The sequence below is a fragment of the Pleurodeles waltl genome, chromosome 1_1, assembly GCF_031143425.1.
Source record: "Pleurodeles waltl isolate 20211129_DDA chromosome 1_1, aPleWal1.hap1.20221129, whole genome shotgun sequence".
Lineage (NCBI taxonomy): Eukaryota > Metazoa > Chordata > Amphibia > Caudata > Salamandridae > Pleurodeles > Pleurodeles waltl.
Genome location: NC_090436.1, coordinates 670170684 through 670459041, shown reverse-complemented (window position 1 = coordinate 670459041; position 288358 = coordinate 670170684). Strand labels below are relative to the sequence as shown.

Here is a 288358-nt window from a genome sequence, read left to right as displayed (position 1 = left end):
CAGGGCTGACTGGGGCAGGGCCTGAGGTGCCTGGGGCGAAGGAGATGCCCATCCTTCTGGGTGAGCGGGCACGCGACACACGCTGAGGGGCTGCTGGGAGGGCGGTGCTGGTGTGGGAGTGGCGGCTGTACCTGTTGATGTGGTGGGCACTTAGGTGCCCGCCACTGCAAGGGAGCTCCCATCAGAGGAGTCGCTGTCACTGGTGTCTTCTCCTGTCCCCGCAGTGGAGCTCCCCTCGCCCTCCGTCCCACTGGTGGCTTCAGACTCCGTTGCTTCACCCTCCAGGGCCAAGGGCCAAGTGGGTTGCAGCTTCCTACTGCTCCGGTGCCAATGCTCCTCCGCCTGATGATGCTATTGCACACAAGAGCAGGGAGACCACAAAAAGGGGGGGAAGGACAGAAGAAAAACATGTTCAGTGCATGCAACACCACCACCGTTGGCGGACACAACACACAGGGAGCAGCCCTCTGCACTACGCCATGCACTAACAGTTCCTAGAAATTTCACCCGACCATGGGGTATGAGGCCTAAGCCCAATTGCTGCACACCTGGAAGTCACAGGAGCCTGACTAGGTATAGATGGCTCTTACCGCTAGTGGGGTTGGGGTGCCACATAGCCTGCCTCACAAGGGACCTTTCCTACCAAGTTCGCCCTGGCCTAGGGGAACCCACTGCCCACCTCCCCCACCCAGACACCTCGTTATGCGTGCCGAGTCACCCCCTTGTGGCTGCTGTTATGCCCTCAACCGCCCATCCCTAGCTGGGCCTCCGCCGTCTTCTTGCTCCAGCAGCACAGGTCCTCCCATCTTTTACGGCAGTGGGTGTTCCATCTGTGGTAGACCCCGAGGGTCCGACGTCCTTGGCGATGGCATGCCAAATACTCTTCTTCTGGTGGGCGCTGACCTAGAGGAATGGTACAGAGGGAAATTAAATTACTTACCCGTCCGGACCATCATAGTCATTGCCCACCAGTTTCCACCCATGCCCTGACGCACATACACTCCCCATCCGCACATGCAGGCCTCAGCCCCCCCCCCATGTATCTTCCATCCACACCACTCAAAGCAGGCATTGCCCATGCAGCTTGCTCAGAGTGTACTCACCTGTTTGTCTGGAGGACCATGCAGTTGCGTGTACTGAGGGAGGACCCCATCCACTAGTTTCTCCAACTCCTCCGAAGTGAAGGTAGGGGCCCTTTCCCCAGACACTGTAGCCATTATGGCTTCCAGATACAGGTCACAGCAGCACTTGCAGTGTAGGTCCTCTCTTGTTGAAGGTCAGGTATCAAGTGAGTGAACAGACAGAAAATGGCGGTCACGTCCACAGCGGTGCGTACCGTCACCGCCGGCGTACATCGTCATTGGCTCCTGGGACCCATAGGGCCCAATGTTAACCAATGTAGAATGAAGACAGAGGAATCCCAGGACAAGGGCAGAGGAACGCTACAATGATGCACAAGGGCAAACTAGGAGGATAATCGAACGCACCTTCGGTCTCCTGAAGGCCCGATTCCGGTGCCTCCATCTGACAGCTGGTTCCCTGTACTACTCACCGAAGAAGATTTGCCAGATAATCATGGCCTGCTGTATGCTGCACAACCTGGCTTTGGGACGCCAGGTGCCTTTTCTGCAGGAGGATGGGCCAGATGGTGGTCTTGTGGCAGCTGTGGAGCCTGTGGACATTGAAGAAGAGGAGGCAGAAGAAGAGGATATCGACAACCGAAACAACATCATCATGCAATACTTCCAGTAAGACACAGGTAAGAAGATGAAACTGCTTCCCACATGTCATACTACTGTTGGAGCTAGCATAAGTCTGTCATTTGCACTCAGTGTCTGGGCACTGACTTGTCACTTTGACTTTCCATTTCACATATCTGGCTCCCACTTTGTGCCCTCTGCTATGTTTACTCCTGGCCTACAGCTCTGTTACATTGGTATGTGAACAAGTAAATTGACATTGCTATATTCCATAGATATTGCAATAACACATTTGTGAAAGCACAGACTGACTCCAGATTGTTTTGTGATTGAGGTGTGTTTATTCCTGTGCAAATAAGTGGAAGGGGTTGTAAAATGGGCTGGGGTGATGGTGGAGGTATGCCCATGGCAGAGTCCAGTCTATTTGTTTCACAGGTGCATTGTCCAAAGGGGCATAGGAAGTGGAGCAATGGCAGTTTAAGGATGGACAGGGTGACATAGTGGGACAGAAGAGTGACATTCAGGTTCTTATTTCCTGGTGGGGGTCTTGGCAATGTTCTCTGTCTTGTTCCTGGATCTCAGGGACCGTTTGCTGGGTGGTTCTCCATCTGCAGGGGGTGGGGTGCTGGTGTCCTGTTGTTCCTGTGGCGGTGGCTCCTGTCCACTAGCACTGGCGGAGGTGGAGGGCTGTTCATCGTCCAGGCTAGTGTCAGGGGCCCATTGGTGTGCCACTGTGTCCCTCCTGGTGTTGAGAAGGTCTGCCAGCACCCCTGCAATGGTGACCAGGGTGGTGTTTATGGGCTTCAAGTCCTCCCTGATCCCCAGGTAGTGTTCCTCTTGCAGCCGCTGGGTCTCCTGAAACTTGGCCAGTACCGTGCCCATGGTCTCCTGGGAACGGTGGTATGCTCCCATGATGTTGGAGAGTGCCTCGTGGAGAGTGGGTTCCCTGGGCCTGTCCTCCCCCTGTCGCACAGCAGTCCTCCCAGCTTCCCTGTTATCCTGTGCCTCTGTCCCCTGAACCGTGTGCCCCCTGCCCCCAGGTCCCTGATCGTCCTGTGTTAGTGGGGTTGCCTGAGTTCCCTGTAGTGGTGGACACACTGCTGATTGACGTGTCCTGGGGACAGAGGGATGGGCCCGCTGGGTGGGTGCTGTGCTGGTGTTTCCTGAGGGGGGAGGCTCTGTGGTGGTTTGTGACTGTGTCTGTCAGGGGAACCAACTGTCCCGAGGTCCCTGATGGGCCGGCTGGTCAACTTGATCCAGGCATGCAGAGCTGCTGTCATCACTGTGGGTCTCTTCTGTGGGAGGACTGGATATGTCTGGCACCTACTGTCCGGTGACGTTGGGTAGGGGTCCTGTTGGGGTGTAAATGCATAGTTATTGTATGGTTGTGTGCCATCTTGTGCAATGGGTGAGTGACCCTCTGCTCCTGTGCTTGCATTATTGGCTTGGTCCTTGTGTGATTGGTGATTTTGGGGCATGAGTGAGTCTCTGTACTGAACATACTTTGGTGATGGGTGTCCATGCATTGGTGTTACATGCAGGGCTTGATTTTGGGATGTGTGGGTTGTGTTAGTGGGGTATCTGTGGGTTGTTGGGGTGATGGTGTGAGGGTAAGGGTGGGGATATGTGATGGCTTGCAGGTGGAGTGTGGAGAATAAAGTAGTAAAGATATGTCTTACCAGAGTCCAGTCCTCCTGCTACTCCTGCGAGGCCCTCAGGATGCATAATTGCCAGGATTTGCACCTCCCATGTTGTTAGTTGTGGGGGAGGAGGTGGAGGTCCACCGCCAGTCCTCTGTACAGCAATCTGGTGTCTGGATACCACGGAACGTACATTCCCCCGTAGGTCATTCCAGCTCTTCCTGATGTCATCCCTTGTTCTTGGATGCTGTCCCACTGCGTTGACCCTGTCCACAATTCTGCGCCATAGCTCCATCTACCGTGCAATGGATGCCTGCTGCACCTGTGATCGAATAGCTGTGGCTCTACCCGGACGATTCCCTCCACCAGGACCCTGAGCTCCTCCTCAGAGAATCTGGGGTGTCTTTGAGGTGCCATGATGTGGTGTGGGTGATGTGTGAAGTGGTGTCTGTTGTGATGTGTGAGGGGATGTGTTGGTGTGTGTTGTTTGAGATGTGTGGATGTTGTGTAAGTGATGGTGTTGTGTGTCTGTGGATGCTGGTGTTTTAGGTAGTCTCTCTCTCAGGCCTTTTTTCTAAAGTTTGGTAGTAAGGGTTTGTGGGTGATGTGGGTGTGTGCTTTATATTGGATTGGGTGTGTGGGAGTGTTGTGTGTATGTGTATCAGGTGTGTGTATTTGGAATTGTCCAATGTGATTGTGTTTTGTAAATGTGTGTGTATTTTGAGCGTGGCGATGTGTACCGCCAATGTAATACTGCGGTTGAAAGACCGCTGCGTTGTTTCGTGGGTTGTGATAGTGTGGGCGTATTCCTGTTGGCGTGACGGTGTCAGTTTGGTATCGCCAGTTTATCACTGACCTTTGGCGTGGCGGACTTGTGTGGGTGTCTTTATTGTGGTGGATTCCGAGCTGTGGGTCATAATACCTGTAGTGGAATTCCACGGCTGCAGCGGTATGTTGGCGGTCTTCTGCACAGCGGAAAGTGGGATTTACCGCCAGGGTTGTAATGAGGGCCTTAGTGTTTATTGGTATATGCACGTTAACTGACGGGCCTTCTACTGTGCCACAACCTCCGTTTCCCCACTTCATATAGAGGTAGTGCAACCATCAGCGTTCTGGCGAAACCTCAACTGCCTTTACAATTAGAAATCTATGACCGATAGCGTTGCTGCCTTAATGCTTTCTAGTCTATATTTATTCTACGTTGGACACCTATGCAAAGCCCTAGGCAAAAGAATGCATTTCCGTCTTTGACATCCGGACTTAGTAGTAAATCAAATATGCCAGTCATAGATAAACCAATTAACAATACAATTTACACAGAGAGCATATGCACTTTAGCACTGGTTAGCAGTGGTAAAGCGCCCAGAGTCCTTAAGCCAACAAAAACAGGTCAGAACAAATAGGAAGAAGGGGCAAAAAGATTGGGGATGACCCTGCAAAAAGGGCCAAATCCAACATTGCCCAAGGCATGCGTTAAAGTGACACTCCTGCATTGGCCTATGGGCCCCCCTGTGCTTTGCTATACTAGCGTCAACTTTGCTGGCGCTAGTGCAGCAAAGCATTTTGACTCTGTTGTAGTAACAACCGCCATGGTGCACTGTATTGTAAATACAGTGCAACTATGGTGTCATTAGGGGGGGCACACAAGAAAAGTGGTGCATCAGGACCAATGTGCCACTTTCCTGTAAATATGCTCCTTAGGGGGCAGGGTTAAAAATGATGGAAAAAATGGTGCAGTGAAATCTTGTAAATTTCACTGCGCCATTTTTTGGACCTCCCTGTTGGGGGAACACCTCCACTTGCATACATTAAGGGGGTGATTCTGACCCCGGCGGTACAAGACCTCCGGGTCAGGGTCGGCGGGAGCACCGCCGACAGGCCGGCGGTGCCCCGCAGGGCATTCTGACCGCGGCGGTTCAGCCGCGGCCAGAAAGGGTAAACCGGCGGTCTCCCGCCGGTTTACCGCTGCCCTTAGAATCCCCCATCTGCGCCGCCATGGGGGATTCTGACACCCCCTACCGCCATCCTGTTCCTGGCAGTTCGCCCGCCAGGAACAGGATGGCGGTAGGGGGTGCCGCGGGGCCCCTGGGGGCCCCTGCCGTGCCCATGCCAATGGCATGGGCACGGCAGGGGCCCCCGTAAGAGGGCCCCACAAAGTATTTCAGTGTCTGCCTAGCAGACACTGAAATACGCGACGGGTGCAATTGCACCCGTCGCACCTTCCCACTCCGCCGGCTCAATTCTGAGCCGGCATCCTAGTGGGAAGGTTGATTTGCCCTGGGCTGGCGGGTGGCCTTTTGGCGGCCGCCCGCCAGCCCAGGGCAAATGTCAGAATCACCGCAGCGGTCTTTCGACCGCGGTGCGGTGTTCTGACGGCGGTACCTTGGCGGAGAATTAGGGCCTATGTCTGTTCCAGGCATAATGTGGCTCAAGGGGTTACAAAGTCGCACAATGCATGTATTGTGCCAGTTTGTAAATATGGCGTAGGAGAATGGTCTAACACTGCCTTAGTGTAAAAAAACTACACTAGTGAGGCACAAGACTGCAGTAGAGGCTTGTAAATATGACCCAATAGTGTTTTTTCTACTGCATAATCTATTATGCATTGAAACTCTCTGACAGAGCGTCAATTTTAGCTCTGTCCTTTGTGTCACAAAAGTCATTAGACTGAGACAAGTTTTGTTTCATTAAAGCAGAGTAGAAACACTGACATAGAAAGATGCACTGACACTCATTTTAAATCTGCCATTTGCTTGTATTTTAAAGTTTGACATAGGTGGCTTTTTATTTAAATCTCATGCTAAAATGTTAAAGTTGATGTTAAAATGGAATTTAAACTCTAAACTAATACCCCATGTAGAAGTGGTACCAGATTGCTTGTGATTTATGAAAAATGAATGTCTTTGAAAATATGTGCAAGTGAGAGAAATGCAGTTTTCTGTTATTCCTAATGTAATGAAATAACAAAGCTTTTTCAAAGTATATGAAATGTTTTACTCATACTGATTAAATATTATTAATGATGAATATATAAGTTTGCAAATTATGTGTGCTTTACTAAAAGGTATTAAATCAAATGCATTTCATATTTATTTTGCGTTAGAATAACTGTTGCCTGCAGAGCTTACATTCTGCAGTCATGTAAAAGTGTTGAAATATTTTCTCAAAATCTGAAATCTTATTTCGTTCCCATGAGGCGCGAAGTCCATGTGCAAAAAGTCTATTAACCTTGGAAAGTCATACCCATTGTCCTTGACAACTTTGAGATGCAGGAACCTGGACTAACATGTATACAATTGTTTCAACCTGTTTGGAGCCACACGGAAAGGAGATTGTCCCATCACAGACTTTGATATTGTTGAATTTTTGCAAACCGGAGTCTACTGATATATTTTAATTGGTTGACACCTACTCAATGTAATATGAACTGACACCATTGACAAATTGGAATGCTTTTTGTGAATTAATATAGCAGTGGATTTTCAAACTTGGTTCAGTGCAGAGGCAGTCCTAGTCTTGTCTTGGTCAGAGACAGACACTTTACTAATGCTTTCAGATGCCTTGTTGACCAATTGCTTTGCTGATGAAAATTCCCTGAATGCTGTATCCACTGGAGAGGGATCTTCCTCCTGCCATTTGCCATTGCCCCTTGAAATGCTCTTTTAGGTTAGAAACTCCATTATACTGACAGTTATTCTCTTTTTATTTTTAGTTAGTGAGCTGTAGCTCGAGTTATTCTTTTCTAAATAAATTTTGTCCTTTTTGTATAGTTGACCTGTGCTCAGCTAAAGATTATTAACTATTCTGAATTAGAATTGACCAATGATTGTGCACTCTGAGAACCTTGTGATTTCCATGTCACACATATTTCTATTGATTTTCTGTATCATTCATCTTGAATGCTTAGTTTTATTCATGTTAATATGCCTGAATTTATTTCGGCGCCTTGGGCAATCCTTGGTAATTATGTATCTTTATTGTTTGGTCTTGTGCATTATCTACATAACTTTGAGCTTGTGTTTGTAATAAATATTTTAACTTTCTTCCTGATTGGCATTTTCCTTCCATGGCCACTTTTGTCATGGCGTCTAAACTATTGGGGTGGTGTTGACAAAATTGTTGATGGTTCACCACACATCTTTCTGGGTCCAAAGGTCCGTCAATCTCATTGTAGATGTGATTCCTGCAAAGGATGAAAAATGCATCCACAGATCTGTAAGATGTAAACTCTATCTATCTATCTATCCATCTATCTATCTATCTATCTATCTATCTATCTATCTATCTATCTATCTATCTATCTATCTAACATATACATATTTTTTAAGTTTGAAGGTCTAATTCAAGATTATTTCCAAAGGACTGCAAAGGTAACATGAGAAAATTACTTTTGCTCCTTCACAGGTTGCCTATAACAACAGATTTACACATTGAAACAGCTTCCCCCATAGTCACTGCTGGAAATGTTTCCTGTTCCCTGTTTTCCTGTTTCAGAACCTTATGTTGGATGTAGAACTCTTGCACTTTACCCTTGATAACCAGGAAGAATGTGCAGTGCTCCCTGTTTAAACATGATAAAAGTGGTACATCCTGATTGGCACATTTAATCTTACCTATACGTCCCTATGATATGGTACAAAGTGTACCCAGGGCCTGTAAGTTAAATGTCACCAGTCACCTGCAGCATCCATTGTAGTGTCTAATGACACAGAAAATCTGATCACAGGCCTATCATTGTAGCTTTGCAGTGCAGTTGAAAACTGCCAATTCAAACTGTAAAATCCTGTAGTCCTTTTGACCGGCCTAAGCTTCCTATCAAATACTAAGAGACCTCCCATTAGGTAAGCATTTGGTATTTAAAATGTGGGCATGTAAAAGTTTAATGTTCTACATATCCTTACAGTGAAAAAGCCTAAAATCTATTTTGACTGTGGTATACATGGCTGCTTCCACTGGATTACATTAATACAACTTTTAATGCAAATGTTCGTTTGGTAACAGCTAGTAAAATATTTGTAACAAACAAAAATCTATTTATCTCTAAAGTCAAATGTCATCTAACTAGGTATTTTAGAAAACAAATCCCTGCCTAAAGCCTCTACGGTAGGGATGGGTGAAAGCCTCCACTCCTCCGGTGGAGTTCACAGAGTTTGCCTTACTCTACATTCCTCTTGGAGCGCAGAGTTCTGGCAAAACTCCACCAAATGCCATGTGGCAGAGTTTTTCCTTGCATGTGGCTCACCAATGTTAAGTTGGTGAACAAGAATTTGCATTCTCTAGTGTGATATTTGAGTGCTGTAACACATCCTGATTATATTTTACAACGCTTGTGGTCACAGCAGGTTGGGACCTTTCGCATTGAGAAAGCTGCTGCTCGAGTAGAAGATATGCTCAAGTAGCAGGAAGAAGCAGTGCCCTCTGGCACACCACATAGTGCCACATAATGCCTCTGGCAAACCACATAGGTCCTGGCACCAAAAATAAGTGCAAGCAGGACGGCATGCCTACATTTTGCCCTCCCTAGTTTTTATGTAATGCTGTGGGATTCGGAGGAGTGAAACTCCACAAGTTCCACCCACCCTTACTTTCATTTTGTTCCCTAAGTATTCAAACTGTCACTTGGCGCTGGCTTCCCGGTTGTGACGTGTAAATTTGCTCCCAGGACAGAGACAAGGGGCTAGATGTAGGAAAATCCGATTTTGCGACTCTCAAATTGCGAGTCTGAGTGACTCGCAATTTGAGAGTCGCAAAATCGGATGCCGGATGGTGTCTCTGACACCATCTGCGAATCAGAAGGGGGTCACAAAGACCCACATCATTAATAAAATGCGACCCCCTTCCGATTTTCAGCACTCACAAGGATGGTGGCCTGCTGGAGACAACAGACCACCATGTCTGTGACTGCTTTTTAATAAAGCAGTTTTTTTTTTTTGTATTGCAGCCGGTTTTCCTTAAAGGAAAACGAGTTGCAATACACACAGAAAAATGAAACGTTTTTGTTTAATTTTTTCAGAGCAGGCACCCCTTCCTATTTGCGAGTCGCATTCCCATTTTGCGAGTCGGTAACCAGGTTACCGACTCACAAAATGGGAATGAGCATCGCGATGTGTGTTTTGCATGGCGCAAACAGCGAAATTCGCTAAACATTTGCTACATCTGGTCCAAAGATTCCTGGGTGTTGGCAGTTGTTGCCCTTCCCTTAATAGGATGGCCTGAAGGCTGCTTGAGGCTGTGCCCAAGCAATTTTTTAATTTCAAAGGTGGCCTACCCTGTCATGGGCAGATTTAGCTCACAACTGGGCTTGCCGGCAGGATGACATCAATCACTGTAGGGGGGCAAGAACTGACCCAGAACCTTTTCAGAGTGACCACATGCATGGGTTTGTCCTTTTCAATTGTCAAACCTCTAGATAGGCACAGAGAGCCCTTACCAGGAGATGAAAGGTTCTATTGTGTTGGTCTAAGGTTAAGAGGTGCACTGTGGGATAGGTATACTAGGACACCCAAGAAGTGCTTGCAAGAGAGGGTAGGGTCACACCTTTGAACCTTCACCCCATTGATTAGGGAGTGGCCAGGAATTGTCTCCACATTTGTGCCCATAGGTCGGCACTGGGCATAAATGTGGGATTCCCAGTACCCTACTGAAAACACTGCTGGACCTGAGGACAATTCAGAAGCAGAATGGCCTGCTGTCTGAAGAGCTGAGAAGACTACACCTAGATTCCTTGTACCCAGCATGCTACGAGTGACTCCAAGGGGCATAAGGCTGACCTCCTGATTGAGCTACAAGTAAACTACAAGCTTCAAAGGCCTTCTTCCTGCATTCACAGCTCACAAGTTTCACATAGACTTAACTTAGACCCTGCTGCTGGCCTCTGCTGTAGTGAATCTTTAAGGCAAGTGGTGTCCACAAGGTTCTGGATCCTTGGCTAATGCCAAATTGCACTCCTCCTGTCTAACCCTAAAACCTGAGAAACCTTTTACCAACTTTTACCTGGAAAACCATTGGGAGTTGTGGACCAACTAATTGACCCGACAAGGGTGCATCGTCGCTGGGCATAACTTTGCTGTAGCTCATGCTACATTCTTCTCTTGATGCTAGAATTCATCGACTTCGAGCCCTCTTCAGCCCTCACCTTTAGCCACGCCCCAGTGAGAAAATCCATGCTTTGGAATAGTTTCTAAGTTTGGCACAAAAAAGCTTTATCGGTTCTACCATTACCTAGGCTGGAGACCTATGGGGAGGAAAACATGAACTTATCCCCCTTGGGGCTTTACATGTCTAAACCAGCAGCTTCGCAGATGCTCCATCCTGATGCCAGAATCCCCTAATGTCAAGCCCCTTCTCTTGACTCCAGCCTACTGCCTGGTTCTGCTGAAGGCTTTCTACATTCATCAAGATTTTAAGTGTGAAAGTAACCATTTGACCAGGATAAGACCTAGTCATTGTATCAGAGCCACACTTCTTCATCACGGTCAACCTTAAAACTTACCATTGTACCGGTCTCCCACAACCAGAAGACCACAGTTGACATAACACTTTTTGCCACTATTTCTTTGTACTTTCAAATTAAAACATTTATAACTATGGTTTTAATGATTGGATGTTTGTGTTTTGTGCTATTTAATTTATTAAAATATTCTCTATTTGTCTAAATTAGTTTGGGATTTTTCTTGTGTTCTGGGTTGCCTTTATTACTATTTAAGTACCCCATAAATACTTTACACATTGCATCTAAATCTAAACCTGTCTACCTTGTGCCATAGCTACCCGAGGGTTGGGTTCAGATTTATTTAATGGCTTTTGTGGTTCTTCCTGACAAGTATTGTGATTTTTACTTGAGTCGGGTTCCCTCACCTCTCAACTAATAACCCAGTTTTTTACAGTCACTATATCTCTTCAAAGTAATTTTACATTGTTGCACCATTTTAACCCCTTGCATCCTGGTTTAATAGGTAATAAAAATTTACATAAAAAAGCAGCTCATCAGCATGTAATAGCAGCAAATGACAAACCCAGTAGAGCTCTGCTCTTAAAGGTCGGGAAATTGGATTTGCCAATTTTTGGAAATGACATGCAGGTGCATACTAGAAGGTGCATGACTAGGCATGGCCAACAATCTTGAAATGAGGTTTCTATTGAAGAAAACCTATTCCAGGATGGCCCACCATGCACTGTGACTCATATTTATGCATGCATTTTAAAGTGTGCAATCCATGCATCATGACTCAGAGGTGCGCATGCAGCATAACACATGTTGACATTGTTAATTTATCATGGCAGACACCTATGTGACAACAGTAAATTAAAATGCAAATAAAAGTGAAAATGTGAGCACAATTCATATAAATACCAGAATGCAGGGCCTTAAAAAAAAAAATATTAAGAAAACTAACAGATGGGAAGCCAGATGGGTAGCTGGCACATAAGTATCTGGGATTGAGAGACTGAAAACAGAGTGCAGGGATGGGGAAGAGGAAAAAGTAGAAGCGAGAGAAAGGAAACACATGCATTTCCATGGTCCTTAAACAAAGTAAAAAAGAGGTTCCTCAGAAAGACAACTGATCCACTCAAAACACTGCAGGCCGAAATGCTCCAGAGTGGGACCAATACAAAAATAAGTCATCAATTAAAGAGCAGAATACTGACATGAACAACCACCCCTTTCAATCATTACCAAGGGGTTGACACAAAGGCTACCCATAGTATATATTATGTTTTGTAAACAGTAGGTCTGCTACACACAGCCAAAGCTGTTTGTGGACTAGTACTAAAGTGACATCCAGGTGACCAAGATGTAATCATTTTCCATTTCATAAAAGCTAAATAGTACAACACATTGCTACTGTCCTTTCTATCAGAGTTCATGCTTCTTCATATTGTGCCCTGATATGTGTAATGTGTCGTCTAACGAAGTATGATAGGGTGTGATGTAAGAGTGCATTATATTCATGGTATGTGGTTTCTCAAGGAGGATTGTGGAGGTGTGATTTGCAGCGCAGAACTGAAGCAGAGGTGCATGATATCTGGTGTAGTGTGATATGTGGTAGTTGACGTTTTGTTTGAGTGTGTGAAGTGGTGGGGTTGGAAGCCTGGCTTTTGTGAGATGATGTTTTATTGTAGTAATGTTTTGTTAGATGGAGTCGGATGGAGTAGTGATGTTTGTTATGGATCAGTATTATGTGCTTCTTGCAAAGATCTATATGGAAGGGGGAATGGTATTGAACACTGGATGACATAACTCCCCCAGTACTCTCCAGTGAATTGCGGTAGATGTAAAAAACATAGGGACATATTTACAAGCCTCTTGCGCCCCTTAGCTATGTCATTCTGTAATTGTTTTATGCTACTGCGGTGATAAACAGGCCCTCACCCTGCGCCATATTTACAAAGTGGCACAATGCTACCATTGCACCACTTTGTAACACCTTGTGTTACATTATACGTGCGCCAGGGATGATGAATGAAACAGGGGCGTTCCCCCACAGGGAGGCCCAAAGACATGGCACAGTGAAATCTATGCCTGATCTGGCCATAATAGCGATGGCCGCCTACTAGGGGAGCTCTGCGCGCTGGCAGGTAAACAGAGATGGCAGCAAAGCCCAAGAAGCAGGGGGATGCACGGATTGTACTCCACAACATCCCCGATACCAGCAGTGCAGTCCCAGGTGCCTATCTGAGCCAGGAAGGATGGGAGACAGTGCTACCTGGCCTGAGCAGCTGCTGCACCTGGCCTGGGCCTGTGGAACTGCTGGCTCAATTTAGTGGCCGCCCAGCCAGCGCATTCAAGGATGCTGCTCTACCGCTGCAGTGGTGACCCACCAAGCCCTGGCCCACTGACAACGTGACCACAGCAGCATGAGGGGAGCAACCGAGGGGCACCCTGCCTCCCCCACAACCTTTCTTCACATCATGTCACCCTTTGATCACACAACATGGATCAAGGCACCGCATTGCGGACTGAGAGCAGCCATCTACAGCTCGCCACCTGGAATGGTGAGCAGTGAAAAGATGCCCTGGGGTCTATGCCCACGCTTGGGATCCCGTACCTACCAGGAGTGCTTCGTGACACCCTCTTTGTGAACTCCACCCAGCAACGACCTCCTGAGGGGACACAGGGACTCCTCTGCCATAGGAGAGCCACATCTTGAAGGATGTGCCCACCACCAGAGTTCATGCAGGCCCCCGGTGAGATGTAAGGGACTGGCCTGTGAGGGACCAATCTGGCGTGCCCCGGCTCTCCATGGTAAGATGACGGTCCCTGGGCCTGGGCCTTACTACAGACTTTGAATATGTCCTTTCCTGAAGCTGTCCCAGCAGAACTCTGAGGGCCCTTGGACTACTGCCCCGCCTCTCCCTTCTCTCAGCCCATGAAGACTATCCAGTATGCAGATGCACCACTGTGACACCTCCACCCTCACTGTGTACACGCTGTCTGAAAAGTATGCACAAAGCCCAACTGTCACTCCGCCCGGACATGGATTGGAGTCAAGCTGCAAAACAGCAGAGTCATAAGCACAGAGAAATGCTCGCTTTCTAGAAGTAGCATTTCTGTGATAGTGATAAAAAATCCACTTTCACCAGTAAGCAGCATTTCTCACCACCATTACAACCATACCAAACATGCTTATGCTACCCCTCATAAATCAGGCAATACCCTCTACACATAAGGCAGGGCATTTCCAATGCAATCCTATGAGAAGCAGCACTCACCGCAGTGAGAAACCAAATAATCTGTCTGTCACTATCAGGACAGGCTACGCTACCTGGCACATGTCCTGCCTTCTACACACATAGCACCCTGCCCATAGGGCTAGCCAGGGCCCACCTTAGGGATGACGTAAATGTAGTAAAAGGGGAGTTCTGGGCCTGGCAAGTAAATTTAGATGCCAGGTCCCTGTGGCAGAAAGCTACGCACCCAGGCCATGCGCTAGCAGGTCTGAGACAAGTTTGAAAGGCTACTTAAGTGGGTGGCGCAATCAGCAATGCAGGTCCACTAGTAGCATTTAATTTACAGGCTGTGGGTATAGAGATACCACTGTACAAGGGACTTACAGGTAAATTAAATATGCCAATTATGTATAAGCCAATCATACCAACTTTAGAAGGGAGAGCACCTGCACTTTAGCACTGATCAGCAGTGATAAAGTGCTCAGAGTCCTAGAGCCAACAAAGGAAGGTCAGAAAAAATATAAGGAAGGAGGAAAAAGTCAAGGGATGAACCGGCCAAAAGGGCCAGGTCCAACAGGAGAGATGTGTAAAGTGGTCACCAACATGTTCCAAGATCAGTCATTAGAGGAGGAACAACCAGTGCCAGCCCACAACATCACCTCTTCCCAACCATATCTCCTGTCCTTTCTCTACTCACATTACCCTTGCACCCCTTTACTAGCTGTATGAACCAATTACCTCCTTCTCTCAATACTTCACAACCCACTCCAAAGCCCTGCCTCCTTGTATGACAAGAAATGATTAGAAGATTAGGGGCCAGATGTATCATGAAGGCCTTTTGTGATTTGGAATTTGCGATCTTTAAGAAAAACGCTATTTCCAACTCGCAAAATGCCATGTATCACATTTGCGAATCGGTAATAGCGATTTCTTAAAAATCGCAAATGCTATTACCGAATCGCAAATTGCGTTACCGGCCCCAATCGCACCTATGGGCCTGTTGGCCCATATCTGCGAATTTTTTGCATTTCCAAAATTGCGATTTCTTAACTAGAAATTGCAATTTTAGAAATGCAAAACCCCAGGTTGCTGGGGGCCTCCGGTCCCCTCTGCTGCACCCCAAAATTATTTTTTTCACCATGTAAGGTGCGCACATGCCAAAAGGGCATGTGTGCTTTACATGTAAATTTTAAAAATGCATTTTAAATGCATTTTAAAAATTTGCACATGGTTACCACCAAGTTTAACATGGTGGTAAATAGCGATTCCTAAATGCCCAAATCGCATTTAGGAATTGCTTCATGCATGTGCTAAGGAATCGCAAATAAAGAATCCCTATTTGCTATTTCTTATTTAGAGATTCCTTAAAATTGCATTTAGAATGTCTTTCATACATTCTGAAATGGCTTTTTGCATTCGCAAACGGGCATTCGCACTGTTTGCGAATGCAAAAAACCTTGATACATCTGACCCTAGGGGTGTTGTGTGCTTGTGAGCAATTTATCAGTGATGCTATAGTCGTTCTTCGGGTTGATATAAGTTCAATGGTAAGAAAATGTCTCTTTTTGCATGATCACTCCCCATTGTTATGACTGATGCTACTGGTTGTTTCTTTCTATGCACTGGAACTCTACTAACCAGGCCCCAGTGTATGTGGTCTGAAACCTAAATCATGTTGAAAGTGGGTATATGCCTAATTGGCACATTTAGCATGGTACAAATTCTAACCAGGGCCTGTAAGTTAAGTGTCATCAGTAGACTGCAGCGCATATTGTGCCACAACTAAAGTAACAATGCAAAACATGACTGCAGCCCTGCCACTGGTAACTTGACTGTACAGGTTTAATCTTCAAATCTGACCTGCCAAAAGGGAGGGAGTTGTGCTCCTTTGATAGGATGGCCTTCTGGGCTCTGACCAAGAGCTACTTCTAAGAAATTATTAGAAGGTTAGATGTGTTGTGGCCGTGTAAGCAATTTATCATTGATGCTATAGTTGATCTTTGGGTTGAGATATGTTCTTTATGCCTCTTTTTGCATGATCAATACCCATTTTTATGACTGATGCTACTGGGTGTTTCTTTCAATGGCACTGTAACTCTACTAACCAGGCCCCAGTGCATGTGGTTGGTAACCTAAATCATGCTGAAAGTGGGTATATTCCTAATTGGCACATTTAGCATATCTATAGGTCCCTAGTGCATGGTATACATTCTAACCAGGGCCTGTAAATTAAATGCCATCAGTGGAATGCAGCACATATTTTGCCACCTCTAAAGTAACAATGCAACACATGACTGCAGCCCTGCCACTGGCAACTTGACTGTACAGGTTTTAGCTTCAATTTGACCTGTCAATTTTTTTATGAGCAGGCGGTGTTCCTTTCGACCACCTCCTGCTCTTAAAAAATATTATTTTTCATATTCTCTAAGGGCCATTAGCAAATTGGTTACCACTAATTTGAAATTGCTGATAAAATATTACTGTTTTGTGACCAAAATTGAGTCACAATTTAATAATACATACCATTCTAATTTGATATTTGGAAAGTACACTTTAAACACGCCCCTTCCAAATACTGAATTGTTATGCATTCTCAATCTCAAATAGCAATTTGGCAATACGCTACCAAATTGCAGTCTGAGATTAATACACACCGAAATGCCTTTTTGTGTTTGCAAATGGCTTGATTCTGCAAATCAGGCTGTATGTGAATGAAAATAGCTTAATAAATCTAGCCCATAGGCTTTTGTTTTGCACATTCTTTCAGGAATCATCCTTCAAAAGATTAGGAGCTCTAATTGCAGTTATATTTCTACAAGAATTACATTTGTGTACACTAATTTATGTTAAGCATGTTAGTAGGCATGTTAGAAAGGTTTTGACAGAGATGGTATAATACTAATGTGATGCTTATGTAATAGTAGGGTAACATGTTATGCTAAGAATCATTTAGAGCACAGACGTACTTTACAAATCAGACAAAATAGTTATCAAGGTAGAAACAAGTTTTGTAGTTCATGTTTGTTCTTGCATCCTTTATACAGGTTTTATTTGTATTTCAGTTCTTGGAAGTCTAGTATTTTCAACCACCTACAGAGAGTTGAAAATACAAAGGGGGTCACGCCAGGGCCAACGACCGCGGGAGCACCGCCAACAGGCTGGCGGTGCGCCCTTGGGCATTCTGACCGCGGCGGTACAGCCGCGGTCAGAAACGGAAAACCGGCAGTGTACTGCCGGTTTTCCGCTGCCCTGGGGAATCCTCCATGGCGGCGCAGCTTTCTGCGCCGCCATGGGGATTCCGACCCCCATACCGCCATCCTGTTCCTGGCGGTTTTGGCCGTATGGGGTGTCGTGGGGCCCCTGGGGGCCCCTGCAGTGCCCATGCCAATGACATGGGCACTGCAGGGGCCCCCGTAACAGGGCCCCTCAAAGATTTTCAGTGTCTGCCATGCAGACACTGAAAATCGCGACGGGTGCAACTGCACCCGTCGCACCCCTTCCACTCCGCCGGCTCCATTCGGAGCCGGCATCCTCATGGAAGGGTGTTTCCCGCTGGGCTGGCGGGCGGCCTTCTGGCGGTCGCCCGCCAGCCCAGCGGGAAACCCAGAATACCCGCTGCAGTCTATTGACCGCGCAGCGGTATTCTGGCGGGCCCAGCCAGGCCGGCGGCTACCGCCGCCGGCCGGGGTCAGAATGACCACCAAAGATTGTTATCAGGTACATCATATGTTAAAGTCAGAACAGTGACTTGGAATTCCAGCTGTGAAAATGCTAAACAAGTTAAATCTTCCTTTAGACATTAGAAAAATTACAGAACAGGTTGAACACAGTTCTGCAAGCATGCAGAGTGAAGGTATTGAGTGACTCTGTTTCTCTCTCTTGCCCCATTCACCTTTCCCTCTTTGTACTGCTGACCAGCACAGAATTCTATGCATGATTGTCAGTAGGTGAAGGAAAGACAGGAAATTAGCATCAGCCCTACTGGATCAGGATTGCCAGGTACTGTAAATGGTAGGCCTGCTTATTTATTAAAATTGGCTGTGAAAATTTGCAAGGCTAGTTGATCAGGGTTCTCAAGCATTGTGTATCTATCTGCTGTATCTCATCACACACGCACATATCAAATGTTGAAAAATAATCTATCCACTTAAGTTGAATGACCATGGAAAGAAAATTAAAGATTGGAAAATGGAGCAACCAAACACCCTTCATGATAAACCGCAAGCTTTGGGTACCTCACGAGTCAGTAAGTACCATTTAAATAAAATTAAAATGTAATAAAACTCTATGAGTTTCCTTCTTGAGTGGCTATCAAATCCACCCAATTCGAAACAAAAGAAAATGTTGATCAAATTGACCATTTCCATGTAGTTTATGCAGCCTGATTCTGATTTATGTAAAGACAATTTTCAGGATAACTACTGACTACGTAAATGAGATGTATTCAGATTCTTTTGGCCATGTCGTGAACAGCTGCACTGGTTCAGCGCAGAGGGAACACTGAAGTGTACACATTTATCGTGGAATGTTTTCGGAGTTATTGTATGTGCTGGTGACAGCTCATCTGGAAACTGCGACTGGTGTCTACGTTTCTCCATTATCAAGCTATGCTGTTTGTAGTTCATGCATTAATTTAGTTTAATTTCCGTTAAAAATATGCAATTTTGCAATTCCAAAACTTTAAATAATAATCGATCAGCTCTGCGCTCAGCCATGGCAGATGATCAGTGTATGGGCCCATGAATTAAAATGTATATGAACTTGATGTGTTGAAAATGTTTTCTTGGATCCGTTTCCCCAGAACCTACATTAGACGTATCTGTGCCAGAAGACCCTTACATACACACGCAAAGGTTCAGGAACATAGACACTGAGGTGGGGGCACAACGAGCAATTGTTGGCTTAAGCATGCATACATTGCGTGGCATGATTACAACTCTCCTTTATTCAGATGCGATTGAAAATGTGCATTTCCCTCCTGCCCTTCAGCAGGCAGAATAATAGTCAAATTAACCATCGAATATGTGTCACACGGTTGTGACTTAACAGGCATGGGACAGAACTGTAACAATAAATATAAGACTGGAAAAAAAACAATAAGAAAAAAGAAAACAACAATTCAAAGTTGATTACTAGTTCAGTGGACTGTGCCAAACCGCCGTCACAATACAAAGCTATCTGTCAAAACGCTATCCTGGCTGAAAAAGATAATATTCACTTGATAGACTTTTCTAATGATTAGATAAGAGGACGGCATTGGATTAACAAGAAATTGGACTGCTGCCAACTTCATTTGATTTTGCTGAGTTTCACTATGTTTGACTTTTAAGTGTAGCTAACTTTAAACAGTGAAATAAATTATTTCCTTTGCATATTTCATATTTACTGTTGTTTCCCAATATCTACTATAAATAATTTACACTGCAGGTAGCCACATTTCTAAGTTGATGAAGAAGCTAATACATTTCTGTGAGGGTTGTTCATGCACTCGCCAATCAGTATAACATATTAATTAATCTATTTCTTTTTACGTTTTATGAAACGCACACTAGTGAAAGGGCAGCAGAGCTCTGTATGACACCGAATAGGCAAGAGATGAGGAAAACATAAGACCAAGACATTTCAATAACCACATTTCTTTAAAAATGATCCCTTCCCTGCTTAATGATGCCAAGGAGCATAGGGCCAGATGTAGTAAAACAAGATTTTGCGAATCGGAAATTGCGAGGCGGTGCGACTCGCAATTTCCGACTTGCAAAATCGGATGCAGAAAGGTGTCTCAGACACCTTCTGCGAATCTCAATGGGGTCGCAAAGACCCACCTCATTAATATTAATGAGGTGGGTCGCATTTTGCGACCCTATTGAGATTCCCTGCACTCACGGGGATGGTGGCCTGCTGGAGACAGCAGACCTCCATGTCTGTGACTGTTTTTTAAATAAAGCAGTTTTTTTTTGTATTGGAGCCCTTTTTCCTTAAAGGAAAACGAGTTGCAATACAAAAAAATTACGAAACCATTTGGTTTAGTTTTTTCAGAGTAGGCAGTAGTCCATTGGACCACTGCCTGCTCTGAAAAAACATTAATGGCGACATTCACAAAGGGGAATTTGCGAATGGGTTACCACCAGTGTGTCACTGGTGGGAACTGCAAATTGCTTTGCGATCGCGTCCACGGTCACAAAGCAATTCTGCATTGCGGTGGGAGTCGCAAATAGGAAGGGAACACCCCTTCCTATTTGCGAGTCGCATTCCCATTTTGCGAGTTGGTGCTGACTCGCAAAATGGGAATGTGCATCGCGATGCACGTTTTGCATGGCGCAAACTGCGATTTTCACAGCTTGCACCATGCAAAACGCTTCCTACATCTGACCCACAGGGCCAGATGTAGGTAGGAAAAAATTTGCGAGTCGGAAATTGTGAGTCAATGCGAATCACAATTTCCGACTCGCAAAATGGGATCCAAGAAAAAAAAGCGACATCAAATTGCGACTCGCAAATGATGTCGCACCGCAGTTTGCGAGTTCGCTTTTAGCAAGGTCGCTTTTTGCGACCTCGCTAAAAGCGAACTCGCAAATTGCGAGTCGGGTGTCGCAATTTGCGACTGGCCCGCAAATTGCATGCAGGTGCAGCAAACAGTTGGAAAAACACTTCCTGGCTCTTGCTGATGACATCAGAACCAGGAAGTCATCAAATACACCTGGGAGGAGGGAGGACCACACCCTTTTCAAACTGCTGAGAAACTACCTGGAGGAACTGCTGCTACCATGGAAGACACAGGCAGTGCAGGAAGGAAAAGGAAACTAAAGTTCTCAGAAAAAGAACTTGAGGTGCTGACAGAAGAATGCTGCCAGCACCATGACCAGTTATTTGGCAAGGCAGCCGTGAGTGTCCCAGACACTGAGAAGAGGAGCATCTGGCTGCAAATCCAGGAGAGGATTAATGCCATTGGGGTGAGCCACAGAACCCTGGATGAGATAAAGAAAAGGTGGTACGACCTGCACTCCAGGACAAAGGAGAGGGTGGCAGAGCGCCTCAGGGAAATGAGGGGCACAGGAGGAGGCCCATCCCACCACCCACAGCCATGGAGGAATTGGTGGAGCAGACACTGGAGCCTGAGGCTGTGTCAGGAATGGGAGCATTGGACATGTCAGCGCAAGGGCCATCCAAAAGTGGGTACCATGAAATATTCATGTACACCTACAAATGCTATATACACACTCTCCTAGTACACAGCAGCAGGCACAACCAGACTAGCTCCATTCCAGACTAGCAACCACCAGATTGGTGCATTATGGGCAATGTAGTACATTAGTCAGCATATAGACAATTGTTTATTATGAGGCATTCAACAGATGTTAGAGACTGACAGTGTGTTCCCTATGTCCCACAGGTCTCCCACAAGACACCCCCACCAGCCACACCATCCAGGGTGAAGACAGCAGGCCACAGGCAGTGCAGGAGGCTGCAGCAGCCATTACAGGGCCCAGCACAACACCACCACAGTCCCCTCCAGAAGAAGTACAGGACATGGAGAAAGGAGACACAACATCTGGCCCCAGCAACACTGTGAGACATCCAGAGCCAGCAGCACAACCACGTCGCAGACGCAGAGTCCAAGTCCAGGCGGTGCCCCAGGAGGAGATAGGGGAGGCATCAATGTCTGCAGTTGTGGCATCCCTCCTTTCTGGTCAGCGCCTGCAAACAAGGCAATTACGGATTACATCAGGTGCAATGCAGAGACTGGAAAACAATATGACACATGGCCTGGCTGATGTGAACACACAGTTCACAAGACATTGGTGGTCATTACAACCCTGGCGGACGGTGTTCAAGCGGCGGTAAGACCGCCAACAGGCCCGCGGTAAAAAAATGGGAATTATGACCGTGGCGGAAACCGCCAACAAAGACAGCAACTTTAACACTCTGATCGCCACGGCGGTACGAACAAACAGCACGGCGGTCACCGCCAACAGACAGGCGGGAGACAAAGTACCGCCCACAGTATCACAACCTACCAATCCGCCACCTTTTCCGGGGCGGATTCACCATGGATAAAAACACGGCGGAAACAGCCATTTCAAAGGGGGCACCATGGAGCCGGAACTCCATATTCTTCCTGCGATAGTCTTCCTGCTCCTATATGACGATCATCAATGCCGGCGGCAAAGACAACGGTGAGTACTGCACCTACGACATAGGGGAGAGGGTGGCAAAAGACAGGGACACACACACGCAACACCCCCACCGCGACCCTCACCCACTACAACACACACACCAATTCATATCCAAACATTACAGTAACAACCCCCAACCCCCCCGGAAGAATGCAAAGACCAAAGGACATGAGTGGAACCATTGTAATATATCAAAATACAGTAACCAAATATCTACATATATATATACACATTCAACAAAATATACACCACGATTAGTAGTGCAGGTAATGCACAAGTTATAGTTCGTGGACCATTTGGCCCAAAATGCATGGGCGAGGCCCACAACAGATACCTGATCAAAACGGAGAGAACACTGCTGGGGCATCAGATAGAAATACAACAGGCACCTCAGGGGGAAGGGAAGGGGGGCACCTCAGCCGGATGAGTGCACCACGCCAGATCCATGAGGGGCCTCCATGCCCATTGATGTATCCTGGGGAGTGCAAAGCCACAGTCTCTCAAGTCTCTACAATGGGTGGTTTGCCCACTGTTCAATCCTGGGGAGTGCAAAGCCACAGTCTCTCAAGTCTCTACAGTGGGTGGGTTGCCCACTGTACCATCCTGGGGATTGCAAAGCCACAGTCTCTCAAGTCTCTACAGTGGGTGGTTTGCCCACTGTTCAATCCTGGGGAGTGCAAAGCCACAGCCTCTCAAGTCTCTACAGTGGGTGGTTTGCCCACTGTACCATCCTGGGGAGTGCAAAGTCTGGTTCTGGAGGGGGACTGGTGCCCAGAGTGCTTCATCCTGTGCAGGACAGACGGAGTGGGTGCATGTCTCTACTGGTTCCGGAGGGGGACTGGTGCCCAGAGTGCTTCATCCTGTGCATGACAGATGGAGTGGATGCATGTCTCCACTGGTTCTGGAGGGGGACTGGTGCCCAGAGTGCATCACTTACCCCGTGACGGTCCCAGTAGCATCACTGCCCCTGCCGCTCATGGGCTAGCGGTGCTTGAGTTGGCGGTGCATGTCCTGTTCAGCGGTGCTTGCCCAGTTCAGCGGTGCTTGCCATGGCGGTCTTTGCCCTGTTCAGCGGTACTTGAGTTTGCAGTTTCTGACCTGTTCAGCGGTGCTTGCCCTGTTCAGCGGTGCTTGCCATGGCGGTCTTTGCCCTGTTCAGGGGTGCTTGAGTGTGCAGTTTCTGACCTGTTCAGAGGTGCTTGCCCTGTTCAGCGGTGCTTGCCATGGTGGTCTTTGCCCTGTTCAGCGGTGCTTGCCATGGCGGTCCTTCATTGCCCAACTGGGCTGGGGCTGGCGGTCCTTCATTGGGCATCTGGGCTGTGGCTGCCGGGGCCCTCCTGGGCAGCTGGGCTGTGGCTGGCGGTGGCCTCCTGGCCAGTGACTATTGGGCTGCCCTCCTGGGCACTGACTCTGGCGGTGGCCTCCTGGCCACTGACGATGGGGCTGGCCTCTTGGGCAGTGACTCTGGCGGTGGCCTCCTGGCCAGTGACGATTGCGCTGCCCTCTTGGGAACTGACTCTGGCGGTGGCCTCCTGGCCACTGACAATGGGGCTGGCCTCCTGGGCAGTGACTCTGGCGGTGGCCTCCTGGCCACTGACGATTGCGCTGCCCTCCTGGGCACTGACTCTGGCGGTGGCCTCCTGGCCACTGACGATTGGGCTGCTCTCCTGGGCACTGACTGTGGCAGTGGCCTCCTGGCCACTGACGATTGGGTTGGCCTCCTGGGCACTGACTCTGGCGGTGGCCTCCTGGCCACTGACGATTGGGCTGGCGGTGGCCTCCTGGGCAGCTGGGATTATGGCGGTCTTCTCCGCCGTGCTGCTCCTCCCAGACTTTGGTGATTTCTTCTGCCCCTTCCCCACCTTGGGAGGAGTCACAGCTGAGTGGACACTCCCCCTGGGACCCTTGTGAGTGGCTTTGCTGGCTGGAGTCTTCCCCCTCTCCCGCTGGGCACTCTCCAACTTCTGGTGCTTCACAGGGGGGGGGCTGGCTGTGCTGTAGCTCTGTGTCACACTGGCTGCCCTGGTGCCTGGTGCACTCCACATACCTCTATTAACAGGCACCACAGGTTCCGGAGATTTTTTGGCTGAGGTGCTAGTACGGAACCCATGAATTGGAGGGGGGGGTGGGAAAGAGGTCAAGCTTGGTCAGGAACAGTTTCTTAGGAACACTGGGATGGGTAGCTGGAGGGGGTCTGGGAGTGGAGGAAGAGGAGGTGGTTGTATGAGGTGTAACTTTTGTGGCTTTGGGTGCAGGTGCATGCGCTGGAGGCTGTTGTGAGGTGGATGTATGTTGGGTGGGTGTGTGCCTGCGTTTGTGCACTTTGGGAGGGGGCGTCACAGACACACTGGGAGAGGACACAGGGGACGTGTAAATGGTAGTGGGGGTGGTGACTGCACGTGAGCGGGGTGTGGTGGTGGGTGTGCTGGTGCGGGACCTCCTGGCTGTAGAGGTAGTGCATGCAGGTGTGAGTGTAGACGAGACCGGGAGGGAGGAGGGAGACGAGGAGGAGGGGGACACAGTGGAGGCAATGGATGTTGGTGTGTCTGTATGTGTGTGATGCTTGCGTGAGTGCCTGTGGGATGTGTGGTGCTTATGTTTGCCTGAGCTTCCCTTGTGTGGTGAGGTGTGTGCATGCTGGTCTGATGGTGTGCTTGGGATAGGCTGGGATACAGGGGATTGGGTCTGGGTGGAGGAAGTTGGAGGGGGGGCTAGAGACAGGGACAATGGCTGCCATCAGTGCTGAAGCCAGAGTTTGCAGGGTTCAATGAAGGGCAGCCTGACCAGAATGAATGCCCTCCAGGAATGCATTTGTGTTTTGCAATTCCCTTTCTACACCCTGGATGGCATTCAAAATGGTGGACTGCCCAACAGTGAGGGACCTGAGGAGGTCAATGGCCTCCTCACTGAGGGCAGCAGAGGTGACAGGGGCAGGGGCTGAGGTGCCTGGGGCGAAGGGGATGCCCACCCTCCTGGGTGAGCGGGCACGGGCGAAGGCTGAGGAGCTGCTGGGAGGGCAGTGCTGGTAGGGGGGGTGGCGGCTGTACCTGTAGAAGTGGGGGGCACAGATTTTGCCACCACCACAAGGGAGCTCCCATCGGAGGACGAGTCCGTGTCGCTTGTAGCAGATCCTCTGACCGCCGTGAAGCTCCCCTCGCCCTCCGTCCCACTGGTGTATTCTGAGTCCGTGGTGTGGCCCTCCATGGCCATGTGGGATGCAGCTCCCTCGTGCTCCAGTGCCACTGTACCTTCGCCTGATGATGCTGATGCACACAAGAACAGGAGGACCACAAAAAGGGGGGGACGACAGAAGAAAGACAGGTTGAGTGCATGGCTTACCGCTACCGTTGGCGGACAATACAGACACAGCAGCCCCCTGCACTACGCCGCGCTGTTGTACTCTACAGATGCGGTTCCTGGGATATGGCCTACATGGCTATGGTCGACATCTGCACACATAGATGACACAGGGGCATGTATACCTGTACTTGGCACTCTACAGAGGTGGGGTGGAGTGCCACATGGCCGGCATTACGGAGGGGCCTAGCCTACGGAACTCGCCCTGGCCTAGGGGAACCCACAGCCCTCCTCCCCCACCCAGACACCTTCACTGCGTGCAAAGTCTGCTGAATGATGTTGTACTCACCCCCTTGTGTCTGCTGTGATGCCCTCAAGCGCCCATCCAACTCAGGGTAGGCCACCGCCAGGATCCTGAACATCAGGGGGGTCATGGTGCGACGGGCACCCCTCCCACGTTGGGAGGCCATCCCCAGCTGAGCCTCCGCCGTCTTCTTGCTCCAGCAGCGAATGTCCTCCAATCTTTTACGGCAGTGGGTGCTCCGTCCGTGGTGGACCCCCAGGGTCCGGACGTCCTTGGCGATGATACGCCAAATATTCTGCTTCTGGTGGCCGCTGACCTAAATGAAATGTACAGGGGAAGAAGAGAAGTCATTAGCAACTGCACCGTCGAAGTGAGTGGTCCACATCCCTACCCTTGCCATGTTGCGCATGCATTCACAGTCCTTCATGCACGCAGAACTGTGCCCCCTTCCTTCTTACAACCAGCCCTCTCCACTCAGGCATAACCCATACAACGTGCTCCCTGTGTACTTACCTGTTGGTCTGGAGGACCGTAGAGTAGCGTGTACTGGGGGAGGACCCCGTCCACGAGCTTCTACAACTCCTCTGCAGTGAAGGCAGGGGCCCTTTCCCCAGACGCATGAGCCATTGTCTTTTCCAGACCGAGGTCACAGCAGCACTTGCAGTGTAGGTCCTCTCCTGTCGAAGATCAGGTATCGAGTGATTGAACAGATAGAAAATGGTGGTCAGGTCTGCGGCGGTGACGTCCACGGCGGTGCGGAACACCACCACTGGCGCACTTGGACATTGGCTCCTGGGACCCATAGGGTCCAATGTTAACCAATGCAGCATTGCGCAGCGGTCTTCGACAGCCTACCGCAACGGTGTACAACGCCAGCGCAGTTACCTCACATCCCATTGTCCCACTTTACAGGTCAGGCAGCCGCCATTTCAGGGGCCCACATGGCTTCATTTGCAACTGCGTCACACATACCTAGGCCTAGACTCTACACACATACAGGCAACTTTTTGGATTATGATTCGTGTTCTGTGTAGAATGTGGGGACATACCTCTGAGTTGTTTGACTCTCTGGTCGCTGTTGTCCTTCCTAGGCACCGTCCGCTGGGACATGTGAGGAGATGGCGAAATCCTCCGGTGTACCGACCGCTGGTGGACCTGTTGACAATGGAGGAGCGACATTTAATCATCACCTACAGGTTTGACCGTGCCACAATCCAGGAAATGTGTGCCCATTTAGAGCCTGACTTGATGTCAGCAATTCGCCATCCCACAGGAATCCCCCCTCAAGTGCAGGTGCTATCAGTGCTCCATTTCCTAGCAAGTGGGTCATTTCAAACAACAGTGGCCATGGCATCAGGGATGTCCCAGCCTATGTTTTCCAACGTGTTGTCCAGAGTGTTGTCTGCCCTTCTGAAACACATGCGGAGCTACATCGTTTTCCCTCAGGTGGAGGATTTGCCTACAGTTAAAGGTGACTACTATGCCCTTGGACATATCCCCAACATCATAGGTGCCATTGATGGGACCCATGTAGCTCTGGTCCCCCCCCACAGGACTGAACAGGTGTACATGAGCCGGAAGAGTTATCATTCGATGAATGTACAGATGGTATGTTTGGCAGACCAGTACATCTCCCAGGTAAATGCTATGTTCCCAGGCTCAGTGCATGACGCCTACATCCTGCGGAATAGCAGCATCCCTTATGTGATGGGTCAACTCCAGAGGCGCCGGGTGTGGCTATTAGGGGACTCTGGTTACCCCAACCTGTCATGGCTACTGACCCCAGTGAGGAATCCCAGGACCAGGGCAGAGGAATGCTACGATGAGGCCCATGGGCGGACTAGGAGGGTGATCGAACGCACTTTTGGCCTCCTGAAGGCCAGGTTCAGGTGCCTCCATATGACAGGTGGTTCCCTACTCTACTCACCAAAGAAGGTGTGCCAGATCATCGTGGCCTGCTGTATGCTTCACAATTTCGATTTGCGATGAGGGGTGCCTTTTCTGCAGGAGGATGGTCCAGATGATGGTGTTGTGGCAGCTGTGGAGCCTGTGGACAGTGATGAGGAGGAAGCAGAGGAAGAAGACATTGACAACAGGGACTCAGTTATCCAGCAATATTTCCAGTGACACACAGGTGAGAATACATTCCTGCCTACTACAAGTACTTTCACACTTCTACCTCTATCCTGTCTGTCAATTTCAACCAGTATATGGTAACTGAGTTGTACATTTCCCTTACGGTTTCACAGGTGTGGTTTCCAACGTGTGACATCTGCTTAGATTCCTCATGGACTTGAGATGTGTGACATAGGTATGTTGACATTACATTTGAGAACGCATTTTGTCACTGTCATTGCTAATACATATTTTCAAAATCACAGACTGACTCCAGGTTGTTTTGTGCTTCAAGGGTGTTTATTGCAGCGCTAAATATTGGAGGGGGGTTGTAAAATGGTGAGGGGTGATGGTGGAGGAATGTCCATGGCAGAGTCCAGTCTATTAGTCTCACAGGTGCATTGCCCATATGGGCATAGGAAGTGGAGCTGGGGCAGTTCCAATATGGACAGGGTTACAAAGTGGGACAGTAGGATGACAATCAGGTTGGTCTTATTTCTTGGCGGGGGTCTTGGCATCATGCTCTGTCTTGTTCCTGGTTCTCAGGGACCGCTTGCGGGGTGGTTCTCCGTCTGCAGGGGGTGGGGTGCTGGTGTGGTGGTCCTGTGGCAGTGCCTCCTGTCCACAAGCGCCGGCGGAGGTGGTGGGCAGTTCATCGTCCAGCCTAGTGTCAGGGGCCCCTTGGAGTGCCACAGTGTCCCTCCTGGTGTTCAGTATCTCCTTCAGCACCCCTACAATGGTGCCCAGGTCGGTGCTGATGGTTCTGAGTTCCTCCCTGAAGCCCAAATACCGTTCCTCCTGCAGGCGCTGGCTCTCCTGAAACTTGGCCAGTGCCGCTGCCATTGTCTCCTGGGAATGGTGTAAGGCTCCCATGATGTTGGAGAAGGCCTCGTGGAGAGTGGGTTCCTAGGCCTGTCCGCCCCCTGTCGCACAGCAGCCCTCCCAGTTCCCCTATGTTCCTGGGCCTCCGTCCCCTGGACCGTGTGCCCACTGCCACTGCCCCCAGGTCCCTGTTGTTGTTGGGATGGTGGGTTATTCTGGGTTCCCTGTAGTGGTGGACACACAGCTGATTGGCGTGTCCTGGGGACGGAGGTATGGGCCCGCTGGGTGGGTGCAGTGCTGGTCTTACCAGAGGGTGGAAGGTCAGTGGTGTCAGGATACTTCAATTCGATTTCCTCAGAAGCAGAAGATAACTCCTCAGTCCCGACCCGAGCTACTCACAACGAATATTAATCCTTCGTGCTGAGTACCCCGGAAGGGGGAAAGGGGAATGGGATGGTAGAGAGACTGCCACAGAGATGATGAACGCCAGTACTCAGTCTGCCTCTTCACATCTAAGATTGGATACAGCACCTGCAAGAGTCACAGTCGCAATTACTAGGGACATACAACATCAGTTTTTCACTTTCTACTCTCAACACTTAATTCTCTTTAATTCTATTATTTCTTCACTCACCCTGAGTTCTCTGTAGCCTTGCTTCGCTCTATAAATGATAGCTCTTCTTTAAAAAAAAATGCTTATTACTGATTCTGGAAGAACTTCTCAACCTTTGTTAGAGATTGGTTTTATGTTGCTATATATATATATATATATATATATATATATATATATATATATATAGTTGGTGATAATGCGTTCTTCAAATCAGCTGATGTTATTTAATTTCTCCTGTCTTATTGTGACTTCTGTCAATACTTGTATTTGTAAATGCTTGTTTATTAAAGTTCGTTTCTCCTTTCTTACTTCGACATTTGTTGATAACTTGTATTTGTAAATGCTTGTTTATTACAGTTAGTTTCTCCTTCCTTACTTCGACATCTGTCGATAACTTGTAGTTGTAAATGCTTGTTTATTTAAGTTTGTTTCTCTTTTAAACTCTATTTTGGTTTATTACCATTGAATTTGTAAATGCTTATTTGTTAACAGTTCGTTTCTCCTTTAAACTTGGCCTTTGTTTATAACCTTGACATTTGTAGATACTTGCTCTTTTAAAGTTCGTTTTTTCTTTGACTTTAATATCTTAAACAAGAACCTTGTAAACATAAGGTTAATTCATACATTAACTCTGTAGCCTTGCCGACTTCCACGGGAACGGTCTACTATCAAACTCTTCAAATAAACTTTGACAATATTTATCCGTTTTCTGTAATATAATCTTCAAATGTAATTTTACCTCACAGGAGTTTCTATTCTGAAGCGCGCTCTCTCACCACACAGCTGATTCCTGTCAGACCTCAGTCGAAGTGCAAGGCTTCCAGCTGGAGAGCTCGTAACCTAGCAACCAACCGATTGCAAGACTAGAACTGTAACTAACCTTCAGGACTCACAGCGGCCATCTTGTATCTTCTCTTCTTGATTCTTCCTTTGAAATAAGCGCAAGATTACTCTGCAAACCTTCTTCCAGTTTGGGCTTTGCTGTCTCCACTGAGGATATCTCTTTGCTTTTCTCATGCACTTCTTTGATTTGACTTGGCAAGTTTGTGTGGTCATGACAAGTGGTGGGCTGTGCCTGTGTGAGGGGAACCGTCTGTCCCGAGGCCCACGATGGTCCGGGCTGGTCATCTAGATCCAGGTGGACAGAGCTGCTGTCATCACTGTTGGCCTCTTCTGTGGGTGGGGTGGAGATGTCTGGACCCTCTTGTCTGGTGACATTGGGTAGTGGTCCTGCAGGGGTGGAAAGGCATGATTATTGCATCTGTGTGTTTCATGGTGCGCAATGGGTGGGTGGCCGTGTACCCCAGTGCTGGCATTCCTGTGTGTGGGCTTGTGTGATGATGGTTGAGGGGGGTGTTATGGGTATGTGCAGTGGGCATGCTTTAGTGATGGGTATCCATGCTTTGGTTTTGCATGCAGGGCTTGGTGTTGGGATGTGTGGTTTGTGATATTGGTACATTTGTGAGGAGTTGGAGTGATAGGGGTGGGGGCGAGGGTGGGGGTCTGTGATAGCATGCAGATTGGGTGGGGAATATGATAATTAAGATTTGACTTACCAGAGTCCATGCCTCCACCTACTCCTGCGAGGCCCTCGGGATGCAGAATCGCCAAGACCTGCTCCTCCCATGTTAATAGTTGTGGGGGAGGAGGTGGGGGTCCGCCGCCAGTCCGCTGTACCGCGATGTTGTGTCTTGAGACCACGGAACGCACCTTCCACCGTAGGTCGTTCCACCTCTTCCTGATGTCGTCCCAATTTCTTGGGTGCTGTTCCACTGCGTTGACCCTGTCGACTATTCTTCGCCATACCACCATCTTCCTAGCTATGGAGGTGTGCTGTATATGTGAGCCAAATAGCTGTGGCTCAACCCGTACGATTTCCTCCACCATGACCCTGAGCTCCTCCTCAGAGAACCTGGGGTGTCTTTGCCGTGCCATGGGGTGGTGTAGGTGGGTGTGGTGTATGTGGTGATAAGTGTGGTGATATGTAGTGGTGTGTGGTGTCTTGTGCGTGGAAGTTGTGTGGGTGATGGTGTTTAGTGTCTGTGGCAGCTAGTTTGTGGATGGTGATGTCTCTCTCTGTGCTTTGTTCTCAATTGTGGTCGTAGGGGTTTGTGGGTGATGTGGGTGTGTGTTTTATCTAGTATTGAGTGTGTGGGTGTGGTGTGTGTGTATGTGTCTCAGGTGTGTGTCTTTCGAATTGTCCAATGTGGTGGTGTTTTGGAGATGTGTGTGCATTTTGAGCGCGGCAGTGTGTACCGCCAATGGAATACTGCGGTTGAAAGACCGCCACGTGGATTCGTGGGTCGTGATAGCATGGGCGTATTTCTGTTGGCGTAATGGTGGAGGTTTTGTTTTCGCCAGTTTATCACTGACCTTTGGTGTGGAGGACTTGTGTGGATGTCTGAATTTTGTTGGATTTCTGGATGTGGGTCATAATAGCTGTGGCGGATTTCTGCAGCCACGGCGGTGTGTTGGCGGTCTTCTCAACGGCGGTAAGCGGCTTTTACAGCTAATGTTGTAATGACCCCCTAAATGACAATGTCAGCGAACTTACACAGTCAATCCGCCAACTGGTGATGGAACTGGTGGCTGAGAGACATAGCGCAAGGCGCCGGGAGCGCCACCTAATTACCAGATTCGACCGCATGGCAGCGTCCATTGGCCGTCTTGCCATGAACACTTCAGGCCTGTCAAGATGGCCCGTGAGTCTGCAGGTGGAACTGGGCCACTTTGCAGGGAATGTGGCACGGGGACTGGGCCACACTAGCCACGCAGTGGACATGTTGGAGGCCAGGCTGGTGGCAAGGGGCACGGGTGAGACCCCTCAGGACAGTGCGGAGGGGTCCACTATCAGCAGTGTATCTGCCACAGACACACGTGTACTGAGGAGTGGGAGTGCACGCCAGGGTTCAGCTGACCCACCTGGGACAAGCCATGCTGGAGGAACCAGGAGGAGGATGTAGGCAAGAACACTGCAGGACTCATGAGGCACATGCAGTCAAGGTGTCCTCATTAGGGGTGGACATGTGCAGCCCCTTACGGACAGTCATGTTCTTTCGTCATTAGGTTCACTTATTAAAATGTTTTGTTTGTTCCAATACACAACTGGGCTCTTTGTGTGTGACATTAGTGAGTGTGGTGTCTGTTGCCACGTACCTTCCAAAGTATTGGGTTGCAATGTGGTCTCGTCTCTGTCTGCCTTGATTTGCAATGCTTCTATCTCCAGGCTGCCGATGTGGTAGCTCTTGCTCCTCATCCTCTGAATCTGGGTCTGCAGGGGTGAGATGTAGCCCACGTCTGGTGGCAATGTTGTGTAGGATTGCGCATGTGCCAACTACCTTGAATGCTGTTATTGGGGCATACTGGAGCGCACCTCCACTTCTGTGGAGGCATCGGAATCTTGCCTTTAACAGTCCAAAGGTCCTCTCTATTACATTTCTGGTCCGCCGATGTGCACTGTTATATCGCCTCTCATTCTCATTGCTAGGTGTTAGGTACGGGGTAAGTATCCATGGTCTTAGCGCATATGCACTGTCACCTGTTTGGCAAAAATAAACAATGTTAGCAGGGCATGGATGGTTTCTACAGTGACCTGTGTGTATGGCTTCAGGGTGTAGTCAGCAATACCTAATAGATAGCCGTCTTTAAACTCCCCACGTTCTAGGCGTTGGTGTATCCCATTGTGCCTGAAAATGTAAGAATCATGTGTACTCCCTGGAAATTTGGCTACAATGTCAGTGATGACATTATGGGTGTCACATACCACCTGGATGTTCAGTGAGTGGGTACATTTCCTATTGCGGAACAGATATTCCAGATTTGCAGGAGGGCAAATTTGTATATGTGTCCCGTCCACACACCTTATTACATGAGGGAACTTGGCAATTCTGTAGAAGTCCAACTTGGTGCTGTTAATTTCAGCCTCATTCCTGGGTAGCTATATGTATCTGGACATGTGTGTGAGTATGGCATCTAGGAAACATCTGAGGAACCGTGAGAGTACACTTTGGAATACCCCACCTGCCACAGCAATCACCCCCTGATAGCTACCCGAGGCCAAGAGGGTGCAGTGAGCATAGCACTTGCACATGTGTGGGGATGGCTCTGCCGCGCACAGTCTGGCGTTGAAGCTGCGGATTGAGTAAATCAATTAATTCTAATATTGCTGCACTGCTGAGTCTGTATTTGTCATAAATCTCCTCCTCAGTTTGTTGGAAAAGTGTCTGCCTGGTTCTGTATATCCTCTCTTGTTTCTGGCTCCTCCTCCTCCTCCTCTGCTGGGCGGCGTGTACTCTCCTCCTACTTGCTATCACATATATTTCAGCCATTTTGAGTAACCCAGATACCTTCTGGGTCTCCTTTTATACTTTGGTTCTGGTTACCACCTGCTCTGACTTAGTGGTAATTTAAGTGTGTGAAATTGGCTTTTTGTGACTAGTTGCAATTTGCGAGTGGCTTTTTCATATGGTTTGCGACTCGCAATTTGCGACTTCCTATTTGCGGGTTGGAAAATCAGGTCGCAAATTTTGCGAGTCGGTAATGGCTCGCATCGCAATTTGCACTTCAGAAATGGGATTTTTGCATCCCATTTCCCATTTTGCAGTGTCGCAAATTGCGATTCGGGCCATTTGCGACTCGCAAAATTTTGCTACATCTGGCCCATAATTACTAAAAGTTCATGCAACGCAGGTTAGCAAGCAATGTTGGTGGCCTGCATTATGTAAAAGGGAGAAAGCTAAAGAGCACCAGATTTACTAATATATTACCCTCTTCAGCTTTTTACCTGCACTGGTGCACTTGAGGCTGCTTAACGCCAACACAGACAGCCTTGTGTCATGCTGCAAGGGTGCCCGTGTCACAGGCAGGGTTGTTTTTGTGCAGGGAAAGAAACAATTTCCTCTTACTATGTGTGATACAGAATACATCCCACTTTGAAAGAAGGAGTAATGTGGTGAAACAAAAATATTTCTCCTGGTTATACCTCTCTGTAGTAGGTGCATCAACTTGGCCCAATCCCAGGTTTACTGCCTTTAGTAAATCAAGGATTGTGTGAAAATCCATGGGTCGAAGTTTGGGAATGCCAATGCTCCACCCATCGAACACCTACCACAATGACTCAAAGTAACTTAGCACAAGCCACTGAATTGTATTACATTTCTTTACAAAGTTAAGCAAGGCAGCACAAATAACCTCTTGTGTGGCTTTTCAAGTCCCATCTAGGGACTTGTATTGCCTTGCAATGGCTTGCATCATACAAGGACAGCACAAGTCCTTAATAAATTTGAGCCCTAGTTGATAAGGAGTTGAAATGTAATTGAAATTATTTCTCTTTATCTGAATGTCAATGTTAAACATTAACTGTGTCTGGTGTTAGGCATTTTTTTTATTTTTAATAAAAATATAATATCCAGAATATTCTTGCTTATAGGGCAGTTTGGTTAGTTCTTTTCTCCCACTGGTCTGATTGCATGTCATTCAAATTTTGCTTCCACACACCAGAGCCTTTACCATGGGTAGAAGGTCAGCCCACTAGAGCCTTTGATTACTTTCTCTCTGAGTGACAGCATTCTGTCAAACCACATCATCATCACTGTAGGTGTTAGAAATGTGGTCTTTGGTTGGCAGTCAGGTTACCCCCTGTCCAAGCAAGGACTCTCACTTTAGTCAGGGTAAAATAGAATCACCCTCAACTATCCCCCTGCTTATCCGCTTGGTAGCTTGGCATGAGCAGTAGTATTACCTTCAGAGTGCTAGGTGTAAAGTATTTGTACAGTCACACACAATAACTTAAGGAAACCACTACAAAATGACACAATACAAGTTTAGAAAAATAGAGAATATTTATCTAAACAAAACAAGACCAAAACAAAAAAAATCCACAAAGCACAAGTCAAGTTCTCAATTAAAAAGCAAAAAAGAGTCTTCATGTAGTTTTAAACACACACTAACACTGTTAGCATCAAAAATAACCCCGCACGTGCGTCAAAAATGCCTTGCGATGCGTCTATTTCACTCACTCACTCACGAGACCTTGCGTCATTTCTCCTTTTGTCAGGTCTGGGTGTGTTGTTTCTTCTCTCTGCAGGAGAGTGTGCGTCGATCCAGTCAGCACTCTCGGGTACAGGCAGGCCTGGCATTGTTTTTACACGCCCAGCGGTGTTTACGTCAGAAATCCAGCTGCACGATGATCCGAAAACCACGCAGCACGGGTTGCGATCTCCCAGCCTGGGTCAGCGATGCTGCGTGTCATTTCTCCTGCTCCATGCATCGATTCTTCAGTTGCATTTCCGGCGAGCATCGATTTTCAGCTGCGGAGCCGGCGGGGTGTCGTTTCTTCAGCCGCAGATCAGAGTTGCGTCGATCTTTTCCCCGCACGGCGAACTGTGCATGGATGTCTTCCTCTGAGGCTGCCAGCTTCTCCTTTCAGGGTCCCAGGAACTGGATGGACACCACAGGGCAGAGTAGGAGTCTCTCCAGAGACTCCAGGTGCTGGCAGAGAGAAGTCTTTGCTGTCCCTGAGACTTCAAACAAAAGGAGAGGCAAGCTCTAAATCAAGCCCTTGTAGATTGTCACAAAATGGAAGGCACACAAAGTCCAGTCTTTGCCCTCTTACTCTGGCAGAAGCAGCAACTGCAGGATTGCTCCACAAAGCACAGTCACAGACAGGGCAGCTCTTCTTCCTCAGCTCTTCAGGTCATTTCCAGGCAGAGGTTCCTCTTGGTTTCCAGAAGTGTTCTAAAGTCTGTGGTTTTGGGTGCCCTTCTTATACCCAATTTCTCCTTTGAAGTAGGCCTACTTCAAAGTAAAATCTCTTTTGAATGTGAAATCCTGCCTTGCCCAGGCGAGGCCCCAGACACTCACCAGGGGGTTGGAGACTGCATTGTGACTGCATTCAGGTGTGAGTGACCACTCCTCCCCTCCCTCCTAGCACAGATGGCTCATCAGGAAATGCAGACTACACCCCAGCTCCCTTTGTGTCACTGTCTAGCGTGAAGTGCAACCAGCCCAACTGTCAGACTGACCCAGACTGGGAATCCAGAAACAGGCAGAGTCACAGAAATGGTAGAAGCAAGAAAATGCTCACTTTCTAAAAGTGGCATTTTCAAACACACATTCTTAAAATCAACTTTACTAAAAGATGCATTTTCAAATTGTGAGCTCGGAGACCCCAAACTCCACATGTCCATCTGCTCCCAAAGGGAATCTACACTTTAATCAGATTTAAAGGTAGTCCCCATGTTATCCTATGAGAGGGACAGGCTTGCAACAGTGAAAAACGAATTTAGCATTATTTCACTGTCAGGACATATAAAACACATTACTATGGGGGTCATTACAACCCTGGCGGTCTTTGACCGCCAGGGCTGTTTTGACGGAAGCACCATCAACAGGCTGGCGGTGCTTCCTTGGGAATTACGACTGCGGCAGAAGCGCAGCGGACGCCCCGCCGGGACTGGCGGTTTCCCACCACTTTTGTCCCAGTGGTTTCCCGCCACTTTTGTCCCGGTGGTTTAACCCCTTCGCTGTCAGGCCTTTTCCCCCTCCTGTGCCGAGCCTTTTTTTGGCTATTTGGAGCAGTTCGCGCTTAGGCCCTCATAACTTTTTGTTCACATAAGCTACCCACGCCAAATTTGCGTCCTTTTTTTCCAACATCCTAGGGATTCTAGAGGTACCCAGACTTTGTGGGTTCCCCAGAAGGAGGCCAATAAATTAGCCAAAAAACAGTCAAAATTTCATTTTTTTAAAATAATTTGGAAAAATGGGCTGCAGAAGAAGGCTTGTGTTTTTTTCCCTGAAAAGGGCATCAACAAAGGGTTTGCGGTGATAAAATCACCAGCTTCCCAGCTTTCAGGAACAGGCAGACTTGAATCAGAAAACCCAATTTTTCAACCCAATTTTGGCATTTTACTGGGACATACCCCATTTTTACGATTTTTTGTGCTTTCAGCCTCCTTCCAGTCAGTGACAGAAATGGGCATGAAACCAATGCTGGATCCCATAAACCGCAACATTTCTGAAAAGTAGACAAAATTCTGAATTCAGCAAGGGGTAATTTGTGTAGATCCTACAAGGGTTTCCTACAGAAAATAACAACTGAAAAAGAAAAATATTGAAATTGAGGTGAAAAAAACATCAATTTTTCTCTAAGTTTTACTCTGTAACTTTTTCCTGCAATGTCAGATTTTCGAAAGCAATATACCATTACGTCTCCTGGACTCTTCTGGTTGCGGGGATATATAGGGCTTGTAGGTTCATCAAGAACTCTAGGTACCCAGAGCCAATAAATGACCTGCACCCTGCAGAGGGTTTTCATTCTATGCCGGGTATACAGCAATTCATTTGCTGAAATATAAAGAGTAAAAAATAGCTATCAAGAAAACCTTTGTATTTCCAAAATGGGCACAAGATAAGGTGTTGAGAAGCAGTGGTTATTTGCACATCTCTGAATTCCGGGGTGCCCATACTAGCATGTGAATTACAGGGCATTTCTCAAATAGACGTCTTTTTTACACACTGTCTTACATTTGGAAGGGAAAAATGTAGAGAAAGACAAGGGGCAATAACACTTGTTTTGCTATTCTATGTTCCCCCAAGTCTCCCGATAAAAATGATACCTCACTTGTGTTGGTAGGCCTAGCGCCCGCGACAGGAAACGCCCCAAAGCGCAACGTGGACACATCACAGAAAACAGACCTGTTTTTAGCAAAGTGCCTACCTGTAGATTTTCGCCTCTAGCTCAGCCGCCACCTAGGGAAACCTACCAAACCTGTGCATTTCTGAAAACTAGAGACCTAGGGGAATCCAAGATGGGGTGATTTGTGTGGCCCGGACCAGGTTCTGTTACCCAGAATCCTTTGCAAACCTCAAAATTTGGCTAAAAAAACACATGTTCCTCACATTTCTGTGGCAGAAAGTTCTGGAATCTGAGAGGAACCACAAATTTCCTTCCACCCAGCGTTCCCCCACGTCTCCCGATAAAAATGATACCTCACTTGTGTGGGTAGGCCTAGCGCCCGCGACAGGAAACGCCCCAAAGCGCAACGTGGACACATCACAGAAAACAGACCTGTTTTTAGCAAAGTGCCTACCTGTAGATTTTGGCCTCTAGCTCAGCCGCCACCTAGGGAAACCTACCAAACCTGTGCATTTCTGAAAACTAGAGACCTAGGGGAATCCAAGATGGGGTGATTTGTGTGGCTCGGACCAGGTTCTGTTACCCAGAATCCTTTGCAAACCTCAAAATTTGGCTAAAAAAACACATGTTCCTCACATTTCTGTGGCAGAAAGTTCTGGAATCTGAGAGGAGCCACAAATTTCCTTCCACCCAGCGTTCCCCCACATCTCCCGATAAAAATGATACCTCACTTGTGAGGGTAGGCCTAGCGCCCGCGACAGGAAACGCCCCAAAGCGCAACGTGGACACATCACAGAAAACAGACCTGTTTTTAGCAAAGTGCCTACCTGTAGATTTTGGCATCTAGCTCAGCCGCCACCTAGGGAAACCTACCAAACCTGTGCATTTCTGAAAACTAGAGACCTAGGGGAATCCAAGATGGGGTGATTTGTGTGGCTGGGACCAGGTTCTGTTACCCAGAATCCTTTGCAAACCTCAAAATTGGCTAAAAAAACACATGTTCCTCACATTTCTGTGGCAGAAAGTTCTGGAATCTGAGAGGAGCCACAAATTTCCTTCCACCCAGCGTTCCCCCATGTCTCCCGATAAAAATGATACCTCACTTGTGTGGGTAGGCCTAGCGCCCGCGACAGGAAACGCCCCAAAGCGCAACGTGGACACATCACAGAAAACAGACCTGTTTTTAGCAAAGTGCCTACCTGTAGATTTTGGCCTCTAGCTCAGCCGCCACCTAGGGAAACCTACCAAACCTGTGCATTTCTGAAAACTAGAGACCTAGGGGAATCCAAGATGGGGTGATTTGTGTGGCTCGGACCAGGTTCTGTTACCCAGAATCCTTTGCAAACCTCAAAATTTGGCTAAAAAAACACATGTTCCTCACATTTCTGTGGCAGAAAGTTCTGGAATCTGAGAGGAGCCACAAATTTCCTTCCACCCAGCGTTCCCCCACGTCTCCCGATAAAAATGATACCTCACTTGTGTGGGTAGGCCTAGCGCCCGCGACAGGAAACGCCCCAAAGAGCAACGTGGACACATCACAGAAAACAGACCTGTTTTTAGCAAAGTGCCTACCTGTAGCTTTTGGCCTCTAGCTCAGCCGCCACCTAGGGAAACCTACCAAACCTGTGCATTTCTGAAAACTAGAGACCTAGGGGAAACCAAGATGCGGTGATTTGTGTGGCTCGGACCAGGTTCTGTTACCCAGAATCCTTTGCAAACCTCAAAATTTGGCTAAAAAAACACATGTTCCTCACATTTCTGTGGCAGAAAGTTCTGGAATCTGAGAGGAGCCACAAATTTCCTTCCACCCAGCGTTCCCCCACGTCTCCCGATAAAAATGATACCTCACTTGTGTGGGTAGGCCTAGCGCCCGCGACAGGAAACGCCCCAAAGCGCAACGTGGACACATCACAGAAAACAGACCTGTTTTTAGCAAAGTGCCTACCTGTAGATTTTGGCCTCTAGCTCAGCCGCCACCTAGGGAAACCTACCAAACCTGTGCATTTCTGAAAACTAGAGACCTAGGGGAATCCAAGATGGGGTGATTTGTGTGGCTCGGACCAGGTTCTGTTACCCAGAATCCTTTGCAAACCTCAAAATTTGGCTAAAAAAACACATGTTCCTCACATTTCTGTGGCAGAAAGTTCTGGAATGTGAGAGGAGCCACAAATTTCCTTCCACCCAGCGTTCCCCCACGTCTCCCGATAAAAATGATACCTCACTTGTGTGGGTAGGCCTAGCGCCCGCGACAGGAAACGCCCCAAAGCGCAACGTGGACACATCACAGAAAACAGACCTGTTTTTAGCAAAGTGCCTACCTGTAGATTTTGGCCTCTAGCTCAGCCGCCACCTAGGGAAACCTACCAAACCTGTGCATTTCTGAAAACTAGAGACCTAGGGGAATCCAAGATGGGGTGATTTGTGTGGCTCGGACCAGGTTCTGTTACCCAGAATCCTTTGCAAACCTCAAAATTTGGCTAAAAAAACACATGTTCCTCACATTTCTGTGGCAGAAAGTTCTGGAATGTGAGAGGAGCCACAAATTTCCTTCCACCCAGCGTTCCCCCACGTCTCCCGATAAAAATGATACCTCACTTGTGTGGGTAGGCCTAGCGCCCGCGACAGGAAACGCCCCAAAGCGCAACGTGGACACATCACAGAAAACAGACCTGTTTTTAGCAAAGTGCCTACCTGTAGATTTTGGCCTCTAGCTCAGCCGCCACCTAGGGAAACCTACCAAACCTGTGCATTTCTGAAAACTAGAGACCTAGGGGAATCCAAGATGGGGTGATTTGTGTGGCTCGGACCAGGTTCTGTTACCCAGAATCCTTTGCAAACCTCAAATTTTGGCTAAAAAAACACATGTTCCTCACATTTCTGTGGCAGAAAGTTCTGGAATCTGAGAGGAGCCACAAATGTCCTTCCACCCAGCGTTCCCCCACGTCTCCCGATAAAAATGATACCTCACTTGTGTGGGTAGGCCTAGCGCCCGCGACAGGAAACGCCCCAAAGCGCAACGTGGACACATCACAGAAAACAGACCTGTTTTTAGCAAAGTGCCTACCTGTAGATTTTGGCCTCTAGCTCAGCCGCCACCTAGGGAAACCTACCAAACCTGTACATTTCTGAAAACTAGAGACCTAGGGGAATCCAAGGAGGGGTGACTGGCGGGGCTCGGATCAGGTTCTGTTACCCAGAATCCTTTGCAAAGCTCAAAAATTGGCTAAAAAAAACACATGTTCCTCACATTTCTGTGGCAGAAAGTTCTGGAATCTGGGAGGAGCCACAAATTTCCTTCCACCCACCGTTCCCCCACGTCTCCCGATAAAAATGATACCTCACTTGTGTGGGTAGGCCTAGCGCCCGAGACAGGAAACGCCCCAAAGCGCAATGTGGACACATCACAGAAAACAGACCTGTTTTTAGCAAAGTGCCTACCTGTAGATTTTGCCCTCTAGCTCAGCCGCCACCTAGGGAAACCTACCAAACCTGTGCATTTCTGAAAACTAGAGACCTAGGGGAATCCAAGATGCGGTGATTTGTGTGGCTCGGACCAGGTTCTGTTACCCAGAATCCTTTGCAAACCTCAAAATTTGGCTAAAAAAACACATGTTCCTCACATTTCTGTGGCAGAAAGTTCTGGAATCTGAGAGGAGCCACAAATTTCCTTCCACCCAGCGTTCCCCCACGTCTCCCGATAAAAATGATACCTCACTTGTGAGGGTAGGCCTAGCGCCCGAGACAGGAAACGCCCCAAAGCGCAACGTGGACACATCACAGAAAACAGACCTGTTTTCAGCAAAGTGCCTACCTGTAGATTTTGGCCTCTAGCTCAGCCGCCACCTAGGGAAACCTACCAAACCTGTGCATTTCTGAAAACTAGAGACCTAGGGGAATCCAAGATGGGGTGATTTGTGTGGCTGGGACCAGGTTCTGTTACCCAGAATCCTTTGCAAACCTCAAAATTGGCTAAAAAAACACATGTTCCTCATATTTCTGTGGCAGAAAGTTCTGGAATCTGAGAGGAGCCACAAATTTCCTTCCACCCAGCGTTCCCCCATGTCTCCCGATAAAAATGATACCTCACTTGTGTGGGTAGGCCTAGCGCCCGCGACAGGAAACGCCCCAAAGCGCAACGTGGACACATCACAGAAAACAGACCTGTTTTTAGCAAAGTGCCTACCTGTAGATTTTGGCCTCTAGCTCAGCCGCCACCTAGGGAAACCTACCAAACCTGTGCATTTCTGAAAACTAGAGACCTAGGGGAATCCAAGATGGGGTGATTTGTGTGGCTCGGATCAGGTTCTGTTACCCAGAATCCTTTGCAAACCTCAAAATTTGGCTAAAAAAACACATGTTCCTCACATTTCTGTGGCAGAAAGTTCTGGAATCTGAGAGGAGCCACAAATTTCCTTCCACCCAGCGTTCCCCCACGTCTCCCGATAAAAATGATACCTCACTTGTGTGGGTAGGCCTAGCGCCCGCGACAGGAAACGCCCCAAAGCGCAACGTGGACACATCACAGAAAACAGACCTGTTTTTAGCAAAGTGCCTACCTGTAGCTTTTGGCCTCTAGCTCAGCCGCCACCTAGGGAAACCTACCAAACCTGTGCATTTCTGAAAACTAGAGACCTAGGGGAAACCAAGATGGGGTGATTTGTGTGGCTCGGACCAGGTTCTGTTACCCAGAATCCTTTGCAAACATCAAAATTTGGCTAAAAAAACACATGTTCCTCACATTTCTGTGGCAGAAAGTTCTGGAATCTGAGAGGAGCCACAAATTTCCTTCCACCCAGCGTTCCCCCACGTCTCCCGATAAAAATGATACCTCACTTGTGTGGGTAGGCCTAGCGCCCGCGACAGGAAACGCCCCAAAGCGCAACGTGGACACATCACAGAAAACAGACCTGTTTTTAGCAAAGTGCCTACCTGTAGATTTTGGCCTCTAGCTCAGCCGCCACCTAGGGAAACCTACCAAACCTGTGCATTTCTGAAAACTAGAGACCTAGGGGAATCCAAGATGGGGTGATTTGTGTGGCTCGGACCAGGTTCTGTTACCCAGAATCCTTTGCAAACCTCAAAATTTGGCTAAAAAAACACATGTTCCTCACATTTCTGTGGCAGAAAGTTCTGGAATCTGAGAGGAGCCACAAATTTCCTTCCACCCAGCGTTCCCCCACGTCTCCCGATAAAAATGATACCTCACTTGTGTGGGTAGGCCTAGCGCCCGCGACAGGAAACGCCCCAAAGCGCAACGTGGACACATCACAGAAAACAGACCTGTTTTTAGCAAAGTGCCTACCTGTAGATTTTGGCCTCTAGCTCAGCCGCCACCTAGGGAAACCTACCAAACCTGTGCATTTCTGAAAACTAGAGACCTAGGGGAATCCAAGATGGGGTGATTTGTGTGGCTCGGACCAGGTTCTGTTACCCAGAATCCTTTGCAAACCTCAAATTTTGGCTAAAAAAACACATGTTCCTCACATTTCTGTGGCAGAAAGTTCTGGAATCTGAGAGGAGCCACAAATGTCCTTCCACCCAGCGTTCCCCCACGTCTCCCGATAAAAATGATACCTCACTTGTGTGGGTAGGCCTAGCGCCCGCGACAGGAAACGCCCCAAAGCGCAACGTGGACACATCACAGAAAACAGACCTGTTTTTAGCAAAGTGCCTACCTGTAGATTTTGGCCTCTAGCTCAGCCGCCACCTAGGGAAACCTACCAAACCTGTACATTTCTGAAAACTAGAGACCTAGGGGAATCCAAGGAGGGGTGACTGGCGGGGCTCGGATCAGGTTCTGTTACCCAGAATCCTTTGCAAAGCTCAAAAATTGGCTAAAAAAAACACATGTTCCTCACATTTCTGTGGCAGAAAGTTCTGGAATCTGGGAGGAGCCACAAATTTCCTTCCACCCACCGTTCCCCCATGTCTCCCGATAAAAATGATACCTCACTTGTGTGGGTAGGCCTAGCGCCCGCGACAGGAAACGCCCCAAAGCGCAATGTGGACACATCACAGAAAACAGACCTGTTTTTAGCAAAGTGCCTACCTGTAGATTTTGGCCTCTAGCTCAGCCGCCACCTAGGGAAACCTACCAAACCTGTACATTTCTGAAAACTAGAGACGTAGGGGAATCCAAGGAGGGGTGACTGGCGGGGCTCGGACCAGGTTCTGTTACCCAGAATCCTTTGCAAAGCTCAAAAATTGGCTAAAAAACACACATGTTCCTCACATTTCTGTGGCAGAAAGTTCTGGAATCTGGGAGGAGCCACAAATTTCCTTCCACCCAGCGTTCCCCCAAGTCTCCCGATAAAAATGATACCTCACTTGCGTGGGTAGGCCTAGCGCCCGCGTCAGGAAACGCCCCAAAGCGCAACGTGGACACCACCAAAATTTTGGAAGAAAACAGAGGTGTTTTTTGCGAAGTGACTACCTGTAGATTTTGGCCTCTAGCTCAGCCGGCACCTAGGGAAACCTACCAAACCTGTACATTTCTGAAAACTAGAGACCTAGGGGAATCCAAGGAGGGGTGGCTGGCGGGGCTCGGACCAGGTTCTGTTACCCAGAATCCTTTGCAAAGCTCAAAATTTGGCTAAAAAAACACATGTTCCTCACATTTCTGTGGCAGAAAGTTCTGGAATCTGAGAGGGGCCACAAATTTCCTTCCACCCAGCGTTCCCCCACGTCTCCCGATAAAAATGATACCTCACTTGTGTGGGTAGGCCTAGCGCCCGCGACAGGAAACGCCCCAAAGCGCAGCGTGGACACATCACATTTTTTCATTGAAAACAGTGCCTACCTGTAGTTTTTGGCCTGTAGCTCAGCCAGCACATAGGGAAACCTACCAAACCTGTGCATTTCTGAAAACTAGAGACCTAGGGGAATCCAAGATGGGGTGACTTGAGGGGCTCTGACCAGGTTCTGTTATGCAGAATCCTTTCCAAACCTCAAATTTTGGCTAAAAAAAACGCATTTTTCACACATTTCGGTGACAGAAAGTTCTGGAATCTGAGTGGAGCCACAAATTTCCTTCCACCCAGCGTTCCCCCAAGTCTCCCGATAAAAATTATACCTCACTTGTGTGGGTGGGCCAGGTGCCTCCAACATAATAAGGCCCAAAACTTGTAGAGATACAGGGGATAGTACTGCGAGTTTATAAGGACATATTCTTTTATACATCTTTAGACTGACTCTGCTTTGGGGACCCACATACGTGAGGTGTCATTTTATTTGGGAGACTGAGGGGAACACTGGGGAGTAGGAATTTTGTGCTGGAGTGGTGATCGTACGAAGAAAAGTCAGGAAAATATGCTTTTTTTAAGCACATTTTGAGGTTTACAGAGGAGTCTGGGTAAGAAAATGTTGGGGGATCCACGCAAGCCACTCCTCCCTGGACTCCTTGGGGTGTCTAGTTTTAAAAAATGTCTGGGTTTGGTAGGTTTCCCTAGATGAAGGCCGCACACAGGACCAAAAACATAGGTGCCCTCTCCCCCCCCAAACACAGGTAGTTTTGTAATATATCGTTTTGATGTGCCCACATACGTCCGTGATGTGCCAAACACTAAAATTTTGAAAAGAAACACACTTAGGTTATGTGAAAAAGACCCCTCACCCACCAACCAAGTTGGTGGCATGCTTCATCATCGGGGTCCCACCTGAGGCACCTAGCGTGTCATAGGTGTGCTGCGACGCCTGATTACAGCGGAGCAGGTTTGGTCATTTTTACCACACATACTGGTTGGATTTGGCACGAGGGTGAGTGATGGTTCAGTGGATCAAATTTTACTAACAAGAGCTTTCACAAAAATGAAAAGCACTGTTAGTAACTGAAAGGCAAAAAACTGAACCAATGACTCACAGCTCGTGAGCTGTAAAGCCGCGACAAGGCACCAACCGCTTTACAGTCCATTCACACAACTTTCATACATGACACACACAAGGCCATTCACACCGCCAGCCACGGGCCCAGCACATTACAACACTCACATCGACAGACAGCGCCACTCAAGGGCCCATCACTTACATACGCCCACATGCCTGATACAACAATCACACCAGCTGATGGGAGTGTGTGGACTGGTGTTTGGCTGGCAGTGTGTTGCAGTAGCCAACATCAAGTCAATATGTACAGTCTCAGCCAAGCCCCACTCCACACACAATGGCATCATATTATTATTTTTTTTTTAAACAGAGGAACCCCTAACTAAGTAGAAAGAATTACAAAACAACAAACACAAAAGCTCTAACTAAGAACATGACAGAAATGTTAGCCATGAAACTAAACACATGAAAATACAAAACAGACATGAGTTTACACTCATGGTTGTTCCCAGAAATTCTTCTGGGTGTGGTAATTCTTAAAACAAGCACCGACACACAGCCCAGGCTTTGAAGGACAATCTGGGCAGTACGTTCGAGACTCCCTCCGGATACCTCTTCGAAAACACACTCTACATTTCTTAGCTGGAAAGTCTTTTTTGGGTGTGGGAGGAATGTGCTCAGCAAAGTGGCGATCTTTCAATCTAGCCACATCCTCCACCACTGCTTCTCTAGGAACTCTGGCCTGTTCCACCACAATAAGGCTCTCTATCACTGACTCCTGAAATTTCACAAATGTCATCTTTGAGTCTGGAGACCTATCCCTAAACACAATAAAAGCATTGAAGGTTGCTAAGTGGAAGAGGTGAAGTGCTAACTTCTTATACCAAACATAAGACTTACGAATAGCAGTATAAGGTTCCAACCTCTGGTCAACTCTATCTACACCTCCCATGTGCTTATTATAATCTAAAATGCACACAGGTTTGCGCACTTCAGCAACCTGCCCCCAAACAGTCACAGGGGAAGTACTCTCATCATGGATGGTACTTAGCAGGTAGACATCCCTCTTGTCTGAAAATTTCAAAGCTAGCAGCTCCTCGTTCCGCAAGGCACAGCACTGTCCCCTCTCAAGTTTTTTACAGACAAGCTCCCTTGGATAGCCTTTCCGGTTAGAACGGATTGTGCCACAAGCAACTGTGTCCACTCTAAACAATTCCTTGAACAACTGCACACCAGTGTAGAAGTTATCTACATACAAATGGTGACCTTTGTTGAACAGTCGTCTACCAAGATCCCACACAATTTTCTCAGTAACTCCAAAAGTGGGAGGACAACCAGGGGGGTCAATATTGGAATCCCTACCAGTGTACACACGGAAACTATACACATATCCTGTCCTACTTTCAGACAGCATATACAATTTAATTCCATATCGTGCCCTTTTGCTAGGAATGTACTGCCTAAAAACCAAACGACCCTTGAAGAGGACCAAAGACTCGTCCACACTTATCTCTTTGCCTGGAACATAGACCTCCGAAAACCGATCTACAAAATGATCAAGGACAGGCCTAATCTTAAAAAGACGGTCAGAATCTGGGTGATCTCGTGGCAAGGCTAATGCATTGTCAACAAAATGCAGCATCCTAAGAAGAAGCAAATACCGATTACGACTCATGGTAGCTGGAAATATAGCTGTTGCCATCAAGGGACTAGTAGACCAATAAGAAGCCAGTGACGGCTTCCTTATCAACCCCATCAAAAAAGTCAAACCCAAAAACTTTTTTATCTCCTCCAAATTTGTGGGAATCCACTGGGCAGCTCTAAAGTGTGGCCTAAGTCTAGCAGCGTTGTCCCTCAAATGCTGCTCCGCATACAAATTAGTCTGCTCAACAATCTCTTCCAAAAACACATCATCCATGAATAACTCAAAGAAATTGATAGGCATAAAGTTCTCTGTATTGGCGTTACACCCCGGGAGACCAGTAAAGGCAGGCAACTCTGGCTGCTCCATGTTTGGGGCAACCCAGACATCAGGTCTTCTAACGGGAAACCTTTCAGCCCCAGGTTGCTGCACTATTGGCACATCAATGTCCTCCTCTAAAACAGAACCTTCATCTGCACTGAGTGTGGCTTCATCATCAGAAGATTCCCCTCCAACAGAAACATCACTGCCAGAATCTCTGACTTCCTCCTCTGCCTCAGATGCAGAGTCCGTCTCATAGTCATGATCAGACTGTGACTCAAAAAGCATACCAACCACCTGCTGAGCGGTCATCCTGCGGCTAGCCATGATCTCTCCTGCTAAAATTAACTGGACAAATTCACCACCAACAACCAGCACTGTGTAAGACAAGTAACAAAGTGTAGCTTTGTTAGTAAGAGTTACAAACTCAAAAACTATACCGCTCACTTGCCTGAAAAAGCTTGATTCACCAGCAACTACACAGCAATCACCAATGATATCCCACTAAAAAGAAAGAAAGAAAGGCAAATTAGAAATAAGACAAAACAAATATCATTGTGCACAAACCTAAGGACAATTTCACACACAATCCTGCATTTAGTACACCCCCTACAAACATGTCATTCATGCATGGCAACAATACTCCTTTGGAGTAAATTGTTTTTACTTACCTAAAACATGCAACTGTGCAAACTGCAGGTCAACCACCGCCAAAACCGCAAGGAGCCACAGCAAATAAAGCAAAAGCTTTGAACTAGAACAAAAAGGAGGAAAACATTTTTTATCACAAATGCAAAGACTTCTTCAGTTGACAAACACCCCACCATCAAACATTTTAGAAATTGGTGCCTAAGTGGATTCTGCCATAGGGGCAGATGGGCCTACTAAAAAAATAGGCCTGTCTGCCCCAAGGAAGCCAAAAAATACCTTTAGTACTGTGTCCCCATGGAGAGCGACCCTTGCCAAAGGGGACAGCCCTCAAACAAAAAAAAACAAAAAAAACACACACAACACTATCCCTGGTGCCTAAGTGGCTTCTGCCCCCTTGGGGGCAGGTGGGCCTAAGAAAATAGGCCCATCTGCCCCCAGGGGGTGTAGAAATGGCCAACAGGTCAATGCCCCCCTTGGGGGGGCGCCCCGTGACCAAGGGGACGCCGCCCCCACAAAAATAAACAAATAAAAAAAAATCCCTGGCGTTCTAGTGGTTTCTGCCCCCCTTGGGGGCAGATCAGCCTAAAAATAATAGTCTGATCTGTCTCCAAGGGGTGCAGAAATGGCCTGGGTACATGTGCCCCCAAAGTGGGGGGCGACCCTTGCCCAAGCCCCCCCCCCATCCACTAACACACACACACACACACACTATCCCTGGTGTCTACGTGGCTTCTGCCCCCCTTGGGGGCAGGTGGGTCTAGAAAAATAGGCCCATCTGCCCCCAGGGGGGGAAGAAATGGCCAACAGGTCAATGCCCCCCTTGGGAGGGCGCCCCGTGCCCAAGGGGACGCCCCCCCACAAAAATAAACACATAAAAAAAATCCCTGGCATTCTAGTGGTTTCTGCCCCCCTTGGGGGCAGATCAGCCTAAAAATAATAGGCTGATCTGTCTCCAAGGGGTGCAGAAATGGCCTGGGTACATGTGCCCCCAAAGTGGGGGGCGACCCTTGCCCAAGCCCCCCCCCATCCACTAACACACACACACACACACACACTATCCCTGGTGACTACGTGGCTTCTGCCCCCCTTGGGGGCAGGTGGGTCTAGAAAAATAAGCCCATCTGCCCCCAGGGGGGGCAGAAATGGCCAACAGGTCAATGCCCCCCTTGGGGGGGTGCCCCGTGCCCAAGGGGACGCCCCCCCACAAAAATAAACACATTAAAAAAAATCCCTGGCGTTCTAGTGGTTTCTGCCCCCCTTGGGGGCAGATCAGCCTAAAAATAATAGGCTGATCTGTCTCCAAGGGGTGCAGAAATGGCCTGGGTACATGTGCCCCCAAAGTTGGGGGCGACCCTTGCCCAAGCCCCCCCCCATCCACTAACACACACACACACACACTATCCCTGGTGTCTACGTGGCTTCTGCCCCCCTTGGGGGCAGGTGGGTCTAGAAAAATAGGCCCATCTGCCCCCAGGGGGGGCAGAAATGGCCAACAGGTCAATGTCCCCCTTGGGGGGGCGACCCGTGCCCAAGGGGACGCCCCCCCACAAAAATAAACACATAAAAAAACATCCCTGGCGTTCTAGTGGTTTCTGCCCCCCTTGGGGGCAGATCAGCCTAAAAATAATAGGCTGATCTGCCCTCAAGGGGGGCAGAAATGGCCCTAAAAGACATGCCCCCCAAAGGGGAGCGACCCTTGCCCAAGGGGGCGCCCCCCATCCACTACACACACAATCCCTGGTGCCTAAGTGGCTTCTGCCCCCCTTGGGGGCAGATATACCTAAAAAAAATAGGCCGATTTGCCCCCAAGGGGGGCAGAAAAGGCCAACAGTTCTCTGCCCCCTTGGGGGGGGCGCCCCTTGCCCAAGGGGGCACCCCCCCAACATAAATGCACAGAAAATATACATCCCTGGTGATCCAGTGGTTTCTGCCCCCCTTGGGGGCAGATCCGCCTAAAAAGTAGGCCAATCTGCCCCCAAGGGGGGCAGAAATGGCCGTAACTAATTGCCCCCACAAGGGGAGCGACCCTTGCCCAAGGGGCCGCTCCCCGCAAACAAGAAACAGTAAAGAACAACAAAAAAAAAAATCCCTGGTGTCTAGTGGGCATTCCTGCTGCCCGATCGCAATGCGATCGGGCAGCAGGAATGCTCAAAGAGACACCGGGGGAAAGGAAAAGCCTTTCCTTTCCCCCGGTGCCTCTTTAGCCCAAACCCCCCACCCACCGGGAAGAGGAACTCACCTCTTCTTCGTTCGCCGCACAGGAAGCAAATGGCTTCCTGTGCGGCGAAATCCCCATAATGAAGTCAGCGCGCGATCGCACGCTGACGTCATTATGGGAGGGTGGGGGGGTCGGGGGTGGAAGGGGAAGGGCTTCCCCTTCCATCCCTGACTTTGGGGGGGTGGGGGGAAGCACACAGAGGGAGCGAGAGCGCTCCCTCTGGGCTGTGTGCCGAGGACGTAGTGGTTACGTCCTTGGCACAGCAGCACTGTGCCACAGGACGTAACCACTACGTCTGCGGCACAGAAGGGGTTAAATCCCCCAGGGCAGCGCTGCCCAGGGGATTATGAGTCCCCCTCCCGCCAGCCTTTTCATGGCGGTTTAAATCTACAATGATGAGCGAGCATCCTTCCTTGAGGATGCTTATGCACACTTCAGAATTGTCTCTTTATTATTTCTGAAATCATGCTATATGCCTGTCTATGAAGTTGAGGGTGCATTAAGTGACTGAAGGGCACAAATCTCAACTGCTCACCATGCCAACCCAGTTTGAACCCAGCCATATGCAAATCAGTCCTGAGCCTGTGCCCCATGGGAACTGTTCAGCCTAAACTGCCAGGCCAGGTCCTCCTTAGATTGGAAACAAGCATCCTAGGACCAGCTTCGGGGTATCACGCCTCATCAGCCAGGCTAGCCTGAATCCAGGGGCACAGTGAGCATGGGACCCACATCTGGTCTTACGCTTCCCAATTAGGGTGACAAAAGCAAAAAGATTGGATGATGGATCGAATGCTAAACAATGCAAACAATCACACTGGTCATAGGTCTGGGTTTAATCCATTGTTTTTTGCTCACCACGCCATCCCAGTTTGGACCCAACCACATGCAAATGAGTCCTAACCCTGCTCCCATGGGAACAGTCCAGCCCAAACTGCCAGGCCAGGTCCTCCCTGGACCAGAAACAAGAATCCTATGAGTGATTTGGGGTGCCCCCTCATCATCCAGGCTAGCTTGAATCCAGTGGCACAGTGAGCAAGGCACTCACATCTGGGCAGACCCTTCCCACAGTGACAAAAGCAAAAAGAACATATGATGGACGGAAGCCTGAAATGCAAACATTCACCTCCAGTCACAGATCTGGGTTTAATCCATTGTTTTTTTTGCTCACAATGCCACCCCATTTTGGGCCCAGCTATATTCAGATCAGTCTTGACCCAGCTCACCACACTGAGCAGGCAAAATGAACCTTTTGCCAGGCCCAAACCATCCTTCTTAATAAGTATAAGTCTACTAACTGGCCCATAAAGCAGGGTGAGGTGTGTTTAAAAAATTGTATATGTACCTTTGAGTTGAATATGTCCTTGTAGTGTAAAAAATCCTAACTTTGTTTTTTTCACTATTGTGAAGCCAACTCCTCTCTTAGGATAACATTAGAGATTCCTTAATAATAAGCTGTAATTTCCAGTTGGGAGCTAGTAGCTATGTCATGCTTGATGTGTTTGGAATTGTGGTGAAAAGCTCTATTCTATTCTAATCACAATTAAAAAAAATGGCACTTTTAGAAAGTTGGCATTTTTCTGCCCTTAGCTTTTTTGTGCCTTTAACCTTCCTTGGGTTACATGACTGGGTGTAACTGGCAGATTTTGTGAATTCCTCCCAGAGAGTCACACAACAGTGGGATTAGGTGTGCCTGAATGGAACATCTGCTGGCAGGATGGATGGGCTGAGCTGAGCACAGCCCCATTTACAACTGACTAGACTGTGCTCTCCTTCACATAAAGGGAATAAAGATCCCACATTGTTACTGCAACCAGATTGGAGCCGGAGCAGGGTAGGCATGAAAATGCCATGCACTTCAAAGCTACTGTTCAGGAGCTTCTCCTGTTGTCTAGAAACAGTGCACCAGGATATAAAATTAGGTCCTCAGACACCAGCTCTTCAGTACACTTCTGGACCTGAGTATACTCTGCCAGGAAGAAGGACTGCTGTGCTGCTGAAAGGACTGCCACTCAGATGGATTGCTGATCTGCTGCTGCATTGGTGTGTTGCTGCCTTTCTGCCCTGCTGCCCTTTTCCCTGAGGAAGGGGAACTGGACCTGAAACTTCATCTTGAAAGCAAGGCAACCAGAGTGACTCCAAAGGCTAGTCAGCTGGACTCCTGATCTGAGTCCCAGGGACATAAAGAGCTCTTCAACATCCTGCACCAGCACTTGCACCCAGTTGCAAAGAGTTCCTGAGCCCCAAAGTAGTCCTGAACCCATTGTGTGGTGCAACTGAACTGAATTCAAGCTATCGGGCTCTTCCCGACCATGAATGGGCCTATTTGCAAAGAGAACTTGCTGCTCGCACTGCCATTCAACACAAAACTCTGTCAGCCCGACTCGCGCTCTAGAATCGACCGCTCGTAGGGATTGCCAACACGAAGGTCAAGTAACACTGCCCATGACACCAGTCATCTCTTTGCTCTTCAACTCAAGTCTCCCACAACTATCTCCCTGCTCTTCATGGCCCTCTTCAATGTGAACAGGACCCTTGGCAATGAAGGTAAACTTCAGCAGGCCTAATCTGGTGACTGTATCCGACCTGTGCTCTATCGCGGTCTGCCTAAAAGTGTGACTTTGACCCAATCCCAAGCGATCACATATCCCAAGTCAGAGCTTTGTGCATTTTGGCACTATTTTGACTAAATTCTTTAAAAATTAGTGAGATTTTTCTTTCTTTTTTTATCTTGTTTTATTTATTAACTTTTACTCTATTTTTCTAACTTGACGTGGGATCCTTTTTGTGTGCTGTTTTCACTCTGTACTGTTTGAAATGTTGTACAAATACTTTACATATTGCCTCTACGATAAGCCTGTCTGTCTTCAAAAATAGCTGAAACAAATTAGTTGCGCTTTTCCCAAATGTACTTGTGCAAAATATGTTCCTATTATGCACTGAAATGAGGGTAAGACATCTTTGTATTAATGGTAATGCAGCACTATTACCTTTCTGTAGTGTACTGACAGAGTGTAGTATTTTCTTATCAAGAGGAGTTCTCACTCCCATGGTCATCGAAGGCTGTCCACCTACTGCTTATGTCGTTGGTATCTTGCTATTTCTTGTTTATTGCAGACCAAATAGCATGCAGTATTTTTAGCAAAATAGGTATTACCGTCAGTATAATATAAATAAGGTCAAAAAACAACCTGTGGCTTAGATTCTTTATCAAAATGCAGATATTCCATCTTTCCTGCACTGAGCTATAGTGTGGAAAAAATCAAAGTACCTCTTTTCTGCAGATCACATTTTTCATGAAAAGACACCAGTTTAAACTGCAGTTGTAAATATGTTCCATGATGTTCTTACCAAAAAGCTTGATTTATCAGATACCCCCAATAGTATGCCTCATAGGAGCTTCAGCTGGTAAGCACTATCAATTAACAAGCATTGTGACATCATAGTGAGTATCTTGAGAAGAGATAAGAAGCAGTTTGCTCCTGATACCAGATAGTATCTGATAGTACTGCCTCAATCATAGCTAGGTCATAACCCTCTACCTTGATTTGTTAAGTGTTTGGGATTGCTGAGTGGAATGCCTTCTGATTTCTTTGTCTTGGTCTTCAGACCCACTTGCTGAGCATAGATTGTGAGGTAACAGGTTGTTTGCTGCATTTACTAGTGTATGTGAGAGAGCAACGCTAGGTCACCTGCATATTCAAGGTCTTTCAGTGTTGAGAATAAGGTCCAAGTGATGCCTTTGGCTTGATCTTCTGTTGTCTGTTGTACCCAGTTGATGCCTAGTTTAAAGAACAACAGTGACATAAGGCATCCCCCTCTTACACTAATATTGACTTTGTATCTATAATCATTATCTCACACCTTGCGTTGCAGGTAAAATGATCATAGAAGCTCTTGATGAGTAGGACTATCTGCTGTTGTATGTTATAGGTGCTCCGTGTATTTGCCAGAGGCTGCCATAGTGGATACTGTCAAAGGCTTTTTCAAAATCAATGAAGTTGATGTATAGTTGTCTCTGCCACTCCACACACTGCTCTATGATGTTGCATGCAGTAAGGATGTGATTAACACAATCTCTACAATTGTGAATCTTAACTTTTTATTTTCTTAACTGCTTGTCCACAGCATCAGGAATGTCCTGTATATTGATTTTCACCACGATTTTGCTCAGGATTGATAGAAGGCTAATTCCACACCAATTGTTACAGTTGATTAATGCTTTCTTCTTTGGAATCTTGATGATGATACCCTGGTTCCAGTTGCCTGGTACTGTTTTTCCCTCCTAAATTGATGTACACAGTGTTGGCGGAACTTTATTGTTCTTGAGAGATTGGGTGGCAGTGATGATTTCCATTTTTTGTGGTGGGTTGTGTTCATATCCAATACTGTCTCAGCTTCTTGGATGTCTGCTTTGCTTGTTGGTAGTGGTCTGCTCATGTATTCTTTGAAGTGCTCTGTGCAGTGTGCTTCCTGCTCTTTCACTTGTGCAAGTGATATGCCTTGCTAAAACCAAACATTCTCAACTGAACACAAATGATCATTGGACATCATTATGCTTATTATGCTTTAGTCTTTCAGTTCAGCCTTTTATTCTGTGTTTCATGTCAGCCTGTTATGATTGTAACCTAGGGCCATATGTACAAACACATTTTCCCATAGACACAGAATGGGTAAAAACCCTTTGGTACATCTAGCCCCTAATTCCTTGATTGTCTGGATTATTGTTTGATTTATTTTTGCTTCAAGGTTTGTAAATTTTGATATAATTATTATCTTGTAGATTAAAATTACTATTTGTGAAATCTGTTACCGTGCTTGTGAAGTCCCGTGATGAGGAAAAACTCTTCTTTCCATATGTACATTTTTTGGCTTACCTTGGGTTACTTTTTAATTTTCTGTTTTTCCCAAGTGAACCTTAATTCTTGATATAATTTTTGATATAGTATTAATATCTTGGTTCTTATGGATATTGAGCTGACCCTGTGTATTGCCATAATTTTCTTGGTCTTTGCCAAATCAAAGTGCTGTCATAATGTGAAAGTTGTATGTTCTAATTTTCGGAGGTTCTGGTTCAAAAGAGAGGTTATTCATAGGTTCCATACTTACCTTCAAATCAATCTTCCCAGCAGGTCATTTTTTTCTCTGGTAAACCTCCTAATATAATGATTTAAATGTTTCCTAACTCCCTTTTAGAGATCTCTGAAAATTAAGTAGGTTGAAATTTGACATCTAGTGCACTGTCTCTAATATTCTGAAAATAAAGATAAATGTGTGTTAAATGGTCAAATGTGAGTCTTGTTCATTTATGGGATTTAGGTGAACAAATACCTTTCAATATCAGTTGTGTTTTTTTTAATGAAAATGCAGTGGTGTCAATCATTTGTCAAGTGGCTTATTCATGTTACCAAACTTCTCCCATCTTAACAATGGAAGCAGTATTATTTTATATTATTTGCCCTACTGACATTTTTGGGAATGTGCACAATTTATTTACCAAATGTAATCTTTTACGAATAGACTTACAGTGTCAAAGCTGTGAGAAAGGAGATGATGACACACATTTCTATATGTATTTTATTTTTTTCAGAAGCAAGGTATGTGTGGCAAAACTACGTAAGGTGACCAATTCCTTTCTGAATACAAGCTGATCTCTGCTTGAGAAGTTTTGTAACCAGGAAGAATGCATTACATTCATGGCAATTTGTTAAACATATCAAATGAACTGCATTATGAAAAGATGTCAGAGGAAAGGAAAGGCAGAACTACTTAGAGAAAGCTGTTTGAGTTCTGGGTGTTTGGGCTTCTTAGCTGTTATCGGCAGAACAGAGACAGCTGGATAAGCTGTTGCAGAATAGTGTGATAGCTGAAGCTACAGAGCTGAAACTTGTGGGAACCGAGTTAGAGACAGAGCAAAGAATTACCTTCTGAAATTTGCATTAGCATTTTCTCAGACGTCTTCAGTCAGGCTATACTAACTCCTACAAACAGGTATTGTATTCTTTGTGAACATAGAGAACTCTTGCTGAATAGATTGAGATGAATAGAGTAGGGAAAGATTCAGGACACACTTTATGCAATGTTCTGTAATTTCATTGACTAGTAAAACTTATTACTAATTTTTGAATAAACATTTTTTAACTTGAAAGCTCATCATTGTCTCATATAATAAACTTGTGATTAAGACAGTTTATATTTCAGCTAAATTAAGCTAAAATTGCACCCCAAAGGTCCTTTACTTGAAGTGGGCTCATAAAAAGAAATATTTGCTAATGTTGTGCTGCCCCACAATAAACGTTTGCTTTAGTATGGTGGGACATTTTCACCATCTTTTAGCATGCCACAGTGCCCCAGGGTGATAGGCCTTTTAGTTTTATCCTCATTACTGTCATCTCTGTTGGGCTGGGGTATAAAGTGAACATGGTTGGTTATCCCTATGGCGTAGATTTACAAAGGACCACAAAATTAGACATATGCAGCCATTGTCCCAGACAGTGAGCTAAGAGTTAAACTGCAGACATTTTACAGTATAAGGGTTGTGAACGTGTAGACAAATTCAAAATTGTGATAATAAACACACCTGACTCATCATCATCATCACTTTACTTTATTTCGGTAAAAACGTACCATAAAAGTACAGTACAAAACAATCCAGAGGGAAGAATATAAAAAGAAAACCAGATAAAATTAGAAACAAACTCTAAGATCAGGAAAATTTAAAACAGAATAAAACAATGACTAGAATATTTAGCATAAATATAAAATTTAAAAAGGACATGCAACCTCAGCTGGATAATAAATACATTAAACTGATATCCATACACTTATATGTGGCAACTATACACTATAGTGCCTACTTCTAATATCTACCACTAAGTCTTATTCTTTAAAATCCCATGTCTAAAACGCCAAATAGATTCAACATTTTTTGCCGAAGGGCACACTATTTGTACGGATGAATCTGACTTGAGTACTCTCAAAGCAGGTAAGCAGTTCCTAAAACCCATTTGTTTGCATAGAGAGATAATCCAAAGAGCCCTCTGTTTGCAATATGCAGGACATTGAAAAAGAACATGGGAATCAGTCTCTTCATTCTCACAGCCCATCGGGCATGACTTAGACCTATTAGTTGAATTGGGCCATTTGTATGTTAAAGAACGCAGAGGAAGAGACCCTATTCTAAATCTAATGTAGAGGGCACGCGCGAATGGAGAGAGTGCTGCATCCATGAAGAGTTCAAGCTCATAGTGGCATTTAAATTGGAGAAAAGGGTCAGTCATAGAAGAGGGCACGACTCCGGTCAATTGCACAGTTTGGACATTGAGCCAAAATGCGTCCTTCAAGATCTGGACAGCATTTTTAGGGATAGAAGAGGGATCCTTCCAATAGGACCCCAAACCAAGATGAAATAAGGACCTTTCAACATAGGCGCACCACTTAATTCTGGTATTAAAATTGGTCAACCCGCGTCTAAATGGAATAAGAGCGTCTGATGACCACAAACGAATCCAAAACAACAGTGGGCTTAAGGTGGCAATCTGGTTGATTGGGAGGAGATTTAGGTCCATTCGGAAGGGCAAAGAAGGGGTACTTGAAGGGACTCTTAGCAGCATCTTTGGAAACAAGTTTTCCGCCCTTACCAAGTCCTCCAGATTGCAATGGCCCCAAAGCTCAGCACCATACAAAGCTCCCTCCCCACCCCCCCCTGAGATTTGTATATTTCAAGAGCAGGAGTCAAAGCAAATCTGGGACATCTGGTTGCGAATCTCACAATACCACCTGCCCTTTGTTTCAGACACGTTAATGATTTCTGGAGGTGGGCATACCAGTTGTGTGAATCTTCTAGTTCGACACCTAGATAATCAAAAGTGCCCACTCTTTCCAATATGGCGCCCTCTAAGTGAACAGGTCTTTTCATTTTATGCTTTTTGTCTCCAAACACAATGTATTTAGTTTTTAGTGAGTTAATTTCCAGGCCATGGTCTTTACAAAACTCCACAAACCTCGCAAGCAAACTTGAGAGGCACATGGCTGTTCGAGACAATAGCAAAGTATCATCATCTCACTCATTTTTGAATGAACAGACTATAGTTAATTCAGAGGGAAGTCAACAAAAACCAAGATGGGTGCCCAATATTCTGTCCATACATCATAATAAATATAAATATCTGATTATGTAAACATCATAACATTGAGCGTCACTTGTGCCCTCGTCCCATTTTTAAGCCCTTCCAGGTTCATTAATTATGGGAACTGAAGCAATGAAAGATTAAATAACTTGCCCAGGGCATACTGGCAAAGAAGGAATTAGTATACAGGTAGTATAGAGAGTCATAATCACCAATATATCAGTGTGTGTTCTACAAGTGGCTCATTGCTGCACTGAACCAAGCTCTTTGCACTCCTTGGCCTGTCCTAACCCCCCTCTCTTCAAAACCTGCCTGGACTCTTTCCCCCTTCTCTACCTTCATTCTCCCCTTCTCTGCGCTCTACACTGCACTAGTTTCCGAGGTCCATTTGGCACAGATCTCACTGAGCCACTTCTAGCATTACTAATCCGCTCTGTCAGATTCTGATCTTGTTAACATTAAATCTCCCTCTAGCACCATCCCTTCAATCTTTACCTAAGCTACTGGCTGTGCCTTAAACTTCTTCCCATCTCCAATCCATCTCTGACATCAGGTCTCATCTCAGGCCACCACCGTCACTCCTCAGAACTTACTCTAAGCTTTTACAACCCACAGCCTTTACTGCCTGCTCCACTCCATCGCTGACATCGGATCTCCCCCCCGGTCGACCACCACTAATTCATGGAATCCGCTCAACCCTTTCACAACCCACAGACTCCGCTACCAGGTCCACTCCATCTCGAACATCAGATCCTACCTCAATCCACCAATCCAAGGAACCTGCTCACAACCCATAGCCTCCACTGCCTGCTCTCACCTCGGACATCAGACCCCACCTTGGTCCACGAGCACCACTCCACGGAACCCGTTCTACCCTTTCAGAACCCACAGCCTCCACTACCTACTCCACTCCATCTCAGACATCCGATCTCACCTTGGGCCATCACTCAATGAAACCCTTTCACAACCCATAGCCTCCACTGTCTGCACCATTCCACCTCTGACATCAGACCCCACCTCAGTTCACCAGCACCACACCATGGAACCTGCTCTACCCTTTCACAGCCCACAGTCTCCACTGCCTGCTGCATGCCATATCAGACTTCGAATCCCATCTTGGTTCACAAGCACCAGCCTATGGAATCCATTCTACCCTTTTACAACACTCTGTCACCACTACCTAGTCCACTGGGCAGAAAACACTGAGAGACTACAGGTTTCCAAACATGAAACTCAGGCTCTACTTGAGGAAACTTTATGATACTTATTTCCTCTCCTAGAATTTTATTGAAATGGCACAGCCAAATCTACATCTCGTTCTGCCATTATGATTCCCCTTATCGAGAAATGAAATTTACAAGGCTATGTGCCAAATCTCTTGCCTATTCACACAATCCTCTAGCATTGATCTCTGTTGCTATCTATGCTGGTGATACCTAGGGACTAGGCCTTCTACATCTAGTTCACCTAAATTCATCCTGTCTCCCCATCTAATTATTCTATTTTTTTCCCATCCATTTTTTAACCAGAGGTTAATCACAGATTCACTAAACTTCAGTGCAGACATAAGTGTCAAGATCGGGTCATCTGTCCTCCTGTTTCTGGGTCATAAACTCACTTTTACACAGTAAGCCCTCGCACTTCTGATCTATCATTGCTTGGTGTTGTATCTCATCTTTTAAATTCTTCTTCAGCTCATCTCATCAGCCCATTTTATGATCCCTCAACACAGATACCTTTCGCATTAATGTGCAACCCTAGCACTGATGGTTCTCTCCATTTTTAGTTTTGAGTGCTTACTGTACAAATGAAAGTTACTTTAAAGCTTCCTACTTTTGGTCACAGAGTTTAATCTGAGTTTAGACTATGGACCTTATGTAGAAGTTAGGGGATAGAATACCCCACCAAAAACAAGGCAAACATGCAGTTCCCATGCTCTATTAAGAGTTGGAAGAAATGCCTTGTTTCCAATGACACAGTCTATAATGGGTCTGCCAACAGTAACCTTTGACCATCAGCCCGACTGACATTAGGCTGTCACTCAATGGATGGCAGGTTGCCTACCTTACTGATGAACGTTTAAATGCAATTTGTTCCTGATCTTAACTGACCAGGAAAACCTAGTGGCCCTGACCAGGCAATACACCCCATCAGTGTCAGGTGTTTTTGCTTTTCAAGCGGCCCGTAAGTGTAAGCGTTGTGATGGTGGCTCTGTTGAAGATACAGGGATGTCTGCCACCCCTCTTCATACCAATCCTTCAATACCAGCGTGCCTCAATGTGCCTTTTGAGGACCGCTCTGAGGCCACAAACCACCCTTGAGGCAATCTGCACCTAGTGAGGCCTAAAGCAGGAACATACTGGCGAGCCAAGCAGCACCAAGCCACTGAGGGAGGTTTATCATTCTCCTGAGGCACACAAGAAGCCAATAATGCCACAGTGAGGCTCACCTCACAAGCACTTCACCCATAAAGTGCAAGTAAGGCACCAGATCTGCAGGAGTCTGAAGGTAGGGGGTCCAGTATAACACTGCAGCTTATAGCTTTACTGCGACCCAGGCTGACTGCACTGCAGCTGCAGACCTTGGGCTCCTACCAAGTTCTGAACTGGAATGTACAGGTCTGTACCCCAGAACTACAGGAGCTGGACAGTGAAAAGATTCATTAGAAAGCACTACAGGCTGTACCTTCGCTGTTGGGCAGACAGAGGTCACTGAAGCTGTACTATATGTAGACCTGGCTGCAGGCTTGGGGCACCTACCAAGTACTGAAAGGTCACGTATGTACCTCAGTACTGCAGGACCCACTGCAACTGTAAACAGCAACCTGACTCTCTAATGAGGAAACATGCCTATGGCCTTCTTGGTTGTTCAAATACTAAACAGAATACAGTAAAAAGAAATTTGGTCTCAAAATGTTAAGAAGAAACATGTTATTGCTACATTCTGACTCAAAGTCTGTATATTCTAATACAGAAAGCAGGGAGTCGCCTCTAGGGAGGCTGACTCTATTATTAATCTAGATCATAGCAGCAATTGCCATGCTATCATTGGTGTAACACATTTTACTACCAGCTTGCAGTGAGACCAGACGGACAGAAGGGAGTTGTCAGCCTTATCACCTACTCAAGATGAGTAAGTATTTGGACCAACTAAGCAGTGAAGTTTTCATGAATGGGTATAATGAGAATAAACTCACTTACTCCTCCTGATAATATCACCACCAGTGCAGGTATTGGTCAATCTATTTCTCAGTCAATTACTCCGCTGCCGCAAGAGCTACAGGCTCCGACAGTGTCAATAACTGAGGGAAATATCTGTGGTCTTTGGAGATTATTACACCTGCCCAGTCATCAGTGACTAATATCAAGGGTCCACTATCCTAGGCACCCTTGTATCAACTATTTAAAATCATTTGAAGGAAATTAAGGATTTTAAGTCTTCTCAGAAACTTGCAATTACATAATTGCAGAATCATTTAGGCAATATTGATCAGATATTTTTTTTATTCACACTTTTAATTGGAATTGAATTGATTGTAAACCTGACTGCTAGAGTGATGGCTGTGGGTAACTGCTGCTTTAATTGTAACAGTCTTTAATTTTATGAGTTATTATGATCCCTTTGAAGATCAAATCTAAATCTTGCAACAATTGTACACATCAGCAATATATTCAAGTGGCTCTTATATATTGGGGGGTGATTTTAATTTTATTTGGGTTTTTCGATTGGACACTGCATGCAGAGGATAAAAAAACAACTGACACCAAAAACTGCACCGTTAGGAGCATATTTACTTTGACTTCATTCAACACAGCAAACCAAGGAAACTTGCTGTGCTGCATTGCAAGAAAGGGAGAGAGCAGAAATGCTCCATATTTGCAAAGATATGGAACATTTCATCTCTCCTCCCACTCTGATGCACTATACGCTGCTTGGCAAATGCACAGGCATCCTTGCAAGGGTGCCTGCATTATCGTCAGGATTGTTTTTTGTGCAAGAAGGATTAAAGGTATTTCTCCTCATTATACCTCTGTATAGGAGGTGCTCCACTTGCTGCAATCCCAGGTTTATAAGTGTTTGTACAGTGTTTGGAAATCTGGAATTACGTCAAATTCCATGGGTGGATGCATGGGAAGGCCCAAGCTCATCTCATGAAACTTCAATTAAGACGAAATGTACCACAACGCAGCTCAAGCCGCTGTCTTGCAGTACATTTCTTTATAACGTCACACAAGGTGGTGCAAATTGCTATCTTGTATGGCTTTTTAAATACCAGTTGAGGGCTTGTGTTACGCAAGGACAACATAAGTCCTTGAGAGATTTGGGTCTTAATTTTAACTCTTAAGTCAGACTCTAGTCTAACTAGCCATTTGAGAGTAGAATTTCCTTTCAGAAGATAATATACATGTTTTTCAGAGAGATTTAATTTAGCATCAAGGATAGATTTTTTTTCTTATCTCTCAGTCTCTAGTTATTAAAGATTCTTTGATAATAGTTAATCGTTTTCTGGCTATGTTCTTACCTAACTGGGTATCTTCTGTTATTTTTTTTCATTAAATGTCATGAAGGAGTTTTTCCTTGATGATTTGGGGTCTGTTCAACTCGCTAAAGTCTGGGATACCTTTAAGGCTGCCCATAGAGGGCACATTTATTTCGTATTCAGCAAAGTTATTTAAAGAAAGGAAAACCTTGATTCTATTTCTTCAAGAAGAGGTTGAAAGGGCTTGTAATGTGGTGTATTGCTCCAATTCTCAAAGAGAGGCTTCTAGCACAGGAAAACCAAACATTTTAAAAATCTTAAATGACGAGAGTATATAACATGAATTTATTGAAGAGCATTAACTTGTAGCTAGGCTCTTAGCTTGGTCAGCAAAACGTAGGTCAAATCATAATTATATAAAATAAGTTATTGATTCTGAAACCAAGAATCTAGTTTCAGATCTAAATTCTATTGGGCTGGCCTTCGTCAAACATTACAAAACAATTTATCAACTAGATGGAATTATTGATGAAAATCTAACTGCAGATGTTGTGGGATGAATACATATTCCAAGACATTTCTCTGTTAAATGAGTGGCACTTATTCCTGCCTTTTTTGTTGGAGAAATTACATCCACTCTAGAAAGGTTGGCTACGGACAGTGACGGGATATCTAGAGGTATGTAGAACTGTTTCCACTGAATTACAGGAGGTTCTAATCTAACTACGTAATTCAATTTTGAAAGAGTGGAAATCCTTAGCTTAGATTTTAGAGGGCCTAATGGCTAGTATTTAACCTGCTAATGACCTTAATTTTTATTGCTGTATTACCTAATTGAAGCTGTTACGAAAATGTTTGCTAATCAAATCCTGCCAGTAGCTACCAGTTTGATCCTAACAGCATCAACATGCTTTTTACTAAACAGATCGATTTCAGATAATATGAATTCGTTGATTCAAGTCATTGATTACTTTTCACAAAATAAATTTGGATCTGTTATTTTAATGATGGAAAAGGTATTTGATTTGGTTAACTTTTCCACATTCTCAATGATTTTCCATTTCCTGAACAACTGCTACTAACTATAAAACATCTTTATGTAGGGCCAACAGCTTCAAGTGTAGTAAATTCATCTGTGGCCAGCAATATAAAGATTTCCTATGGGACTCATTAGGAATGCCTGATGTCCCTGGTTATATTTGCCATATTCATTGAAACCTTGGCAATCAATTCAAGACGACAAGAATGTTCAGCTGCTAGTCACCGGTATATCCATAAATAGGATTTCATGTGGATTATTACATTTCTTTTTAGAAAGCAGAGAAGTCAATTTGACTACAATTCAGGATTTATCAGTAACTGAATCTTCATGAAGATGATTTGATTTTGTATTTAAAAAGCAGAGAAGTCATATATTTAAAATATTTGAATAAAATTCCGGATTTTACTCAATTCCGGGGATACAAAGTTAATCAAGGAAAACCTCAGAGCCTTTTATTTAATAGCTCCATTAACAATCTCCCTTCTGGTCTGTGTTCTAGATAGAACGCCTCCCAACCGTATGTTGTTAGGTATTTGGAAATCTTTATTTATTATAACTATTGAGATATACTTAAACTGAACTACATGGCCACTTTGTTAAAGCTGAAACAAATATTTACCAATTGAACGACTTTGCCTCATTAGTTTTTAAAAAAAGTTGTTTTGATTAAATGGTCAATTTCACTGTAATTGATTTTTTCTTATTTGCTCATTTTCCTATCAAGGCCACCAAAAAAATGCTTTACGAAAGTAGACTCTTTGATTTGTAACTCTATCTAGATTAACTGTGTTTGCCCACTTGAAACGTAACCGTATACAACTAGATAAGGAAGACAGGGGTTGGCCTTCAAACTTCTAACATTATACTGTCTGATGGCCTTATGGGATGTGATTGACTATTTAAGTAATCCATTTTCTAACCCCATTTTTGACAATTATCTGTTCAACAGTGTGATTGTGGATTTAGGAATTATGTTAGATTTTTTGGTGAAAATATTTTATCTCTCAAAAGGATACGTTATAAGTTAATTGATGATTTGTTTTCCGGAGACTGTAAAATAGTGGACTGCTGCAAATTGTTGACTTAGAGTGATTAGTAAGGGTTCTAGTTTGTCACTTACATGCAAAGAGATCTCTTGATGGAACAGCATGGGATTCCAGATTGCATCAGATTTGAAGAACAATTGAGTCTTGAAAAGTTGAGAACAGCTGGGTGTTTTTAGATGTAAGTCAAGAGGGGAGGTTATGGTTTAGCTATTTGAAAAATAAATATCTCTTCCAAGCATATCCTATTCCAACTGAAGAAAAGGATCATATGATTTTAGATAGTTTAGATGTATTGTATGCTGGTATAGAAATCTGAGTTATAACAAACACGTTCCTCTCCTTTTCAAGCATTTTAATGGAGTATTGCAAGAAACATGGATTAAACTTTCTTTTTATGATTTGGGAGCAAAATCTCAATTTAGTTATAAATATTTAGAGTGGCACATCTCAGTAGGATTAACGTCTATGGTAGATGGCTGCTTCATTACTCCCATAAAGTGTTAAATAAGCTCTACCCTTCATTTCCTGATTATTATATTCAATCACAGACATTTATAAAAGCGCGCTACTTACCCGTTAGGGTTCCAAGGCGCTGGGGGGGTGGGGGGGTGGGTGACTGCTACTGCTCAAAGAGCCAAGTCTTGAGGAGTCTTCTGAAGGCGAGTAGGTCTTGGGTCTGTCGGAGGTAGGTAGGGAGCGTGTTCCAGGTCTTGGCGGCGAGGTAGGAGAGGGATCTGCCGCTGGAGGTGCTTCGTTGGATGCGGGGGACGGTGGCGAGGGCGAGGCTCACGGATCGCAGTTAGCGGGTCGGCGTGTAGAAATTGAGTCTGTTGTTGAGGTAGGTGGGGCTGGTGTTGTGGAGTGCTTTGTGTGCGTGGGTGAGGAGCTTGAAGGTGACCCTCTTGTCGACGGGAAGCCAGTGGAGCTCTTTGAGGTGTGGGGTGATGTGGCTGTGGCGGGGTGCGCTGATGATGAGTCGGGCTGAGGCGTTTTGGATGCGTTGAAGTCGTTGGAGATGTTTTGCTGGGATTCCTGCATAGAGTGCGTTGCCGTAGTCCAATCTGCTGCTGACGAGGGCGTGGGTCACTGTCTTCCTGGTGTCGGTCGGGATCCACTTGTTGATCCTGCGGAGGGTGCGGAGGGTGTTGTAGCAGGAGGAGTGATGGCGCTGACTTGTCTGTCCATGGAGAGTGAGGAGTCGAGGATGAATCCCAAGTTGCGGTCGTGGTCGGTGGGTGTCGGAGCTGTTCCAAGGCTGGTGGGCCACCACGAGTCGTCCCAGGCGGAGGGGGATGTCCCGAGGTTGAGGATTTCTGTCTTTTCGGTGTTCAGTTTCAGGCGGCTATTTCTCATCCAGTCGGCGACTGCTTTCATTCCTTTGTGGAGGTTGGCTTTGGCGGTGGCGGGGTTGTTGGTGAGGGAGAGGATGAGCTGGGTGTCGTCGGCGTAGGCGATGATGTTGAGGTCGTGACGGCAGGCCACTTGTGCGAGGGGGGCCATGTAGATGTTGAACAGCGTCGGGCTCAGGAAGGAGCCCTGGGGGACACCGCAGATGATGTTGTTGGCTTCTGAGCAGAAGGGTGGGAGGCGGACGGTCTGTGTTCTGCCGGAGAGGAAGGATGAGGTCCAGGCTAGGGCTTTTTCCTGGATTCCGGCTTCTTGGAGGCGCGATAGTAGGGTGCGGTCGAAAGCCGCTGAGAGGTCTAGGAGGATGAGGGCGGAGGTTTCGCCGTGGTCGAGTTGGCGTCTGATGTCATCTGTGGCGGCGATGAGGGCGGTCTCGGTGCTGTGGTTGCGTCTAAATCCGGTTTGCGAGGGGTCGAGGATGTTGTTGTCTTCGATGTGGCGTGTCAGTTGAAGGTTGACGATCTTTTCTGCGACTTTCGCTGGCTAGGGGAGGAGGGAGATAGGGTGGAAGTTCTTGAGGTCCTTGGGGTCGGCTTTGGGTTTCTTGAGGAGAGCGTTGATGTCTGCGTGCTTCCAGCTTTCCGGGAAGGTGCCTTTTTTTCGAAGGAGGCGTTGACGATCTTGCGGAGTTGGGGCGCGATGATAGAGTCAGCTTTGTTGAAGATGTGGAGGGGGCAGGGGTCAGTCGGTGATCCAGAGTGGATGGAGTTCATGATTTTGCGTGTTTCGTCGTCGTCGACGTTGGACCAGGCGGTGATGGGGTTGGCGATGCTTGGGTTCGAGGTGGTGGCGGAGGTGGGCATGGTCGGGGTGTTGAAGCTGCTGTGGATGTCGGCGATCTTGCTGTGGAAAAAAACGGCGAGGGAGTCGCAGAGTTCCTGAGAGGGCGGGATGTCGTTGGCGCTGGGGGTGGACAGTTCCTTTACGATGCGGAAGAGCTCTTTGCTGTCGTGTGCGTTGTTGTCTAGGCGGTCTTTGAAGGAGGACCTCTTGGTGGTCCTGATGAGGTGGTGGTGTCGGCGGGTGGCGTCATTGAGGGTTGGGTGGTTGTCCGGTGTGCGTTCTTGGAGCCATTTCTTTTCCAGTTTCCTGCAGGCGCGTTTGGAGGCCAGGAGTTTTTCGGTGAACCAAGAGGCTTTCTTGCTGGAGAGGTTGCTGGGGGGTTTCTTCAGCGGGGCGAGGATGTTGGCGCAGTTGTTGATCCATTGTCTGAAGTTGCAGGCCGTGGTGTCTGGGTCGGTGGGCTCGTTCGGCGGGTTCTGGGAGAGGGTGCTGAGAAGTTGTTCTTCGGTGACTTTGCCCCAGTTGTGGCGGGGGAGTTGGCGGCTGTGGTGGTGTGCGGTGTTTTTGTTGTAGGTGAAGTGGATGCAGCGGTGGTCGTTCCAGTAGGGTTCGGTGGTGTCGTTGAAGGTAACGTGGTCGCTAGTGGAGAAGATGGTGTCCAGTGTGTGTCCGGCGGCGTGGGTTGGTGACGTGACGAGTTGTCTGAGTCCGAGGTTCGTGAGGTTGTTGATCAGTGTGGTGGAGTTGTGGTCGTTGTTGTTCTCGAGGTGAAGGTTGAGGTCCCCGAGGAGGATGTAGTCCGTGGAGGCAAGTGCGTCGGTACTTGCGAGGTCGGCGATGGTGTTGCAGAACTGGGCCCGTGGTCCGGGGGGTCTGTAGACGAGCGTTCCTCTGAGGGTGGTGTTGGGGTCGGTGTGGATCCGAAAGTGTAGAAGCTCGGCGGTGTTGAAGTGGTCGTCGGTGTGGGTGGTGATCTTGAGGGTGGACTTGTAGATGATGGCGAGTCCTCCTCCGTAGCCGTTGGTGCGGTCCCTGCGGGAGATCTTGTATCGGTCTGGAATGGCGATGGCGATGTCTGGCGCAGATGAGTCGTTCCACCATGTCTCGGTCAAGAAGGCTACGTCCGGGGCGGTGCTGTCGAGCAGGTCCCAGAGTTCCACGGCGTGTTTGCGTGCGGAGCGGGTGTTGCGGAGTATGCAGCGGAGGTGGTTCGGTCTGGCGGTTGTTGGTTTGGGGGTTCAGTCGCAGGTTAAGTGGCAGTTGCGGCAGGCGAAAGGTCCGTGGGTGTGCTGCGGGGCGGCTTGGTAGCAGTGTTGGTCTCGGCCGTTGTTGGGTGCGTGGAGGGAAGCGGCGTCGTAGCTGAGACTGGGCGGTGTGCGGTGCGGAGTGCGAGGTCCAGGGGTTCTGGCGCTGGGCGCGGTCCAGGCGCGGACGGGCGCAGACGGGCTTGCCTCTGACACGCCTCCGGCGCGCCATCAGCGTGGCCGCGCAGTGACCTGCATTAAGAGGGGGTGGAGGCAGGGAGGAGGAGATGGGGGCTGGAGGGGGGCGGGCCGAAGCGGCGGGAAAAAGGGCGAGGGAGCGGCGAGTGGGGAGGGGGGTGAGAAATAACGCTAGGTAGCTAGAGGGGAGGGGGAGGTGGGAGGGCAGGGGGTGTAGAGTAGGAGAAAATGGCGCTGGATTGGGGGCGGGGGGGTCAGAGGAGGAGGGAGACGCGCAAGGGGAGAGAGCAAAGATGCAGTACAAAGCTTACAGAGAGGACAAAAAATAACGTGACTACTATGCAACAAATACTAGGACAACCAGAGGCAGCACAAGGGCACAAATTGAAATAACAGAGACAACGTGACTATAATGCAGTGAATACAGTGGGCACAAACAGAGAAAAATGTAGAAAAAAACAGACACGACAGAAGCAAACCTTACTGCCCACCACTGGGCCACCAGGGATGAGGCGCAGGCGGGAGCCTGCGGGTGGAGGAGGGCCTCGAAAACGGGCAGCAGCGGCAGTCAGGGACAGAGCACCTGCAGGGTGCGCTGCGCGGGGGGAGCATCATGTCCTGACAACAAGGTCAGAGAACGCGCCCTCGCAGCGCAGCGACCTGCATTAAGGGGGGGTGGAGGGAGGGAGGAGGAGCTGGGGGCGGGAGGGGGCGGGGCAGAAGTGGCGGGAAAATGGGCGAGGGAGCGACAAGTGGGGAGGGGGGTGAGAATAACGCTAGGTAGCTAGAGGGGAGGGGGAGGTGGGAGGGCAGGGGGTGTAGAGTAGGAGAAAATAGTCAGGGAAGCGGACGGATGGCGCTGGATTGGGAGCGGGGGGGTCAGAGGAGGAGGGAGACGCGCAAGGGGAGAGAGCAAATATGCAGTACAAAGCGCACAGAGAGGACAAAAAATAACGTGACTACTATGCAACAAATACTAGGACAACCAGAGGCAGCACAAGGGCACAAATTGAAATAACAGAGACAACGTGACTATAATGCAGTGAATACAGTGGGTACAAACAGAGAAAAATGGAGAAAAAAACAGACACGACAGAAGCAAACCTTACTGCCCACCACTGGGCCACCAGGGATGAGGTGCAGGCGGGAGCCTGCGGGTGGAGGAGGGCCTCGAACACGGGCAGCAGCGGCAGTCAGGGACAGAGCACCTGCAGGGTGCGCTGCGCGGCGGGGGGAGCATCCTGTCCTGACAACAAGGTCAGAGAACGCGCCCTCGCAGCGCAGCGACCTGCATTAAGGGGGGGTGGAGGGAGGGGGGAGGAGCTGGGGGCGGGAGGGGGCGGGCCGAAGCGGCGGGAAAATGGGCGAGGGAGCGGCGAGTGGGGAGGGGGGTGAGAATAACGCTAGGTAGCTAGAGGGGGGGGAGGTGGGAGGGCAAGGGGTGTAGAGTAGGAGAAAATAGTCAGGGAAGCAGGCGGATGGTGCTGGATTGGGGGTGGGGGGGTCAGAGGAGGAGGGAGACGCGCAAGGGGAGAGAGCAAAGATGCAGTACAAAGCGCACAGAGAGGACAAAAAATAACGTGACTACTATGCAACAAATACTAGGACAACCAGAGGCAGCACAAGGGCACAAATTGAAATAACAGAGACAACGTGACTATAATGCAGTGAATACAGTGGGCACAAACAGAGAAAAACAGAGAAAAAAACAGACACGACAGAAGCAAACCTTACTGCCCACCACTGGGCCACCAGGGATGAGGCGCAGGTGGAGAGCCTGGGGGGGAAGAAGGCCCGGAACACGGGCAGCAGCGGCAGTCAGGGACAGAGCACCTGCAGGGTGTGCTGCGCGGCGGGGGGAGCGTCCTGTCCTGACAACAAGGTCAGAGAGCATATTAGATGCTAGAAAAGTGGGGGGCATTGGTAGGATAACATGCTCACATGGTTTTGTTGGAAATGGTCCTTTCTACTGGGACACACCCAAATGTTTTGCTTTTCTCCTCCTACTTTTTGCTGTTTTTTTGCTTGTTGGCTTCAAGACCCTGTACACGTTATCAGTGCTAACCAGTGCTAACGTGGTTGTGCTCTTGCCCTAAAATATGGTTTGATTTGCATATACCTCATTGACATATTTAATTTACATGTCAGTCCATTATAGAGTGGCATACAGGGCACAGGGCAGGGTGCTGTATATTCAAAAAGTAGGACATATACGTTTAAGTTTTACATGTCCTAGTAGTGAAAAACTCCAAAATGAATTTCCCACTGCTGTGAGGCCTGCTCTTCTCAAAGGATAACATTGAGGATTCTTTGTTATATTTAATAAGGTGTATTTCCTAAACCAGAGGTGGTGACTATATCATATTTGGTATCTATGACCCTGCAATCATAAACCCTCTTCAATGGTAAAGTCAGATTTATTGTTACAAGTTTAAAAATGCCACTTTTAGAAGGTTGGCATTTGCCTGCCCTTAGCCCTCTGTGCCTGCAGCTTGCCTTAAGTCATATGACTGGGTGTAACCTAGAGTTAGGACTTTGTGGATTATTCTAAGACAGTCACACAATAGTGGGATTAGCAGAGCCTGAATGGGTCATTAACTGACTTAATGGGGACAGAGCTAAGCACAGCCCTACCTACACCTGAATAGGCTGGGCTCTGCCACCACACAATGGGCTTAACAACCCTGTATTGTCAGTGCAAAAAGCTAGGAACCAGGGCAAGTCAGGCAGGAAACTCCTGGAATTTCAAAGAAGCCTCATGGAAACTTCTCCCAGCTTCTCGGAGCAGGCCACCAGTGTATAAAAAAAGGGCTTTCGGACCCACTATTCAGTTCACTACTGGACCTGCACAAGGACCCTCAGAGGACTGCCTGCAGCTGTGACCTGCTGTGCATTCTCCCAGACTGCTGTTGTTCCTGGAAGGACTGCGTCCTGCCTAGGGCCAGCCCTGAACCTTCAGATGCCAGCCTGGCTTCAGAGCTCTGCATCTTCACCTTTACCCAGGACTTCTGAAGTGCCTCCAAGGGCTAGTTTAGCTGGCCTCTTGTTCAGCGACACACGGACATAACAGGTTCCCACTATCTTGAACTTCCACCTCTACCCAGCCTGAGTGAGTCTTGAACCCCCAAGAAGTCTCTATCCCCTCCTGGACCCTTCACTGTAGCTAAATGTGCCCAGGTGGCTATTTTCCGAAACTGAGGACTTTTGTTTTTAACCTTAAATTTTTATAATTCATACCTCTGGTTCTACTAATTGTAGTTTGATGGTTTTGGTGTCAAACAATTTATTAAAATTGACTCTATATTTTTTAATTGGTTTGGGATTTTTCTTGTGTTGTGTTTTCACTTTATTACTATTTGTGTGTGGCATAAATATTTTACACATTGCCTCTACGTTTAGCCTGACTGCTTCTTGTGCCAAGCTACCCAGGTTTAAGCACATTTTAAATTAGTGACTTTTTGTGGTTCATCCTGCAGGAGATTGTAGCTGTCGATTGACCAGGGCAAACACCCCAGTCAACCAACAACCCAATTTCTCACGGGTGTTTTTGTACTGATTTTCGAACCCGCTGCATCTAGTTCCAAAATAGGAAAATTGGAAATTTCCTGAATAGGATTATTTTTCTGGGTGAATTCACTATATTGTTTGGCTTCATTTCAATTCTAGATTTTTGTATCCATGTCAGAAATTTGTTTACTCATAATATAGCATTGGAAATCCTTAGACGTACCATCCTTTGCAAGAAGAAATAATGAAGTGGCGGAATACCAATAATAATGACAGAATTACTTTTTAATGATTGATTGCACTTTTTACATTTTGTTATAATGTTTGTCCATGGTTTTTTATTTAGGAATCTGTGTCTACTTTTACTGTATAAATATATTTACATTTCTTGATCATATATCTTGCGTGGTTAGTGCTGATCATCAGAATTGTACATTTTCTATGACTGTGTATCTAGATTGTGTATATTGTTTGATACCCAATTTAAAAATGATCAAGGCAGGGCAGGCCTGAAAAGTTACTATGGCAAATAGAATTAACCAAAGGTAGGTTCTGGTATGTAAGTTTGTGATTACCTAGAGGTATGTGGAATGTTATAAAGAACTGCACATGGAGCTAAAGTGAGGGTACTTAGCATCCATTGCTACAGTTTGACCAGGCCCCTTCTGCCTATACCAGTGGTGAATCTAAGGGAAGACTTTCATACTAGTGGTAATTCTAAAGGAAGACCTTTACTTCTCCAAAGGCATGGAAAATATTAGGCCGCCCATAAATAATTTAAGGACAGGCAAGACCTTTAAGGTTGATGGACCGTCTGCCAAATGTAATGTAACATATGCAGAAACGTTAGCTGCCCTACTATTAGAAGTGAACATGAAGCTCTGACCAAACAAGCATTTCCTGTTACCTTGGCAAAGGCCACATTTGCGGTCCTCGACCGTCAACTATCAACAGTGACAAAACACATTGATGGGAATATTAGCATGACAATTGTCTAAGATTAAAGGCATGTTAGTACTGGAAGATTTATCATGATTTTATACAATGCTTCCTAATAATTAACATTTAAAAGTAGCAATACACCACAGCCAATAGCCTGTGATGGAACTGCATAACTCTTTTGACATGGCCAATTGGCACAACATGTAAGAGGTATTTCATTACATATTGATGTAGGTGGCAAGTCACGCAATATGAAGCAATGAGGAGGTGGGGCTTGAGGCTGCAGAACATGTATCCTTAGAGCTCCTGAAAATCACTAGGCCTTAGACCAAACTTCATGAAATTGGAGGGAAAAGTATGGGCTTTTCTTTGGTAGACCAGCACACCCATCTTTGGATGGGGATGGTCAATGTAGTCTTCATTTGCCCCTTACTCCATTGGAAATATTGTCTGCCATAGGCCAGCCACTACTGGAAGTGACTCAGAAACAAAGAAGAAGAGTGATATCTCTGATCAGAAGCCATTTTATTAATGTTTTTGTTTTTTGTTTTTCTCTTTCCTTTAACAGATCACCCTTAATGCTCACAATGAAAAATATTTTGGATGAGCATTTGAGCACACTGAGTGGTGGATTCAGAAACGTTTTACTAAATCTAAGCTGTAAAGCTAGATCACTCTGAAAAACTCAGTATAAGACTTTTCCATCTCTCAATCTCTGGTGGCAAGAAGGAATGATAAATAATCCTCTGAAATGGTAAATCTGCACGCGGCATTGCATGAACAACTCTGCTATGCTTCTTCCTCTTACACAACCAACGGGAGATCTGCTGCATTACTGGGAGACTGAGTCCAGGAAGGTCACAGACTTCTTTCATAGTCTCCTGAATATACTGCTGATTTTCCCTTTTACATTTGGCCTGATGCTAAATCTCAGTCTCTGCACCCAACGAAACCTGATCCATAATTGCTCTTTTTTGCAATCTCTGATAAATGAAAGCAGCAAATTTAAGATTACGCAGAATTTGCTGTGGTATCTACCACTACACATGTCTCCTTATTGAAGAAGCTGAAATTGTCCATAGTTTCAGTGAACTCTGCAGTAACTTCGTAGGCTCAGTGAACTCTACAGTAACTAAAAGACCTACAATATTCAATTGCTGGGAGAAGGGATAGTATTGTTTCATGGGAGACAACAAAATACAGACAAAAGATTAGTAGAGCTTGGAAGTATGGAACCAACACAAGCAAACAATTGTTATGGACAATGTCAGATTTTTATGTATTCCAGAAAAGAGTGAGGAGGACAATTATCTTTCCTTCCTGTCATGTTCTCCTCCACACCTCACAAGAATGTGTTATTTTTTACCCCCTAGGCCCACCAGACCTTTAGAGCAGTGTACTGCTTTACCCTTCAGGATATCAAAACTATGCACTTCAGGATATTTTAAGGCACAATGTAAAGCAATCACTCTCAAACACCTTCGTAAGTAGAATAATCAAGTTTATTTAAGGGGCAAGTTCTCAGCTAGCAAAACTAAACCACACTAATATATATATATATACATCAGGAGAATAACATGAGAATAATGATAAAGATATAAGCACTCTGTGAATAATTGCAAGAGTAAGTGCATATAATACAAGCACACACAATATACCTCAATGCTCAATAGCATGAAAATGACTGCAAGAATAAGTGCATATTACGCGCGCACACACCATATACTTCAATGCTCAATAGCATGAAAATGACTGCAAGAATAAGTACACATTACGCGCGCACACACAATACACTTAATAAATTGAAAAGCTTCACCGAAAAGAGCGTCTGCATCCCTCCGCCGTACACAAAGCTGGGGAACCCAAATCAGCTGACACAGGGAGCCTCTGTTCGGGACAATCAGTCCTCCTGGCGTTGCGTCCAACCCAGAAGAGAGTTCCCAAACCAGCCCATCCAGGCCCCCAACTTTTATAGTATTTACTAACGCCCAGGAGTCTTTTCTAGAAAAAGACCCCCTCCTTTACAAATTGTGCAATCGGCGGTACCTTGTTCACCCTTCGAGACGTCTCCTCAGAACGGGCCAAGTTCCCAGGAGAGGACTCCAAGGTGAAGCTTGCATTCCTCCTTGTGTACAGGCGCATCCCCCTGTTGTTCTAACTGATAGCTCGTGGAATGTAAATAGCGCCCTTCGTACCAGGCAGATGGAGCGAAGTTGAGCAGAAAAACACCCCACCCTTCAGCTTGCCGAAGCTTGTGGAAAAACACAGAACAGTGCCTTACGCACCGAACCAGACTCGACAAAATGGAGTTGTGAACCAAAATGGAAGCGAAGGCCAATGAAAGCAGAGGCCAATGGTCCACACTCTGCACCACTGTTTACCTTGCACGTAGTGCTGCCGCATGCACGTAGTGTATGTAGCAATACATTTCCACCCTTGGACCATTTGGCCAACTTACAACTAAGTATATCCTATAAGCTGAAATGGCAATGCTCTTGGGCGAAACTGAGATAGAAGGTTAGGCACACACTGAATACAACAACATAATGAAATTAAAATAACGGTTATGATAATGATTACACCAAAGATATAACGCAGTTGGCCTAAATTAGGCAGCCATCCAAAAGCCCAATCCCACCACCCCTTGTCAACATCCTACTGCACCCCCTTCACCAACTTATGCAGGGCCTCTATGTGGGAGTTGATTGATATGGAGTGGTCGGATAAATTGAAGCAACATAATCCTTCAAAATCACTGCAGCCATGGTTGTGTTTAAGCAGTAAATAATCAATAGCAGCGCGATTCTGCAAAGCAGCTCTTCTAATTCCCTGTACATCTAATAACAGCTCAGCTAAGGCAGCTGATGTATAGTTAATATTCTTGACTACTAAACATGCAAGTTTATTAATAACTCTGGTATTATATACTGCAAGTCCTGGCACCCCTACGATAGAACTAGCTAAACTAACATATTCTGTTTTGGACAGCAATGAAATTTCAGAATCACAGTCCGTAGGTAATTGAATAGTGTCTCTGGTATAGCGAGGGTGTAGAGCAGTATCCATAGGAAACATGAGAAAGCCTAAGCGTGACCAGGCACAAGGCCCTCCGGTTAGATTGGCTGGAATATAAGTAAAAGAAAGATTACCACAAGAAAAGAGCCAACCTTTAGGCAACTTAACATTTTGAATGTGGCTGGCAGCAGGTACCACATGTTGGCAAAACATTGAATTATTTACATTCAAACAGGTTAGGTCAGTCCGTGAGTGGCACAACGTCCGTTGTGCAGCAGTTAAGCTTTTGTCTCTTTTCTCCAATTTGAGCTGAGCACATTTACCTATTTTCATAGGATCACAAGGTCAATGAATAGCACACATCCCCATTTGAGATGTTAAACGTGAGTATAGATGTCATGTTCCTCCACAACCGCCTGCCCACCTCCGGGCAATGACGGCAGTACTCATAGAGTGACAGATGGGAGCGAACGTCACTCACATCCACCATTCCATCCTGGTTTGTATTGTTAAAGATGTGTAATAATACAGCAGCAGGAGTGGGCACTGCCACTAGACAAGTGGTAATCAAATCTTGAACGCTTTGCATGTTACTCATACAGAAGTGAGATATATTCAGCACTTCCTGCGCTAGATGAATCCAAACATTGTTCGGTTGATGCAGCAGCGTTGGCATCTGCGGCTGACGGTTGAATTTTTGGGCTATGAGCCCCTCCCGCTCCCCGGTGGAGTCTCCCGAACGGGCTCCATACACCACACTCATGGCACAGGCACTCCACAGGATGATCTGAAAAGAACAAAGGACAAAACACGTATTATCATTCTCGCAGATAGCATTTGTCAGCGGGAACATGTTCCCATTTGTCTTGACCAGGTCGCATAACTACCAGGACATTGTCTGGTCCAGTGGCGATGACATCAGCGGGTTGAGGAGGGTTATTTGGGGATTCAATCCACACTTTGGCCCCTGGGTTCTTGTCAGTAGATCCGAACCCTCCTTTGCCTCTCACAGTGAGAAGAGCTGGGGCGCTCCCCTTCTTAACAACACCTCCATAAACCGGCATGATGACAATTTGGGCAACGCGATCACCAGGTTGCACCACTAGGTCTGTGTCACCACTGTTCAAGAGAATGACTTTCAACTCGCCTTGGTAGTCTGCATCTATCACGCCTCCTAAAACTTGGATGCCCCTCAAGGCAAGCCCAGATTGAGGGGCGATCAGACCGTAATGCTCAGGGGGAATCTGAATTCCCACCCCAGTTTCAATCAGAGTGATGTCTCTAGGTTTCAATCGATGCATGTGTAAAGCATGTAAGTCAAGTCCTGCAGATTCTGGTGTAGCTCGATATGGGGCCAAAGCTCCTGGAGCTGTTTCCCAATACATAATGGTATTGCTCGTTGTAAACGGATTAATCTGTAAAGCAGGTGTCAGCATTCTCATGAGAGGTGTCTCGGCATTTGTTAGGGGTCGGTTGTTCAAAATTTGCAAAGCATCATACAAATTATCCCTCCACCCCTTCAGTGTCCCATCATTCAGTTTACGCAATTGTTCTTTCAGCAACCCATTCATTCTCTCAATCAGTCCAGCTGCTTGTGGGTAGTAAGGTATGTGAAAAATCCACTCAATATTGCGTTGTGCACAATAGTCCTGCACTAGTCTGCCCTTGAAGTGGCTGGCGTTATCACTTTGAATCTGGAGTGGCACTCCATAGTACAGAATCAACAGATCTAGTGTTTTCAGGGTGCTCTGCTGAGTTGCGCGCTTGCAGGGAAAGGCTATGAGATAACCAGAGTAAGTGTCTACCACAGTGCAGGCATACTGACACCCTCTGCTCACTGGCATTGGTCCAATGTAATCAATCTGCCAAATCTGTCCTGGCAATTTACCTCTACCTAGCTGGCCTCTCACCACCTGTGGGACCGGTCTGTGCTGTGCATGCTGACAAATGGGACATTCAATGATCGCTGTTTTAATCAAATCTAGGGGAAGATGCATCCCTCTAATCTCAGCCCACCTGTGAGTAGCCTTTTCTCCAAGATGTCCGCATTTCTGGTGTGCCCATTTAGCCATTCCCACCAAATCAGAACTCTGCGCCTCCACTTCAGCCTCTTGAATCTTGGCTCGATCGTCTGCAAGACAATTGAACCATCGGTCTAATGAATCAGTTGGACAGTGAGCGTCCACATGATAGACAGTCACGGTGCTTTGAGGTAACATTTCCCAGATCTCCTGCCATAACTCCTTCCCCCATACCTCTTTGTTATGGATTTTGTACTGATGTGCATGCCACGTGGGAAGCCAAGTAGCTAACCCATTGGCGGTAGACCAGGAATCTGTATAAATGTGACATTTTCCGGGTAGCTCCTGTTTTAAAGCCTGATACACGGCATAAAGCTCTGCATACTGGCTACTTTTTCCCTGTCCTGTAGTTGTCAAAAGCTTCTTGGTAACAGGATTATAGGACACTGCCTTCCAGTGCCTTTTCGCTCCAACATATTTTGCTGAACCATCTGTGAACCACACATGTTTTTTGTCATCTGCAGACAAGTCTGCGAACGGCTGGCCCCACCCTACTGGGGATTCACACACTGAAGGTACATCATGCAACATTTCGGAATTCTCCACTGGAGCCTGCGCTACCTGCTCATGCAAAACGGCGGTCCCTTTTGGACCCGCTCGTGCCCTGTCTTGGACATACTATTTCCATTTTATAATGCTGGCTTCTTGCGCATGTCCAATTCTATGAGTTTTTGGGGAACTCATCACCCACTGCATGATGGGAATTTCAGGCCTTAAAATCACATTGTGTCCCAGTGTAATTAGCTCAGTATCAACCAGGGCCCAATAGCAGGCCAGCAGCTGCTTCTCAAAGGGAGTATACCGCTCTCCTGCCTCAGGTAACTTCTTTGTCCAAAATCCCAGGGGCACCCTCTTTCTTCCTTGTTTTTGCCATAAACTCCAATTGGCATACTGCCCCTGGACTGTCACATTCAATTCAATGTCTCCCTCTCGAATCGGCCACAAATCCAAAGCATGCTGAATGGCGTCTTTCGCCAATTCAAACGCGCGCTGCTCCTGCTCTCCCCATTCAAACTCATTTTTCTTTCGTGTAACTTTGTACAATGGGGCCAAAATCTGAGACAGATGAGGTATATGTTGTCTCCAATACCCGAATAGTCCAATAAAACTCTGGGCTTCCTTCCGATTTCGCGGTACTGCGAATTCCTTAATCTTTTGTTTCACTTTTGGCAACACTTCTCTGTGTCCCTGATTCCACTGAATGCCCAAAAACTTCACGCTCTGAGACGGTCCCTGCACTTTCTCGGGGTTAATCTCCCACCCTTGATTCTGCAAATGTTCCACCACCCTGTCTAGCTGAATTTGCACCTGTTCTTGCGTCTCTCCCTGCATCATCACGTCATCTATATAGTGGGAAATTTGCACTCCAGGAACCACTGGTACTTCATCTAAATGCTCTGCCACCAGCCGGTGGCAGATAGTGGGGCTATGTAAATACCCCATGGGTAATCTACAGAAGGTGTACTGACGCCCCGCCCATTGGAATGCCAGCTGAGGCTGGCTCTCAGTAGCTATTGGTATCGTAAAGAAGGCATTGGCAATGTCAATGGTTGCATACCAAGTCCCACTGTGTTTCTGTATGTTCTCAATCAAGGTAATGGTGTCTGGGACCGCTGCAGTCAGAGGAGGTGTATGTTTATTCAATTGGCGATAATCAATGCAAATCCTCCAACTGTTATCACTTTTACGAACAGGCCAGAGGGCATTATTCCACGCAGTGGTGATGGGAACTATTACCCCGGCCTCTAGTAAATCATGTATAGTCTGGCTAATCTCCTCATGTCCTCCCGGTATTCTGTCATGTTTCATTTGAATCACTTTAGTAGCTTGGGGAAGTGTTACCGGAGGAATCTTCAACAGCCCCACCCTTGCGGCGGCTATTGATATAAATCTTTTGGAACCAAATTGATAACATCCATCTTCCAAATGTAGGGTCATCCCTTTCAAAATGTCAATTCCAATAATGTATTCGGGAATGGGCACAATCAGGACAGTGTATTCTCTCTTTGGAAGTGCCCCTATTTTCATGGGAACCACTATCTGCACTGCCGGGGTTTCTTTTCCGCCCAATCCCGTAATGGTGAAGTACTGTCCCCTGAATTTTCTTTGATTGCCATGAATCAAAGTGGCCTCCGCTCCGGTGTCAACGAGGGCTCGAACTTTTTGAACATTTCCACGTTTCCAATAAATTTCTACTTTGACATGAGGTCTGTTATCTTTGCGAGCCCATCCCTGCACCGGAGTTTGGCCTGTTTCCTAATCTATTTTCACTCTGCGCACATCAGAGTCTGCCCAAGTCAAATCTGGATACAGTTTGCGGTAATTCTCAGGGAACTCCTCCTCCCTGTCTCTGCTTCGCAACCTCTCTGAGCTTACCAGCTCCCTCTCCCACTCTCTTCCTCGAGTTTTCCCAGAACCTGTCAGTTCCCGGTCTCTCTCCCTGCTCCGGGTTCCCTCTGCGCTTCGGTGCTCTTCCTCCCAATTTCCGTCCTCTGGGGATCTCTCTCTACTGTGGGGTTTTCTCCCTCTCTCTCCCTTTTCACCCTCACGCTCCTCCCCTCCTGCCTTTCTCTGGTTCACCACTTTGTTATCCTTCTTGTTCCCTTTCCTACTCCCCTCCTTTTTATCCAAACCGCGTTTGCGGTACATTTCCCACATGTCCTTGGTGCTTATCCCATCAATTTCATTCCTGGTCACCCCATCTCGCATCAAGGCCTGAAACATGTCTCGCCTTGTCACCCTGTTGTTATCAGTACGATTCTCAGACCGTGAATTCCTCTCTGGCTTAGCCCATTCTCCTAAATCACTTAACTCACGCACCGCTTCTACCACCTGAGACAATGGGTTACCTGTCTGATTAATTAACAAAGTCATGATGACATGCTTATATGCAGGAGGAGCGGCCCTAATCAGCCGGTTTCGCACAGACACACTTAAAATTCCATTCATCAAATCATGGGCATTACCCATAAAGATAGCTGTTTTCATCCCTTCTTCCTTCAATCTCTGTACTGCATCTCTCAAAGTATACCAAGGTTTATCATTAGGCGGCCAGTCTGACTCTGTCGGATACTTCTGAGCACACCCTTGCGCAGCTAGCTCTAACAAATTGGTCATGGGACCATTCCCTGGATAGGTTCTAAACTAATTTTGAATAACCGGGTCTGTACTTAACATACAAAGCCTCGGGGCGTCGCCGTGATCCAATTGGACCCCCTGGACCCCCATATCGTGCACCCGCACCAACCACGTAAGCAATGTTTCCCCAGACCTCTGTCGAAATCTGTCTATCACATCACTTAGTTCTTGCTGTGTATAATCCTCCAGGGCATCCAACATCACCCCTCCAGGATTAGCTGGGCTATGCTGTAACTTTCGCCGATATATGGGCTGCGCACGGACAACATTCCTGCGCTCTGTCTTCTCCTGTCTAACATCTTGGCAGTCATCGCCCCCGGACCCATCTGAAAAATCAGATGTATCCCAGATGTTTCCATCCCAAAATTCAGGGTCAAAGGCTAATCCTGCCTGAGAGATAGCTAAATGCACCTTCTTTTTATTAACTTTCCCTCTTCGTTTCTTGTGTTTATATTTAGCTACGCTAACAGCCGTTCTCTCTGCAACCAGTTGGTACATTTCCAACTTATCACTTAATAATTTATTTTGACAAGCTAGCATGGTAGAGGAATTTCGGGCTTCCACTAACTCCTTCTCCAGCTGCTCGTGGTCTTTTTGTAACTGTAAACATTTTTCATACAACTTTCGGTACGCAGAAAGCAAGATCCAGCCTCGCCTCCCCAACGCACAAACCTCCCTTCCCTTGTCAATTGAAACTTTCCGTAGACATATGAGAAGGTCTTCAGGTTCCACATTTAACATACACGCATTCCAATTTTCACACAAACCAGCACAACGTGACCATTCCTGAGCTAAAAGTTTATACGGAGCGGTTTCCCACCCCGGTATTTCTATGTCTGGATTTGCTACATGAGAACCTGCTTTTGAGCTCGCTTTGATCTTATTAAGCATTTTCCCTTTTTTTTTTTTTCGAATCCTGCCGACTACGCCAATTTGTACTGCTTTACCCTTCAGGATATCAAAACTATGCACTTCAGGATATTTTAAGGCACAATGTAAAGCAATCACTCTCAAACACCTTCGTAAGTAGAATAATCAAGTTTATTTAAGGGGCAAGTTCTCAGCTAGCAAAACTAAACCACACTAATATATATATATATATACATCAGGAGAATAACATGAGAATAATGATAAAGATATAAGCACTCTGTGAATAATTGCAAGAGTAAGTGCATATAATACAAGCACACACAATATACCTCAATGCTCAATAGCATGAAAATGACTGCAAGAATAAGTGCATATTACGCGCGCACACACCATATACTTCAATGCTCAATAGCATGAAAATGACTGCAAGAATAAGTACACATTACGCGCGCACACACAATACACTTAATAAATTGAAAAGCTTCACCGAAAAGAGCGTCTGCATCCCTCCGCCGTACACAAAGCTGGGGAACCCAAATCAGCTGACACAGGGAGCCTCTGTTCGGGACAATCAGTCCTCCTGGCGTTGCGTCCAACCCAGAAGAGAGTTCCCAAACCAGCCCATCCAGGCCCCCAACTTTTATAGTATTTACTAACGCCCAGGAGTCTTTTCTAGAAAAAGACCCCCTCCTTTACAAATTGTGCAATCGGCGGTACCTTGTTCACCCTTCGAGACGTCTCCTCAGAACGGGCCAAGTTCCCAGGAGAGGACTCCAAGGTGAAGCTTGCATTCCTCCTTGTGTACAGGCGCATCCCCCTGTTGTTCTAACTGATAGCTCGTGGAATGTAAATAGCGCCCTTCGTACCAGGCAGATGGAGCGAAGTTGAGCAGAAAAACACCCCACCCTTCAGCTTGCCGAAGCTTGTGGAAAAACACAGAACAGTACCTTACGCACCGAACCAGACTCGACAAAATGGAGTTGTGAACCAAAATGGAAGCGAAGGCCAATGAAAGCAGAGGCCAATGGTCCACACTCTGCACCACTGTTTACCTTGCACGTAGTGCTGCCGCATGCACGTAGTGTATGTAGCAATACAAGCAGCCACTGTATTTGCGCATACAATAACAGTAAATTCTCCAAACAAAGGTAGACCTTTGCCCACATTTTAGCAGACTTCGGTCATGATCAAATGCAAAGAGAAGGAGATTCTTAGCCCTTAGACCATGACTCTACAAGTGGATTCCCAGCTATGGTCTACTTTAGCCAGCAACGATATTTATTATGATTGATGATCAGCCCAGAGTATGAAAGTCCTAAAGGCTTTGAAAACATTTGCATCACTGGTTTCAACTGGAATGGATACCAGAATCCTTTTTGAATATACCACCATCATCAGCCCAGAAAGAGACTTAGAATTACCTTTGAGTGCCTGAATAGAGAACTAGGCTGGAAACAGTCATTTACGTGTAGGGGAATGAGGAGAAGTAGAACAACAGAAGTCACTCCGCTCTGAGAAATAAACCAAGGTCTCCTTTTAAGGAAAACAGTTGGATGTTAGCTATCTTGTTTGAATAACCGTTTTGTTGGTGAAAAGTTGGACTACTTGTTGCTGTACCCTGAGGAATTCTAGTTGGGTAAACTACTTATGTGGATGTGCAATGCCTACTTGTGCGAATATGGTTGTGACATAAACATTGAATGGTCAGGCTAGGGTTTATCAAGCACAACATATACTGATAACTAAGACTTCCCTTTTCCTTTTTCAAATTGTTTTGTCATGTTAGGAGGTTGCGAGTTGGAAACTGAGCATCACAGATGGTAGTCATTGTAGCATGAAGCGCAAGTTGGGCCTTGAGACAGTCATTAGTGTAGCACGAAGGGCCAGTTAAGTGTTATAAAAGGTTTTTGCTGTAGCTTTGCATTGACAGTTGTTGTAGTGTGCAATGTGAGTCTCAATTTGCCACTCGACGCTGGCAGTCACTGTCGACACAAAGAGCAGCTCTCACTGGAGCTTTACATTGGTGGTTGTTGTGGACAGCAGAGTCTTTAAAATTCTCTAAAAATAGCACTGTTAATCGTCAAATTATAAGGAGTGAACTTCTGGATAGATTCTAGATTTTGGAGGTGATAAGCATCTGGGTGCAATATAATTCATGTCCTCTGGGAATGTCCTTAACTAAAAATACATCAATCAAAATAGATGTTACTGCTTCACTAACCACTAGATCAGTATTACTGCATGATACATTAGATCTTCTGGTGTTTTCTATGTTAACAGATTGGTCTCCATAACATCAATGGTGAAGAAAGTAGGTATTCTATGCCAATGAAGACAAATACTCTACCAACTCACAAGACTTACAGAATCTGATTATGCAGCATGCTTAACATGGCTGCTTATGAGCCAATCATTTACATAGTAAAGAGCAGATTTATCACTTTTTTCATGCAGTGTACAGCTCAAGCAACCTTGCTGCGCTGCACTGTTTACAAGGGAAATGGCAGGAATGTGCTGTCTTTACTGTTATATGACACATTCCTGACCTTTCCTAGCGCTGGCACACTTTTGGCTGCCTAGTGCCAAATGCGGCACCCTTGCGTCATGCTGCAAGGGTACCTGCATTGTAGGCAGGACTGTTTTGTGCAGGAAGGGATACCTTTCAGCACTAAAATAATCCTGAGAGGCATTTTCCTCTTTCTACTTGTACTAATGTTTGCAGCAAAGGTAGGCAGAGAAATAAAGACCTTTCTCCTCATTTCACCTCACCTGGGGAGGTGTAGCATTATGACACATTCCCAGATCTACCACTAATGGTAAGTCTGGGAAACCACCAAAACCCATGGGTGGATGCACAGGAACACCCACGCTGAAACCATGGAATGCCTCCCTGCCACATAGTAACACAAGGCAGTGATCTGCGCTGCCTTGTGATACTCTAGGTTTATCAAACCATGCAGGGTCAGGCAACATGATCTTGCATGGCTTTATAAATCCCAGTTAGGACATGCTTCACCCTTGTGCCCCTTGTGTGGTGCAAGAGCAAAGCAAGACCATGGTAAATTTGTCCCTAAATTTCCATATGGTACAATTTAAAGAGAAACGTATAAGAACCTTAGAACACAAACACAAAACATGAACACAAAATAATTGGATCACATGCGGCTAGCTATTCAGATTGTTACATGCCAGTCTACTGAACCAAAACTGTTGCCCATATACAGTACTAACTCTCTCTAGTGGGCAGCGATCCTTGAAACTGTAATATTACTCCATGTCTGATTAAAACATCCATACCATGGATCATGATCAAATGTTTTCTGACAGAAATGAGACAAAAGACAACTAGGCATGGTCATGAATGTAATGGCTACATGGGTCATATTGGAATTAAATGCAGACACTTGACATAGCTGACACAATAAAATATGAAGTATTATATAGGCTTTCAGACTTGAGGGGGGTAAAAAGGGTCAACATTGGTAAGGATAGAACTGGGAGTGTGAAGTGTGGATGTTCTTAAGTAATTTGTGGTTATTGCTTTGTTTACTTGTCTACCATGATTGCCTTAGAGTCTATAACTGCATTTTGTAATATGTATAATAGTACTAGTAGTACCACTCACATACTACAAAATCCTATATTTTCAGTGCAGACGTCTCCATCATATTGGGGAAGATATCCAAACATGCAGGTATATTTTTAGTAGTAAAGGTGGGAGGGGAAAAAGTGGCATGGCTGGAAATACTTTTTACTAAATGGGATGAAATTAGGGAAATTGAAGGAGAGCTTTAAGGAGTAATGTGGTAATACAAACAGACACACACAAATGAGTAAGATCATTGCTATTTCCAAACTACACTTCTAAAATAACTATGGTGCAAAAGATACCAAAACGGGTGTGTGAGAAATTGGGTTGTTGGTTGAAGGAGGGGTTACTCTTGTTCAAGCAACAGCCACAATCTCCATCAGGGTGAGCCATAAAATGAAGTTGAGTTGCAACAGGACAGCTGGGCAGTTGCAGGGAAACCTTTGAAGCTTTGTTTGTTCCTGTAGCTCACAGAAGAGGTCATCCATCTGACCTTTAGCGTCACTCTGGTTATTCTAGGATGAAGGCAAGCAGGTCCAATCTTCCTTCTTAGATAGCAAGTCAGTCCTTCAAGCAGTATGCCAGTCATCTAGAATCAGGGCAGTGCTTCTTCTATAACTCCCACAGGTCCAAGAGTGCTCTAATTGGCTCTGTAGAGAGGCAATGAGAACACTCCTGGAGTGCGGAGGGTCTCCCTGCCCTACTCTCACATCTGGTACTTGTCTGGGGTGACAAAATGACAGGGCAGCCTTGGTGTCACCCTTCTTTGTTTGAGCAGGAGGCAAAGTTTTTTAAAGTGTAAGTGGGGCAGGGTAGAGCTCCTCCCAGCCATCCTGCTGGGATGGCCTATTCTGTCCACACCTAATCCTCCTTTGTGTTACTCTCTAGAAGCAATACAAACCCCAACAGCAGAGCTGTTCACAGTCATGTGACCCAGGACACTGGCAGAAGGCACAAATGGTTGAGAAAGAAAATGCAAACTTTCTTAAAATGGAATTTTCAGAATTGTGATTTAAACTCCAACTTTACCATTAAAGAGGATTTGACATTATAATGTATTTGAGTGTATCTCTATCAAAGTCAGAACCTATAAAATGGAACAATGTAAGTATGTTAGTCAATGGGAGAGATAAGCCTTATGACAGAGAAAAATGACTTAAGGAGTTTTTCACTACCAGGACATGTAAAACATAAGTACACATATCCTGCTTTTTAAATGCAATGAACCCTGCACTATGTGCCTTTAGAGTCTACGTTAGGGATGACTTATAAGGGTTAAGAATGATTTTTTAGGCCTGCAAAATGTTCATTTGGCCAAGCCAAAAGAGAGTTGTAAAACTGCACTGCAAGCTGTAGTGGCAGGCCTGAAACAGGTTTTAAAATGTGACTTTAGTAGTTGGCACAATGAGTGCTGCTGCCCACTAGTAGCATTTAATTTACAGGCCCTGGGTACATGTAGTGCCATTTACTAGAGACTTAAAAGTACAAATAATGCACCAATCATGTATATGCAAACTGTACAGTGTTTTAGGGAGAGATCACAAATACTTTACCACTTTAACAAGGAAAAAGTGCAGAGTCCTTAACAAAACAAGTCCAGTAGCAGAAGGCAAAAATCAGGAGGTGACCCTCCAAAAAGGGCCAGGTCCAACAGTTAGGGTAAGGGAGCTAGTTCTGCAAAAAAAAGTGAAAGGGATTTCGGCTTTTGGGATTGTAGTTGTCATCATCATGGGAAAGGAAACAAACATAACTAAACATCTTAGAACCAACAAAATAGAAATTAAAGAACATTTTGGTATATGAAGGGTGCCTAAATAACTGCCTCCACTTCAAGGTAGCCTCATATGAGGGACTGTGGTCCCACGTTAGTACATGCACTTGAAGAGGTACAGGTATGGTAGGTGAATACATCATACTATTTACAGTGTACAAAGGACTGATAAATATGTCTGAGGCCTCTGCTCAACTGAGATGAGGGGAGTTTGGTTTTGAAAGAGTGGGACGACTAAGTATAGGGTTTCATGGGAGACCTTTGTTAATAGAATATGGATAGACTAACACTTGATCACTGCATTACTGTCTTCTGCCTTTGCTGTCTAATCCACCGCACCTACATAAGTTAATGTATGTGCTGCGCTGAGTACATATATAAGAAACCCAGTCTGCTTCTGCACAGCACAGAGGAGAAACCGAGATCAAGACTCATGCCCTGCTGTCACCCTGCTTGAAACCCCAGCAAATATATTTGGCTTCAGGTCTACGGCTATGGAAGAAAGAGTTTGGTCAAGCATTCGGTACACTGAGGTTCACAAGCAGCCATTGTTAAATAATTTGATCAGTTTCAACAATTAACTTTGCAAAAACAAATCAATTTGTTAAAATACAAACTGCTTGTTTTACAAATTCTTCTATTTGTGACTAAACACATTAGGGATTATACGACAATTGAATGAATTTGAGATTTACAAAAATTAACCCCTTCGCTGCCAGGCCTTTTCCCCCTCCTGTGCCAGGCCTTTTTTTGCCTATTTGGAATAGTTCTCGCTTAGGCCCTCATAACCTTTTGTCCACATAAGCTACCCACGCCAAATTCGAGTCCTCTTTTTCCAACATCCTAGGGATTCTAGAGGTACCCAGACTTTGTGGGTTCCCTTAAAGGAGGCCAAGAAATTAGCCAAAATACAGTGAAAACTTTGTTTTGTTTTAAAAAATGAGAAAAAGGGGCTGCAGAAGAAGGCTTGTGTTTTTTTCCCTGAAAATGGCATCAACAAAGGGTTTGCGGTGCTAAAATCACCAGCTTCCCAGCTTTCAGTAACAGGCAGACTTGAATCAGAAAACCCAGTTTTTCAACACAAATTTGGCATTTTACTGGGACATGCCCCATTTTTACGATTTTTTGTGCTTTCAGCCTCCTTCCAGTCAGTGACAGAAATGGGCATGAAACCAATGCTAGATTCCAGAAACCTAAACATTTCTGAAAAGTAGACAAAATTCTGAATTCAGCAAGGCGTAATTTGTGTAGATCCTACAAGGGTTCCCTACAGAAAATAACAACTGGAAAAAAAAAATTGAAATTGAGGTAAAAAAACAGCAATTTTTCTCTACGTTTTACTCTGTAACTTTTTCCTGCAATGTCAGATTTTTTAAAGCAATATACTGGTACGTCTGCTGGACTCTTCTGCTTGCGGTATATATAGGGCTTGTAGGTTCATCAAGAACACTAGGTACCCAGAGCCAATAAATGAGCTGCACCCTGCAGTGGATTTTCATTCTATACCGGGTATACAGCAATTCATTTGCTGAAATATCAAGAGTGAAAAATAGCTATCAAGAAAACCTTTGTCTTTCCAAAATGGGCACAAGATAAGGTGTTGAGGAGCAGTGGTTATTTGCACATCTCTGAATTCAGGGGTGACCATACTAGCATGTGAATTACAGGGCATTTCTCAAATAGACGTCTTTTTTACACACTCTCTTATATTTGGAAGGAAAAAATTTAGAGAAAGACAAGGGGCAATAACACTTGTTTTGCTATTCTATGTTCCCCCAAGTCTCCCGATAAAAATGATACCTCACTTGTGTGGGTAGGCCTAGTGCCTGCAACAGGAAATGCCCCAAAACACAACGTGGACACATCACATTTTTTGACCAAAAACAGAGGTGTTTTTTTCAAAGTGCCTACCTGTAGATTTTGGCCTCTAGCTCAGCCGGCACCTAGGGAAACCTACCAAACCTGTGCATTTTTTAAAATAGAGACCTAGGGGAATCCAAGATGGGGTGACTTGTGGGGCTCTGACCAGGTTCTGTTACCAAGAATCCTTTGCAAACCTCAAAATTTGGCTAAAAAAACACGTTTTCCTCACATTTCGGTGACAGAAAGTTCTGGAATCTGAGAGGAGCCACAAATTTCCTTCCAGCCAGCGTTCCTCCAAGTCTCCCGATAAAAATGATACCTCACTTGTGTGGGTAGGCCTAGCGCCCCGCAAAAGGAAATGCCCCAAAACACAACGTGGACACATCACAATTTTTGACAGAAAACAGAGGTGTTTTTTGCAAAGTGCCTACCTGTAGATTTTGGCCTCTAGCTCAGCCGGCACCTAGGGAAACCTACCAAACCTGTGCATTTTTTAAAATAGAGACCTAGGGGAATCCAAGATGGGGTGACTTGTGGGGCTCTGACCAGGTTCTGTTACCAAGAATCCTTTGCAAACCTCAAAATTTGGCTAAAAAAACACGTTTTCCTCACATTTCGGTGACAGAAAGTTCTGGAATCTGAGAGGAGCCACAAATTTCCTTCCACCCAGCGTTCCTCCAAGTCTCCCGATAAAAATGATACCTCACTTGTGTGGGTAGGCCTAGCGCCCGCAAAAGGAAATGCCCCAAAACACAACGTGGACACATCACAATTTTTGACAGAAAACAGAGGTGTTTTTTGCAAAGTGCCTACCTGTAGATTTTGGCCTCTAGCTCAGCCGGCACCTAGAGAAACCTACCAAACCTGTGCATTTTTTAAAACTAGAGACCTAGGGGAATCCAAGACAGGGTGACTTGTGGGGCTCTCACTAGGTTATGTTACCCAGAATCCTTTGCAAACCTCAAAATGTGGCTAAAAAAACACTTTTTCCTCACATTTCGGTGACAGAGAGTTCTGGAATCTGAGAGGAGCCACAAATTTCCTTCCATCCAGCGTTCCCCCAAGTCTTCCGATAGAAATGGTACCTCACTTGTGTGGGTAGGCCTTGTGCTCGCAACAGGAAGTGCCCAAAAACACTATCTGGACACATCGAAATTAGCAAATAGAAAACTACCTGTTTTTGCGGGGGGAACCTGCGTTTTTGATCAAGGGCTCAGCAGCCATCTAGGGAAACCTACCAAACCCAGACATTTCTGAAAACTAGACACCCGAGGGAGTCAAGGGAGGTGTGACTTGCGTGGATCCCCCAATATTTTCTTACCCAGAATCCTCAGCAAGCTGCAAATCTAGCTAAAAAAATAACATTTTGCCCACATTTCTGTGTGGGATCACTGCACCGGGACAAATACATTTTCTACCACCCAATGTTCCCCTCAGTCTCCCAGTAAAAATGATACCTCACTTGTGTAGGTGGGCCAAGTGTTTGTGACAGGGAAGAGCCAAAAACATGTCAAAATTGAGGGGGAACCAAAGTGGGTCCAAAAGGGCAGTATGAAAAAAAACATTTTTAGGCTGACAAGTGCAGCAGAAATTTTATCGGTATAGATGAGACAATGCTGGGTGGTAGGAATTTTGTGGATTACTGCTGATTCCGGAAGGTTCCATCACAAAAATTTGGGAAAAATGTGTGTTTTCCAGCAAAGTTGCTGGTTTGCAGGGCATTGTGGGTAAGGAAATGGTACAGGGTGCATGTGAAGCACACCACCCTGGAATCAACTAGATGTTTAGTTTTCAGATGTGTCTAGGTCTTGTGGATTTTTGTACATGGCAGCGTCCCAAAGTAAAAAAAAGTGCAGCCCTCACCATTCCATGTGCGACGATTTTGAGAGTTACCAAGCTCTCATGCCCCAAATGTAAAACAAAAACCAAAAATAATCAAATGTCCACTTGCTTGCCATGGGATAAGATGTTTTAGTGTTCGGGGGAGAGCTGAAAGTTTGTTAGCCCCTTCAGTTCGGGTGGGGGCATAACCAGGCCCATACTGGTTGATAGCCACCACCCCACTATTTTCTTTTATTTTTTGTATTCCCTGGCATCTAGTAGACTTTCTGTCCCCCCGGGGTGTGGATCAGGGGGTAATTGCCCAATCTGCCCACTGGTGGGCAGAACAACTTTGGTCCCATTTATTTGGGGTGGGGGTATGGCCATACCCCCAACCTCTTATTTTGAAAAAAAATCTTCCCTGGTCTCTGGTGGACTTTCTGCCCCCCTTGGGGGCAGATGGGCCTTCCAAAATAGGCCAGTCTGCCCCCAAGGGGGGCAGTTAAGGCCAACAGTAATGTGTCCCCATGGGGAGAGACCCTTGCCCAAGGGGCTGCCCCCTCCAAACAAAACACACACATACACACACACCAATCCATGGTGTCTAGAGGTTTCTGCCCCCTTTGGGGGCAGAAACAGCCTAAATACAATTTTCCCCCAGGGGAGCGACCCTTGCCTAAGGGGTCGCTCCCTATACATAAAAACATAAAGTAAATAAAAAAATATATATTTCCTGGTGTCTAGAGGTTTCTGCCCCCCCACCGGGGGCAGATCTGCCTAATTATATTAGGCCGATCTGCCTCCAAGGGGGACAGAAAAGACCTAAAAATATTTTGACCCCCCGGGGAGTGGCCCTTGCCAAAGAGGCCGCTTCCCTTATGCATTAGTATAAAAAAAAAAATCCCTGGTGTCTTGTGGTTGCTGCCCTCCTGGAGGCAGCTCGGCCTAATTATATTAGGCTGATCTGCCCCCGGAGGGGCAGAAATGGCCTAATAATAATTCCCCTCCCCCCGGAGTGACCCTTGCCTAAGGGGTCGCTCCCCAACCAGAAAAAAAAAAAAAAAAACAATAAAATATATTTTCCCTGGTGTCTAGTGGCTGCTCCCCTTACTTCAAATAGCCCACAAAAATATATATTCCCTGGTGTCTAGTGGTTTCTGCCCCGTGGTGGCAGATCGCAAGGCAGAAATGGCCTAAAAATAATTTGCCCCCTGGAGTGACCGTTGCCCAAGTGGTCGCTCCTCAAACATAAAAAAAATAATAAAGAACATTTACAGGGGGGGCAGAAACAGCTGTAAAACCTGTAAAATTATTTGCCCCCCTGGGGAGCGGCCCTTGCCCAAGGGGCCGCTCCCTTTGTGTGTACATCACATGATAGATTTCCTTCCAATTTGCAGTATGATGAATCATTGGGTTTGACGAATTATGGGTTTAGTTCAAAAACTAAGCTAGGTACGGATTTTTCCATAATGGAGAACTGCGCACAAGTGTCCTCTAAGCCATTGCACCTTTTTTCTGCAGTAAAAATATTTTCCCTGTGGAGAAAGCCCTTTCCCTGCAATAGAAGGAATCTGGTGATGAACATTTCTCCTTTTCACAGTAGAGAGAGAGAGGGACCTCAACGCTGTGCTGGAGTAAACTTCTAAACATTTATAGGGTGGAAAAGATTGGGAACACACACAAACATAACATGCCTTGGCACACCCACTTCCCATCCCTTGTATACGATCTATGCCTGCAAATGTGTCTTCACTCGAGGTGGGTATTGGATTCACATCTGCCAGGAACTCCTTTGTACGTCTGCAAGGAATCCCTTTGTGAATTCCTGGTGGGTCTAATATGGGTAACTTTGGTCATAAAAAATAGGATTATTGTCGTATTTAATTTTGAGAATAGGACCCATAATGAACATAATCCCACATCATCCTCAATTAGTAAAAAGTGATTTATACATGCAATGGATTTTGGTATAGCACAATCCAACCAAACATGGTTGCATACCAGGTAAAGTCGAAAGAGAAAAGAAAGCAAATGTACACTACATTTTAGCAGGTCATGTGGTTCGTACAAAAACCTCTCATGTGAAATGTGTAAAATAATGAACATCAACATGTGCACTTTAACATGCCGTCCTATGCTGTTAAATACCTTCCACCCTCTTCTTGGCACCTAGTTAAAATAAATGGATTTTGAAAACTGAGAATCAAATTATTTAAAACACCAGACCTCCTTTTATCTATTACAGACGACCATTAGCATTGTTAAATGATTATCCGTCTCTTTGTGAAAGCAGATTAGGTAGCTTTAGAATTGTAAACCAGAGAAATTACTATCATTTCTCCAAAGGCATGTAATCAATATCCCAGCAGGAAGGCAATAGATGTGAGGATTGTTTAGGCAGTAGCTATTTTTTACAGCTAAAGTACAAATTGCATGCTTAAGCCATCTGTTATTACAAGTTCATGCATTAATGTATGCTTGTCTGACAGTGTGATGGGTAATCCTTTCACTTTAAGCGATGTTTGTGTCATAATTCCTTGAGCTTCAGTGGAACCAAAAACTATCATCACTCACTTGGGACCTGTAAACTTGCATAACTACATTTGTGCAAATGCGTTATTTGGGGTGTCAAGTGCTAACATTAAAAAAATATCTTCATTCTTTAAAATGTGCTTATAGAAAGCATGACTTTATTATGATTCTGGACTTTAATCATTGTTTCATTTTCAGAAAATATATCTACATTTATCTGACAGTGTCACACTTCTCAAACGCAATTTAAACAAATTACGACCATGTTGAATATGGTGAAGTATCACAGCATATGCGGAATTCAAAATAGGTCTTGGAATTACTTGCATATATCAGTGTCTGCAACTAACTGATCTGCACATGAACAGGAATCAGCATGGAGCTGCTTAAAGATGTGACCCTATCATGTCATGCAGGGAAATAAAGGAAAGAGATCTCAACCAAGAAACTTGCTCTCTTTGTATAATTTATAAATAGCAAGTGGCCCAAAGCTGTTTAATCGGCTCCAGATGTTGTAACTCCTTTCAAAGATTCTAAATGGCTCGAGGATTTTACTAAAATCTTCTGCACAAGGAGGCAGCGATGCAAGACAGAAAAATACTTAACGGACCCTACTCACAAACATAAATTCGGTTGTGAATGTTTACAACCGAATTTATCTTTTTTCTACCTGTCAAAAACAAAGGTATTTCTTCCACGTGTAAACCGATTTACGAGTGTCGAGATGTCTGTCAATAGCGGGACATGCTCCAATTTCGTAAATTCTGCCGGAGTGGAAAGATGGCATTCCAAGGCTGGGTGGCTCTGAAGGTTTGAAAATACCTACAAATATGTATTCCTGTGTGCATTACTCAATTCAGATTTGACCCCTTTCGACACAGAGATGGTCAGAGATTTACTCCAGTCAGTGCTGGAGTAATGACCTGATATGTTTTTACATGCCTACCCGTAAATATGCTACCACTGATTCTCCTTGGCACGTAGGCAACCACAGGAAATGAACCAATTTACCAACTTGAGCAGGAGACGCAGACAGGCTGTGACACATGCATCTCAAATCTCTCATCTGGAGATAATGCACAGCAGGTAACAATCAATCCTGACAGAGACCATCAAGAACACATTTTATTTAGGTGTTGGGGGATTGTAATGCCTTTTCCTGAATGAGGCACACAGACACAAGAAATCCATACTGTTATTTTAAAGGCTTTATTAATATGATACAGTTCTGTTTCAGTGCAGAGAACACAAATCAGTGTAATTACAGATATAAACATTATAGTTAGGAAAGTAGAGGGAGTGCATGTAAATGCAATGCAAATTGGCAACATATTAGTATAACAGATGCAAATGTTTGAATGGAATCAATCATTGATGGAAAGATGAAATCCCTTCTTCGCTAGCACTGACTAATGTCTACATTAGCAACACAATCTTACCAACAATTTGAGCATCCTCAATGCCTGCAGTGCACTTTTTTTCTCACAATTCAGTGTTTTTTCCCAGTCTGCAGGCTGGTCAAAGAAGCAAAGTCAATCTTTGTTTATGCTACGTCATTTTCCTTTCAGGTAGCCATCAGCTATTGCCACCAAGCTCCAGTGTGCATCCTTACCATAGACTGTTACGGGATAGAAGCACCTTCTGAAATGCTTGAAGCCCCAAGCGGCTCCTTCACAGACTTCATATACAATTCTCAGTATTATTATGCGAAAAATAGATCTTGTAATTTGTGCTGTAAGGTGTGAATAGAAACATGGGACTTCCCTTTCACATTAGTCTAACACTACTGGGACTGTTGGAGAATAGCAAAAAGTAGAAAAATACTTTCAAGCAGAGGCTGAGATTCAGTGCTTTATTTTTAAATACAAACTTGCCAGTGCCCAAAGCTCTCCTTTGAAACTTGCGGCCGCTGCAATTAAATATGTGACCATAGAATACTGAGGCACATAGAATACTAATTCTAACGTCAGGTTGGGCCTCTTTAATCCATTTACAGCCACTCCCTGGCCGTTTAGCACACTCTTGCAGCTTTCTGCTTTCTCCCTTTGTGGCGCTTTCTCGTTTTTCTCCTCCTTCTGATTCCTATATGTGTATTTTGTTCACTGTAAACGCCTGATGCAGAAAAATAAGTGTTGGCCCTCAAAAATAAGTGTTGGTGCCCCCAACAGGAAACCAACGCCTCAAAAAAGCGCTACTAAGATTCCTCACTGTACTTTTTCTACTTTTTGTGAAATGGATGCAATCTATTCAATTAGATATGTGGGAGGGAATAATAGATGCAAAATGTGTACCCACAAATTTACTGAATACTTACAAAATGTTCTGCAGATTTGCAATTTGCACAATTTCTCACAATTACCATCACGTTAAAAAGTGTGTTTGGGGAAGAGTATGAGGTGAGGTGCCACTCTACATTTTTGAGTCACAATGATTTGCTGGAGCACATCAATCTGGTATGCATTCCCAGTGCTTGATATGTAAAAATAAAAAATAAATAAGGGGCATTTTTAAGAGCCCATAGCACCACCAGAGCGTCACTTTTCGTGACGATCTGGTGGCGCTATGCTATGCGCTGTATTTACAAGGTGGTGTTAAGCCAATTTTTGTGGATTAACACCACCTTGTAATTACAGCCCGTTCACACGCAGCACTTTTCATGGAAGGGGCATGCAATGGGTGTTGCTCTGGGCATGCCACCGCAAATCCCATTGTATTTTGACGCTGCCTCAGATACACAAGTTTTCGTAAACCTGAGGCAGAGCCAAAATCTAACAGCACTCCAGGGGTGGTGTTAGAGTGGCACAACAAGGAGAAATGCCTTAATTTCTCCTCATTTTTGTGCTCTTGCAGCACACATAGAGAGAGCAAATCGCCATTTAAGATTGTTTTTGTGCAAGGAAGTGTTCTTTCCTGCACAAAAACAATCTCCCCCTCAATGCAGCCATCCTTGCACTACAGTGCAAGGGTGGCTGTGTTGGCGCACGGTAGGAAAATTTATCGCCGGTGCAGGGGGAAACACAGGGGTGCACCGCATTCTATTAAATATGGTGCATCCCTGCATTGTGAAAATGACGGTGCACAACGCTGCCAAATTTGGCGCAGTGCTGTGCACAGTCATTTTCCCTTAAATCTCGTCAAGAGGCCACTGCAGCTTGCACCACCTGTGCAAGAGCTGCCGCTGAAAGCACCAACACAGAACTAATCATTCTACTCTTAAAAGTGTGACAATTCCAGGCATGTGTGGAAGCTATTAGTCATTTTTATTGTGCATTGAATAATAAACAGCTGTTGTGTTCACCTCTAAATTTGACTGATAACGGCACTATGTGGCAAACTGTCCTAAGTGCCAGTGTTGACAACTAAGTGCTGAAAACAACTGACACAAATAAAGCACTGGGTATCCAATTCCCAGAAGCCAGTCTTGTTTTGGAACTGGTGAGTGTATAAAGCAGAGTAAATAATAAAATATCTGGTCAAAACTGCAAATGCAATAGAGTCCACTGTTTATGTAAGCAGTGAAGTACAGCATGGCATTGAATGCTTAATTTATTGAAATATATGTAATGCAATGTATTAACACAGAGTCGAGGCTCCTACATGCCAGTGCTGCTCCTATGGCTGACATGGGTAAAGCGAACACAGCCTGCTAACATTATTCGGTCTCTTCCACCACCAGAATGTCTAATGGGAGCCATAGCTTAGTATAGCACTAAGGGGGTCATTATGAACATGGCGGGAATCCCCGCCATGTTCATGCTAGCAGTCTAAACACAGACCGCCAGACCGTTGCAGACCCCCCGGGCTGTATAAACAACATTCTGAAGGGCCGACGGGCAGAAACAGTGTTTCCGCCAGCATGGCCCAGCGGAATTCTGGGCCTGGACATTGCCAACGGCAATTCCACAGTGCTGCGGGTGCAGCAGCACCTGTCGCTCATATCACTGCCCATAAATCGGGCATTAACCTGCGCAACGGGGCTGTGCACGGGGGCCCCTGCAGTGCCCATGCCACGTGCATGGGCAGTGCTGGGGCCCCTGAGCATCCCTTCTGCCAGCCTTTCCCTGGCGGGGAAACCGACAGAGAAGGCTGGAGGAACATGGGTTCTTTATCCGGGAGGCAGCGCTGCTTGGATAGAGTACTCCGGCATCGTCAGGCTGCCTGGCGGCAGTAGCCTGGCTGTGGTGGAAGGCCGCCTGTGGCAGTCCCCCAGTGTTCATAATATGGCAGTCCAGACTGCCATGCTAGTAGCGGTAATTTCCACCACCGCCGGCATGGCGGTCTGGACCGCCATGTTCATAATGACCCCCAAAGTCTGTGCTTGCTAGTTCAGTATAAAAGAAGGGCCAGCTGAGAAATACAAGACCTATGCTCATGGATTGGCACTCCACCACCTGAACAAAACCCCTGTGATTTGAAAATGTAGACACATATTTTCTAGGAAGAACATGACACAGAAAAATTTGCAACCATATGCTAACGAATGCAGCAATTTACATCTCTTTTGTGCCTTAGTTTATTTGTGGAGCAGTATGTAGGATTGGACACGTCAGTCTGAATCTTTGGAACTAAATGTAATGTTTACATTTACATTCTCGCGTGTGCATCCTCGTGCTACCCACACGTATTGAGATTCTAAAGTGGAACTGCGCTGACGGCAGTTGTGGTTAGCCTCCCTCCCGGTCGTCCATGAAAATAAATCTTGTTTTCTTCACTTACCTTAAGCGTGCAAGACCGGACCTTTCACTGGTGATGAGGGGCTTTCTGACTGGGAGGAGAGGTGGCCTGGAGATCCCGGCTTTCAAAGAGACACGTTTCGGAGACTTCCGCTGAGCCGTTCCTGTGTCAGCAGCAACGTTGGCTCCTGCGGGTGCCAGGATTCACTCAGGTCAGCTTTGTTCGTGTGGGCATGGTCCCACTTCATGGATTTTGTTGGGGGGTGATTTATGGCTGCTGTTGACTGTTTCGGCACATCTCGAGCACGTCCCTGGTGAGCTGCGTACTTCATTGCTTGGCAACTATGCAGCCAGTGCATCTCACAGGATTTAAGGATTGGTTACTTAGCAACAGGGGTTTGCTAAGTTCAGCTTCACAATCTAAGGTTATCAGCAATTCTCGGTGACAAGCACGCCTGTGTGTTCATGTGACTGCAGTTAAAGCAAATTTACACGTTTAAAAAAAAGATAAGGAAAGAAAGGAAAAAATAAATAAAAAAATAAATAAATAATGCTATAAGGAAAAAAGAGAAGGAGGAGCATAATAATAATAACAGTTTTTATTTCTTTTGTTCCACGTCCTATATTTGTACATGGAATGGTTTGCACCTCCAATGTTCTTCCTTAATTCGCCAGGTGAACCTCTCACAGCATGGGAGTATTGGAAAGAAGGTTTTTAAGAGTACGCTTTGGCTGTGGGTGGTGATATTTTCACAGCATCTAGGAAACTTGCCATGTTAAAACATTGTTTGAGAGTTGAAGGCAGGCGCATTTTAAAATATCTGCCCGATCTTGAGGATGATGACTCAGAAGACAGAGATGAATATGACCCTGCTATGGAACACTTGGATGCAACTTTTGGCAAGAAAAAGAATGTGGTAGTGGAGCGGTTTAAATTTCCTAAGAAAGCTCAACTACCTGCAAATTAGTGGAAAGTTATGTGGCTGGGTTGAGAGCTTTATCTTCCTCATGTAATTACAAAAATTTCCAGGAGGAAATGTTGAGGGACCGGTTAGTCCTGAAAGCTCACTACAAAAAGAGGCACTGGGCTGACGAGCTCTGGAGCAGACACCGGCATGCCAGTGAAGAGGTATTGAAACCGGATGATTAATGGCAGCATTTCCAGCACCCCGCAAATGTGCTTTATTTGTTCTCTGCTGAAGAAGGGATTAACCCAGAAACACATATGTGCCCAGAGATGCACAGCAAAGGCTGCACCTACTTAGAGGTGAAATATTTAAAATTAACTGAGTTCGTTTTTTGAGGAAACTACATTTATCATGATGCAATGGGGCTGATTATTTGCTGGGATGTTAGGCAGGTGTGCTCCTAACTGTTTGTGACTTTAAAAAGGCTCCCTTGAGCAACTGGGCTGACGAGCTCTGGAGCAGGCACCGGCATGCCAGTGAAGAGGTATTGAAACCGGATGATTAATGGCAGCATTTCCAGCACCCCGCAAATGTGCTTTATTTGTTCTCTGCTGAAGAAGGGATTAACCCAGAAACACATATGTGTCCAGAGATGCACAGCAAAGGCTGCACCTATTTAGAGGTGAAATGTTTCAAATTAACTGAGTTCGTTTTTTGAGGAAACTACATTTATCATGATGCAATGGGGCTGATTATTTGCTGGGATGTTAGGCAGGTGTGCTCCTAACTGTTTGTGTCTAGGAAACTTGCCATGTTAAAACATTGTTTGAGAGGTGAAGGCAGGCGCATTTTAAAATATCTGCCCGATCTTGAGGATGATGACTCAGAAGACAGAGACGAATATGACCCTGCTATGGAACACTTGGATGCAACTTTTGGCAAGAAAAAGAATGTGGTAGTGGAGCGGTTTAAATTTCCTAAGAGAGCTCAACTACCTGCAAATTAGTGGAAAGTTATGTGGCTGGGTTGAGAGCTTTATCTTCCTCATGTAATTACAAAAATTTCCAGGAGGAAATGTTGAGGGACCGGTTAGTCCTGAAAGCTCACTACAAAAAGATACATGAGAAGCCACTAAACACAGAAGATTTAACTTTACAATTGGCAGTAGACATAATTAAAAGAGCAGAAATAACTGATGAAGGTTGTCGACTCTGACAGGGACAGTGAATTTTGCTCATCTTGATGGTGCCAAATCTAAACGAACGGAGCAGTCCTATACTTCTGCAAAGTTGGTTGAAAGAAGTGATTTAACATGTTTCAAGTGTGGCTTAAAGGGACAATTCGCATCTGACTCGCGTTGTCATGCAATTGCACAAACTTGTAGGAGGTGCAAGGCTAAAGGACATTTTGCATGAGTATGGAAGGGAAGACAATTTGGTGAAAGGAAAACTAAGGGGGTTGTCAATTCGATAGAATGTGATAAGGTTGAAGAAGTTGGTCAGGAATACATTTTGCAGGTTGTGGAAATTGGGAGTGTTAAGATGAATGGCCCACATTGCGTCATTAGTATTGATGTGTGAACGTAAGAGTGATGGCTGATTCGGTTGCACGATATACGTTGATTGGGAAAGAGTACATGTCAAGGTTTCCTGAACGCGAACTCAAACCTCTTGATGTGCATCTGGTAGCTTATGGTAATAAGCCTATTAAATTGATGGGATTCATTAAGGCTAACCTGAAGTTTCAGGGTATGAATGTGACATCCAAGGTATATTTTGTTGAAGATGGTGCCAGTCTGTTGCGTTGACCACAACAAAAGGATCTTGCTATACGTTTGGATCCTAATCATCCTGAACAAGTTTTAGGGGCATACACGAAAGTAAATATTGTCCAGAAGTATACTTTTTTTTAAGAATACCAACAGGTATTTAGGAAAGGGTTCGAAAGACTGAAAGGATTCATGCATAAGATTATACTGAAAGAAAATGTTATCCCCAAAGCTCACAACCCTTGCCCCGTTCCTATTGTGATGAGAGATCCATTGCGTCAAGAATTGGCTAAGTTGTGTGATCAGGATGTTATTGAAGAAATTGAAGCATCGGAATGGCTAGCTCCAGTGGTCATTGCGAAGAAGAGCAATGGGGAGTTACGTTTGTGTGTGGACCTCAGAGATCTTAATGCGGCCATCTGGGTTGATAGGCATCCTTTGCCAAATATTGTCGAAATGCTGACTACATTAAAGGGGGCCAAGGTGTTTCCCACGCTGGATTTATCATCTACTTACAATCAGATAATACTACATCCTGATTCTCGAGCACTAACATCTTTCATTACTCCCAAGGGTGCTTTTAGGTTTAAGCGCCTGCCATTTGGTTCAGCCTCTGCGGCATCTGTTTTACAGAGAGCTATGCATCACTCATTTAAGGATGTTCCGTCTGTGACATACTTCCACAATGTAATTTTATTGTTTGGGAAAGACCAGAATGAGCATGATCATACTATGAGGACTGTGCTTGATATCTGGAGGGATGGCGGACTAACTATCAAACTTGAGAAGTGCAAAATTGGTGTGCCTGGGGTCGAGTACAAAGGTCATTTAATAGACCAGAATGGCATTTTTCCTAAACTAAAATTAGTGTCAGCCATTGAAAATGCCCCTTCCCCAAGTGACAAAGATCAGCTTAGATCTCTTTTAGGTTTGGCTGGGTATTACTCACGATTCATGTGTATGTTTGCTGACAAAACAAGGTGCATGAGGAAGTTGATGTGCAAAAATGAGCGATTTGTGTGGAATGAGAATTGTGAGTCAGAGTTTGTGGATCTGAAAAAATTGATTGTGGCCGCACCTGCACTCAAACTGTTTGACACAAATGAGATCATTATTAACACGGATGCTAGTTCTGTGGGTTTGGGCGATGTATTGTTACAAGTGAGGGAGGGCTAGGAATTAACCATTGCATATGCATCCAGACCTCTTAAGCAGGGAGAAGAAAATTATTCCACCATAGAAAGATAAGCTCTTGCTTGTTGGTGGGGTGTTTAGGAAATATGTGTGGGGTACAAATTTTGTTATAAGGTCTGACCGTCAACCACTAATTGATGTTTGTTCTACTACAGGTGCAGGCAGAACCACTCCCATAATAGCCATTGGGTGATGAGAATGTTAGAGTATAACTATATATATCAGTACATGCCTGGTAAAAGGAATGCATTAGCTGATTGTTTATCTAGGTTGCCTTCAAAAGATAAAGTAGAAGAAAATGAGGAAATGGGGAAATGGTAGCTTCTGTTGATGTTGATATTGGTCATGTTACTAGTGGTAGAATTCCTCATGATGAGTGGTTAATGATCACGCAAGAAGATTTGGTTTTGCAGGAAGTAATTAATTATGTGAGAGAAGGCTGGCCAGCTAGAGGAGTTGCTTTCATGGATGCAGAGCATTTTTGCAAAGTGAGTGTTGAATTATCTGTAGTAGATGGCTTAATGATGAGAGGGAATCAATTTGTGGTTCCTGTTATGCTGCTTTGATGAGTGTTAACATTCGCCTATAAAGCCCATTTGGGTATGAGTGCAACCAAGAGGCGCATCAGGTCAGAGTATTGGTTGCCTGATGTGGATAGGGATATGGACCATCACATCAGAGATTGTGTTTTGCCTGCCTGGAGTGACAAATCCTAGAAAGTTGTGAAAAAGCCTCCTATAGGTTCAAACAAATCTGACGGACGGACCTTGGAAAAAGGTAGCAATTGACATTATGGGACCATTGTATGCTTTAGGCAAAATACCTAAGTATGGTCTTGTGGTGGTCGATTATTTTTCAAGATGGCCAGTAGTAAAGTTTGTGGAAAGTGTCACAACCAATGTAGTGGTGGAGTTTTTGGTTAATTTATTTGAATCTGAAGGAGTACTGGAAGCTATTGTGTCTTATAATGGGGTACAATTTGTGTCAAATGTCATGTCTGACTTCTTGGAAAAATATGATATTGAACACATTAGAACATCTGTTAACTATCCGCAAAGCAATGGTCTGGTAGAGAACTTTGAAGGATAACCTACAGTTAGCCATTAGCAGTGGGGTAGGTTGGCGTAAGGCGGTAAAAAATCTGATTTGGTCGTACTGCACAACACTGCATTCTGTAACTGGGTTTTCTCCATTTGAAGCAATATGGGGAAGGAGACATAGGGCCCTGTTGTCAAAGGGTGCTGCAAGGAAGAGAGTAAGGTGGGAAAGTGTAGATGACGTTTATGTAGTTGGAGATTGGGTTCATGTTTTGAAGGAAGGCAAAGTCAACAAACGTAACTCCAGATGTTCTGAGCCTTTTAGAGTTGTCAAAGTGTATGAAAATTTGTTGCTTCACTTTTTGATTCCTCCAGAATTCATTGGTTGGTACTACAGGTGGTGCACTTGCAGTCAGTGTGCAAGAGTTTGACAGTCAGGATTCTTTGGCTGAACCGATTCATGAGTGTGGTGGTGGGACTCAAATTTGATATTGGTTAAGTGTCAGTGCCAGTGAAGGTTTCTGAGTGAGGGTTTAAAAATATAGGTATCTGTTGAAAATAGGCTGGGCCCTTTTAGGCATGACTTCTTTTTGCCAATGGATGCAGATGTAGGAACTGATGATCTTTCGAACATTCAAGCTATGCGATTTTACATCTTGGCCCAATGAGTAATTACTTTTTGACATGTTGATCTTCTTTTGCTGCAAAACCCCATATTGTACGTGAAACTTCTCAAAATTACAAGACCATTTTGCAAACTTACACTTTTGTAGCAAAATGTGATTTGCCAGTATCCTGAGGTAATGTTTTTAGATAAGAGCACACCTCCCAAAAATGTTTTGCAAGATGCGGACAGAAGACACTTTGGAGTAGAAAATTTCTCATGGTAAGATATTTTTCTGTGCAAATAAGTGGACCACTCAAATATTGCAGGACCTTCTAACAGGTGGTGCATACTTGGGTAAAAACAAATTATGCAAAATCACATAATGTGTAATTTCAAGAAATTTCAGGAAACACACTAATTTCACCAGACCTAATTTACATGTTAGAGTGCTTTTTTTACCACCATTCCAGTAATACGCGTTTGAGAGCTCTCATTGTTTCAAAATATAGGCGGTCATTCTGACCGCGGCGGTCGGCGGTCGCCGCCCGCCAAGCGGTTCCCGCCGAAAGACCGCACTCTGGCTTTCCCGCTGGGCCGGCGGGCGACCGCCAGAAGACCGCCGACCGGCCCAGCGGGACAGCCCCTTCAACAATGAAGCCGGCTCGGAATGGAGCCGGCGGAGTTGAAGGGGTGCGACGGGTGCAGTGGCACCCGTCGCGATTTTCACTGTCTGCTAAGCAGACAGTGAAAACCTTTGTGGGGCCCTGTTAGGGGGCCCCCGTGCACTGCCCGTGCCAGTGGCATGGGCAGTGCAGGGGCCCCCAGGGGCCCCACGGCACCCGTTCCCGCCATCCTGGTTCTGGCGGTGGACCCCGCCAGAAACAGGCTGGTGGGAAGGGGGTCGGAATCCCCATGGCGGTGCTGCAAGCAGCGCCGCCATGGCGGGTTCCCTGGGCCAGCGGGAAACCGCCGGGAAACCGCCGGCTCCCCTTTTCCGACCGCGGCTTTACCGCCGCGGTCAGAATCGCCCAGGAAGCACCGCCAGCCTGTTGGCGGTGCTTCCGCCGTCAGAATGACCCCCATAGTGTACTCAATGGGATTCAGACACAGGACACTAAATCAAAAGCGACAAGAATAAGAGTGAGCGTAACGTGTAATGTGCTGTAGCATAAGTATGTCAAATTATAGAAAAATGCTGTGAGATTACAGTGAATTACAGAAGGAGCAAAACTCTACATTTAGTGTATTTTCTTATCACAAAATGCACCCTTGTATCCAAAAGGTACCTGTGGATTCATTTTGCACCAGGAAAATCGTGCTAGATGCAAAAGTACAGGAACAGCAGCAACCAACAGCCACTCTTGCTGTTGTCCTGCATTCGTGCACTTGTGTTAGGCATTGCCCCCCCAAATTACTATATTTTACATGAGCAGGTGTAAACCCATAATTTTCTGCAATTTTATGTCACAATAATAAAGTAAAATTACCGGAATGAATCCAATTGCTCTGGCGTAATTAGGATTCCACCCAGGCCTAGACAAGACCAAGACTCACATTGCTAGTTTCCACAAGGAAAAGACAATCACAGAATTTTATAAGTGCCTCTTGATTATTAGTTTTCAATGAATACCATGGCAAGACTTACTAAGGATTGAGTCAGTACAAGCCCAATACAGAGCAGTCCAAAAGGGCAGCTCTAGCTAGCTCAAAAGTTTTTTTTCAAAATACCATATTTACTTTGAGTCACTTTGCATCACTTTGCCTCAAAGGAGCGTTTAAGTGGTTGGATCAATGAAGGCACCCATAGGTTTTGATGCAAAGACCGAATGAATAAAATAAATTGACTGGACTTTCCGTCAAACCTAACGCCTGGGATAGAAGGCCCAAACAAGCAGGAATGCATTGTTGACACTCAAAAACCAATGCATGTCATGTGTGCTTCAGTTCACAGCACACATCTACTGTGTCTAACCGTTTTGCTGTTGTCGACGCGGAGGAATTGGTACCAGAAGCGTATGCTCCCACTACAAATTACAGACAAAACTGTACAAACTTTCCTCTTCAAGTAGAAATCATAGACAAGCCTGTACATTCTCTCCTCTTCGCTACGGCAGGCCTATGTATCGTGCAATACAGCCCTTTTGTGCAAGAGCACAGCAGATGACGCCAGAATCAGGACAAAGAAGAAAGAATAAACACTAATTTCTTTTGCAAATGTTCAGTATTTCATTGGTGTTAAGTTTTCAATTATAAAAAAATACCCTGAAAGAAAGAATGTAAAATCTACTCTTCCTTAAAAAAAAGAAAAAAGCTTATTCTGAATGATTAGTGATTCCTTACCCTAATTAAAGGAGCAGGGTTACCCCAATGTCAATATTTATATATTTGAAATAAAACGATTAACATGGTACAATTGTAAAGAGCTGGGGTTCTCCAGAGATAGTGTGCTCCAATGGCGTGTTTACTTACAATACTTTGGAGGTTTAAACTAATTACTTCAGTTCTGACCTTAACAAACAATCCCTTTGTCCCTGCAGATGCCTCATGCTTATTATGTTTTCTTCTCACCGCCCTAAGTACATTGATTGCCAATTACCAGTTTATAAAGCTACCGAGTCAACTATATCAAGTTACTTTTTAGAGGGTTTTACCGATGTTTGCATCAATATATACATATATGAATGCCCCTACCCATGCTTTCAAAATGAAAATAATGTTGTTAAAAAACGGTATTTAATTAAAAAAAGTATCTTCCAACATTAGTGAGTAAATAAGTTAGAAATTCTTCGGTTTGATTGAGAACATAATGCTCCATTCTGTCATAGTAGTGTGTACTTCTGCACGCCCACACCTGATTAGGGCATTCCATTTTAGTGGAACTGTGCTTTATACCCAGGTCCCCCCCCTTTTTTTTTTGTCCTCGTACACCTCTGGCCTTCAAACCACTCCATAACACCCTTGTGATGTTCACCATACACAGAGATAGCTAAAGCCAGGGAGAACATAGCTCTCTCATTTAGACTTCGACCAACATCGATGTCAATGACACAAGAGTAACTGAGTTCATAATCATAGGACACAAGTTATTCATGAATACATAATGCCTTATACTACAGTATATTTCCACTCCCATAAGCGTGACCAGATCTTTATTTTCTTATCCTTATTTAACTTACTCGCTCCCACATCTAATCTTGAGGTAGCCATCAAAGCATTGAGTCAGTCTATGTAGGAAGGAGCGGAGAAGACCATCCACTTCCTGCAAATTTCCCTCCTAGCCAAGAGTATAGCATAGAACAATATCGTTCTAATATCCTTATTGATTGATTCATCCTGTACCAGAAAAAATAACTAAAGACAGAGGGGGTCGTTACGACCTTGGCGGGCGAGATCTGACCTCCATGCGGCCGCCAATGTGGCCGCACCCCCGCCGTGGCCATTTTGAGATCCCCGCTGGGCCGGCCGGCGGAAACCTGGCCAGCCCAGCGGGATCACGGCGCAACATAGGAGCCGGCTCCAAATGGAGCCGGCGGTGTTGCGGCCGTGCGACGGGTGCAGTTGCACCTGTCGCACTTTTCACTGTCTGGTTAGCAGACAGTGAAAAGCTGCTTGGGGCCCTGTCAGGGGGCCCCTGCACTGCCCATGCCAGTGCTCCCCGTTCCGCCAGCCTTTTCCTGGCGGTGCAAACCGCCAGAAAAAGGCTGGCGGTCGGGGACTCGTAATCCCCTGGGCAGCGCTGCAAGCTTCCGCCGTGGTCGTAATACGCCTGGAAGCACCGCCAGCCTGTTAGCGGTGCTTCCGTCCTTTTAGCCCTGGCGGTCCCGTACCCCCAGGGTCAAAATGACCCCCAGAGTTGGATAGACATTTTGCCGAATAATAGCTGAAAGAGATATACATACTTCCTGCCAAAAGGAAAACACCCTGGGGCAGTCCAAAAACATATGGATATCAAAAGCACCTGACAAACCACATTTAGCACACAACACATCCTCGCCTCCCCTCATCTTGGAAACCCTATCAGGGGAGGAGAAGGCCCTATGCAGCGTGTAAAGATGGTTCCTCCTCAATGAAGCCGGTTTAACAATTTTAAATATCCCTCACATTGACATTTACCACCATACCTGCACCTGCCCAAGAGGGAACTCTTCCCCCCAAAGATCCACTGGTAATCTAAAGTCACCCTCTAAGACATCCAACATTCCCCAATACCATTTTGAAACGTTTTGTACTTGTTCATGATTCCTTACCAAACTATCTTCTAAATGATTTGCATGGCCTAGAGTGATAACGGGTTCGCAAGACCAATTCCTTATTTGGACATATTTCAGTCTTGAAAGAGATCCCACTGTTATTTCCATAAACTCATCCCAAGATAGCAGGGCCCCTGCACTAATCAGATCCCCCCACACTTCAACTCCTGCCCTCTTAAGAGGCCGAGCCAATACATCTACTAAACATTCAGGAGTACCTGGGGAATCCCAAACCGGAGCCCTCAAGCTATAGTATGGTATCTTTGTCACTTGACGCACCACAAACCAGACTTTAGCAGCATCTTGTAATATTTTCAATTTCACTTTCTTGAAAAATTTGGGATCCTCAAACTTATATAAAAAAATACCTTGTGTCCCCTTTTTCGGTAGCCACCATACAATTAAACATTGTGCCCACTACTGACGGATCTGGAGAGGCAAACAACATCCTAGTATTCTTAAGATGAAATGCATAGTACTGAATATCTGGGAGTGTCAAACCCCCCTTCTCTCTCTCTCTACGCAATTTCTTCTAAGCTATCCTAGGGCCCTTATGTGCCCATATAAAGAGGTTATTTTCTGTTAACACTGAGCCAATAAGTTTTTATCCATAAGTAAAGGAATGGAATGAAAAAGGAAATTCAACTTAGGCAATATTATCATTTTAATCAGATTCACCCTCCCAATAACTGTGAGCGGCAGATGTAACCAACCGAGCATTAACTTATTGCACTCTGTTGTAACCAACCTAATGTTTACTAAGGGTATTTGTTTCAAATTGTGAACGATTGACAATCCTAAATACTTCATATAAGTCATGGTATGCCAATTTGCACTCTTTATATTCCAGACCATTATTTCGGTCTTATCCGAAATAATACAATAGCCTGAAATCTTTCCAAATTTTTACGCAATAGCCAACAAAACAGGCATTGTTGTCAATAAGTCGGAGGTATAGTTGAGAAGGTCATCAGCAAACAGAGCTTACTTTCTTCACCCAACCCTTACCCCTAAATGGGGAAATTCTCAAATCCTGCCTAATTCTCCTAGCCAATGGTTCTATGTACAAGTTAAATGACAGAGGAGAGAGAGGACAACCCTGTCTGGTACCCCTAGTGATCTTAAAAGAATCAGTTAGCCTACCATTAACGAACAGCCTAGCCTCGGGTGCCTGATATATAGATCGAATTAGATGACAAAATTTATGCCCCAAATTACAACGGTCAAGGACCCTCTATAGAAATTTCCAATTCACTCTATCAAAAGCTTTCTTTGCATCTACTGCCATAACTGCCGTGTGGTCTTGGAAAGTGGTAGCTAAGTCAATGGCCCCCATTAAATTAAATGTCTGCTCATATAAAAATCTATTTCTGATAAATCCCCTCTGATCCGGATGAACCAAATCGCTCACAACAATACTTAACCTGTTCGCCAGTATCTTAGCAAAGAGCTTATAATCACTATTTAACAAGGAAATAGGTCTATAAGAATCACACTTCAATGAAGATTTACCAGGCTTTAAAATAAGCAAAATAGTAGCCTCATGCCAGTAAGCCGGCAGAGCGACTCCACCCTCACAAATCTCTAAAAACAATTGCAAAAGAAAAGGGATTATAGAGTCCCCCAACACTTTGTGAAACTCAACCGGAATTCCATCCGGACCTGGGGCCTTGCCATTTTTACTTCCTCTTAACACTGCTCTTATTTCCCCCTCCGTAATAGGTCTAGACAGATCATTCTGTTTACTCTGCGACAAGCGGGGGGCATATCATTTTCCAACCATTCCCCAATCATCTCCTCGCTTACCTCCCTCTCCTCCGTATAAAGTTCTGAAAATAATTTATAGAAAACATCCCCTATAGCCTCTGAAGATGTAACACTAGCCCCTGACTGAGTATCCACCAGTTCCTTAACCATATTGCGCACCTGATCCTTTTTACACTTCCAAGCTAGTAATTTTCCCATGTTTTCTCCATATTCAAAGTGAATTGGCTCTCTGGCTCCCATCGCTTAGCAACCCCAGCTTGTAAAATAGATTCTAACTGTAATTTTAACTGGGAAATCTTATTTTTCAAATATGCCTCATCTCGGCCCCTATCGTAGCAAATATTATGTAACGCTATTTGTTTTTCTAAAGATTTCACTTCTTCTCTATATTTCTTGTTCCTGTAACTCACAAGACTTGTAACTTTTCCCCTTACTACTGCATTGAAAGCATCCCATACTATCGCTCCTGATGCTGACCCTTGATTCACTCTAAAGAAATCCGTAACCTCCTTCCGGAAAGTACAAATGACCTCATCCTCCATTAAAAGGGTCCGATCAAAAGTCCATCTCACCCCGCTTACCTCAGGGGGGCAACTCAAACTTAACGTCACTGCAGCGTGGTCTGATAAATGGGTGAGTGAGTAAACTATAGTCTCTACCAAATCACAAATAGTATGGTCCACTAAAAAATAATCGATCCGCGATGCATGACCATACTTTTGATTATGGAATGAAAATTCCTGTGTTTGCCCTGCTCTCTGCCTCCACAAATCACACAAACTAAAATCTTTCATCATTAATTTTAGATATTGCTGAGACTCTGGAATACCCACCAACCTAAATTATGCTGACCTGTCAAGCCTATTGTCTAGAGTCACGTTAAAGTCACCCATCTTAATAACTGGACGTGAGAAACTCAAAAGATGAGAAAAAAACGCTCTAAGAGGTTCTGGATCATCGCAGTTGGGACCATAGTATCCTACCAATGTAAATGCCCTACCACCCAACTGCAGTCTAAGTATAATCCATCTCCCTAACTTATCTTTTAACACCTTGGACAGAATAACATTCAACTGACGCTTAACTAGAATGGCCACTCCCTTCGTGTTAAAATTGTGCTTGGTAGTAGCAAAGTCCCCTATCCATCTCTGTGTTCTAAACAGAGTTACGCTTTCATCTTTAGTTAAGTGTGTTTCCTGTAGAACTATAATATGGGCTGGGGAATCCCTAGGAAATTGCAGAACTCTCCTCACCCTATCTCTCACACAACCCATTAACATTCCATGACATCAATTGTACCAGTCACTTCCTGCCTCCCTGGACCCCCTGGCTCTTATCCAGGTGAAAATAAATCTGAGGTGTATGAGTTTTTTTTTCTTTTTTTTTCTGCATGCCTCCTCCTTAGTTCCCCCCAAAAAACCCCTGTCCTGCCCTTCCCTACCCTCCCTGGGAGAACCCCCCCACCATTGATAGACCCATAGGCCCAATTTCAAGAAACGCAATGAGCTCCCCGGCTTCCTTAAACCATATTCCCCTTCCTTATAGTTTCTATAAGATAATCCGCCACAGCTGGATGTCTGATGTAATACATTTTGTTGTTAAACATCACGCGCAAGTTAGCTGGAAATTTTAATCGGGCTACCGCAACCAGATTTTTAAATTCCTCCAAACGTTTTCCTAGCTCCCATTACCTGTTCAGTGTTGATCTAGAGAGGTCAGACCTAATTTCAAATTTCATTTCTCCGGTCTCCAGGGATCCGAGATCTAATGCCTTTCCGAGAATTTTTTCTTTCAGCAAATAAGTTTGAAAATTCACCAAGATCCTCCGCGGTTTCTTGATATTCAGATTCCTCCTAAAAGGATTGCGGTGCACTCTCTGGATATCCTTGATAATCTGAACCTCTGTCTCATCCAAAGGGATTACCTTTTTAATAAGAGAAGCTATATACTTCTTCAAATCTGACCCCTCCACTCCTTCCGGGACGTTTAAAATTCTAAGATTATTCCTTCTTGAGATAGTTTCTAAATAATCCAGTTTCTCCTGCAGGTCCCGTTCTGTCCCTTTTAACTGTTGAATCTCTTCCTTATTCTTCTCAAATCCTCTCTCATAGTCTCAACCGACTCTTCAAGGGCCTGAGTTCTCAATGCCAAAAGATCTATTTTTTCTCCAAAGATTCACAAGCTAATCTTATTTCAGCTTGATTTGCCTCAGAGGTTAAAAAGCCCTTTTTTATATTTTCCGTCAGAGAGGCAAGCATCCTTTCCATGGTACTAGGCTCTGATACTGTAGTCTGGGCTTGATTGTCTGACACTTGTAAGGGCTCTACAATTTCTGCCCCGACCAGATGGTGCAAGATTTCCCAAAAATATCCCCCCGAGCCTCGTTTGCCTCCTGGGACCTGGGGTGCAAAACCAAAGTTGGGTAGGGGGTAAGTCTACTAAAGAAATAGGTGCGGACGCCCCCTCCCTAACCTTATCCTGACTCATTGATAAACCAAGAGTAATAGACACTATCGGGAGAGCTCTAAAATATGCCGTAGAGAGGGGGTAATCCTAGTACTGGTCTTGGCAGACCTCTGCTTTATTTTTGTTTTCTTAATATTACAGTCCTCCTTCTTCTCGTAAATATCTCCTCGTTTGTTCTCCGATTTCTGCGCCCCGCACTGTCCTGATTCATACACAAAGTTTGCACCTCCCTTGAGTCCAGCTGTAGTGGCTAAGGAACTTCTTACTGGTGGAGGGATTGAGGTGAGTGTCCCAGCCTCCAAAACCAGCTTCCTTATTCCTTGCACCGGCTCCTTTAACTCTGGAAGCCCCAGAGACACTGCTCTCACACGAGAAACTGCAGAGCAGCTAGTGCTGCCTCTGCCAACGTTCTCCCGGAGGGGAATGCGTGATGCTGCCTGGTGACTTCTTCGGAGCTCCAGGGTGGCTCGGATCCAATTAGCCGCCCCGGACTCCTCAACGGTCCACGAGCGTCTTCCTATGCTCATACGCTGCCTCGCAGCTGCGGCGAGTATCCAGACCAGGTGGAGTGAAACACGCGAGTTTCAGCGCGTGACCGCGCTGCCACCCGCCATTTTCCACCGCTCCCTTTAATACCCCAGGTCCCCCTTGTCCTTACTAAGTCTTCGCTAATGAGGACATTCCAACATGCGCGAGGCAGAGAAAAGAACGATAAAACGGGGAGAAGTATATGCCCCTCCTAAAAAGGTAGTAGCTATATATGCAATGCTTACCCAGCATGCTGCATGTTCTTTTTTCTATCTCGCACGAGACATTGAAGTTGAGGAGACGGAATTGGCCGCCTCTCTCCATTTGCTGGTCCGAGGGAGAGGTAGTGCAGAAGCGTGGCAACAGAGGAGGAACCAACAGGAGAACAGTGGTGTCTTACTCTTTTTTCCGGGTGCCAATACAGAGCAAGTGCAGTGAAATGGGTGACCATGCATGGACAGTCTGAGGCTGTTTTCTTCCTCGTTAAGCAGAAGGGAAGTTAAACGACACTCGGGAGTACACTAAGTCAGCACAGTGGTTATTTTTTCTGAATTGTTCCTGGCTGATTTATTTCTCACTGTGCATAACCTGGGGAAGCATTTTATAAAGCGCAAGCATGTGCCTTCCCCCTTTGCTTCTGAATCTTCTTCCTCATGGCCCCTGCTAAATGCTGCTCAGAGAGCAGAGAGGAGTAAGCCACAGTAACAAAGGTGGTGGTAGATAAAAGAGATCTCACACTCCTCCCTCCTTGAATGCAGAAGAGGAGTTGCAAGTTGCTAGAGAGCGAAAAGGAAAATACATTCTGAAGGATATGTTACCTGAGTTGGTGGCTCATATCAAAGACAATATGGGATTTCAGGATGATGAGCTTCTGAAACCTTCTGCTACTGGACTTCTGTGCCAGTTTCAAAGTGCTTATGAAATGGATTTTGCTGTGCATCCTTTCACTCTAGAGGTCCTAAAATGGGAATGGAGGGATCCAGATAAAATCAGGATGTCTTGTTTTAAGCCTAAGTTATACCTGCTTAGAAATATGCTGGAGAGTTTGCTAGATGTTATGCTAATTGACTCTTTTTGCCCAGTGTAGTTGACAGGATCTCCCTGGCAGAAAATGCGATAATCAAAACTGCTTCTGAGAAAAAGGTGGACTCTGCAGTCCAGAAGGTTTATTCAGGTGCTCATTTGGCTGTTCACGCAGGACTTTATGGATCATGTTTCTCGATCCTTCATTTCAGACATCAAAAAATAGTTTCAAGCTGCAAATGATTCTTCTGACTGTTCTTCTCTTTTGAAACAAATAGAACGTGATGTGAAGTATATGTCTGATATTGTCTTTAAAATGGTGAGGGGCATGGATCTGGCAGAAGGGACCTGCTCCCAGGTCCTCAATGACTAAACTATAGATTAAGCACAAAAGGTCTTGGTGTTGATTGCCTTTTCAGGGAAACCATTTGTTTGGTTCAGAGCTGAAAGGGAAGCTCCATACTTTATTTAAAAAGAATAAGTATTCGTCTTCCTTGCAACAACCCTTTCTGGAGAAGCATGGTGCTCTGAGCAAGTCCTCCTTTCACCAGCCCTTCTGGCATCAGCAACAACATCCGCAGGGAAAGTTTTATCCGGAAAAAGGTGAGGATACAAATATCAAGCCCCTGACAAAGCTTCGGTTCCGACTACATGGCCTCTCACACAAGGTTTGCGGTTGGAGGAAGGCTTCACATTTTCTGCAGGCTGGGGGACATCTAATTCTGATGAGTGGGTGCTTCAGATCCTCAGCAGAGGTTCAGTCTAGAGTTTGTGACTTCACCAGAGGACTCGGGGTGAAAATGTCCCCTTTGCCAGTTTAGGCTGAGAAACACCTGGCCCTGTATCAAGGCACCGAGGTGGTCATTATAACCCTGGCGGTCTTCTGTCCACCAGGGTTAATGTGGCGATATCACTGCCAACAGGCTGGCAGTAATGCTCACCAAATAGTGACCATAGCGGTGAGCCCTCCCATAGACAACCAATGTACCACACCAATAGCCAGCGCGGTATGAACACCGAACACAGAGGTAGCCACCTACAGGCAGGCGGAAGACAAGGATCCGCCCACCATATTATGACATAGCACACCGCCAGTATTTCTGGGGCGGTACTAATGCCACCAAAACTCTGGCGGAATCACATCATATAAAAGGAGACACTCACCTCCAAGGACACAGAGGAGTCTGCGGCCGCCATAGAACCAGAACTGCAAGTCTTCCCGATGCTGTACAAAGCCATGGCCGTCCTGGAGCACCAACGCCAATGAAGGCGTCGACAGTGAGTACAGCCACCTAGCACAGAAGGGAGGGAGAGAGAGGGAGGAGAGTGACACACATGCGCAACATATACCATACACACACTACACACCCAGAACCAGATGCAGAGGAAAATAACAATGACAGAACCCCTGAGTAAATAAACCACCCAGGACACATACATGGTTCCAACCACTGTATTCCTGTTGTATGAATATGTAAAATGCAAAAACATTGACAACAGCAGAAATAAATACACGCAGGCCCAAAGGCTAGTCCAAAGTCACAAATGCCCACAGAGCAAAGTCCAAGCCCCAACATCACTCCTGACAACAAAGGGACTCCACTGTTCAGGGGCATCATGTTGGAAATGGGCATGCACCTCAGGGAGCAGAGGGGATGGGGGAGCGCTCATTGGGAGGGGGCTTTCTGCCCACTGGTTCTGGGGGGCTGCCTGCCCACTGGTTCTGGAGGGGGCTTCCTACCCACTGGTTCTGGAGGAGGGTGCCTGCCCACTGGTTCTGGAGGGGGATTCCTGCCCACTAGTTCTGGAGGGGGCTTCCTGCCCACAGGTTCTGGAGGGGGCTGCCTACCCACTGGTTCTTGATGGGGTGCCTGCCCACTGGTTAACAACAGTGCTCCTTGGCCTCTGGTTCGGGATGATGCTCCTTGGCCTTTGGTTCGGGAAGCTGCTGCATGGCCTCTGGTTCGGGGTGCTGATCCATGGCCTCTGGTTCAGGATGGTGCTCCTTGGCCTCTGGTTCGGGATGCTGCTCCATGACCTCTGGTACGGGATGCTGCTCCATGTCCTCTGGTTCGTGATGGTACTCCTTGGCCTTTGGTTCCGGATGGGGCTCCTTGGGCACAGTTTTGAGTGGGGCCTTCTTGGCCATGGTTTTGAGTGGGGCTCCCTTGGGCATGGATTTGTGTAGGCCCTCCTTGGCCTTGGATTTTGGTGGGGACTCCTTGGCCTTGGATTTTGGTGTGGAATCCTTGGCCTGGGATTTGGGTGAGGTCTCCTTGGCCAGGGATTTGGCTGTGGCCTCCTTGGATTTGGTTGGGGCCTCCTTGTCCTGGGATTTGGGTGGGGCCTCCTGGGCCCTAGGTTTTGGAGGTGGCCCCATGGTTTTGTCAGTCTGTTTGGAAGAGGGCAGCACTTTGGCCCTCTGTTTTGGGGGGGGTCTTTGGTGCAGGGGGCCAGCGTCGTACTCGTGTGTCCCGTTGTGGCAGCTGGAGACTTTGGTGGTGGAGCTGTGTCAGACTGGGTGTTTGAGGTGCTGGGTTAGTGGGACCTTAGTCTTACAGGCAGGCTGGGGGGGAGGGAAGAGGTCAAGGAAGGCAAGGAAAAGCTTCTTAGGGCCAATGGCGTGGGATGTGGGAGGAGGAATGGGAGTGAAGGAAGAGGGAGTGGTTGTAGGAGGACAAGATGTGCTGGGCTTGGGTGCGGGTGCATGGACAGTGTGCGTGTGTGAGGTGGATGGCTGTTGGGAGTCTGAGTGTGAGCGTGTGTGTGTCTCTGGAGGGAGGCAGACAGGGTGGGGGAGGACAAATAGGACATGTGAATGGATGTTGTGGTGGTGTCTGCAAGTGAGGTGGGTGCTGCATGAGGTGGTGGTGACTGCACATGTGGTGTGTGGGGTGCATGCCTGTAGGTCTGCTGTGCTAGTGACTCTGGGCAAGGCTGTGCAGGTGGCAGGTTCTGGGACTATTGATACAGTGTATGCAGGTGTGAGTGAGTATGTGACTGTGAGGGAGGAGGAGGGGGACACAGTGGAAGCAGTGGATGATGAGCGTGCATCTGTGTGTTGGCTGTGTGACTGCGTGTGGACTGAAGTGAGCTGCCTGTGTTTGTCTGCATGAGTCTTGTGTGTTGTTTTGGGTGCATGCTTGTCAGAATGTGTGCATGGGATGGGTTGAGGGTGAGGAGACTGGGACTCGGTAGTGGTACTTGGAGGGGGCTGCCATCAGTGAAGAGGCCATAGCCTGAAATGATCTCTGTAGGGCCGCCAAACCACCATTGATGCCTTCAAGTAAGGCATTGCATTGCTGTATCTGGAAGGCCCGCCCCTGGATGGCATTCACTATGGTTAACTGCCCAACAGAGATGGATCCCAGGAGGTCAATAGCCCCCTGACTGAGGGCAGCAGGGCTGTCTGGGACAGGGCCTGAGGTGCCTGGGGCAAAGGAGATGCCCACCCTCCTGGGTGAGCGGGCACAGGCAACTCGGTGTGGGGGTTACTGGGAGGACAATGCTGGTACAGGGGTGGTGGTAGAACCTGTAGCTGGGGTGGTCCCAGAGGGGTCTGCCACCACCAGGGCACTCACATCGGAGAACAAATCAGAGTCAGTGGTATCACCTCCTGTCCGCGCCGTGGTGCTCCCCTCCCCCTCCGTCCCACTGGTCCCTTCTGCATTGGTAGACTCTGCCTCCTAGGTCCCATGGACTGCAGATCCCTCACTTGCTGGTGCCCCTGCTCCTTTGCCAGATGATGCTAGTGCACACAAGGATAGGTAGACAAAAGGAGACAGAGGGAAAGGGAGAAAGGGAGCACATGCTCAATCTCAGCACCAACAGCACAGATGGCAGACACATACCTGTCACACACTGAGACTGAGAATGGGCAGTATGGAGCACGCTGGCATACCATTGGCTAATTACGACAGCAGGTGGGAGCCAAACACTGCAAGCTACACATCAACTGGGCCCAGCTAAGCCCCGTCTGAGATGGGAAGCCACCTACCTAGCTATCTAATACATGCTTTCCATCCTATTAACGTAAGCTGGACCGCATAGCAATGTCTGAAGTGGAATATTAGAGCATCTACTGACTAGTATACTGCACCCAAATCCCATGCCAGACAAGAGAGTTGGTTGACAAATACACTGTACTCAGCCCCATATGGCTGCTGTGATGCCCTCAAGTGCCCATCCAGCTCTGGGTAGGCCACCACCAGTATGCAGGCCATCAGGGAGGTCAGGGTCCGAAGGCACCCCTCACTCGTTGGGAGGCCGTCCCCAGCTGGGCCTCCACGGTATTCCGGGCCCAGCATCTCAGGTCCTCCCATGATTCCTCCAGTGGGTGCTCCACCTGCTATAGACCTCCAGGGTCCGCACGTCCTTGGCTATGGTATGCCACAATCCCTTCTTCTGATGGGCACTGACCTGCAGTGGAAACACAGAAGGTGGAACGCCATTAACCAGACAAGCCAGCCTGTCACACATATGGCCAACAAAAAGCATTATACCCTCATCAGGCACACACATGACCTATACCCCTGCATTAGCTCTGCCACCAGCCATACCCCCGCATCTGAGACACTGCCAGCACACACACACATCTCCATGCAGCCATGTCGCATGCAATGTACCCATGGTGTACTCACCTGATGGTCTGGAGGCCCATAAAACTGCCCATACTGGGGTAGGACCCCATCCACAAGGCTCTCCAACTCCTCTGACATGAAGGCTGGGGCCCTTTCCCCTGTTGCACAAGCTATGGCAGGTTCCAGGCACAGGTCACAGCAGCACACGCAGTGGAGATGTTGTCCTGTGGAAAGTCAGGAATCAAGTGAAGTGGTAGAAAGGAAATGGCGGTTACGTCCGTGGCGGTGAACATCGTCACCACCGGCGTTGATCACCATTGGTTCCCATTCTCCATAGAGGGCTATGTTAGGCAATGAAGAATTACACAGCGGTGCAGACCGCCTCCCGCCATGACACGAACGCCAGCGGAGTGAGGCCACTTCCACCTGTCCATGAATACAGCGCAGGCAGGTGCCATTTTCTAATGCTGTACATGTACAGATTGATAAGTGCGTCATTGCAGACGAATGTACTCACCTACACAATTCCAGTGTCCAACATACAAGCATGCTCTGTGTACACTGCTGTAGTGTGTTCATGGTTCCTGTTGTTGCTCCTTTCTTACATTTGGGTCCCTTAGGTACCAACCACCGTGGAAAAATAGGAGGAGGCCAACACCTGTATACAGACTCCTTCTGGACTTGACTACACTGGAGGAGCGGCACATCATACTCACCTATCGTCTGGACAGGGCCGCAATCGCAGAGCTGTGTGAACAATTGGAGTCTGATCTGATACCTGCTATCCGTAGCACCACAGCAATCCCCCCTCTTGTGCAGTTACTCCCAGTGCTCCATTTCCTGGCAACTGGCTCTTGCAAGGTGACAGTGGGCTTGGCTGCAGGGATGTCACAGCCAATGTTTTCTATTGTGCTGGCAAGGGTTTTGGCAGCCTTGCTCATACACATGTGCAGCTACATCGCAATCCCCCAGGTAGATGATTTACCCACTATGAAGGCTGGGGTCTATGCAATGGGGCATATACCACATGTTATTGGGGTCATCGACGGGACCCATGTTGACTTAGTCCGCCCCAGGGCCAATGAACAAGTGTACAGAAATCGGAAGAGTTTCCACTCACTCAATGTTCAGATGATGTGCCTTGCTGACCAGTACATCTCCTACCTCACTGCCAAGTATCCAGGGTCGGTGCATGATGCCTTTGTCCTGAGGAATAGTAGTGTCCCACAGCTGATGGTACAAGTACAGAGGCACAGAGTGTGGCTAATAGGTGAGCACGAGTGTAGGAAAGTACCATTGTGCCAGCTATGTTACCCCCATTTTTACTTGTGTGTATGTTTTTTTTTGTCTGTGTCACTGGGATCCTGCTAGCCAGGACCTCAGTGCTCATAACTTGTGCCCTGTATGTGTTCCCTGTGTGGTGCCTAACTGTATCACTGAAGCTCTGCTATCCAGAACCTCAGTGTTAATGCTCTCTCTGCTTTTAAAATTGTCACTGCAGGCTAGTGACTAATTTTACCAATTCTGATTTGCACACTGGAACACCCTTATAATTCCCTAGTGTAATGGTACCTAGGTGCCCAGGGTATTGGGGTTCCAGGAGATCCCTTTGGGCTGCAGCATTTCTTTTTCCACCCATAGGGAGCTCAGACAATTCTTACACAGGACTGCCACTGCAGCCTGAGTGAAATAACATTCACGTTATTTCACAGCCATTTTACACTGCACTTAAGTAACTTATAAGTCACCTATATGTTTAACCCTCACTTAGTGAAGGTTAGGTGCAAAGTTACTAAGTGTGAGGGCACCCTGGCACTAGACAAGGTGTCCCCACATTGTTCAGGGCCATTTCCCCGGACTTTGTGAGTGCGGGGACACCATTACACGTGTGAACTACATATAGGTCAATACCTATGTTTAGCTTCACAATGGTAACTCCAAACATGGCCATGTAACATGTCTAAGATCGTGGAATTCTCCCTCCAAGCCAAATCTGGTATTGGGGTGCCAATCCCATGCATCCCCGGGGCTCCAGCATGGACCCCGGGTGCTGGCAAACTAGTTCTCTGGGGTTTTCTCTGCAGCTACTGCTGCTGCCAACCCTCAGACTGGTTTCTGCCCTCCTGGGGTCTGGACAGCCCAGTCCCAGGAAGGCAGAACAAAGGATTTCCTCTGAGCGAGGGTGTTACACTCTCTCCCTTTGGAAATATGTGTTAAGGGCTGGGGAGGAGCAGCCTCCCCCAGCCTCTTGAAATGCTTCGAAGGGCACAGATGGTGCCCTCCTTGCATAATCCAGTCTACACCGGTTCAGGGAGCCACCAGCCCCTGCTCTGGCACGAAACTGGACAAAGGAAAGGGGAGTGACCTTTCCCCTACCCATCACCACCCCAGAGGTGGTGCCCAGAGCTCCTCCAGTGTGTCCCAGACCTCTGCCATCTTGAATGCAGAGGTGTGAGGGCACAATGGAGACCTCTGAGTGGCCAGTGCCAGCAGGTGATGTCAGAGACATAATAATCCTAACTCACTGCGCATAAAATTTGAAACGAAACCCAGTTTAAGAACAGTAACTAAGCAGCCAATCAACGTTCTAATTAAGTGCACCTTGTGCCAAAAATCGCGAAAGGGCAGAAGCAAGGAAAGAGACTGTAAAATTGTGGCTTGAATCTTGGAATTGGAATAACCACAACACAAACAGAGTATTGGTTCTTGACAATTTCAAACAGGTAAATAGTGGAAAACAATCTACATTGTATGTGTATGATTGAGTGGGTGACTAAGAGGAAGTAATGAAGTGTGCCATAATAAAGTGTGTTATTTCCCAGCAGCATACATTGAAACAACACAACATACAGAGTCCACATCTTGGAAAAGATCAGTGTGGATTATACCTGTGAAGACGCGTGAACTGCAGCAGTCCCATTCCCCTTGCAGGTCTTAGGGAACCAGTTTCAAGGGTTGATACTCTGACCTTCAGGTGGCAAAGTAGGACTCTCACCATCAAAAATAGTTACTGCTTGGCAGAATATTAACGTTAGTGCTTTAAGTACACTTGACTTGTATTTTTGGTTCTCAGAGATTCCTTCAAAGCACTTAACATTTATAGGAGCCAGATTTCTGACAGACCTCATGTTCTTCCTCCCAGAGTCTCAGACTTTGACCTTGAGGATGTTAGCTCTACAGATGTTCAACAGCCCCTCCCTTTCAGTTTGTTGATAATTGAAACTGCTTGAGCATATGGTAGCAGCAACCTTCATTGTCCCTTGGGCCAGGTTTTATCTACGACCGTTCTGGAGACATCAACATTCTTTTTGGCGCCCATCTTCAGGAGACTTTGAGGTCCTGATGCCAGTGACTCTGGAAAGGCAGAAGGAACTGCAGTGATGGATGGATCTGCTCCTTCTCTCAAAAGAGGTGTTACTCCATCAGGATCCACTAAAAGTTCTGATAAAAGATGTCAGTTCCTTTGGACGGGGGGGGTCACTCATGGTTGTATAGAGCTGTCATAGGGTTCCAGTGGCATTTGGAGGGATGCAATTTGGTTATAAGGACAAACTTTATGGTGGCGCTGACGTATCTTACCAACCAGGGGGGTACCATATTGCAGTCTCTGAATTTGATGGCTGTTCAGCGGTTTCAGTGGGTGGAGAGTCATCTGGTTTCTCTTCTGGCAGTGTACATCGGGTGGAGGTAGACAATGTAAGGCGGACACACTAAGCAGGGTTTTTCATCCTCTCAGGAGATGTCTTTGACTACGTAAGCTTCCACCAAATCTGCAATAGTTTTGAGAGACCATCCTGGATCTGTTTGCTTCCTACCACAACGTGCAGCTTCCTGCAAGATGGGGTTTGGGGGGTGGATACATTGATAATTTGCTGGCTGTCCTCCCTTCTGCATGCTTTTCTTCTAATCCCTCTGATTCCCAAGTTGTTGGCCAGATTGTTAAAAAAAACTCATTTTTGCTTCTGAAGTCCACGGCTGTTTGGTGTCCTTGGTTTCTCTCTCTCTCACCCTCTCCTTTGAGGGTGTCCCATGCTCTTTCTTTCCAGAAACTTCATCTATCGGTATGGAAGTTGAAAAGTACAGATTACAGAAAAAAGGTCTGCCCAGACACTTAGCAGTAGCTATCCAGCAGTCCAGAAGACCATCTACTTTGAAGTCTTTCCGTTGCTATTGGAACAGTTTTCAGAGATGGTGTGCTCCTTTGACTCTCTCCTCTTTAGCTTGCATGTTAAATTATAACCTGGAGTTCCTTTGGGGGTGATTTGAGAAGCTAGTCTGTGTCCATGTTGTGGGTTCAGTGGGCAGCTAATAGGGCTTGTAGAGCTCCTTGGGGCGATCATTTGTGTTCTTATAATTTGGTAGCTAGACTTTTAATACAAAGCAAAGGTATGCTTGCACCAAAGTGCAAGGGTGTCTGCGTTGAAGGAAATGACTGTTTATGTGCAGGAAGGTGTCCTTTCCTGCACATAAACAAGCTAGAATGGTGATTAGGCATTTCTATGTGTACTGCAGAATGCAGCAAACATAGAAGTAGCAAATCGTCATTGAACACCTTCCCGCACATAGAAAATCATTCATGGTGTTGCGCTCATTCTATGTGTGCTACAGAGCGCATCCATTTTCGATCTGTCAATAACTTTGCATATTTTTAGCGAGCCTTGAGCCATCCCCTTGAATTACAAATATCACTCATTTGGAAGCCAATAAGCCATAATATTATACAGCATGGATCTATATTAGTAATTTTTGCAGAAACTTCATTGTTTCAGGAAAAACACACAAATAAATGAAATTTTATGAGACCATTTTCAGTCTAGTCAACAGTAATCGCACCATCATAAAACACTCAAAGTGTTATATGCATTGACACCGTACAAATAGTGGGAATGTGCTATTCAAAACAAACAACATCATCAAATATAAAAGCTGCACAAAAGACATGTTTATGACATGCAATAATGCCCTCTCAAGTTTCCTGTGATTTCTGTGAGGAAAAAAACACAAATAAATGAAATTTTATGAGACCATTTTCAGTCTAGTCAACAGTAATCGCACCATCATAAAACACTCAAAGTGTTATATGCATTGACACCGTACAAACAGTGGGAATGTGCTATTCAAAACAAACAACATCATCAAATATAAAAACTGTACAAAAGACATGTTTATGACATGCAATAATGCCCTCTCGAGTTTCCTGTGATTTCTGTGAGGAACACATGCTCAAACACACTGGAATTCAGACGCCCTAAGAGATTCCAAGCACTATTGCAAGCGGCTGGAAAGAAAATGGAAGATCATTTTAGACAACGCTTCCGGAGACACCTACAATCCTGCACTCAGAAGGTGCCACACATAGATCAAGGAGGACAGGAGAGTGGCCCTCATGATCAGACTCGAATCCACCACCAACTTCAGTAAACAACCCTTCAACATCATCATAGAATTCACCAACCCGACAGCCACAGCCAACACCATCATCCCCTCAGAGACCCTCTGTGACAACTGTTCAGACTTTTTCCAGACCAAAATTCTCACGGTCTACTCCAACTTTGCACACCAACCCATCATAGAGGACATCATCATGCAAACCACTCCACCACCATCAGGAGCACCCATCTCCTAACAAACTGGAACCCCCTCAGCACAAAGAAACCTTCAGACTCATGCAGACCATCCATTCAAGAACCCCTCAAGCCCCTGCCCTCACAACATGTACAACCTGGGATGCTCACAGATCAGCATCAACCTCACCACTATCAACTCCACCATCATCAGCGTAAACTTCCTGGACAGCTCGAAACATGTGGAGGTCACTGCCCTGCTGAAGAAACCCCTGGCAAACCAAACCTCATAAACTACAGGCCCATCTAGCTCCTATACTTCCTGGCCAAAGGCCTGGGGAAAGAGAGCAACGATCAGTTCTCTGCCCACCTTGAACAGCACCACATCCTGGACTCCATCCAGTCAGGGTTATGCAACAGACACACACAGCACAGAAACCACTCTCCTGACAGCAACAAAAGAAATCTGATCTATCATGTACACAGGATGAACTGCTGAATTTATCCTGCTCGACTTCTCAGTGGCGTTCAACAACATCTCACACTTGGCACATTCATCTTCAGGAATCAGGATTCCAAGGACCCTTCCTAAGTTGGATTACCTCCTTTCCCTCCAACTAAACACAATTCAGACTCTCCACTTTCACCTCTGAAGACAAGAAGCTTGTCTGCGGAGTCCTCCAGTGCCCCTCCCTCAGTCCAACCTTGTTCAGCTTTTACATAGCACCTCTCACATGCATCATAAGAACCCACAACATTAAAATGGTCTCTTATGCCGATGACACTCAGCTCATTCTCTCCCTCACCAGCTGCACGTTCTTTATGGCCAACTGGGTGCTAGAGAACTGCCTCAAACGCAAAGCGGACAAATAGGAGATCATGGCAGAAACCTCTGCATCATCCTTGATGATAAGCTCTTAATAAACAAACAAGTCAATGCTGTGATCACATCCTGCTTCCAGATCCTCCAAATGGTTCAGAATGTCTTCAAATCATTCCCCAAGCACACAAGACATAGATACACCCAGGCCCTCATTACAAGCAGACTTGATTATGGCAACATACTCTACAACAGCATCTTCAACCAACTCATAAAATGACTCCAAGCCATTCAGAGCACCGACGTCAGACTCATCCTAGACATCCCAGAAGCATGTTCATCACTCCCTAGCTCGTGGAACTACACTGGCTACCCATGCAGAAACGCTGCAAATTGCACACCTACAAAGGCCTCCACAATGCAGTATCAGCCCACCTCAATGACCAACTCCAGCTTTTTCAGCTCTCTAGAAAGCTACGCTATACCTCTCTCTCCCTCGCACGCAACCCAACATCTGTAGAAGCAAGACAGGAGGACACACTTTCTCCCTCATTGCCTTGAAAAGATGGAACAAACTCCATCTCCACATAAAGACCACCACTCCACTCCTCAACTTTTGCAAGAAGCTGAACACTTATCTGTTTAACTTGGAGCACACGTCGAAACTACGCTCCTGCTCCAGCGAATGGATACCCTCATGAATGATAAGCTATGCCATGCAAATCTACATAACATACCTTAACATATTTATCCCTACTTGCCCTGTGCCATTGTGATTTATTGTAATGTCAGTCGAAGCACGCAATTACATCACTGGGCCAAAATACACATCTGTTTGTTACCATCCAATTATGTATTGAATAGCTGGATAGTTCTGTTGCATATAGAGCAGTAGTTTCAAAACCATAAAAATCACAGAGGTCGATCAGTGGGAAGGCTAGCACTGGCCTGACATGTGAAATAAACATGAAATAATAAGTGAGGTGTCTGATAGTCCAATAAGGCCAGTTCGGGGTTATATAACCTTGAGCCTCGTGACCAAGCGCCACGTCACCAGAACATTCGTCCCAAAATACAGTGCTGTCTGTTCCGTACCCGCTCTCTTTATTTAAGTACAGCTGCAGCGGTCACCAATAGCCTTTGTGATATTATTGGACCTTTTTCTCTACTTAACACGGGGCACAGGAGGTTCTGGGTGCTATAAAATAGCACCTACCTGGTCAAGGCATTTGGGGTGAATTGGAGGTTGGAGCCACAGTCCCTTGAAGATGTCTCTGCTTGATAACGGCGGCTATAAAACAAAATAATATAAAACAATGTGAGATTTATATTCAGGCTCTCTAAATCCCACTTTTGCTGTATCTTTAAAAAATATATATTCACTTGTTTATATTGTTATTCTCAAGCACTAAAATCTAGGAACAATGTATTTGTTAACACTACAGACAAACTGTGGTGTTGTCACTGGAAAGGAATGGAACACCGTGACATCAGTAGGCTATGTGATGTAGGTGTGTCCCATTTGCATTGGACGTTCCACTTATATTCTTCAATAAATATTTTTAATAACATCAACGTGTGCGTGGAAGATTACTACAAAGCTGACAACAAGGATGAAGAGAAGATTGCATTTCTGAAGCGCTGTGAGTACATGACTAGTGACGCTTGGCTGCAGTTACAGAAGGAGTTTATGCATAGTGAGGGACACAGAGGCGTTTCACATGATGGACAGCAGCAGTTGGAATTATTGAGGCTGTATCTTTTTTTTCAGCGCTTTACAAGTTATTGTAACTTACTGCAGGTCTTTTTGGTCATCGAGTGTTGTGAAACTTTTAGTTGCAGCAGTTTGCCTCAAGAGTCCGCGCATTGTTTGTGGCCTCACGCATCCGTTGCTACGTGTGACACTGCTCTTCAAAACAAAGTACAGCGTATGACGGCAGATCAAGCAACGGTATTTATAATAATCAAACCAGGGCTATTTCCCAAGGAAACTGAGGTTGGACGATGTAAGGATGGCCTTTTGTAACTTTGGGATACTGCAGTAGAAAGAAGCACAAAGCATGACATTCAGAAGTCTTACTATAAGTTTGTGCTAACGGTGATAGACACACCTTTATATTACATATTTATTTGACATACTCTGAGTGCTGTAAATGCTGCAGGTGTAAGCATTTCAGCTGAGACACATTGACCTTTGTCATTGGCGTTTTTGCATAAAGGGCTTTATTGTGTCAATATTTGACAGCTTTTTGTAGCTTTATCACATGTTTGTTCTATTGAGAGCAAGGTAACTTGCAACTAAAAAAGGAGGAACTGTATTTAATCCACATAGTAGGTGAACTGTTTGGGGATGATAAATGACAGTCATTTTGGAAGAGGTGTTTATTTGAAGTAACTTTAGCATATTTTTTGTTCGCACAGCGATTTGCACACTATCTATTATTCAGTGATTTGCACAGTTTAAACAGTGCAGATCAGTCATACAGAATTCTGTTTTGTGCAAATCACATTTATTAATTATTTACTTCTGTGTAATAATATCAATTTACTTACCTGGCTAGCTTACAACATGCAAAATGTATCTCCCCAGCACCGTTGCTTCAAAACCCAGGTGATCGACCTCTTGAATGGAAGTTATGGTCAAGATCATTTGAAGCTTATTTAGGAGCTATTGATGGGCAATGATCTAGACCTGAGAGAAAGAAGAGTTTAATGTATTAAAGTGGTATAGACACATTTATAACAGCTTTAAAAGTACTGCTGCAAAATGTGTGTTTGAGAATTTTACATCACAACTCATCAGAGATCAGTTAATTGCCAGATGTCATTCTAAGAAAATTCAAGAGAAGTTGAGATAGCGAAGAGTATTGAATGTTCTTTTGAGGATGCAAAACAGTTAGAAGTGTCATTTGCTAATACAACAATTTCAGGGGTTGTTAGTAACAAAATGGTTTCTAATGAAAACATTGATAGTTGGAAACAAGTATATACAAGTGTTTAAAATAATGACAGCAAAAAACTGGCAATTGTTAGCGCCAAGAAGTATAACACACAAGTCAAAATTAGTCCAAAAATGAGCTATTACAGATGTGGGTCTTTACTTCACATGTCATCTTTGAAGAACTGTCCAGACATAAATCAGCAATGCAGAGGTTGTGGAAATATGCAACATTTTTTCAGAGTGTATAGAGGAGCAAAAAGGAATGGTGTTCAGTGTGTGTTGAATGAGAATGATGACAGTGGTTGTGATGATCAATTTAGCAACAAAGAGTACATGTTTATAATTAAGAATACAGAGCCACATACAAGTAAAGAAATAATGGATCCCGACATTGAAAGTTTGATTGATGGAGTAGAGATAAAATTCTTAGTTGAAACAGGACCCCATACTACAATTGTATCACAAGACAAATTCAATGAATTCGGGAGCAATAAAACACTTCATCCTCCTGATGCGTAAACAGTGGCTTTTGAGGGAAGCAAGATAGATCTAATTGGATATTTCATTGCTCCTTAGAAGTTTTAGATAATGCCATTCAAGGCAAGGTTTATGTGGCAAAAAGAGGAATCAATGTTTAGGGTTGCTACACCAAGCTGAATTCAAATAAATGAACAAATCGGAGTAGGACAAACCTGTCTTTATTGTCAAAAAAGAGGTAAGTTTAATTAAGCAGATTTCTAATGTTAAAGAAATTTCGGAGAGCAAAATTGAAAAGATATTTCAAGATCGGTTAGAAAAGATTCAAATTTTTACTCACACTATAAAGGTCGAGCAGGGAGCAGTTCATGGTAAGGACAAATCAAGAAACATACCTTTGGGTGCAAGGACAGACTTGTCCAAGTTATTGAAAGATTTGTGTTTACAAGGTATAGTTGAAAAAGTTGATGCAACCTTGTGGTTCTCTCCCATTGTGCTAGCAAGGAAAAAAACAGGTGACCTAAGCGTGTGCGTTGACTTCAGAAGTCTGGATGAAGCTATATGGGTAGGCCATTTTCCATTGCCAAGGATTGAAGACTTAATAACAAAAATTGGTAGCATCAGGTGGAACTATATACTTCAGTCTTGAGACTTAACTGCCTTTATCACTTCTGATGGAACTTTTCAATTTTGTAGGCTGCCTTTTGGCCTGGCATCTGTGGCTGTCGTTTTTCAAAGGTTAATGTCAGAAATTTTTCAAGATCATCCTCATGTTGTAGCATTCCAAGATGACATTTTGTTTTTTTCAAGTAGCGAAATGGAACACGATAAAATTTTTGATGATGTTCCAAATCCTGTAGAGAAAAGAGGAGTAAGATTTAGAAAAGATAAATGTATTTTGAAATGCAGGGAAACAGAATATTCAGGACACACTTTTTCAGAACAAGGAATCAAACCCAAACTAAGCCTGGTTAAAAAAAAAAAAAGAGACCAATTATTGTCTTTCCTTGGAATGTAGGAGTTTATTCAACATTTTTAAAGGATTTTGCCAAAAAAACTGAGTGTTAGATTTTTATTAAAAAGAAGGACTACATTTGTGTGGTGTGATGAGTGCGGAAAAATGTGTGAGAAAATTAAACAAGAAATTGTCAAGGCTCCAGCTTTACAACTATTTGTATAAGGAAAGAAAACCATTGTGACAGTTGATGCATGTGAATATGGTTTAGGGGCTGTGCTGTCGCAATGTAATGGTGAACGTGAAAGTACAATAGGGGAGGAGGAATCCAAGATGGCGGGCGGATTTCCCGGCTGATCGCCACTACCGCTCTAGCCCATCCCCAGACTACACGCAGCTCTCGCTCACCTGCGGCCGCGGATGCCGCGGACGCTGTGCGCCGGCAGCACGGACCACTGCGGGTGCTTTTCGGCTTTCTGGTGGTCCCTGCCAGGATCGGGGCCGCAACGGCAGGCACCGGTGGGCCCCGCAAGAATAGGCGAGCGTGGCGCTCGCTCCAGACCCGCGCTCTTGTCCATCTCGGCTAAGCGCGATTCCCGCCGCTTCCTGGCAATATTAGTTGGTGTTTGGGGCGTGTGGGACGCTCGGATGGCGCCGCAGATAATCAGGACCCCTCGCTCCTTACGGGCACGGCAGAACCAAGACCCAGGAGGAACCAGAAAGGATAAAAAGCTACCGGTCCCCGGATCAAAGGAGCACAGCAATCTTCATGGAATGGGGGCCCGCACAAAACAACCGACATGGAAAAAGACGCAAGGTACTCTGTTCCAACAATGTTTTCTAGCGTGATGCGGCCTAAGCAAAGGTCCACGGAAAAGGCAGCTTGTGATGCGCAATCAAACGTGTTAGGAGTCAACGATGAGCATGTACCTGTTGCATTTACATCTCCTGAAGCATTCACTCCTATGTTCGATGCAGGGGGGAGGGAGCCACCCTGTCAAGAGACCGCCAGTACAAGTCCAGGAAATAGCGGGGAGGGGGTAGCCCTCCCCCCAATGGGGTGTGCGAAGCTATCTGAGCAGGAACTTAAGGAGTCAAATCAGAGGTCTCAGGAATCCATTCCAGAGAAATGTGTAGTACAATCTAGTCCATCAAGCTGCAAGTTAAATTTGCAACAAATTGACGATATGGCCAAGTCCTCAACGATATATGAGACTACCCCCCCAGCTCCTGCCCAGAGGGGAAAAGAGGCGAAACCAACAAACACCGATCAGGGGCCATTTGATACAGCAGAGAGTTTTTTTCCCTCTCCGATCAGTCTAAAGACTCAGATTTGGACGAAGAAATTCCTTTAACAGATTCAGATATCGAGAGTAGCTCTGCTGCAAGTATCTGGGTATCAAACTACTTAACATGCAGAAGAAAATCAGTTGAGCAAACTGAAGCCAGGAGCAGTTCAGGGGCCACGCTTAGGAGAGACCCGATCAAGCCTCAAGAGGAGGATGGTGAAATGCAGTGGGATTATACGGCCACCCAACAGGCCTTTTCGAAAAGGGATTCGGCCTGTAGTACTCTGGTGCCCCCCCCCACGGGCGACCTTGTAGAACCTCCTTCTTTGGATCTTATTTACAGGACAATGGTCCAGAATCATGAACAGACTCAGAGGGAGAGCAGGAAAATGAAAGCAGCAAGCAGACAGCTACAACTATCTATTAAAAAAGTGGTCAAATTCTGCCAGGATATTGGTGTACGCATCGCCACCATGGAGACTCGAACGGAGGAGCTGGAAATCGAAGTTAAAGTTAAAGCAGCAACAGCACAGACGACGACACAAGGGCAGCAGATCTCGGATATTCAATGGAAACTGGAAGATGCTGAAAACCGTCAGCGGCGGAATAACTTGAGGATCTTGGGTATAGCAGAGGACCTCGAGGGGCAGGATACTAGGGCTTATATAGCTTCACTTTTTAAGAAAGCATTCCCAGACTTGAATGGGTGGGATTGGGAAAAGGAGATTCAGAGAGCACACCGTTTTCCATTAATGAAGAAAAAACAAGCTTTGACTGCTACAAATAGAGACCAGAGTTACCCACGGGCCATTATAGTGTATTTTGGTAATTTTTTACTGAGACAGGCTGTGTTTGAAAAAGCTCGCCCCAACTCAAAGGTGACGGTGGAAGGTGTATCATTCTTTAGTAGGCCAGACTTCGCACATGCCACTGTAGAAAGACGGTGGCGACTTAGGCAGATGATTGCTCAATTTCAAGAGTTGGGGGCGGAAGCCTACTTGCTAAGCCCTGCGCGTCTAAAAGTTGTCTACAAAACAACTACAAGATTTTTTCTTTCAGAAATTAAGGCGGGGGAATATGTACAGCAGCTGAAAACCGGTCAAGTGCAGGGGGTACGGGAGAAGGGGGGGAGGGACTGCCGTGAATAGTTGTTTATATGTAAATGTATGTGATACTGATTGGGGTGTTTTTTTTTTTTTTTTGAACATTTATCGGTTAAGGGTTTTGATCGGGAGGGTGAAGATGAGGGGCCGCGTGTATGGATTGGCAAGCCATAAGTGTGTGAAGGTGTTTTACGTATGGGTGGGCTAACGGGACTGGCAAATACCATCTTACAGGCTCAGAAGCCTGGCGATTCCATTTGTAGGGGTAAGGGTTGGGGGGTGGGTTAGAGGAGGGTGGGGGTCACAGGGACAAAAAGGATAATGGGACACGCAGCAGGGGGAGCGGGGATGGCTCTTATCAGTGGAAAAGGTGTCAGGGTGTGAAAGCAGCAAAGTCGAACGAGGCATACAGGGGAACTAGAAGGATCAGCATCCATAAAAATGGGACAGCAAAGTGAAATACGTATCGCCACAGTGAACGTTTGTGGGCTCAATAATAACAAGAAGCGGCAGTTTGTAGGAGAGGTTTTCAAGTCATGGAATGTCGATATTATTTGTATGCAGGAAACACATATTCCAGGTACACAAAAGCAGTTAATGGAGTTTTATGGGTGGAAGCTAGCGGTTTTTACACGACAACACACAACCACTAGAGGGGTAGCGATATTAACTCGGATCAGTACTCTGGTTATACATAAACAATTTGCTGATAATCTTGGCAGGCTTGCTCTGTTGGAGTGCTCGGTTAAGGGACTAAGGTTCACTCTATGTTCTATTTATGGATCTAACACAGATGATCCAGAGATACTGGATTGGCTTAATTTAGAACTTACGAATTGGGCAACACCTATCATAATGTGTGGAGATTTCAATATACATTTAGATAGTAAAGAACCCATTCAGGAACAAACACTCTACCTGGGTAGAAAAAACAAAGTTTTTAGGGCACTTCAGTCATTGGCCATTAATCATGGCTTGATCGACGTCTGGCAGTTGTGTTGCCCGCAGGATTCAGGGTCCACCTTTTTCTCTGCTCCGCATAAGAAATTAGTCAGGTTAGACTACTTTTTTGTGACAGCCTCTCTACAAAACCAAATAGGGGTCAATAGACTTCCTAGAATCATATCAGACCACAACCCATTGGTTTTGGCTTTGGAGACCGGGAGAAAGGGCCCGCAGCCTAGATCTTGGACATTTGATAGGACACTATTAGCTGATCCAGTGTATATCCATAAAATGAAGGAATGGATCCCTGAATTTTTTAAGATAAATCAGGGCTCTGCTTCTTGTCAGATAGTTTGGGATACTTTTAAAGCTGCTGTCAGAGGAGAAACCCTGAGTTATGGGTTAAGAAAGGAGAAAATACGCACGGATCAGCTAAAATTAGTTCAGACAAAGCTGGTTAAAGCTGAGCAGCGACTAGGGAAAGTGATCCGCAGTGGAGTAGATATTTCAGACATTCTGTGTGATGTGAATATCATTAAGGCAGAAGCCGCCAAGATTTTAATGGATAAGGCTGCTGCAAAATTTTTAGTATATCATCAGAAATGCTATGAGTATAGCGGGAAAGTGGGCCAACAGCTGGCCTTAAGAATAAGACAAAAGCAGGTATTTGGGAGTATTAAAAGCTTAGTGAATGAAGAAGGGCGGATGGTACACAACGGTCCTGAGATTATGGAAGTCTTTAGACAATTCTATCAAAAATTATATACCCAGGAAGAACAGCCCCAAGAAGAGGAAGGGATCGATGCCGCGGGCAATGAGATATCAGGTCAGTTAAGAGAGGAAGATAAGGCAGCTTTAGAAGCACCTATGACATTGGAAGAATTGGATGTAGCAACTCGTGCCTTGGCAAGCGGGAAGGCGGCAGGGGGGGATCTAATTCCACTATAATTCTATAAAGTTTTTTTTGTGGAGATATGTAAACAGCTACTTAACTTATTTATTGAAGTACAAGCAGGGGCTCCTCAACCGGCCTCCTGGGGGGAGGCTAAGATAGTAGTTTTTTTTAAAAAGGACAAGGAACCCACTCAGCCTGGTTCATATCGCCCAATCTCTTTAATTAACAGCGATGCCAAAATCTACGCTAAAATACTTGCTAGCCGCTTGAGTTTGGTAATCTCAGGCTTAGTATCTCCATGGCAGCATGGCTTCATCCCGGGGAAAAGCACGGCAGATCATATAAGACGACTTATTACGTTACTTGATGTTAGTGCAACAGCCAGGCTTCCCATGGCAGTAATCTTGTTAGACGCGGAAAAAGCCTTCGATCGGGTCCATTGGCCCTTTTTATGGTCTGTCCTGCGTAAAAACAACATCGGTTCCGGGTTTGTCAAGGCAATTCAACAGCTCTACCAAAACCCAACGGCTACGATACAAGTTGCCGGGCTAAAGTCGTCCTCAATCAATATTCAGAGAGGTACGCGACAAGGGTGCCCGTGTTCCCCACTGCTTTTTGCGCTATATATTGAACCCTTGATCAGGAAAATGATCCGGAATGGTCGGATCATGCCAGTCTCATTGAAAGGAGGGTGTACTAAGATTTTAGCATATGCAGACGATATCGCGGTGGTGACCATGGACCCCAGGACTGCTATATTGGAAATAGAGCAGGAAGCCCTGCAGTTTGGGAAAATATCTGGTTATTTGCTGAACAAGAGTAAATGCCAAATATTGGTGAATGAATCAGTAGATTTTAAGGACGAGCGGGTGCTGACGCAGGTACAATATTTAGGTGTTAAACTTACAGCAAACCTTGACGAAGTGGTGAAAATAAACATGGGCCCAATTTTAACAAAGACTAGGAAAGATCTCGCTCGCATTAACAATCTACACTTGTCACTCATGGGACGCTGTAATGTGATAAAAATGGTGTTTCTACCCAAAGTACTCTACCTCTTTAGAACAATCCCCCTAGAGATTGGGCAAGATTGGTTCAAATTAATAGAGGGATTGGTTAATAGCTTCATTTGGTCCTATACAAAGCCGCGCCGGGCTTTCCATTATATGACTCTCCCAAGAGAGCAAGGGGGGTGGGCACTTCCCAATTTTAAACTTTATTATCTGGCAGCAGTGCTTCAGTATGCACAGATACTTTATGTTACGGATAGAACCGGGCAAGATGCTCTCCCTTCGATATGTACCCTGATTCTGGGCAAAGAAGCAGACGCAGTCTTCCTGCGGATTCTGGAACCCAGCTACTATAAAAAGGTTAAATTTAAGGTAATTTATGCTGCATTTAAGGCATGGACCCAGGTTAAGCCTAAGATAGGTATAGGACGAATCTGCCACTACACTCCCTTGTGGATTACCCCCACGCTTCCAGCAATATTTAAAGACCACTATTGCTTGAGGTGGAGTAATCGGGGTATTCACAAAGTCGGGGACTTGTTTCACTCCGGCAGTCACCTCAAATCATTTGAGGAACTGAGTGCGGAATTTGCGCTGGAAAAAATAGACTTTTTTAAATTTTTACAGATTAAAGCCTTTTTACTAACTAGTATGACCCAAGGTTGGCACACGGATAAGATTAAGCTAATGGAAGTCTCACGACACCCCACTAGCTGCGGTATTAAAAACCTGTATCCACTGCTTTTAAATGCTATACAAGATGACCTGGCGTCATTGGTTAAAAAATGGGAAGCACGGGTTGGAGCTAAAGAGACAGAGGTTTGTGAGTCTATGGAAATGGCACGGACTGTTTTAGTGTCTGCTGGCCCGCAAGCTCAACATTTTATGGTATTGTACAATTTATATTATACACCTGCTAAGATTGCGAGCTGGGGCAAAACGGCGGGAATTATGTGTCCACGATGCGGTTGCCCGAAAGCAGATCTCTGTCATATGTTCTTTCAAGGTGTAAAACTGGGAAGTTTGATTACTGGGATATCCGATATATTGAAGAAAATCTTGAAACAGACTATCTATCTGACACCTCAAATGTTTTACTGGGAGTTGATCATTCAGTCTGCAATAGTCGAGATAGATACTTTCTGTTCATAGCAATGTCAGTATTTCGTAACTGCATAGCATCTCTGGGGCATGATGTTGATCCCCCACGATTCAATCAATGGTTTTCACAACTCTTATCTATGTATCACCTGGAGAGTAGCCTGTATGAACTAAAAGGAGCAGCGGCCTGTAAAAGATTCACTAGAGCTTGGGCACCTCTCTCCTTATGGCTCTTGGGCCCCGAGAATGTGCCGACTAAATAAGTAAATTTATGAGATCCCTAAGAGTAGAAACTATTATCATTGACTCTTGTTTAGAATGTTTGCTTCACCTGTACGCCAATATTGATGTATTTACGCTTCTTTTTTTTTTTTTTTTCTCTTTATTATTGCAAACATGTAACCCGCTGCGTGTCCTTAAAAAATAAAATTAAATTAAAAAAAAAGTACAATAGGGTTTGCATTGAGAACATTACCCCAAGTAGAGCGGAAATACTCTGTTATTGAAAAGAACTTTTGGCATGCGTGCGGAGTGTAGAAAAATTCTAGCAGTATCTGTGGGGCAGACCTTTTATTTTGAAAACGGAAAAATTCGAAAGCTCATATTGAGAGACTTTATGCCAAGCTTTTAGAATTTACATTTACAATTGAGTATATTCCAGGAGGTAAGAATTGTAAGGCAGACTGTTCATCCAGGTTACCAATTGAGAATAATGAAGTACAAGATTGGTAGACAGAGATTCAAGAGTTTTCTTTGTCATGTGTTAAAGACTTCAACATGTGCATAGAAGAGAATGAATGGTTAGACTCTGTAAAAAAAGACAAAACATTGTGTGAACTAATGACTTTAGTTAAACCAGGTTGGCCTACGGAAAAAAAATATCTTTGGAATTACAAATGTTTTGGAAGGTTTTGGATGAGCTGTCCATTGAATGAGAAAAATTAGTGTGAGGAAACAGACTTGTACCTTCAGAGTGTTTTCGACAAAGAATAATTTCTACAGCTCACACTGGTCATTCTGGTGCTCCAATTACGAAAAGACAAATAAGAAATGATTTTTGGTTGCCCAAAATGGACAGAGAGAATGATGAGTTTGTTCAGATGTGCACAAGATGTTATAGGAATGATAAAGTATTCGTCATATAGAGTACTATAGAATCATTTGTTCCTTCAACAACTAGATCATGGCAAAAAATAGGTCTTGATTTTCTAGGACCATATCATATTTTACCACCTAACAGGAGGTATTTCTTAGTGGTAGTAGATCATTTGTCTAGATGGGTTGAAGTCGAACTGATCAGAGTTCCATCGACAAGAAGTGTCTGCTTTGACTGCAAAACTCACAATGTGGTGCAATTTATTTTGACAGAGATGCTTCAGTTTTTGAATGAATGTGTATCAAACATATTAGGACATCATTTTATCATCCACAAAGCAATGGAAAAGTAGAACGTTTTAATAAAGTGTGAGTGGATTCTATTCAAGCTGCACATAGAAACAACATCCGTGTAGATCAAGCAATCAAAGATTTAGGGTCTCATTACAACTTTGGAGGACTTTTCTGAAGACTTCCGAAGCCACTGCAGCCAGCAGACTGCCAGTGTTGACAGTCTGCTAACCGCCATACCACGAGTCCAGAAAGGATTTCCGCCTCTTTACAGGTGGATATCTGACTCTGTTGGCCTGGCCACCACCAGCACCGCCACAGCAACAAGACACTGCCTGCCATATTATGATACATATTCGGGTGTGGCGGTGTCCGGTACGGCAGGGCGGTACTGCCAGTGGAAAAGCCAGGGTCCATCCTCTCCCAGATGACCACCTCGCCGGAAAAGGTAAGTTGATCATCCGAAAGGAGGGGCTGGGCGGTGTTGGGTACATGTGTGTGGTCTGTGCATGTATGTGTGCATGTCTGTGTGTGTGGAGAGCGTGTTTGTGTGTGCATGTGCATGCGTGAACGGGGTGTGGATGAGTGTGGATGAAGGTGGGGTATGTGCATGTGTATGGATGAAGGGGGTGTGTGCATGAGTGTAAATTTGGAGGGTGTGTATGTGCATATATGCTGATGAGTGGGGGATGCATGGAGGTGTGTGGACATATGTGTGTATATATTCTTATGACAGAAATGGGGTTTCCTGTCATCAGGTGAGTGTCCGCCAGGCTTTTTGTGGTGGGGCGACTGCTCTGAAAAGCCTGGCAGTATGCTGCCTCAAAACGCAGCCTGCAACCGACACCGGGGAGCTCATCGCCGGCCGTGTCGGAGTGACTGCACCGGCGGGCCAGGCGGCGTTGTGGTGGTTAGGCTTCGGTAAAACCCCACAACTTGTAATGCAGTGGTCTTTACTGCCGGGTCCGTGGTCGAAAGACCACCACCGTGAGGCTGCCGGTCTCATGACCATCAGCCTCGCAATGAGGGCCTTAATGTGGTCTTATCGCTCCACACCACATGTAGCCACTGGCAGAAGTCCTTTTGAATTTTTGATGGGAAGGTTTGCATCCACTGAACTGTGTCCATTTTGGATGGTAAAGTTATTTCAAGAGGGAAGCAATGTAAAAGAAATTTGACAAACAGCTGGAAATAACTCCAATCATAGCAAGAGTGGCTAATTTTGTTGTGAAGGTGGCAGATTGAAAGTAGGAGATTGGGTGAGGGTATAAAATCCTGTGTTAATGAGAAAAAGCTTATCAAAATTTAAAGAATCTCAACAAATTTGTGAATTAGTATGGATGCAGTGAAACTGACTGATGGAAGTTGGTGGAATGTATGTCGGATAGCTTTAAATCCCAGTATACATGTAAAAAATTCCATACGGTTCAATATTTTAGGAAAACACACAAACATTAATAATGACAACACTGAAGTTCACAGAAGAAGTACAAGTGTTCATTTGAAACCAAAGAAATTACAAGGCTACTGTAAGAGGGTTCGCACAGCCCTGTTACGCCACGATGCCCCAGGACTAGCAAAACAGTACCCCGGGGGCACCATCGACAGCAATGAAATGCCTTGCTATAGACCAGACATCCGGGTTAACAAAGGGGAGGAGGAAGACAATGAAAAGGACTGACGAGAACAGGAAGACGGAGAAGAGCAGAGAGAGAGAGGAGAGCAGAAAGACGCACGAGAGCAGCAAGATGACGAGGAAGATGCAGAAACCAGTGCAAGTAAAAGTGCAACCGAGACGTGTGGCGGTTAAGACAGGGAATCGTAGACGCTCCCTCAGGAGGAAACACCTCTGACGATCGGAATACAAAGCCACAGCACCCGCCACATCCCTGGAGGGACGTGGCTTATGCAGGTGCGTGCCTGCTTGTATAATCCTGCAGCGTACTGGTGGTAAGGGAGGGGGTGGGGGGAGACAAGAAGAGGGAGAAGAGTATCACTTTGAAAACTTCCTCCATTTCATTTGTTGTTTGTTTTTCCATGCTCCCCCCTTTTTTACTAACCTCCACTGTATTCTTCTTCACTGGATAAAGACTTGCCTTGAAACTTGACAAAAGGGGGTTGACAACCCTGGAGAACGGGTATTTGCTTTATGTTTTCTTTTTTTTTTTTTCCCTTTCACAAGTGGGGCATATCTTCACTGTGGGCATTGTTCATTAGAGACATTTACTGGGTGTTGTTTCCCCCACCCCTGCAATCCCTAACCCCCATTCACAGAAAAAGAAACAAAGACCACTTACCTTGTCCTTTGCTTTTGTTCTTGCTTCCTGGACCCGACAACAGTGTTCCATACTATGGGGAGTCAAGCCTAGTACAGAAAAGAAGCAAAGGAAAGGAACTAAGTCAATCAGAAGAAAGAGAACGGAAGAGTAGGAAGAAGAAGAGGAGAGGAAGCAGAGAGACATATCACATAAGGAAGAACAAAAAGCCCACAAGAGACTGAGTTAATGCATGTAAACCAGAAGGAACATCTTAAACCTCCAATAAAAACATTCTCAAATATTGTAGCAACTTTTTTGATATCATTAAAGTCTCCGGCCTGGCCCAAAGAACCCCCCTACAGTGGTGTCAGAAGTGGAATAGGAGACGACATCTGTAGAAGAGGTCTACTACTACCCAAGGAGAATGGAAGTTAAGCCTACATTAGAAGACATGATACAAAGATTGGCCGAAGGACAACAGCACTTGCAGGTCGTATGGGAAGATTAACAAAGAGAGGCATGGACTGATAGAGAGACCCTCCAAAACACTTTAAAAAGTCAGGTTACGATAATAGCCATTAACCGGTTAGTGAACAAAACCGCCCTCCAAAAACTAACAGATACGATCGCGCAACCCGGGTCCACCCTAACGTTCCTAGTTCAGTCCTGCAGAAATGCTAAGAAGGAAAGGACCCAGACGCATTTTTCACCAACTTTGAGAGGGTAGCCACTTCTGCTACTTGGCAGAAGACAGGTGGGGCCAATACATAGCTCCCCTCCTGACAGGAACGTTACAAGCAGCATAACAAGCTGTAAATCCCAGAAGTACCACCTCCTATCCATTCATCAAGAAGGGTATACTGGAGCGGGTCGGGTTCGATACAGAATATTATGGAATCAAATTCTGGAAAACCAAATTGTGTCCTATGGAAAATCCTCGAGCCCTCTATTTTAGGATACAAGATCTTTGACTGAAATGGCTGGGACCCATCGGCACAGATCGGGACAAAGTCATTCGGATTATATTACTCGAGTAATTCCTTGAGGCCTTACCCTCAATGACATGGAACTGGATAAAACAACACCCTAATGTAGACACCACTACCGCAAATGATTTGGCTTGTGCATACCATCAGGCCCCTGTTTTTAAATTAGGTATACACAAAGGGGCCTTTACGCGAAATCGACCCGCGGCCCCTCCTATCATCCAAAGCTGCTCAAAGGAACCGAGGAAATCCTCACCCCTAGGGTCACAGAGAAAACCCCTAATCAACAACCCCAATGTTATAATTGTGGTGAATCGGGACACATCGTCCGCCATTGTCCCCATAAAGAAGAAAAACCAGAACCCATGGAAATAGGTGTCACACGCGGGAGGGTGTTTCATACAGGGAAAGATACCTCCAGGTATGTGAAAGAGATGAGAGTCAATGGTCAAACCACTAGTGTATTAATTGATTATGGTTCTAGCCATTCAGTAATAAGGGCAAGTCTCATAGAGGCAACGACATGGGAAACCACTGAAATAGTGTCTTTTTGTTGTATCCATGGAGACATGTAGCGCTATCCTCTAGTCCCTGTCTCCATTGACTGGAATGGACAGACAGACACGATTATGATGGGAGTTATTGGACATTTAGTGGAGGAAGTCTTCATAGGTACCGACTATGCCGACTTTTCCGATCTGTTGGATAGTGTCCAAAGGGGAGATAAGGCAGATCTATGGTGGGAAGACGCTCCCTTTTTGCAAACTCCCATTAGCCCAGGAAAAGAAAGATAGAAACCAAGTAAAAAGGTGAAACAAGAAGGGGGAAAACTATACCAAGCGCAAAAAGTACCCAGCATGAGAGAAGACCCTAGTAAGGTAGTGCTGGCTTCCCTACCTCCTTTTGCAGCAGTCAAAGAGAAGACCCTACCCTATAGCATGCATGGAAGTCTGCTGTAACAGAGAAATCAGGACAGGTGGGTCCGTATTTCCTAGTCCAGAAAGGACTGTTGCATAGAATAACCAAACATAATAACCAAGAAAAAGTACAGTTGGTAGTACCCCAACCCTACCATACGCAAACCTTGCATATGGCCCATAATCACATGGGGGGTGGCCATTTCAGAAGGGAGAAGACAGAGGAATATCTCTTACACTGCTTTTATTGGCCCGGGGTCTTCTCTGAGATACGCCACTTCTGTCAGCAGTGTCCAAAGTGTCAATTGGTAAATCCAGGTCCACAAAAGAAAGCGCCTTTGCTTTCTTTACCTATCATTCATATCCCTTTTTCTAGGGTGGCTGTTGACTTAGTAGGCCCTCTTATTCCCTCCTCAAGAGGTTATATGTATATCTTCATTTTAGTTGATTACGTGACGAGGTACCCAGAAGCTATTCCACTGACTAGCATGACCATCAAAAGCGTGGCTCATGCTATGATAGGATTCTTTTCACAGGTGGGATTTCCCAAGGAGATCCTCACAGACCAGGGTACCCCGTTTATGTCCCGTCTGATGGCACAAATATGTGAGATATTAGGGATGACCCGGATACGCACTTCCGTCTACCATTCCCCAATGGATGGTCTTGTAGAGAGTTACAATCGCACTTTAAAAACGTTATTTAAAAAAAAACATTACAGATTCCGGTAAACACTGGGATAAAAAGTTACCCCTAGTTCTCTATACCATAAGAACACATGTGCGGTCCTCTACTGGTCATAGCCTCTTCGAGCTGGTTTTTGGACGTCAGCCCAGAACTCTCTTAGACATGGCCTCAGAGATGTGGGAGGAAGAAGAAAATGATGATAAAGATCTCCTAGAATATACGCAACAATTAAAAGATCAAGTACATACGGTATGGGAAGACGTCCGAATCCATCTCGAGAAGGCACAAGAAAAACAAAAACAATATTATGACAAAAATACCACTCTTAGACAACTCCAACCGGGTGACAAAGTACTCATTCTGTTGCCTAGCTCCGATCATAAGCTGTTGGCCAAATGGCAGGGTCCCTACAGAGTCCTAGAAACAAGAAGCCCAGTTACCTATATGATCGAAATATCTGAAAACCCAAAGAAAGCCTAGATTTATTACATAAATCTATTTAAAAAAATTGGAAGAACCTGATAACCCTCCGAGGACAGGGTTCCTTATCAATAATGTAAAAGAACTAGAAATCAACCTGTGTCCAGCACCCACTGACCAAATAACAGATATGCCCTCTGTTAGTTCCTCTCTTTCACCGGAACAACAAAAACAATTACAAGAGCTAGTACATAAACATAGACTCTTGTTCTCTGCAACCCCAGGAAAAAAAACCTTGATTCAACACAGTATTAAGACTCAACCAGGAAAAACAGTTTGCCTCCGCCCCTATAGAATACCGTGAAGCTCGGAAAATATTATTTGAAGTGCATTATAAAACCCTCAGTGAGTCCTTGGTGCTCCCCAGTCGTTTTGGTACTGTTAGACCTGACAGCCTTAGGGTAGTCACCCCTAACTTTTTGCCTGCCTCCCTCCACTTTGTGGATACTGTTTTTGCTGGTTTTTAGACTCTGCGCACTTTACCACTGCTAACCAGTGCTAAAGTGCATATGCTCTCTCTCTGTAAACATGGTAACTTTGGATCATACCTGATTGAACTATTTAATCTACTTATCAGTCCCCAGTAATGTGCACTCCAGGTGCCTAGGGCCTATAGATTAAATGCTACTAGTGGACCTGCAGCACGTATTGTGCCACCCACTTAAGTAGCCCCTTTTCCTTGTCTCAGGCCTACCATTGCTAGGCCTGTGTGGGCAGTTTCACTGCCACCTCGACTTGGCATTTAAAAGTACCTGCCAAGCATAGAGCTCCCCTTTTTCTACATATAAGTCACCCCTAATGTGTGCCCTGGGTATCCCCTAGAGCAGGGTGCTGTGTAGGTAAAAGGCAGGACATGTACCTGTGTAGTTATATGTCCTGGTAGTGTAAAAAACCCTCAATTCGTTTTTGCACTGCTGTGAGACCTGCTCCCTTCATAGGCTAACATTGGGGCTGCCCTCATACACTGTTGAAGTGGCAGCTGCTGATCTGAAAGGAGCAGGGAGGTCATATTTAGTATGGCCAGAATGGTAATACAAAATCCTACTGACTGGTGAAGTCGGATTTAATATTACTATTCTAGAAATGCCACTTTTAGAAAGTGAGCATTTCTTTGCACTTAAATCCTTCTGTGCCTTACAATCCACGTCTGGCTAGGTTTAGTTGACAGCTCCTTGTGCATTCACTCAGACACACCCCAAACACAGGGTACTCAGCCTCACTTGCATACATCTGCATTTTGAATGGGTCTTCCTGGGCTGGGAGGGTGGAGGGCCTACCCTCACACAAAGGACTGCCACACCCCCTACTGGGACCCTGGCAGACAGGATTGAACTGAAAGGGGACCTGGTGCACTTCTTAGCCACTCTTTGAAGTCTCCCCCACTTCAAAGGCACATTTGGGTATAAAACAGGGCCTCTGCCCTACCTCATCAGACACTTGCTGGAGAAGAAACCTGAACCAGAAACTATATCCTGCCAAGAAGAACTGCCTGGCTGCTCAAAGGATTCACCTGTCTGCTTTCTACAAAGGACTGCTGTCTTGCTGTTGCCCTGCTGCCTTGCTGAACTCTTGTCTGGCTGTGAAAGTGCTCTCCAAGGGCTTGGATAGAGCTTGCCTCCTGTTCCCTGAAGTCTCAGGACCAAAAAGACTTCTTCCTTTCACCTGGACGCTCCGTGCGCCAAAAATTTCGACGCACAGCTTGTTTCGCGGCGAGAAAAACGCCGCACACCGACGCTGATCGACGCGACGCCCTCGGGACGATCGAGACTTCGACGCACAACCTCGCAAGGACAAAGCCGCCCGACTTTCCAGGAGAAATCGACGCGACGCCTACCGTGAGTGCGAAACTTTGACGCACGGCCTCGCAAGGACAACGCCGCCCGACTTCCAAGGAGAAATCGACGCGACGCCTGCCGTGAGACCAAACTTTCGACGCACGGCCTCGCAAGGACAACGCCGCCCGACTTCCAAGGAGAAATCGACGCGACGCCTACCGTGAGATCGAAACTTCGACGCGCAGCCCAGCAGAACGACGCGCAGCCGGAAAACAAGCAGGAGAATCCACGCACAGACCCGGGACATCTGGTAATCCCCGCGGTCCACAAAAAGAGACTGTCTGCGCGCCGGAAAACGACGCCCGACTTCCCCGCGTGGAAAAGAACGACGCAAGTCGGTGTGTGCTGAGAGGAAATCGACGCACACCCCCCCTTTTTCCACGCATCTCTTCACCTGTGGCCCTCTGAGGAGATTTTCCACCAGAAACCAAGTACTTTGTGCTTGAAAGACACTTTATTACATTCTAAAGACTTAAGACCCTTTATATCACTTTCCTGTGATAGTTCTACAATTTTCCATTGCATCTTTATTCTTTTTGACCTACAATTATCCTGATAAATATTATATATTTTTCTAAACACTGTGTGGTGTATTTTAGTGGTGCTATATGGTGGTATTGTATGATTTATTGCACAAATACTTTACACATTGCCTTCTAAGTTAAGCCTGACTGCTCGTGCCAAGCTACCAGAGGGTGGGCACAGGATAATCTTGGATAGTGTGTGACTTACCCTGACTAGAGTGAGGGCTTTTGCTTGGACAGAGGGTAACCTGACTGCCAACCAAAAACCCCATTTCTAACAGGTTCCCACACCGAATGGGTCTGTTCGATTTTGTATCGATTTTAGGCAACTAAATAATATATCCCAGTTTGATACATACCCTATTCCACTGGTTGATGAATTACTCGAAAGACTGGGCAAAGCATAAAAAATTTCCACATTAGATCTTACTAAGGGTTACTGGCAGATTCCTCTGTGTCCCTCTGACAAAGAAAAAATGGCTTTTTCTACTCCATCCGGATTTTACCATTTTACAGTCGTTCCTTTTGGGCTACTGCCACATTTCGGAGACTAATGGACAGGTTATTAAGTATACATTCCGTATATGCCGCTGCATATCATGATGATAAAGTGATCTATAGTGAGTCTTGGAATGAACATGTATTCCATTTAGACAATATATTCCAGACACTAAGGAAAGTGGGACTCACCGCTAACCCAGGGAAGTGCAAGTTGGCTTGCGATGATATCGGTTAACTTGGCTATAGGGAAGGGCCAGATCCGACCTCAGTTAAATAAAGTGGAGGCCATTCTCAAGGTACCAAATCCAACTACAAAAAAAGAGATGTGTTCCTTTTTGGGGCTAGTGGGTTATTACAGACGGTTCATTCCAAACTATTCCACCTTAGCCGCCCCCTTAACTGACCTATTACAAAAAGAACAGCCCACAAAGATAAAGGCATTAAGGGGGTGATTCTAACCCTGGCGGTCGGTGATAAAGCGGCGGCCAAACCGCCAACAGGCCGGCGGTCGAAAAAATGGAATTCTGACCCTGGCGGCAACCGCCAACACAGCCCGCCACATTAACACTCCGACCGCCACGGCGGTACAGACAAACAGCGCGGCGGTCACCGCCAACAGGCAGGCGGCAGACAATGTACCGCCCACCCTATCACAACTCACCAATCCGCCACCTTTTCCGGGGCTGGAGCCCCGCCGATAAAAACACGGCGGAAACAGACTACGGACGGGAAAACGCTCACCAAAACACACTCCACGAGGACGGAGGACAGCATGGAACCCGAATTAAACATCCTACCTGCTCTCGTCTACCTTCTCATCTACCACGAGTACGAACGCCGGCGCAGATGACAACGGTGAGTACTGCACCTACGACACACGGGAGGGGGGAGGAGGAAAGGTTACGGGCACACACATATGCGACCCCCACCCCACCAAACTATGTACACACCAATGCAGAGCAACAATGCACAGTGACAACACCCAAACCCCCCTGAAAAATGCAAAGACATAATTAAATTGTGAAGAAAAATGTATATAAAAAATAGACTCTGATATGTATCGGTCAACTATGCAAAATATCCATAACAAAATAATACTATACACACGGCCATGGAGAACCGAGGCAATTAGTCCTCTACATCAAAGTTAAATCGAACAGTCCGTGGGCTACAGTGTAGCGACACAAGGGCAAAGCCCACACAGGAGACCTGAGTCCTTTGGAGAGAACACTGCAGGGGCATCTGATGAATAAACTACAGGCACCTCAGGGGGAAGGGAATGGGGGGGCACCACAGCCACATGAGTCCACGACGCCAGATCCACGAAGGGGCCACCATGCCCACTGTGCCATCCTGGGGAGTGCAAAGCCACAGTCTCTCAAGTCTATACAGTGGGTGGGTTGCCCACTGTGCCATCCTGGGGAGTGCAAAGCCACAGTCTCTCAAGTCTATACAGTGGGTGGGTTGCCCACTCTGCCATCCTGGGGAGTGCAAAGCCACAGTCTCTCAAGTCTCTACAGTGGGTGGGTTGCCCACTGTGCCATCCTGGGGAGTGCAAAGCCACAGTCTCTCAAGTCTATACAGTGGGTGGGTTGCCCACTCTGCCATCCTGGGGAGTGCAAAGCCACAGTCTCTCAAGTCTCTACAGTGGGTGGGTTGCCCACTGTGCCATCCTGGGGAGTGCAAAGCCACAGTCTCTCAAGTCTATACAGTGGGTGGGTTGCCCACTCTGCCATCCTGGGGAGTGCAAAGACACAGTCTCTCAAGTCTCTACAGTGGGTGGGTTGCCCACTCTGCCATCCTGGGGAGTGCAAAGCCACAGTCCATCAGGTGGATGACAGTCTCCACTGGTCAAGGAGGTGGCATGGTGGGCACAGTGAACCATAAACAGTGCTTGACAGGAAGGGCCCAGCGGAGCGGTGCTTGAGACGCCGGGGCCCAGCGGAGCGGTGCTTGAGACGGCGGGGCCCAGCGGAGCGGTGCTTGAGAGGAAGGGCCCAGCGGAGCGGTGCTTGAGACGGCGGGGCCCAGCGGAGCGGTGCTTGAGATGAAGGGCCCAGCGGAGCGGTGCTTGAGACGGCGGGGCCCAGCGGAGCGGTGCTTGAGACGGCGGGGCCCAGCGGAGCGGTGCTTGAGACGGCGGGGCCCAGCGGAGCGGTGCTTGACAGGAAGGGCCCAGCGGAGCGGTGCTTGACAGGAAGGGCCCAGCGGAGCGGTGCTTGACAGGAAGGGCCCAGCGGAGCGGTGCTTGAGAAGAAGGGGCCCAGCGGAGCGGTGCTTGAGAGGAAGGGCCCAGCGGAGCGGTGCTTGAGACGAAGGGCCCAGCGGAGCGGTGCTTGAGACGGCGGGGCCCAGCGGAGCGGTGCTTGAGATGAAGGGCCCAGCGGAGCGGTGCTTGAGACGGCGGGGCCCAGCGGAGCGGTGCTTGAGATGAAGGGCCCAGCGGAGCGGTGCTTGAGACGGCGGGGCCCAGCGGAGCGGTGCTTGAGACGGCGGGGCCCAGCGGAGCGGTGCTTGAGACGGCGGGGCCCAGCAGAGCGGTGCTTGAGACGGCGGGGCCCAGCGGAGCGGTGCTTGAGATGAAGGGCCCAGCGGAGCGGTGCTTGAGACGGCGGGGCCCAGCGGAGCGGTGCTTGAGACGGCGGGGCCCAGCGGAGCGGTGCTTGAGACGGCGGGGCCCAGCGGAGCGGTGCTTGACAGGAAGGGCCCAGCGGAGCGGTGCTTGAGACGGCGGGGCCCAGCGGAGCGGTGCTTGAGACGGCGGGGCTCTGTTCAGCGGTGCCTATCTTCACGGCGGGGCCCTGTTCAGCGGTGCCTATCTTCACGGCGGGGCCCTGTTCAGCGGTGCTCTTCTGCACGGCGGGCCCTGTTCAGCGGTGCCTATCTTCACGGCGGGGCCCTGTTCAGCGGTGCCCTTCTGCACGGCGGGCCCTGTTCAGCGGTGCCTATCTTCATGGCGGGGCCCTGTTCAGCGGTGCTCTTCTGCACGGCGGGCGCTCTTCAGCGGTGCCTATCTTCACGGCGGGGCCCTGTTCAGCGGTGCCTATCTTCACGGCGGGGCCCTGTTCAGCGGTGCTCTTCTGCACGGCGGGCCCTGTTCAGCGGTGCCTACCTTCACGGCGGGGCCCTGTTCAGCGGTGCCTATCTTCACGGCGGGCCCTGTTCAGCGGTGCTCTTCTGCACGGCGGGGCCCTCTTCAGCGGTGCCTATCTTCACGGCGGAGCCCTGTTCAGAGGTGCCTATCTTCACGGCGGGGCCCTGTTCAGCGGTGCTCTTCTGCACGGCGGGGCCCTGTTCAGCGGTGCCTATCTTCACGGCGGGGCCCTGTTCAGCGGTGCTCTTCTGCACGGCGGGGCCCTGTTCAGCGGTGCTCTTCTGCACGGCGGGCCCTGTTCAGCGGTGCTCTTCTGCACGGCGGGCCCTGTTCAGCGGTGCACATCCAGTAGGTCCAAGGGAGCCAGACCTGGGCTGGACTCCCTGCTCAGTCGCCCTCCGACCGTGATGTCTCTGGACCCTTTGGTGACGGAGTCCTGGGCCCTTTGGTGTCCTCCTTTACAGCTGGGATGTGGCATGTGGGGCCCACCTGCTCCGCGCTCCTGCTGGCTGACTTCTCCGCCCTGCTGCCCTTACGCTCCTTAGATGGGACTCTCGGGCCCTTGCCTCCCCTAGATGTTGTGGCTGGTGAAGTGGGCGAACTCTGCTCCCTGGGGGCAGCCGTGTCAGTCCTCGCACGGCGGCCCTTGTGTTTCCTGGTCCTCTTGCCGGGGGGGGGGGGCTGGATGTGTCCTTGCTGCTGATGGAGGTGTCACTGCTGGCAAAGGGTGGACTCCAGAACCCATGCACAACAGTGACACCCGAAGCTGGGCTGGTGGTGGCTGTGGTGCTCTTGGGACTCTTTGCAGATGGAGGGGGTAGGTCATCGGAGGGAAAGAGGTCAAGATTAGCCATGAAAAGTTTTTTAGGGCCAAGGTAAAGGGTAGGAGAAGTGGTGATGGGAGTGGAGGAAGAGGATGTGGTTGTAGGAGAGTCAGGTGTGCTGTCATTGGGTGAAGGTGCTGGTGCTGTAGGCTGTCGTGAGGTGGATGCCTGTTGGGTGGGTGGCTGCCTGCGTTTGTGTGTCTTGGAAGAGGGGGTGACAGACACAGTGGGAGAGGACACAGGGGACGTGTAAATGGCAGTGGGGGTGGTGACTGCACGCGTGCGGACTGTACAGGAGGGTGTGGTGGTGATGGAAGCACTGGCTGATGTTGGTGTGCATGCAGGTGTGAGTGTAGACGTCACAGGGAGGGAGGAGGGAGACGAGGAGGAGGGGGACACAGGGGTGGTAGTGACTGTTGGAATGTCTGCATCTGGGTGTTGCTTGGGTGAGTGTTTGTGGGATCTGTGGTGCTTGTGTCTGGATGAGCTGCCCTTGGGTGTTGAGGTGTGTGCAGGCTGGTCAGATGGTGTGGATGGGATAGGCTGAGGAACAGGAGACAGGGTGGAGGCAGTCAGAAGAGGGAGGCTGGAAACAGGGACAATGGCTGCCGTCAGTGCTGAGGCCAGAGCAGTGAACGATCGTTGATGGGCAGCCTGACCAGAATGAATGCCCTCCAGGTAGGCATTGCTCCGATGCACCTCCCTTTCTACCCCCTGGATGGCATTCAAAAGGGTAGTCTGCCCAACAATGAGCGTCCTCACAAGGTCAATGAGCTCTGCACTGAGGGCAGCAGGGGTGACAGGGGCAGGAGCTGAGGTGCCTGGGGCGAAGGAGACGCCCGCCTTCCTGGGCGAGCCGGCACGGAGCGTAGGCTGAGGGGCTGCAGGGAGGGCAGGGCTGGTGCGCTGGGTGGCGGCTGTACCTGTAGAGGCGGGGGGCACGGATATTGCTGCCACCGCTAGGGAGCTCCCATCCAAGGACGTGTCGCTATCGCTGGTGTCACCACCGGTCCCCGTTGTGGTGCTCCCCTCGCCCTCCGGCTCACTGGTGCCCTCGGTGTCTGTTCCTGGGCCCACCGGGGCCTTGTGGCTTGCAGCTCCCTCGTGCTCCGATGCCAAATCTCCTCCGCCTGATGATGCTAAAGCACACATGCCCAAGAAGATGAAGAAGAAGGGTGGGGGGAGAAAAAGAAGCAAAAACAACAAGTGAGAAAAAGAAGACCTGGTTGAGTGCATGCAATGTCAACACCGTTAGCAGAGAGGACAGACACAGGAGCCGCATGCACTAAGCCGCGCATTCGGGGTACACTACTCAGTACTTCTGACTAGGACAACAGGTCAAGAGACGACAGACGCGCACATGTGTGAGGCTGGACCATCAATAGCTGTACTTGTCACCCTACAGAGGTGGGGGCCGGGAGCACAGGGCCATGCCTAAGGGAGAGGACTACACTACAGAAAGCGCCCTGGCCTAATGTCACCCACAATCCTCCTCCCCCACCCAGACGCCTCCACTGCGCAGAAAGATAGCCGAATGTGCTGATACTCACCCCCTTGTGTCTGCTGTGATGCTCTCAAGCGCCCATCCAAATCAGGGTCGGCCACCGCCAGGATCCGGGACATCAGGGGGGTCAGGGTACGACTGGCACCCCTCCTAGGTTGGGAGGCCATCCCCAGCAGTGACTCGGCGGTCTTCCTGGTTCCGCGGCGGATGTCCTCCCACCTCTTGCGGCAGTGGGAGCCCCGTCTGACGTGGACCCCCAGGGCCCGGACTTCCTTGGCAATGGCACGGCAAATCTCGACTTTCTGATGGGCGCTGACCTATGTGACATGTACAGGGTGGGAAGGAAACATTAATCAACTTACTGCAAGTTAGATGTGATTGGCCCCCCCTCCCCAACCTTGCAATATAGCACATGATCTCATCTGTTGTGCGTTGCACTCCTCATTCGCCCCCCACCCCACCAACTTACATCCACCCCACTCCACACAGGCATCGCCCATTCCATGTGCACCCGGTGTACTCACCTGTTGGTCTGGAGGACCGTAGAGTAACGCAGACTGGGGGAGGACCCCATCCACGAGCTTCTCCAACTCTTCAGACGTGAAGGCAGGGGCCCTTTCCCCAGTCGCAGCAGCCATTGTCTCTTCCAGACCGAGTTCACAGCAGCACTTGCAGTATAGGTCCTCTCCTGTGGATGATCAGGTCTAGAGTGATTAAGCAGATAGAAAATGGCGGTCACGCCCGCGGCGGTGCGTACCGCGGCGATGCGTACCGCGATCGCCGGCGCACATCGTCATTGGCTCCTGAAAACCATAGGCTTCAATGTTATCCAATGCGGCTCCGTATAGCGGTCTTCGACCGCCTACCGCCACGGTGTGCTCCGCCAGCGCAGTGACCTCACATCCCATTGTCCCACTTCACAGGTCAGGCAGCCGCCATTTCAAGGGCCCACATGGCATAATTTCTACTGCGACACACAGGCCTAGGCCTTGCATTGCCACACATACACGCCTTTCAATACATAGATAACCGTGTGCTATGCAAGCTGTGGTGAACGTACCAGTGATTAGCTTGACTCTGTGCTCCATGTTGTCATTCCTAGGCACCGTCCGCTGGGACTTGCGAGGAGAAGGATGAATCCTCGCGTGTACCGACCACTGGTGGACCTGTCGACAATGGAAGAACGCCACATCATACTACGATACCGACTTGACCGTGCCACTATCCATGAACTGTGTGCCCAGCTGGAGCCAGCCCTGATGTCCCCCATCCGCCAACCCACAGGAATTCCCCCTCTGGTGCAGGTGCTGTCAGTCCTCCATTTTCTTGCAAGTGGCTCATTCCAGACAACAGTGGCCATGTCATCTGGAATGTCTCAGCCAATGTTTTCAAAAGTTTTGTCTAGAGTGTTGTCTGCCCTGACGAAACACATGCGGAGTTACATTATAGTCCCTGAGGAGGTTGATTTGCCCACTGTGAAGGGTGATTTTTATGCCCTTGGACATATTCCCAACATAATTGGTGCCATTGATGGGACCCATGTGGCTTTAGTACCCCCAAAAGACGATGAGCAGGTGTACAGAAACAGGAAAAGTTACCATTCTATGAACGTCCAGGTGGTCTGTTTGGCTGACCAGTACATCTCCCATGTGAATGCCATGTTCCCTGGTTCAGTGCATGACGCGTATGTGATGCGTAATAGCAGCATCCCTTATGTGATGGAACAGCTACAGAGACAACGTGTGTGGCTAATAGGTGACTCTGGTTACCCCAACCTGCCTTGGCTATTGACCCCAGTGAGGAATCCCCGGACCAGGGCTGAGGAACGGTACAATGAGGCCCATGGGCGAACTAAGAGGATCATAGAAAGGACCTTTGGCCTCCTGAAGGCCAGGTTTAGGTGCCTGCATATGACAGGGGGATCCCTGATGTACTCACCAAAGAAGGTGTGCCAGATCATCGTGGCCTGCTGTATGCTTCACAATCTGGCATTGCGACGTCAGGTGCCTTTCCTGCAGGAGGATGGTCCAGATGGTGGTGTTGAAGCAGCTGTGGAGCCTGTGGAGAGTGAAGAGGAGGAAGACTCAGAGGACGACTCAGACAACAGGGACAGAGTTATCCAACAGTATTTTCAGTAGCACACAGGTAAGAATCACACACGCCATTTTACTTTTCCTGAAAGCCTCCAGCTTCTCAACTTTGTCTATGAACCCCCAGTTCTTTTAAACTGATGTTTGATTTTCCCTTCCCTTTTCAGTGCTGTATGACCCACTGCGTGACTTCTGCTTGGTTAGCCCATGGACTAATGCTTATTGATCTCGGTATGTGTTCAGCACAAAGTTAACAGAACATAATTGATCTGTAATGTGTTATACATTTGTAAATAATACAGCCTGACTCCTGATTGATTTCAGTGCATTGAGTGATTTATTTTTGGTGCTAGATAATGGTACATGATATTAACACGGTGATGGGTGGGGGTGGAGTAATGTCCATGGCAGAGTCCAGTTCTCAGTCTCACAGGTGCATTGTCCATATGCCTGTGGAAGGATGGAGCAGGGGCAGTTCAAGGTTGGACAGGGTGGCCATGTGGGACAGTGGGATGACTTCCGGGGGTATCTCATGCTGGCGGGGGTCTTGACATCCTACTCTGTCTTTTTTTTGGATCTCAGGCTCCTCTTGCGGGCTGGTTGTTCTTCAGCAGGAGGTGGGGTTCTGGTGGCCTGTCGTTGTGGTGGGGCCTCCTGTCCACTAGCGCCGTCGGAGGTGGTAGGCTGTTCCTGGTCCGGGCTAGTGACAGGGGCCCTGTGTGGTGGCACATGGTCCTGCAACGTGTCTTCTATCCGGATGAGGGCCTGGACTATGCTCCCCATAGCGGTAGAGATGTTGGTGAGATGATTGGTGAACCCCATGTAGCGTTCCTCCTGCTGTGCCTGGATCTCCTGGAACCTGGCCAGTACCGTCGCCATCGTCTCTTGGGAGTGGTGGTAGGCTGCCATGATGGTGGTGAGGGCCTCTTGGAGAGTCGGTTCCCTGGGCCTCTCCTCCCCCCCCTGTCGCACAGCAGCCCTCCGAGTTGCCCTGTTTCCCCCGGCCTCTGTCCCCTGGACGGTGTGCCCACTACCACTGCCCCCAGGTCCCTGTTGTTGTTGGGGTGTTGGGTTAGCCTGGGTGCCCTGTAATGGCAGACACACCGCTGATTGACCTGTCCTAGAGACAGAGGCATGGGCCCGCTGGGTGGGAGCTGTGCTGTTGTTCCCAGAGGGGGTTGGGTCTGCTGTGGCCTGTGTGTGGGGAACCGACTGTCCAGAGGTCCCCGATGGTCCGGGCTGGTCATCAGGTTCCAGGTCGACAGAGCTGCTGTCATCACTGGGGGCCTCTTCCGGGCGGGGATGGACATTTCTTGACCCTCCTGGCCGGTGTGTTGTCGTTCGGGTCCTGCATGGGGTAAGAGAGTATGGTTATTGTTTCTGTGTGTGCTATTGTGTGCGATTTATGGGTGCCCTTGTCCCCCAGTGCTGTCATTCCCTTGGGGGAGGTGTTGTGGGGGTGTTTGGGGGGGGTATGTGCAGTGGTCATGCTTAGGTGATGGGTGTCCATAGTTTGTGGTGGCATGCAGGGGTTGGTGTTGGGTGGGTTGTGCTGGAGAGACATTCTCAGGGAGGATGTGTGATGGGGGGTTGGGGGTGAGGGTGGTGGTGGGGGTTAGCATGCTGGGGGGGGTGAAGTAGTTGAGATTGTACTTACCAGAGTCCATTCCTCCGTGTACTCCAGCGAGGCCATCAGGATGCAGGATGTTTAGTACCTCTTGCTCCCATGCTGTGAATTCGGGTGGAGTGGGTGGGGGTCCCCCGCCAGTCTTCTGCACTGCGATGTTGTGTCGCGAGACCATCGAGCGCACCTTTCCCCGTAAGTCGTTCCAGCGTTTGCGGATGTCGTCTCGATTTCTGGGATGCTGTCCCACCGCGTTTACCCTGTCCACGATCCGCTGCCATAGCTCCGCCTTCCTGGCTATAGTGGTGTGCTGCACCTGTGAGCCGAAGAGCTGGGGTTCGACTCTTATGATTTCCTCCACCATGACCCGGAGTTCTTGGTCCGAAAAGCGTGGGTGCCTTTAGGGTGCCATGGGGTGGGGTGGATGAGGTGTGGGGTGGTGTATATGGTGAAGAGTGTGTTGGTGTGTGGTGCTTTGTGCTTCTATGTGGTGTGTGTGATGGTGTAGTGTGCCTCTGTGTGATGTAGCTCTCTATTCTGTGATGTGTCTCTCTCTCCTTCGTCTCTGATCTTCGGTCGTAGGGGTTTGTGGGTGATGTGGGTGTGTGTTTTATAGTTGAATGGATGTGTGGGAGTGTTGTTTGTATGTGTGTCAGGTGTGTGTATTTCAAATTGTCCAATGTGGCTGTGTTTTGGAGCTGTGTGTGTATTTTGAGCGCGGCGGTGTGTACCGCCAATGGAATACCGCGGTTGAAAGACCGCCGCGTGGATTGGTGGGTCAGAATGGCATGGGCGTGTTTGTGTTGGCGTGGCGGTGGAGGTTTGGTCATCTCCAGTTTTCCGCGGCCCGCTGATGTGGCGCCCTTCCTTGGATGTCGGGTTTTTGGCAGATTCACAGTTGGTGGTCAGAATGACCGTGGCGGTTTACCCCGGCCGCGGCGGTAGTATGGCGGAGTTCTGACCGGCGGTAAGGCCCTTTTACCGCCGAGGTCAGAATGACCCCCTAAGTCCCATACAACATCGTAGTTATGAAATACTCAAAAAAAGCCTAAGCACCCTGTGTTACGTTGTCCTGACTTCACCATATAATTATATTTACAGACAGATCCCTCCGATATGGGAATAGGTGCTGTCCTGTTTCAAAAGGATGAACAAAATAATAACCATCCTATTGTTTTCATTAACAGGAAGCTCCTACCACAGGAACAATGATATCCTGTTATCGAGAGAGAATGCCTAGCGATTAAATGGGTGATAGAGACCCTTCAGTACAATCTCCTGGGCCACCCTTTTGTGTTACATACCGATCATGCACCTCTCACCTGGTTGTCATGAAACAAAGATACCAATCCAAGAATATTGCAATGGTTTATGGGGCTTTAACCATTTACCTTTCAGGCACGTCATCTACCAGGGAGCCAGTTATGCACTGCGGGTTACCTGTCCCGGCATCCCATAGGTCAGGATCTCAACTAGCCCTCTCCTAGGGGGAGTGTATGTAACAGGGTTCGCACAGCCCTGTTGCACAACGATGCCCCAGGACTAGCAATATGGTACCCCGGGGGCACCATCGACAGCAAGGAAACGCCTTGCCATAAACCGGACATCAGGGTTAACAAAAGGGAGGACGAAGACAACAAAAAGGACGGACGAGAACAGGAAGACGGAGAAGAGCAGAGAGACAGAGGAGAGCAGAAAGAGACATGAGAGCAGCAAGACGAAGACGAAGACGCAGAAACCAGAGCAAGTAAAAGTGCAACCGAGATTCGTGGAGGTGAAGACAGGGAATCGCGGACGCTCCCTCAGGAGGAAACACCACTGATGATCGGAATACAAAGTGACAGCACCCGCCACATCCCTGGAGGGACGTGGCTCACGCAGGTACGTGCCTGCTTGTATAATCCTGCAGGGTACTGGTGGTAAGGGAGCGGGTGGGGGAAGACAAGAAGAGGGAGAACAGTATCCCTTTGAAAATTTCCTCCATTTCATTTGTTGTTTGTTTTTCTACACCCCCCCTTTTGTACTAACCTCCACTGTATTCTTCTTCACTGAATAAAGACTCCCCTTGAAACCTGACAAAAGGGAGTTGACAACCCTGGAGAACGGGTATTTTCTTTATGTTTTTTTTCTTTTTTCTTTTCCCTTTCACAAGAGGGGCATATCTTCACCGTGGGTATTGCTCATTAGAGACATTTACTGGATGTTGTTTCCCCCACCCCTGCACTCCCTAACCCCCTATTCACAGAAAAAGAAACAAAGACCACTTACCTTGTCCCTTGCTTTTGTTCTTGCTTCCTGGACCCGACTACGGTGTTCCATACCATGGGGAGTCAAGCCTAGAACAGAAAAGAAGCAAAAGAACAGAACTAAGTTAATCAGAAGAAAGAGAACGGAAGAGTAGGAAGAAGAAGAGGAGAGTAAGCAGAGAGACATATCACAAAAGAACAAAAAGCCCACAAGAGACTGAGTTAATACATGTAAACCAGAAGGAACATCTAAAACCTCCAATAAAAACATTCTCAAACATTGTAGTGACTCTATTGATATAATTTAATTTTCCGACCTGGCCCCAAGAACCCCTCTACAGCCACATTGTATCACAATGCAGGTTTCAGGTTTATTTGGTTTTACTGTTAGGACTCACCTCACACATTGTATTTTGGGTATCATTCACTTGTATATAATTTGAATTATTTTGCAGTTAAAAAAAACAAAACTTAATGCATTGTTTAAAGTACTATTACTTTCTTTAAAGAAGGGAGAGGTGGTATAGGATAGGGTTTATTTAAGGTGAAGTTAAGGTTTTAGGAAGTTTATATATAGGTATGGATTTTGTTTTAGATGTTGTTGTGTTCTTTTGTACACAATTTGTTTTCTTTTAAAGGAGGGAGAAATGTGGTGATGTCTCTAGAAAGGAATGGAACACTGACACGAGTAGGCTGTGTGTGATGAAGGTGTGTTCCATCCTTTTCCTGACAGTTATTCTCTGTGCCCCATTTGCATGGGACGTGCCGCTTATATTCTTCAATAAATATTGTTAATAACATCAACATGTGCATGGAGGATTACTACACAAACTTATCTGGTATTGAATAATACGTTCACAAAATGGAAACTTAAAATTACAGAAAATGAAGGGGGGCAGGTTGCTATTGCATTTGAGGTGCATATTTGTTGAGGGAAACATTTGAAGCTGTACCGTAATGTATGCAAATAATGTATTAGAAACAATTTATTTAGCAAATGTTTTATCCTACATACTGTACAGATAACATATCACTAATGAAGACAAAGCAGAAATGGAAAAGTGGATGCTCTTGCAAATACCCTACTATGCATAAATATAACCTATTTTTGGTGGTGGGATATTTAGAGCTCCAGGTGAGACATCGGATCAATAAGCATTTGCATAGTGTGGCTCGACGCTGTTCTGTGCCCTATTTTGTATTTTTCAATAAAATACTATGTGGGGGTGATTTACTAACATTTTGTGTTGGGTTTGCGTCATAAACGTGAGGCAAACCAGTGGCAAATGTTGTTTTCTTAAATTATTTACTTTCCAGAGTAAAGCATGTTTTGCACTGGAAATTCCCTAAAAGCAATGCAAAGCAGCAAAAATAACTACTTTGCATTAATTAGCATCAAGAGGGATTTAAATGCCTCACTGTGCTGCATGACATGGAGAGAGCCAGCAGCATCTGCTAAAATATTAAAGTGGTGGGGCATGTGAAGTGCCCCAGAGCATCGAAAAAAGTGAACAAGCATGAACTGTGTCATTCCTAATCTCCAGCCAGCACGAGTGGAAGCAGAAACTTCTTTAAGCAATCCTGGTACTGCTCTTATGCTGATAGTCAGCATGAGAGCAGTGCCAGGATTGGATGGAACATCCTGGCTGGATGCTCTTTCAGGCCCTTTAGGCCTGTGCGTGGTGTCCACTCAGCTGTCCAAGGCAGCTGGGTAGAGAGCTGTAAGGTAAGTGCGCATCTGAGTTTCGCTGGCGCAAGTCTGTCGGAAAACTCACATGCACACTGCAGTGTTTGGCCAGCACTGCTGTAGTCCTCAGTAAAAAGAGGACGCACCCCTTTTTGCTCCAGGGCAGGATGTGGCGCTCTATGTGAAAAATAAAATGCCAATAAAATCATTTCATTGCAATTTTATTCTTCACGTTTAGCGCAGATCGCAGCAGGCGGGGGACGATGCTCCCTCACCTTCAAGGAGAACCCACCACTGGAGAGAGCAGAAGAGCCCATATATAGAGAGATATGGCACTCTGCTCCCTCTGCCTAGTGCCAGAGCAGAATTTTGCTGCTGAGTGCCATGCAAATACCTTCGCACCATAGTGCAAGGGTACATGTGTGAGTCTAGCATATATTTGGTAATGAAAGGGTACCCTTGATTACAAAATGTTATGCTTAGACTCAATTTAAAACTTTTCCCACTTTGTATGTGTGCTGCACAGTCCAGCACACATTCAAAGTCGGAAAGGAAAGGAGAAAAGGAAACATTTCTCCTTTTTATGCCTGGTTTCAAAAGCCATTATTTTTGGGTGCAAAACCCTGCTTGTTCTGAGGTTTTGCATCAAAATGCATGGGTGGTAGCATGGGAACTCCCATGTACCACCCATGTAACAACCCTTTGATGCTAAGTAATGCAAAGCAGTACTTTGCGCTGGTTTGCATTACTTTTCCTAGCAAACAAATGCAAATACCAATTTGCAATGGTCTGCAAATCAATATAAAGGTTCTAGGTCAGGTTTGCATTGCAAAAGTAATGCAAACCTGACAAAAGCTTTGTGAATCTTGTCTTAGGCATTAATGGGAGAATTTTGTTTTCTCCTTTCTTTTCCAACTTTGCATGTATGCTGAACTGTACAGCACACACAAAGTAGGAAAATTTTTAAAGATTGCCCTAGGCATAGTATTTTGCACTGGAAGGTAATCATTCCAGTAATATGGCTTTAAAGGTGTGTGCATAGTGCATGGCAGTAAAATTCTGCGCCGGGGCTAGGGAAAGGGGCGGAGAGAGCCATATCTCTTTAAATATCGCACTTTCTTGCTCCTTTCCTGTCTCGCAATGCAATACAGCATTTTTGGCTGCTGTGCTGCATTTGTGTTCTCGTGTGTAAGCAGTGTGCTGCAATGGTTTTGTGTACGCCTACTGCAGAAACAGCACTTCTAGCAAGCCGAGGCGCTAACATGCGGTGAGAAAGAGATGGACACACAGAAAAGTCCCTTACCCAAGCTCGGCGATGCATGGTGGCATGCCTCTTCTGCCCATGGTCGGCTGCTCCATAGGACTCAGATGGCAGCACTTGTCTCCTCCTTACCTGAGGAAGGAGAGCCCCCTCCCTACCCAGATAACTGATGAGAAAGGAAGAATACCCTTTGTCATCAGTGCATTGTGTGAATACACCTTGTCTTACTCCGACCCCTTTGTGCTAATAAACATCAGTGTGCCAAACAAATACCAAGGCTGAGTAGTGTTGAATTCACCTCAGGCAACAGAGAGCTTTATATTTTGAAAACATGCTTTCATATATTTCAGTGTTTCAGGATTACTGAGATGGAGATGGATGTTTGAAAGGCATGAAACACCCACAGGGCTAAAAGGGCTTCATCACCCCACTTCTGATTCCTCCCACCATCCTGTGTCTCAGCCCAGGCTGTTGCAGCTTTCAGGACACACATAGTTCTTGAGCTGCTGTGGGCTCAGCTGGGCAGTGTCTGGCTTATCTCAGCCTCACTCCAGTATTTCACAGGTCTTTAAAAGACAATTTACATCAGTTTGTGAACTGGTTAAACTTTGGGTTTTTTTCACTGGTTTCGGGTCCCCTTGAATCCCCATTCTACATATTACTTGCATTTGTATTTTATTTTTACTGCACCAGAATGCATTTAGTGAAAAAGGAATTTCAGAGGTAGAGTTGCCACCTTTCCGAGAGAAAAATACTGGCCATTTGTTGCTGTTTGAAGAGTCTTCAAAGGCCAATAGGGCTGTAAGCAAAATCTTGTGTATTCATTTGTAACACGGCTTTTCTTTGGTTACTTTAATTATTAGTTATGGATAATTAATGCAGCCCTAGAACACATTTAAAATTGCTTTCTGTATATAATTGCTGTTTGAAGAATGTATAGATAAGGGCATGATTTTGCTTATATTTGTACTGGCCAGGACATCAAAGTATCAGTGGTGCCAGTAGAAATCTGGTCAGCTTGTAAGCCTAATCACGAGACTAAAAATTTGTTGTAGGATCAGCAAATTATTTATTTTCTTCACCCTCGATTGATACCATAATATCAATAGTTTTAATTAAATCTGTAACTCTGCTCCCCAACTGTCAAGCTGAGTTTGTCTGAGTGTCTGGGAATGCATCCTGCATTCAGACAACTCATTCCTCATTCTCATTTCTCACCCTTCACTTTCATGCTCACCCTGCACTCACAGCGATCACAGTGCGCTCAAACTGCTCACCATGCACTCACCCTGTTCAACATGCACTCAACCTGCAGACAAATAAGCACACTGCTCACCCTTCAAACATGCAACATTTCCCTCACCTGCCACTCTTATTGCTCACCCTGCAATCCGACTCAAACAAACACATCACTCACCATGCATATATTCCTCCCTCTCTGCATTTTCCTCCTCACCCAAGCTCTAGGGCACATCACTCACTCTACAGTCCCTCCTCTCATCACTCAAAAGGACACTCCTGTCACTCATACAGCTCACACTTCACTTACATGGGCACACCACTCACCCTGCACTCATACCACACAAGCATGTACATCACTCACTCCGCACTGTCTCCTCTCATCCTGCACCCATATGGACTCACCTCTCAAAATGCACTCACACACACTGTTCATCTTGAGAACACACAAGCACAATAGTCTGCTGAAACCCATAAGGACACACCACTTACCCTGCACTAACTCCCCTCACCATGCACACACCATTCACTCTCACAGCTAACCACCTTTAACCCTCACCTCTCACCCTCCAATCACACACAGGCACACCACTCACCTTGCAGTTACACAGCTCACATCACCCTGCACTCACTCCTATAACTCTGCACACATTCCTCTCACCCGACACTCACATAGACCCTCCTCTCACACTGCATTCTTGCAACTCACATTGGCACATTTTTCACCCTACATGCTGCACTCACTCACACCATTCACCATCATCCAGCACTTACAATGAGCACACATTTTAAGATCTACATACAAAAATTATTCAAATCTAATGTATAGACAAATATTCCTACAAAGGCACGCACAGAAAACCTGCTCCCTCCATGGGAAACATCCTCTATAACATAGTTGTAACCACTCAGTGTCTTTGCCATGGAGTCTTTACATTACAAATCTCTACAATGGATATGCCCTTACCATGCATGGTAAGGATAGTTAAGGTCACCCTGTGTGTAGTGTGTCCAAAAAAAAAATATATATATATATATATATATATAAATGTACATGCATATATATATAAATATATACATATATATGTATATATATATATATATATATATATATATATATATATATATAGAGAGAGAGAGAAATAGATAAAGATAGATAGATAGATAGATTACCTAATGGTGGACACCATGAAATAGTTATAGTTAGGATCATGGTTCCATAGGAAAAGCATTTTTGATGTAGTTTGATGAATCTTCACGAAATTTTCCCAAAAAAATGCATCAGTGGTGCTTGCTGCACATGGAAAGTTTTGGAATGATCCATCAAGCGGGGGCCAAGACAAATGGGGGTCAAAAAAGTGTGTTTCCCATGTTAATTCTCAATAGAGTTTTGAACACCACTACAGCCTGAACTGCAAGACATAATACCACCAAATTTGTCAGAAAGCTAGATTTTGTTCTGTAAATGTGTTCAGTAGTTTTCGAGATATTAAAGGAAAAATAATTTTGTATATTTAGTGCTGCAGATCATTTGTGGCGAACATGCAAATGCCCGTGCCAAGAGGAATGCTGAGATTGGCTGGCATTTTAGGTAATGGGACATGGTCCCCAGGGCTGAAAACTTAAATGAAAAATGCTATAAGGGGTCAGGGTAGAGATACCCAGATCCCATGGGTGGAATACATGAGTCTTAAAGGGACCCCTGATGTGTATAATATGTAGAAAAACAGGTTTTTATTGTCATGTACGGAAATCTATTGGGACTCTCAGTGTGGCACCCTGTGCAACGCCACAATGCATTTGTGAACATCAGTGAAAAAAATGAAAGAAAAAGACATTCACTTACATGCTTAGAGACTCATGCAACCTCTCATACGTCTGCGATGTGGGATTAGGTGATTATGGGGGGTTGGCCGCAGGGCATGGTGCAGGCCAGGCCAGGGCCTGTGGCACCACCTGCTGCACACTGCCAAAAGCTGGGCCTGATGCAGGTTTGAGTGGTTATGGGAGCTTTGCTCTGCAACCAACCCCCAGCTGTGCCCGATGCGGGGTTGAGTGGTTATAGGGGGGTTGGCCACAGGGCCTGGCCCACCCCCACCTAGGGTAACTATAACTCAAACCCTCGCCTTGCACTGCTAATAGCCCACATATTAGAGCACTCATGACAAGTTCTATAACGTCATTCAAAATATAAATGAAACAATAGTAGTCAAATTATTGAAGGATAAAATTGCATGGCAGGAGTGCAAGTTATAGTTACCTTTGGGAGCAAGTTATAGCTACTTGAAATAACTCTAACTCTAACTACTGAATTTCTATGGTTTTGTGCAAGTAAGTGCAGAAGCTAAATATAACCTCCATGTAACCGTTAGTTTTTTAAGTGAATTTCTATGTTTTTTAAAATTCTATTTCCTAACTGTAACATCCCTGTAACCTTTGTTTTTTTCAATGAAAATATGTATACATATTCACTGAAAAAGTGAAAAGTTAAAGGGATGTTATAATTAGGATATAGAATTAAAAAACCCATAGAGAGGCCAACAAGACTACAAAGATGTAAATCTCCACCAGACCAAGGTCCTTCCTCTTATCTATATGAAATAAGTGCTTCTTTGTTTCGTGGAGATGTCCTCATTTTCCCTGGCATCAAAAAGGCACCATCAATAGAGGTGGGAAATGCATTGGGGTGCCCTTTGGCAAGCTGTCCATCATCTGGGCAAAACAGGGGAACACATACGCATACTACTAAGGTAGAACGATGCTGGGCCAAGCGGGCGCAGATGATATGCACATTTGCATACTCTTAGCAATTTGAAGAGAGACCCACAGACTCAAGGGGAGTGAGGGCCACGTGACCCACATCCCTGAGCTGATTTTGGCCTTAGGGACCCCATCCCCCAGGGCCCGCCTCTGTGAAATGGAGGAGGGGGGCAGCGTGCCCCCCCGGGCCAATCTCGGCCCTGGGGATGCCATCCTCTGGGGCCCAGCCTTAATTAAATGGAGGAGGGGGACTGCACATCCCCCTCCCTAGGCTAATTGTGGCCCCAAGGACACTATCCCCTGGAGCATGGGCATCTCTCCTGGGTGCCCCCCAGGGCACCCAGTGTGCAAGGGGACCAGGGGGGACCATGAAGGCCCCTGCAGTGCCAGCTTCCTTCCTCCTGTAGGAGCTGGTAATTCTTTTGCATGCAGGGAGTCTGTCTGTGAAATAAATTGTTTTTCCCTGTTTCCCTGCCCATATCTCTGTGGGCAGGGAAACAGAGGAAACCTCTGCTTCCACTGGGCTGGAGCATTTTGAAAGGTCTCACCCGCTGGAAGCAGAGTGTTTGCTATGACTTGGCAGGAGCTGTCAATACTCCAGCCAAACCGCACACATACAACTATGGGTACCCAGGGACATAGCAGGAGCTAGCCTTGGGGGGTGATGGTCCCCAGACACACAATTGGCTCCATGGGGGGCATGTGGCCCCCCTCAAACAGTTAAGTCAGCCTCAGGGAGCTGGGGGTCACTGGGGCTGTGGTCTACAATGGACCACCTATATTATTTGATTTCAGTCCCTGGGAGTTGGCAATCCCCGGGGCTGTGGGGGATCATGCAGTCCCCAGCATTTAATACAATATTAGACCTGGGGATGTGGTGGTCCTCAGGCCATGGGGGGTCCTCAAGACCCCCCCTATTATGATAAAAAGATTTTGCCCAGGGGAGTTGGTGGTCCCTGGGGTGCTTGACAGCCATTCGGCCCCTGCATATTATATTTGAATTTAAGCCCCAGGGAGGTGATGGTCCCTAGGGAATAAATAATCCCAGGAGGGGGGCTATTTATATTCCAATAGGACCTGGCCCGCCCAAGGGCTTTAGTAATGTGGCTGTACTTGTTTTTATTTTCATTCTTCCTACAAATTTGAAACCGTGGCGCAATTTCAAAGCAATTTTCTTTTTTTTAATAGTGCTTTTTTGCCCTGGCGGGTCCCGCTGAGGCCCCTACCACAGCTAAGGGGTCAGGGTTTTCCTACCCTGGACCCTTTTCTGTTTTATTCACTTTCTTTCAAGGACTCGGGTGAAGCCGATTCTAAAGATGACTGCTAACACTTCCTGGTTGAAGTGCTGGCAGCCAATCAGAGCTCTGCAGATCTCTGCACGAGCTCACTATTATTTGCGAAGTCATCTGGGAGGAACTGTGAATCTATATATACAAATTAGGATTTCCTTAACTTTCTCCATATCTAGTGAACAGATTTACACCAAATAACAAACAGCACAAATTGCGGAACAAAATCTACCTTTCTGCCAAATTTGGTATAATTCCAACCAGCGGTTCGGGTTGTAGTCATGTTAAAAACTCCTATAGGAATTAACATTGGAAACACACCTTTTTGACCCCCCCTTTTTCTAGGCCCCCTTTTGACAGATCACTCTGAAACTTTCCATGCACAACAAGAATTAACTGCGTACTTTTTTTGGTCAACAGTGCCAAAGATATAGGCAGGTCAAAAAATGCTTTTTCTACATAACCTCCTACTGGGGACCACCAGAAGGTATTTTATACATATAAATAAATTAAAAACCGTGAAATGAACCAGAGTGTCCCGCCATCATCTGTGACCTCTATGTGGCTTGTTAAGGGTTACTATGCCACAGATTAGAGTTATGGTGATTAAAGTATATCTATATCTATCTATGTAGTGTAGTGGTGGTCACCGTTAGGTAGTTATAGTTACAACCTAGGCCCTCATTACTAGGGTGTCATCAGACCACCAGCTTCTCTATGGCTGTCTTACCGCCACAGACCTGGCAGTACAGACTGCCTCAATACAAGTTGTGGTGTTTGGCAGAAGGCAAAACGCCACAACTCCGCCTGGCGCGCTGGTGCAGTCGAACTGACATGGATACGGTGAGCTCCTCCAGCCCAGCGGCAGACCTCTGCCTGCCGGCTGGATTACAAGACTGCAGACTGCCAGGCTTTCCGTGGAAGTTCACCCCACCATGAAAACCCTGGCGGTAACGCACCCGGTGACAGGAATTCCCATTCTTGTCACTGGCACATGCACCCCCACATGTCCACACATGCAGACACCCCCCCACCCATACACACACTTACAGACACCCCCTCCCCTTCACAAATGCATACATCCACATGCACACCCCTCCGCACATGCATACATTCACACACACACCCCCACTCACTTACAGACTTGCACACATGCACCCCCACTCGCATGCATCCGAATACACACACCTACTCACTCGCACCCTGATAAACCCCTCTCCTCCACATAATGCAGACACCCCCCCAACTGCATGCATACATCCAGACACCCCCACTCGCTCGCTCACAGACACCCACTCACACACCCCCATTTACACACATACACGCACACACCACACACCCATTTACACACATACACACACACACATGCACTCAACACTCCTTCCTCCTTTCGGATGATCAACTTACCTTTTCCGGCAAGCTGGTCATCCAGGAGGGGATGGGTCCTGGCAGTTTTGCATGAAATTTAAAGCGTTTCTAATGTTAATTCCCATAGGAAGAAGGTAACAGTGATAGCGCCAAAACCACTTCACGGAATTACACCAACTTTGCCAGAAAGGTAGCTCTTGGTCCACAAAGAGCCCTTTTTGTTATTTCGGTAGTTTTTGAGAAATTAAAGAAAATCCAAATTTGTATATATAGGGACCTGATGGATTCACAACCCCTCCTGACCTCGTGCTGAGATCTGAATGGCTCTGTGAACATTTCTACAAGGAAGTGTTGACAGCAATGTTGGGACTCATCTTGAGCCGAGTCCCAGACAAAAATGTACAAAAGAAAGAAAAGGGGCCAGGTTACAGATACCCTGACCGCTTAACTCTGGTGGTGAGGTCCCAGAGGGATACCCCCCCGGACTGAAAAGTATTTATTTAACATTTTTTGCTGCGGAATCATGGCAAGGTTGTGAATCTGGGCCATTTTTATTTTTTTTAAAAGCACAGGCTACCACGCTTTGTTATTCAGAAGCCACCAGGTGGGCCAAGTCCCTGGGCAATTATGTTTTAATGCAGGGGGGCTGTATGACCCCCCCTGCTGCCCCGGGGACGCCACCTCCAAGGGGCTATTTTTAAATTGCGTGCTGGGGCACGGCCCCTACAGCCCCGGGGACACCTGGGGCATTGTAGAATTTTGGAGTGGGAGGGTCGCCGCTAGTCCCCCTGCAGCACTGGGGACTACCATCACCCTGGGGCTATCTTTAAATTGTACGGGGGGCTGTGCAGCCCCCGTAGCCCTGGGGACCACCACCTTCCCAGGGCCTTGTAGAATTTTGGTGCTTAAATCAAATCATGTGTGCGGGAGCCGGATGGCCACCCGCTTCCCAGGGACCAGCATCTCCTCAGTGTAAAATCTTTTTATTGCAGGAGAAGGGGTCCTGAGGACCCTTTGGGCCCCAGAGACTGCCACCTCCCTGGACCTAACAGTGTGTTATATGGGGAAGACTGGGCGACCCCCTTCAGCTCTAGGAACCCTGGGCAAATAGTGACAACTATAAAGGGGGTCCGTTTTAGACCGCCATTCCCTGGGAACCACCACCTCCCTAGGGCTCTTTTCATTGGAGGGTCTGTTTGCTTTAAAAGCTGAAACCAAGTCACAGCAAATATAACTCCACTTTCTAACAGCGGGACCTGTCAAACAGGTCCTGCTGTCAGAAAGAGGAGCTTTTATCTGTCTTCCCGGCACACAGATATGAGTGCAGGGAAGACAGATTAAAACATTGCTCCAGCAACCATGGAGCTGCTATTAAAAGCAGCTCTTTGCTTGATGAAGCAATGGGACCACAAGGGAGGCCTTGAGGTTCCCCTCCAGTCCTAAATAGCCCACAAAGGGCACAAAAAAAAGCAAAAAAAAAAGGGATTGGGACCGGGGGGAGGTCTTGAGGCTCCCCCTGCAATCCCAGATAGCTCTGAAAGGGTAAAAAATAAAAAAATAACAACCTGGTGGAACAGCTAGAGAGGCCTTGAGGCTCCACCCGCGGTCCCAGGTAGCCTGTAAAGGACACAATATAAAATTGATAAAAATCAGCAGGGACCACGAGGGAGGACTTGAGGCTACCCCTGCGGTCTCAGATAGTCTGTAAAGGGTAAAAAATAGTAAAAAAACAATCTGGTGGGAATACATGGTAGGCTTTGAGGCTCCCCCTTCAGTCCCAGATAGCCTATAAAGAGCAAAAAAAGTTTTTAAATAAACACAATTGAGTGGGACAGCAGGGGAGACATTGAGCCTTGAGCTCCCCACCTGTGGGGCCAGATAGCCCATAAAGGGCTAAAAAAAAGGATACTTTAACAAAAGATAGTGTAATAAGATCACAAACCTTCACACTGAGCATTCAGGGTTCTATTCAAGGTGTATCCATAGTCATTTTCCCTCTTTTATTATTTTTTTTACAACTGCACATGCTTAAGGCTCATACTAGAAGGTGATCTTACTCTTTTTAATTGACTGATACATTTTTCTTTTCAAATTTATGCAGAAATATCTCATTCTATATATATCGTCAATGAAAGCCTAAAAAACTCTCTCTCTCTCCCTCTCTTTCGCTCTCTCTCTTTCAATCTCTTTTTCTCACACCCCCACTCAGACCCTTACGCAGCCACTTACATACCCACTCAGACAATCACAAACCTTCTCACAAACCCACTCAGACCCTCATGCACCCACTCACAGTCCCACTCAGACCCTCATGCACCCACTCACAGACCCACTCAGACACTCACACATGCATTCACAGATCCACTCAGACTTTCATACACCCACTCACAGACCCACTGACACCCTCATGCACCCACTCACAGGCTTGCGTAGACACTGAGAAACCCACTGAGGCACCAATGCATGCACTCTCACACACATACAGAGACCCTCATAGCCACTCTAATCCCCAGATTCACCCTCTTACACCTATTCTTACACCCAGAGAGACAGGCTGTGGTGAACTCCTGACGCTCATGGCCAAAGGGCTGTGTGCAGTGTGTGGTTGGATGGTTAGCAGAATTGCCTGCAGGATCTGGCTGCAGGCAAGGTCTTGTGGGCTATCTCTGCCACGCATGAGAAAAGGTTGTGCACGGTGCAAGGTTGAGTGCTTATAGGGGTTGGCAGGCCCTGTGGCCAACCACCACTGTGCACGGCTGAAGGCCATGCTCAGGGGTGGCTGAAATAATGTATAGTAATGAAAATTACTATACTTAAAAAAAACTTAGAAGTTAAAATGAAAAATACATAGGTTACAGGGGAGTTATAGTTACCTAAGGGCACTAGTTATTTGCGATAACTTGAACTATATATATATATATACATATATATATATATATATATATTAACTAGTGGTGGTCAACTGTAGGTAGGTATAGTTAGAAAATTTCAAAACTTACACTTCAGTAGGTTTAGCTGCTGTCTTGAAAGTTTCGGGGTGATCCATCAAGTGGGCCGAGCATTTTTCCATAGGGATTTTGAACACAACTACAGAACGAACCTCTGGATGGAGTCACACCAAATTTGGCAGAAAGCTAGCTCTTGGTCCATAAAGTGTGCTTTTTGTGATTTGGTGATGAGCCCTTTGCCTTGGTCTAGTGGTCCCTCGCAGACTCTCTCATTGCTAAAAAACATTTTTTTTTTAAATCTCTGTAAAATCCATGGAACTTGGAAAAAATATATGGGTCTCCTGCCCCTTTTTTTATTTTACCCCCAGGTGGGCCAGGTCCCGGGGGCATTGGAGGATCAAGAAAGGTGGGGGCACACAAGGCCCCCTCCTTGGGCTTATATTAGCACTGGGGACCACCACCTCTGTGGGGCAGTTAGACAAATATGTGTGGGGTGCTGATTGCCAACCATGCCCAGGGGACCACCACCTCCCAGGGCAAAATCTTTATTTTATATGGGGGAGGCCCATACAGCATCCTCCAAAGACTGGGGACCCCCACCTCCTGGGCCAAATAATGAGTTTGAGCAGAGGGGCTTGCTAAGCCCCTTTGCAGACCACTACCTCCCCAGGGCAGAAATAAGATAATGAAGGGGGTCCCTTGCAGATCCCTGGCCCTGGGGACCACCACCTTCTTAGGGCAAAGTTTAAGGTTGGATGGGGGCTCCAAGGCCCCCGGTGGAGTCCATAATCACCCTGGGGACCGCCACCACCCAGGGACAGCTCACGCTGTGTCCTGGGGTGCCCATCCCTGGGACATAGCTGCTTGCAATGAGCCAGGGTGGCGCTGCAAGCAGACTGATTATAAGCTGGTCCTCCGCCAGTAAAACTGGCAAGAAAAGGCTGGCTGAGAACAGGTGCAGGGGGCCACAGGGGTCCCCTGCACTGCCCATGGCAATGAAATAGGCAGTGCAGGAGTCCTCCTGCCCAGCACCCTCGTATTGTGCAGAAAGTGCACATTACAAGGGTGCTGTTGCCACCTGTGTCCCACCTGATTACGAGCTGGCAACAATGCTGCCACCACTGTCCCGCTGGGCTGACCTGCAGAAACCTTGGTTGAGGACAAAACATCTGACGTTTGACGTCTGCTTGGCGCAGTCTGCTCATTCGCAGCTGTGGAAGAGGAGGAGGTGAGCCGCCTGCACCTCTATTCTGGGAGATCCCGGGGGCCTTTCTGGCTTGGCTATACTTATCCCGTACCCCGTACCCCATACCGGTGTCAAGGAGCAGGGGTAGAGAGGCAGTGAATGGTGGTGAAGCGGCAAGACCCCAGAGCTCGGGGCTTCGGCCCCCACACCGGCACTGACACCGAGGCAGGCGGAAGGGGGGAAAGAGCTCCGGAGGAAGGAGACGGGCTCAGCGGGCTCGGCGCACCCGGCGCACTCAGCGCACTCGGCGCACTCAGCGTTTTGCCACTTGCCACTTGTGGAGAGGAAAGAAGGAGGAGGTGAGCAATCTCCTCAGTCTCAGCTCACACCTCCAAACAGCTCCCAAAGCTCAGCCAGTGTAACAGCTGTTGGAGTCGGCTGAAAGGCAGTGGAAATCCCGAGCTCCGGGCACCCCTTCTTTCATAGGATACAAAAATCAGCGAACCTCCCCCACAAAACAGACTTCTTGAAGGACCCGGTGGATGCAATACTTTCCTTACCTAACAGCTCTGAGATTTTACCTCACCCAATTTCCCCTATAAAAAGTTAAAAGAGCCTTCTCTATGAGCAGGGTGATAAAAGTGGTCACGAGGAGGAGGAGCTGACTGAAAAATCTACCCTCGACAATAATAAATTTACAGACGACAATCCCAAAGAAAATGCCTGGGGCTCAATCAGTGACTTAGAACTATTGACCCTCCGGTTGTCATCGCCGTCCCCTGTCACTTCTAAATTTCCATCCTTGGAAAGTCAAATTGACTTCCCTCAATTAGGTATTCAATCTCCATTCGAGGTAAATGTAATCATTAATGGAGCAAATTACTTCTCTCAAACTCAGATTGCAGGGAGGCCACTAGAGCTTGGCAAAGCGAGGAAAATGAATCACCCCTTAGAAACTATTTATAGCTTGGAGGAGACCAATACTCCAGATTCACCAAAATTAAATCCTTCCACCTAAAAGTGGATCTAAGCTCAACTACACACACATCCAATAAATCTTTTTGCCAAGATATGGGGGGCTTTCGGCAGGAAGACAAAATTGCAGTCCTAGGAACTCAAATGGATATTTCTGCCTTCGAATACAGTTCCCCTAATGTCTCCACCGTATCAAAAGAAAAAATAAATGAATCTGAAGTTAAGGAGGACAAAAATGAGAACATAATGCACTTACAGAATACTCACAGCCAACTCTATCTAAATGCTGTATGGGACATCTTTTTTAAAACCTCACAGCTAACGCTGGATGCCCTGTCTTATCTGTCCTCTAAAATGGATGTCCAGGTGGACTTATTGAATGCTATGGCCAAATCAGTAGCAGGAATTGATCAGAAATTGACAAACTTAAACAAACTGATTAAGCAAGCTCAGAACCTTTGTGAAACAGATTGCACTTGCAAGCCCATAATCAATAAGCTGGCCACACTTCCAGAAGCGCTAAATTCATTGATAACAAACCTCAAAGGAAATTTAAATACGAAAAGAGAAGATGGAAGTGTAGCCCGAAGAATCCCCCAGTGTAGCGTGAGTAGGCCGGGTATAACAAAAACATGGGAATGGAGTAAATTGGTGCCCGGTGTAAACAACTGACAAGGAGATAGAATCCCTTAAAGAACTGGGATGTGATGAGAAAGGAGCCTTTAAGGAAAATGTATGCCCATTAGCCTCTCCGATGACGGAGAAAAGATGTCAGCCTGAGACTCAAATAAACATACTACATCTGTCTTTCCCCAAACTAGCGGGGCCGCTACTACAGTCAGAAAAATCATCTACTAAAAGACAAAAGAAAAAGCAATGGAAAGCAAGGAATAAAATAGGGGGTGCCTTAGTTGGCACCCAGGCTATAAAGTCGAGCCCCTCTTCAAATCAGGATATAGGAAATGGTATGTCAACGTCCTATGACCTGTGATAAACACCAAGACTGATTCAACGGCAAACAAACTGTTTCCACTATTCAACACTGGTATGAGGGGCCATATCCCCCCAAACCATAGGTGGCAAAGTGAATCACACCCCAATGAGGGGACTTTAAAAAGCAAGGACCAACAATTTCAGCCAATATCAAATGATATAGGTCAATCAAAGCAGGAACCACAGAACTTAAATCTCCCTCAACGGGAAGTGCAAGCTGAAGCAAGTCCTAGTCCCGTAACAAATAGGAGGTCATCTAAAGAAGAGGGCTTAAGAATTACAGCCGTCAATTCTGAATACAATGAGCACCAAGAGACTCAAATCAAGACCCAAATGGCTCAGCATCAGTCAAAGAAAGGAAAAATGCTCAGACCACTCCTGGAGGAAGGGCCCTCAAATAGATCAACAGGGAGGCAAAAGGGTGCAAATTCAGGATGGTCAGATAGGGAATCTCTGTTAGGAATTCAGGTAATAGAACATCAAAGGACAGTCCAACAGGATGAACAGGTGGCCCCTATAGGAAGCCCCAGTTTCATTCCGTTTACTGATTGCCAACAACTAATACTGGAACCTCAATATCAATCTAAGGTTCGATATGATATCTTAAATCGAGGAAATATAGTAAAACTATTACCAGCCATTCCTGCTTTAAATGATATAAAGTCCACTGACATTGTCTCCATAGAGTTTCTACCACCGGTTAAAAGTAATAAAGGAGGACTCAATGAAACAACTCTGGTAACCTGAAGGACATCACACTTGGTAAAAAGAGTTGTTAAGGAAAAAACCTCCTTCCTAAAAATGGGGAATTAAATTCGGCATACCCAAACAAGCTGGTTGTCCTGCCCCCTAGAGGATCAAAACATTATGCCTAATCTAACCAAATCAAAAGAGTTGGATAAACCTTTTTCAGTTCTTATATCTGCAATCCGAAGAAATTAAGAGGATCCTTTAGGGCGCATGATATCCAACACGCTCCTATGCAGCTAGATTTAGGTTGGATATCAGATACAATCCGTCTAGAAAAACATCAGTGACTCCCGAACAGTCAGGCACACATCAGGTCGATAAATCCGAACGAAAACCCTCTCCAAGTTTGTTCTTGGAATATAAATGGAGTTAGGTCAAACACCCAACAAAAAGACCTGTTAAGCCTATTAAAAAAATATCGAATTATTTTTCTTTAGGAGACCTGGGCCACTAACCCTTTCTCAATCAATGGATTTATGGGATTTTTCTCCCCAACAATTTGGGAGAAAAGGTTTGGCCAACCAAAGGGGAATTAGCAATCTTTTTTTCAGCAGGATTAAATATAGCGTGTACACGATTATATGAGGAAAACAAAGAGTATCAGCTAGTGAAGCTAGAGCGATGGAATAAAGAGCACTGCAGTCCACTCTTGCTAATAAATGTTTATATCCACCCAGATGCACAATCCAAGAAATACTTATCCTCCAGACTGATAGATACAATATTAACTGACCATCAGGATTTAGGATTCCTGAAGTTCTTAATAGCAGGGGACTTCAACCTGAAACTACTAAATCCCTTTGAAAGGGATGCCCAAAGCATCCTGTAAGACCAACTATGAGCAGTTCCACAGCAGTCTCTGGGGGTAATAGAACGAGGTAAAACAGGCATAACGGCACTCTCCTTAGTTAAAGATCTGGAGGCCCTTGGGCTTAGACTCTTAAATGGGAGGTATCCACCAGATACTCCGCTGGCAACTACGTGCTATGTCACTGGAACGCAAGCGACAATTGATTACACTGTGGCCTCCCTATTTTTACTTACGCTAATTACTATGTTCTATATTGTAAAATCAGATATGAGTGATCATGGTCAGCAATGCCTGGAGATAGGATGTGGCCTTCCCAAATTCAATCCTGCACTAACTACATCAAGAGACATCACTCCAACGAACTACAAAAAACTTTGATGGTCTGAAAAGTCAAAGGATTCCATTGGTGAACGATCAATGGCGATAATGGACCAATGCTACAATGATATTACCAGGGATTCAATAACCGTCTGGTCGACTTTCCTGGATAGATTTGCAGTTGGGCTTCTCACAAATAGATTACAAAAGAGCTATCAAAACCAGGGATGTGAGAAAACAAAAAAAAATATTTATCTTTCAGTAGGCATGATTAAACGGAATAGACTCCTAAGGCTATGCAAAAAAAATTCAAGAAACTGCTATATTAAGGTGGACCTAAAACATTTAAACAATACATATCAGAAACAAATATGGGAATTTAAACATCAGGAATATCAAGATTTTTTGGCAAAGTCCCTATTCTTAAGCAAAAAATCTAATTTACAGAGCTTCTGGAAAATGGCGAATGACCTGAATAAAGCTCCAATGACCCTGTCCAGCTCTAAGATCCCGGAATCCGTCTGGTCTGATTAGCTAATTCACCAGTTTGCCGGAGAAAAGATAGCCATCAAAAATCTAGAAAAGGAATCAAATGTGCCAAACACAGAAGTAGTCAAATTAAGGCCCTTTACCCTCCAAAAGGGATCTGGAAAAATAATATTTACAACAGCCGAAGTTATGAATTTAATAAAAAACAGCAGAAGCGGGGGTGCCCCAGGCCCAAATGGGATCCCTAATGCACTGTTTAAAATGAATCCAGCTTTTTGGGGTAAAAAACTGGACTCGACTTACAATCTCTGCACAGCTCTAGGAAGCATCCCAAAATCGTGGAGGGGGGGGCATAATCCATCCAATTTTCAAAGGAGGCAGTAAATCTCATCCTTAGAATTTTCGATTGATTACCGTAATAGACGTAGAGACCAAATATTATGCAGGGATATTATTGGAGCATCTTCGCAGATGGGCAACCGAAATCAGCATTATTACCCCAAACGAGACAGGTTTTTTAAAGGGCCCCGGTACCGCTACAAACATTTTAACTCTATCTATGGTTATTGACAAATGCAAACAAAAAAATCAACCTTTGTATCTGTGCTTTGTTGACTTCAAGCCTTTGATTTGGTACAAAGATCTCTATTATGGGAGAACCTAGCCTTCTAGGGAATTCCTGAGAATCTGCTAAAAGCTATTCAACAGTTATACACAGATACATGGGTAAGAGTTAGGATAGAGGACGGATCCTTCCTCTCTAGGGAGATCAAGACAAAACAAGGTCTGAAACAGGGTTGCGTGTTGGCACCATTTCTTTTTAATCTCTTTCTATCAGACCTGACTGTGAAGTTAAATAAGGTGAACGCGCACTCCCCAAAGTTTGGCGATATGCTTCTTTCAAACTTGCTATATGCTGACGATGTAGTATTCCTGAGTCAAACCAAAGTAGGGCTACGGCGGCTCATCGTCGAGCTATTTGAACATGCAGAGCAGAATGGAATGGAAATTAATCAGAAAAAAAATCAAAGTGATGGAAAACAGCAAAAAAAATTCTAAAGCCAAAAATTGGTTTACACGAGGAGCATCTTTGGAACAAGTAAATCAGTATAGATACTTGGGCGTGCTATTTGATGAACGGGGTTCCTTTCTCCAGCAGAAACAGGAACTATACAGAAAGGGAAATGTTTTACTGCTTGCCTTTTGCACTTTAAAAAAACTGTTTAACGGCCCTAGCTACTATCCTTTGCTTCAAGACGTTACAGCAAAGCTAAATTCGACTTTAGTATATGGAAGTAAAGCCCTGCGCGGACAAGATGCCATCATCTTAAATAAAATCATTGGGAACTTTTTTAGGTCCCTATTCCAGCTACCAGGGCATACCCCCAAGCACAAATTAGGCTGGAGTTTGGTTATCTAAACCAGTGTATGGCTAGAATAGCCAGCTACATCAAAACCTTACAACTAAGAAAAGAAAATCAGCTTTGCCAGGCACTCTGGAAGGAGATCAGTTTAAACCCTAAAACCAAATCTAGACAGTTATTAGATCAGGCATTAGATGACCTGGAAGTATGGGAATTATGGGATTCAAACCTCTCCTATTATGCCTTTAAAAAAATCCTAAACCAATTAGCGAAGAAAGGATCAGTAATTATGGATAAGAGCCTATTAGCAACCAGATCGCACTCCTGAATGGTACTAAATGAATACAAACTCTTGAAATATCAGCCATATTTGGAGGCTGGGTGGTCAAAAGCGGACAAGCATCTTTTAATCGAATATTGATTTGGCATTATCCCTGGTGGTGCCCATCTACCGCCATGGGAACGCCCTGCAACAATTCCTTGGTGCAGGCTGTGTGACCATGGACCGGAAGATCTAATCCACTTCATTTGTATTTTCAATGTCCTAAGAAAGGAGCGTAAGTCTCTGTTAAAGGCAGCATTTAATCAAAGGAGAATACAGTCCTGCAGACAAGTGGTGATGGCCTGCTTGAAGTCCCGCAGACTTTGATCTGAACACTAGATTTACCAAGTTTTTATGTTTAATAGCTTTTTTTTCCATAGGCTCATTATTAATATAAATATATGTTTTTTTAGCTGTATTCTTAGATAATGTATTAGAACTTAAATGTATCCACCTCTAAATAGGAGGTTATCATTAGCAAATACATTCAAACAACATTATTTTATGTAACATAGATATTAAGGATGTCATGGTTAGAGGTTGTTTGTATGTATTGTTAAAGAATATGTATGGTGTATTGTTTTTTATTAACTACCCATCAATAAAAATAAACTTGAACTCATCAGCCCAGCTGGAAAGACATAATAGGGCCAGCAGGGTGGTTGCCACTACAGTGGCGGCCACACTGTTGGGAGTTTGGCAAACGGGTGTCGCCAGCAGCCAAACCGCCAAAATCAGGGCCATAGTGAGAATGAGTGTGAAAGTACAGGTAACTGAGTGTGTAAAAGTATATGTGTATTTGAGTATGAGTTTGTGTGTATGTGTTATACTTGTGAGCGTGCTGCTGGTGTGGCTTACTGGAGGTTATTTTTGCCTTATGGACAAGGGTGCTAATAACATACGGAAGGGATGTGTTACCTATCACAAACTGCAGACCATGGCATGCGTCTATTGAGACATCATCATTGGCCTGTGGGGATTTGCACTGTCTAACTGAGAAAGACATTAGCCCATTTATACCCAGTGGCAGGGACACAGAACATCGGCCACCACACCTGGTCAAATGCCCTGACATTATGCATGTCATTCTGATCATATAGGTTGGATCCATAGCAGAATGCAGGAACTGACATTTGAGGTAATTCTTGTCATAAGAGATCTTGTACTCATTTTTTAGAGGGTGTCAATGGCAAAATGCTGATCCTTGTACGACGGAGGGAATTTTTAAAGGTACCCGTGACTATGGCTGAAGGGATGACATTTACTATTCCCCCTCCAATCTAAACCAACTCAAGGGAGGTGTTGGATACTAAAGAGGTGATATTACTATTCCCACTCCAATCCAAACAAAATGGGAGAAGGTGTTGGACACTAAAGGAGTGACAGTTACTATTCCCACACCAATGTAAACCAACTTGGGGAAGATGCTGGACAGTAAAAGGGTGACATTTACTATTCCACTCCAATCTAAACCAAATCAGGGAGGGTGTTGGACAATAAAAGGGTGACATTTTCTATTCCCACTCCAATCTAAATCAAATCAGCTAAGGTGTTGGACAATAAAAGGGTGACATTTACTGTTCCCACTCCAATCTAAATCAACTCAGGGACAGTGTTGGACACTAAAGGGGTGACCTTTACTATTCTCACTCCGAAATGTTGGACACTAAAGGGGTGACATTTACTATTTCCACTCCAATCAAAACAAACTCAGGGAAGGTGATGGACACTAAAGGGGTGACACTTACTATTTCCTCTCCAAGGTAAAGCAAATCCGGTATGGTGTTTGACACTAAAGGGGTGGCACTTACTATTCCCACTTCAATCTAAACCAACTTGGGGAAGGTGCTAGACATTAAAAGGGTGACATTTACTATTCCCACTCCAATCTAAACCAAATCAGGGAAGGTGCTGGACACTAAACGGGTGACCTCTACTATTCCCACTCCAAGTTAAACCAACTTGGGAATACGTTGGACAATAAAAGGGGGACATTTACTGTTCCCACTCCAATTTAAATCAACTCAGGAAAGGTGATGGACACTAAAGGGGTGACATTTACTATTCCCACTCCAATCAAAACAAACTTGGAGAAACGTTTGGACAGCAAAGGGGTGATACTTAGTATTCCTACTCCAATCTAAACCAACTCAGTGAAGGTGCTAGGCACTAAAAAGGTGAGATTTACTATTCCCACTCCAATCTTTAAACAAAATATTTTAAAAACATATACTTCATCTAATGATTAATAATTTAAACTTTTAATTTATATATTATATTTAAAAAACAGCAAAACACTATTAACAGTACCAAATATTAAACAATAGTAAATATATAAACAGTAAACATATTTACTTATTGAACAACTATTTTAACTACTAAAATGTCTCTAAAATAAAATTTGAGAAATGTATAGTTATAATGTAATACATTAAATATTAAAATTATATAAATACCAATACTTACCATTCTAAAATGTTTTATTAAATTACAATCATTTTTATTAAATTGTAGGAAACTTTAGAAATAAGTTGTCTAAAATTAATTTTTAAAACATTAAATGAATAATGTTTAAAAACAAACAAAATGTAAATGTTTACAATGTTTACATTATTTCAAAAAAGATCACTAATATATTGACATATGTTTAACTAAAATCGTTTTTTAAATCTTTATATAATTTGTCTAGGTTATAAATGTATTTTAAAACTTTAATTCTCAAAAATTGCACATATCTATTTTAATAATAGTTATAAAAAATAATTAAAAATATATGTATTTAACAAATGATGAACTCAAAAGTAGAAATTCAAACCTACATTTTTCAAAAGTCTCCGCACTCTTAACCCCTATTAACCCAACAGTTCCCTACTATATACATATTTTTCTAGAATTAATTAAAATGCATGAAAACAATTAAACATTTAAATTACAAAAATTCAACCAACAAAGCAAATTCTTAAAAAAATAACAATCACAACAATTTAACTAAAAATTAATGCAATATTTAATATTTTAAACTAAAAAATGATATTATATACAAAAACAATCCTCCAATCAGTATCTTTGACATCAATATTTTTAACAACACTATAAACTGTATTTTAAACTTCGATATTACTTACCTAGATATATATGAAGTCCTGATATTCTTGACCCGATATTTGGTTATCACGATATTTTTAATTTAATAACCGTAAGTGGAGGATGACAGTGACTACAAGGAGCTCTGTAGTGCACAGTGCACTGTTGTCCTATCAGAAGAGCATGTTCATGCAACATTATATTTTCCTAAATTAATATGGGCTCTTTTATGGCTTGTTCAGTCTGTACATGTTTAGTGGACTCCAATAATACAAGGGTGCTGGTCAGCCCCCTCTCTGCTACAAGATAGCACTCTGCTTCTTTTAGGGAGCTGAATGCTATTTCGTAGCACTGTTCCCACTGGTCTGACAGCCTGGAAGGCTCTATTTCAATGTTCCAACCAGTCAGATCGACAGGAACATTGTAATCGGCCAGAGAGGGACACCACTACCATGGTAGTGGTGTCCTAACCGCGAGCTTGGTGGACCCGCAGTGGGACTGCCAAACTCGTAATGAGGCTGTATGTGTGTAATCATCAAACTAAACATATATTCGTTCCAATAACTGCCCATGTCTGTTCAGCACAGTCCTACAGGAATAGCCACTGTTCAACCTTTGAATGCTGAGCAACAGGAATGTTTAATTTTCTTTTCTTCTGAAGAACAGTCCAGGAGAAGGTAGCAGGAAAACCTGACTTGACCCAAAAAGGCCATGATTTTTTATGCCTACCTTAGTTTAGAGTACCCTGCCCTATGTCCTGGAAAGCTGAATTGTGGCCAGGAAAGCAAGCAATGGTCAAGAGACCTTAACACAGGAGATTTGAACAGGAAAAGCTGATGTTGGGCCTCAAGGTCACAAAATCAGACCTGCTAGAAGAATTCATAGGAACAAGGGTCCCCCAAACACAGTAACTTAAATAGCAGTATTGAAGGTCATCCTGATGTTTTGGCAGCATAGTTGAATGCATCACCGCTTGCTTTTGCTATGTGCCTGACACACCTGCATTGCTTCCAACCCTCCTGCTTACTTTTCCATTGCTCAATTACTGCTCAATCATAATTCCAGAAGTGCTGTGCAGTTTACTAGAAAATAAATCATGAAAACAACCCCAGTTACTCAACTTTCACCTCATTACCACAAAGGACTTTATCAAGGCTGCAAAATCTTGTAGGCCGGCATGATCACTAGCAGACCCATGTTCTGCTCATTTATGCAAGAATATCCTCTGTAATAGCTCTGCTGCCAATCCAGCCAAAAATATCAAAAACTTCAAAAAAGGCTTCTCCTCACTTCTGGTCAATAATCTATTGTTTCCACGCAAAAAGAATGAATAATCGGCTTCATGACAAATATCTACAATCACTGAAGAAAGTAACCTTCTCTCAAATTACCAAAACAGATTCTAGTATAGCTGTCACACACAAGCAGCACTGACTTCCACGTGGGGTGATTTAAACAGTGCAATCGATTCAAATGGAGAATCAGGATGCCTATCCCTGACCTCTCCCTTGCCTATGATTGTTTGCATCTCTGTAGAAAATTGGAATAATCTTCCTAAACAAAGGTCTTTGCATCTGTATCCCAGCTAGACCTCTACCATCGAGGCAGGTAGCCCTGTCCATAATACTCTCTACTTAGCAACTTTTTTGCCAACTTGTCAACAATACAAACAGTTAGGAGCGCACCTGCCTGACATCCCAGCAATTAATCTGCCCCATTGCATCATGGTAGATGTAGTATCTTCAAAAAACGAACTCCATTAATTTTTAAATATTTCACCTTTAAGTAGGTACAGCCTTTACTGTGCATCTCTGGACACATGTGTTTCTGGGTTAGTCCCTTCTTCAGCAGAGAACATATTTGAAACCGGGTGATTTATGGCAGCATTCCCAGCACCCCGCAAATATGTTCTCTGCTGAAGAAGGGACTAACCCAGAAACACATGTGTCCAGAGATGCACAGTAAAGGCTGTACCTACTTAAAGGTGAAATATTTAAAATTAATGGAGTTCGTTTTTTGAAGATACTACATCTACCATGATGCAATGGGGCAGATTAATTGCTGGGATGTCAGGCAGGTGCGCTCCTAACTGTTTGTGACTTTAAAGGCTCCCTTGAGCTATTGGGCTGACGAGCTCTGGAGCAGGCACCAGCAGGCCAGGGAAGAGGTACTGAAACCGGGTGATTTATGGCAGCATTCCCAGCACCCCGCAAATATGTTCTCTGCTGAAGAAGGGACTAACCCAGAAACACATGTGTCCAGAGATGCACAGTAAAGGCTGTACCTACTTAAAGGTGAAATATTTAAAATTAATGGAGTTCGTTTTTTGAAGATACTACATCTACCATGATGTAATGGGGCAGATTAATTGCTGGGATGTCAGGCAGGTGCGCTCCTAACTGTTTGTGACTTTAAAGGCTCCCTTGAGCTATTGGGCTGACGAGCTCTGGAGCAGGCACCAGCAGGCCAGGGAAGAGGTACTGAAACCGGGTGATTTATGGCAGCATTCCCAGCACCCCGCAAATATGTTCTCTGCTGAAGAAGGGACTAACCCAGAAACACATGTGTCCAGAGATGCACAGTAAAGGCTGTACCTACTTAAAGGTGAAATATTTAAAATTAATGGAGTTCGTTTTTTGAAGATACTACATCTACCATGATGCAATGGGGCAGATTAATTGCTGGGATGTCAGGCAGGTGCGCTCCTAACTGTTTGTAACTTGTCAACAATAGCCTGGTGCATTCCTGCATGGATGTGGATCAATATGCTACATATAAAGGGACTTCTCAATGTGGCTTGTAACAGTAACTATTGGATTTTTATTCAGTTTAGCACAAGTGTGCCGCATCAACATCAATATTGCCAGCTCATTGCATGCAATTACCTCAGAAAGAACGAATGGTATTTTGGGAATTGAATCTGTGACATACCAGTTTTCACACCTCATTAAGCAGTCCTTAACCCCTCTGCTGCAAGGCCTTCAGAACCAGCCCCAACCCTCAGTGCTCCACCCTTTTTTGGCTATTTTTGGTTGTTCACACTTACGGATCCATAACTTTTTTTTACGCTGTTTGACCTGGCATCCTTGCCGTGGTCTCCCCTGTCTTCTAATGTTTTGACTGTGCAGTGGACTCTGTTTTTGCTATTTTGGTACTCTGGGCACTTTAACCCTGCTGACCAGTCCTAAGGTGCAATTGCCCCTGTGTAACTTGTATGTGTAATTGGCTTTTCCATGGTTGCCATATTTGATTTACTAATAAATCCCTAGTAAAGTGCACTAAAGGTGCCTAGGGCCTGTAAATTAAATGCTACTAGTGGGCCTGCAGCACCGGCTGTGCCACCCACATTAGTAGCCCTGTAAACATGGCTCAGATCTGCCACTGCAGTGTCTGTGTGTGCAGTTATCATATTTAAGGGCAGATTCCCTTTTGGTGCAGAGACAAATGTGGAGTTTGGTATCTCTGAACTCACAAATAAAAGTTTGAAAATGCCACTTTTAGAAAGTGGACATTTTCTTGCTTAAACCATTCTCTGACTCTGTCTGTTTGTGGATTCCCTGCCTGGGTCAGACTGAACGTTGGGCTGTTTGTGAATCCCCGCTAGACAGTGAGACAAAGGGAGCTGGGGTGTAGCTTGCATATCTTAATGGGCCATCGGAGCTAGAGTGGAGGGAGGAGTGGTCACTTACACCTGAATGGGCTGTGCCTGCCCACACACAATGCAGTCTCCAACCCCCTGGTGTGAATTCTGGAGCCTTACCTGGGCAAGGCAGGATCTTGTGAACAACAGAGACTTTCTCTTTAAGTTTGCCAACTTCAAAGGCAGAAAGGGGTATAAGTAGTGGACACAAAACCCCGTATTTTCAGATTACTTTTGGGATCAAGAGGAACCTCTGCCAAGGAGAAGAGTTGAGAAGTGCTGCCCCTGCCTGTGACTTTGCTTTGTTGGGCTATCCTGCAGTTGATGCTTCTGCCTGTGAAAGGGGACAAAGACTGGACTTTGTTGTGCTATCCTGCTTGAGAGGACCGTCCAAGGGCTTGGACTGAGCTTGCCTCCTGTTTTGAAGTCTTAGGGCCATCAAGGGCTTCCTCTGCCAGCACCTGGACTCTCTGCTGAGACTCCTACCCTGCCAAGTGGTGTCCCATCCAGTACCTTGGCCCTTGAGAGGTGAAGTTGACAGAATAAGGACTGAAATCCACTAAATCTTTGACGCATCACCTGCAACGTGGCTGAAAAACAGCACGCCACCTGCTTCATGGCAAAAATCAATGCTCCACCTGCATTGCGGCTGGCAGATTGATGCATCGTAGTTGGAGAAAAAATACGACACCTGCATGCGGCTACTGATAACAATGCAAAACCCCACACAGCGTGGTTTTCTAACACCGTGCGACCGGATTTCTCACGCATCATCCCTGGGTTTCAAAGTCATCGTGAACCTGAGGGGATCCGAGGTGCCCTGTCCAGAAATCAGTGCATCGCTCTTTGGCGAGGGGGAAATACGACGCATCGCCAACCCAACTGGAAGAAAAACGACACACAGCCTCACTTGTGAGTAAGAAATCAACGCATCACTTACTTTTCTGATGCATGCTCGCCTTTGCGGCTTTAGTATTGATGCAAACCAGGTGCTTTGTGTAAAATCAACATTTCCGTTGTTTTCTATGGAGTAAGACTCTTATTCTTTTGAAAATTCATATCTTGGCTTGTGTATGTTGGACTTTGGTCATTGTGGTCTTCTTTGGTTTAGATAAATATGACCTATTTTTCTAAACTGCTGTGGTGTCCACTTTGTAGTGTTTTTTACTGTATGACTGCGTGTGTTGGTGCAAATACTTTACACGTTGCTTCTGAGTTAAGCCTGCCTGCTCGTTCCAAGCTACCAAGGTGGTGAGTAGGGGTTAATCAGGTGTACTTCCCCTTTTCCCTGACTAGAGTGAGGGTCCTTGTCTGGACATGGGGTAACCTGACTGCCAACCAAAGACCCCATTTCTAACACAAGACAAATTTGTGTCCTGTTTTTCAACATCCTGAGAGTTCCAAAAGTACCCAGGGTTTGTGGATTCCCCTGGAGGGGACGAAGAAAAGGGGCAAAATATGGCAACGGTTTGAGTTTCTCAAAAAGAAATCGGGAAAAAGTGTTCTAGATAAAAGTGGTAATATGTGTAGATCCTTCAAGGTTTTCCCAAGGAAAATAACTGTTAAAATAAAGAAATATTGAAAATGAGTAGGAAAAATGGGCATTTGTGATAACATTTTCTTCTGTAATTTTAAGTCACAATGGCTGATTTACAAAAGCAATATACCATTATGTTGGCTAGACTTGTCAGGTTGTGGGGGTTTATAGGGTTAGTAGGATTTCTGAGAACCCAGGGCACCCAGGGCCAACAACTGATCTGCACCATGCAATGCTTTTTCATTGAGTACCCAGTATAGGCCAAATCAGATAGCAAAATAGAAAAATGGGTATCTAGGAAACCTATGTATTTCGGAAATAGGACTATGCTATGGAGTTTAGGAACAGTGGATATTTGTACATCTCTGTATTTGTGTGTACCTGTATGATTTAGTGGGCATTTTTCCAAATGCAATTTTTTTTATACAGTGGCTAACATTTGAAAGCCACAAATGCAGTGAAATGCAATCGGAAATAACGAATGTTCTACTATTTTATGCTCCCACATGTCTCTCAAAAAATGATACTTCACTTGTGCAGGTAGACCTAGTGCCACCAACAGACAGTTACAACATGGATGCTTCACATTTTTCCAAACTGACCCTTTTTTTTTCCAATGAGGGTAGCTCTATGATTTTGGAGGCTATATGCCAACTCTGCTGGCATATAGGGAAACCTACCAAACTGGTACATTTCTGAAAACTAGACACCTAGGGTTATCCAGGGTGGGCTGACTTGCATTGCTCTCACCACGTTTTTTTTTTACTTACACCTTAAAATACATTGCAAACCTCAAAATGTGACTAAAAACACATTTTCTTCAGATTTTTATGATGTAAAGTTCTGGAACCTGCAAGGAGTCACAAATTTACTTCCACCCGGTATTCCCCCAAGCCTCCCGATAAAAACTCTCTTACCTCACTTGTGTTGGTAAACCTAGTGCCTGCGACAGGAAGCAGCCCAAATGCCACATGGATGCATTGCATTGTTCCACCAAAATCTGACCCTTTTTCACAATATGGATAGCTCTAGTGTTGGGACCCTAGGTCAGCTGCCACCTAGAGAAACCTAGCCAAACAGTAATTTTTAAAAAAATAATCACCTAGTGGTATCCAAGGTAGGCTGACTTGCATGGCTTTCACAGTTTTGTTACCCAGATTCCCTTGCAATTCTCAGACTTTGGGTACAAAAAAATGTCCTTAAATTTTTGTGATAGAAAGTTCAGGAATCTGCGGGGAGCACCACACTTCTTTTCATCTGGCATTCCCCCATGTCTCCAGATAAAAATGGTACCTCACTTGTGTGGGTAGACCTAGTGATTATGACAGGAAACAGCCAAAAATGCAACATGGACACATCTCATTCATCCACTAAAAACTAACCCTTTTGTTTCATTGTGGGTTGCTGTAGACTTTGGACCCTAACTCAGCTGGCATCAACCAGGCGGTTGGTTCTCAGGCGGCACTATCTCATAAATTTTTTAAAACTACACACCTAGAGGTATCCAAAGTGGGCTCACTTGCGTGGCTGTCACCACATTTTATTACCTAGAGTCCCTTGCAAATCTCAAACTTTGACAAAAAAATTACATTTTCGTCACATTTAAATGATACAAAGTTTTAGAATCTGTGGAGAGCCACAAACTTCCTTCCACCCGGCATTACTACAAGTCTTGCAATAAAATGGTACTTCACTTGTGTTGGTAGACCTAGTGCTTGTGACAGGAAACAGCCAAAAACGCAACGTGGACACATTGTATTTTTCCACTGAAAACTGACCCCTTTTATCCATTGCGGCCAGCTCTAGATTTTGGGCCCTAACTCAGCCTCTGCACGTAGGGGAGCCTAACCAACTGGTACATTTTTGGAAACTAGATATCTAGGAGTATCCACAGTGGTCTGACTTACAAAGTTCACCCTCTGTTTTATTACCCAGAATCCCTTTCAAACGTCAAACTTTGACTAAAAAACACATTTTCCTTACATTTCAGTGATGGAAAGTTATGGAATCTGTGGGAAGCCACAAACTTCAGTCCATCCAGCATTCCCCCAAGTCTCCTAATAAAATTGGTACCTCACTTGTATGCTAAAAGTCTAGTGCCCGTGACAGAAAATGGCCCAAAACACAACATGGCCGCATCTCATTTTTCCACTGAAAACGTATCCTTTTTTTCCAATGTATGTAGCTCTAAGTTTTAGATTGTAGTTCAGCCAGGACCTAGGGAAATCTATCCAAACTCTACATTTTTAAAAACTAGGGCCCATATTTATACTTTTTGACGCAAAACTGCGCTAACGCAGTTTTGCGTCAAAAAAATTAGCGCCGGCTAACGCCATTCTGAAGCGCCATGCGGGCGCCGTATTTATTGAATGACGTTAGCCGGCGTTAGCCGCCGGCGCCGTCTGGTGTGCGTTAAAAAAACGACGTACACCAGGCAGCGCCGGCGTAGGGGGATATGGGGCTTGGGCGTCAAGAAATGGGGCAAATCAGGTTGAGGCAATTTTTTCGCCTCAACCCGACTTGGGCAATTTTATTTTCACTCCCAACCCCCATAGAAATGACTCCTGTCTTAGCAAAGACAGGAGTCATGCCCCCTTGCCCAATGGCCATGCCCAGGGGACTTCTGTCCCCTGGGCATGGTCATTGGGCATAGTGGCATGTAGGGGGGCACAAATCAGGCCCCCCATGCCACAATTTGTTTTAAAAAAAATAACTTACCTGAACTTACCTTAATGTCCCTGGGATGGGTCCCTCCAGCCTTGGGTGTCCTCCTGGGGTGGGCAAGGGTGACAGGGGGGGTCCCTGAGGGCATGGGAGGGCACCACTGGGCTCCTTCAGAGCCCACAGGTCCCTTAATGCCTGCCTTTTGCAGGCGCTAAAAAACGGCGCAAAAGCGGCCGTACGTCATTTTTTTTGACCCGCACACTCCCGGGTGTGAATTTTGCCCGGGAGTATAAATCCGACGCACATGTCTCGGAGTCGATTTTTTAGACGGGAACGCCTACCTTGCATATAATTAACGCAAAGTAGGTGTCCACACAAAAAAATGACCCTAACTCCATGGACTTTGGCACTAGACGCATCTAACGCCAAAGTATAAATATGGAGTTAGTTTTGCATCTAAATTGCGTCAAAAAAAACGACGCAATTCCGGCGCAAACAGAGTATAAATATGCCCCTAGATATTTAAGGGCATCTAGGGTGAGCTGACTTGCGTGGTTCTCAACACATTTTTTTACATAGACTCCCTTGAAAGCCTCAAAGGTTGACTAAAAAAAACTCATTTTTCTCACATTTCTGTGGTGGAAAGTTCATGCATCTGCAGGGAGCCACAAACTGCCTTTCAGCCAGTATTTCCCCAAGTCTTCCAAATAACAATGGTACCTCCCTTGAGTGGGTAGACCTAGAGCCGAGTCAGGAAACGGCTGAAACTGCAACATGGACACATCATATTTTTCCACTGAAAACTGACATTTTTCCCAATGTTGGTAGCTCTAGATTTTGGCCCTAACCTCAGCTGGCATCTAGGGAAACCAAGTCATACTGTACATATTTGAAAACCAGACATCTAGGGGTATCTAGGGTAGGCTGATTTGCTTTTCTGTGGTCCCGCTTTTTTACTTAAAATCCTTGCAAGCCTCAAACGTTGACTTAAAACTCACTTTTTACTCACATTTCTGTGATGAAAGTATTTTGGAATCAGGGCGATCCACAAACTGCCTTCCACGTGGCATCCCCACTAGTCTCCCGATAAAAATGGTACCTCACTAGTGTGGGTGGACCTAGTGGCCGAAACAGGAAACTGCCCAAAATGCAACATGGACGCAGCAAATTTTTCAACCCAAAAGTGACCCTCTTTTTCCAACGTGGCTAGCTCTAGATTTTGGACCCTATCTCTGCTGGCACTTAGGGAAATGTTAGAAATGGGGTCTTTGGTTGACAGTCAGGTTACCCCCTGTTCAAGCATGGACCCTCACTCTAGTCAGGGTAAAAGAGAATCACCCTCAGCTAACCCCTGCTTACCCCCTTGGTAGCTTGGCAGAGCAGTAGGCTTAACTTCAGAGTGCTAGGTGTAAAGTATTTGTACCAACACACACAGTAACTTAATGAAAACACTACAAAATGACACAACACCAGTTTAGAAAAATAGGACATATTTATCTAAACAAAACAAGACCAAAACGACAAAAATCCGACATACACAAGTCAAGTTATGAATTTTTAAAGATTACATTAAAAAATAGCGCTTAGAAACGAAAATGCTTCCATGAGGTGTTAACACGGCGTCGTGACGGAGTCGTTCCCAACAAGCTGACACCAGCGGCGCCGGACACGGAGTCGCGTAGACCCCCAAGTACAGTACCTTTGGTGCAGAGTGAAAACAAGTCGATGCGCGAAGTCGGGGATCGCGGCGTCTGTGCGAACCATTGAATCCGCGCACTTCGAGTGGCATTGGTCACGACGTGGTGTGGCGACTTCCACAGAGTCGCGAACTTCAGCGGGGTTGCCGTGGCGTCGGGCCTGCGAATAGCGTCGCGTTCCACCGAAGGTCACGGCATCGGGTGCAGGCAGCGTCCCCGGATTCAGCAGCGGCGTCGGTCCGGAGTCGTCCAAAGTCGATTTCCTTGGATTTCCACCAGTTTTCCTTTCAAGGGCCCAGGGACTGGATAGGGCACCACTTGTCAGAGCAGGAGTCTCTCCAGAGACTCCAGGTGCTGGCAGAGAGAAGTCTTTGCTGTCCATGAGACTTCAAACAACAGGAGGCAAGCTCTAAATCAATCCCTTGGAGATTTCTTCACAAGATGGAAGGCACACAAAGTCCAGTCTTTGCCCTCTTACTCTGGCAGAAGCAGCACTGCAGGAAAGCTCCACAAAGCACAGTCACAGGCAGGGCAGCACTTCTTCCTCAGCTATTCAGCTCTTCTCCAGGCAGAGGTTGCTCTTGGTTCCAGAAGTGTTTCTCAAGTCTGTGGTTTTGGGTGCCCTTCTTATACCCAATTTCACCTTTGAAGTAGGCCTACTTCAAAGTAAAGTCTCTTTGGAATGTGAAATCCTGCCTTGCCTAGGCCAGGCCCCAGACACTCACCAGGGGGTTGGAGACTGCATTGTGTGAGGGCAGGCACAGACCTTTCAGGTGCGAGTGACCACTCCTCCCCTCCCTCCTAGCACAGATGGCTCATCCGGATATGCGGGCTACACCCCAACTCCCTTTGTGTCACTGTCTAGTGTGAGGTGCAACCAGCCCAACTGTCAAACTGACCCAGACAGGGAATCCACAAACAGGCAGAGTCACAGAAATGGTATAAGCAAGAAAATGCTCACTTTCTAAAAGTGGCAATTTCTAAACGCACAATCTTAAGATCAACTTTACTAAAAGATGTATTTTTAAATTGTGAGCTCAGAGACCCCAAACTCCATATGTCCATCCGCTCCTAAAGGGAATCTACACTTTAATCAGATTTAAAGGTAGCCCCCATGTTAACCTATGAGAGGGACAGGCCTTGCAACAGTGAAAAACGAATTTAGCAATATTTCACTGTCAGGACATATAAAACACATTACTGTATGTCCTACCTTAACCATACACTGCACCCTGCCCTTGGGGCTACCTAGGGCCTACCTTAGGGGTGCCTTACATGTAAGAAAAGGGAAGGTTTAGGCCTGGCAAGTGGGTACACTTGCCAAGTCGAATTTACAGTGCACATTTACACACACAGACACTGCAGTGGCAGGTCTGAGACATGATTACAGGGTTACTTGTGTGGGTGGCACAACCAGTGCTGCAGGCCCACTAGTAACATTTGATTTACAGGCCCTGGGCACCTCTAGTGCACTTTACTAGGGACTTAACAGTAAAACAAATATGCCAATCATGGAGAACCAATTACATACACATTTTAAACAGGAGCACTTGCACTTTAGCACTGGTTAGCAGTGGTAAAGTGCCCAGAGTAATAAAAACAGCAAAATCAGAGCCCAGCACACATCAATAACCTGGGGAACAGAGGCAAAAAGTTAAGGGAGACCACCCCAAGGATGAAAAGTCTAACAACTTAGCCAACCTTCACAGTTTTGAAAACTAGAGACCTAGGAGTATCCAGGGTGGGCTGGTGTGTGTGGTTCTCACCACCGGTTTTACCAAGAATCCATGGCAAACCTCAAACTTTGACTAAAAAACACATTTTCCTCATATTTCTGTGACTGAAGGTTCTAGAATCTGCGGAGAGCCATAAACTTCCTTACATGCAACATAAAAATGGTACCTCTCTTGTGTGGCTGGGCCTAGTGCCTGTGGCAGAACAAATCAAACCAAGGTCAATGAGGGAACCCCTTGCAGGGGCGCACATTAATGTTAGTTTGATCCATTCCGGTCATGGGAACTAGACTCAGCCACAGACGAGGGGCAGAATTTTTGGAGGAACAAGTGAGGGAATGCTGGCTGGTATCAACTTTGTGTTCTCCTTCTGATTCTAGAAGAATATGACACAGAAATACAGGGGAAATATGTGACTTTAGTCACATTTTGAGGTTTGCAGGGCATTGTGGGTAGGAAAACTTGATGGGATTCACACCACCATGTATTCCCCTGGATGTCTAGTTTACAAAAATATATAGAGTTGGAAGATTTTTCATAGAGACAATGTACAGGGAAAGACAGAATAGACAAATATTACTGCACAACCAGCTATTTCTCAGGTGGACACACATACTGGTTGGATTGGGCACGAGGGTGAGTGAAAAGTCCAAAACGTAAATTTTATTAACAAGAGAGTTCACAAAAATGAAATAAACTGTAATAATTAAAAGGTCAAAAACGGAACCAATGACTTCGTGAGCTGTAAAACAGCGACAAGGCACCAACCGCTTTACAGGTCATTCACACACCTTTCATGCATGACACACACAAGACCATTCACACCTACACCCACGGGCCCTGCACATTACAACACTCACATCAACGGACATCAAGGGTCCATCACTTTCCAACATGACTGACACAGCAATCGCACTGGCTAGCAGCTGACAGAGTGTGTAGATTGCCGTTTAGCTAGCAGTGTGTGCAGTGACTAACAGCAAGTCACTATCCACACACTGCCAGCCAAGATACAGCTCACACACACGACCAACCAAGTGTCAGTCCACACACACCGCCACCCAAGCTCCAGTCCACTCCATGTACACTGCCAACCAACCACCAGTGCATGCACACCACTAGCCAAGCAGCAGTCCACGTACACCACCAGCCAAGTGCTAATTCATGTATACCACACCCAAGGGCCAGTTTATGCACTCCACAATCAATTTTTTTTAATAAAGAAGAAAATGTAAACCAATTGGAATTAGATGGAAAACTATAACTACAAAAACAACAGCTCTAGCTAAATACATCTCACGAATGCCAACCGTGAAATATGAACAAAATATAGAAAAGGATACAGAGCAGTCAGTTCACTTTTATGCTCCTGGTTGCTCCCAATACTTTTGTTGCATGTGGTACCATTTACAACATAGGGGCACACATAGCCCAGGATTAGAAGGACACTTGGGCAGTACATACGACTCACCTTCCACACACCTCTTCCGACATAGTCTACATCTCCCACCTGGAATGTGTTTTTTTTAGCATGGGAGGAATGTAATCAGGAAAGTGGCAATCTTTCAATCTAGCTACATCTTCCACCACACCAGCTCTAGGAACACTTGCCTGCTCAACTACAATAAGGCAGCCTATCACAGACTGCTGAAACTGAGCAACTGAACAAAAGTTGTCTTTGAAGCTGGAGAACAACCCTTGAAAACAACAAAAGCATGAAGGTTGATAAATGGAACACACGGATAGCCAACTTCTCATGCCAAACGTAAGCCTTATAAACAGCAGTAAAGTTTCCAACCTCCGATCTATTCTGTCTACACCAGCCATGTGCTTATTGTAGTCTAAAATGCACACAGGTTTTTGCGCTTCAGCAACCTCACCCGAAACAGTCACAGGTGAAGTACCTTAATCATGAATAGTTGTCACCATGTGGACATCTCTCCTGACTGCAAACTTCACAGCAAGAAGTTCATCACTACTCAAGGCACTGCACTGTCCTCTCTGAAGATTTTATAAACAAGCTCTTTAAGATAATCTGTATGGTTAGGGCAGATTATGCCACAAGCAACAGTGTCCGCTTTGAACAATATCCTAAACAATTGCACACCAGTGTAGAAGTTATCTACATATAAATGGAGTTCTTGGTTAAAACGCCCTCTACCAAGTTCCCACACAATTTTCTCACTGACTTTGACCAGGAGGGCAATAGTACAATCCTTACCAGTGTACACCCTGAAATTATAGACGTAACCAGTACTACTCTAAGAAAGCATATACATCTTAATTCCAGAACTTGCCCTCTTGCTAGAAATGTACTGCCTAAATACCAAGTGTCCCTTAAACAGAACCATAGGCTTATTCACAGCTATTTCTTTCCTCAGAACATAGATCTCTGAAAAGTGATCTACAAAGTGATCAAGGACAGGCCGAATCTTAAAAGGACAGTCACAAATGGGTGATCTCATGGCAATGCTGAAGCATTATCAACAAAATTCAGCATCCGCAGCAGAAGCAAATTCTGATCACGACTCATGCTTGCAGGAACTATAGCCATTGCCATCAAGGGCATATGAAGACAATGTAATCCTTATCAAGCCCATCAAAAAAGTTAAACCCAAGAACTTTTTCTACTCAACCAGATTAGTGGGAGTCCACCAGGTAGTCCTACAGTAGGGCTTAAGTCAAGTACAGATTAATCTTTTCAACAATCTCACCCAAAATACATCATCCATAAACAACTGGAAGACATTTATCGTCAAAATGTTTCACTGTTCACTCTACACCCTGCAACACCAGTAAAGGCAGGCAACACAGGCTGCATAAAGTTTTGGGCAACCCAGAGTTCAGCACTTCCAATGGGAAGCCTTTCAGCTCCAGGCTGCCATCCAGATTCCAGATTCGTCTAAAATAGGTACATCATCCACACTGAGAAGGCGTCATCATCAGATGATCCTTCTCGAGCAGATAATTGACTGCTAGAATCTTGGATGTCCTCCTCTGTTTAACACTTTGTATATGTGCTGTACACTGCAGCACAAATGCAAAGTTAGAAACTAAAAGAGAAAAAAAAACATTTCTCCTTCACATCCTGTCACCCATGGTACGGCCACTTGATGCTAAATAATCCAAAGCATTCAAATGAATTGTCAGTCCTAGTCAAGTTTAGCACTGGAAAGTAAATTAGTGAAAAAATATTTAGAGTTGTTTTACGTCACTTTCATATTAAAAAACATTGCTAAAACTTAATAAATAACCCCAAGGATCTCCTGCACGTCCTCTGCACAGACACAGCAGGCACCAACGATATCCTATGAGAAAGGAAAAGCAAGAAAAGCTGCTTTTGTTACACCATTTACAAAAAACACATTCATGCAGCGCATTGATACTCATTTGGAGTAGACAGTACAAAAAACTTTTTCATACCAAACACATGCAACTACACAAACTGCAGATCTATCAGTGCTGAAACCACAAGCAGGAGTCACAGAAAAGAAAGTCAAAAGCTTTGTACTAGAATAAAAAGGAAAAACTAAAATTCCAATCACAAATAAAAATGATGACAATCAATGAAAGAGTTAAAATTAGACCATGCTGTTTTCCCATCACTACCTAAAAGCCAGCCACACATATTGCCAGCCAGAAGCCAGTCAACACACACCATCAGTCAGAACCCAGTTGACACACAGCCCACCAGCAAAATGCCCAGTCAAAACACACTGCCAGCCAAGCTCAAGTCCACACACACCACCAGGCAAAAGCCAGTCTACACATACTGCCAGGCAAGTGAAGGGCAAGTCAACACACACTGTCAGGCAAGCGCCAGTCCACATACACCACCAGGCAAGTGGCAGTCTACACACAGCACCTGCCAAGCGATATTCCATGCACACTACCAACCAAGCACAAGACCAATAAAGGGAAGCTCCCCAAATTGTGCTAACTATTACCACTGATGTCTAGTGGGTTTCTGCCCCCGTTTGGGGCACATCGGCCTACAAATATGGCCGGGCTTCCCAAAAGGCGGACAGAAATGGCCAAAATATATGCCCAAAAGAAAGGGCAGTGCCCCTTGCCTAAGGGGCTTCTCACCGAATTGTGCTAATTGTGCGTAAATGTCAGAGCTGTCCTTTGGTGGGGCTGTAATACAAAAAAAATGCCCTCAAGGGGAGCGATCCTCGCCCAAGGGGTTGCAACCCACAGCAAAAGAATCCCTGGTGGTGTAATGGACTTCCACCACCCCTGAGGGTAGAGCGGCCTAAAAATGCCCAATCTGCCCTCTGGGGATGGTGGAATTCCAATAAGAATTCTACCACAAGGGAAAAAGAACCCTTGCCAAAGGGTCGCTCCCCCAGCACAAAAGAAATCCCTGGTGGTCCAGTGGTTGTGTTCCAACTCCATGATCGCGGTCCTCAATGCGATCGTAGAGCAGAAATCCACCCCAAACAGGCACGGGAAAAGGAAATAATCTTTCCCTTCACCCTGTGTCTTTTGTTTTTAAAAAAGCCCTCCCCCTAAAAGGACTTATCTAATGAATAACCACTCTCCAAACGCTCTGTAAGTCAAATGGCTTCCAGAGTGTTCCCAGCAGCTTCTGATGATGTTGATGTTCCCTGCACATGCTGACATCATCAGATGCTGGGTGGTCAGGGAGCAGAGAAAGGGCTTCCACTGCTATCCCTGGTGGGGGGCTTTGAAGGGATAACACTCAGTGGGAGCATCAGCGCTTCATCCATGGGTGGGTGTGAGGATGGCATGGTGCCGTCCTCAGGACAAACCCACTGTGGCTGAGGACAGCACTGCACCATCCTCCACACGGAAGGAGTTAATTTATAAAAATAATAAATGCCAGGTCCCAAAGTCTTGTTCAGGACCCTGTACTCGACAATTTCAAACATTGTGAGAGCTGAATACAAGACTGCATAGACGTGAGTCTTCTGTGAGCTTTTTTCATCACCACTAGGCACTCCCTGCCCTTTTAACTCACTCTTGCAGGTTATTATATAACTTTGCTCTCTTCCTTTGTCACAGTTGTGTCATCATTCTTTTACTCCTGTGTCCCTTTTGTGGTTTTCACCTTTTTGTTCTGTGACAAAGTCTGATAAGGAAAAGTATTTGCCAGTTGGCTCCACCTGCATCTATCAGCTCAAATTTAGCACTGGTACTAAGCCATTTGTTTTGAGATCTGTACATAAGGGCAGCCTTACCCACAAATATTTTACCACATCTCATTGAGTAAACTAAAACTGTGCCTTCAATCAATAATGGGTCAGGAGCATTTTTCTGCCCAAGAACCTCACCTCGTGTCCTCTCCTTAGTAAATCTAAAGCCGCTTGTGGACTTGATACCCATCAATTTGGAACTTGGAAAAGGAGACATTTCTTATATTACTATCAGGCTCACTATAGCCTTAGAACCCGCCGTAGCGGGCTCTACCGGCTATTAAAGGCCCGCTCCCAAGTTAAATGCCCGAGCCGAAGGCGAGGGCATTTAACAAGGGAAAGGGCCTTTAATAGCCGGTAGAGCCCGCTACGGTGGGTTCTAAGGCTATTAGAACATTCTGCCACTCAGGGCAGAATGTTCTCTTAAAAAAAACAAATTGCTCACGGAGCCCGAGGGGATTAGAATCCCCTCGGGCTCCGTGAGGCTTTGTTCACAGCTGCTGCTGTGAACAAAGCCCATTGGAATGTTGGCGCTGCGGGCTTTTACCGGCCAGTAAAAGCCCTCAGCACTCCATTGTTTTCAATGGAGCTGCCAACTTCCAATGTTCTAATAAACATTAGAGTGGGGATGTTTTAGGCTCATTGTCTGTTCTACATATTCATCATCCTGCTGCTTGATTAATGAACCAAGTTCATTAAACTCTCCACTAAGAAAGGTTGTCTTGTTGATCAAATGCATTTCCTCTAGACCCTGAAGAAATTGTAATTACTCTGGAAAAAATGTGGGTAGTTCCGTGTTTTGCCTTAAACAAAATTACTTGAAAATTTGTGATTTCTCATAGAATTTTGAAAACTCTTGTAGGGAAAAATTATGCAATTTCTTCCAATCTTAATTTCTTCCAGTGGATTACACAGATTAGTTAATTTACTCAAATCTAGATCATCATGTTGACTGCATATGTTCAGATAGCAATTGCCAATAACCAGGTGAGCATTACTTATGGAGGAAGCTTTAAATTTACCCAACATTGTCACAGTGTGGGCCCTGTATTCATCATAAAGAGCATCAACGTATTAAAGTTCAGTAGAAATACATATCATTAAATCCTAACTGGCCTTCTCCCAGTACACATCATAATTACCGTGGGCAATATCATCAGTGACCATGTAATATTTTATCTATCTGTGTTTCATGTAATACAATAACTGACAAAGAAAGGTTAACGTTTCAAATGTAGCAAAATGCCTCTTGAAGACAGTTTTGTTCAATGGGTAGGCTCCAATAAGTGCTCTACTTCTCTGTATTATAAATCCCTCTTTTATTGGCAACCAAGAGTTTCTGTCATTGCTTGCATCTGATACAGACTCCCACTATGCGTCAGAAAACACAGCAAGTTACTGTTGTAACTTATACAAAGCTTCTATTCCTTTAGCACGAGTGCCACTGTCCTTTGAAAATGGGTCCCTTTATTAGTCTGTCAATCTTACCCTGCCTCAGTTTTCACTAAAATGGGATAACAGTCAAAGCTGCGACCGACAGAGGACTCAAAATGAAACTAAAGGACTGTATTAGTACAACTTTACAAAAGAGTGCGGGTACCAAGTCATATTTATTTATTCATCAATGTGGTGCTTGTGGGTGAAGTTGATATACAGAGTGAATCCAACTGGCTTTGCATTTGGTGAAAGGTAGGGTTCGAAGCCGTCAAGTTTCAATTCACTGAGCTAGGTTAGTATTATTTCTTGTTGGTACTGGACATACAGGTATGATTATGTTCAGGCAGTGGTTTAGGCGTTGAATGCCTGAAAGAGAGGAGACCTTCAAGTAGAGATTCATATCATTGTCATATTGACAAATATTGGTGCTATTTTCTGTTAGTAGAGCACCAAGTGGCTCCATGTACAGGCTAAAGATGACAGATGAGAGTTTGGAATCCGCAGGACACCACAGCTTATAAGGAGCTTTTGAGACCTGCAAGTGTCTACAAAAACTGCTGTTTGTTGGCAAAGTAGACAGAGAACCAGTGAAGGACATTGTTGGTGAATACCATTGAAGATTCCAAAGTGCATATGAGGATGGGATGGTCAACTGTGTCAAATGCAGCCAAGAAGTCTAGCAGCATGAGGAGGAAGAAATCCTCTTTATCTGTGGTCAAGGGGCCATTGTCTACAATATGTAAGGCAGCTGTCTCAATGCTCCAGCGTCATCTCAAGCCAGACTGGTGTCCATGCGGGAGATGGTTAGCATTAATGTGATTTTGGAGCTAAACATATTCTGCTTTTTCACTGATCCCACTGACAGATTGACTGATGGCCAGTAGTTGGCAAGGTGGTTAGAGTCAAGTGTAGGCTATTTTAGGAGTGAAAGGATCTGACTGCCTTCAGAGCATCTGGAAAGGTGCCTCAAGTAGGCATTGACAATGGTGAACAAGGGGAAGAGAATGTCCCCTGAGTTCTCTCACCCATACTCACCATTGAGTGTTTTGATGAAGGACAAGAAGTAGCTTTAAGGGAGTTGATCATGTCAGCAAGAGATAAGGTTTTGCAGCCTGACAACTGCATGATTCTAAAGGAAGAAATGGATGTAAGAGATGAACTAGGTGTGGTGTTGTCAATATGCTGTTGAATCATCTGCATGTTTCAGTGAAGAATAGATTGAAAACATTGCAGTTTACTGTGGCAGAGGAATAGGTGCACATGGAAGGCAGTTGATACAGTGTTTGATTATCTTACAAATCATTCTGCTTCTGTTAGTGGCTTCATTGATGGCTGATATGATGAGCTATCTGCTTGCTGCACTGAAGACCTCTAGTATCATGAAGAAATCAGGAGTACTGCTTTTCTTCCATTTTCTTACCTGTCTAAGGATGGATTGTTTTTTGTCAGTAAGGGCTTTAGAGTACTAGGGTGCTGAAGACTTTGGCTTGCACTGGTGTGTTTTAATTTTGCTGTGGATGTTCATATAGAAAGTGGTGAAAGAAAGGGTGTTGGTAATATATGTGAATTTGATAGGGTGAGAGTTGTGTTCAAGCATTAGGTTGTCTATTGAGAAGTCTGAGAATGATTTGATGGTCTGGTCCTTCCGTTTAGGTGACCTTGGTTTGTTAGTATGATGCTGAGCAAAATGATAGAGATGACAAAGTGGTTGGTCCAGTCCAGGGGAATGGGTGGGTGGTTCGCATTGGATTGTTTGTGATATTGCGATGACTAAATTGAGGATGTGACCTTTGTAGTGTATTTGTTGTGTGACATTTTGTACAGTATTGAGTGTGTTGATGAGGCCCGAGAAAGTCTCTCTTATTTAGTTTTTTAACTTGTGTCTTCCCAGAGGTTGAAGCAATCTAAGAGAGAGGTGTGAGCATGTTGATTATACCAGGTGGCAAGTAAATTTGAGAATAGCTCCATGAAGTCTTTGTTCTTCCCAGGAGGCCTATAGATGGGATGAAAGGTGGCAGACTGGACTGCAGAAACTAGAAAATGGCTTGTCAGCAGTTCAATAGTTTTGAATGCTGCATGCTTGCTTACAGTCCAGAGTGAGAAGGGCTGATTAATGAAAGCTAGGCCTCCTCCATTCTTATGTGTGCAGCCTACACATTGGATGTAGTAGCCTGTGGGAAGAAAGGTGTCTAGAATGTGTGAGGATGTGGGAGTAAAACATGTTTCTGTGGTGATGACAGCATCATGCTTTTGAAAGGTGATGAGTCCTGCGTGGAGTACTATGGCGCAAGTGTGAATGAGCATGAGTTGAAATGTGTGTTCTGCTTTTTGATATTGTGTGGTAGTGGAATATGTACAATGTTGCATCTGTGTAGTGCGAATGCTATGTCAGTGTTTGAGTCATCTAGGTCTGGGTCTGATTGTGGGGAATGCCAAATGAGGCACATCATTTTATCTACTTTTTCAGTAGAACAAGGGTTCTGGGCCAAGGCCGTTCCTTGCCCTACCAGGCCCAAATGTGTGATACCCTTATCTGCATCTACCTTTTTCTGGGACGTCTGGGAGATGGTAAAGTGTTGAATGACGTAGGGAAAAAGCGAGAGTGATGTAATTTCCTTTGGATATGGGTAATGGGATATTAAATTGGTTTTCCTGACTTCTTTTAAATATGGTTTTGGCAGGCCACCAGTGATGTTGCTCCCGCGTGGATGAATGATGGTATATGTAGTGGTATCTTTTCCTGTAGAGAAGGATAACAGGAAATTAATATGGATTTACCAGTGTCATTGACCATCCTTACAATTCTTAACAAGTTCAAAGCACCATAATTATCTCCAATCATGTCTTCTGCTAAGTATGTGAACCCACTTTAGCTCCTGGGCCACCAGAAAGACTCTCCTCAAAAAGTAATTTGATTTTATGTTCACCAACTCAGAAACAAAAGAGTTTATACACATTCATTTTAGCAATTTAGGGGACACATATGGCACATTTTTCCTTTGATGTGGGGAACAAAAAAGTGTACCAAATTTCTTTGCCTCAGGTATTATAGTTTGTTTTTTCATTTTAACCTAATTACTGTTTTTCTAACAGTCAACAGGCACACAGTGCAGTGTTGCAGCATATATCTATTTTTTATTTGATGGAAAGATGCACTTACATTGTCATAGATATATACACATGCACGTTTTTCAATATATACAAAGAGAGAGAGAAAAACAATAAAGAACTAAAATCGATACATATCAAATGTTATAGAGCAGTGCACCATATACCAACAGAGTGTAAATTGTAAAAAAAACAATTCTATAATACATTTGTGTATAAGACATGCCTTACTAATCATGACTAGACACAATGTTGAGGCACCATTTATTTTTGAAACATCTACAACCCTGATTTCATTTTACAGGTTTGAACGCCATCTGGTATTCATTCGTATGATATCGCAAATTGTACCACTTATGTGTACAAGGGGTGTGTAGGGTGGTAATTTGGTGGATGAAGACACCACACAGAAAGATATATATAAATGTGTCTTTATTCCTTAAAGACAGTTTCCAGGAAAAACAAACCCACGAACACAGAGTCGCCAGTTGGCTCCAAGGACTCTAGGTAAATGACTCAGAGTTCTTAGAACCATCATGACTTTCTCATAATCATGGTGACATCATGCAAACACAAGCACAACACAACAATCAATCTACAATATAAACACTAACTAAAAACTGCTTACTAAATACTTTATATTACATCACCTCCCTCCCATAAATAACAGAAAAACAGAAAAATATAATAATCATAAGTATGAACAAAATACTTAATTAAGACATAAATCTAATGCTTCTAATACAATTCAAAATCTTTAAACTTAGATGGAAGTCTTACGGTTCTTGAACTTTCAGATCACAGTTTGTTAACCTTAACAAACTCACATTTCTTCCTTTTCTGACTGTCAAGAACAAAATGCTCATTGGAATTAGTAACACTCCTAGATTATTGTTGACTGTCAAGGACAGAATGATCACTAGAATTAGAAACATACCTAGGAGGCATACAGACAAAATGTTCAGCATTTTTTTCATATGGGCTAAATTGGTAGTCAACATAGAATAATCTAGATCATTGTCGGTACATGTTTTGAAGTATATTTCAGCCTGAAAATCTGTAATTGTCTCTATTCCACCATCCCTTCCCCTGCAGCAAAACAGCAGATTTACTAGTTCTAATTACTCTGACAGGACGGATAAATTCAGACTCCCCTTTTAGTACAATATTAGGTTTTTTGATCAAAACCCAATCACTGATATGAATGTTAACATCTTGGACACTTTTTAAAATCATATTATTGTTTCTGTTTATCTTGTTTATACGACGCATCACTTCTGAGAGCATTATCATTAGGTCTCTGATCACTTGTGGTAGTGGTAGTAAACTCTAACTATCTGGGTACAAGTTTAATCCCGACATTCCTGACACATAAACTATTAAATGGGAAATCTCCAGTGGTCGAATGAGGCGTTGTTGAATATTCCACCATTTTTTCTTTTAAAAACTTTGCTCCATCTAAATTTGCTGAAAGAGCAGTTTGAATTCCTTCCTTAATAAAACAGTTTGCTCTCAACTAGTCCGTTGGAAGATGGACTATACAGAGCAACTTGTAAATGTTTGATATCCAAACTAATCATGAATTAATTAACTTCTTTTGAGACAAAATGCATTCCATTATCAGTTACAATGTGCTGAGGGCTTCCCTCAACATGAGAAACCCTTTTAAAGAACTTTATCACAGATCTGGTATTAGGTGCATCCACAAAATTATAGTAGACCCATTTCGAATAGTAGTGCACTAAAACTATTATAAACCTCTGTTCTTTGGGTAGTAAGTTAAAAGGACCCGTGAAATGCATGGCTACCCTAACCCAGGGTCCTGCTGGAAGAGGTGCTGGAAATAAAGGATTATTCGATGTTTTCCAGTGTTTATCTGATAGAATACACAGAGGACACTTCTGAATCAAATATAAAACACATCTATTTATTCCAAGCCACCAAAAATACTCCTTCAGCTTTTTACAGGTAGCTGAAATACCTAGATGACCAGTGTGTGCCATCAGCATGATGCGCTCTCATAAACTTGCTGGTGGAACAAACAAACTGTCCCTTAAACATATTTAATCCTCACATGACAGTTCCACATATATTTGGGCAAAGCATCTCAATTCCTCTGACAATGATTTCTCAGGAGACCATCCTACCTTTAAAATAGGAAAAACTTTCTGTAGCGTTTCATCCTGTTGAGTAGCTAAAAGCCACTCATCCTCTGTGATAATACCATCACATGCAGTAACTACATAACCTGCTTGAACTACACCGTCTTCTCCGCTATATTAACTTCACTTGTTATGTAACAGTAAACGTAACAAGCAATTCGCAATCCAAGATAGTTCTTACCTCCCTGCACATATTTGATCTCAAAGTTATACTCTTGCTATTTAGAAAGCAGGTGAATTAGTCGTGAAGAAGCTTTGCCTAGACTATTACCACTCAGAAGGAGGACAAGGGGTTTGGGATCAGTGTACAGTTGGAATACATTACCCCACACATAGCTCTTAAACTTTTCCACTGCCCACACGCAAGCTAATGCCTCTCTTTCAATGGTGCTATAATTAATTTCTGTTTGAGGAAGTGCACTAGAGGCAAAAGCTATAGTTCTTTCTGTGCCATCTGCCCACTGACTGAAAATTGCCACTATGGGCCTCATTACGACCCTGGTGGCTGGCGGTAAGCTGGCGGTAACACCACAACAGGCTGGGGGTGTTCCGCCAGCTATTATGACTGTGGCGCATTAGCTATGGCCATACTGCCGGCACCTCCAACATATCGACAGGCTTCTGCCTGGAGGTCATAATCCCCAGGGCAGCGGTGCAAGCACTGCTGCCCTGGGGATTATGAGTCCCCTACCGCCAGCCTGTCTACGGCAGTAAACACTGCCATGGAAAGGCTAAAGGCTATTAGTAAGGGGGACTCGGGGTGACTTGGTAATACTGCCAACAAGCTGGGGGTAAAAAAAAATGGAATCACGACCATGGCGGAAACCGCCAACACAGACAGCCACTTTAACATTCCGACACGGCGGTAGCAACAAACACCTCGGCGGAAACCACCAACAGACAGGCAGAAGACAATGTACCGCCCACACTAATACAAGGCACCAATCCACCAGCTTTTCTGGGGCAGTACCAACACCATCAAAAGCACAGCGGAAACAGTCTTTGGAACGGAAACCACTCACCTCACAACACCCAACGAGGAACCAGGACGCCATGGAGTCTGAGTTACAGGTCCTGCCCATGTTGGTTTACCTCCTCATCTACCAGGAACATCACAGACGGCGGCGACGACCACGGTGAGTACTGAACCTAGCACACAGGGGAGGGGGGAGGAAAAAGAGGGGGCTCCATGCCCACTGCTTGGTCCTGGGGAGTTCAAGCCACAGTCTCTCAAGTGGGCGGTTTGCCCACTGCTTGGTCCTGGGGAGTTTAAAGCCACAGTCTCTCAAGTGGGGGGTTTGCCCACTGCTTGGTCCTCGGGAGTGCAAAGCCACAGTCTCTCAAGTGGGTGGTTTGCCCACTGCTTGGTCCTGGGGAGTTCAAAGCCGCAGTCTCTCAAGTGGGTGGTTTGCCCACTGCTTGGTCCTGGGGAGTGCAAAGCCACAGTCTCTCAAGTGGGTGGTTTGCCCACTGCTTGGTCCTGGGGAGTGCAAAGCCACAGTCTCTCAAGTGGGTGGTTTGCCCACTGCTTGGCCCAGGGGAGTGCAAGGCCACATTCTCTTATGTGGGTGTCTTCTTCCACTGGTTCTGGAGGCCAGAGTGCTTCATCCTGCCAAGGACTGGGGTAGTGGATACTGTTCTCCACTGGTTCTGGAGGGGGCTTTGTACCCAAAATGCTTCATATAGCCAAGGACTGTGTTAGTGGATGCTGTTCATCACAGGTTCTGGAGGGGGCTTTGTGCCCAGAGTGCTTCATCCTGCCAAGGACTGGGGTAGTGGATGCTTTTCTCCAATGGTTCTGGAGGGGGCTTTGTGGCCAGAGTGCTTCATCCTGCCAAGGACTGGGGTAGTGGATGCTGTTCTCCACTGGTTCTGGAGGGGGCTTTGTGCCCAGAGTGCTTCATCCTGCCAAGGACTGGGATAGTGGATGCTTTTCTTGACTGGTTCTGGAGGGGGCATGGTGCCCAGAGTGCTTCATCCTGCTAATGACAGAGGTAATGGATGTATCTCTCCACTGGTTCTGGAGGGGGCTTTGTGCCCAGAGTGCTTCATCCTACTAAGGATAGAGGTAGTAGACGGACTCAGTAGTGTCAGTGCCCTTGGCGCTCATGGGCCAGCGGTGCTGCTCTTCCTAGACTTTCCTGGTTTCTTATGTCCGTTCCCCAACTTGGAAGGTGTCGCAGCTGACTCCACACTCCCACCGGGACCCCTGGGAGCGGCTTTGGTGGCTGGAGTCTTCCCCCTCTCCCACCGGGCACTGGCCAACCTTTGATGCTTCACAGGTGAGGGACTGTCTGTGCTGTGGCTCCATGCCACACTGGCTGCCCTGGTGGCCGGTGCACTCCAGATTCCAGTGACTACAGGCACCACTGGTCGCGGAGATGTTGTAGCTGAGTTGCTAGTTGGGGACCTAGGAGACGGACGGGGTGGGGGAGGTGTGGGAAAGAGGTCAAGGTGGGACAGGAAAAGTTTTTGGGAGACACTGGGACGGGTAGCTGGAAGGGGTTTGGGAGTGGAGGAAGATGTTGTGGTTGTAGGAGGTGTTTGTTTGCTGACTTTGGGTGAAGGTGCATGCGCTGGAGGCTGGAGTCTGTCGTGAGGTAGATGGCTGTTGGGTGGGTGTGTGCCTGCGTTTGTGTATCTTGGGAGGGGGCGTCACAGACACACTGGGAGAGGACACAGGGGACGTGTGAATGGTAGTGGGGGTGGTGACTGCACGTGAGCGGGGTGTGGTGGTGTGTGTGCTGGTGATGGCAGTAGTGGCTGTTGATGTAGTGCATGCAGGCGCGAGTGGAGAAGAGACTGGGAGGGAGGAGGAGATGAGGAGGAGGGGGACACAGTGGAGGCAGTGGATGTTGGTGTGTCTGCATTTGTGTGATGCTTGAGTGAGTGCCTGTGGGATGTGTGGTGCTTATGTCTGCTTGAGCTTCCATTGTGTGTTGATGTGTGTGCATGCTGGTCTGAAGGTGTGCTTGGGATAGGCTGGGGTACAGGGGATTGGGTCTGGGTAGAGGAAGTTGGAGGGGGGAGGATAGAGACAGGCACACTGGCTGCCGTCAGTGCTGAGGCCAGAGTCTGAAAAGCTCACTGAAGGGCCGCCTGACCAGAATGAATGCCCTCCAGGAATGCATTTGTTTGTTGCAACTGCCTTTCTACACCCTGGATGGCATTCAAAATGGTAGACTGCCCAACAGTGAGGGACCTAAGGAGGTCAATGGCCTCCTCACTGAGGGCAGCAGGGGTGACTGGGGCAGGGCCTGAGGTGCCTGGGGCAAAGGAGATGCCTACCCTTCTGGGTGAGCGGTCACGGGGCAAAGGCTGAGGTGCTGCTGGGAGGGCGGTGCTGGTAGGGGGGGTGGCGGCTGTACCTGTAGATGCGGGGGGCACAGATGTTGCCGCCACCACAAGGGAGCTCCCATCAGAGGATGAGTCCGTGTCGTTGGTCTCAGCTCCTGTCCCCGCCGTGGAGCTCCCCTCACCCTCCGTCCCACTGATGAACTCTGAGTCCGTAGTTTTGCCCTCCAGGGCAATGTGGGATGCAGCTCCCTCATGCTCCGGTTCCACTGCTCCTCCGCCTGATGATGCTAATGCACACAAGAACAGGGAGACTACAAAAAGGGGTGGCGAAGGAAGAAAGACATGTTGAGTGCATGAATTATTGCTACTGTTGGCGGACACGACAGACACAGAAGCCCCCTGCACTACGCCGTGCTCTTGGGCTCCACTGTTCAATTCCTGAGAAATGGCCTACTAGGCTATGGACGACATCTGCACACATGGATGACACAGGGGCATGACTAGGCATACTTGGCAGTCTACAGAGGTAGGGTGGGGTGCCACATGGCCTGCCTTACGGAGGGACCTTGCCTACTAAACTCACCCTGGCCTAGGGAAATCCACAGCCCACCTCCCCCACCCAGACACCTCCACTGTGCGCTAAATCAGCAGGATGAGAGTGTACTCACCCCCTTGAGGCTGCTGTGATGCCCTCAAGCGCACATCCAACTCCAGGTACGCCACCGCCAGGATCCTGAACATCAGGGGGGTCATGGTGCGACGGGCACCCCTCCCACGTAGGAAGGCCATCCCCAGCTGAGCCTCCGCCGTCTTCTTGCTCCAGCTGCGAATGTCCTCCCATCTTTTCCGGCAGTGGGTGCTCTGTCTGTGGTAGACCCCCAGCGTCCGGATGTCCGTGGCGATGGCACGCCAAATATCTTTTTTCTGGTGGGCGCTGGCCTACATGATTTGTACAGGGGGAAGAGAAACGTATTACCAACTGCACCGTCACAGTTATTGGCCCCCATCCCTACCCTTGGCATGAGGCACATGCACACACCGTTGTTTCATGCACGCCGCACTCTACCCCCTTCCTTCCTACATCCACCCCTCTCCACAAAGGCATAGCCCACACAGCATGCTCCCAGAGTACTTACCTGTTTGTCTGGTGGACCGTAGAGTAGCGTGTACTGGGGGAGGACCCCATCCACGAGTTTCTCCAACTCCTCCGATGTGAAGGCAGGGACCCTTTCCCCAGACACTCGAACCATTGTCTCTTCCAGACTGAGGTCACAGCAGCACTTGCAGAGTAGGTCCTCTTCTGTCGAAGATCAGGTATCGAGTGATTGAACAGATAGAAAATGGCGGTCACGTCCGCGGCGGTGCGTACCGTCACCACCGGCGTACATCATCATTGGCTCCTGGGACGCATGGGGTCCAATGTTAACCAATGCAGCATAGCACTGCGGTCTTCGACCGCCTACCACGACGGTGTACAACGCCAGCGCAGTTACCTCACATCCTATTGTCCCACTTTACAGGTCAGGCAGCCGCCATTTCAGGGGCCCACATGGCTTCATTTTTAACTGCGTCACACATACCTAGGCCTAGACTCAACACACATACAGGCCACTTTTTGGATTATGATTGGTGTTCTGTGTAAGCTGTGGGTACGTACCTCTGAGTTGTTTGACTCTGTGCTCGCTGTTGTCCTTCATAGGCACCGTCCGCTGGGACATGTGAGGAGATGGCGGTATCCTCCGGTGTACCTGTCAACAATGGAGGAAAGACATGTGATCATCACCTACAGGCTTGACCGTGCCACAATCCAGGAACTGTGTCCCCAGCTGGAGCCAGACCTGATGTCCGCTATCCGCCATCCCACAGGAATCCACCCTCAAGTACAGGTGCTGTCAGTGCTCCATTTCCTTGCAAGTGGGTCATTTCAAACAACAGTGGCCATAGCATCAGGGATTTCCCAGCCTATGTTTTCCAACGTGTTGTCCAGAGTGTTGTCTGCCCTGCTGAAAAATAATGCAGAGCTACATCGTTTTCCCTCAGGTGGAGGATTTGCCTACAGTGAAAGGTGATTTATATGCCCTGGGACATGTCCCCAACATCATAGGTGCCATTGATGGGACACATGTGGCTTTGCTCCCTACCCACAGGAGTGAACAAGTGTACGGAAACCGGAAGAGTTATCATTCGATGAATGTACAAATGATATGTTTGGCCGACCAGTATATCTCCCATGTGAATGCCAAGTTCCCTGGCTCAGTGCATGACGCCTACATGCTGCGGAATAGCAGCATCCCTTATGTGATGGGGCAACTCCAGAGGCACCGTGTGTGGCTATTAGGTGAGCACCTGGAAGCTGGAAGTAAGACAGTGGGAATGGTTGTCTGGGTTGGTGGATATCCCTACAGGTTAGTGTGCATCTAACAGTTGTCCTTCGCCATTTGCAGGTGACTCTGGTTACCCCAACCTGTCATGGCTACTGACCCCAGTGAGGAATCCCAGGGCAAGGGCAGAGGAACGCTACAATGAAGCCCATGGGCGAACTAGGAGGGTGATCGAACGGACCTTCGGCTTCCTGAAGGCCAGGTTCAGGTGCCTTCATATGACAGGTGGATCCCTATTCTACTCACCAAAGAAGGTGTGCCAGATCATCGTGACCTGCTGAATGCTTCACAACTTGGCTTTGCGACAACAGGTGCCTTTTCTGCAGGAGGATGGTCCAGATGGCGGTGTTGTTGCAGCTGTGGAGCCTGTGGACAGTGAAGACGAGGAAGCAGAAGAAGAAGACATGAACAACAGGGACTCAGTGATCCAGCAATATTTCCAGTGAAACACAGGTAAGAATACAAACCTGCCTACTACATGTACTTGAACACTACTACCTCTCTACTGTCTGTCGTTTTCACCCATTGTATGGTCACTGAGTTGTCACTTTCCCTTACGATTTCACAGATGTGTGTCCCACAGTGTGACTTCTGCTTTGATTCATCATGGACTACAGCTGTGTCACATAGGTATGTTGACATTACAAATGAAAGAGCTATTTGCCATTGTAATTGCTAATACACTATTTCGAAATCACAGACTGACTCCAGATTGTTTTGTACTTTAAGGGTGTTTATTTTATTGCTCAATATTGGAGGGGGTAGCAAAATGGTGAGGCGTGATGGCTTAGGAATGTCCATAGCAGAGTCCAGTCTATTAGTCTCACAGGTGCATTGCCCAAATGGGCATAAGAAGTGGAGCTGGGGCAGTTTAAGGATGGACAGGGTGACAAAGTGGGACAGAAGGATGACATTCAGGGTGGTCTAATTTCTTGGCGGGGGCATCGTTCTCTGTCTTTGTCCTGGATCTAAGGGACCATTTGCAAGGTGGTTCTCCCTCGGCAGGGGGTGGGGTGCTGGTGTGGTGGTCCTGTGGGGGTGCCTCCTGTCCACTAGCGCCGGCGGAGGTGGTGGGCAGTTCATCGTCCAGGCTAGTGTCAGGGGCCCCTTGTAGTGCCACAGTGTCCCTCCTAGTGTTGAGTACTTCCTTCAGCACCCCTATGATGGTGCCCAAGGTGGAATTGATGGCTCTGAGTTCCTCCCTGAAGCCCAAATACTGTTCCTCCTGCAGGCGCTGGGTCTCCTAAAACTTGGCCAGTACCATTGCCATCGTCTCCTGGAAGTGGTGGTAGGCTCCCATGATGTTGGATAGGGCCTCATGGAGAGTGGGTTCCCTTGGCCTGTCCTCCCCCTGTCGCACAGCAGCCCTCCCAGTTCCCCTGTGTCCGGGCCTCCGTCCCCTGGACCATGTGCCCACTACCACTGCCCCCAGTTCCCTGTTGTTGTTGGGGTGGTGGGTTAGCCTGGGTTCCCTGTAGTGGTGGACACACTGCTGATTGACGTGTCCTGGGGACGGAGGTATGGGCCCGCTGGATGGGTGCTGTGCTGGTGTTTCCAGAGGGGCGAAGCTCTGTGGTGGCCTGTGCCAGTATTAGGGGAACCGACTGTCCCGAGGTCCCCGATGGGCCGGGCTGGTCATCTAGATCCAGTTGGACAGAGGTGCTGTCATCACTGTGGGCCTCTTCTGTTGGTGGTGTGGACATGTGTGGACCCTCCTGTCCGGTGAGATTGGGTAGGGGTCCTGCAGGGGTATAAAATGATGTTTATTACATCTGTGTGTGGCATGGTGTGCAATGGTGGGTGACATGTACCCCAGTGCTTGCATTCCTGTGTGGGACCTTGTGTGATGATGGTTTAGGGGGGTGTATGGGTATGTGCAGTGGCCATGCTTTAGTGATGGGTGCCCATGCTTTGTTGTTGCATGCAGGGCTTGGTGTTACGATGTGTGGTTTGTGATGTTGGGACATTTGTGAGGAGTTAGAGTGATGGGGTGAGGGTGAGGGTAGGGGTATATGCTGGCATGCAGGTAGGGTGGGGGATGTAATAGTAAAGAATTTACTTACCAGAGTCCACTCCTCCACCTACTCCTGCGAGGCCCTCAGGATGCAGAATCGCCAAGACCTGCTCCTCCCATGTTGTTAGTTGTAGGGGAGGAGGTGGGGGTCCGCCGCCAGTCCTCTGAACCGCAAGGTGGTGTCCTGAGACCACAGAGCGCACCTTCCCCCGTAGGTCGTTCCACCTCTTCCTGATGTCCTCCCGATTTCTTGGGTGCTGTCCCACTGCGTTGACCCTGTCCACTGTTCTTCGCCATAGCTCCATCTTCCTTGCAATGGAGGTGTGCTGCATCTGTGCTCCAAATAGCTGTGGCTCTATCCGGACGATTTCCTCCACCATGAACCTGAGCTCCTCCTCCGAGAACCTGGGTATCTTTGTCGTGCCATGGGGTGGTGTAGGTGATGTGTGGGGTGGTGTGTGGGGTGATAAGTGTGCTAATATGTAGTGGTGTGTAGTGTGAGGTGCGTAGACGTTATGTGGGTGATGGTGGTGTGTGCCTGTGGATGCTAGTGTTGTTGATGGTGGTGTCTCTCTCTGGCCTTCTCTCAGTAATTATGGTCATAGGGGTTTGTGGGTGATGTGGATGTGTGTTTTATATTGTCTTGGGTGTGTGGGAGTGGTGTGTGTATGTGTATCAGGTTTGTGTATTTCGATTTGTCCAATGTGGCTGTGTTTTGGAGATGTGTGTGTATTTTGAGCGCAGCGGTGTGTACCGCCAATGGAATACCGCGGTTGAAAGACTGCCGCGTGGATTCGTGGGTCGTGATGGTGTGGGCGTATTTCTGTTGGCGTGATTGTGGAGGTTTTGTTTTCGCAAGTTTATCACTGACCTTTGGTGTGGCAGACTTGTGTGGGTGTCTGAATATTGGCGGATTCCGTGTTGGGGGTCATAATAGCTGTGGCGGATTTCCGCAGCGGCGGCTGTGTGTTGGCGGTCTTCTGCACAACGGTAAGCAGCTTTTACCGCCAATGTTGTAATGACCGCCTATGTCTTTCAAGTTTGGTGCTCTCCTAAATGTCAATTTTGGTTGATCTCCCATAATTTGGCTAACTGTTACATCCATGCTCGAAATCTGCCAATGTTTCACTAGAATTTTTCGAATCTCAGTCAAATCTGATTATTTGGTTCCCTTGTACATTGTGGTACAGTTTTATAAATCAATTGTGTTCTAGAGACCTGATTGACAAGTTGTTTTGCCAACATAATATATTTCTTTGGATATTGTCTGGCTATAAATCTCTCTTTCGAGGCTTTCCGATGTTTTTCATATTCCTATGGTTCTGAGCAGATTCTTTTAATTCGAAGGAATTCTCCATACGGGATGTTTCATTTTGTATTGGGAGGATGGAAACTGTTAGCATGCAGAATGGAATTAGTAGCTGTAATTTTTCTATGTAGTGTTGTATGTATGAAATTATCTTTTATGTATATTTCTGTATCAAAAAAGTTTACTCTTGTAGAACTTATTTTATAAGTAAATTGCAACTTTGTTGTAGTGTTGTTCAATATATTGAAATATTCTTTAAATTCCACCTCTGTGCCATCCCAAATAAGAAATAGGCCATCTATGAACCTAAACCAACTTATTATTTGTTCTTGATATTTATCATTTTCCTCTGACCAAGCAATCCGGTGTTCAAACCACCCCATTGCTAAGTTCACAACATTTGGGTAAAAGGAAAAACCCATGGCAGTACCTTTAGTTTGGAGATATAGTTGTTGATTAAAAAGGAAACAATTGTTGGTTAGACACAGATTAATCCTTTCTATCAGCATATCATTATGTTGAAAAAACTGAATATTTCTTTGACTTAAAAAGAACTTGCAAGACTGTAAACCAATTTGATGTTCATGTTAGTATAAAGTGAAATCACATCCATTGTTATGAGTTTATAAGTTCTCTGCCAGGGAATACCCTCCAAATGTCTCAATAAGTCACCAGTATCTCTCAAATATGAATTTAAATTTCGTGCCAAAGGCTCCAAAAAGAAATCAATATAATTAGACATAGGTTCTAACAATGAAGCATTGGCTGATACTATTGGCCTTCCTGGAGGATTAGTTGGGGTTTTTGTGAATTTCTGGTAGCAAATAAATTGTGGGAATGAACGGATGTTCTACATATAAATGTTTAGCCTCATCCTGGTCAATTAGGCCTTTGTCTGTCCATATTTTTAGGTACGATTGAATTTTTTCTTTTAATTGTTTGGTTGGATATTCACTGATTTGTTTATAACATGTCCTATCTGATAATTGTTGTATTGCTTCTTTTACATAATCCTGTTTATTTAGAATTACAATGTTTCCACCTTTGTCTGCAGGTTTAATTTCCAAAGCTGCATCCATTTGTAGATTATAGAGAGCTTGTTTTTCCAATGTAGTTAAATTACTCTTCTGCCGAGGCCATTGTTTTTTGTACAAATCATGAAATACAATCTCAGCAAATAAATCTATTTTATTACCAACCAGTAATACTGGACAAAACCTTGATTTCGTTTCTTTTTCCATAAGTCCTGCTCCTAGTCGAATTATTGCTTCTTGTTCTCCTATCCAATCCTCACTTTCAGGTCCATCTAAATTTACAATAGTCATCAAGGTATCTTTGTCTTGTACTGTTAAGTCATATGAGGGTTCCACAGGATCCTTTTCCTCTTTTTGATCCTCCTCTTTGAAGACCTTTGCCAATTTAATTTTGTGTATATATTTGTAGAAGTCAATACGTGTTTGTGCCAAATCAATGTTCATTACAGGACAAAAACTTAAGCCTTTCTTCAAAAGTGTCTCTTCTCCTATCATTTTTTCTCTGCTCGATAGATTTATTACATTTAACTCTTGAATGTTGTCTCTGTCTTTGCCCTGGTACTTCTTTGCTTTACCTCTCTGTCCCCTTCTTGTACGTTTGTTCTTCTTATGCCCAGTCCTGGCCCTTTTCCTCTTGTTTTGTTCTGTTGATCTTTTGATTGTTGTTGGAGGGCGAGGCGCATCTCGTTTAAAAGAGTTAATCTTGGTTGTTGTACTAGTTTTGAAACACCTTCTTCACTTGAATCGTTCTCAATAGATGAAGATTCTATACTTGATTTATCTGATTTTTCTGATTGAGACATGTCAATTTGTTCTCTTTGTTTCTCACTCTGGAATCTCCTCGCAAATGTGAAGATTCTTCCTTCTTCATAATAGAATTTATCTCTTTGAAATTTGAACTGCTTACGTGTTTTAACTGTGTCTTCATGTTTTTGTATTTTGAAACTCAAGTCACTTTTAAATTTTCGTTCCTCTTCTGTTAAACTTAAGCATTCTAATTCTTGTTCTAAATTATTTAGTTGACTTTGAATTTTCTCCAGTGCTATTTCCGCATGTTTAATTAGAATAATCATTAATCCTTTCGAGGAGTTCAAAATGTGTTCACCCCAATCTTCCAATAAAGCACTACTGGCATCCTGATGACTAGGCATAATTCTAATTCTTAAGCCTCTTGGTATTCTGTTACCCTCCACATATTTTTTTAAAGTAAACACTTCTTACCATTTATTGATCTCTTTACAAGAGAGTCTTTCCCATTCTCGTAATTTGGTTGTCACATCTCCTTGTCCTTGGGTTGCCCCTTCATCACTAAAATTAAAATTATTTGTAATGTCTTTGAATACTTCCGCAGCCATTACCAAGCGTTTTGCTTCCCTCGAGTCCATTTTGACTTTGGCTTTAACTCAATATGCGAAGAGCCCAAAATTATGAGTTACACCTTTAACCTTACTGAGATAGACTGAAAACCGTCTCCTTACAATCTTATCGCTAGGTCCCGTTATGCCATTAGCGAGGAATGTTTACATCTTACCCGGCTCGGTATTTCATCGTCCGCTGTCACTCTCCAGTCGCTACGTCTCGATTCCCATTGCCGGTATTCACAATGTTAGTTTCCTCTGTATGGCGGCTGCCCACGCCTCATTCTGAATTCAATCCAAGCACTTTTGTCCTGTAGAAGCGTGCTCCGGCGCACTTTCTTCACGGTGGTGCAGATTTAACGGCAGGACATCCGTTTAATGTTTTCACACAAATTCCTCCGGTTCACAAGGAAAGAACCGCACTCCAAGGTGTAAATTTTGCAAATACTTTAATGCTGGGCTTCAAATCATTTCCAAAATCACAAGAGCACCCAATGCATTTTGGTCATTCCGACCTTGCTCACAGGTGTTACTTGTTGTGCCCCTTTTCCATGTTTAAATACCTAACTAAAGAAAAGACAGACTATTTAAATGTAAACAAACAAATAAAAGCATAACAATGTCCATTAAACCTCGACATTATTACCTAATTTACGACTATGAACATGCTAATTTATACCAACCGAAATTTGTTCTACCGTTTAATTTTGATTTCACAATAGTAGATATTTCACTTTTATGATGAATTATGGGTATCGTGGTACTTTCTTTTCACACACAGTTGCTTAACCATTGTGTTCACGATTTTATGTTTATCTTTACATCGATTGACACGTCTGGCAGATGTCGATTTCAGTTGACTCTAAATTACACAAATACATTTCTTTGTCAGTCTCCCTGATTTACGACTATGAACATGCCCATTTATACCAACAGAAAGTTATTCTGCCATTTGATTTAAATTTCACTATAATGGATATTTCACTTTTATGATGAATTTTGGGTATTGTGGTACTTGCTTTCCACCCACAATTGCTAAATTACACAAATGTGTGATTTTGAGAAACTGTAAATGGTGAGCATATATTCATGCAGATCAGAGTATGAGTAGATCAGATTTGAGTAGAGAAAGCAGATGTCAACAGGGGATGTGAACTGAGGAACAAAAGAGCGTAGAACGCAGTGTGGTAAGTAGTATGTGAACACAATGTGGAGAACAGCATCAAGTAGTCGTTGTTGATAATGGAACATTACAGCAATGGACTGAAGATTGTGAGTTTGTCATATGAAGTGTGGTGTTTGGAGCAGAAGTGAATGTTGAAAGTGGATAAGGAGAACTCATGTGTATAGCTGATCTAAGTAGTTGAGGTAGAAACTGAATAGCTGTAGAAAAAGTGTGCATGCTGAGGATATAGATTAAAATATGAAGACCTTGGCCCTCATTACGATCTCAGTGGTTAAAACCGCCGAGATCCATCCTGGCAGTCAATAGTAGAACGCCAGCGCAACTACCCCCCTGCCGGCCATATAATGTTTTGCCCGCTCGGCCGGCGGGTGGAAACAGTGTTTCTGCAGGCCGACCCAGCAGGGAAAAGGGACGTAACATTGACAGTGGCTCCAAATGGAGCCGCCGCCAATGTTGGTGTGCGGCGGGTGCAGCTGCACCTGTCACAAAGATCACTGCCCGTAAATCAGGCAGTGACCTGCGCGATGGGGCACTGCACGGGGGCCCCTGCACTGCCCATGCTAAGTGCATGGGCAGTGCAGGGACCACCAGGGGGGCCCCGGAGCACTCCTTCTGCAGCCTTTCACCAGGGAAAGGGTGGTGGCAAAAGGGATAATAATCCAAGGCAAGCATCGCTACCCTGTCGGAAAATGATTCCCTCCACCGTCAGGCTGCCTGTCGGCGGCAGCCTGGCGGAGGAGGAGGGCCGCCATAGGTGGCCCTCACTGTGTCCATAATATGGCGGTTTAGACCGCCATGCCAGTGGCGGTCTTTGTCCCAGCTGCCGGCATGGCAGTCTGATCCGCCGGGGTTCATAATGACCCCCCTTGGGTTGAAGGAAAAGAACAGATGTCGAGGATGAAGATCTGGTACATATATTGCAGACAGCAGAAGCACACGGCAGACACAGAGGAAGGCGAGTATAAATAGATTGGACATAGATTGTAGAGAGCAGATGGAGAGGGTCAGCAGTGTATGTTATGGAGATGAAAAGGGAATGTAAAGGTCAGAGACAATGTAGAGACTAGAGAACAAATGTAGTGGCTGAGAGTGAATGATTAGGGTAGATAGCAGGTGTAGATGTCTGATTTAACGGGTAGAGAAAGGATGTAGAGGGTGAAGCTCAGACTGTGTGGATAGAGAATGTTTTGTGTGGAAAGTATTGTGGAGTGCAGATGTACAAAATGTAGAGTTGATATGGAACCCAGAGAGTGGATGTTTAGGATAAAGAACAGATGTAGAACATGCACTGCTGATGTGATGTGCTGATAACGAGAACTTTTGGAGAGTGCATGTGGATCGTGGTGAGTCGATGTACATGGACAGAATGTGGACAGTAGAGACTGCAGGAAATACAGCAGGTGGGGAGAGACCACATCCTTTAGTGGAGAGACCACATCTGTAGTGTGCAGAACAAATCTAGAATTAGACATGTGTACAGGATTGCACATAGATATAAAGGAGGGGGCAAGAGTAGGGGCTAAGGTGCACACGTATAGCTTAAAAGGAGGTTGTGGAGAGTGAGTAAAATGGAGGGCATGTGCAGGTAGGAGATGCTTGTGCAGCGTTGATGCACAAAGTGGATGACAGATAGAGGTACACTTTGGGGAACAGCTGTGAAGAACAGATGTACAGAGTGGATAGGGCAAGTGAAGGGCAAATTTGAAGGATGGAAAGTGCACATTTAGTGTGGAGAGCACAGGTAGAGGGTGTAGCGCACAGAGTATAATCGGAACATAGAGGTGACGTGTTTGGTGCAAAGACGAGATGTGCGAAGCACATGCACATGGTAGACAAAAGGTGAGAAGCACAGATATAAATGGTGGAGAGTTTGTGCAATGGGCACAGTGAAATGAGGAATGCAGATGTGTAAGGTGGTTTGGAAAATGCATAGTGAGAGCAGAATTGTGCTGCAGAGAGATCATGTACACGGTGGAGAGCACAAGTGGAGTTTGGAAAGTGCATGTATAGGTTGGAAAGTGGATCTGGGGAGTGGAGTGTAGGGGACAGATGGAGACTGGATAGGGAGTATGAAGAGTGGATGTTCATGGTGGAGACCAGAGGTACAGCATGGAAAACTGATGTATGGGGTGAATAGAAGACTACCGGGAGCAAAAAGGGGCTTCTGGAGGGTGTAAACTGCATGTGAGGGCAGGTTTGGAGCATGGACGGTGAAGGTATAGCAGAGAACAGATATACAATGTGTTGAAGATAATCAGATTGAGGATATGGACCACGGATGGCAGATGTACATGGTGAAGGGGTGGATGTAGAGCACAGACTGCCAATGTGGCGAGTTGGAACACAGATATAGAGTAGATGTGGAACGTGGATTGTTCATGTACAGTGTGGGGAGCATGTGGATAGTGGAGTGTACATCGAGTGGAATGAGAGCATAACTGCGTGGAAGGCACACATCTGGAGAAGACAACATGTACAGGACAGCAAGAAGATATAATGGGATGGGAGCAAAAGTGGCAGTTAGAGTGCACATGTACAGATTAGAGAGAGGATGTGGTGTGGATGTAAAAAATGGAGATTGCATGTGGGAGGGGTGGAGCTCATGTCGAAAGTGGAGAATGTATATGGAAGGCAGGGAAGGTGAATGCGGATGGCAGATGTATAGATGGTGAACAGATGCTGCAAGCAAGAGAAGGGCAGACATAAAGGGTGAAAATTGCATGTTGAGAGTGGTGACAGATGTTAAGGGTGTGCACATAGAATTGCAAGCATGTTGAGATGGCATGAGGGCACAAGTACATCGTGGAGAATGGTTAAACAGTGAAGAATGGACACAGACAACACATGTATAGGGTGTAGTGCAGACACAAAACCCTGATAGTGAAGATGAAGATGTGTGAAGAAGCATGTCAGATGTAATGTGGGCTTGAGAGCAGATTTCCAGAGAAGAAAGAAAATGTAAAGTGTGCTAAGGATATGTGGAGAGTAGATAAACAGGACAGAGACCAGATGAATAGAGTGGAAAGACTACCAGTAGAGGTGGGAGAGCCCCTGTGAAGGACAGAGAAATACAGGTTTAGTGGAGAACATGTGATCATTAAGGAGAACAGAGATATGTGTATTTATACACACAGACACACCTCCAGTGTGGTGAAAGCTTTAGAGAATAGACATGGAGCTGAGGTTTCACAGGATGCAATGTGGCCTACTGGCTGCAGCTGGTGACCATGCAACATGCTGGCCAGGTTCAAAATGCCTGCCTCACCTCAGCATCCTGTGAAATCCCAAAAATCTATATGTGCCAGAAAAGAACAAGCATTGGTAAATCAAATAGGTTTAATCTACATAAAAGCACAGGCATTACAAATATCCTTTGTCCATGTTGTACAGCACTGTGGAATAGAGTGGCATGGCATAGAGTGCAGTGGCTTGGAGTTTTGTAGAGTGACGAGGAATGGAGTGGAGTGGACTGGCATAGAGTGCAGTGGTGTATAGTGGATTGGAGTAGAGTAAAGTTGAGTAGAGTGGCGTGGGGTTGATTAGAGTGGAGTAACAGTGTAGAATAGAGTGGCTTGGAGTGGTGTATAGTAGAGTGGTATAGAGTAGAGTGGCACAGAGTATAGTGGTGTAGAGTAGAGTGGCATTTAGTGAAGTGGGGTAGAGTGGCACTGTGGAGTGGATGGGGTAGAGTAGAGTGGACTGGTGTAGAGTGCAGTGGCATAAAGTAGAGTGGTGTAGTATAGAGTGCAGTGGCATAGAGTAGTACAGAGTAAGGTAGAGTAGCATATGGTGCAGTGGGATAGAGCACAGGGGAATAGAGTAGAGTGGGGCAGAGCAGAGAGGTGCAGAGTGCAGCAGCATAGAGTAGAGTGGCACAAAGTACAATTTAGCAATGTAATGTGCAGTGGGGTAGAGTAGAGTGTAATGGCATAAAGTGCAGTGGCATAGAGTAAAGTGGTGCCAAGTAGAGTGGCATAGAGTGGTGTGGCGTAAAGTGCAGTGGCGTAGAGTGTTGTAGAGTATAGTGGTAGAAAGTGCAGTGACATGGAGTGATGCAGAGTAGAGTGGCATGTTGTGCAGTGGCCTAGAGTAGAATGGTGCAGAATAAAATGCAGTGGTGTAGAGTGTCAGTGCAGTGGCATAGAATTGTGCAGAGTATAGCGCAGTGGTACAAAGTGCCATGGAGTAGAGAGCACTGGCAGAGTGCAGAGGTGTAGAATACAGGGTAGGGGGTGGTAGGGAAAACAAGCAACATGGAACGGATGGAAGGTATAAAAGCTATATGGAAGGGGATATGGGAGACAGACTGAAAACACAAGCATTCAAATGGAGTGCTTGAACATAAAGAAAATAGTAGCTCCAAAAATGGCAACAGTGGATGGACAAAAGTACTTGGTCCTTGTGCCAGGGAAGGGTCAAACACAAGAAGAGGGCATGACACCTGCATGCAGTTACAAACAGGGATGAAGAAAATGAGAGTGAAGATGAAGCTAACAAATGGTATGCTGGTGGGAGGCGGGGTTGTAAGCCCATTATATGTAAACAATGTGTCTTGCGGTCTAGGCAAAACCTAAAATGTGTAACATAGCATTTGTCTGTTGTGAAGCCCCTTATGTCCTTGGTCAATTAAAGACAAAGCATTAGGGTTTGATGTAATAAAAAGATACCCTAACAATGGCTGAATTTCACAGTGTGAAACTGGAAAATATGGGCTCCATTCATGCTTCCCTCATGAACAAATTGTGTGATCATAGAAATGTTTTTATATTTCACACAGACTCTGGTTTGTTTGCTTACATATGAGAACACCTTCAAATATGCCAATTAAGCATGTGTGAAGTACAAAGACTTCTTGTTGTTAATTTAATAGCATATCATGTTGCTCCATCTGTCAGAATGAAGGACACGTATAGGACTCAAATGTCAACTGACTTGACTTGCTCACTAAAAGCATTGTAATAAGGGAGGTGACAGGCATGCTTCGCCATGCATGTTTAAAAACTATTTTTTTATAAATACGTCTTAATGCAGAGATATAGGCGGTCATTCCGACCCTGGCGGTCCATGACCGCCAGGGCGGAGGGCAGCGGAAGCACCGCCAACAGGCTGGCGGTGCTTCCTGGGCTATTCTGACCGCGGCGGTAAAGCCGCGTTCAGAAAAGGGGAACCGGCGGTTTCCTGCCGGTTTTCCCCTGGCCCAGGGAATCCTCCATGGCGGCGCTGCTTGCAGCGCCGCCACGGGGATTCCGACCCCCTTCCCGCCAGCCTGTTTCTGGCGGTCTTCACCACCAGAACCAGGATGGCGGGAACGGGTGTCGTGGGCCCCCTCACAGGGCCCCATACAGATTTTCACTGTCTGCTTTGCAGACAGTGAAAATCGCGACGGGTGCCACTGCACCCGTCGCACCCCTGCAACTCCGCTGGCTCCATTCGGAGCCGGCTTCCTCGTTGCAGGGGCTTTCCCGCTGGGCCAGCGGGCGGCCTTTTGGCGGTCGCCCGCCGGCCCAGCGGGAAAGTTGGAATGGCCGCCACGGTCTTTTGACCGCGGGGCGGTCATTCGGCGGTAACCGCATGGCAGGCGGCGACCGCCGCCCGCCGCGGTCAGAATGACCGCCATAATCTGATGTACTGAGGTGCAAAGCTTCTGATTGTTAAAGAAATACACCTTTTGGGGTTTTGAAAACATTTTTTCACATTCTAACATGATGTTTATTGCACGACTTATGCGCCAAATATTTTAAAGACTTGCATCATGTACTGGTCCTTACAGCAAGAGAAGAGCATGTCTCTGTTTTCTCTGTTAAATGCGTTGGCTCGCTCTACTCAGGAATGTGAATGCAGTGCAGATTTGTTGAAAAGTGCTTACTTGAAGGAAAGTTTCAATTCTATTAAGGACAAGGAGGCGCAGATTATGCAGTCCTTTCTTCACTTTATTATAATCAGCAAGTTCAAGTTCAACAATAACAAAAAATGTTAAAAGTTCAAGTCCCATAATGCTAAACACATAACCATGGCAACCAGTAACCCAATCCACTGTCCATAATAGAGTGTATATAAATAGCTGACGGGCGCAGTCCTTCCTCTTCTTCACTGAAGGAAGTTAAGGACCTTGCGATCTCAATCACCTTCGGAATCACCTCCTACAAAATAAAGAAGTGATCAGAAACACAGAAACAAAGTCATGCAAGAGAAACCAATTAACAAGAACACATCATACATTTTGTATGCAAAAAAGAGAATAAATGTGATAAACCCAATCCATATCAAGATAAAAAAAAATCAGCCACAAATAAAATTACATTATAGCAAATAACTCAAAGAGAGTGGAAAAATACAACTGACCTGTAAGTGGAAGAATCCACCCAAAGGACACGAACTAAAATAAACCATCATTGGGCGGGTAATACTGTCGCAGTATGAGGGAGGGATAATCCTCGTCTCTTTGTTCTTAACAGAATTTAAACTTTCCTTCATGTAAGCTAGGAAATTTTTCATTCTATATCAGGACCAGAGGCGAGGATTATGCAAGTTCAAAGCTTACTCACCACCAACGATGCCGCCTCGTGTATAGGTTTGAAATAAAACCTCTTGGAAACCAATTCAGAGGACCAATCCGCTGCATTCATAATGTCCTCTAATCTACCACCTACCTGAATGGCCTTGAAGCCATTGCTCTCCTGGTAGAATGAGCCCCGAACAGTCTAACATCTATTCCAGCTTCAAACATGAGCCACCCTACCCACCTGGCTATTGTAGGAGAAGCCACTGCACTAAACGGTTTCCTGATAGTAAGCAAAAGTTGTCTCTCACCCGTGGGTCTATCCTCCTCTGTGACCACCTCATACATCTCAAGACATCTGACCATACAAAGATTAGGATGAGACTCAAAATTGGGATAAGAAACCAACTTGGTACTCATTTTAGTTCTTCTCGAAATGGTAAATGTAACCCCTTCAGGAGTGAAAACCCGAGCTGAAACATCCAAAGCGTGCACATCTGAAACTCTCTTACAGGAAATGAGACATAAGAGCATCGCCAACTTAGATGAGATCTGTTTCCTGGACAAAAACTGATTATCCGGCCAGGAAGAAATAAAGTTGAGAACCTTGTTAACATCCCATAAACCAGAATATCTAGGTTCAGAAGGTCTAGACAAATATACACCGTTAAGCAGTTTACTTACCCAAGGGTGTTCCCCAACCGGTAAATTACTAATCAGACTGTGTCCTGCGGAAATAGCAGAACGGAAGGAATTGATGGTACAATACGCCAAACCATAAGTTTAAAACTCTTCCAGGAAGTTGACTACAAATGCAATTGGTGCCCCCACGGGATCCACCTCCCTCTCCAGACACCAATGAGCCCATCTGTTCCAGGATGACCTGTATCGCTTGATCGTACCTGGAGACCATGACTGTCTGATAATGGCCATAGCGTCTCGTGAAAGGGGGACGTCTTCCCAATGTCCCCTGAAATCCTCCAAGCCATGAGGTTGAGGTGTCCCTGAAACACCACCAGATGGGGACGAAGGATTCACAAGGAATGCGGAAGCTTGGGAGGAGCCATCCGCGACAACTCCAGAAGAGTGGGGAACCACGCTTGAGCTCTCCAGATCGGAGTGATCAGACTCAAAGACACCCTTTGATGTTGGATCTGTGCCACCACTCTGGGGATCAACAGAAACGGAAAGCATAACCCTGGTTCCCTGACCAATCCTGCAGAAAAGCATCCACCCCTGTAGCTCCCGGGTCTGGTCTCCAACTGAAGTAAATTGAGAGCTGAGCATTCAGCCGAGAGGCAAAAATATCCAACCCACATGGACCTCAACGATGCATCAGAAACCGAAAGATCGCAGGGTCCAGTTGCCAGTCACTGGTATTCCTGAGATAACAGGAGTTCCAGTCTGCCACCTTGTTCTGAATTCCCAGAAGAAATTCCGCTGTTACAGAGATCTGCCTCTGCAGACAATAATGCCAAAAATCCTTTGCCAGATCCACCAGCACTCTGGACCGTGTGCCCCCCCCACCTGCTTATGTACTGGACGGCCGAAATGTTGTCCAGATGTAAAAGGACACAATAGGATACTTTGTTGTGAGCCAGGGACCGAATCGCAAAACAACCCGCTAATAGTTTGAGGAAATTGATATGAAGATTCAACTCCTCATGGAAATCTGACCGCACAGGGCTCCACAATCCATCCTGCTGGCATCCAGCTCTATCACTAGGTCGGGGAGGGAGCCAAAGATCTCCTTCCTGTTCCACGCCTCCATGTGGTTCAACTACCGCTGCATCTCCAATCGAGCTTCTGAAGAAAGTTTCACCAGTGCCGAATACGTGTGTCCCCTCCTGAGATGGGACGCCTTCAGTCATTGCAGGGCCCTGTAATGCAAAGGACCCAGAAGGATAACCTGAATAGAGGAAGACAGAAGGCCCACAATCCTGGCTATCTGGCGGAAGGAGGTCCTGTCTCTCCGGAGCACTTTGAATATCTCCTTCTTGATGTTGGAGATCTAGTGCTCTGGGAGTTTCAGAGTTGCCGACGTGGTGTCCACTACAAAACCCAGGAAGGTCCTGGACTGTGACGGGAGAAGCATGGACTTCTCCGCGTTGATCACAAAACCCAGATCCTGAAACAAAGCAATAGTTATGTTCACATAGATCAACAGTTGCGACCGGGATTGATCCATCAAAAGGAAGTCGTCAACATAAATAATTATCCTCAGAAACTCCAATACCGGTTTCAGCAACTTCGTGGTGCTGATGAAAGGCCGAAAGGAAGACACCTGAATTTGTAAATCCGATTCCGCCACTGAAATTGCAGGAAACGCCGGTGAGGAGAGAAAATCGGGACCGTAAGGTAAGCGTCCTTGAGGTCCAAATGGACCAACTAGTCCCCTTGGCACAGATGATCTCTGAGGAGGTGAATACCTTCTATTTTGAAACGGTGATAAACCACCCATTCGTTGAATGCCTTGAGGTTTATCACCAGACAAAAACCCTTGTCCTTCTTTTCGACCAAGAAAATGTTGCTTAAGAACCCCCTCTGATGAAGGTTGGCTGGAACAATGGCCCCTTTGAGAAGAAGAAGTTGTACCTCCGCGTCTATTAAATGAGATTCCTGAACATTGAACCGTCTTACCGGCTTTACTGGGGTCCCATAGAATTCTTTGTGGAAAACAGTCACTGTCTACAAGACCTAAGAGTATGAAGTGATCCGAACCCAATTCACTAAGAATAGACCGATTCAGCCTCCCATTTTTTGAGGGGAAAAAAGGGGCATGCTCACCACCGCTTCCTCCTGGAGCATTGAACCTCCTCTGCTGAAGCGTGAGGAACGACCTCTCCCGGAACCTCTGTTGGGGAAGAACGCCCCTTAACTCCCATCATTCCAAATGGTTGTTGCGGCGTCCCTGAGATCTGGCGGGGCCTGGTTGCAGGGGACGGCCGGAGGAGCAACCCTTCTTCTTCCGGCCCGAAGAAAACCTTTCCCGGAAAGATCTGGCGCATAGATGTCTGCACCTTGTCCAGAGCGGAAAAAGTTGCAACAAACCTCCCCAACTCTTTCACAAAGGGGTCCCCGAAGAGATTGCCTTGAGAAACCGCGCCTGCCTCCGAGGTAGCCAATTCCCCCTATTTGGGGTCAATCTTGATCAAGAGGGACAAACGCCTCTCTGTAGAGATGGCGCAATTGGCGTTTCCCAGCAGACAGACTGCTCGTTGCGCCCATCCGGCAACCAAATCAGTTGACAAAGGTTCTTCTGATACCCTGGCCGACTCAGCCAGTTCAATAATCTTGGTCAAGGGCCCCAGGACATCCAAGAGTTAATCCTGGCAAGCTCGCCAGGAGCGATCAATCCCTTTCTTGGGATCGTGCATATATTTTGAGCCAAAGTGCAGAGCTTCAGATCCAAAGAAGGGGTAACTGCCACCTTGTCCTGAAGCGACGGCCTGGGACACTCTGCCCTTAGACAGCCGCTAACCTCCTTCTCCAATGGGTGGTGAATCACCCTGGCGACGTAGGTCGCCACTTTGGGAGTAGGTACCCACTCAGAGGATTGAAGGTGGTAAATGTCCTCAGGACAGGGGGACCCCTTCCTGTTTGCGAAAGTGTTAGCACCAGTGTGACGCTGGTGCTAACTGCAATTGTTTTGTGACCGCATTCGCAGTCACAAAACAATCATACATGGGACTGCGAGTCACAATTAGGAAGGGAACACCCCTTCCTAATTACGAGTCGCAATCCCGTTTTGCGATTCGGTAAAAAGTTTACCGAATCGCAAAACTGGGTTTGTACATGGGGAAGTGCTTTTTGCGCGTCGCAAAGAGCCAGATTCACTATTTGCGGCGTGCAAAAAGTTTCATATATGTGGCCCTTGGTCCATTAAGCTATCCACCCTATCTTGCAGGGGTGCTAAAGCCTTCACCACCGCCTGCGAAAGAAGTTTTTCCATGCCTTTCAGCAGTTGACGTTGTGGAGGCCAAACCTCCTCCGTCCCTAAAGAGGAAGCATATGCATGATCCTCAAAAGATTCCATGGAGGGTGTAGTCAAAGACATAAACACCACCATAAAAATATATATATGTGAAAATAACCCACTATAGTATAAATCTAGGGTGGAGAGGACCCCAGGGCGAGCCCAGATATGAATATCCACAACGTACCCCCAGAGGGTGCCAATAATCACAGGGTTGCGAGCACAAAAAAGACGCCCAACCTAAAGTATAAAGGGCACCCCCCTCGCCGTGCTTTGGCAAATAATATAACCACAATAACCCTTTAGGTTCTCCCAAGGGAGAAAATAACAAGCAGGCTCCGCCTGCACTTACTGCGGCACGGTGTGGGTGAGGGTTGGGGGGCCAACAGCAATCAGAACCCCGAGGGCCGGGTTCTGAAAAGCCCTCATGCTTCAGCCAGAACGCAGCACGCGAAGCGCTGAAAAACAATCTGACTGAATGCAGAAATGGAGCACAAGTGCGCCCCTAGCAGTGAAGAAACATTACCGAACCACGCGCTCGGGCCCCAGCCTACCGCACATATCACCACAAGAATGAGAACAATGCGAAGAATGCCACCAGCGAAATAACAACACAGCAAACTGTCAAAGTAAGGCAATCAGTACAAGGCAACACGCTCTCGTGTCACAAGGCAATCCCCAAAACTCCAGTGCAGAAACAAGAAAGAGCGAGGACTTAACTGACGGGCAGCAGTGAAGAAAGAAAGGACTGCGCCCGTCAGCTATTTATACACACTCTATTAAGGACAGTGGATTGGGTTACTGGTTGCCATGGTGATGTGTTTAGCATCATGGGACTTGAAGTTTTAACGTTTTTTGTTATTGTTGAACTGTGAACTTGCTGATTACAATGAAGTGAAGAAAGGACTGCATAATCCTCGCCTCCGGCCCTGATATAGAATTCCCTGGCTTTTCGTGCCATAAAAACGCAACTCCGAAGCTCGTGGTTTCTCTTCTCGGTCTCAGCAGCATGTAAAACAAAGACCTGCCTGACTATCCCAGTTGCTGGAATGCACACAACAATACCCTTGATGATTGGTCAAAACGGCCAGGGGCGGGCAAAGGTCAACAAGGTTCCAAGAGCACTCTTGCGCTTCTTTTCAATAATCTTTTTTGAAAAGTAAGACCGACATACAGCAATGCTGCACACAAGGAAGAGTTTACTGTCATTTACTACAGTAAGCAATAGTAAAATTGAAAGCCTGCAGTGCATTCTGGAAACAGGAGGATACTATAGCCCTCATTACAACATTGGCGGTAAATGCCGCTTACCGCCGTGCAGAAGACCGCCAACACACCGCTGCGGCCGCGGAATTCTGCGACAGCTATTACGAATCACAGCACGGAATCTGCCAAAATCCAGACACCCACACAAGTCCACCACACCAAAGGTCAGTGATAAACTGGCGATAACAAAACTGACACCGTCACGCCAACAGGAATACGCCCACACTGGCATGACCCACTAATCCACGTGGCGGTCTTTCAACCACGGTATTCCATTGGTGGTACACACCGCCGCCCTCAAAATACACACACACTTATAAAACACAACCACATTGGACAATTCCAAATACACACACCTGATACACATACACACACCACTCCCAGACACCCTATACAATATAAAACACACACCCACATCACCCACAAACCCTTACGACCAGAATTGCGACAGAAGGCCAGAGAGAGACACCACCATCAACAATCTAGCATCCACAGGCACTCAACACCATCACTCACACAACATCCACGCACCTCACACAACACACACAAACACATCCCCTCACACATCACAATACACACCACCTCACACATCACCCACACGACCCCATGGCACTGCAAAGACACCCCAGGTGCAGCACACCTCCATAGCTAGGAAGATGGAGCTATGGCGCAGAATTGTGGACAGGGTCAACGCAGTGGGACAGCATCCAAGAACACAGGATGACATCAGGAAGAGGTGGAATGACCTACTGGGGAAGGTGCGTTCCGTGGTCTCAAGACACTAGATTGCAGTTCAGAGGACTGGCGGCGGACCCCCATCGCCTCCCCCACAACTAACAACATGGGAGGAGCAGGTCTTGGCTATACTGCATCCTGAGGGCCTCGCTTGAGTAGCTGGAGGAATGGACTCTGGTAAGTCAAATCTCAACCACCATATCCCCAACCCTACCTGCATGCTATCACATACCCCCACCCTCACCCTCACCCCCATCACTCAAACTCCTCACATATGGCCCACTATCAAAAACCATCCATCCCAACACCAAGCCCTACATGCAACAACAAAGCATGGACACCCATCACCAATGCATGTCCACTAGACATACCCACATGGACCCCTAAACAATTAACACACAAAGTCCTACACAAGAATGTAAGCACTGGGGTACAGGGTCACCCACCCATTGCACAAGATGGCACACACAGATGCAATAATCATGCCTTTTTTACCCCTGCAGGACCCCTACCCAATGTCACCGGACAGGAGGTTCCATATATGTCCACCCCCCCCCAGAAGAGGCCCACAGTGATGACAGCAGCTCTGTCCAACTGGATCTAGATGACCAGCCCGGCCCATCTGGGACCTTGGGACAGTTGGTTCCCCTGACACAGTCACAAGCCACCACAGAGCCTCCTCACTCAGGAAACACCAGCACAGCACCCACCCAGCAGGCCCATACCTCTGTCCCCAGGACACGTCAAGCAGCAGTGTGTCCACCACTACAGGGAACCCAGGCAAACCCACCAACCCAAGAACAGCAGGGACGTGGGAGCAGTGGCAGTGGGCACACAGTTCAGGGGACAGAGGCACAGGAAAACTGGGGAACTGAGAGGTCTGCTGTGCAACAGGCCCAGGGAACCCACTCTCTACAAGGCCCTCTCCAACATCATGGGAGCGTACCATCATTCCCAGGAGACTATGGCAACAGTACTGGCCAAGTTTCAGGAGACCCAGCGGCTGCAGGAGGAACAGTATTTGGGGTTCAGGGAGGAACTCAAGTCCACCAGCACCATCCTGGTCACCATTGTAGGGGCGCTGAAGGACCTTGTGAACACCAGGAGGGACACTATGGCACAACAAGGGGCCCTTGACACAAGCCTTGGCGATGAACTGCCCACCACCTCTGCCAGCGCTAGTGGACAGGAGGCACCGCCACAGGACCATGACACCAGCACCCCACCCCCTGCAGATGGAGAACCACCCCGCAAACGGTCCCTGAGATCCAGGACAAAGACAGAGAACAATGCCAAGACCCCAGCCAAAAAATGAGACCACCCTGAATGTCATCCTTCTGTCCCACTTTGTCACCCTGTCCATCCTTAAACTGCCCGAGCTCCACTTCCTATGCCCCTTTGGACAAAGCACCTGTAAGACTAATAACTGGACTCTGCCATGGACATTCCTCCACCATCACCCCTGACCATTTTACAACCCCTCCACTATTTTGCACTGAAATACACACCCTTGAATCACAATACAATCTGGAGTCAGTCTGTGCTTTCACAAATGTGCATTTGCAATAACTGAGGAAAATAGCAATGTCCATTCTATTGCCAACATGCTTATGTCACACAGCTCTAGTCCAGGAGGTGACATAGCAGAGGTCACACAGTGGGACCCACATCAGTGAAGTGGAAAGGCAAAGTGACAGGTCAGGGTCCATACACTGGGTGAAAGTAACAGACATATGATAGGTCTAACAATTTTATCAGATGTAGGAGGCAGTGATGTCTTCTTACCTGTGTCTCACTGGAAGTATTGCTGGATCACATTGTTTCTGTTGTCGAAATCCTCTTCTTCTGCCTCCTCTTCTTCACTGTCCACAGGCTCCACAGCTGCCACAAGACCTCCTTCTGGACCATCCTCCTGCAGAAAAGGCACCTGTCGTCGCAAAACCAAGTTGTGCAGCATACAGCAGGCCACAGTGATCTGGCACATCTTCTTTGGTGAGTAGTACAGAGAACCACCTGTTATATGGAGGCACCGGAACCTGGCCTTCAGGAGGCCAAAGGTCCTTTCTATCACTCTCCTAGTTCGCCCATGTGCCTCGTTGTAGCGTTCCTCTGCCCTTGTCCTGGGATTTCTCACTGGGATCAGTAGCCATGACAGGTTTGGGTAACCAGAGTCACCTGCAAATGTCGAGGGACAACTGTTAGACACACACCAACCCTTAGGGACAACCCCAGACCCAGACAACTATTAACAGGGTATGGGGTCCTTCTCCTCACCTATTAGCCACACACGGTGCCTCTGGGCTTGCCCCATCACATAAGGGATGCTGCTATTCCTCAGAATATAAGCGTCATGCACTGAGCCAGGAAACTTGGCGTTCACATGGGAGATGTACTGGTCGGCCAAACACACCATCTGAACATTCATTGAATGGTAGCTCTTCCGGTTTCTGTACACCTGTTCACTCCTGCAGGGGGGACCAAGGCCACATGTGTTCCATCAAGGGCACCTATGATGTTGGGCATATGTCCCAAGGCATAGAAGTCACCTTTCACTGTAAGCAAATTCTCCACCTGAGGGAACACAATGTAGCTGCACATGTGTTTCAGCAGGGCAGACAACACTCTGGAAAACACGTTTGAGAACATAGGCTGGGACATCCCTGATGCTATGGCCACTGTTGTTTGAAAAGACCCACTTGCCAGGAAATGGAGTACTGACAGGACCTGCACTAGAGGGGGGATTCCTGTGGGATGGTGGATAGCTGACATCAGGTCTGGCTCCAACTGGGCACACAGTTCCTGGATTGTGGCACGATCAAGTCTGTAGGTGACTATTACATGTCTCTCTTCCATTGTCGACAGGTCCACTAGCGCTCTGTACACCGGAGGATGCTGCCATCTTCTCACCTGAATGATCGGACGGTGAGTGTATGTGCGTCAGGGCAAGGGTGGGAACGTGGGACAATGACTGTGACGGTCCGGACGGTTAAAGTTTTTCCTTTTCCCCGGTACTATTCCTGTAGGTCAGCGCTCACCAGAAGAAGGATATTTGGTGTTTCATCGCCAAGGACGTCCAGACCCTGGGGACACCACAGACAGAGCACCCACTGCCGTAAAAGATGGGAGGACATTCGCTGGTGGAGCAAGAAGATGGTGGAGGCCCAGCTGGGGATGGCCTCCCAACGTGGAAGGGGTGCCCCTCGCACCATGACCCCCCTGATGTTCCGGATCCTGGCGGTGGCGTATCCGGAGTTGGATGGGCACTTGAGTGCATCACAGCAGCCACAAGGGAGTGACTACCGTCACATCCATCTGACTCTGCGCGCATTGGAGGTGTCTGGGTGGGGGAGGTGGGCAGTGGGTTCCCCTAGGCTAGGGGGAGCTTTGTAGGCAAGGACCCTTTGTGAGGCAGGCTAAGTGGCACCCCAACCTCACCAGTGGTAAGAGCCATCTACACCTAGTCTGGGCTCCTGTGACTTCCATGTGTGCAGCAATCGGGCATAGGCCATGTACCCCATGTCCCTGTGATGAATTAGGCAACTCTAAGTGCATGGCGTAGTGCAGAGGGCTGCTGTGTCTGTAGTGTCCGCCAACGGTAGCGGTATTGCATGCACTGAACATGTCTTTCTTCATTCTCCCCCCCTTTTTGTGGTCTTCCTGTTCTTGTGTGCATTAGCATCATCAGGAGGAGGAGCTGTGCCACCAGAGCAGGAGGGAGCTGCATACCACATGGCCCTGGAGGGCGAGACAACGGAGTCTGAAGTCACCAGTGGGACAGAGGGTGAGGGGTGCTCCATGGCGGGGACAGGAGCAGAGACCTGCGACACCGACTCCTCCTCTGATGGGAGCTCCCTTGCGGTGGCGGGCCCCTCTGTGCCCACCACATCTACAGGTACAGCCGCCCCCCCTTCCCAGCACTGCCCTCCCAGCAGCCCCTCAGCAAGTGTCCCGTGGCCACTCACCCGGGGGTGGGCATCTCCTTCGCCCCAGGCACCTCAGGCCCTGCCCCAGTTAGCCCAGCTGCCCTCAGTGAGGAGGCCATTGACCTCCTGAGATCCCTCACTGGTGGGCAGTCTACCATTCTGAATGCCATCCAGGGTGTAGAGAGGCAGTTGCAACAGGCAAATGCATACCTGGAGGGCATTCATTCTGGCTAGGTAGCCCAACAGAGAGCATTTCAGGCTCTGGCCTTTGTACTGCTGGCAGCCATTGTCCCTGTGTCCAGCCTCCCCCTCCAACTTCCTCCACCCAGACCTAATCCCCAGTACTTCAGCCTATCCCAAGCACACCATCAGACCAGCATGCACACACCTCAACACACAAGGGTGGCTCTGGCAAACATAAGCACCACACATCCCATGGACACTCACACAAGCATCATACCCATGCACATGCACACATACCAATGTCCACTGCCTCCACTGTGTCCCCCTCCTCCAAGTCTCCCTCCTCCCTCCCTGTCACGTCTCCACTCACACCTCCATGCACTACATCTTCAGGCACTACCTCCATCACCAACACGCCCATCACCACACACCGCTCACATGCACTCACCACCCGCACTAGCATTCACACATCCCCTGGGTCCTCTCCCAGTGTGTCTGTGAGCCCTCCTCCCAAAGTACACAAACGCAGTCACACACCCACCCAACAGCCATCCATCTCACGACCTCCAGCCCATGCACCTTCACCCAAAGTCAGCAAACAAACACCTCCCACAACCACTACCTCTTCCTCCACTCCCAAACCCCCTCCATCTACCGGTCCCAGTGTGTCTAAAAAGCTTTTCCTATCAAATGTTAACCTCTTCCCTACATCTCCCCATCCCGTCCCTACCCTAGGGCCCGCCTTTCCAGGTCCCAACCCAGCACATCAGCCACCACATCACCGGGCTCAGTGGGGCCAGCAATAGCCGGATTTTGGAGTGCTCCAAGCAACAGGGCTGCCAGTGTCCCAAGGAGCGAGGCCACGGACATTCCCCCACCTCCAAAACAGAAAAAGTTGCCCACATCCCGGTGGGAGAAGGCCAAAACACCTGCCACCAAGGGCTCAGGCAAGACAATTGTTGGAAGTGGCAAGACAGCTGCGCCACCATCCAAAGTGGGAAAGGGCCTGAAAATGAAAGGCAAGTCAACGTCGCCGTCAACCTGCACGGTGGACAAGACCGCCACTGGCACCGCCACATGAACCACCGCCATGGACACTGCCGCCAGCACTCCAGATACTGAGCCCTTCACCAGCTCCGCAGACACTGTGCCCTTCAGCAGCACCGCAGTCAGTGAGCCCGCCACCAGCACCGCCGCTACTGACACCGCCACCAGCACCGCAGTCAGTGAGCCAGCCACCAGCACCGCCACTACTGACACCGCCGCCAGCATGGCAGTCAGTGAGCCAGCCACCAGCACAGCAGTCAGTGAGCCAGCCACCTGCACTGCAGTCAGTGAGGCCACCACCAGCACCGCCGCCACAATGACCGCCTCAAGCACCACCTCTACTGACCCCGCCGCCAGCGGCCCGCGACATCCTGAGCCAGTGGCACTACCGCAGACATGGCTGCCATCCCCAGTGGTCATTCTTATGAGGCTGGTGGTCAGCTCCAGGGGCCTGGGCAGCTTGCATGTTTCACCACCATCAGTGGAGTGTCACATCCACTACCTCAGTCCTTGGCAGGATGAAGCACTCTGGGCACAAAGCCCCCTCCAGAACCAGTGGACAAAGACATCCACTACCTCAGTCCTTGGCAGGATGAAGCACTCTGGGCACAAAGCCCCCTCGAGAACCAGTGGAGAAAGACATCCACTACCTCAGTCCTTAGCAGGATGAAGCACTCTGGGCACAAAGCCTCCTCCAGAACCAGTGGAGAAAGACATCCACTACCTCTGTCCTTGGCAGGATGAAGCACTCTGGGCACAAAGCCCCCTCCAGGACCAGTGGAGACTGTTATCCACTTGAGAGACTATGGCTTTGCACTCCCCACGAAAAAGCAGTGGGCAGCCCACCCACTTGAGAGACTGTGGCTTTGCACTCCCCAGGATAAAGCAGTGGGCAACCCACCCACTGGAAAGACTTGGGAGACTGTGGCTTAGCACTCCCCCGGATGCAGCAGTGGGCAAACCATCCACTGGAGAGACTGTGGCTTTGCACTCCCCAGGATGCAGCAGTGGGCAAACCACCCACTAGAGAGACTTGAGAGACTGTGGCTTTGCACTCCCCAGGATACATCAATGGGCATGGAGCTCCCTCGTGGAGCTGGCGTCGTGCATTCATCCGGCTGAGGTGCCCCCCCCTTCCCTTCCCCCTGAGGTGCCTGTTTTATTTAAAGCTGATGCCCCTGCAGTGTTCTCTCTGTTTCGTTCGGGTATCGAGTGTGGGCCTTGCCCATGCATTTTGGGCCAAGTGGTCCACGGACTATATAGGTGCAGTATCTGGACTTGAATTCTTGGTGCACATAATTGTTTATAGTGTATATACATTTTTGACTAATGGATTATTCTTGATTACAATGGTTACAATCATTTCCTTTTGTCATTGCGTTCTTCCAGGGGGACTGGGGGGTGTAAATGTAATGCTGCAGCATGTATTTGTGTGTATGTTGTTGTGGGTGAGGGTGGAGATGGGGGTGTTGCATGGTGCGTGTGTGTATCACTCTCTTTTCCCTCCCCCCTCCCCTGTGTTGTAGGTGCAGTACTCACCGTGGTCGTCAACGCCGTCGTTCGTGCTCCTGGTAGAGGAGCAGGAAGACTATCGCAGCGCGGATTTGGAGTTTAGGCCCCATGGCGTCCTGGTTCCTCGTGGGGTGTATAGAGGTGAGTGTTTTCCCTTCCAAGTCCTGTTTCCGCTGTGTTTTTGTTCGCGTTGAATCCGCCCCTGAAAAGGTGGCCGATTGGCCTGTCATAATAGTGTGGGCAGTACATTGTCGTCTGCCTGTCTGTTGGCGGTGACCGCCATGCTGTTTGTTTGTACCGCCATGGTGGTCGGAGTGTTAAAGTGGCTGTCTATGTTGGCGGTGTCCGCCATGGTCATAATTCCATTTTTTTTACCGCCGGCCTGTTGGCGGTTTTACCGCTGGTTTACCACCAACTGCCAAGGTTGTAATGAGGGCCTATATGTCCTAGTGCCCAAGGATTTTATTACAAACAGTTAAAAGTGCACTATGATAATGAAATAATAACTGATTTTGTACCAATTGCAATGACTCCAATACATTTTCGGTTAAATTTTTATTTAAAAAAAAAAAGAAAACATTCACTGTTGTAGCTTCTCCAAAGGTTTGCAACAGTTTAATTAGAATCCATGTATCTTTCCTGGCATAGTTTTTGTAGACAGCAAATAAATAGTGGTATAACACTTTGTTGGTTTAATGTGCCTGCAGCATAAATCTGTACTGACTGTGAATATGCATTTGTACACAAGCACATTACAGATCTCTGCATTTTACCATCCCTTTTTTTAATGGGATTGAGTGTGAATAAAATCATGCACAGCGATTCCTGCAGATTTAACTTTGTGGAACAGAGGGACATGGAGTTTAGAGACAGATTTCATCAGCAATCCATGTAAGGTAGCATCAGACACTCAACCAAATGAACTATTCTAACCATATTGAAATAAACCTGTGAAATACAAGTAAATCTCTACACTGGGTCAATTAATCCATTTGGGAGGATTGCTTCTTAAGCCTAACCTTCAGCTACATAGATATATTTAGCAGACGCAGTAAATCATTCATCAGTCTTTCTGCGAGTAAAGCATGTGATGCATGCAATAGGCACTCATCTCACTGAGCAATCTCCAGGGACAAACTTGTAAATTGCATGCTAATCAAACATGGCTGACAAAGATTATCATCTTCTCCCAACTGTGTAATATTATATGATTGGGACAAGTAACATGCATGTTCTCATTGACCTCTCATGCCTATTTCATGTCTTAATACAATGCAAAATTGTGTGAATACTAAAATGGTGCTAATTTCAAAGTAATCAACAAGTAATTATAAAAATACCTTACACAATCTCTAGTTTGTCAAAACAATACTGACCTAAAACGATGCATGTGTTTTCAAAGTAATCAGCAACTATTCTTTTTCAAATTAGGAACCATTTTAACTGAAGGCAAAATGTTTGCGCTTGTCAAGTCATCAACAAGTCATTGTAAATCATCCTTAAGTCATTGGAAACAATCACATCCCATGAAGTCATCAGATAGTCATTTTTAAGTCATCCTCAAATCATCAGGGTCAAGTTTCTAAACTTTGCTGATGACTTCAAGAGCTCGATGATGTCTGATGACGTGAAAATGACTTCTAGTGTAGTTGGATGATCATCTAATGACTCTGGGATGGCTTCTAGAGTAATCCTGTTTGACTTGGGGAAGACGGCGCTTCTGCGAAGGCAGTTAACTCACCATTTGAACACGCAGCACATATGTTGTGTGGTCTCTTCCCAGATCACTGCCAAATTTAAATGTCAATTGCAAAGATGGCACTGTATACCAACTGTGATATAAAATAAAACATCCAAGGGTCGAGCATTCTCTCGTTGGTGGGCTTGTCTCTTGTCTCACCAAAGAATACACACGCTTACCCCACTACTGGTACCAAAATGTAGCGTTGTCATTTGGTGGAAGAAGGCACCACGAAGAAAGATATATGTATATAAATGTGTATTTATTGCTTAAGGGCAGTTTCCAGGAAAAATGAACCCACGAACATAGAGATGCCACTTAGCTCTGAGGACTCCAGGCAAATGACCTGGAGTTCTTAGAACCATCATGCCTCTCTCATAATCATGGTGACACCATGCGTACACAAGCACAACACAACTACCAAGCAAAACATAAGCACTAACTAAAAACTACTTAATAAATATTGAAGATTGCAGGGTGTTTGTATTAATTCAGTCTAATTCAATACATAATCTGGCCACTTGGAAGAGTTAAAGACAACACATGTGTTTGAGTTTGAGGTAGCATCATCTGTGCCAAACACAGTTGTCTTAGTAGTTACTGTAGTTAAAGCTATATCTTTTTGTAGCATACCTGATATACCGGTTGCGACATGGGTTCAGAGATTTGTAACTATAATACTGCACAAAAATATGTAATTCATCTGTCTGACATGTCCCACATCGAGGGCAATTTGAGCCATTATGGCATTTCCTTTTAAACAATTTCTTTGCCTTATAATGAATACAATTGATGGTTTTGAAGTGTTGCCAGCGTAATCCTGTTGATGTAAATATGCCATGACCATTCTCTAATGCTTTTTAATTCTGCCTCACTGTCTTCCTGACCGATTTTTCAAATCATCTTCGAGATTTCTGATGAAGATATGATACTCTGAGGTTCATGACTCCATGGTATATATTTATTAATTAAACAAATCCACTTTTATCAAGTTCAATATTGTCTGTGTTTTAAAAAAAACACTGCTGCAAGTATTTAAAATTTTTTTCTTTGTTAATCGAAATTCAGGGGCATATATTTGAGCCCTTTGTGCCACTGGAATGTCCCTTTTTGTGACGCTCTGGAAGCTCAAACTACAGAATCATATCTATCAGGCCACACAAAGCCACTTTGCGTGGCTTTGAATGGTGTCATGGATATGAAGTAATGCCAGGCAGCGCAAATCGCTGCACTGCCCTACTCTACGCTCAAAAGGCATTCCATTTGAATTGCAGTGGGTGTTATTGCTAGTGCAGGTGTTTTTATAAAAAATATTAATGAGTGTTTATGTATTTTGAATAATAAGTTTGTGGAGAAAAATAATAATGTGGCAAAATAATGCACACGTTTGAAAATGTGAGTATAAGAATGGCCACCAATGTTAACGAAATGTACTAATCATTGATTAAATATTATGAAATATTGAATAGGTGTTAGACTAAGAGAGTAATATGTCATATTTAGGCTTATGAATTTAGCTGTAGCTTTAATAATTGTATACCTTACCTTACCGAGTGTCTTGGCCTACTTGCCAGGCCTCATATAAAAGTTGTATTTCTTAGCGTTTAATAAAAATGCTGACCAAGTGAATTAAACTGTGAAATTTCTATTGTATTGTTTAAATGTGCTCATAATGGAAGCTTTTCGCGTGAACTGACTGCTAGGAGATGATGTTCTTCCTAATGCAACATTTTATGTGTTATGTGTGTGCGATTGATTTTCCCAGGACAAGAACAATGAAGATACTGACTAGAATAGAAGCTGCAACAATATTGTTACCCGACAAGCCAGATGATGAGGACATCGCAAGACGAACCAATCAACAATATGAGAACGGAGAAGTATTAGAATTCATAGATTTGGAATTTCAGTTTTATTGGACAAAGTGTGAACATACAATTAACTGGCCAATAGGGAATTAGGGGATAGTTTTAACAATTTTGACTTAACAACACTGCGCGGTGAGAGGACGGTCACTCATTCAAAGAGAAGACAGCTTACTGCCCATATTGTTCCGGACAGAAAGGTTATTACTTTCTTATGCGTCTTTACTAGAGACGTACTTAACTTTAATGCTTAATGAATTTGCCCTTTTAAAATTCTGATACTGAAGCCTGATGCTTTGCTGATCGACTGATATCCTGAGGACGAAGACTGATTCTGCTTTGCTGACCCACCCTGAGGATAGGTATATTTCAACTTGTGATAATCATGTATATTTGCTTTTTCTTTCTAGGTACCAACTGCGCTATTTTGATAGAACCATAGTTAGATGTTTTTCCAAATTTGTGTTACTAAATTGTTTTGCATGAAGCCCAACATGCTGATGCTAATCTGACGTTAGTTAAGGATTCTCACTCATGATTACAATACAGGGACTAATGCTTGATGAATTTTTCTGCTGAATTCCATGTATGTCATAACGTTGACACAGTTGACTTTGCTATTGATTTGCACCATAAACTTAGAATGTGTTGTAGTTCAAGCTTTGATTATATTGCGTTTCTTCCGCTGCTTTGGACAACCAGTGTTGTTTCTGTATGTGATTCATCTGAATTTGAGATTAATCTACATGATCTTAGCATTGTTAATCAAGGGAAATAAACATTCTAAACTTTACTAAAGGTGTGGTTATTCATGACTGAAAGGTCACGGTGCATGATAATTACTGACTCCATTGATTAGTGATTTTATTGATTACTAATGATTGTTGATTATTTTGTATTGATTATGTACTGGATCTATGGCAAGATCATCTTATTTGCGAGTCAAAAGATTCATCGACCTATTCGCGTCCCCGTGTAAGTTTACTTATTAAGGTCAGGCGCACCAACTGTGATTGTAGCAGATTGATGGTTAGTCTCCTTAAGAGCTTGCCATAGATGTTCGGTACCGAGTGATAACAGAGATGGTAAGAGACTGATGGTTTGTCTCCTTTGGAGCTTACCATAGACATGCAGTATACAGTAACAGGTGTTCCCAGAGATGGTAGCAGCTTGATGAGTTGGTTCTTTGAGAGTTCATTATTATTGAGATTTGGATTTTGTTTTTCGATTATGATAATTGGAGAGAAAATGATGTTCCCTTAAATCCAGAAATGACTTTTCCAGATCCTGGATCCTGCTAATGGTTGTTTGAAGATGTTTCCAGCGTTCTAGTGATGATGTGAGTGAAATAGGTTGCACTTGCACAGTTTATGCAGATTGTAGGTGGATTGTGAGGTTTGCGAGGATTTTAGGGAGTTTGAATACTCCAAATGAAGTTGTAGCAGGAGTTTGCATACTCCTATAGTGTGAGAGTAGGGAAGTTGTCAAACTTCATATGTGTGTGGCACTTTGTGCTCAAACATTTTCCATGTGGTTGTTGCTGTACGGCCCCTGCGTGGTCTGAGACTCTGGAGTATATTGAAAAGTGTATGAGACACTTGGTTATATGTTGTAATTTGTCTGGTTTAGTAGATTGATCGGGCTGGGTCAACAAGTCAGTGTGTGAGTTCAAAGTGTGTGAAAGAATATTTCAACTCAGATTTGGCGAGTCCTATGTGCACCAGGACAGACCCATTGATCAGTTGAGGGTAAAATTTGCGGGTCGAATTTTACTTGCAAATCTGGGAGACCCAGAAAGAAGGAGTAGCTGTGAGTGCAGGAAGAGCCATCAGTGAAAAATCCGTAAGGTTTCTGAAGCGAGTCTGTTACCTTTTCTGTAGTAAACCAGCAGATTTGTTTTTTGGTTTTTATTAGTGCTCGCAATATTTTGCATTTGCTTTGTGTGAATCGGAGTGGAGGAGGACAAGCCACAACACTTTATCAGCCGCAGTACATGTGAGTGTGACGTCATTGGAGCCATGCTGGGATAGGTCAGTTAGTGGGAAGGGTCGCGCACGGATTGGCAGCCATCCATGAGAGGCAAATGGTTGAGAACGTAGGTGAAAGGAATCTTGGAAATAAAATTCACTTCCTGATTTGATTTTGACTAAACAAAAAGGTAGAAAAGATGAAGTTTTTCAAAGCGTTAAAAAGTACCCTAAGGGAGGATACGTATATTACAGCGAGTGTAGGCAAGGCTACACCGCCAGAAAATTCACAAGCTTACATTGTAATGGAAGAGAAGGGCATCCTGCCATGTCTTTGGCTTAAGCAATGGTGCAAATTGACAGAGAAAGATGGTAACTTAGTGTTCCCTACAAATGGGACGTTCAATTTGAGAGCTTTGGAGCATTTACGGATTGTGCTATATGAATCGAAGCCCCTTCTGAGACCAGCACAGTTTGAGGCATTAGCGATTTGGGAGCTAGTAGTTAGACAGCAACAGCATTTGAATTTCGAGATGAGGATGAGAAAGGCAGAAAAGACTCTAGCGGAGGCCAGATGTGATTGTGTTCAGAAAGCATGGAGACTTTGCAGGGAATTAAGTTGTTTCCGGCAATTATGCAAGAGAATGAGAAGGAAGGAAACAAAGCTACTAGGAAAACTAGCAAAAGTCCGTCCGAGAGTAAGGATACTATGAAGTCTTCAACTGTAGAGGAGGAATTGGACAATGGTGAGTTCATTATTGAGAAAGCAACCACCACCATATACAGTACATGAGAGTGGTCCAAGTACCAGTGTTTATCTGACAGCCCCGACACAGTTTAATGGGACAGTGAGTCCGGTACAGGTTACTGCTAACGTGACACAGAATGCGGTGCAAAGTGGTCTTAATATGCCTACTACTCCTGTAGTGCAGACCCAGATGCAACCGCCACAGGTGCAGATAATTTATCCTGATGTGCCCATTATGGAAACAACTTCGAATTTAGTGGTGCCCACTGAGCAGGTCTTCCTGAGACCAATATTGCATCAAACTGAACCAACTCCGATTTTGTTGCCCCAAGTACAGCCACAGGTAATGCCAAGATTTATGCCAGTGAGAGGGCCACAGTCAGATATGACTCCGATGATGAATCAGAATATGGGAGTTACTCTCCCACAGAGAGTAGGAGCCAGAGCAGCCCCAGATGCTATATCGCTACCTATCACTGTTGGTCCAGCTGTACCATTATTTGCACAGAAGAAACCTACTCTAGGTGAACAAGGAACAATGTCCCAGAATTTATTTAATAAGGGGAGGACATAATGAACATGTCCAGGTAGTCTCTCCTGTGGGTCAGACTTCTGATGGATCAAGATCATTGCTAGACCTTAGTCCATTTGTAGCACTTCCAGTGCAAATACATTTTTCACAGCAGTTGCCGCAGCAGCAGCAGGGAAACATCATGTTTCAGCCTCAGATGAGAGGCAGAGGTCGTGGAGGCAATATGAAATGTGGTCCATGCTTGAATACTGTAGTGGTTCAGAATGATGTACAGGAAATGAAGAAGCTATTGCCATGTCACATTTTCAGAGCCGTTGGATGATGATGCAAGAAGGTGTTGTTCAGTAGAGTAATGACATCAATTCATTCCAGAATGTGAGAAGACCAAGAGTAAGGAGTCCTAATCCAAATTTTCAGAATAATGTAAATCAAGTGCAGAATTTTCAGCCCATGCAGCAGGTGAAAATGTCCTGTGCACAAGTGTCACAGTTGCAGCCGATGCAACAGCAGGTTCCCATGGTACCTAGACAGCAAATTCAAATACCTCAAGTCCCGATGGAGCAGCAACAGATGATACTTTCTTAACAGGTCAGAGGAATAACAGAAATAGTAATACAGTGCACCAATTCCTGTTACACAGTGAGAATAGAATAAATGATGAATGGACGAGTGATAGTTCAGATGAGGAGCCATGTGTGCTTGCGACTTCCCTAGAAGTAGATCAAAGATGACCCTATGTGAAGGGAAAGGTTATGGGTCACAGAGTTTCATTCTTGGTTGACACAGGAGCTACATGCTCTACAGTGAGAAGTGCAGACGTTCCAAACTTGCCCCTTTCGGGTAGAACAGTGTTGGGGTAGCAAACCAGTATTTAACAAACCCGATTGCAGATCCAGTTCAAGTGGAGATTGGCAATTTTCAGGGATTACCCAAATTTGTAGTCTGCAATTTAACTCCGGTATCCCTATTGAGAAGAGACTTGTGTAAAACAAAGTGTTTAATTACTTTCTCAACTGATGGAATAGATTTTCAGACAATTATTGATGATGAAGAAGAACAAGCCGCAGAAATAGAGTGTGAAACTACAAATGAGGAGTACCCTTTGATTGAATTCTTCCCGATGTTCACAGTGAAAGAGCTCCATCCTGATTTGCAGGGAACAGTAAAAGAAAAGGTGTGGGATTTGACAGGAAAAGAAGTAGGTTTGACAAAGGGAGTGGATCCAGTTAAACTTACTGTGATGCCAAATGCAGTTTTCCCTCAACTTCTGCAGTACCACTTGCCGCAAGATGTCCTGATGAAGGTGGCACAGATAATCGCAAACTTTGTAAAGCAAGGGGTTCTGCAGGAAGTATTGAGCAGTCCATGTAACTCAACAATAATGTTTTTGAAGAAGCCCTGTGGGAAGGTTCGGATTGTCCAGGATTTGGGAAAAATAAATGAGATTGTGGTCAAATGTTGGCCCGTGCTGCTAAATCCAGCTGTGATAATGTTTCAGATTCCATGTGATGCCGAGTGGTTCACTGTCATCGATTTGTTACAAGCATTCTTTTCTGTGTGTCTTAATGAGGATAGTCAATTTCTCTTTTGTTTCAAATTTCTGGATCGACTCTATTGCTGGTGCAGAATTACCCAAGGGTATTCAGAGTCACCTTCCATATTCAATCAGATCTTGAAAAGAATTTGGGGCCATATGTATGAAAACTGGGGTCTGCGAATCGCAAAATGCGACTATTAAGAAATCGCTATTTCCGAGTCACGTTTGGCTATGGAACAACATTTTTCTTAAAAATCGCTATTTGTGTTTTGCGAGGTCCATTTACCGAATCGCAATTTGCATTCTCGCAATTTGCGTTTTTTTTTAGATTCAGTAAAAAATCGCAAAATGCGAGAAAGTTCAAGAATGCACACCTGGAGGAGCCTGATGACATCACCAGCAGGAAATGAGTCATCCCAGGTAGTTTCAGGTGCCACACCCAAACCAGCACCCTGAGAGAGAGCAGCCCAGCCACATAGAGCAGCACTCAGCAGCAGCAGCAACACCTGAGCCAGAATGGAGCCCCAAGGTACATCACAGGAGAAGACAGAGAGGAAGCGCAAACTCAAGTTCAGTGAGAGCGAGAAAAGAAGGCTATGGCTTGACATCCAGGGAAAAATCTGCACCATTGGAGTGGCACAGCGCTCCATTGAGGAGGTTAAGAAAAGGTGGTACGACCTGCGGTCCCGGGCAAAGGAGAGGGTGGCAAGGAGACTTGCAGAGGCCAGGGGCACAGGTGGCGGACCACAAACCGAACCACCTGCCACACCACTGGAGAACCTGGTGGAATCCACACTCCTCCCTGAAGCTGTGACAGGGGTCACAGATATCGACACCTCCGCTCAACCGAGTACCAGCCAAAGTAAGTGCAATGTTGTTGTGTGAACCCAATATGTACATGCATAAAAGCCCCATAGGAATTAGCATGTAATGTGAAGTAGTCCAGTCCACATCTGAGAGGCAGCACAACAATGCATTATGGGAGTTGCGGTCCACAAACTAGTACAGACAGTAGCATGACAATGTAAGGAAGCATAGAGACACCCAAGGTAACACAACACATACAACACCATGTAGAGCAGTACCTGTACCTTTATTGACATTTTCGGACAGATAATGTAACATACAGAACTGACATGCTGCATATTGTTGTTGCAGGTGGGCCTGGCCCAGCAGCCACACACAGTCCTTGTGTAGGGGAGACGGACACCCAGCAGCCCTCTGACACCAACACCAGTGGGTCCCTCCACATCTCCACTGTGCGCCGCAGGCCCAGGGCACTACCACTGCCAGACCTCAGTGGCGACTTGGATGTGCAGCAGGAGGGTCCAAGCACACCGTCTGCACCAGATACCGGAGGACAGGGGTCATGCAGCACAATGCAGGAGTGCCACAGTGTCCTAGCAGCTACCGCATGAGTCAGGTGAGGGTCCATCCTTGTTCGGGGGACATGAGGCTGCTATGTTGCAGCAACAGCGCCTGCAAAACAAGCGAATATTGAGTATGGACCGGAACCTGAGAGTCCACAATAGACATATGATGGGCCTGCATCGGCAACTTGACACACTGAACAGCAACATCACCCAGCTGCGTTAGGAACAGGTACAGGCCTCTGAGGACACTAGGGACCTTACTAGTGCAGTGCGTGACCTCTGTGAGGAGCTGCGCCGCGAAAGGGTGAGCCGACGCAGACATGAACACCGCTTCAGGACAATGTTTGCAAACTACTGCAGGTCCTCAAACAGGATGGCAAACTCCACAGCACTCATCGCCCGTCGCGCTGTGGCGGCCCAAGTGGAGGCTGCACACACCAGTAGGGACGTGGTCCAGGGCCTTGTACAAATCACTAATGTGATTGAATTTGTCATGGGACAGAGATCTGCCACTCCCAGTGAGGTAGCCTTGGGGGACACTGAGGACAGTTCGAGCCTCAGTAGTGTGGCAGTACCTGCAGCAGACACCAAACGGCACAGTGGCAGGCGCAGCACTGACACTGAGGGTGACATTCAGGGTGCCAGTGAGTTAACTGGGCACCCGAGTGGTGTGCGTGGGGGGAGGAAGTGACTCTTTACGCATTGACACTGGTGTTCCCACTATGATGTAATAGTGCGGGACTCAGTTCTTTTGTTAATTTTAGTTTTTGCCATCACCTGTTTACTTCATTTTTCACCATTCATTACCTGACGTAAGGTAATACTTTTCTATCACTACAGGTACAGTTGTCAGTGGAGTTTTGTCATTCATACTCACGTCTGAAATGGTTGTGTGTGATGTCAGCACGCCTTTGCCTTCCCTCTGCTGCACTGGCCCTGTCTGCTGGCTGTAGAGGTGGTATGGGATCGTCATCCTCATCTGATTCAGTGTCACTGATTTCTATAAGTATGCCCCTGGTTGTAGCTATATTGTGCAAGATTGCACAAGTAGCCACTATTCTACATGTGGTTTCTGGACTGTACTGTAGTGCCCCTCCACTCTCGTGGAGGCAACGGAAGCAACTCTTCAGGAGGCCAAATGTGCGCTCCACCACTTTGCGGGTTGCCATGTGTGCTGCATTGTATCTCCGTTCTGCTGGTGTTGTGGGATTGAGGTAGGGCGTCATCATGTGGGTGCGCATTGCGTAGGCACTGTCTCCTGGAAGGGACAGAAGGTGTGATGAGTAACTCAGCCATCTGACATGGGTTTGTTATCTATGCGCCAGTGTATAGAGTGAAATTACCTAGTAGATATCCTTCACCAAACTCCCCAGCTAGCAGTCTTGTGTGAATGCCGCTGTGACGAAAGATGTATGAATCATGTGTGTTCCTTGGGTACCTGGCCACAAGATCAGTTATGATATAGGAGGCATTGCATATCACCTGTATATTCATGGAATGTTGGTGTTTACGGTTTCGGTACACATACTCTGTGACTAATGGTGGACATATTGCCACATGTGTGCCATCTATGGCTCCTAGGATGTGGGGGAACTGTGCCATCTGATAAAACTCAATTTTTGTCTGCTGTATTTCCTGTGGGGTGTGGGGGAATCGGATGTACTGTTGGAGTTTGCTTAGCATGGCGTTGATAAATGCATTGAAAAATCTGGAGAGGGTGCTCTGTGACACCCCCCCAGCCACTGCTTTGACCCCTTGATAGCTCCCTGAGGCGAGGTGGTGTAAGGAGTATAATACCTGCACATGGGTGGGGATACTATGTGTCCTTAGTGTTCTGCACTGCAGTAGAGGTTGTAGCTCAGCTATCAGGTCAAGTATCATGGCTGAGTTCAACCTATACCTCTCATATATTTCCTCCTCTGTCAGGTCATAAAGTGTAATGCGCACTCTGAAAATGTGCTCCTGTCTCCTCCTCCCTCTCCTCAAACCTGCAAGGATCCTCATCCTCCTTGCCATGATGTAGAGTGCAGCCATTGTGGAAAAGAGTCTGAGGCATTCTGGGCCTCTTTATATAGGTTGCACCTGGTTACTACCTGGTTTCACTTAGTGGTATTTTGCACGTGCAAAATGCCATTCTGTGAAAAATCATTATTTGCGATTTTTTGATGCATCTATTTGCGATTTGGATTTTGCGATTCGCATTTGCACCTCGCAATTTCCTACTGGAAATACTGAATCGCAAAATGTGACTCGCAAAACCAGGACGCACCGCAAAAATTCGCAAATTTTGCGATTTCTTATTTTTGGTCTGCGAATGCCTTTCATGCATCGCAGACCACGTTTTTGCACTCGCAAACGGACAAATTTACTGATTCGCACTGCTTGCGAGTGCTAAAATATTTCATACATCTGGCCCTTGGAGTTGTTAGAATTGCCTTTCCAATTGACTTTGGTGCAGTACATTGATGACTTACTGATTACGTCCAAAACAAGGGACGAGTGCAAGTATGATAAGATTGCCCTGTTGAACCATTTGGGTAAGAATGGTCGCAAAGGCCCATATTTATACTTTTTGACGCAAAACTGCGCTAACGCAGTTTTGCGCCAAAAAAATTAGCGCCGGCTAACGCCATTCTGAAGCGCCATGCGGGCGCCGTATTTATTGAATGACGTTAGCTGGCGTTAGCCGCCGGCGCTGTCTGGTGTGCGCAAAAAAAAACGACGTACACCAGGCAGCGCCGACGTAGGGGGAAAATGGCGTATGGGCGTCCACAAATGGTGCAAGACAGGCTGAGGCAAATAAATCGCCTCAATCCGATTTGCGCCATTTTTTTACGACGCCCATCCCCCATTGAAATGACTCCTGTCTTAGCAAAGACAGGAGTCATGCCCCCTTGCCCAATCGCCATGCCCAGGGGACTTCTGTCCCCTGGGCATGGTCATTGGGCATAGTGGCATGTAGGGGGGCACAAATCAGGCCCCCCTATGCCACAAAAAAAAATTAAAAAAAATACTTACCTGAACTTACCTTAATGTCCCTGGGGTGGGTCCCTCCATCCTTGGGTGTCCTCCTGGGGTATGCAAGGGTGGCAGGGGGTGTCCCTGGGGGCAGGGGAGGGCACCTCTGGGCTCATTCTGAGCCCACACGTCCCTTAACGCCTGCCCTGACCCAGGCACTAAAATCCGGCGCAAATGCAGGTTTTTTAGACCCGCCCACTCCCGGGCGAAATTTTTGCCCAGGAGTATAAATACGACGCATATGCATCGGAGTAATTTTTTAAGACGGGAACGCCTACCTTGCATATAATTAACGCAAGGAAGGTGTTCACGCAAAAAAATGACGCTAACTCCATGAACTTTGGCGCTAGACGCGTCTAACGCCAAAGTATAAATATGGAGTTAGTTTTGCGTCGAATTTGCGTCGAAAAAAACGACGCAAATTCGGCGCAAATGGAGTATAAATATGCCCCAAAGTGTCTACACTAAAATTACAATACTGTCAGAAAGTAGTGAAGTATTCGGGTCACCAGATTGAGAAGGGTTCAAGAAAGATATCCAGAGAAAGAATTACAACCATAGTGCAGATAAATCCCCCGACTGCACAGAGAGATATCATGATGTTTTTGGGAATGGTGGGTTATTGTCGCCAGTGGATTCCAAATTTTTCAGTCATTTCAAGACCATTGCAGAAACTGACTCATAAGGAAGTCACTGATCCCATAGTGTTAGACCAGGATGAAATGAAAGCTTTCACTGAATTGAGAGTTTGTGCATGGCTCCAGCGTTTGGTATGCCTGATTACACAAAGCCTTTCAAATTGATTTGTCATGAGCGTGATGCATGTTCTTTGACTGTCTTGAAACAGGTCCATGGAGGCATAAACCACCCAGTAGCATATGTTTCAGCTACTTTGGACCCAGTCGCAGCAGCTTACTGGGTTGTTTGCATGCAGTTGCCGCAGTTGGTCTAAGCCTTACACAGTGTGACGGCATTGTGATGGGACATCTCCTGACTGTAATCATCCCTCAATCTATTGAGATTCTACTGACAAGGACGAAAACCCAATATTTGACTGGTGAAGGTTGACTAGATATGAAATGAGTTTTCTGAGGTCACCAAATGTATCATTAAAAAGATGTACAGTGCTGAACCCGGCAACTTTACTTCCAAGTAAAATTGCTGAGATTGAAGGAGAAAGATGTTAAGCATGATTGTCTTGAAGTAACTGATTTGTTCACAAAACCAAGACCTGACATTAGAGATACCTGATTGGTAGAAAATTACCAAATTATCTTTGTTGATGGTTCTTGTCTGCGAGACAATACAGGGACACTGAGAGCATGATATGCTGTGTGCACAATTACTGGTACCCTGGAAGCTTCTTGTCTTCAAGCAGTGTATTCTGCCCAAGTAGAGGAACTAGTAGCCCTTACTTGAGCATGCCATCTTTCTGCTCATTTGAAAGTTACAATCTATACAGATAGCCAGTATGGATTTGGAATAGTCCATGATTTTGGTCTATTGTGGTCACGGAGAGGGTTCCTGACCTCTTCTGGTTCACCAGTGAGAAATGGCGAGAGGATCAAAGAATTGTTACATGCTATTCAAATGCCTGAAAAAGTTGCTGTGGTGAAATGCAGTGCACATCGGAAGTTGCAGGACTTTGTGTCATTGGGAAGTAGATTTGCGAATTAAGTCTCAAGGTTTTGTGCATTGAACTGTTTATCATTCAAAAACAAGTAGGAACTGTTAACTGAAGAAGACGAAACGTGTACAAGCTATGCATTAAAAATAATTGACATTATGGAAGAACTGAAAATGTTGCAGAATAATGTTGACTGAGGAAAAACGTTCATGAAGCAAAATTAAATGGGTGCAAAGAAAAGATGAAATGTGGGTTTCAGAAGAGGGTCTATTGGTTTGCCAAATAGCCTGTTGTCTCAAGTGGCAAGGTACTATCATGGTCAAGCACATATTTGGAGGGTTGTTCAAACATGACTGGTCTAACCCAAAGTTTAGACAAGTTGCTGAAGTAGTTTGCCACTGATGTTTCACTTGCCAACAACTAAATGCAGGGAAAGGGGCAGTGGTTAATTTGAGCCACACAGGAAGAGCGGGAGGTCCATTCAGCAGAATGCAAATGGATTTTATTGAGATGCCTGTGTGTGGAGGTTTGAGATATGTGTTGGTGATTGTCTGCATCTTTAGTCATTGGATTAAAGCTACCCTACATGAAGAAAGTATAGTCTCACGGCAGCAAAACTACTGCTTAGGGAACTGATACCACGTTTCACATTTCCAATCGCTTTAGAATCAGATAGGGGAAGTCACTTTAACAATGAAGTAATTAAATTACTTTGTGCAGCATTGAACATTGAGCAGAAGTTGCATTGTAGCTACCACCCTGAAGTATCAGAACTAGTGGAACAGATGAATGGAACATTGATTTTAAGAGTTGCGAAGATGTGTGCAGCTACGAATTTGAAATGGCCTGACAAATTGCCTTTAGTGTTGATGTCAATGAGAAACACACCTGACAGGAAGACAGGATTGTCACCGCATGAGATCCCCATGGGCAGAGCAATGAGGTTAACAGCGGTGCCAGCAAATGCACATGTCAACATTACCTATGATATGGTGTTGGATTTTTGCAAAGGTCTGGCTGATGTGTTCCGCTTTTTTTCTCTGCAGGTAGAAGCCACCACACTGCCACTGACCCATGACCCACAACACAACCAAGACAGCTGGGGACTGGGTTGTCATCCTAAAGCATGTGAGAAAGACGTGTTTGAGCCTCGTTGGAAGGGACCATATCAGGTAGTTTTGACAGCTACCACAGCTGTGAAGTGTGCTGGAATTCCGAACTGGATTCACGCAAGTCACACAAAGAAAGTGGCATGTCCACTGGATCATGAAGAAGCGTTGTTGAGAGTACCAACAACAGGGAAACAGGTCTCAGGGCTGGAAGGAGAACAAAGGGAAACTGAGACTGGATCTGAGCTCTTTGAGGATGGTTCAGTCACTCCTGTGAGAGACGAGGGAGGAGACCTCCAGGAGGGCGATGGAGAGCCTATCTCAACTGAAGCAGCAGGAGAGCCTAGTCAGAGGAGGGCTTTCCCAGAAGCAGATGATCTTGAGAGACAAACAGAGCAATTGCCAGACCAAGATGGAGAAGGAGTTGAGGTGGATCAAAGTCAATGTGATCTGTTTCCTCTTGAACCGGTTGCAGGTCCGTCAAGAGAAAGCACTACATAACAAGGAAAAGGTTCAAGTTCAATTTTGAACAGAATACTGACAAAGGGTCCACTGAAAGGAGATAGGTGGCCAAAATCAAAAGTGGAGAAAAGAAAAGAGGTGGTTGTCGAATCAACAATTGAGGAAGATGTAGACACAACAAGGAAAGAAGATCTAAGTGAAGGAGAGCTGAATGGTGATCGAAAATTGAAAAGAAAGTGAATAGCAAGTCCAAGATACACAAGTACTGAATGGGCGTATGCAACTACTAATGAATAGCAACAATAGTTTATGTTTCTTTGTTTTGATAGAGAAGTTCCAGGTCAGTATTTTGACATGTGAAGGAAATTAATGAATGGAACTGTTGAAACAATCAGAGAAGAACATTTTTGAGAAAGAGACTGTTGAAAGTAAGTGGAAGTAACATTATTAACCTGATTTTACTTTTTGAAAACTGATTTTGACAAAGCTGCTAACCGATTTTGACAAGGGATCCTCAAAGTGAAACTGAACTGCTGAAAGAAGAATTGTTTGTTTTTTATTTTTTCTGCAAGTTTTTCTATATTTCCTTCTACTTTCTGATTCTTTACAGATCATCAAGGTAGAGGTGCTAGGTGCTGTAATTATATGAGCATTGGTTTGGCAATTATGTGTGGGATATTGTGTGTGGTGATAATTGTGGGTATGTCTGTTCTTGATAAGAGGGTAGCCAACCATACTTCTGCTTTTGAGACGACTACTGCACTAACAGCATTAGAAAAGTTTAGGTTAGATGAGAAATATTTGCATGAGGATACTAATGCACAGGGAGAACTTTCTTCTAGTGTTTTCTATCACTTATTGAGTGAGTATGTTGAGACATGGGATGCAAAGAATTGTTTTCTGTGTACGCAAATTCCTTTATCAGTCGAGGAAGGAGTCACCTATTGTAGCTTGCCTTTAACTTACAGGATAAGTTGTAGTCTGTTACTAACACGATTTTATAACAAGGAGTATATTCAATATTTTTACTCAAACTATGACGTTGTGTTTTCGTTTGTTCCTATAATTAGATATTGGAGTACAGTAGCTAAAGCTAATGACATAGTAATAGTTAGAGGGTTCTTTGAACCTACACTGACGTTTAACACAGCTGTTGCACATAGAAATTACTTGACATGCTTGCTTACACCTTTAGAGAAAAGCTTCTTTGATCACACAGATGATAGGAGAAAGGTATTAAAAGAGAAATTAGAATAGGTCTTAGAATAAAGGAGTTACAAAAATGATTATGCTTACAGTGTAATTAAAACGCAATGGAAATTAGCTTTAGATGCACCACACGTATGAAAACTTTGTATATACAGGCCTAAATCATGCACCAACACTATGGGGGTCATTCCGACCCTGGCGGTCCATGACCGCCAGGGCGGAGGGCAGCGGAAGCACCGCCAACAGGCTGGCGGTGCTTCCTGGGCTATTCTGACCGCGGCGGTAAAGCCACGGTCAGAAAAGGGGAACCGGCGGTTTCCCGCCGGTTTTCCCCTGGCCCAGGGAATCCTCCATGGCGGCGCTGCTTGCAGCGCCGCCACGGGGATTCCGACCCCCTTCCCGCCTGCCTGTTTCTGGCGGTCTTCACCGCCAGAACCAGGATAGCGGGAACGGGTGTCGTGGGGCCCCCTCACAGGGCCCCATACAGATTTTCCCTGTCTGCTTAGCAGACAGTGAAAATCGCAACGGGTGCCACTGCACCCGTCGCACCCCTGCAACTCCGCCGGCTCCATTCGGAGCTGGCTTCCTCGTTGCAGGGGCTTTCCCGCTGGGCCGGCGGACGGCCTTTTGGCGGTCGCCCGCCGGCCCAGCGGGAAAGTTGGAATGGCCGCCGCGGTCTTTTGACCGCGGGGCGGTCATTCGGCTGTAACCGCATGGCGGGCGGCGACCGCAGCCCGCCGCGGTCAGAATGACCGCCTATATTTGTGGGAATGAGTGAATGTCGGCATTTGTTTTTGTTTCAGAGTAAATGGACGTTTATGTTGAATGGACAGGACCCTGCTATTCCAGGGATTTACTACATCTGTGGACTTAATGCTTATTACCATCTTCCAAGAGGATGGTATTGGACATGTTATTTGGGGATAATTTTCCCAAAGATTTATCAAATGGAGTATTTGAAAAAGTTTCTGAAAGTGACTGAATTACATCATAAGAGACAGAGGAGGGAGTCCTCTTCTGCTACAGTGGGAGATATATTTGGAGCAGCGATTCTTTCAGTGGGAGTCATTCTGAATTCAATAAAGATTCAAAAGTTGTCTACTATAGTGGATAACCTGCTGACAAATTTTTCAGGAGCCATCCTCCTGATAGATACTGAATTAGCTGCTGATAAAGCTATTACTCTTCAAAATCATGTTGCTTTATACATTCTTTTAGCAAAGGATGGTGGAGTCTGCAGAATTATTAATTCTAGGGATTGTTGTTTGTATATTCCAGATAATAGTAAAGAGATAAGAGACTTACTTGCTAATCTAACTAATGCAACTGCTTATTTGAAAGTGAAAGAGCCAGGTGATTGGGAAAAGGTTGGCAATGGGTTTGCATCAATGGGAAATTGGCTCAGCAACATTTGGAATGGGGTTCTATTGAAAATCGTGCAAGGGATATTAATTGTTATGGTTAGTCTATTGGGAATATGGGAATTGTGTAAATTATGCAAAAAAAAAAAAATGAAAAGGTCAAATAATAATCAGAGGAAGGAAGAAAAGACAAGGGAAAAGTTTTACAGGGAAAATTGAAGGGGAAAACAAAATTATGAAGAAATTGAATTGTAAAAATTGTAGTCGATACAGAAATTTGTAGGTAATAGTGTGATGACATATTTAGTCATCAGATGACAATTGCTAGCACAGGTGTTTTAATAAAAAATATTAATGAGTGTTTATGTATTTTGAATATTAAGTTTGTGTAGAAAAATAATAATGTAGCAAAATAATGCACACTTTTCAAAATGTGATTATGAAGAATGGCCACCAATGTTAATGAAATGTACTAATCAATGATGAAATATTATGAAATATTGAATATGTGTTAGACTAATGCAGTAATATGTCACATTAGGGGTTATGAATTTAGCTTTAGCTTTATTAATTGTAGACCTTAACTTAGCTGGTGTCTTGGCCTACTTGCCAGGCCTCATGGAAAAGCTGTATTTCTTAGCGTTTAATAAAAATGCTGACCAAATGAATTAAACAGTGAAATGTCTATTTTATTGTTTAAATGTGCTCATGATGGAAGCTTTTCATGTGAACCGACTGCTAGGAGATGATGTTGTTGCTAATGCAACATTTTATGTGTAATGTGTGTGAGATTGATTTTACGAGGACAAGAACAATGAAGATACTGACTAGAGGAGCAGCTGCAACAGTATTGTTACCTGACAAGCCAGATGATGAGGACATCGCAAGACGAACCAATGAACAATATAAGAATGGAGAAATATTAGAATTCATCGATTTGGGACTTTAGTTTCTTTTGGAAAGAGTGTGAATATACAATTAACTGACCAATAGGGAATAAGAAGATAGTTTTAACAATTTTGACTTAACGACACTGTACGGTGAGAGGACGATCACTCATTCTGAGAGAAGACAGCTTACTGCCCATATTTTTTATGACCTAAAGGTTATTATTTCTTATGCATCTTTACTATAGACTTGCTCAACTTTAATGCCTAATGGCTTTGCCCTTTCAAAATTCTGATACTGAAACCTGATGCTTTGCTGATCGACTGATGTCCTGAGGACGAAGCCTGATTTTGATTTGCTTATCCACCCTGAGGATAGGTATATTCCGAATTGTGATTATCATGTATATTTGCTTTTTCTTTCGAGGTACCAACTGCACTATTTTGATAGAGCCATAGATAGATGTTTTTCCAAATTTGTGTTACTAAATTGTTTTGCATGAAGCCCAACATGCTGATGCTAATCTGACGTTAGTGAAGGATTCTCAGTAATGATTACGATAACAGGGACTAATGCTTGATGAATTTCTCTGCTGAATTCCATGTTTGTTATAAAGTTGACACAGTTGACTTTGCTATTGATTTGCACCATAACCTTAGAATGTGTTGTAGTTCAAGCTTTGATTAGATTGCGTTTCTTTCGCAGCTTTGGACAACCTGTGTTGTTTCTGTATGTGTTTCATCTGATTTTGAGATTAATCTACTTGACCTTAGCATTGTTAATATAGGAAAATAAACATTCTAAACTTCACTAAAGGTGTGGTTATTCATGACTGAACGGTCATGGTGCGTGATAATTACTGACTGCATTGATTATTGATTTTATAGCTTACTAGTGATTGTTGAATATTGTGTATTGAGTATTGATTATACTATGGTAAGATCATCTTAATTGCAAGTCAAAAAGTTCATCGCCCTATTCGCATCCCCTTGAAAGTTTACTTATTAAGGTTAGGCGCTCCAACATTATCAAGCAACACCCGTGGATTTTGATGCTTCCCCTGATTTACAAAACAATTTGAACCTGGGGATTTACAAAAAACATACACCCTGAGGTGAGACGTAACAAAGAGAAATAACTTTACTTCTCCTTGTTTTATCCTCTTTCCATTTGTGCTGCTTTGTGCAGCACACAGAGAAAGAGGAAAATGTTTCTCAGGATTTAGTGCAGGAATGTACCCCTTCCCACACAAACAAAATCCTGTTGGCAATACAGGCACCCTTGCGCCATGGTGCAAGGGTGCTTGCATTGGTGCTAGGCGGCCAAATTGGAGCCAGTGGCAGGGGAAAGGACAGGAATGCACCATAGTTCATGCCCTTTCAGTTTGGCATAGGGCAGCCCAGCAAGGTGACTAGCTGCGCTGTCCTACGCCATATCCCCATAAATGGGGGCCTCCGTTTGTAACATTGTTTGTATTCAGTTTCCCTAACGTGACAAGCTAGATCTATTAGGGTGAGGCCAAAAAGATAAGTCCACTTATTCCATGTGATCATCGCACATTGCAGTATCTTGAAGCAGTCTATCTTTTACATTTTCGAGTGTGGAATATGCATATGTTTGCATATGGTTGACATTTGTTGCGCCGTTGTAGGATAGTAATAAAGATCGAAATGTGGTGCGTCATTACCCCTCTGAGAAAGTGCAATTGAATAACCCTAAAGTTCTTCGAGCCTTGTGATACTCCCCCTTAAATCTATTGATCACAGATTCTAATCATCTCAAAAAAGTATTTGGAATATATAGGGCAATGGAGTGTAACAAATTAAAGAATGTAGGTAAAATATTCATCTTATTGATAATCTTAATGATAGTACACCCCCCTTAATAGTGATAATCAATTCCAAACACACAACCAAGCCATACACTTGTCTAACATAGTTTGTTTTGACAAGTTTGTTTATGTTGTGATATATCCTGATTTATCAAATACATTATTCCATTAACAAGTATTGGGTCCCCTCTCGTCATATGTTGATATTGCTTTTGTACACTGACCCTTCCCCAAATTTTGCTACTTCCACCTCTATTGCGCTTATAGCTGAACGTTTCTCTGAATTGTGAGTTGTGCAATCATAGTACCCATTGACCAAGTAGGAGACCTCATAGGGCCAGATGTAGCAAAAAACCAAATAGCGAGTTGCAATTTGCGAGTCCTTCCGACTCGCAAATTGCAACTCGCTATTTGGTATGCAGAACGGTGTCTCAGACCGAAACCTTTTGTTTCGGTATTTTTTCATGGCAGGTAGTGGTCCCATGGACCACTACCTGCCCTGAAAAAATAATTTGTTGTCCATTCACAAAGGGGAAGGGGTCCCATGGGGACCCCTTCCAATTTGCGAGTGGGTTACCATCCACTTCAAGTGGATAGTAACTGCGACACCATTTGCGACCGCATATGCGGTCGCAAATGGTATTGCATACCACTGCGAATCGCAAATAGGAAGGGAACACCCCCTCCTATTTGCGATTCGGAAATGCATTTTGCGAGTCGGTCCGACTCACAAAATGCATTTCTGCATTGGAAACTCACGTTTGCGACTCGCAAACGGCATTTTTTGCCGTTTGCGAGTCGCAAAGAGTTTCCTACATCTGGCCCATAATCTTCAATGGTTTGCCTCATGTAGCATCCCTCAGTTACCTGTTGTCACACAATAGTACTGCAATGCCAAGTTCAATTCCACAGATCCCACAAAAGGTCATGCATACAGCTTTTCTTCATATATCCAAAGCCAAATCATGAAGAAATGATGGACAACTAATTCAGCCATATTGCTGAAAGAAGTACAGTAGCACTTATGTCGCATTCCTAAACAGGGGACTCAGCATACCCAAACCGTCATTGCTTATTGACGCCACTAAGGAATCCAACTATGCCAGGGAAAGTCTGCTTAATGAGGCCCATGAAAGAACACGGTGGGGTGGTTGGCAGTTAGTTTGCACCCTGTCCAAGCAGGGACCCTCACTCAAGTCAGCGTATGGGAGATACTCACCTAAGAAAACCTCTTCTCACCCCTTGGTAGCTTGGCACAAGCAGTCAGGCGTATCTCAGAGGCAATGTGTAAAGTTTTTGTACCAAAACACACACAGAAACACAGTGGAAAAAAACACACAAGGACTCCACACCAGTTTAGAAAAATAGCCAATATTTATCTAAATCAAACAGCAAAATGACAAAAATCCAACATAAACAAGCAAAGATATGAATTTTCAAAGTAAAAAAAGAGTCTTAATACTTAGAAATCAATGGATGCTTTGTTTTAGCACAAAGTACCTGCTGTGTGTCAAAAATAATGCTGCACAAGTAAGCGTGTGTTGGAAAACAAGCAATGTATCGATTCCTTACTTGCAAGTGAGGCCCTGCGTCAATTCTTTCTCTGCCGTGCAAGCGACGCGTCAGGTTCAGGACCAGCAGCCTCGGGTCCATGCACACCGCAGTGATGAATCCATGCTGAGCTGGCAATGCATTGATTTTACCAGTGATGTGTTGATTTTTCAATCGTGGTGCAGACACTGCATCGATTTTTCTGCTGCTCGGCCCTGGTGTGTGGATTTTCTCCTTTGGTTCACCAGCTTCTTCTTTCAAGGGCCCAGGGACTGGATGTGGCACCACTTGCCAGGACAGGAGTCTCAGCAAGAGAGCCCAGGTGCTGGTAGATGAAGTCTTTAATGGCCCTTGGCACTTCTTCACAAACAGGATACTCAGCAAAGTTCAGCCTTTGTCCTCTTTAAGATAGAAGTAGCAACTGCAGGCCCACCCAGCAAACACACTCGACAAAGGAACAGTGCTCCTCCTCCAGCTCTTCAGCTCTTCTCATTGGCAGAAACCCTCTTGATCCAGAAATATTCTAAAAGTCTGGGGTTTTGGGTCCACTACTTATACACATTCTCCCTTTGAAGTAGGCAAAATTAAAAGGAAAGCCTCTGTTGTTCACAAGATCCTGCCCTGCCCAAGCCTGGCCACAGGCACACATCAAGGAGTTGGCGACTCCATTGTGTTGGGACAGGCACAGCCATTTGAGGTGCAGACCTCAGCTCCTCCATCCACACTCTAGACCAGGAGACTCATCCGGATATGCAGGACACACGTCAGCTCACTTTGTGCAAGGGACCGACATCTGGACATACCCTAGCCACTTAGGGAGCACACAGCAATATCACAAAATAAAATGATGGAGAAAGTGTTGAAAATTTTCAAGTGCTCACCCCCAGTCACAGATCTGGGTTTAATCCATTGTTATTTTGCTTGCCACGTCACCCCAGTTCGGACCCAGCTATATGCAAATCAGTCTTGTCCTTGTTCCCTCTGTGAGCAGTCCAGCCCAAACTGCCAATCCAGGTCCTCCCTGGACAGGATTCAAGCATCTTAGGACCGATTGCAGGGTATCACCCTTCATCAGCCAGGCTAGCTGGAATCCAGTGGTGCAGCAAGCAAGAGACCCACATCTGGGCATACCCTAGCCACCTAGGCCATACAAAGCAATATCAAAACGTGGCATTTTCAAACAGACAGTCTAAAAACGAACTCTACCAAAAGATGTATTTTTAAATTGTGAGCTCAGTGACACCAACCTCCATTTCTCTATCTGCTCCCAATGGGAAACTGTACTTAAAAGGTATTTAAAGGCAGTCCCCATGTTAGCCTATGGGAGAGACAGGCCTTGCAATTGTAAAAAACGAATTTGGCAGTATTTCACTATCAGGACACGTAAAACAAACCAGTACCTGTCCTACCTTTTAAATACACTGCACCCTGCCCATGGAACTACCTGGGGCCTACCTTAGGGGTGACTTACATGTAGGGAAAGGGAAGGTTTGAGTCCGACAAGTCAGTAAACATGCCAAGTTGGATTGGTAGTGCAAAATGGCACACACAGACACTGTAGTGGCAGAACTGAGACTGTTTACATGAATACTCATGTGGGTGACATAATCAGTGCTGTAGGCCCACTAGTAGCATTTGAGTTACAGGACCTGGGCACCTGTAGTGCACTTCACTAGGGACTTACTAGTAAATCAAACGTGGCAATCAGGAATAACCATATACAGTGAGCACTTGCACTTAAGCACTGGTCAGCAGTGGTAAAGTGCCCAGAGTACCAAAAACCAGCAAAAACGAAGTCCAGCACACTGTCAAAAATACAGAAACAGATGCAAAAAGACAGGGGATGCCAGGTCTAACAGCAGTAGAGCAGGATTTTGGGCTCCCGAAGGTCAGATTTCGCTGTCTGAACAGGACTGGTGGAGCCCTCCTCTACTCACCCGGGAAAGTGTATCAGATCACTGTGGCATGCTGCATGTTCCACAACAGCGCTGTGTGGAGGAATATCCTTACATCCCAGAGAAGGGGGAGCCTGCGGTGCCACCGGATGAGAACCCTGTATTGCCAAGTGAAGAGATAGTGGTGAAGAGGAAGGTTCTGACTTGCAACAAGATCTCATTGACAGCTTCTGCTCATGAGTGTAAGTATGTCATGTGATGTCATGACTTTGGCTGTGCAGTGAATTGTAGTTGTGATTATGAAATCTTGAAAATAGTTAGAGAGCTGATACTCAGGCAAAATCAGCCAAAGGTTGTTTGATGAGGTAGCTTTTGACATACCCACATCTTGATGATGATGCTTTTTTGTATTAGATTTATTGTAATGTACTTTGCTATGTGACTTGTGGCATATGTATGGTTTCATACCTACAATCCTTGTTTTGTTCTTTGTTCAGGTATCTTCACTGTGAGAGAACAGGGCTGATTGCAGAGGCCCCCTAATTTTTTGCCCCCATTTTTCACTTTTTGCTTGTGTTTTCCTGACTCTGATGGTGCCCTTGGTACTGCTAACCAGTCCCAGGGCCAGTACTCTGTGTAAAGTGGATATGCAAAATAGGCTAATGATAATTGGCTAAATTAACCTACCTATAAATCCCTAGTATACAGTAGGGCATGGAATTTTAGGGACCCCAGCATAGGTATTGCCCCCATAGGTGCTCTGCTGAGGTGCCCAGTGTCATTTTAAAGGTGGGTCTACCTTGCTGGCTGCTTTTAAATTAAAGTTACATGCAAATTCGACTTTGGAATTAAAAGTCGTTCCAAAGCCTTAAACAACCTTATTTTTACATGTAAGTCGCCCCTAAGGTGTGCCCTATGTGCCCCAAGGGCTGAGTGCCATGTAACTATAAGCAGGGACCTTATAGAAATTGTTTTATAAGCTCTGGTGAGGTAAAACAGCCAAATTCGTTTTTCCCTCATAGTAGTGAATGGCCTTCATAGGCTAGAATGGGGAGACTGTATTTTAATTCTAAAAGTCTCCTTAAGTAACAGATAACACAAGTTTGGTAAAAATTATTATTATTTTTTTCTTTTTTTTTTAAGGACACGCAACGGGTTACATGTTTGCAATAATAAAGAGGAAAAAAAAAAAAAAGAAGCGTAAATACATCAATATTGTCGTACAGGTGAAGCAAACATTCTAAACAAGAGTCAATGATAATAGTTTCTACTCTTAGGGATCTCATAAATTTACTTGTTTAGTCGGCACATTCTCGGGGCCCAAGAGCCATACGGATAAAGGTGCCCAAGCTCTAGTGAATCTTTTACAGGCCGCTGCTCCTTTTAGTTCATACAGGCTATTCTCCAGGTGATACATAGATAAGAGTTGTGAAAACCATTGATTGAACCGTGGGGGATCAACATCACCCCACAGAGATGCTATGCAGTTACGAAATACTGACATTGCTATGAACAGAAAGTATCTATCTCGACTATTGCAGACTGAATGATCAACTCCCAGTAAAACCATTTGAGGTGTCAGATAGATAGTCTGTTTCAAGATTTTCTTCAATATATCGGATATCCCAGTAATCAAACTTCCCAGTTTTACACATTGAAAGAACATATGACAGAGATCTGCTTTCGGGCAACCGCATCGTGGACACATAATTCCCGCCGTTTTGCCCCAGCTCGCAATCTTAGCAGGTGTATAATATAAATTGTACAATACCATAAAATGTTGAGCTTGCGGGCCAGCAGACACTAAAACAGTCTGTGCCATTTCCATAAACTCACAAACCTCTGTCTCTTTAGCTCCAACCCGTGCTTCCCATTTTTTAACCAATGACGCCAGGTCATCTTGTATAGCATTTAAAAGCAATGGATACAGGTTTTTAATACCGCAGCTAGTGGGGTGTCGTGAGACTTCCATTAGCTTAATCTTATCCGTGTGCCAACCTTGGGTCATACTAGTTAGTAAAAAGGCTCTAATCTGTAAAAAATTTAAAAAGTCTATTTTTTCCAACGCAAATTCCGCACTCAGTTCCTCAAATGATTTGAGGTGGCTGCCAGAGTGAAACAAGTCCCCGACTTTGTGAATACCCCGATTACTCCTCCTCAAGCAATAGTGGTCTTTAAATATTGCTGGAAGCGTGGGGGTAATCCACAAGGGAGTGTAGTGGCAGATTCGTCCTATAACTATCTTACGCTTAACCTGGGTCCATGCCTTAAATGCAGCATAAATTACCTTAAATTTAACCTTTTTATAGTAGCTGGGTTCCAGAATCCGCAGAAAGACTGCGTCTGCTTCTTTGCCCAGAATCAGGGTGTATATCGAAGGGAGAGCATCTTGCCCGGGTCTATCCGTAACATAAAGTATCTGTGCATACTGAAGCACTGCTGCCAGATAATAAAGTTTAAAATTGGGAAGTGCCCACCCCCCTTGCTCTCTTGGGAGAGTCATATAATGGAAAGCCCGGCGCGGCTTTGCATAGGACCAAATGAAGCTATTAACCAATCCCTCTATTAATTTGAACCAATCTTGCCCAATCTCTAGGGGGATTGTTCTAAAGAGATAGAGTACTTTGGGTAGAAACATCATTTTTATCACATTACAGCGTCCCATGAGTGACAAGTGTAGATTGTTAATGCGAGCGAGATCTTCCCTAGTCTTTGTTAAAATTGGGCCCATGTTTATTTTCACCACTTCGTCAAGGTTTGCTGTAAGTTTAACACCTAAATATTGTACCTGTGTCAGCACCTGCTCGTCCTTAAAATCTACTGATTCATTCACCAATATTTGGCATTTACTCTTGTTCAGCAAATAACCAGATCTTTTCCCAAACTCCCAGGGCTTCCTGCTCTATTTCCAATATAGCAGTCCTGGGGTCCGTGGTCACCACCGCGATATCGTCTGCATATGCTAAAATCTTAGTACACCCTCCTTTCAATGAGACTGGCATGATCCGACCATTCCGGATCATTTTCCTGATCAAGGGATCAATATATAGCGCAAAAAGCAGTGGTGAACCCGGGCACCCTTGTCGCGTACCTCTCTGAATATTGATTGAGGACGACTTTAGCCCGGCAACTTGTATCGTAGCCGTTGGGTTTTGGTAGAGCTGTTGAATTGCCTTGACAAACCTGGCACCGATGTTGTTTTTACGCAGGACAGACCATAAAAAGGGCCAATGGACCCGATCGAAGGCTTTTTCCGCGTCTAACAAGATTACTGCCATGGGAAGCCTGGCTGTTGCACTAACATCAAGTAACGTAATAACTTGTCTTATATGATCTGCCGTGCTTTTCCCTGGGATGAAGCCATGCTGCCATGGAGATACTAAACCTGAGATTACCAAACTCAAGCGGCTAGCAAGTATTTTAGCGTAGATTTTGGCATCGCTGTTAATTAAAGAGATTGGGCAATATGAACCAGGCTGAGTGGGTTCCTTGTCCTTTTTAAAAAAAACTACTATCTTAGCCTCCCCCCAGGAGGCCGGTTGAGGAGCCCCTGCTTGTACTTCAATAAATAAGTTAAGTAGCTGTTTACATATCTCCACAAAAAAAACTTTATAGAATTCTAGTGGAATTAGATCCCCCCCTGCCGCCTTCCCGCTTGCCAAGGCACGAGTTGCTACATCCAATTCTTCCAATGTCATAGGTGCTTCTAAAGCTGCCTTATCTTCCTCTCTTAACTGACCTGATATCTCATTGCCCGCGGCATCGATCCCTTCCTCTTCTTGGGGCTGTTCTTCCTGGGTATATAATTTTTGATAGAATTGTCTAAAGACTTCCATAATCTCAGGACCGTTGTGTACCATCTGCCCTTCTTCATTCACTAAGCTTTTAATACTCCCAAATACCTGCTTTTGTCTTATTCTTAAGGCCAGCTGTTGGCCCACTTTCCCGTTATACTCATAGCATTTCTGACGATATACTAAAAATTTTGCAGCGGCCTTATCCATGAAAATCTTGGCGGCTTCTGCCTTAATGATATTCACATCACACAGAATGTCTGAAATATCTACTCCACTGTGGATCACTTCCCCTAGTCGCTGCTCAGCTTTAACCAGCTTTGTCTGAACTAATTTTAGCTGATCTGTGCGTATTTTCTCCTTTCTTAACCCATAACTCAGGGTTTCTCCTCTGACAGCAGCTTTAAAAGTATCCCAAACTATCTGGCAAGAAGCAGAGCCCTGATTTATCTTAAAAAATTCCGGGATCCATTCCTTCATTTTATGGATATACACTGGATCAGCTAATAGTGTCTTGTCAAATGTCCAAGATCTAGGTTGCGGGCCCTTTCTCCCGGTCTCCAAAGCCAAAACCAATGGGTTGTGGTCTGATATGATTCTAGGAAGTCTATTGACCCCTATTTGGTTTTGTAGAGAGGCTGTCACAAAAAAGTAGTCTAACCTGACTAATTTCTTATGCGGAGCAGAGAAAAAGGTGGACCCTGACTCCTGCGGGCAACACAACTGCCAGACGTCGATCAGGCCATGATTAATGGCCAATGACTGAAGTGCCCTAAAAACGTTGTTTTTTCTACCCAGGTAGAGTGTTTGTTCCTGAATGGGTTCTTTACTATCTAAATGTATATTGAAATCTCCACACATTATGATAGGTGTTGCCCAATTCGTAAGTTCTAAATTAAGCCAATCCAGTATCTCTGGATCATCTGTGTTAGATCCATAAATAGAACATAGAGTGAACCTTAGTCCCTTAACCGAGCATTCCAACAGAGCAAGTCTGCCAAGATTATCAGCAAATTGTTTATGTATAACCAGAGTACTGATCCGAGTTAATATCGCTACCCCTCTAGTGGTTGTGTGTTGTCGTGTAAAAACCGCTAGCTTCCACCCATAAAACTCCATTAGCTGCTTTTGTGTACCTGGAATATGTGTTTCCTGCATACAAATAATATCGACATTCCATGACTTGAAAACCTCTACTACAAACTGCCGCTTCTTGTTATTATTGAGCCCACAAACGTTCACTGTGGCAATTCGTATTTCACTTTGCTGTCCCATTTTTATGGATGTTGGTCCTTCTAGTTCCCCTGTATGCCTCGTTCGACTTTGCTGCTTTCACACCCTGACACCTTTTCCACTGATAAGGGCCATCCCCGCTCCCCCTGCTGCGTGTCCCATTGTCCTTTTTGTCCCTGTGACACCCCCACCCTCCTCTAACCCACCCCCCAACCCTTACCCCTACAAATGGAATCGCCAGGCTCCTGAGCCTGTAAGATGGTATTTGCCAGTCCCGTTAGCCCGCCCATACGTAAAAGACCTTCACACACTTATGGCTTGCCAATCCATACACGCGGCCCCTCATCTTCACCCTCCCGATCAAAACCTTTAACCGATAAATGTTCAAAAAAAAAAAAAACACCCCAATCAGTATCACATACATTTACATATAAACAACTATTCACAGCAGTCCCTCCCCGCCCTTCTCCCATACCCCCTGCACTTGACCGGTTTTCGGCTGCTGTACATATTCCCCCGCCTTAATTTCTGAAAGAAAAAATCTTGTAGTTGTTTTGTAGACAACTTTTAGACGCGCAGGGCTTAGCAAGTAGGCTTCCGCCCCCAACTCTTGAAATTGAGCAATCATCTGCCTAAGTCGCCACCGTCTTTCTACAGTGGCATATGCGAAGTCTGGCCTACTAAAGAATGATACACCTTCCACCGTCACCTTTGAGTTGGGGCGAGCTTTTTCAAACACAGCCTGTCTCAGTAAAAAATTACCAAAATACACTATAATGGCCCGTGGGTAACTCTGGTCTCTATTAGTAGCAGTCAAATCTTGTTTTTTCTTCATTAACGGAAAACAGTGTGCTCTCTGAATCTCCTTTTCCCAATCCCACCCATTCAAGTCTGGGATTGCTTTCTTAAAAAGTGAAGCTATATAGGCCCTAGTATCCTGCCCCTCGAGGTCCTTTGCTATACCCAATATCCTCAAATTATTCCGCCGCTGACGGTTTTCAGCATCTTCCAGTTTCCATTGAATATCCGAGATCTGCTGCCCTTGTGTCGTCGTCTGTGCTGTTGCTGCTTTAACTTCGATTTCCAGCTCCTCCGTTCGAGTCTCCATGGTGGCGATGCGTACACCAATATCCTGGCAGGATTTGACCACTTTTTTAATAGATAGTTGTAGCTGTCTGCTTGCTGCTTTCATTTTCCTGCTCTCCCTCTGAGTCTGTTCATGATTCTGAACCATTGTCCTGTAAATAAGATCCAAAGAAGGAGGTTCTGCAAGGTCGACCGTGGGGGGGGGGTGTAGGAGGCTGGACTGGCTTGTAGTGAGTACCAAGGGGTACTTGCACCTTGCACCAGGCCCAGTTATCCCTTATTAGTGTATAGGGTGTCTAGCAGCTTAGGCTGATAGATAATGGTAGCTTAGCAGAGCAGCTTACGCTGAACTAGGAGACGTGTGAAGCTACTACAGTACCACTTAGTGTCATATGCACAATATCATAAGAAAACACAATACACAGTTATACTAAAAATAAAGGTACTTTATTTTTATGACAATATGCCAAAGTATCTTAGAGTGTACCCTCAGTGAGAGGATAGGAAATATACACAAGATATATGTACACAATACCAAAAATATGCAGTATAGTCTTAGAAAACAGTGCAAACAATGTATAGTTACAATAGGATGCAATGGGGACACATAGGGATAGGGGCAACACAAACCATATACTCCAAAAGTGGAATGCGAACCACGAATGGACCCCAAACCTATGTGACCTTGTAGAGGGTCGCTGGGACTATTAGAAAATAGTGAGGGTTAGAAAAATAGCCCACCCCAAGACCCTGAAAAGTGAGTGCAAAGTGCACTAAAGTTCCCCCAAGGACAAAGAAGTCGTGATAGAGGAATAATGCAGGAAAGACACAAACCAACAATGCAACAACAATGGATTTCCAATCTAGGGTACCTGTGGAACAAGGGGACCAAGTCCAAAAGTCACAAGCAAGTCGGAGATGGGCAGATGCCCAGGAAATGCCAGCTGTGGGTGCAAAGAAGCTTCTACTGGACAGAAGAAGCTGAGGTTTCTTCAGGAACAAAAAAGGCTAGAGACTTCCCCTTTGGTGGACGGATCCCGCTCGCCGTGGAGAGTCGTGCAGAAGTGTTTTCCGGCCGAAAGAACGCCAGCAAGCCTTGCTAGCTGCAAATCATGCAATTAGCGTTTTTGGATGCTGCTGTGGTCCAGGAGAGACCAGGAGGTCGCAAATTGGACCAGGAGGTAGACGGGACGTCGAGCAAGACAAGGAGCCCTCTTAGCAGCAGGTAGCACCCGGTGAAGTGCCAGAAACAGGCACTACGAGGATGCATGAAACGGTGCTCACCCGAAGTCGCACAAAGAAGTCCCACGTCGCCGGAGAACAACTTAGGGGGTTGTGCAATGCAGGTTAGAGTGCCGTGGACCCAGGCTGGAATGTGCACAAAGGATTTCCACCGGAAGTGCACGGAGGCCGGAGTAGCTGCAAAAGTCACGGTTCCCAGCAATGCAGTCTGGCGTGGGGAGGCAAGGACTTACCTCCACCAAACTTGGACTGAAGAGTCACTGGACTGTGGGAGTCACTTGAACAGAGTTGCTGGATTCTAGGGACCTCGCTCGTCGTGCTGAGAGGAGACCCAAGGGACCGGTAATGCAGCTTTTTGGTGCCTGCGGTTGCAGGGGGAAGAGTCCGTCGACCCACGGGAGATTTCTTTGGAGCTTCTAGTGCAGAGAGGAGGCAGACTACCCCCACAGCATGCACCACCAGGAAAACAGTCGAGAAGGCGGCAGGATCAGCGTTACAGAGTTGCAGTAGTCGTCTTTGCTACTATGTTGCAGTTTTGCAGGCTTCCAGCGCGGTCAGCAGTCGATTCCTTGGCAGAAGGTGAAGAGAGAGATGCAGAGGAACTCGGATGAGCTCTTGCATTCGTTATCTAAAGTTTCCCAAGAGACAGAGACCCTAAATAGCCAGAAAAGAGGGTTTGGCTACCTAGGAGAGAGGATAGGCTAGCAACACCTGAAGGAGCCTATCAGAAGGAGTCTCTGACGTCACCTGGTGGCACTGGCCACTCAGAGCAGTCCAGTGTGCCAGCAGCACCTCTGTTTCCAAGATGGCAGAGGTCTGGAGCACACTGGAGGAGCTCTGGACACCTCCCAGGGGAGGTGCAGGTCAGGGGAGTGGTCACTCCCCTTTCCTTTGTCCAGTTTCGCGCCAGAGCAGGGCTAAGGGGTCCCTGAACCGGTGTAGACTGGCTTATGCAGAAATGGGCACCAAATGTGCCCATGAAAGCATTTCCAGAGGCTGGGGGAGGCTACTCCTCCCCTGCCTTCACACCATTTTCCAAAGGGAGAGGGTGTAACACCCTCTCTCAGAGGAAGTCCTTTGTTCTGCCATCCTGGGACAAGCCTGGCTTGACCCCAGGGGGGCAGAAACCTGTCTGAGGGGTTGGCAGCAGCAGCAGCTGCAGTGAAACCCCAGGAAAGGCAGTTTGGCAGTACCAGGGTCTGTGCTACAGGCCACTGGGATCATGGGATTGTGCCAACTATGCCAGGATGATATAGAGGGGGCAATTCCATGATCATAGACATATTACATGGCCATATTCGGAATTACCATTGTGAAGCTACATATAGGTAGTGACCTATATGTAGTGCAGGCGTGTAATGGTGTCCCTGCGCTCACAAAGTCCGGGGAATTGGCCCCTGAACAATGTGGGGGCACCTTGGCTAGTGCCAGGGTGCCCACACACTAAGTAACTTAGCACCCAACCTTTACCAGGTAAAGGTTAGACATATAGGTGACTTATAAGTTACTTAAGTGCAGTGTAAAATGGCTGTGAAATAACGTGGACGTTATTTCACTCAGGCTGCAGTGGCAGGCCTGTGTAAGAATTGTCAGAGCTCCCTATGGGTGGCAAAAGAAATGCTGCAGCCCATAGGGATCTCCTGGAACCCCAATACCCTGGGTACCTCAGTACCATATACTAGGGAATTATAAGGGTGTTCCAGTAAGCCAATGTTAATTGGTAAAATTGGTCACTAGCCTGTTAGTGACAATTTGTAAAGAGAGAGCATAACCACTGAGGTTCTGGTTAGCAGAGCCGCAGTGAGACAGTTAGGCATCACACAGGGACCACATACCTATAGGTCACAAACTTATGAGCACTGGGGTCCTGACTAGCAGGGTCCCAGTGACACATAACAAAACATACTGAAAACATAAGGTTTTCACTATGAGCACTGGGCCCTGGCAAGCAGGATACCAGTGAGACAGTGAAAACACCCTGACATACACTCACAAACAGGCCCAAAGTGGAGGTAACAAGGCTAGAAAGAGGCTACTTTCTCACACAACCCCCCCCAAACGAAGGACAATAAGGCTAACCTTGGCCAGTTGAGACTTTATTGTCTAAGTGGTGATAAGTAGAGAGTAGCTCTGCAATAGACTGGTTACTCCCTTTATCATCCACTATATGGTTACTTCCCTGTGGGGATGTAAACCACCCTGTTTGAAGTTTTTTAGCTAAGCAACAATGTGAAGATGTATTTTCAGAGTTTCTATCAGTAAGTTTTAGTTTAGAGCAGTGGGAATTGTCCACTGAACCTATTTGTAGTGATGGAAATGCCAGACAGGGATGCTGTCTCAGAAAAGCCATAGCTGGGCAAAAACTTTGTCCATGTGGCTGGAAGAGAGAACAGGGATGCTTTTTCTCTTGAGTTGGAGCAGGGCAGGGATGCTGTCCTATGAGCTCCACACTAGGGCAGGGATGCTGTACTAAGTGTTGTGAGGCAGTGCAGGTTTTCTGCACTAAAGTTTCTCTGGGAGGGTTGGAGGGATGCTTCATGTTAATTAAAATGGTGCTCTTTTTGTCACCAATGTTAGTTATCCCACAGAGAGGTACTTCTACCTCAGGGAGTACAGCTTTGCCAGCTGATGATTCCCTTGGAACAGGTGCCACCCCAGGAGAGGTTTCTCCCAGGTGGTTAGGGGATACTGTGATACCCTTTTTACCTGTTGATGGAGAGGGATCCTGAGTTTTCAGGCCTTCTCTCCTTTGCTTTTTCATTTCAGTAGAAATGAGAGGGAACAATTCCTCTGGGATGCCCAGCATGGCTGCATGGGCATAAAACTCTACATCAGCCCAACCTGAGGCCTCTAGGTCATTACCTAAGAGACAGTCTACAGGTAAGCTAGGTGATACCACCACCTGCTTAGGGCCAGTAACTCCACCCCAACTAAACTGAATTATAGCTAAGGGAAGAAACTTAGTGGAGTTATGGACATCAATAATTTTATACTGTTGTCCAATGATGTGTTGATCAGGATGCACTAGGTTTTCAGTCACCAAAGTGATACTGGCACCTGTGTCCCTGTAGGCCAAGGCCTCAACACCATTTATTGAAACTGTCTGCCTGTACTTATCCATTGTAAGGGGACAAGCAGCCAGTGTGGCAAGGCCAATGCCACTAGGTGTGACAGAAACTGTCTTGGGACTGACTACCCCAGTTTCTATGATGGACCCATAAGTGAACTCAACTACACCCTTTGCTTGACTGTTGCCAGCAGTCCCACCACTAGTACCACTACTGCTAGGGGCACTAGAGCATGATGTATTAGTGGTGGTAGGCTCAGGGGGTTTACCTGGACAGGACTTATCCCCTGGCCTATGGCCTCTGTTTTTACACACAAAGCACCAAGGCTTTTTAAATTGTGTAGGTTGAGAAGAAGAGGAAGAATTAGTTTTATCCCCACCCCCTGAAGAGTGTTTAAGATTTGAAGTGGGATCTTTGGTTTTACCCTTATCCCCATGCTTATCTTGAGATTTTTCACCATCTTTCTTCTTGTTGTTCTCTTTGTCACCCCCTGTATGAACTTTTCTGTTCACCCTTGTTCTGACCCATTTGTCTGCCTTCTTTCCCAATTCTTGGGGAGAGGTCAGATCAGAGTCCACCAAGTACTGGTGCAACAAATCAGACACACACTTATTAAGAATATGCTCTCTCAGGATCAAGTTATACAGGCTGTCATAATCAGTAACTTTACTGCCATGTAACCACCCCTCCAAGGCCTTCACTGAATGGTCAATGAAATCAACCCAGTCTTGTGAAGACTCCTTTTTGGTCTCTCTGAACTTTATCCTGTATTGTTCAGTGGTTAAGCCATAACCGTCCAGGAGTGCATTCTTAAGAACTGTAAAATTATTGGCATCACTTTCTTTCACAGTAAGGAGCCTATCCCTACCCTTTCCACTAAATGATAGCCATAGGATAGCAGCCCACTGCCTTTGAGGGACATCCTGTACAACACAGGCCCTCTCAAGTGCAGCAAACCACTTGTTAATGTCATCCCCCTCCTTATAAGGGGGAACTATCTTGTGCAGATTCCTAGAATCATGCTCTTTTGCAGGATGACTATTGGGAATACTGCTGCTGCCACCATGGGTTTCTAAACCCAGTTTCTGTCTCTCCTTCTCTACTTCTAAGGACTGTCTATCCAAATCCAGCTGTTGCTTTTTGAGCTTCAGTCTGGTTTGCTCCACTCTCAATCTATTGAGCTCCCTTTCTAACAATCTGTCATCAGGGTGGGTGGGAGGGACATGTCTTGAAACAGAAGTATGATGAGAATGGACAGTAGGAGACCTGTCCCTTACAGAGGGCACCCTAACAGCTTGGCTAACAGAAACATCATTTCTACTGTGGTGAGAATGAATGCTCTTGCTATGATGTGAGACAACACTATCTGTATGGTGTGACTCAACATCAGTACCAACTATGCTAGACTGTCTAGTAATGGGCAGGCTTGGAAGTTTCTTTCCTGAATCTTTTCCTGGGGGAGTCCCTGGATCAGATTGGGAACCATTAGCTACTTTTTCAACAGATGGGGCACTTTTAGCCTTATCTTGTTCTCTAAGCATGTTAAGTAACAATTCCAAGGAAGGATTCTTCCCTACACTCAAACCTCTTTCTACACAGAGACTCCTTGCTCCTTTCCAGCTAAGGTGGTCATATGCAAGTTTGGACAGATCAACATTTTGGCCTGTGCCAGACATTTTTAGAAAGAGTTAAAGTGATAGAAAAAGGATAAAAAGTTTGTCAGAGCTTTTTAGAAAGACAGAGAAAAAAAAAGTTTTAAACTTTTAAGAACTTTTTAGAAAGTTAGAAGTACTTTTCAGCACTTAGAAAAGAGTGAAAAGAGGAAATGCAAAACTTTTTAGTTATGTGTACACACACTGAACTTGTTTTGTATATTTTTCTCTTATGAAAAGTACAATGACAAGAGTGGTAAGTAGTCTCAAAGCACTTATCCCACCGCTGCACTACCAATGTAGGAGGCTGGACTGGCTTGTAGTGAGTACCAAGGGGTACTTGCACCTTGCACCAGGCCCAGTTATCCCTTATTAGTGTATAGGGTGTCTAGCAGCTTAGGCTGATAGATAATGGTAGCTTAGCAGAGCAGCTTACGCTGAACTAGGAGACGTGTGAAGCTACTACAGTACCACTTAGTGTCATATGCACAATATCATAAGAAAACACAATACACAGTTATACTAAAAATAAAGGTACTTTATTTTTATGACAATATGCCAAAGTATCTTAGAGTGTACCCTCAGTGAGAGGATAGGAAATATACACAAGATATATGTACACAATACCAAAAATATGCAGTATAGTCTTAGAAAACAGTGCAAACAATGTATAGTTACAATAGGATGCAATGGGGACACATAGGGATAGGGGCAACACAAACCATATACTCCAAAAGTGGAATGCGAACCACGAATGGACCCCAAACCTATGTGACCTTGTAGAGGGTCGCTGGGACTATTTAAAATAGTGAGGGTTAGAAAAATAGCCCACCCCAAGACCCTGAAAAGTGAGTGCAAAGTGCACTAAAGTTCCACCAAGGACAAAGAAGTCGTGATAGAGGAATAATGCAGGAAAGACACAAACCAACAATGCAACAACAATGGATTTCCAATCTAGGGTACCTGTGGAACAAGGGGACCAAGTCCAAAAGTCACAAGCAAGTCGGAGATGGGCAGATGCCCAGGAAATGCCAGCTGTGGGTGCAAAGAAGCTTCTACTGGACAGAAGAAGCTGAGGTTTCTGCAGGAACGAAAAGGGCTAGAGACTTCCGCTTTGGTGGACGGATCCCTCTCGCCGTGGAGAGTCGTGCAAAAGTGTTTTCCCACCGAAAAAATGCCAACAAGCCTTGCTAGCTGCAAATCGTGTGGTTAGCGTTTTTGGATGCTGCTGTGGCCCAGGAGGGACCAGGAGGTCGTAAATTTTACCAGGAGGTAGAAGAGACGTTGAGCAAGACAAGGAGTCCTCTTAGCAGCAGGTAGCACCCGGAGAAGTGCCAGAAACAGGCACTACAAGGATGAGTGAAATGGTGCTCACCCAAAGTCGCACAAAGTAGTCCCACGTCGCCGGAGAACAACTTAGGGGGTTGTGCAATGCAGGTTAGAGTGCCGTGGACCCAAGCTGGACTGTGCACAAAGGATTTCCGCCGGAAGCGCACGGAGGCCGAAGTAGCTGCAAAAGTCGCAGTTCCCAGCAATGCAGTCTGGCATGGGGAGGCAAGGACTTACCTCCACCAAACTTGGACTGAAGAGTCACTGGACTGTGGGAGTCACTTGAACAGAGTTGCTGGATTCGAGGGACCTCGCTCGTCATGCTGAGAGGAGACCCAAGGGACCGGTAATGCAGCTTTTTGGTGCCTGCGGTTGCAGGGGGAAGATTCCGTCGACCCACGGGAGATTTCTTCGGAACTTCTAGTGCAGAGAGGAGGCAGACTACCCCCACAGCATGCACCACCAGGAAAACAGTCGAGAAGGCGGCAGGATCAGCGTTACAGAGTTGCAGTAGTCGTCTTTGCTACTATGTTGCAGTTTTGCAGGCTTCCAGCGCGGTCAGCAGTCGATTCCTTGGCAGAAGGTGAAGAGAGAGATGCAGAGGAACTCGGATGAGCTCTTGCATTCGTTATCTAAAGTTTCCCAAGAGACAGAGACCCTAAATAGCCAGAAAAGAGGGTTTGGCTACCTAGGAGAGAGGATAGGCTAGCAACACCTGAAGGAGCCTATCAGAAGGAGTCTCTGACGTCACCTGGTGTCACTGGCCACTCAGACCAGTCCAGTGTGCCAGCAGCACCTCTGTTTCCAAGATGGCAGAGGTCTGGAGCACACTGGAGGAGCTCTGGACACCTCCCAGGGGAGGTGCAGGTCAGGGGAGTGGTCACTCCCCTTTCCTTTGTCCAGTTTCGCGCCAGAGCAGGGCTAAGGGGTCCCTGAACCGGTGTAGACTGGCTTATGCAGAAAAGGGCACCAAATGTGCCCATGAAAGCATTTCCAGAGGCTGGAGGAGGCTACTCCTCCCCTGCCTTCACACCGTTTTCCAAAGGGAGAGGGTATAACACCCTCTCTCAGAGGAAGTCCTTTGTTCTGCCATCCTGGGACAAGCCTGGCTTGACCCCAGGGGGGCAGAAACCTGTCTGAGGGGTTGGCAGCAGCAGCAGCTGCAGTGAAACCCCAGGAAAGGCAGTTTTGCAGTACCAGGGTCTGTGCTACAGGCCACTGGGATCATGGGATTGTGCCAACTATTCCAGGATGGTATAGAGTGGGCAATTCCATGATCATAGACATATTACATGGCCATATTCGGAATTACCATTGTGAAGCTACATATAGGTAGTGACCTATATGTAGTGCACGCGTGTAATGGTGTCCCCGCACTCACAATGTCCGGGGAATTGGCCCTGAACAATGTGGGGGCACCTTGGCTAGTGCCAGGGTGCCCACACACTAAGGGGGTCATTCTGACCCTGGCGGTCGGTGATAAAGCGGCGGCCAACCCGCCAACAGGCTGGCGGTCCAAAAAATGGAATTCTGACCCTGGCGGGAACCGCCAACAGAGCCCGCCACTTCAACACTCCGACCGCCACGGCGGGACACACAAACAGCGCGCCGGTCACCACCAACAGCCAGGTGGCAGACAATGTACCGCCCACCCTATCACAACTCACCAATCCGCCAACTTTTCCGGGGCGGGAGCCCCGCCGATAAAAACACGCCGGAAACAGACTACGAACGGGAAAACGCTCACCTCTATACACTCCACGAGGACGGAGGACAGCATGGAGCCCGAATTGAACATCCTAGCTGCTCTCGTCTACCTGCTCATCTACCACGAGTACGAACTCCGGCGCAGACGACAACGGTGAGTACCGCACCTACGACACAGGAGAGGGGGGGAGGAGGAAGGGTTACGGGCACACACATACGCATTACACCCACCCCCCAACTATCTACACACCAATGCAGAGCACCAAGTCAAAGTGACCCCACCCAAACCCCCCGGAATAACAAAAATATATGATTAAAGTGAGAAACAACATTTATGTAAAAAATAGGTTCATTGAAGTCATGGTAAAATAGGAAAATGAATAAAAAAAATCCAAGTGTAAACATTGCGTAACCGATAAATAGAGGCAAAAAGTCCCGCACAGTCACTGAAATTGCAAATGTCCATGGGCCAAAGTGTATCAACACATGGGCAAAGCCCACACAGGAGACCTGAGTCCGTTGGAGAGAACACTGCAGGGGCATCAGATTACAAAACTACAGGCACCTCAGGGGGAAGGGAAGGGGGGGCACCACAGCCACATGAGTCCACGACGCCAGATCCAAGAAGGGGCCACCATGCCCACTGTCCAATCCTGGGGAGTGCAAAGCCACAGTCTCTCAAGTCTCTACAGTGGGTGGCTTGCCCACTGTCATATCCTGGGGAGTGCAAAGCCACAGTCTCTCAAGTCTCTACAGTGGGTGGCTTGCCCACTGTCATATCCTGGGGAGTGCAAAGCCACAGTCTCTCAAGTCTCACAAGTGGGTGGCTTGCCCACTGTCATATCCAGGGGAGTACAAAGCCACAGTCCATCAAGTGGATAACAGTCTCCACAGGCAATGGAGGAGGCAGGGTGGCCCGAGTGCAGCGTGAACATTAGCACGACACAGAACCGGCACTGTCATTGGGCCAGCGGTGCTTGAGACGGCGGGGCCCAGCGGAGCGGTGCTTGAGATGAAGGGCCCGGCGGAGCAGTGCTTGAGACGGCGGGGCCCAGCGGAGCAGTGCTTGAGATGAAGGGCCCAGCGGAGCGGTGCTTGAGAGGAAGGGCCCAGCGGAGCGGTGCTTGAGACGGCGGGGCCCAGCGGAGCGGTGCTTGACAGGAAGGGCCCAGTGGAGCGTTGCTTGACAGGAAGGGCCCAGCGGAGCGGTGCTTGAGACGGCGGGGCCCAGCGGAGCGGTGCTTGAGATGAAGGGCCCAGCGGAGCGGTGCTTGACAGGAAGGGCCCAGCGGAGCGGTGCTTGAGATGAAGGGCCCAGCAGAGCGGTGCTTGACAGGAAGGGCCCAGCGGAGCGGTGCTTGAGACGGCGGGGCCCAGCGGAGCGGTGCTTGAGATGAAGGGCCCAGCGGAGCGGTGCTTGAGACGGCGGGGCCCAGCAGAGCGGTGCTTGAGATGAAGGGCCCAGCGGAGCGGTGCTTGAGACGGCGGGGCCCAGCGGAGCGGTGCTTGACAGGAAGGGCCCAGCGGGGCGGTGCTTGAGACGGCGGGGCCCAGCGGAGCGGTGCTTGACAGGAAGGGCCCAGCGGAGCGGTGCTTGACAGGAAGGGCTCAGCGGAGCGGTGCTTAAGATGAAGGGCCCAGCGGAGCGGTGCTTGAGACGGCGGGGCCCAGCGGAGCGGTGCTTGACAGGAAGGGCCCAGCGGAGCGGTGCTTGAGACGGCGGGGCCCTGTTCAGCGGTGCCTTTCTGGACGGCGGGGCCCTGTTCAGCGGTGCCTTTCTGGACGGCGGGCCATGTTCAGCGGTGCCTTTCTGGACGGCGGGGCCCTGTTCAGCGGTGCCTTTCTGGACGGCGGGGCCCTGTTCAGCGGTGCCTTTCTGGATGGCGGGGCCCTGTTCAGCGGTGCTTGTTCTGTAAGTCAAGGGAGTCAGACCAGGCCACGACTCTCTGCTCAGTCGCCCTCCGACCGTGCAGTTGCTGGACCCTTCGGTGACGGTGTGCTGGGCCCTTGGGTGTCCTCCCTCACACCCGGGATGGGGCTTGTGGGGCCCTCCTGGTCCGCGCTCCTGCTGGCTGACTCAGCGGACGTGTAAATGGCAGTGGGGGTGGTGACTGCACGTGTGCGGACTGTACTGGAGGGTGTGGTGGTGATGGAAGTACTGGCTGTTGGTGGTGTGCATGCAGGTGTGAGTAGAGACGTCACAGGGAGGGAGGAGGGAGACGAGGAGGTGGGGGACACAGAGGTGGTAGTGGCTGTTGGCATGTCTGCATCTGGGTGTTGCTTGGGTGAATGTTTGTGTGATCTGTGGTGCTTATGTCTGGATGAGCTGCCCTTGGGTGTTGAGGTGTGTGCAGGCTGGTCTGATGGTGTGGGTGGGATAGGCAGAGGAACAGGAGACAGAGACAGGCTGGAGGCAGTTAGAAGAGGGAGGCTGGAAACAGGGACAATGGCTGCCGTCAGTGCTGAGGCCAGAGCATTGAACGATCGTTGATGGGCAGCCTGACCCGAATGAATGCCCTCCAGGTATGCATTGCTACGATGCACCTCCCTCTCTACCCCCTGGATGGCATTCAAAAGGGTAGACTGCCCAACAATGATGGTCTGTAGGAGGTCAATGACCTCCTCACTGAGGGCAGCAGGGGTAACAGGGGCAGGGCCTGAGGTGCCTGGGGCGAAGGAGACGCCCGCCTTCTTGGGCGAGCAGGCACGGAGCGAAGGCGGAGGGGCTGCTGGGAGGGCGGAGCTGGTGCGCGGGGTGGCGGCTGTACCTGTAGAGGCGGGGGGCCCGGATGTTGCCGCCACTGCTAGTGAGCTCCCATCCGAGGACGTGTCGGTGTCGCTGGTGTCACCACGGCTCCCCGTTGTGAAGCTCCCCTCGCCCTCCGTATCACTGGTGGCCTCGGTGTCTGTGCCATGGCCCACCGGGGCCTGGTGAGTTGCAGCTCCCAATTCTCCTCCGCCTGATGATGCTAATGCACACATGCACAAGAAGATAAAGCAAAAGGGTGGGGGGAGACATAAAAACAGGTTGAGTGCATGCATTGTCAACACCGTTGGCGGAGAGGACAGACACAGGAGCCTCATGCACTAAGCCGTGCAATCGGGGTACACTACTCAGTACTTGTGACTAGGCCAACAGGTCTAGGGACAACAAACGCGCACATGGGTGATGCAGGACCATGGATAGCTGTACTTGTCACCCTACAGAGGTGGGGGGCGGGGGCACAGGGACATGGCTAAAGCAAAGGACTACACTACAGAAAGCGCCCTGGCCTAATGTCACCCACAGCCCTCTTCCCCCACCCAGGCACCTCCACTGCGCGTAAAGATAGCTGAATGTGCTGGTACTCACCCCCTTGTGTCTGCTGTGATGTCCTCACGCGCCCATCCAAATCGGGGTAGGCCACCGCCAGGATCCGGGACATCAGGGGGGTCAGGGTACGACTGGCACCCCTCCTAGGTTGGGAGGCCATCCCCAGCAGTGACTCGGCGGTCTTCCTGGTCCCGCGGCGGATGTCCTCCCACCTCTTGCGGCAGTGGGTGCCCTGTCTGTTGTGGACCCCCAGGGCCCGGACTTCCTTGGCGATGGCACGCAAAATGTCGACTTTCTGATGGGCGCAGACCTATTTGACATGTACAAGGTGGAAATTGAAATATCATCAATTTTCCGCATGATAGATGCGATTGGCCCCCGCTCCCCAACCTTGCCATGTGGCACATGCTCTCATCTGTCGTGCCTTGCACTCGTCATTGTCTCCCCACCCCACCATCTTACATCCACCATACACAACCCAGGCATAGCCCATTCAACGTGCACACAGTGTACTTACCTGTTGGTCTGGAGAACCGTAGAGTCGCGCATACTGGGGCAAGACGCCATCCACAAGTTTCTCCAACTCTTCTGTAGTGAAGGCAGGGGCCCTTTCCCCAGTCGCAGCAGCCATTGTATCTCCCAGACCGAGGTCACAGCAGCACTTGCAGTATAGGTCCTCTCCTGTGGATGATCAGGCCTCGAGTGATTAACCAGATAGAAGATGGCGGTCACGCCCGCGGCGGCGCGTACCGCCGCGGTGCGTTCCGTGACCGCCGGCGCAGCTAGTCATTGGCTCGTGAAACCCATAGGGTTCGATGTTAACCAATGCGGCTTTGCGCAGCGGTCTTCGACCGCCTACCGCCACGGTGTGTCACGCCAGCGCATTGACCTCACATCCCACTGTCACACTTCTCAGGTCAGGCAGCCGCCATTACAAGGGACCACAGGGCTTAATTACTACTGCGTCACACAGGCCTAGGCCTTGCATTGCCACTCATACCAGCCATTCAATGCATTGAGAATCGTGTACTGTGCAAGCTGTAGTTACGTACCTGTGGGTTGCTTGACTCAGTGCTCCATGTTGTCCTTCCTAGGCACCGTCCGCTGGGACTTGCGAGGAGAAGAATGAATCCTCCCGTGTACCGACCGCTGGTGGACCTGTCGACAATGGAGGAACGTCATATAATACTTCGCTACCGACTTGACCGAGCCACTATACTTGAACTGTGTGCCCAGCTGGAGCCAGCACTGATGTCCCCCATCCGCCAACCCACAGGAATTCCCCCTCTGGTGCAGGTTCTGTCAGTCCTCCATTTTTTGGCAAGTGGGTCTTTTCAGACAACAGTGGCCATGTCATCAGGGATGTCTCAGCCTATGTTTTCTAAGATTTTGTCCAGAGTGTTGTCTGCCCTGACGAAATACATGCAGAGCTACATTATTTTCCCTGAGGAGGGTGATTTGGCCACTGTGAAGGCTGACTTCTATGCCCTTGGACATATCCCCAACATCATTGGTGCCATTGATGGGACCCATGTGGCCTTAGTACCCCCAAAAGACGATGAGCAGGTGTACAGAAACAGGAAAAGTTACCATTCGATGAATGTCCAGGTGGTCTGTTTGGCTGACCAGTACATCTCCCATGTAAATGCCACGTTCCCTGGGTCAGTGCATGACGCGTATGTTATGCGAAATAGCAGCATCCCTTATGTGATGGAACAGCTACAGAGACACCGTGTGTGGCTAATAGGTGACTCTGGTTACCCCAACCTGCCGTGGCTACTGACCCCAGTGAGGAATCCCCGGACCAGGGCAGAGGAACGGTACAATGAGGCCCATGGGCGATCTAGGAGGATCATAGAAAGGACCTTCGGCCTCCTGAAGGCCAGGTTTAGGTGCCTGCATATGACAGGGGGATCCCTAATGTACTCACCCAAGAAGGTGTGCCAGATCATCGTGGCCTGCTGTATGCTTCACAATCTTGCATTGCGACGCCAGGTGCCTTTTCTGCAGGAGGATGGTCCAGATGGTGGTGTGGTTGCAGCTGTGGAGCCTGTGGAGAGTGAAGAGGAGGAAGACGACGGGGACGACACGGACAACAGGGACACAGTCATACAACAGTATTTTCAGTAGCACCCAGGTAAGAATCCCCCACGCCATTTTACATTTACTTCTGGCCTCCTGCATCTCTACTTTCTGTGTTTCCCCCCAGTTCCTTTCAACTGAATTGTGACTTTCCCTTGGCTTTTCAGAGCTGTATGACCCACTGCGTGACTTCTGGTTTGTTCGGCCATGGAGTAAAGCACATTGACATTGGTATGTTGTCATCACAATGTAACTGAACATTTTTGAACCGTTATGTGTAATACATTTGTAAAGAATACAAGCAGACTCCTGAGTGTTTTAAGTGCAATTAATGATTTATTTAAAGTGCTACATATAGGTCCATGATAGTAAAACGGTGATGGGTGGGGGTGGAGTGATGTCCATGGCAGAGTCCAGTTCTCGGTCGCACAGGTGCATTGTCCATATGCCTGTGGAAGGAAGGATGGAGCAGGGGCAGTTCAAGGTTGGACAGGGTGACGATGTGGGACAGTGGAACGACATCCGGGGGGATCTTAGGCTGGCGGGGGTCTTGGCATCCTACTCTGTCTTCCTTTGTGATCTCAGGCTCCTCTTGCGGGGTGGTTGATTTTCAGCAGGAGGTGGGGTTCTGGTGGCCCGTCGTTGTGTGGGGGCCTCCTGTCCACTAGCGCCGGCGGAGGTGGTAGGCTGTTCCTGGTCCGGGCTGGTGACAGGGGCCCTTTGGGGTGCCACATGGTCCCGCAATGTGGTGACTATTAGGTTCAGGGCCTGGACGATGTTCCTGAGCTCCTCTCTGTACCCCATGTACCGTTCCTCCTGCTGTGCCTGGATCTCCTGTAACCTGGCCAGTACCGTCGCCATCGTCTCCTGGGAGCGGTGGTATGCTCCCATGATGGTGGTGAGGGCCTCTTGGAGAGTCGGTTCCCTGGGCCTGTCCTCCCCCCCCTGTCGCACTGCAGCCCTCCCAGTTGCCCTGTTTCCCCGGGCCTCTGTCCCCTGGACGGTGTGCCCACTACCACTGCCCCCAGGTCCCTGTTGTTGTTGTGGTGTTGGGTCAGCCTGGGTGCCCTGTAGTGGCGGACACACCGCTGATTGACCTGTCCTGGAGACAGAGGCATGGGCCCGCTGGGTGGGAGCTGTGCTGATATTCCCAGAGGGGGTTAGGTCTGCTGTGGCCTGTGTCTGTGTGTGGGGAACCGACTGTCCAGAGGTCCCCGATGGTCCGGGCTGGTCATCAGGTTCCAGGTCGACAGAGCTGCTGTCCTCACTGCGGGCCTGTTCTGGGGGTGGGATGGACATATCTGGACCCTCCTGGCCGGTGTGTTGGCGTTCGGGCCCTGCAGGGGTGAAAGAGTATGGTTATTGCTTCTGTGTGTTCCATGGTGTGCGATTTGTGGGTGCCCTTGTCCCCCAGTGCTGGCATTCCCTTGTGGCAGGAGTTGTGAGGGTGGTTTGTGGGGGGGATGGGTATGTGCAGTGGTCATGCATAGGTGATGGGTGTCCATGGTTTGTGTTGGCATTCAGGGTTTGGTTTTGGGTTGGGTGGGTTGTGCTGGTGAGACATTGGCAGGGAGGATGTGTGCTGGGGGGTTGGGGGTGAGGGTGGGGGGGTGGGTTGGCATGCTGGTGGTTGGGGGGGGAGTAGTTGAGACTAGACTTACGAGAGTCCATTCCTCCGCCTACTCCAGCGAGGCCCGCAGGATGCAGGATGTTAAGGACCTCTTGCTCCCATGCTGTGAATGCGGGAGGGGTGGGTGGTGGTCCGCCGCCAGTCCTCTGCACAGCGATGTTGTGTCTGGAGACCATCGACCGTACCTTCCCCCGTAGGTCGTTCCAGCGCTTTCTGATGTCTTCCCGGTTTCTGGGATGCTGTCCCACAGCGTTGACCCTGTCGACGATCCTCTGCCATAGCTCCGCCTTCCTGGCTATTGTGGTGTGTTGTACCTGTGTGCCGAAGAGCTGGGGCTCTACCCTTATGATTTCCTCCACCATGACCCGGAGTTCTTGGTCCGAAAACCTGGGGTGTCTTTGGGGTGCCATGGGGTGGTGTGGATGAGGTGTGGGGTGGTGTTTGTGGTGATGTGAGTGGTGGTGTGTGGTGATGTGTGCGTAGATGTGGTGTGGTTGATGATGTTGGGTTCCTGTGTGTGTTGGGGTTTTCGATTGCTCTGCTCGCTCTCTCTCTCTCTATCGCCTTCTCTCCGATTTCCAACTAGTGGGGGTTTGTGGGTGATGTGGGTGTGTTTTTTATAGTTGCTTGGATGTGTGGGGGTGGTGTTTGTATGTGTATCAGGTGTGTGCATTTCAAATTGTCCAATGTGGCTGGGTTTTGGAGCTGGGTGTGTATTTTGACCGCGGCGGTGTGTACCGCCAATGGAATACCGCGGTTGAATGACCGCCGCGTGGATTCGTGGGTCGTAATGGCATGGGCGTGTTTGTGTTGGCGTGGCGGTGGAGGTTTGGTCATCTCCAGTTTATCGCTACCCGCTGATGAGGTGGCCTTCCGTGGATGTCGGGTTTTTGGCGGCTTGGCAGCTGTGGGTCAGAATGACCGTGGCGGGTTACCACGGCCGCGGCGGTTGAATGGCGGTCTTCTGACCGGCGGTAAGAGCCTTTTACCGCTGAGGTCAGAATGACCCCCTAAGTAACTTAGCACCCAACCTTTACCAGGTAAAGGTTAGACATATAGGTGACTTATAAGTTACTTAAGTGCAGTGTAAAATGGCTGTGAAATAACGTGGACGTTATTTCACTCAGGCTGCAGTGGCAGGCCTGTGTAAGAATTGTCAGAGCTCCCTATGGGTGGCAAAAGAAATGCTGTAGCCCATAGGGATCTCCTGGAACCCCAATACCCTGGGTACCTCAGTACCATATACTAGGGAATTATAAGGTTGTTCCAGTAAGCCAATGTTAATTGGTAAAATTGTTCACTAGCCTGTTAGTGACTATTTGTAAAGAGAGAGCATAACCACTGAGGTTCTGGTTAGCAGAGCCTCAGTGAGACAGTTAGGCATCACACAGGGAACACATACCTATAGGTCACAAAATTATGAGCACTGGGGTCCTGACTAGCAGGGTCCCAGTGACACATAACAAAACATACTGAAAACATAGGGTTTTCACTATGAGCACTGGGCCCTGGCAAGCAGGATACCAGTGAGACAGTGAAAACACCCTGACATACACTCACAAACAGGCCCAAAGTGGGGGTAACAAGGCTAGAAAGAGGCTACTTACTCACAGGGGGCACCAGAGTACTACAGGCCGAATCCCCTTTCGAAAAGGCCTGTTGGGTGGCCATATAATCCCACTGCATTTCACCATCCTCCTCTTGAGGCTTAATCGGGTCTCTCCTAAGCTTGGCCCCTGAACTGCTCCTGGCTTCAGTTTGCTCAACTGATTTTCTTCTGCATGTTAAGTAGTTTGATACCCAGATACTTGCAGCAGAGCTACTCTCGATATCTGAATCTGTTAAAGGAATTTCTTCGTCCAAATCTGAGTCTTTAGACTGATCGGAGAGAGAAAAAAAACTCTCTGCTGTATCAAATGGCCCCTGATCGGTGTTTGTTGGTTTCGCCTCTTTTCCCCTCTGGGCAGGAGCTGGGGGGGTAGTCTCATATATCGTTGAGGACTTGACCATATCATCAATTTGTTGCAAATTTAACTTGCAGCTTGATGGACTAGATTGTACTACACATTTCTCTGGAATGGATTCCTGAGACCTCTGATTTGACTCCTTAAGTTCCTGCTCAGATAGCTTCGCACACCCCATTGGGGGGAGGGCCACCCCCTCCCCGCTATTTCCTGGACTTGTACTGGCGGTCTCTTGACAGGGTGGCTCCCTCCCCCCTGCATCGAACATAGGAGTGAATGCTTCAGGAGATGTAAATGCAACAGGTACATGCTCATCGTTGACTCCTAACACGTTTGATTGCGCATCACAAGCTGCCTTTCCCGTGGACCTTTGCTTAGGCCGCATCATGCTAGAAAACATTGTTGGAACAGAGTACCTTGCGTCTTTTTCCATGTCGGTTGTTTTATGCGGGCCCCCTTTCACATGAAGATTGCTGTGCTCCTTTGATCCGGGGACCGGTAGCTTTTTGTCCTTTCTGGTTCCTCCTGGGTCTTGGTTTTGCCGTGCCCGTAAGGAGCGAGGGGTCCTGATTATCTTCGGCGCCATCCGAGCGTCCCACACGCCCCAAACACCAACTAATATTGCCAGGAAGCGGCGGGAATCGCGTTTAGCCGAGAGGGACAAGAGCACGGGTCTGGAGCGAGCGCCACGCTCGCCTATTCTTGCGGGGCCCTCCGGTGCCTGCTGTTGCGGCCCGATCCTGGCAGGGACCACCAGAAAGCCGAAAAGCGCCCGCAGCGGTCCGTGCTGCCGGCGCACAGCGTCCGCGGCATCCGCGGCCGCAGGTGAGTGAGAGCCGCGTGTAGTCTGGGGATGGGCTAGAGCGGTAGTGGCGATCAGCCGGGAAATCCGGCCGCCATCTTGGATTCCCCTAAACAACACTATTTACCAGTTTGGTATCAAATTAATTGCTATAATAAATCCCACAACTTCCAGTTGTTGGATTTAATATAACTTGTTCAGGTAAAGAACTTTACCTGAAAAGTTGCGAACTTCAGCTCTGCAGTGTTTTTGCTGCTTTGCTCTGATTGGCCAGCCTCTGGAAGCTTGGCCAGGCTGCCTTGATGAGGTGTGAAGTGGCGTGGTTCAACACAAAGAGATGTGCCTTGGGGAGGAGATCTCTCCTCAGCAGATGGGGAAGCAGGAAGGTGGGAGGGCTGCAAAACTGATCTTCAAAGGCAGGGAAGAACATTTGGAGCAACCCAGTAACACCCCCACATCCTGCAAACCCAGACAATTGGGAGCCCCCTTGATTAGATTAGGAGAGGGCAGGAGAGGGGTGTGTTTAGGATTTTTAGCCACACCAGTGGGTGGGCTCAGCCAGATGTAACCTCCAAAAATCACTTTCAGCCATGATGGATTTTTGAGGAATGTTGCTCCCTGTGATTGATTTTTGCCACACTTCAGGAAGTGGTCATCACAGGGGGAAGGGCCCTGCCCCTGATTGGAGAACCAGGACTCCCCTGTTTTTCACCCAGGAGCAAGGATAAAACTGGCAGACCTGCACCCACACCTCAGTTCCCTACCAGATCCTTATCAGATTCCAACAAGGAAGAACTACAGAAGAAGAAGGACTGCCCTGCTGGACCCCTGGCCTGCACCTGGACACTGTACTCTGGAGGACTTCACCAACTGCACACTTGGGCTTCACCACAAGAAGGACTTTGCCTGACTTGAACTGGTTCAAGGAGGGACTCCCTGTTTGCTGCAGGTGAAAACTTGCTGACCAGAGTCCCCTGCACCAACTCCTGAAGAACCCAACCAGCTGACCACTGTCCAGTGGCCAAAAAGGAGTTTGTGCCAGGTGCATTCTGGGAGTTGTGGTCTGCACCCTCAAGGAGCATCTCAGAGCTTCTGGAACCTTGGGGTGAACTGTGGACCTCAAAAGAACAGCTCCATAGAGGGACCAACCCGCTGCGGCAACTCTAGCCGGCTTGCCTCAACCGCAACCCAGCCTGACTTGCAGGTTTGTCCGGTGAGGAAAATCTCCCAAAAAATGACTAAGTCCTAAGGTAAACTTTTGATTGAGGAATCCCGCGGGCAGGAGCTGAGCTGGGCTCCATCGCGGTTGGCCTTAAACTTTGCCTTTTCCGCGGTCGAGGTGCAACCAGATGACCAGATTGGCGCTTTTTGTTTCTATGCGCTAGAAAGCATTAATTCTTTAAAAACTCATATCTCCGGTTCCCCTTATCCAATTTGAAAGCTAAAGATATTTCCCATTTTTATAAATTGATTTTAGATTTTTTAACTGTTTCCTGTGCTTTATATACTTACTGATTTGTGATATTTGAATGCTTTACACTTTGTCTCCTAAGTTAAGCCTTGTCGCTCATTGCCAAGCTACCAAGGGTTGAACTATGTTTAATTTACTGAGACCTAAGTGGAGGTTAGTGACCTTTTGCTAAGTGTAGGTACTTACCTGCCCTTACCAATAACTCATTTTCCAACATTTACATTGACCTCTTCTTGTGGACATTTCAGGTATGTGATGCTGTTCGGACATACAAAGTGGACCGGGATTGTTCCAGGGAATGTAGGTCACAGACCTTGTGTGCAGAAGACCTGTGCCAAGACAGCTTGCACAGTGATGTGATAGAAGTTTGGAAGATTCCATTGGACTTGCTCCTTGTTTCGTGGTGGCCCTGATGCATCATGTGTGTCATCATGTAGTCAGAAAATATGTAGTTGTAGGCCAAATCATGTTAGTTTCACTTCACATTGGCTAAACATTCTTTTTGTATGAACTATATGTAGCTGCTAAGGTGTTTCATAATTCATAATTGTAGGCCAAAGTGTCTGTGCCACATCACTGACATCCACTTGTGTTATACCACCAGATGCCGAAGCACTGGATTGTAATGATCCTGTGAGCAGAAACTGGTGTACTCCCATCTGTCTGAGTCTTATATGATATTGGATTACTTTTGTGTCATAGGCAATATTGCTCCAGCTGATGACATCAGCCACTTTATTGTTTTCCTACTCTACAGGACAATGTCTGATAAATCCCTTCCTTCCATTGTCTAGATGTCTGTACCTGTAAATGTGTTACTCAGTATGATTCAATCATGTATGATTTGCTATGTTTCAGACATATTGACAGCTTATGGGCTGAACAATGTAATGAAATGTCTTCTTTGACAAGACACTTGTATGTGTTTGTGTGAAATGGTTATAATCCTGAGCAGGACACCGTGCACATGCAACATATCTCTGCTTGTACAGGTACCTTGGATCATCTTCATGTGGTTCACATGGTCCGACATATCTATGTGGCTAAAAGTGAAATTGAAGACAACAGATAATGTGTTTGTGATGGGTGAATTTATTGACATGGTACTACTAAGAGAAAATATTTGTGACATAAATCAACAAAAATGTAAAGTGAAGAGGTCAGTCATGGTGAATGAAATCATTAGAGTAAATGTCACACCATTTGAAATCCAATGTATTCTTCCCATTGGAAATGGTATGAGGTTCAGAATCAATCCACAGAGTGTACGTGTGACACACAAAGGAGGACAATAAGGAAGAGATTTATTGCTGGCAGTCGTGGGTGTGTTGCCATCTGTACCTCCTGGATTCTTTGCTGGATGTCCCCACTTGAGAGGGGGGTAATCAGCTGCTGCAGAGGCAGGGGTATCTGTGGGTGGTTGGGTCCCTGGCACAGCCTCCCTGTGTTTGCCGCAAATGCACTTTGGTATGATGTAGTTGCCACACAGGAAGGGGTAGATGGTGGGCTGAAAACCCTGCTCAGGGTGGTGTTGATTTCCCTCAGCACCCCTGTTAGGGTGCCCAGTTCGTTGTTATGGGCATCTATTTTTTCAGTCATGACCCCCTGAAGCTGCTTCATTTCCTGGAGTTCAGTCAACACCTTGCCCATCACACCTTGGGACTCCTGATAGGCCCCAGAGATATGGCTGATTTTGTCATGGCGACAGCAGCCTCAGTGGCATCACTCCACTTGCCCACAGCATGGGGGGGTGCATCACTGCCTGGGATGTTGATGCAGCAGAGCTGGCAGGTCACGCTGTGGGCACAGTGAGACTCACTGTTGCCATCTGACTAGTTTGCCCAAATGGGACAGTCATCCACGTAGGCAAGCCCAGGAGTGTCGTCATCACTGAGGGCTTCATCCAGGGGTGTAGTGGGTCACTGTTCAGCAGCCTTGACGTGCCCAGTAACAGCTTGACCTGTTGATGAAGGAAGTACATTGCTATTGGTAAAGTGTAAAATCTACCTCCTAAGGTTCTGTGTTACAGAAAGCAGAGACATTGGGCATTCTTAAATAGCAGGTTAGCCTATTTTGCCATGTTACTATGGTATTGGAGTATGATGTGTAAATCGTGCCTAAACTATTTGACATCAGCAGCTGATGAGATGTGCAGATCAGCTGCACTTTGGATGAAGGAATGAAAATGACATCTTACCAACAATGAAGCCAAAACAGTGGAAAGGCAAAATATGCTTTTGCCCATTTGCCCTAGTTGAGTGAGATACAGGCTAACACAGAAATTTGTTGTATATGTAACTGCAGTCATCCTGTGTGCAGTGCTGTATCATGTGTTTGCTGCTTATAAGAATCTGGTGATGCAGCTTGAGGCTTTAGGAATACCTGGAGCAAGATTTAAGAAAAGTGCTGCTGCACTCAGCGCAGCACCGCTCTTCTTCCACCCCTTAGCACCCCCTTATGCCTCCAGGTGTGCGCTGTATCTAAGATAGGGTGCACCATGGCGGTAGTTCGAGAACTAGCATCAACCTTTTTGACGCTAGTTAGGAGCTTTGTAGGATTAGCATAAAATTTTTTGTTGCTAATCCTGCAAAGCCCATTGAGGCCCATCGTAAACATTGATGTGCCTCCTTTTAA

At 46.3% G+C, this 288358-nt stretch overlaps 1 long non-coding RNA gene and 1 other non-coding gene across 2 annotated transcripts; both read right to left on the bottom strand.

The window, feature by feature from the left end:
• Nucleotides 1–128764: 128764 nt before the first annotated feature.
• LOC138286605 (uncharacterized) lies at nt 128765–214807 on the bottom strand. Its single transcript, XR_011202019.1, has 4 exons — nt 214484–214807; nt 156959–157026; nt 139664–139731; nt 128765–129536 (listed from the first exon to the last, which is right to left on the bottom strand). It is a non-coding gene; the product is annotated as an uncharacterized lncRNA (long non-coding RNA).
• Nucleotides 167767–167879, bottom strand: LOC138292182 (small nucleolar RNA SNORA64/SNORA10 family). The gene has a single exon (XR_011202607.1). It is a non-coding gene; the product is annotated as a small nucleolar RNA SNORA64/SNORA10 family (small nucleolar RNA).
• Nucleotides 214808–288358: the final 73551 nt, after the last annotated feature.